The 242,797-nt window shown below is 34.5% G+C and overlaps 34 protein-coding genes, 3 non-coding genes and 1 pseudogene across 59 annotated transcripts in view; 19 read left to right on the forward strand and 19 right to left on the reverse strand.

The window, feature by feature from the left end:
- Positions 1-541, forward strand: part of LOC102623455 (uncharacterized) — a 3,762-nt gene extending 3,221 nt beyond the window's left edge. For both annotated transcript variants that reach the window (XM_006481871.4, XM_006481870.4), the window contains one exon: positions 252-541. In XM_006481871.4, coding sequence (XP_006481934.1) covers positions 252-344 — 93 coding nt within the window. In that variant the 3' untranslated portion in view covers positions 345-541. The remainder of the gene's footprint in view (positions 1-251) is intronic.
- Positions 542-1,286: 745 nt separating this feature from the next.
- Positions 1,287-3,971, reverse strand: LOC102624040 (uncharacterized). 2 transcript variants are annotated; one of them, XM_006481872.4, is made up of 4 exons: positions 3,708-3,951; positions 3,533-3,608; positions 3,250-3,422; positions 1,287-1,687 (listed from the first exon to the last, which is right to left on the reverse strand). In XM_006481872.4, the coding sequence occupies exons 1-4, from the start codon at positions 3,845-3,847 to the stop codon at positions 1,612-1,614; spliced, it is 465 nt and encodes a 154-aa protein (XP_006481935.1). In that variant the 5' UTR covers positions 3,848-3,951; the 3' UTR covers positions 1,287-1,611. The 2 variants fall into 2 exon arrangements, with proteins under 2 accessions (XP_006481935.1, XP_024955389.1); XM_025099621.2 differs by having other exon boundaries at positions 3,533-3,971.
- A 4,142-nt stretch (positions 3,972-8,113) lies between these two features.
- On the forward strand, positions 8,114-11,009 carry LOC102624325 (protein DJ-1 homolog D). 2 transcript variants are annotated; one of them, XM_006481873.3, is made up of 5 exons: positions 8,114-8,369; positions 8,456-8,572; positions 8,717-9,160; positions 9,777-10,139; positions 10,504-11,009. In XM_006481873.3, the coding sequence occupies exons 1-5, from the start codon at positions 8,301-8,303 to the stop codon at positions 10,690-10,692; spliced, it is 1,182 nt and encodes a 393-aa protein (XP_006481936.1). In that variant the 5' UTR covers positions 8,114-8,300; the 3' UTR covers positions 10,693-11,009. The 2 variants fall into 2 exon arrangements, with proteins under 2 accessions (XP_006481936.1, XP_006481937.1); XM_006481874.4 differs by having other exon boundaries at positions 8,118-8,369; positions 8,720-9,160.
- A 337-nt stretch (positions 11,010-11,346) lies between these two features.
- Positions 11,347-16,759, reverse strand: LOC102624788 (probable polyamine oxidase 4). Its single transcript, XM_006481875.4, has 10 exons — positions 16,239-16,759; positions 15,754-15,872; positions 15,537-15,625; positions 14,695-14,808; positions 14,413-14,500; positions 14,219-14,304; positions 14,018-14,120; positions 13,663-13,760; positions 12,467-12,896; positions 11,347-11,845 (listed from the first exon to the last, which is right to left on the reverse strand). Exons 1-10 carry the CDS (start codon positions 16,276-16,278, stop codon positions 11,531-11,533), a joined length of 1,482 nt encoding a protein of 493 aa, XP_006481938.1. The 5' UTR covers positions 16,279-16,759; the 3' UTR covers positions 11,347-11,530.
- A 15,075-nt stretch (positions 16,760-31,834) lies between these two features.
- Positions 31,835-34,007, reverse strand: LOC102625074 (trans-cinnamate:CoA ligase, peroxisomal-like). The gene is made up of 2 exons (XM_006481876.4): positions 33,623-34,007; positions 31,835-33,509 (listed from the first exon to the last, which is right to left on the reverse strand). Exons 1-2 carry the CDS (start codon positions 33,818-33,820, stop codon positions 32,004-32,006), a joined length of 1,704 nt encoding a protein of 567 aa, XP_006481939.1. The 5' UTR covers positions 33,821-34,007; the 3' UTR covers positions 31,835-32,003.
- Positions 34,008-45,084: 11,077 nt separating this feature from the next.
- Positions 45,085-52,656, reverse strand: LOC102625364 (SUPPRESSOR OF ABI3-5). Of its 2 annotated transcripts, none has more exons than XM_006481878.4 (16): positions 52,490-52,656; positions 52,026-52,160; positions 51,765-51,805; positions 50,770-51,523; positions 50,602-50,673; positions 50,418-50,510; positions 50,248-50,327; positions 49,786-49,933; positions 49,446-49,533; positions 49,279-49,370; positions 49,129-49,197; positions 48,142-48,321; positions 47,421-47,613; positions 46,403-47,323; positions 45,963-46,144; positions 45,085-45,470 (listed from the first exon to the last, which is right to left on the reverse strand). In XM_006481878.4, exons 2-16 carry the CDS (start codon positions 52,071-52,073, stop codon positions 45,291-45,293), a joined length of 3,141 nt encoding a protein of 1,046 aa, XP_006481941.1. In that variant the 5' UTR covers positions 52,074-52,160; positions 52,490-52,656; the 3' UTR covers positions 45,085-45,290. The 2 variants fall into 2 exon arrangements, with proteins under 2 accessions (XP_006481941.1, XP_006481940.1); XM_006481877.3 differs by having other exon boundaries at positions 49,786-49,936.
- A 653-nt stretch (positions 52,657-53,309) lies between these two features.
- Positions 53,310-54,318, forward strand: LOC102625825 (glutathione S-transferase F12-like). Its single transcript, NM_001288852.1, is given in 3 exon segments — positions 53,310-53,456; positions 53,728-53,776; positions 53,873-54,318. Coding segments are annotated over 3 exon segments (642 nt in total).
- Positions 54,319-55,071: 753 nt separating this feature from the next.
- Positions 55,072-60,242, reverse strand: LOC102578001 (phytoene synthase). 4 transcript variants are annotated; one of them, XM_006481880.4, is made up of 7 exons: positions 60,089-60,242; positions 59,144-59,702; positions 58,990-59,040; positions 57,286-57,458; positions 56,371-56,606; positions 55,522-55,714; positions 55,072-55,436 (listed from the first exon to the last, which is right to left on the reverse strand). In XM_006481880.4, exons 2-7 carry the CDS (start codon positions 59,625-59,627, stop codon positions 55,263-55,265), a joined length of 1,311 nt encoding a protein of 436 aa, XP_006481943.1. In that variant the 5' UTR covers positions 59,628-59,702; positions 60,089-60,242; the 3' UTR covers positions 55,072-55,262. The 4 variants fall into 4 exon arrangements, with proteins under 4 accessions (XP_006481943.1, XP_015386935.1, XP_052298887.1 ...); XM_015531449.3 differs by lacking the exon at positions 60,089-60,242 and adding an exon at positions 59,914-60,055; XM_052442927.1 differs by lacking the exon at positions 60,089-60,242 and adding an exon at positions 59,909-60,036.
- Positions 60,243-63,398: 3,156 nt separating this feature from the next.
- On the forward strand, positions 63,399-66,568 carry LOC102626614 (protein SET DOMAIN GROUP 40). Of its 3 annotated transcripts, XM_006481887.4 has the most exons (7): positions 63,462-63,989; positions 64,073-64,223; positions 64,322-64,453; positions 64,533-64,673; positions 64,876-65,163; positions 65,834-66,057; positions 66,160-66,568. In XM_006481887.4, exons 1-7 carry the CDS (start codon positions 63,844-63,846, stop codon positions 66,485-66,487), a joined length of 1,410 nt encoding a protein of 469 aa, XP_006481950.1. In that variant the 5' UTR covers positions 63,462-63,843; the 3' UTR covers positions 66,488-66,568. The 3 variants fall into 3 exon arrangements, with proteins under 3 accessions (XP_006481948.1, XP_006481945.1, XP_006481950.1); XM_006481885.3 differs by having other exon boundaries at positions 63,399-63,985; positions 65,834-66,568; XM_006481882.3 differs by having other exon boundaries at positions 63,460-63,989; positions 65,834-66,568.
- A 117-nt stretch (positions 66,569-66,685) lies between these two features.
- Positions 66,686-66,780, reverse strand: LOC112498688 (small nucleolar RNA Z103). The gene has a single exon (XR_003066107.1). It is a non-coding gene; the product is annotated as a small nucleolar RNA Z103 (small nucleolar RNA).
- Positions 66,781-66,874: 94 nt separating this feature from the next.
- On the reverse strand, positions 66,875-66,969 carry LOC112498691 (small nucleolar RNA Z103). Its single transcript, XR_003066110.1, has one exon. It is a non-coding gene; the product is annotated as a small nucleolar RNA Z103 (small nucleolar RNA).
- Positions 66,970-67,060: 91 nt separating this feature from the next.
- On the reverse strand, positions 67,061-67,160 carry LOC112498689 (small nucleolar RNA Z103). Its single transcript, XR_003066108.1, has one exon. It is a non-coding gene; the product is annotated as a small nucleolar RNA Z103 (small nucleolar RNA).
- Positions 67,161-69,163: 2,003 nt separating this feature from the next.
- Positions 69,164-73,410, forward strand: LOC102627856 (sucrose synthase 5). The gene is made up of 15 exons (XM_006481888.4): positions 69,164-69,493; positions 69,601-69,755; positions 69,832-70,024; positions 70,117-70,235; positions 70,326-70,542; positions 70,630-70,725; positions 70,832-71,005; positions 71,129-71,245; positions 71,339-71,505; positions 71,620-71,844; positions 71,942-72,508; positions 72,595-72,733; positions 72,821-72,900; positions 72,991-73,017; positions 73,106-73,410. Exons 1-15 carry the CDS (start codon positions 69,260-69,262, stop codon positions 73,119-73,121), a joined length of 2,526 nt encoding a protein of 841 aa, XP_006481951.1. The 5' UTR covers positions 69,164-69,259; the 3' UTR covers positions 73,122-73,410.
- Positions 73,411-76,583: 3,173 nt separating this feature from the next.
- LOC102628151 (ALA-interacting subunit 3-like) lies at positions 76,584-79,641 on the forward strand. Of its 2 annotated transcripts, XM_006481889.3 has the most exons (8): positions 76,594-76,920; positions 77,152-77,210; positions 77,308-77,382; positions 77,473-77,589; positions 77,722-77,792; positions 78,323-78,620; positions 78,750-79,039; positions 79,349-79,641. In XM_006481889.3, exons 1-8 carry the CDS (start codon positions 76,860-76,862, stop codon positions 79,407-79,409), a joined length of 1,032 nt encoding a protein of 343 aa, XP_006481952.1. In that variant the 5' UTR covers positions 76,594-76,859; the 3' UTR covers positions 79,410-79,641. The 2 variants fall into 2 exon arrangements, with proteins under 2 accessions (XP_024955936.1, XP_006481952.1); XM_025100168.2 differs by lacking the exon at positions 79,349-79,641 and having other exon boundaries at positions 76,584-76,920; positions 78,714-78,861.
- A 258-nt stretch (positions 79,642-79,899) lies between these two features.
- Positions 79,900-83,100, reverse strand: LOC102628445 (uncharacterized). 2 transcript variants are annotated; one of them, XM_006481890.4, is made up of 11 exons: positions 82,588-83,098; positions 82,377-82,479; positions 82,173-82,186; positions 81,829-82,047; positions 81,659-81,730; positions 81,407-81,496; positions 81,276-81,314; positions 81,038-81,142; positions 80,762-80,927; positions 80,325-80,434; positions 79,900-80,230 (listed from the first exon to the last, which is right to left on the reverse strand). In XM_006481890.4, the coding sequence occupies exons 1-11, from the start codon at positions 82,789-82,791 to the stop codon at positions 80,144-80,146; spliced, it is 1,209 nt and encodes a 402-aa protein (XP_006481953.1). In that variant the 5' UTR covers positions 82,792-83,098; the 3' UTR covers positions 79,900-80,143. The 2 variants fall into 2 exon arrangements, 1 of the variants encoding a protein (XP_006481953.1); XR_003065821.2 differs by having other exon boundaries at positions 80,191-80,230; positions 80,325-80,685; positions 82,588-83,100.
- Positions 83,101-85,259: 2,159 nt separating this feature from the next.
- LOC102629308 (NAC domain-containing protein 54-like) lies at positions 85,260-89,058 on the reverse strand. Its single transcript, XM_006481894.4, has 7 exons — positions 88,947-89,058; positions 88,590-88,842; positions 87,503-87,780; positions 87,088-87,402; positions 86,574-86,996; positions 86,162-86,240; positions 85,260-86,066 (listed from the first exon to the last, which is right to left on the reverse strand). The coding sequence occupies exons 2-7, from the start codon at positions 88,744-88,746 to the stop codon at positions 85,444-85,446; spliced, it is 1,875 nt and encodes a 624-aa protein (XP_006481957.1). The 5' UTR covers positions 88,747-88,842; positions 88,947-89,058; the 3' UTR covers positions 85,260-85,443.
- Positions 89,059-93,528: 4,470 nt separating this feature from the next.
- On the reverse strand, positions 93,529-99,829 carry LOC102629590 (PH, RCC1 and FYVE domains-containing protein 1). 3 transcript variants are annotated; one of them, XM_052443888.1, is made up of 10 exons: positions 99,785-99,829; positions 99,371-99,437; positions 98,568-98,654; positions 98,054-98,143; positions 97,878-97,964; positions 97,539-97,733; positions 95,335-97,416; positions 95,069-95,215; positions 94,163-94,530; positions 93,529-93,996 (listed from the first exon to the last, which is right to left on the reverse strand). In XM_052443888.1, the coding sequence occupies exons 2-10, from the start codon at positions 99,434-99,436 to the stop codon at positions 93,876-93,878; spliced, it is 3,243 nt and encodes a 1,080-aa protein (XP_052299848.1). In that variant the 5' UTR covers position 99,437; positions 99,785-99,829; the 3' UTR covers positions 93,529-93,875. The 3 variants fall into 3 exon arrangements, with proteins under 3 accessions (XP_052299848.1, XP_024955313.1, XP_024955314.1); XM_025099545.2 differs by lacking the exons at positions 98,054-98,143; positions 99,785-99,829 and having other exon boundaries at positions 99,371-99,701; XM_025099546.2 differs by lacking the exons at positions 93,529-93,996; positions 99,785-99,829 and having other exon boundaries at positions 94,264-94,514; positions 99,371-99,704.
- A 9,612-nt stretch (positions 99,830-109,441) lies between these two features.
- Positions 109,442-113,281, forward strand: LOC102629870 (protein ALTERED XYLOGLUCAN 9). Of its 2 annotated transcripts, XR_008055723.1 has the most exons (2): positions 109,442-111,057; positions 112,947-113,281. XR_008055723.1 is itself a non-coding variant. In XM_006481896.4 (1 exon), exon 1 carries the CDS (start codon positions 109,815-109,817, stop codon positions 110,913-110,915), a length of 1,101 nt encoding a protein of 366 aa, XP_006481959.1. In that variant the 5' UTR covers positions 109,442-109,814; the 3' UTR covers positions 110,916-111,295. The 2 variants fall into 2 exon arrangements, 1 of the variants encoding a protein (XP_006481959.1); XM_006481896.4 differs by lacking the exon at positions 112,947-113,281 and having other exon boundaries at positions 109,442-111,295.
- A 148-nt stretch (positions 113,282-113,429) lies between these two features.
- On the reverse strand, positions 113,430-115,486 carry LOC102630161 (expansin-A13). Its single transcript, XM_006481897.4, has 2 exons — positions 114,928-115,486; positions 113,430-113,917 (listed from the first exon to the last, which is right to left on the reverse strand). Exons 1-2 carry the CDS (start codon positions 115,419-115,421, stop codon positions 113,608-113,610), a joined length of 804 nt encoding a protein of 267 aa, XP_006481960.1. The 5' UTR covers positions 115,422-115,486; the 3' UTR covers positions 113,430-113,607.
- A 1,652-nt stretch (positions 115,487-117,138) lies between these two features.
- LOC102630458 (protein REVEILLE 1) lies at positions 117,139-120,649 on the reverse strand. The gene is made up of 6 exons (XM_006481898.4): positions 120,157-120,649; positions 119,392-119,526; positions 119,180-119,291; positions 119,037-119,098; positions 118,420-118,830; positions 117,139-118,304 (listed from the first exon to the last, which is right to left on the reverse strand). Exons 1-6 carry the CDS (start codon positions 120,172-120,174, stop codon positions 117,546-117,548), a joined length of 1,497 nt encoding a protein of 498 aa, XP_006481961.1. The 5' UTR covers positions 120,175-120,649; the 3' UTR covers positions 117,139-117,545.
- An 8,890-nt stretch (positions 120,650-129,539) lies between these two features.
- On the forward strand, positions 129,540-135,423 carry LOC102631070 (UTP--glucose-1-phosphate uridylyltransferase). The gene is made up of 21 exons (XM_006481900.1): positions 129,540-129,865; positions 129,933-129,980; positions 130,092-130,183; positions 130,313-130,403; positions 130,478-130,538; positions 130,627-130,704; positions 130,783-130,833; positions 130,928-131,001; positions 131,288-131,360; positions 131,465-131,522; positions 131,649-131,695; positions 131,786-131,851; positions 132,442-132,474; positions 133,658-133,710; positions 133,776-133,851; positions 133,994-134,050; positions 134,143-134,226; positions 134,309-134,407; positions 134,491-134,595; positions 134,915-134,986; positions 135,094-135,423. Exons 1-21 carry the CDS (start codon positions 129,801-129,803, stop codon positions 135,118-135,120), a joined length of 1,410 nt encoding a protein of 469 aa, XP_006481963.1. The 5' UTR covers positions 129,540-129,800; the 3' UTR covers positions 135,121-135,423.
- LOC102630773 (cysteine-rich receptor-like protein kinase 2) lies at positions 135,208-139,485 on the reverse strand. The gene is made up of 8 exons (XM_006481899.4): positions 138,903-139,485; positions 137,843-138,273; positions 137,311-137,427; positions 136,938-137,065; positions 136,627-136,840; positions 136,269-136,500; positions 136,024-136,171; positions 135,208-135,929 (listed from the first exon to the last, which is right to left on the reverse strand). The coding sequence occupies exons 1-8, from the start codon at positions 139,289-139,291 to the stop codon at positions 135,606-135,608; spliced, it is 1,983 nt and encodes a 660-aa protein (XP_006481962.1). The 5' UTR covers positions 139,292-139,485; the 3' UTR covers positions 135,208-135,605.
- A 6,922-nt stretch (positions 139,486-146,407) lies between these two features.
- LOC102631382 (auxin response factor 8) lies at positions 146,408-155,119 on the reverse strand. 5 transcript variants are annotated; one of them, XM_006481902.4, is made up of 15 exons: positions 154,589-155,117; positions 154,296-154,408; positions 154,067-154,165; positions 153,925-153,981; positions 153,649-153,804; positions 153,479-153,563; positions 152,221-152,311; positions 151,959-152,123; positions 151,768-151,890; positions 150,963-151,038; positions 148,842-148,989; positions 148,465-148,751; positions 147,751-148,392; positions 147,468-147,658; positions 146,408-146,820 (listed from the first exon to the last, which is right to left on the reverse strand). In XM_006481902.4, exons 1-15 carry the CDS (start codon positions 154,629-154,631, stop codon positions 146,661-146,663), a joined length of 2,436 nt encoding a protein of 811 aa, XP_006481965.1. In that variant the 5' UTR covers positions 154,632-155,117; the 3' UTR covers positions 146,408-146,660. The 5 variants fall into 5 exon arrangements, with proteins under 5 accessions (XP_006481965.1, XP_015387037.1, XP_006481964.1 ...); XM_015531552.3 differs by adding an exon at positions 147,260-147,334 and having other exon boundaries at positions 146,672-146,820; positions 147,751-148,751; positions 154,589-155,119; XM_015531551.3 differs by having other exon boundaries at positions 147,751-148,751; positions 151,959-152,042.
- Positions 155,120-157,201: 2,082 nt separating this feature from the next.
- LOC102607164 (pentatricopeptide repeat-containing protein At5g66520-like) lies at positions 157,202-158,842 on the forward strand. The gene has a single exon (XM_006481904.4). It carries the CDS (start codon positions 157,202-157,204, stop codon positions 158,840-158,842), a length of 1,641 nt encoding a protein of 546 aa, XP_006481967.1.
- Positions 158,843-161,370: 2,528 nt separating this feature from the next.
- Positions 161,371-163,738, reverse strand: LOC102607459 (14 kDa zinc-binding protein). Its single transcript, XM_006481905.4, has 5 exons — positions 163,572-163,738; positions 163,417-163,474; positions 162,688-162,777; positions 161,738-161,855; positions 161,371-161,628 (listed from the first exon to the last, which is right to left on the reverse strand). The coding sequence occupies exons 1-5, from the start codon at positions 163,697-163,699 to the stop codon at positions 161,561-161,563; spliced, it is 462 nt and encodes a 153-aa protein (XP_006481968.1). The 5' UTR covers positions 163,700-163,738; the 3' UTR covers positions 161,371-161,560.
- Positions 163,739-166,428: 2,690 nt separating this feature from the next.
- On the forward strand, positions 166,429-170,522 carry LOC102607748 (UBP1-associated protein 2A). The gene is made up of 2 exons (XM_006481906.4): positions 166,429-168,006; positions 169,052-170,522. The coding sequence occupies exon 1, from the start codon at positions 166,573-166,575 to the stop codon at positions 167,995-167,997; it is 1,425 nt and encodes a 474-aa protein (XP_006481969.1). The 5' UTR covers positions 166,429-166,572; the 3' UTR covers positions 167,998-168,006; positions 169,052-170,522.
- Positions 170,523-176,931: 6,409 nt separating this feature from the next.
- LOC102608145 (ABSCISIC ACID-INSENSITIVE 5-like protein 2) lies at positions 176,932-179,767 on the forward strand. 3 transcript variants are annotated; one of them, XM_025099904.2, is made up of 4 exons: positions 176,932-177,280; positions 177,643-178,611; positions 178,716-178,787; positions 179,304-179,767. In XM_025099904.2, exons 2-4 carry the CDS (start codon positions 177,793-177,795, stop codon positions 179,379-179,381), a joined length of 969 nt encoding a protein of 322 aa, XP_024955672.1. In that variant the 5' UTR covers positions 176,932-177,280; positions 177,643-177,792; the 3' UTR covers positions 179,382-179,767. The 3 variants fall into 3 exon arrangements, 2 of the variants coding, with proteins under 2 accessions (XP_024955672.1, XP_024955673.1); XM_025099905.2 differs by having other exon boundaries at positions 177,693-178,611; XR_003065940.2 differs by lacking the exon at positions 176,932-177,280 and having other exon boundaries at positions 177,369-178,611; positions 179,304-179,483; positions 179,591-179,767.
- Positions 179,768-179,950: 183 nt separating this feature from the next.
- LOC102619813 (protein argonaute 4A-like) lies at positions 179,951-187,359 on the reverse strand (annotated as a pseudogene).
- Positions 187,360-188,897: 1,538 nt separating this feature from the next.
- Positions 188,898-191,726, forward strand: LOC102608730 (probable U3 small nucleolar RNA-associated protein 11). Its single transcript, XM_006481909.3, has 9 exons — positions 188,898-189,096; positions 189,574-189,705; positions 189,796-189,886; positions 190,014-190,105; positions 190,195-190,288; positions 190,387-190,466; positions 190,886-190,969; positions 191,106-191,205; positions 191,305-191,726. The coding sequence occupies exons 2-9, from the start codon at positions 189,650-189,652 to the stop codon at positions 191,395-191,397; spliced, it is 690 nt and encodes a 229-aa protein (XP_006481972.1). The 5' UTR covers positions 188,898-189,096; positions 189,574-189,649; the 3' UTR covers positions 191,398-191,726.
- Positions 191,727-191,945: 219 nt separating this feature from the next.
- Positions 191,946-194,583, reverse strand: LOC102609019 (L-2-hydroxyglutarate dehydrogenase, mitochondrial). The gene is made up of 5 exons (XM_006481910.4): positions 194,231-194,583; positions 193,861-194,142; positions 193,296-193,732; positions 192,522-192,681; positions 191,946-192,365 (listed from the first exon to the last, which is right to left on the reverse strand). The coding sequence occupies exons 1-5, from the start codon at positions 194,480-194,482 to the stop codon at positions 192,252-192,254; spliced, it is 1,245 nt and encodes a 414-aa protein (XP_006481973.1). The 5' UTR covers positions 194,483-194,583; the 3' UTR covers positions 191,946-192,251.
- A 3,555-nt stretch (positions 194,584-198,138) lies between these two features.
- On the forward strand, positions 198,139-200,192 carry LOC102609306 (uncharacterized). Its single transcript, XM_006481911.4, has 3 exons — positions 198,139-198,578; positions 198,732-198,856; positions 199,844-200,192. Exons 1-3 carry the CDS (start codon positions 198,212-198,214, stop codon positions 200,048-200,050), a joined length of 699 nt encoding a protein of 232 aa, XP_006481974.1. The 5' UTR covers positions 198,139-198,211; the 3' UTR covers positions 200,051-200,192.
- A 472-nt stretch (positions 200,193-200,664) lies between these two features.
- LOC102609672 (metacaspase-9) lies at positions 200,665-202,358 on the forward strand. Its single transcript, XM_006481912.4, has 2 exons — positions 200,665-201,272; positions 201,444-202,358. The coding sequence occupies exons 1-2, from the start codon at positions 200,912-200,914 to the stop codon at positions 202,046-202,048; spliced, it is 966 nt and encodes a 321-aa protein (XP_006481975.1). The 5' UTR covers positions 200,665-200,911; the 3' UTR covers positions 202,049-202,358.
- A 3,451-nt stretch (positions 202,359-205,809) lies between these two features.
- Positions 205,810-208,729, forward strand: LOC102609986 (uncharacterized). The gene is made up of 3 exons (XM_006481913.4): positions 205,810-206,178; positions 206,275-206,748; positions 208,272-208,729. Exons 1-3 carry the CDS (start codon positions 206,025-206,027, stop codon positions 208,646-208,648), a joined length of 1,005 nt encoding a protein of 334 aa, XP_006481976.1. The 5' UTR covers positions 205,810-206,024; the 3' UTR covers positions 208,649-208,729.
- Positions 208,730-211,295: 2,566 nt separating this feature from the next.
- On the forward strand, positions 211,296-217,183 carry LOC102610294 (calmodulin-7). Its single transcript, XM_006481914.4, has 3 exons — positions 211,296-211,476; positions 213,088-213,443; positions 216,910-217,183. Exons 1-3 carry the CDS (start codon positions 211,401-211,403, stop codon positions 216,925-216,927), a joined length of 450 nt encoding a protein of 149 aa, XP_006481977.1. The 5' UTR covers positions 211,296-211,400; the 3' UTR covers positions 216,928-217,183.
- LOC102610600 (calmodulin-7) lies at positions 215,510-217,183 on the forward strand. The gene is made up of 2 exons (XM_006481915.4): positions 215,510-215,679; positions 216,554-217,183. Exons 1-2 carry the CDS (start codon positions 215,604-215,606, stop codon positions 216,925-216,927), a joined length of 450 nt encoding a protein of 149 aa, XP_006481978.1. The 5' UTR covers positions 215,510-215,603; the 3' UTR covers positions 216,928-217,183.
- Positions 217,184-218,416: 1,233 nt separating this feature from the next.
- Positions 218,417-221,760, reverse strand: LOC102610911 (ubiquitin-conjugating enzyme E2 22). 2 transcript variants are annotated; one of them, XM_052443102.1, is made up of 8 exons: positions 221,593-221,740; positions 221,045-221,121; positions 220,465-220,615; positions 219,943-220,087; positions 219,784-219,861; positions 219,576-219,688; positions 219,351-219,454; positions 218,417-218,909 (listed from the first exon to the last, which is right to left on the reverse strand). In XM_052443102.1, the coding sequence occupies exons 3-8, from the start codon at positions 220,465-220,467 to the stop codon at positions 218,546-218,548; spliced, it is 807 nt and encodes a 268-aa protein (XP_052299062.1). In that variant the 5' UTR covers positions 220,468-220,615; positions 221,045-221,121; positions 221,593-221,740; the 3' UTR covers positions 218,417-218,545. The 2 variants fall into 2 exon arrangements, with proteins under 2 accessions (XP_052299062.1, XP_052299061.1); XM_052443101.1 differs by lacking the exon at positions 221,045-221,121 and having other exon boundaries at positions 221,593-221,760.
- Positions 221,761-228,537: 6,777 nt separating this feature from the next.
- Positions 228,538-230,267, forward strand: LOC102611785 (uncharacterized). The gene is made up of 6 exons (XM_006481919.4): positions 228,538-228,776; positions 228,983-229,075; positions 229,174-229,272; positions 229,381-229,422; positions 229,533-229,764; positions 229,909-230,267. The coding sequence occupies exons 1-6, from the start codon at positions 228,642-228,644 to the stop codon at positions 230,118-230,120; spliced, it is 813 nt and encodes a 270-aa protein (XP_006481982.1). The 5' UTR covers positions 228,538-228,641; the 3' UTR covers positions 230,121-230,267.
- Positions 230,268-231,276: 1,009 nt separating this feature from the next.
- Positions 231,277-238,706, forward strand: LOC102612076 (uncharacterized). 2 transcript variants are annotated; one of them, XM_025099696.2, is made up of 3 exons: positions 231,277-231,466; positions 231,557-231,716; positions 236,109-238,706. In XM_025099696.2, exon 3 carries the CDS (start codon positions 236,372-236,374, stop codon positions 238,196-238,198), a length of 1,827 nt encoding a protein of 608 aa, XP_024955464.1. In that variant the 5' UTR covers positions 231,277-231,466; positions 231,557-231,716; positions 236,109-236,371; the 3' UTR covers positions 238,199-238,706. The 2 variants fall into 2 exon arrangements, with proteins under 2 accessions (XP_024955464.1, XP_006481983.1); XM_006481920.4 differs by lacking the exon at positions 231,557-231,716.
- Positions 238,707-242,797: the final 4,091 nt, after the last annotated feature.

Consider the following 242,797-nt stretch of genomic DNA (forward strand, 5'->3'; position numbering starts at 1 on the left):
AAAAAATATTTGTTCTTATTTCTAGAAAGAAGGTATAATACTTTAATAATGCTAAACATCTTGGTTCGTGAAAAAGCCAGTTTATCATATATCTACTCGATAATTCTTGACATTCATTTTGTGTGGTCAGATATGCTAAGCTCCTGACCTTTTTTAAAATTGTAGTGTGAGTTGTGTGCTTGATGTGCTTTAATCTGCAAATGTTAAGTTACACTTATCCTACTGCATATTCTTCCTATTGAAAATCGCAGGAATATCACGACAACATTGGTGACTTGGATGGACCGGAGGAGAAGGAGCGTGCACAAGCAAGGATTCAGAAATTCATATCAGCTTTTGGATGATCGTTCTAGCTGTGGAAAACTATGAGAATATGTATGGTTTAGGGTTTTGGAATTACAAATTTGTCAGTGGTGTTTTTACCGCTGTAGAGCCTTAAATTAATATGCTGGTAAAAGCAATTTCAAAGTGATCTTGATGTTCCTTTTAAGTTCTCATCCAAACAAAAGTGATATAAGATTATGTAGGAACTTTGCATCTCCTTCTTGTCGTCTGAAGATAGATGTTCATTTTGTTGATAATTGATGAAAAACACTTCGCAGTCTCTCCACCCCTCTGGTCCGAATAAAAGTTTATTGACGATGGGCAGGCGAGGTGACTAATTAAGTAGCTAATCAGTTCGATCTAAGATCTTACTTTTAATTTCACAGGTTTTTTTTTTTTCTTGTTTTGAATTATGTTACATATGGACAACCGCGATCTGGCATGAATCTGCCCTTTTCATTACAGTCGGTTCTAAAAAACTTTCTTAAACTATCAAAACGAAAACAAAGAATAAGGAAAATGGTAAATATCAAGAAGGTAGGGAGAATGATGAGAGAGGTGTGTTTCTATTAACTTTTTTTATTTTTTAAAATATTAAAGGCTGGGAGATAGTGGGATGCTGCTGTTTCTCATCTTTCTCTCAGCCTTCTCTATGTTTAGTAGCACTTCGAGGAACATCGATTGTAATGAATAGAAACAGAAAGAAATATTTGCCCATACATACTCTTTCGCAATTGTTTGTTGATTCGCTTTCGGCAAAAGTAAATCGTTATATTTATTCTAAAAAGTGGATAAATACAAAAACAAAATTTCCAATAAATAGTTCATTTTCATGTTTCAATCAACCCAGAAAAGTTTCCTGAATTATTTCAGAGGATGGGAAGCACCTAATATTGTAAATGAATGCATAAACACAATACATAAAAGCAATAAATATACATGTATCATTATTGTCATCCAACTTCAGAAGGTAAAATCCTCAACATTTTATTTCAAAAAAAGAAATCCTCAAGACAATTAGTCGCTTCAAAACAATGTGCGATGTACTTCCAAACTACACGTTATTTAATGACAATGATCTCTAATGACAACAGTGTCAACTATGAGCTTATGCTTGCGCCATGCAGCAAAGTGATTAGAGTATGTCACCGGAGTTTGACAAAATTTCAGCATGTAGTTTTGCTACCAACACAAAAACATAAAACTGCTACCAGAGAAATAGAGAATAAAAAAGGTGGGTAGAGGGAAAGCGAGTCCCATGCAAAAGAAAGGATGAACTACAAGTGTTTATCCTCGAAGTTGATTGATCCCAAATGAAATTGTGCAGACCATCAGTCCAAGCAAAGCCAAGAATCCATATTTCCTGCACATGAATGATTAAAAAATTAAATTAAATGCATAAATAAATCATCAAAATTAACTAAGATTGTTGCACTAAACTTAATAAATACATCAAAGATTCACTTATAAAACCATGATGAGACATCATTCTGTCACGACATGATTTTGGTAAAACGACGTAGTACTTACAATAGATTATAGATCGAGTTTACATGGAACCCAGAGGGTTGGTTGGGGGGGGGGGGGGGGCTGCTCATGGAATTTAAGCATTGAAAATAGAGGTTTCAAGTTTGTAAGCTCTTCCTTTTTTTCAAAAAAAAAAAAAATCAAGTTTGTTAGTTCAGGGCTAAATGATAAAAGTACTTAATTTTAACATTTTAGGAACTCTAAGTTGCATTAAATTAATTCACAATAACTCCATCCTTTTTCTCCAAGGTAGATTTAGATAAATCTCCCTCATGCTCATTATTATAGAATTTCTATGCTTGTAATTCCAAAATGTAACCTACAAGGAATAAAGGTGAGCATAAGGAAAGGACCTTTTTCTTCTCTACAAATTAAGTATTATCAAGACATACATTGCAACAATAATGTAACCAGCAAACCCAACAACGAAACTGGTAAGCTAATAGTGTGTACAGTGATGATTGATGCTACTTTTCAAAGTGCTGACTGGTGGTATATTTTCAACAAGGAAATTCTGATGTGTGACCTATCACAAAGCAAGTAAAGGAGTAATCTAGCGAGGGTTATTCACCGAGCCAAACAAACAGAATTTTGTTGACAAGCTATCATCTTGGATTGCTAATGAAGCTAACTCACGCAAATAGTGTTTGTGACTAGGGAATAAATGTCTCAAAGGAATTTGATCTAAATGATCTCAATGAAAAGTTTATACCGATTAGTAATCCGAAGTCAATAAGACCTTATACTATCCAAGCAATTTAGAAACTTTATACCTTCTTAACTTGTGACCAAGATATGTTTCACTAGAAAACTATGACTTGCACTTAACCTTTCTCTAGTGACTAATATTTCTATTTTCAGCTTTTTAGCCCACCTATGAAATTCAATCCAAGACTTGGATTAAAATGCTAACTTCAAATAGCCTAATAATCAAACTATGGGTTTCCATGGTCAAGGGCTCACAACAGTTGACATGTTAAAAAAAAAACTAAACAAAACAACTAGCACCCAAAAAATTTTGCCAGTTGAACCAACAAGCAATCACAAGTCATGATTGAACCTTAGGAAAAAAGGGATTTCTTATATTAGTAGTTTTCTTTGAAAGAGATGGTACAATATATGTCCTCTCACTTAAAGCTCGTGAAAATAAAATTTCCCATCGCCTGGAGTCATTTGATGTTTAACTTTCAAAACTTCATATTGGACACATGTATGCACAGATGCAGAAAAACTGAGAGATAAATTAGAAATTTTCCATTGTTGTCACAAAGAGATTATCATTATACGTATGCACAAGCATGCAAGCGAACTGATAAATAATAACCAAAACTTTGCTATTCAATTTATCCTAAATTTCTAATACTGAACAAACGGAAAAGGAAAGGAAAGGTTACAAACCCAATAGTGAGGCGTTTCTGAGGATCGCCAGTAGCATAGCCTTTGAAGTAGAAAAAACGAGTGACAATGAAAAGGGATCCGAGTACGGCACAAACACATGGATGCTTTAGCCCTCCGACTATCATCAACATGAAAAACACCGGCATAAGTTCCAAAGAGTTCTGATGCCCTCTCTGCAACAGCAACACACACCCACCAAAAAAATTAACTCAAATCACAATTCTTTGGGGCAAAAAAATTAATTCAAAAAAATAGATCCACCAAAATTGAAAGAAAGGTTGACCTGAACGCAGTTAAAGAGCTTAGCATCTTTATTCTCAGATTCTACAGCGTAGAGGGTAGGATAGGGCACCTTATACCTGTCCACGGAAGAGATAGGAATTAGGTTCATTTCTGAACAAAAAATTGTGTTTGTGTAAAATATAGTTAAAAAATAATTAAAAAAAAAAAGAAAGTACTTCTTGCGGGCAGCGCCAACTTGAAAACCCATCCAGAAATTGAGAAAGCAGTAGAAAACAAGAACAAGAGCCACATATCCGTATTCTGTTGGCAGAAATTGAGTTGCATCCGCCATAGTCGAGTCGATCGATGAAAACATCTCACCCAAGAGACAACGTTGACCAACGAACGATATGAAATAGGAATTGCAGGAACTGATCTCTTTCTTTCTCTTTTAAAAATTAAAATGAAACTACTGGTCAAAATACAACTTTTGGTCTAGTCAATATGTGTGGATTACTATTTGTTTTTAGGGACTTTGCTAGCTTACAGAATCTGTAAAGCTGCAGACTGCAGCATCAGCCGTTGGATGTGGGGTGAGAAATTAAACAATAAAAAATGGGATGGTGGGAGATGTTGGTTACAGAGGCTGCACCACATAATTTGTGTTGTGTGGTTATTATTGAGTGTGTATGTTACATTAATTGTAACACAGCAATTGCCTCTTTTAAAACCAAAGGCGCCGCAACGCTACGTGCTCGTGTGAATGCATCCACACTGTTGTGGTTGAGTTTGAATTTTGAAAAGTTGAGGGTTTTTCTTTTTTTTTCCCCCTTGGAGCATGGGCGGCCGAAGGGCCTCGTTGTCCTGTTTCATGATCCTTCTTGGCTTCATTTGTGTGTGTTACATTTTTCTAGGAATGACAATGCCAGAAATATGAATTGAATTTATTTTGTTTTAAATTTTAATTTATAGTTGCTCTAAATTTATCATGAATTTTAAATCTTAATAATAAGAGAGTAATAATTTGTTAGAAAAAAAAATTAAAGAATAAAATGCATTGGTAAAAATTAAATTATATAATTTGCATAAAAATTCTAATAAATATTATAACTTCTACTTTTATATCAAAACAAATAAATAAGAAAGATAATAAAATATCCATCAAAAGTAATTACAAAAATAAAATTATTGTAATATTCTAATGACTCCTTTATTAGCCTGATATTCATGGCACATCATCATCATTTCTATAACATTAAATAATAATATATAAGTTAAATATGATTTATTATATTAAGTGTTTTATTATTCTTATTATGACCATATTTAACTAAATATATTATTAACATAACTATTTTATAGTTCATAGCCACTACTGATTAGTGATTATACAATATAAATAAGATTATGAGAAAATGATAGGAAAAAAAAACTCAAATGTATAGATTTTCCTAACAATTAAAGAATTGATCCAAGAATTCAAATGAAGTAGAGAAGCGAAGTAGACTAAAAAGAAAGAAAAATGCTGAATTGTAGAGTGAAAAACTTAAAAAATTAGGGCTAAATGTCATTAATATTAAGATAAATTCATACTTACTCTAAATCCGTATTAAATTCACGCATCGATATTCAAATCCAATCTAAATTTTTTTTAATTCAACTCAAATCCGATCCGATTATATTTAAATCATAGAATCTTGGGTCAGATTCCATCTATTGACATCCCAACATTTTTCATGCATTTCAACGAAGGATAAAATAGTAATGGCAAAATGGCCGCAATTGAAGAATCTGGAAGTTAGGAAATCATTTCACATCAAGCATAGGCTTTTGTTTAGCCGACAAAAACATCAAGCACAGGATTTTGCACCCATTTTTGGCTTAATTTGCATAAATATCCTTCAATACGACCGAATTGATGAAAGTAATTTCATTTACTAATTTTCTTTCTTAACTACGAGTAGTTCATTTTTTCTTTTTCCTTTTTTCTGAATATTTTGCTAAAAGTAGTTGGAAATAACATTTCATACATAAAATTAAGAAATAATTTGATACGTTAAAAAGATATAACATTTTTTGAATTGTCGATTCTATATGAATTAGGTGTTTGGCACAATGAACATTGAAAATTAGACATTTTATGTGTCGATAATTTTCCTAATATTGCAAAATTACTTTAAAACATTTATGTTTAATATGCTGATATATTAGTACTTAGGTAGGGATGGCAAAAATATCCGAATCCGGCTTGAATCCCCAAAGATCTGAATCCAGAAAAATCCGGATATTATTGTAAGCTTTGTCACTTTTGCATTGTGATCCTTACGAAGTACTGTAATATTTGCAAATATGTCATTTATTATTTATTATTATTATTAGTAGTAATAATAATAATATTATTATTATTATGATTAATAATAATTTTTAACAATAATAATCACAATAATTTAAAATAAAAATAATAATTATCACAATAGTTAATTAAGAACATTTTAGTAATTTGTCACAATATAATTCATTCTGATTCTAATTTCAAGACAAAATAAACAAATTAATAGCAATACAGCTCATTTCGATTTTAATTTTATAGCTGAAGTAAACAATTTATTCTAATTCTATTTCCTCATTCTAATTTCAGCCCATGTTGATTCTCATTTAGTAAACACATCGTAATAATAAATGAAGTCAAAGGGACCAATAAAGACGGGATCATAAAAAAGAGCAAAGTAGTGTCTGTCTTGTCTGTATATCACTCACTATATTGGCATATCTCTACTAGGCCTCCATGTTTCAGCCATAAAACAATTATGTCACGCTAAAATTGGAATAATCCTAAAATGCCCACAAAAAAATAGGCCTAATAAAAAAAATTAGGTCTATTCTTTAAAAAGAATGACTTGAATATTTATATGTTTAAAATTAGACAAGTCTTTGCTAAAATGCTTGAAATATACTTTATAAAGGATGACCTAAGTATTCAGAAACATATTTCTAAATGAAATGACCAAAGGGCAAGTTTATAACAAAACACTACATGGATACTTTTACAAAGATTGACATAAATTCATTTTTTTACAAAGAATTACCTAAGTTTATTTTCTTCAAAGAATGATCTACATATATTCTTTACAAAAAAATGAGGTAGGTAGTTAGAAGATATTTTTACGTGAACAACTCAAAGGACAATTTTTTGGAAAAAAAAAACCAAAAGCATCCATTCTCAATAAAGAATGACTTAGATGTTTCGATCATATTCCTAAGTGAAATGTTCAAATGATGAATTTTTGAAAAAGTTGCCAAATGCGCGCTTCTACAAAGAATGACATAAGTATTTAGAAAAAAATTCATAATGAAATACTCAAATGATGAGTTTTCGAAAAAGTACAAAATGCACACTTCCACATAAAATGATCTAATTATATTATTTTACAAATAATGACCTATATCCATTTTCTATAAAAAACGACTTATATCTATTATCTATAAATAATGAACTAATATTTTTAAATGAAGCGCTTAAAAGGAAAGTTTTCAGTAAAGTGCCAAAATTCACTTCCACTAAAAGTTCTAAGCGAAATGTTTAAAGGACGAGTTTTTAATAAAGCATTAAAGATGTTTCTATAAAGAGTGACCAAGGCTTATTCTTCACAAACAATTATCTATATCCATTTTATATAAAGAATGAATTAGTAGTTATCAGAATAAATTCTAATAAGATTCTACTGAAATCACTTATTGCCAAAATACACAAACCAATCATTTTTATAAAGAACGAACATAAGAACTAAAGTCACACTCAAACCCATTATAAGCCAAGTGTCCAAACACAACTTGACATGAACAAATCTTGATATATATTGATAGGTGTCCTTATACATGGGCTTCGAGGACACTTGTTAAAATAATAATATCATATATCATGATAATACCTCCACCTCATATTTTAATTTGGGTTTAGTTATATTGTAATTGTGGTACGGTACCACAATTGTAATCAGCCATTAAATTCAATTAATGCAATTATACAATTATAGATTTAATGGCTGATTGCAACTGTGGTTGTAACTAAGATACCATACTACAATTGCAACATAATTTTACCACTTTAATCTTCCTATAAAAAGATAAAATCCTCCCACATTTGAAGGTAAGACAAAAAATGAATACTAAAATACTGCTTGATTCCCTATGCATTCTCTCTCTTTGGAAATTGACCATAAAGAATGAGTGTCATAAGGTTATTGCCTACAATCTTGACACCTTTTTTTTTTGAAACCTTTAAACACAAGAATGCAAATGATTTGAAAGCCACTACCCAAGGAAAAATAGACCGTGAAGTTGGATGTAAAAAAATAAATGAAGATAATTTAAAACATAAGAATGCATATTATTATTATTATTTGCATAACTTATTATTATTTTTTATTATTATTATTTAGAGATCCTTTGCAATTGAAGGATCTGGAAACCATATCAGGTCGGGCATTTGTTTAGCTGGCAAAACGTACAGATGGTGGATCATTACTCGCTAAGAGGCGTGTGACAAAAATATTCGTCTTTTTTATAATAGAGGAACAGAAGTATCATGAAATCATGACAAAAATATTCGTCTTTTTATCATTATTTTTTTTCATTTGGCATTGCCCTTTCCAAAATGTCGAACTAATTATCCTCTGACTTAAATTGGCTACTTCTGTAAATTCTTCCTAATTATAACCTATTTTTGTAAAAATGAAAACAAAATTCTAGGATAAAGCTACTGGACTTGGTGACAAGCATAAAGCATCACAACGACAGAGAGAGTGAGAGGGAGAGTGAATCCTCTGGAAATGGCAAACAGCAAAGGAGGCAAGAGGAGCGTGCTGCTACTATGCGGCGATTACATGGAAGACTACGAGGTTCCTTCTTTCTTCTCCTTCCTGCATATTCTTTAGTTAATTAATTAATCAAATAAATATTGAATATTTTTGTTTGTTTGTTTGAGGCGATGGTGCCTTTTCAAGCATTACTGGCTTTCGGAGTCTCAGTTGACGCCGCGTGTCCCGGAAAGAAATCCGGTGATGTTTGCCCCACTGCAGTTCATCAATCGACTGGTCATCAGGTCTCTGTTGCTCCTCTATTTTTAAACTATATTCTGTGTTACTCCTCTATAGGCTCATGATCAAGCATCAACATGGTTGCGTATACATCATCTCTTTGCTTTCAGTAACACTTCAGTGTGAAATTGCTTTTGTTATAATGCTAGCAGACATATTCCGAGACACGTGGTCACAATTTCGCACTCAATGCGACATTTGATGAAATTGACCCGACCAAATATGATGGCTTGGTCATACCAGGAGGAAGAGCTCCAGAATATCTTGCTATGAATGATTCTGTGATTGACTTAGTGAGAAAATTCTCCAACTCGGGCAAAACAATTGCTTCCATTTGCCATGGGCAGTTAATATTGGCAGCTGCTGATGTGGTCAAAGGTCGAAAGTGCACAGCATATCCTCCTGTGAAACCTGTGCTTATTGCCGCTGGTGCTTCTTGGATTGAGCCAGAGACCATGGCAGCTTGTGTTGTTGATGGTAACATCATTACTGGGGCTACCTACGAGGGTCATCCTGAGTTCATTCGGCTTTTTCTTAAAGCACTGGGTGGCACCATAACTGGTTCTGATAAGAGAATTCTTTTTCTTTGTGGGGTAAGTTTTTGTTTTCAGAATCTCTTGGAATAAAAATATGGTGGCCTATCGTATAGCCTCCACCCATTTTGAGATTGTTGTTGATATTTCACAAAGAAGTTAAGATTAATATGATGTGATATATAGTTCAGAATGTTATAGTTCTTTTCAAGAACTTAGCAAGTTCTTATTTCTGACAAGAAACCCTATGTGCAAATACCTGTATATTTGACACTTTTATTTCACCATAATCTATAGTTGTGAAGTCTCTTCACTTGCCACATTGAAGCATGTAACTTATATTTTGGTCAACTATTTTGCTTTACAAATCTGTATGTGCAACTTGTATATTTAGTTTTTTATTCTGTGTTTAATATATATTTTGAATGACCCTTTTTATACTTGCACAAATGTATTCATAACAGTAGTGGAAGGCCTATGTAGATGTTCATTTAAATATGCCTACTCAAGATGCAAATGGTTCGTCGAAGATAACACTGGTTTTAGAATTTTACTTTCTTAAAAAATCCACTAAACTTTGATCTAAGTGGAGAAAGCTAACGTAAGCATACATGAGAATTTTCTCTGCACTAAGATTTTGTTGAGCATAATTGATTCCGTTGTTCTGTTATTTCAGGATTACATGGAAGATTATGAGGTAGCTGTTCCTTTTCAGTCCCTTCAGGCACTAGAGTGCCATGTTGATGCTGTATGCCCCAAAAAAAAGGCTGGGGACTCCTGCCCCACTGCTGTTCATGATTTTGAAGGTGATCAAACTTACAGCGAGAAGCCAGGCCATAATTTCACCCTAACTGCGAACTTTGAAAGTGTTGATGTGTCGGGCTATGATGCTCTTGTTGTCCCTGGAGGTCGAGCACCAGAATATCTGGCACTAAATGAAAATGTAATTGCATTAGTGAAGGATTTTATGGAGGCGAAGAAACCAGTTGCATCCATTTGCCATGGCCAGCAGATTTTAGCTGCAGCTGGTGTTCTCAAGGTAGTTTTGTTAATATTATTGTTTACAAAAAAATTTCTGTTGATTATTTTCATCTCTAAATTAACTGAAATTGTATTTTGTAGTTTACATTCAGTGTTTCGATTTTCAAACTGTGATGGTGTAGCAATTACATCATTTTATTTTTTGTGACAATCTATCTTAGAAAACATACAGCAAATGAAAATTGAATAAAATGTATGGGTTAAGGTGGGGGGAAAAGATAGCTCAAAAAATTAAGTATGCCATTTAAGTTGATGCTGTGTGTTCATTGTATTTCCACCTTCAATTGGTTGGCATATTCTAACTGTTCATGCACAATTATAAATTTACCATGTCATGATTATTGAACATGGTTGTGCAACAGGGAAAGAAATGTACTGCGTACCCTGCTGTGAAGCTTAACGTCCTCTTGGCAGGAGCTTCGTGGCTAGAACCTGATCCAATCGATCGCTGCTTTACTGATGGTAATTTGGTTAGCGGAGCTGCTTGGCCGGGCCACCCTGCGTTCATCTCTCAGTTGATGGCATTGCTCGGTATCCAGGTTCTCTTCTAGTTGTTTCAGTAGATGTTTGGTTACCGGAGCTGCTTGTCTTTACTGTTTTATCAACTTGTTTGTTTGCATTTTTAACAAATGATAAAATAGTGTAAAATAAATGTTTCAGTTGACATGGATGTGGATATAAACTTCATGTGCTATTTTGCTTTTGGTGGAACTTTCCTTGTAAATCTGATGGGCACAAACCTGTACTCAAAAGCTTAGCTATTTTGCCTTTACTGGTTTTTATCATCATCTTTCAGGTTAAGGATAGTAGAAGGATACCACATTTTTCTATATTTTTATTACTTGATGAAAATTAAGTATTTCTTTAATTCTCTGTCATTGACCGATTATTTGGAGATAAGAATTTTTTTTTTTAAATGAAGTATAAATGCTTTTTTTTATGTTACTTTTTTTGGGATAAAAAACTGAAAATACATACCAACTCAGACAACACATCAAAATAATTCTTATTCGTTTGGTATGCGCACACTACTTAAATGCTTTGTCATAACATTTTAGAAGTAAATTTTACAGGAAAAAATTATCCCACCCTTTAAGACTTGCAGTGCTTCCTAAAATGGAATTTATCAATACTGTATGTAACTACTACTCTTGGCCGTTTGTTATTTATTGAGCCTAGCATGATTTTGCATTAGTAATCCAACAGATATAAAAATATATATAAAGATAAATCATTGCTATCAACACAAGATTACCATAACTAAAGTTCAGCCACCTTGAAATCTAAGCGGGATTAGGCATTTTCCCTTTCCAACAACTATCTTTCATTTATGTAGAAAATAGTGTTAAAATTTGATTTTAAGTGTCCAAACAATTGGCATTTTGCATTTCACATCCTCGAGATTTGGAGGGGAAATGCAGTTCCCAGAATTTCGTGGCTAAGAGTGACAAGCTGAAGCTTTTCTAAATTACCAGGCTGCTTTAACAGATACTTTTGACAGTTTTGAGCTGCCATAACCCCAGCAGAGTAAGCCCCATGTACAGATCCTTGGTGTTCCATGCTTACAGCTTCCCCTCCAAAGAAAAGATTACCCAACGGTGCTCGAAGCCTCTCGTACAAATCACCAGGCATTCCAACTACATCATATGAATAACAACCAAGAGTGTTTGGGTCTGTTCCCCACCGAGACACAAGGTACTGAACCTGTTACAGAGGTTACCAACCTAACATTAGCGCTGAACCTCTCTATCATCATAATATAGAGACATTAAGGCTAAAAGTATGCAGCATTAACGACATTAATGAAAACAAGAATAATAGTGAAAGACAATGATAAGTATCATTAAAACAAAATCTGACATCAAGTGGAATGAGTTTGTACTTCTTGTGTACATAATGTAAAACAGACACAACCTTCAACGATAGAGGACAAAAAGACACCTTCTTCAGGTTCTTCAATATTTCCAACTAATGTTGTTTAGTTATATACTAGGCTATGCCATTCCACCCCCAAATCCATTGGTCCCTTGCAAGGTTGAAACCATGACCAAGTTCATGGACTTAAACAAGTAGATCCCCCAAAGAACTTCTACTTTGAGCCCTTTCAAATAAACAAATACAATGACCACTTAAGATTAGATTTATATCATTTACGGACACGTCAATATATATCCTATTCCTATAGTGACCCCAAGTTTACATTTTGAACTTCTAATAACTATCACGTATATCATTGCCCAACTAAGCTTCAAAAATATAGTATCAGGTTCAGGACTCCTATAAATTGAACTAAAGCAAATCAATAAGTGAAGACTATGAATTTACCGGCTCAGTTGCGTCAGGAAACATTTTCTTGAGTTGCATCATCACAAAATTTGCAGCAGACTCATCTGATAGCTTCTCTAGATCATAGGCAAATCTTCCAGCAGCCATATACACGAGGACTGGATGCCCAGTTGCCTTGTGAAGATTAAGGAAATAACCACAAGCATAAGAGGTGGGGGCAACAACGCCTAGGAGTTCTACATTTGGCCAAAAAACATTATCAAATCGGAGGGCAATCTTATTTTCATTGCCCACACCAATATCTGCTATTGCAGAAAGCTTCCACTCGGGCAACTTCGGTTCAAACTGAATTAAATTGGCCTTAAGAATACCGAGGGGTACTGTCACAATAGCAGCATCTGCAACAAAATTTCTCCCGTCCTCAACCGTGACCATCACTTTATTACATCCATTAGATATTTTTGTTACCCTAATCAAGAGCCAATGCAGGGTCAAAAATAATGCAAAAGAAAAACAATCAAAATCCATTACGAAATTCAATTCCCTATCTTACACAATGGAGAATGACTTTTTACCACATTGATCAATCCGCAATAGAGTGTCCATGTTTGTTTGGACGGCTTATCTAATGGCCAAAAGTACTTACTTAATCCCATAAGCTCTTTTGAAAATTGTTAGTATTATTTAGTTGTATTTTGAGTAGAGCTTTTGCGAATTAAATAAACTATTTTGTCTCTACTACTAAAAACTCAAATTTCGGGCTTCTGGGCATAGAGGTTGTTGAGCTATCTAAAATACCCACAATTTATTTGACAAATCTTATTTCATTCTTTTCAAAACATAATTTCAAAAAACTTGTCTATTAAAGTAATTTTTATAATATTTGATAAAAGCTTTCATTGACAACCAAACAATTAACATATTTTTAGTAAAATCTCTACTTTATTTTGATTAATTGGGAAGCAACTATGGAGTAATTTCAATAGTTGAGTTTTAAATCTTATAGGATTTACAGTTCTTGGGCTTAAGGATTTTTTTACTTTTGTCTTTATGGACTTCTTATCTCTCCTCTATGTACATTTCCTACATCAAATGTACTTATTTTGTTTCTTTTTTTTTTTTTGGTTTTGGGGGGGGGGGGGGGGGGGGCGGAATGCTCTACTTTTATAAGCTCTATTTAAAAAGTTATACCAAATAGAGCTAGCAGTAGGTCAATAATGAACCAAAAAACTCACCTTTGATTCAAGCGTATGTCGATATCTTTTGAAAGAGCTTTTATTACAGGGTCATAACCTTGCACCATAAGTCCATGACCACCAGAAAGAACTTGCTCCTATACATCAAGAATGACCATCCAACATGTAAGAATCCCTCTGATATCTTTATACTCAATTTCATTTATTACATTTCAGTCCACCACACAAGTTTCAAGCATCACATATAAAGAAAGACATCAATTGTAAAGTCAAAGATTTACCAATACTCAATTCTACATAAGACCATGTATGCAAGAAAATTGCAAATTACCACCAGGAGGTCGGAGTCAACTAAATATCCCAAAATTAAAGTGCACATAAAAATTTCATTCACCTGATCCCAGCATTTCAATGATATCATATCGGCATCTACTGCAAACCAAGCTTCCATTCTACATATGTACCACTGCAGCACTTCATAGGCAAGTCCTTCTTGTCTGAAGAGGATAAAAATAATGTCAGCATCACTATAGATCCCAAGCTCAGCAAAAGATTCGCTAATTTGCAAATTGCCAGAGCATATTATTCTCCAAACCTTAGTTCTGGATGCCTATCTAACACAATGGATATTGCTTGAAGAACAGACATGTCATTGGTGTGTTCATCTCTCACTTTCTGTGTCTAGAAGTGTCAAGAAAGAGATACTGTTTAGCAGTTACCACTGAGTATAGTTTATGGTGGAAAAGTAAAAAAGAAATTCCACCCTAGAATTTACCATAAAGATCTCACCTCATTGAGAATTCTCTTGAATATTTCTCCAACTTTAATTGCCATCTCTTTTTCAACTTTATCGCCGTCCATATCATAGAGTGCATAACTGGAAAGACCAAATCCAGACCCTTAAGACAAAAGTTCAGACTAAAAAAAAGAATAACTTATTTACCAGTTATATTATTGGTTCAAGTTCCACATTTTTGCATGCAAGAACCAAAAAGTACATAGTTGTCAAGTGCATTGCATGTCATATTAAATAGTGAGTCCATCAGACACAGAGAAAGACACGATAATTACCTCTCCAAATCATGGTCGTACAACACAGAGTTATCACCACTGGTACGGTACAATGTAAGCCCCAGACGACGTATCAGTGGGGCCAAGGGATTCTCATTGCATACACCATGTAGCCTGAAAAATTTTTCAAGACCAAAAACACAAAGAACAAGGAATCCAAAGACATAAATGCATGTTACTTTATTTTTATTCCTTCAAATGAAGAAACAGCAGAAAATCCTGGAGACTCCAGAGAAATATCTTTGTACAGTTTGTGAGAATTATAAGATTTGACTAACAGGTTGGAAGTCATGCTGAACACTGAGTACAAACAAATAAACATCAGTGAGAAGGATAGTGTCCCCCTTAAGAGATATTAATCGCACTTTCAAAGTATATTTTGCAAGCATTTTCATCCACCATATTAATTAGCCCCAAAAACATCAGTCACACTGAGAAATAGGTTTAACGGTATGCTTCTTACATTCTTTCATTCAATGATGATGTAGGTAAAAAAGTGATCCCGAATTAGCATTTACTTTGTGTAAGTAAACATGAACAAGCAACAATTTCATACAATTATACGTCAATTCCTGCTAATCTTATCACAAAATTTACCAATTCCTGCTAATCTTATCACAAAATTTACCAATACGAGGGAAGCTGACAGGGGGAGCACATGCATAAGTGAATGTGTGTGTAGTGGATGAGTGCAATCAAGCCTGTCAGAAACTATTTATATCCCATCACAGTATGCTTCACATTGTAATGGTGCCTGATTACAATCACTATAAAGTTGTTCCTAAACATTGCAAATAAATATTTTCTTTTTTTAAAAAAAAAAAAGAAAAAAGAAAACTTGCCATGAAGCTCCCATGTCCACTGGACAACCAAATGAGTAGTCCGTATGAATACGACCACCAAGTCTGTCCCGCGATTCCAGTAAGACCACCTGCACAACCCCAAAAAAAAAAAAAAAAAGATGGTACTGTTATTTGTTTAGAGGAAGGAAAACAATAGAAAAAAGAACCACTCAACCAAAACCAATTAACCAACGCTAATAACTGATAATAAAATCACCTTAAAAGAAGCATCATAGAGGATCCGGGCAGCGGCAAGACCCGAAATACCACCACCAATCACAATGACAGAAGGCAGTGAACCGATTTGCGCCCTCTCAATGAGCGAAGCTACAGTATCTAGTTATTACACATGAACCAAAAATAAAAATTAGAAAGTCCACAAAATCTCTAATAATAATTGAGTAAAATAAAGGACTTCAATTCAAAATGAAACCGAATAACATAACAACAGTAGCATATTTTTTAGCGCATTGTAATTAACAGTAACACTACTGTTAGCCAGCAAAATGACACAACATCATGACCATACCATTACCATATTTCATTTTATTCTATTTTAGTTTTTGTTTGTTTGAACATTCAAGTAAGATTCAATTTCCAAAAATAAAGCTAGCAATCGAGGAATCAAACGTAAAAGATTTTAAAAAAAAATTACAAGAGATGAATAAGAAGAATAATAATAATAATAATAAAGTGACATACCGTCGAGGAAGTTGTTGGAGAATGATTGGTTAGAATCCATAATAGAGAGGGAATCGAGCACGAAGAACGGAAAATGAAAAGCGAGATGCGATTGATATTTGATGGTATCGAAAAAAGGAAGAGAAAATATAAAATTAAAATAAATAATTAAGGGTGTATAGGAGTCAAGAAATTAGAAATTAATTGGAAAGAATGATAAAGAATGAAAATGAGAAGGCCAGCAATGAAGCGGCTGAGATTGGAGGAATAACGCAGCTCACCAAACCAGATCATATGGTGAATCTTTTTCTGTTATTGTTTTTTTCTCAAAAAAACTGAAATAATTTAAATCGAACAAGAAGAAGAAGAAGGAGCGATAGGAAGCCGACGAAGCGTTTAACGTCGGCTGCATTAAGCGATTGTGATTACAGAAACGACAGATCGACGCAACTTCCACAATTTCTCCTCTCTCCTTGCTTTTTACGTCTGAAAAAACCGGAAGACGCCACGAAACTCCGTGTCTCATATAACAAACCAACCTCGATTTTATTATTCATTCATTTTAATATTATCCTTAAATACTGTGGACCCAAAAAATATGAACAACAATCATTCCGGGGCATTCCTGTCATTTCAAGCACCGAGGATATTTTTATTGTTTATTAATTTTTTTTTTCATGTAGATGTAGCCATGTTGTAGGTCGGCCTCTTTCCAAACCTAACCCCTGTGCCTCCTCGATGAGCGCAGCTCATTTGAAGCGTTCGATCCGGTGTCGTTTTAGCATGGTTCGTAATGCCTTCCGCTTTACAATTTATTCGCAACTTAAACATAATTATTAACATTATTAGAGTCTAGAATAATCATAAGATAATGTTTTAAGACAAAACTAGCGGTTGGTGGTGTGTCGGTTACTTGTTTGTGGGGTCCAGAGGAGAGAGTATATTTGACTAGATTCCGATACTCATGGGCCCCGGGATCTACTGTCAGGGGTTAGGCAATTGACTCGTCTTGTTTGTCGCTGTGTCCGGGAAGGACTAACAAACGTGATTACATTTCTACCCTTTGACCTTAATAGAGTTTGTTTGGTAATCACTAACCAACAACATGCATATAAAATATCTTTACCCAACGCTATGATGATGATGACTCATGAGCAAGCTGCATTTTCCTTTGCTGTAATGCAAGTCTGACCAGCTCATGCAGCTCATGACTCACGAGTCGTGTCTGACTGACTGTCTGTTTGTTCTTTTACTTATTTATTTATTATTTTATTTTTTTGGTTGTCCCACGTGCATCGCTTTTTGCTTATAACGATTTTGATCACGGTGATGAGGCCATTTGAGATATTTGTCATTTTCTTTAATATATATTTGGACCAGATCCACTTAGTAGGCCAATTTTTTAGCAGGCCTGTTGTGTTTGTCATTAAGTCGAAGCAAGTACAGCCCACTAGTATGCCATAAAACATGTTTAGCAAGAGTGATACTATTGGCACCCCTTCAGTATTCTTGTAAAACCTTTTTTTTTTCCTGCAATAATAGCTTTTTTACAAAAATAAAATTACATAAAACTATAAAAATACAAAATTAATTAAACCCTAATCAGTATATTTTTCTTTTTGATATAATCTCTTCCCGGTTCATACCCACACATCATAAACTCCTTATTTCTAATTTTAATATGTATTGGATTCAAAGATAATTTCTTTTTTTAAACGATTTCAAAATGATTTTGAAGTAATTAAGAGAAAACATATAATTAGTTTTATAAAAAAAAAAAGCAACTTTATCAAGTCTATTGAATTTTTTTTCACCAGGTGGGCAATTATTTTATTTACAGAAATATATAATAAGAAATCGAAGGCAGAATGACAGAAATCCCAATAAAATAATTAATTGGGTGTGAAGAATTAGTAACAAAAAGAAATTATGTTTGATTTTAATCAAATTTTAACAAAAATCCTTTCTTTCTTTTTTTTTAGTTTTAATTAAGAATATAGCTGTAAACACGGACATGGGTTCGAGTGAGTTATCGGGAAATACCAATAGGTAGCACCACTCCGTTATCAATCTCACTAGTTTTGCGAATAGTCCATTAAGGCCCACAAAAGGCCTAACTATGTTCAGTCTCTTTGGACCCCAGGTTTGGCCTGTTATTAGCACCCCTTAAAAATCCTTAAACAACTCCTTTTAATACAAATTACAACATATCTTCGGACAATTTTTTTTTTTTGGGGGGGGGGGGGGGGGGGGGGGGGGGAGGGGGGGGTGAACATCAAAAAGCAGTTAAGCGTAAGTTTCTAGTTTAAGCGATGAAAGAATAATGTTAATAAAAATTTTGAGCAATTAAAGATGAACCAAATTAATGATATAATTGGTGAGTTGTCTTCACCTTCCATGTGAACTTGCAGCACAATCAGGCAAATGATGACCAGAGACCAGCTCTTCAGTACTTGCGTGAATTGTGATGGATTCAAGTGCAAGCCGCCGATAATTTAAACTGGTTACATGGTGATGTGAGAGCATCAAATTTAAGAAACAGAATATATATTTGCACTGATTTAAAAATTTTTGGTTGGTAATTGGGAGCTTGTTAAAGCCCATGCCGTGCTGCCATAGTAATAATATCTGCTTCTCATCATCATGATGATACGTGTAAAAATCTTCATTTAGTTTGTTATCTTTGTAACTTTTATCTGTTGTGCACAACATTGATTAGGATCTGTCTACGGTACCACAGTGGTACCGCGCCACTTCTTTTGTTTTTTATGGCTGTGTTATTGTAAAATTTTCATCTAACCCCTTCACTCATGTTTATTTAAGCTTTGATTTACAAATATTAAGTTAATATCTACTACATCCATATAAATATTTTAATTAGCACCTTGTATTATTTATTATTTATAAATTTTTATGCTATATTATATCTATATCACAATACCCCACTCTTTATAATTTTGAGATTAAATAATTAACAAGGAAAAGAATTGGATCAACCCGAACTTGTAAACCCAACCCGGATTCCGTTTTCATTTTCGGCCACTCCACCAGCCAAGGTTGGTACCGATCGAAAGATCGTGCGACGCCGATCATCTCCATGTCATCCTTGTAGCAAAAAAAATCGGGTCAAATGGAACCCGCAAACCCGACCCGCATGCCGTTTCCGTTTCCGGCCACTCCACCGACCAAGGTTGGTACCGATCGGAAGCTCGTGCGATGCCGGTCATCTCCATGCCATCCTTGTCGCCGGAAAGTGTTCGAAAAGCTGCCGATCGAAGCCGTGAAAAGCCGGATCAATTCGCCACCATTTTGCCGGTTTCCGGTGACGCCACCACCTGAGTTTTGTTCCCCACAATTCCCTCTGTCTTTTACGACCAGCGACAGCCACCGGAAGAGCTGATTTACCGTTGATCGGCCATTGAATGATTCACGGGTTTGGAAGAAATTAACTTAATACTTGTGAAATAAAGTTTAAATAAAAATGAATGAAAGGGGTTACATGAAAATTTACAATAACACAGCCATAAAAAACAAAAGAAGTGGCACGGTACCACTGTGGTACCGTAGCCAGACCCCATTGATTAACTTCAGGTTATTATATTCACCCCCAATCTAATGAGTAATGAATAACTTCAGGTTCTGCGATTACGTTCTATTAACAGACCTATAAGACGTGTATTTGATTATATTAATTATCAATCATCTCAAATGGAATTGAATTCTTTCAATGTAAATAAATTTCATTTGTGCAAACATGTAATTCAGAGTAGTCGTTATGACACCATCATTTTTCTCATTTTGTCAACAATAATTAAGGGTAATTTTTAAAAACCTCCCCTGAAGTTTGGGCTTGTTGCAAGTAGATGGCGAGAATTAATTTATTTGTAAAAAATCCCCTACCGTCAGTTAAGTTTAACATTGACCGTTAGTTGACCGTGCAAAGACAATATTACCCTTAACAATAGTTTGTAAACGAAAATAACTAAAAAAAAACCAAAATTATTGGTGCAAAAAGCACAAACCCTATTTTTTGATAATTTTATCCTTGTCAATTCTAAAAATTTACAATATCATAGTTAAAGATTATGACTATTTCATTTTTAAATTTTTAATTTTATCTTTCTTGTAGGAATTTTAAGGAAATATCAATAATTTAAAGAGGATTTTTTAATTTTTTAATTTTAACTTTTTTATAGAAACTTTAAGAAAATATCAATAATTTAAAAAGTGTAAAATAGCTAATAATTTTGGTTTTTTTTTTAGTTATTTTCGTTTATAAACTATTGTTAAGGGTAATATTGTCTTTGCACGGTCAACTAACGGTCAATGTTAAACTTAACTGACGGTAGGGGGTTTTTTACAAATAAATCAATTCTCGCCATCTACTTGCAACAAGCCCAAACCTCAGGGGAGGTTTTTAAAAATTACCCCAATAATTAATTGTTTGCCGCCTCACTTTTGAACACCTAGTGGGTGTCTGTCTATACAAAATATAACGGATGTAACGTTACAGCCACCAAAGCTTTTTATGGTATGATAAAAGGTTTTTTTTTTTTTTTAAATCTTAGCCAAACATGCTTTTCATGTTTAGATAAAATTTGGCATTAAATCTTATTGTTTGACATTAATTAATAATAAGCCTCACTTTTGAATACCCAGCCATCATTCTTCGTAAGATTTTTCAATGTTATCCATTCGTTTTGTTTTGTTTTTATTTTTGATTCGATCAAAAAATATCATGAGAGCTTGCTCTTGTGTGGTAGTTTTGTAAATGGTGAGGGCTGATTCGTCTTAAGATAAGCTTTTCAAGGGTGAATAAAATTGAAACAATCTTGAAAATAAGAGGAAATAACCATTAGAGGTAGCATCATTGGTGGTCAATGACGATACTCCAATAGTCAAGTCAAGTGAGTGTTGGAGAGGGTATTATGTTTCATAGAAACCCTAATATCAATGAAAAATTGAGTTGTGAGGATGAAATTGAATTTATAAGGTTGACCTGATATTATATAGATAATAATTTTGAAGGCATCTTAGTATATTTTTAAACATGCAGTAAGTTATAATAAGCTGTTTTCCTTTTCTGAGGTAGGGGTTTTTGAGTAATTTAACTATTCAACTTACTTAACTTCTTTAGGGCTGGACACTTATCAGCTATGAGACTGTCCTCAATGACAATATGTCTTGATCCCTAATTGGCTTATTTCAAATAGACCAATTAAGCTTTTGAAGTAGCTGATTCCTCTGTTAATAGGTCAAATGATAGCTAAGTTGGTTTCTTCTTTTACTTTTGGTGTATGTGACTATTGAAAATATATTTTGAGAAAATCCCTATGAAGACCATATCATGTTAACGTGTAGTAATTTTCGTGGAGGAAACGTCATTGTTATAGTAGTTCTTTATCAACATGCGGCATACTTAAGACATTTTAGGAAATATTTTTAGTATTTTTTAAATTAATAGAGTAGCTCATACTCTTTTCTTGAGGTATTCCCATTCTAACTTTCCCCTTTGAATTTCTCTTCATATTTTGCAAGGGCCAATTGAGCATGAGGCCCAAATTTTACCAAAATTTTTTATTTGTAGAGAGTTTAGAAAATGTAAAAAAATATTTGATAAGCGTAATAGTATTTTGGTGGCCTTAAGGATACAGGTATCGTATTGCATAGATTTACCTCTGATTAATGATATTATAGTACGAAAAAGTTAGCTTGGATGACCATTCACCTAAGGATATATTCACGTTTTATTTGTCACAGTTTTGTACCCGGAGCATTGGGACCATTCATTTGAATAATGAAGCAGATATTTAGTATATTGTGTACTATTCCTAACAAAAGTTAACTTTTTTTTTCCTTAAAAAAAGGAGCTACTTTATATCTCCATTTGATCAATATTTTATTCTTGTAAAATGACATACTTAACAGCTAAATGTGTAATACTTCATGTATCATGGACAAATTTTATATTTCAATTTTGTATATATTTATTTTAATAATTGTTAAATAATTATATACAAAAATAAAATTATTCTTAAAAGATGATAAATAAAAACGATGCATAAATATTATATTATTATGATGGATAAAATATTACTATAGTAATATTCGTATTTGTACTCGTAAGAAAAATAATTATAATTTAACCTGAATACCATTGTGCATGTGATGATTTACAGTCTTGATTAATGTAATAAACAAATCAAGATTAGTTTCTTTTTTCATTGTTCGTTTTCTTAATTGTCACTAAGCATGAACAAGTAGGTACTAAGTACTAAACATTAAAATATTTGTCGTCCTAGGATGAGAAGTTACCATCACTATTTTAATTAATAGTTTATTTAACGAAAGAAATAAGAATTTTGAGTGGCACAATTTGACCATAGGGGATTTTAAGTGACCCATCAAATCAACGAAGGTGGACGCTTTTGTTCTTGTTATAGGAAACATCAAATTTGACCATAGGCAAGGCTGTCCTCTATCTCCATATTTGTTTATAATTTGTGTTGAAACGTTTTCAAATTTGTTGATACAAGCTGAGAGGAAAAAACAAATTTAGGGGCTGAGATTTGGGCAGCAAATATCCATTTCTCATCTTTTATTTGCAGATGACAGCTTGATTTTCTCACAAGCTTCAACTAAAGACTGCCAGCACTTGAAGAACATTTTTGAGTGTTATGCCACAGCTTCTGGGCAAATCTTCAATTATGATAAGTCATGCATGTTTTTTAGTGGAAATGTTCCAGTAAAGCAAGCCGAAGACATTAAAAGAATTTTCTAGCTCAATGTTGTGTCAAGACACAAGAAATATCTGGGGTTGCCATCTATGATCGGGAGAAAGAAAAAGACTTTCTTCAATGAGATCAAACTGAAAATTTAGAGCAAGATATCTAGTTGGCAGCAAAATCTCTTCCCGAGTGGGGGGAAAGAAGTTTTGATCAAACATGTGGCACAAGCTGTACCAGCTTATGCTATGAGTGTCTTTAAGATTCCCGTGGGGCTCTGTGATGACATTCAAAGAAGTATTGTTGGTTTTTGGTGGAGCAAGAAGAAAGACAAGAAAGGCATTCCCTGGACAAGATGGGAGGAAATGAGTAGAGCCAAGATTAGAGGAGGGATGGGGTTCAGAGACATATCAAGTTTTAACCAAGCCTTAGTTGCGAAACAAAGCTGGAGACTAATTCAAAATCCTGAATCCTTAGCAGCTAGAGTACTGAAGGCAAGGTATCTCCCAAAGACTGATTTTCTTAGAGCCTCTATAGGGTCAAATCCATCCTATATTTGGAGGAGCATAATGTGGGGAAGGCAGGTGATTCACAATGGACATAGGTGGAGAATAGGAAATAGGGAGAAAATTTCAGTGTATAGAGGCAACTAGATTCCAAGACCATCAACATTCAAGCCAATTTCCAGAATTAAGATGCCTATTGATGCAACTGTTTCAATGATGGTAGATAACGAAAATAATTGGAAGACAGACCTGATTCAGCAAAACTTTGTGAAGGAAGATGCAAAAGCTGATCAAAGCATTCCCTTGCCTAGGAGACAAAGTGAAGATGAAGTAATATGGCACTACGATAAAAGAGGGAAATATACAATGAAAAGTGGATACCAAGTGGCTCTAAAGTTAAAATTTCCATATTCTCCTAATTGCTCTAACAGTAGTAGTAGTAGTAACTGGAGTGTTATTTGGAAGCTCACTCTCCCTGCCAAAATCAAGATTTTCATCTGGAGGGCAGCAAAAAATTTACTGCCCACAGCTGAAAATTTGTGGAAGAGAAAGATTGTTCATGAAGCCTACTGTAAACGATGTGGCAATAGAGTGGAAAACACCTTGCATGCTCTGATTACTTGTAAAGCTGCAAAGAAAGTTTGGCAACTGTCACCTATGGCAAGTTCTTTTCAGGAAATGGGAAATCCTGATATCTTGGGAGACTTAGGTGGCGTTTGTTTTTTTATCTAAAATCTGAATAGACCTGAATTAGTCAGAATTCTGAATGTCTGAATCTGAATAATATGTTTGTTTTTTCATCTGAATCTCGAAAAATAAGTATTAAGTTGTTTATTTTTTCAACTGAAAAAGCTGAAAATATGTACTTTTACATTTGTATCCTTATTAAATTTGAATGTCAAATAAATAATATATTAAATACCACAATATTTTAACATTTATAAGTAAAACTATATTCAAGTGAATACATAATTATTTTAGAATTTTAATATATAAAATACCATAAATTTCAAATTTTATCGTATATAATATAAGAAAGAAAAAACAAGGATATTTTTATGTGGGGTAAATGTCTATGGGTGAGTTTTGGGATAAACATGAAAAATAAATTATAAAATGTGGATATTTTTGACATTAGTAAGTAATTGACTTAATTCAAATTTCTCCATTAAGTAAAAAGTCAAAAAAATTGGCTGATTTTATTAAGTCAAAATTATCTAAAAAGTCTCATTAAGTTATAAAAACAAACACCTCTAAGTAACTTAATTAATTAAGTTAAGTCACTTTAAGTCATTAAGTTAAAAAACAAACGCACCTTAATGAGGTTGCAGAAGAAGCTAAGTAGAGCTGATATGGAAATGCTGATGACTATTCTCTGGGTGATCTGGTATGATAGAAACAAATTGGTCTTTGAAGATTTGAAGTTAGACCCAAGATTATCAATGGCCAAAGCTGAAGCAATTAATGAGGCTTTCAGAAGAACTCAGTTCCCAGAGATTACGAATGAAGGAAAATTGCAGAAGCTAAAGCAAACAGTCTGGACTCCCCCACCCCAGGGATGGCTAAAGCTCAATGTTGATGCAACTACTGATTCAAACAAGAGTTGTGCTGGATTAGGTGCAATAATTAGAGACTCCACTGGAAAATGTATGGCTGCAGGCATAAAAACTGTAAAGTTCAGCGGAGTGGTATCAAGAGTGGAGGCAGAAGCAACTGAATGGGCAGTGCAAATAGCTCAGCAGTTGGGTATGCAATCAATAATTCTGGAAACAGACTCTCAAGAAGTAGTCGATTTGATAAACGATAGAGAGAGGAGCTTAACAGAGATTTGCTGGACTATTTCGAAAATTCAGAGCTTAAAGAAAACCTTCAGTTCTTTTGAAACAAAATATGACCCAGAGCTTGTAATAATAGTGCCCATCTTCTAGCTAAAGTTACTCTGGAAAAGTTGGAAATCTTTTGTTTGGGTGGAAAATTTCCCACCACCAGAGATTAGGCGTGTATTCACCTGGTTGAAGTAATGAAACTTTTTCTTTCCCATAAAATATATATATATATATATATTTGATTCAATTAGTTGGCAACCATAACTATGACATTCTCGGTCTGTTGCCTTTTGCCTTTTTGCAAGAATATATGCATATGGCTTTCATTTTTAACTTGTTACTGCTATTAACTGTCGTGAGAGAGAAGAGATTCAAGGTTAATGGGTCAAATGATTTTAGATGCTTAAATTTCGACAACCATCTAAACATATGCTTAAAATATATCACTTGAATGACATGATTTCAACAATAAGTGTCGTTTTTTTTTTCTTTTCAGTTGTTCACCATGCATACTAATTTCATTATTTCAATTTCTAATATTGTTATTTCTTATGATTTAAGTCTTCTCAAAAAAAAAAAATTCAATTAATTAATCAAATAAATGTAAAGTTCTAAAATGATTTAAACATGGAAGAATGATAAATTTTGAAGAATTATTTTAATAACATAATTTGAAGAGTTAGATTTGAAAAAAGAAATGGATGAAAATCAAATGATTTTTTTTTTTTTTTGGGCATTTCAACAATCAACACTCTCGTTTGCTTTCCGTAATAATTTTCATGATGAAAACACTTTCATGATTCCTAACTCCGAAAACCCAACCACCATGTGCAATTTTCTCCAATTTGCACAGCCATATGAAAAATATTTAACTCAATATGCAGTAGTTTGTGCTGTTGCATCTTAATTTATTGCCATGGCTGAGATTTAAAACAAAACTTGGGGGTTTGGTCATTTTTGGTTTACTAAAACATTCTATTATTTTATTATCCTAACAATGCCTTTAAAAAGGAAACATGTGTGTAGAGAATCTTCATCTTCCTAACAATGCCTTTAAAATTAATTTATCATTCTTCCATGTTTAAATCATTTTAGAACTTTACATTTATTTGATTAATTAATTGAATTTTTTTTTTTAGAAGACTTAAATCATAAGAAATAACAATATTAGAAATTAAAATAATGAAATTAGTATGCATGTTGAACAACTGAAAAGAAAAAAAAACGACACTTATTGTTGAAATCATGTCATTCAAGTGATATATTTAAGAGAATCTTCATCTCATCTCTGAATAATAACAGAGGATCCCCGAGTGTTCCCAACCCCCGAATAACTAATATATATTTTTTATTTTCGATTTTGAGTTAATCATATTAAAATAAAAAATTCAAATAAAAGTAAAGTTCGAGATATATCTTACATTAATATCTATTACAAAAGTCACATACATTAAATTAGTAAGTAACGCAGCATGCAAGGGATACAAACTATCATGAATAAATTAACAGCCTAATACAAAATTGTTATAAATAAAATCAAATTTAGATTCAAAATTAACTTTTCAATGGTGGCGTGGGCACTTTATAAATATGGACTATTTCCTTTACAGCACAATAGTTAAGTCGAAGCAAATCAAGAGCAAATATTAGATTAAATTAGATATTAAAATTGTGATTTGCTGTGGGTAATTATAACATCTATAAATAAATAAAAAATAGATTTAAGATAAATAAAAAATAGATTTAAGTTTAAAATATTTAATGAATATTAAAATTAAAACAAAAGTTTTGGGCTAATAAAATATGTCTGGTCTTTTTAATGTCCTAAATAAAAATTTAGGACTTTAATTAGTTAATTAGGCCTAAAAGTTTAATAATATAAATATTTTGATATTTTTTATTTTTACCAATACTTATAATTTTATAATTCAAATTTTATAATTTATTTACTAGTAATTTTAAAAAATAAAAAATAAATTAAAAATTAAAATGGGGAAATGGATAGGGGATGGGGATTCCACCCCATCCCCGAATAAGAAATTGGGTAAAAAAAATTTCTCGTCCTTTTCCCGAATAAGAAATTGGGTATGAAATTATCCTCATATCCTCCCCAAATCGGAAAAAACCCCTAGGGTACCCGTCCCCGTGGGGATTTTTACCATCCCTAATGTTTAGGCAAATGGTATGTTACATTCTATGTAACATATATACTCCACAACAACCACACAAATTGTGTGGGTCTATAATTTATGTGATTCTTATGGAGTGTATGTTACAAGAAATTGAATCTCCCACACAAATATCTGATAAGCATAATAGTATTTTGGTTTCCTTAAGGATACAGTTATCGTATTGCATAGATTTACCTCTGATTAATGATATTATAGTATGAAGAAGTTTAGCTTGGATGACATGATTTCAACAATAAGTGTCGCTTTTTTTTTCTTTTAAGTTATTCACCATGCACACTAATTTCATTCTTTCATTTTCTAATATTGTTATTTCATATGATTTAAGTCTTCCCAAAAAAAAAAATAATAATCAATTAATTAATCAAATAAATGTAAAGTTCTAAAATGATTTAAACATGGGAGAATGATAAATTTTGAAGAATTTTTTTTAATAACATAATTTGAAGAGTTGGTTTTGAAAAAAGAAATGGATAAAAATCAAATGATTTTTTTTTTTTTGGGCATTTCAACAATCAACACTCTCCTTTGCTTTCCGTAATAATTTTCATGATGAAAACACTTTCATGATTCCCAACTCCGAAAACCCAACCACCATGTGCAATTTTCTCCAATTTGCACAGCCATATGAAAAATATTTAACTCAATATGCAGTAGTTTGTGCTGTTGCATCTTAATTTATTGCCATGGCTGAGATTTAAAACAAAACTTGGGGGTTTGGTCATTTTTGGTTTACTGAAACATTCTATTATTTTATTATCCTAACAATGCCTTTAAAAAGGAAACATGTGTGTAGAGATGCCAATTTAAGGATTGGTTACCTCAAACAGCAGTTTGGTTGATACTTTAATTAAGTTTTCAAATAAGGTGTGCATTAATTTCTGCCCACTATATTCATTAAAGTTGGCATTAATTAAACTCCCTAATGTGAATATCTAATTATGTTTACAAATGCATAAGAATTCCGTAAAATTAAACTAGAAATTTGTTTGCTCGTTTCATATAAATGATGTATACTGTTTATTTATGTCATCTCTAATTTTTATCAATTTAAAAATAATATTTTTGTATGACTCAATTATTAATTGTCAATTAATTAAGGGGTTATAAAACACTAACCCCACAAGGTTGAGATTAAATATGGAACTGGGCTAATTTTGAGATTATATTCATGTGTTATAAATATTTATAAGGCAAGCATTTGATATAAATTTATGAAAAATAATTTTGATAACATTATTTTTACAATTTAACATAATATTTAAAAATAAAAAAGTTTGTCATCTAATAATAAAAGAATTTATTTAAAATTCAAATTAAATGTTTTTTAACCATTTAATATCAAGTAAAATTTGAGATCAAGAGAAATTCTAATATGATATTTAATAGTTAGGTAGGAAATAATACATTTATGCTGCGTTTACTTTTTGGATTGGAGTGGGAATCCTGAGGAGTGGGAATCCTTGGATTAGGAGTGTGGAGTGGGAGTGAGAGTAGGGTGTTTACTTAGACTAAATAAAAGTATGGATTGTGAATCAGAATCCTAATTATTTGTTTACTTTGTCTTGGATTGGGAGTAAATTGTTTTAAATTACAATTTTATCCTTATGTACAGAATTATAATTTGTAATTAAAAAATTAATAAAAAATATATTTAGAAAATAAAATAAATATTTTATTGTATTTATAAATTAATAATAATTACTAATATTCTTAATTATGTAAATCATAATTTTTTATTAATTTAAATTTAAATTATGTGAATAAAAATTATTAATAATAGCAACACAAATGAAATATTATTATTGATAATATAGTACAAAATTAATATTTTTTTAGTATAAAATATTTATTATTATTAAATAAATAATTAATATTTATTAAAATTAATGTTTAATATTATTAATTTAAATATAATATTTATTTATTTTTATTTTATTAAATTTATTAAAATAAATATGATATAATTTTTATTTTTAATAAATATGATATTATTTATTTTATTAAATATGATATTATTTATTTTATTAAATATGATATTATTTATTTTATTAAATATTATTTATTTATTTTATTTTTATAAGGATAAAATGGGAAGAGGGGGGAGTGGATTCCCACTCCCACCTCTCCCCATGGGAGTGGGAATCCCACTCCCCACTCCAAAATTAGGTGGGACCCATGGATTCCCACTCCCACTCCCTCCTTTTTTAAGGTAAGTAAACACTGGAGTGGGAGGAATCCACACTCCACACTCCCACTCCAGAAAGTAAACACTACCTTAATGAGTGCATTTATGAGGAAAAAAATGATTTTCTATTCAAACATTTTACCATGGATTCCCACTCCCACTCCCTCCTTTTTTAAGGTAAGTAAACACTGGAGTGGGAGGAATCCACACTCCACACTCCCACTCCAGAAAGTAAACACTACCTTAATGAGTGCATTTATGAGGAAAAAAATGATTTTCTATTCAAACATTTTATCATTTGTATAAAAGTCAGAAAATTTTACTTTTTTTTTCATTTAGATAAAAATATCTTACAATAAAATTTTAAATACAAAGATAAATAAATTAAAATATCAAAACATCTTAAATTAAGATAAATTAAAATTTCAAATATAAAAACAGACAACCCCTAATTTTCTCTCTCTAAATTGAGAAGAAGATGATGATGCATGCCAAAAGACAAAACGACTTTGTTGTTTTAACGTTTACCCACTTATAAGATATGACAAAATTGAGAAATTAGTTATGAAAATTTTACCCGTGAGAAAATTATAAAAAAAAAAAAAAAATTAAGGGGCAGTTGAAAGTCTGTCTGTGATTTGACATGTCATATCTAGAATGACATTAGTCACGTGGCTTTAGAGTTTAGACCAACGCTTGTTATGGTATTTGTTTGGGTACGATTTTGTCCTTTTTACCGTTAACTTTAGCGGAGAAATCACAATGTTTAGGCAAATGGTATGTTACATTCTATGTAACATATATACTCCATAACAACTACATAAATTGTGTAGGTCTATAATTTATGTGGTTGTTATAGAGTGTATATGTTACATGAAAATATAACATAAGAACTCCATAATGTTTAAGGTACAATTTGATATTTTCATATCTTTAAGGAATATTTTGAATACAATCACTTTAGGTAGAGGACAATTTGAATATTACCTAAATCAAAATCTAAGAGCATCTCCAAAAGCCTATATAAATTTTACTTTTTAAATACCTATTTGCTTATCTGTGTGGCAAATAAAAGGATGAAAAAATATTATATTCTCCAAAAAACTCTTCAAATAGAAAAAAGTTAATATTATTTTAATTATATAATTAGTTTTTTAAAGGAAAAGTCAATAGCAATTAAAGCACTTCTCTCTCTTTCTTCAATGAAAAGTAATATAATATAAATTGAAGAGGAAGAAATTAACTCTCCAAATTTGAAGAGAGAGAATTAATTCTTATTTGAAAAATCTTAATTGAAGTATCTTTTGGAACTTTAAATATTGATGTGGCTCTTCAAATAAGTAATAAAATCTTATTTGAAGAGCCTTTTGGTGATGCTCTAATAGTAGCATATTTGCCACTTCGGCCTTGGCCGAAGTGGTGGGCTGCTGCCCTCACAAGCATTGTGAGGGCAGCGGTTCTAGCCCCCACAAAAGCATTGTGGGGGCTAAATGTTCTTTATATTTAAAAATCATTCTCCCTTGCGAAATGCAAGTGGAGTATGGACATCCCTCTTCTGTGAGGAGTTATTTGTCTGGGCATGTACTTCATAGAATTCATTGTAATAATGTAAGTCCCAGTCATGTATATCTGATTGTAAATATCAGTGTAATATCTCTGCTACAATAAGCAGTTGTTGTAAATATATGTGTAATGCAGTAATCTGATGATTAATCAGTATTAAAAAAAAATAGTAGCATATTTAGGAACCTTTAATTGAAAAAAAAAAGTAGAAATGAGTAAAGTTTAGATTAATTTTTTAACCTCACATCTCTTCTGTGATTCAATTTCATGAGGCTAGCTACGAAAAAAAAGTGCTTGAAAAATGTTGGATCAGGGCTCTAGCAACCAGTTGAATGTTAGTGTCGAGTTCAATCTTTTACCAAACTCGAACAGAAAATTTTCTTTTTGAAAAAGAAAGAAAGAAGGACCACGTCGAATCTCCCATAAAATTAAGTCCCAGTTTTTAATCAAGAAAAAGATCAACCCCATATAACACGGATTGATATTTGCTAATTTCCCATCTCTTTACTTATCACTCTTCACCAACAATCTTTGATCTTTTTCCTTTTAAATGCTTAATCAATACGTTTTATATATATAATAGTTGTTGAATTACTAAATAATATTCAGTCACCTATGAATTATGATGGAAAGACGAATCAAATTCACAATTAACTGAGATACATTCGCTTTGAACATATTGAACCAAAATTTACATGTTATTTTCTCACAACAAAAAAATGATATCAGAAATTACAATATCAAACTTATTGTTTTCAATTATTTGAAAACCAGTTACTCAAAACTGATTCAAAGACGAGACATAGCAAGAATCTGTGCCCGAGACTGAGCATTGTGATCCTTCGAGACAGCAAAATTATTGGCCAAAGCCCGTAGCTGAAATTTCTGAATCTTGCCCGTAGAAGTCTTGGGCAACTCCGGTAAAATTACTACTTTCTTTGGTACCATAAAACGGGAAAGATTTTCACGGCAGTAAGAAAGGATGTCAGCTTCATTAACATCATCAGTTTTACCAGCGGAATTGGTCTTGACCGAAATGAACGCACAGGGGCTTTCCCCCCATTGAGGGTGTGGCATTGCAACGACAGCAGCTTCGAGTACTCTCGGGTGTCTGAACAAGACATTTTCCAGTTCCACGCTGCTAATATTTTCACCGCCGGATATGATCACATCCTTAGATCTGTCCTTGATTTCCAGGTACCCGTCAGGATGAATCACACCAACGTCTCCCGTACGGAACCATCCGTTTTTGAATGACTCTGTAGTTGCTTCTTCGTTTTTCAAATACCCTTTCATTATACTGCTTCCTCGCAGAACAATTTCTCCCATTGTCTTGCCGTCTCTAGGGACACTACTCATAGTGTCCAGATTTTTCACATCCACGTCAGCGAGAGTGAGTATGCTGATCCCCTGACGGGCCTTGAGTTTTGCCTGGTCAGGTTTCGGCAGCTGGTTCCAACTTGACTGCCACTCGCACACCAGTGCTGGCCCCGTGGCCTCGGTGAGTCCGTAAGCGTGTGTGACGTGGAAACCGAGTAGTTCGATTTCCTCCAACAGTGAGGCCGGAGGAGGTGCGCCGCCGGTGAGGATCTGCACCGGTGAAGCAATTTCTTTCCGCTCCTCCGGTTTGGCCTGGAGGAGTATGTTGAAGACGATCGGCGCACAGCACATGTGGGTGACTCTGTGTTGAGAAATGTTGCGGTACATGTCGTACGCTGTCGTGTTGCGGAGACAGACGTTGGTTCCACCGCGTGCAGCGACGCCCCATGTAAAAGTCCATCCGTTGCAATGGAACATCGGGAGGGACCACAGGTAAACAGGCGCACTGCCCATTTCCCAGCCCAAGATGAGGCTGAGGGTGCTCAGGTAAGCGCCCCTGTGGCTGTACACAACCCCTTTGGGAGCAGATGTGGTACCTGACGTGTAATTCAAAGTGATGGGATCCCACTCATCGTGGATTTCTTCAGGGAGAAATCTTGGATCGCCCATTTGGACAAATTGTTCGTACTCGAACTCGCCGAAGCGGATTCCCGTGGGGGAGTCAATGTCATCGATGAGGATCACTCGAGGCCCTGCTGCATCTCTGTCTTCGACGAAATATAACTTGAGTGCTTCCCGTGCTAATTGCACGTACTGGCAGTCCACAAAGAAGACTTTTGCCTCCGAGTGACGCAGAATTGAAGCTACGTTTTTCGCATCAAGCCTGACGTTGATGGTGTTCAGCACTGCCTCGGCCATCGGCACCGCAAAATGCATCTCGTACATGGCTGGAATGTTAGGAGCCAGCACCGACACCTGCGCCCATGTAATAGTATAATTAATTTTATTTTAAATTCTAATGATACGCGCGGGCGCGCGCACTGTTTTTAAGATTAATGATATTAAAAAGCTAGTTAGAAATAACTTACAACGCTGTGTTTGGGCATGTTCAAAGAGCGGAGGGAAGAGGCAAGGCGGCGACAACGGTCGTAAGTTTGAAGCCAATTGAAACGGGCGCCTTCGTAAATAATAGAGGTACGATTCCCATAAACCGCGGCGGCTCTCTTCAAGAATGTTAAAGGAGATAAAGGGACGTAGTTTGCTTCACACTTTGAAAGCTTATCCATCTTTGAACTTTGATAATCAAAGTCAAACGGACGCTGCAGACACAAAATGTGATCGGCCTGAGAAAAATAGAAAGAAAGAGTAGAGTATTATGTGATCAGGCGGAGAGATGGATTTGATTTTTGAAGATGCAGGGTCTCACTGAGGCCGAGTGGGATTTATATAATAACTGGGGCATCCGAGTATGGGTGGTAACGTTAGCGGAAGTTATTTATTTAGGTAGGTGGGAAAATGAGTATCATGTTCTCTTTTTATTTTTTATTTTTATTTTTCAATTAAATTACATCCAAATTGCCGAGTTCTTTACTCGAATTTGAACAGAGAGTATCATGTGTAGACCGTTGACCAATTTAACAACCCATGTCCAGATGTTATCATGTGTAATTTGAACACTCAGAGATATGCATTTTTGACCGAACAACCCTAACGCATTGTTCACGAATGCATTAATTGACCAATTATTAACATCATTTTCTTTTATCTAATAAAGGACCAATTTACATACTGTCTTTATAATTGAGACTGTTTTCTTTTTCGTTTTTTTTACTTTTTAATTGAATTGTTGAGCAAATAATAGCGACATCTCTTGTCGAGGGTGGCCCTAAACTGCCAGTACAACAGATCCACTTATGACCACACGATTTGTTTTCGACAGGTTATCCAGAGTGTGTGTATAAATAATCCAATCAGGATCTCAAGACTCTATTAAAATTTAAAAAAAGATATTAAATCATATTATTTAATTACGTAATATTTAAAAAAATTATTAAATTATATGGTTTTAAAAGATACAAGTATCAGCACTTGATAATGACGACGATGATGATGGTAATAATAATAATAATAATAATAATATACAATTCTCCTCTAATACGGATATTTATATATTTCAAAATATGGATTCGCTGAATACACCATTTGGTGTATTAATTTTTATTCAATTAACTATTACATCACATGGGTATGGCAGAGTCTGCATTTTAAAATATCCAGATTTCTGCACATGAGAACAGTATCTCTTCAATAATGGATAGAATCACTAAGAGCAATTTGGTGTGGATGGCCCTTAGACAAAAGGAAAAGGTTCTCTTTGTGTGATTGATAGAACAAGTCAGGTACTAGCCTGAACCTCATCCAAAATAAATTAATATTAGAAATTTGAGTTATCACATAATAAATGTAGGAATAGAGATGGTAATTGTACCCACAAACTCGTAAATTCGCTCAAATTCACTCATCAAAATTCATCCGTTGCGGGCAGTTTTAGTATTATAAATTAAAATCCGCATATAAATGCGGGTGGATTTGGTATTAACTTTATATCTGATGGATACCCGCATGGATATCCACCAAACTCGTAATATTTTTTTCAAATATTTTTAATTTAATTTTAATCTTAAAATATATAAAGAAAATAATGTCATTAATCAAATTATCAAATAGCCAAAGGCTCAAAGTTGTGTATGTGTGTATGTGACCTATCTCCTATTCTAAAGTCATAATCTAAAAAAAAACTAAATGCATTTTCCTTCGAATTAGTATTTGAAAATATTAATCTTAATTATTATTATAGGCATTGTGTTGGATGGGTGCTTATGGTGGTGAATGAAATGAATATCTTCTCTTGGAACTTGTTTTAAATGATAATATGAAATGTAATTATTATTTTTAGATACTAGTTTGTGTTTTTAAAATGAATTTGTGTAATTTATACTTAAATTTGAGAATTTGTGTTGAATTGATGTGGAAATTTTAATTTTTCATTTACATTGTTTAAATATAAAATTGAGTATGTTATATGGAATTTGAGGTTATTATTATAAATTTATATATTAAACATTTGTGATTTTAAATACGGAAACCCGTAAAAAATCCTCTGGATACCATTGCGAGTTTGGTAATTGTTAAAACCTGTTGCGGGTGGGTTTTTGTAAAATAATTAAAACCCGCTGCGGGTTGCGGGTGAGTTTTGTAATTTAAATTTTGTGCGGGTTTGTGTTTGGTAATGACAAACCTGCTGCGGGCGGTGCCCATTGCCATCCCTATGTAGGAATAACATTTTGTTTTTTGAGGGCTCCTAATCTTTTATAACTTTTATATTATTTGTATTTTGATGTTAGTGTATATGTTAAAATGAATTCAAACTCGTCAAAACAACTTGTCGTATTAAAGTTGTAGAGATGAGTGACATGTCGTTTAAGCTAATCAAGAATCCAGCACTGACAAAATTGATGATGTCGTTCAAAGTCTTAAGCACTCACGTGGTTAACACATGCTTGTGAAGACTTAAATGGCATGGCTTGTTGTCGTTTAAGGGAGGCTTTAAGATTGTACGTGAGAAGTTTGTGATCAGTTAGTTAAGACTGTTGATTTTGGAGGGAATCTTTTGGATCTATAACACCAGCAACAATTGATATATATATGCTAGTTCTGGTATAGAAAACAAGCATTGAGGAGAGAGTGATAAGGAAACTATAGTGAGAGTGAAGCTCTACTGAGTATTCTCTGTATTGTGAGTTATCATCTCTGTAACCTTGAAGCTTAATAAAGTTGCTTCCTGAGTTGTTTTCTCCAGTGGATGTAGGCACCCTCAAAGGTGCTAAACCACTTAAGTATTTGTGCATTCTTGATTCTTTGAGCTGTGTTTCTTTGATTTGGTGATTTTTTTTTTTTTTTTGATTACATAAAATCTAACTCATCAATAAAATTTTAGGGTTATTTTTTATTTTTAGATAGTGACTACTTGACTCGTATTTTTCTATTGTTCCTTATATATGTATGTGTGTGTATATATATATATATATATAGAATGTAGGTCCACAACTTCAAACCGGCTGGGGACAAAGTATTCGTTTCAGGGGCTGCTTGACTTTATGATAACTATCTTTTTTTTACTGGAGTTAATTGCTCAGGCAAACAAAAATTAGTTTATGGTTGTTATAGCCATCGGTGGCCTTGAATTATAATATCAGTCACGGCAAATTATTAACATCATTTTCTTTTATCCAATAAAGGACCAATGTACGTACGGTATTTATAATTGAGACTGGTTTTTTTTTTCCCCCTTTTTAATTGATTTGTTGAGTAAATAATATCCACATCTCCTGTCGGGGGTGGCCCTAAACCGCCAGTACAACAGATCCACTTATGACCACACGATTTGTTTTCGACAGGTTATCCAGGGTGTGTATAAATAATCCAATCAGGATCTCAAGACTCTATTAAAATTTAAAAAAGATATTAAATCATATTATTTAATTACGTAATATTTAAAAAAATTATTAAATTATATGATTTTAAAAGATACAAGTATCAGCACTTGATAATGACGACGATGATGATGGTAATAATAATAATAATAATAATATACAATTCTCCTCTAATACGGATATTTATATATTTCAAAATATGGATTCACTGGATACACCATTTGGTGTATTAATTTTTATTCAATTAACTATTACATCACATGGGTATGGCAGAGTCTGCATTTTAAAATATCCAGATTTCTGCGCATGAGAACAGTATCTCTTCAATAATGGATAGAATCACTAAGAGCAATTTGGTGTGGATGGCCCTTAGACAAAAGGAAAAGGTTCTCTGTGTGATTGATAGGACAAGTCAGGTACTGGCCTGAACCTCATCCAAAATAAATTAATTTTAGAAATTTGAGTTATCACATAATAAATGTAGGAATAACATTTTATTTTTTGAGGGCTCCTAATCTTTTATAATTTTTATATTATTTATATTTTGATGTTAGTGTATATGTTAAAATGAATTCAAACTCGTCAAAACAACTTGTCGTATTAAAGTTATAGAGATGAGTGACATGTCGTTTAAGCTAATCAAGAATTCAGCACCGACAAAATTGATGATGTCGTTTAAAGTCTTAAGCACTCACGTGGTTAACACATGCTTCTGAAGACTTAAATGGCGGGGCTTGTTGTCGTTTAAGGGAGGCTTTAAGATTGCACGTGAGAAGTTTGTGATCAGTTAGTTAAGACTATTGATTTTGAAGGGAATCTTTTGGATTTGTAACGCCAACAACAATTGATATATATACGCTAGTTTTGGTATAGAAAACAAGCATTGAGGAGAGAGTGATAAGGATGCTATAGTGAGAGTGAAGCTCTACTGAGTATTCTCTGTATTGCGAGTTATCATCTCTGTAACCTTGAAGCTTAATAAAGTTGCTCCCTGAGTTGTTTTTTCCAGTGAATGTAGGCACCCTCAAAGGTGCTGAACCACTTAAGTATTTGTGCATTCTTGATTCTTTGAGCTGTGTTTCTTTGATCTGGTGATTGTTTTTTTTTTTTTATTGCATGAGACTATTGCTCAAATTACAACTTATATTACATGAGATTGTAACTGATATTTACAAATCAGACTATTATTGAGACAAAATTACATCAATGCTAATGGAGCTCTGCCCAGATTTTTAACCCTCATAAATATTCGATGGATGTCTACTCCTCACTCTTGGGTAAGGAAGAAGACTACATTTACTCAATTTAATTGAGAAAGGAAATACCCCACAATGCATTTGTGGGGGTTCGAACTGCTGCCCTCCAAGTCTAACCACTCGGCCAAAGGCCGAGTGGCTTATCTTGTGATTGTTTTGATTAGCTTAGGTTCTGTTCTTAAATCTTGGAGTCTAAGTTAGGTCTTGGGGTGTGATTAATCCAGTGATATTAGGGTTAATTTCACAACAGTATAGTTAAGATTTAATTATTTTTATTTTTTACTTTATTAATCACCAATCACGTTAATAAATTTACTTAGAAAAAAATTAAATTACGAGAGAGTCATAATCCATAAATATAACAGTTTTAATAGATTTTATTATGAACATCATTTATATATATATACGTACAAATACATACAGAGACACACGCGTACGTTTGGGGCCAGTTACTTTAGCTAGTGCTACCGATCAGTGACTTTCCATTAATAATAATCTTGCTTACCTTTTCTTGGATAAGACTACTCCAAAACATTTGAAAAGCAAAAGATGCAAATAAACAGAAGCAATAATGTGAGAAATTATATCTTTAATGGTGGACTAGACGGCTTGTGCTTGACCATTCAAGTGGAAATGAAAGTGAATTGCTTTGGTTTTGCCAAGAATTTGAACGAAGAAAGCTAAGTGCAGCACTGACAATAGAAAATCAGTGGTGTTGGAGGTATATTCCTTACGTTTAGCTCAAGAAAAGAGGAAAAGAGAAAGTAGTGTTGGAAGGTAATTTCCATGCAAAGACTAAATAATGTTTTTGAGTTATTTGTTCTTGTAGCTTCCAAGAAGCTTATCCGAAAAAAACATCAAATTCGGTCTTCGTTATGAATGGGAAGATGCATGAACATTGCTTGGTTGAGTCAACCCACGAAACTAATCAGCAGTCAACCGCCTTCTTCCTCACTACACGGCTACACCCATCGTGGATGTTATCAAATCTCATTTTCCTCCACAAAGACTTAAAACTTGTTTGTTGTTTCAATTTTCTCCTTTCCTCGTTCTCTATGAATCATTCAAAGACTAATGCCAGCCAGCAAAGCCCTCAAATCAAAGTTTTTAAAAATGGGCCAAACAGATTTCATTTGGAATTCCATTTTTTAAAGTTGATTCTAACAACCACACACATAAGCAAATCAATTGAAAATAATAATAATATAATAATAATATACTAGACTCACATGTAAGAACTCAAATAATTGGGGGAAAAAAAAAGAAACCTAATCCCGCTGAAATTGACAAATTTAAGATACTCTACAACTTGGATCCTCTCAAAATAAAATAATAAAAAGATAAATAGGATGCTCTCTACGTTAATTTGTGCACATGTCCTCTTTCTTGGTCATTTGCCGCAGATATTTGACCTCGGCATAGCTAGGGTTAATTCATTTTGGCCATGTGCTTTTTTTATGTTAATTGCTCACTTGGATAAAAGTATATATATCAAAATTCACACAATTTGCTTGTAGAGTATTATGCAGTTTACATTTTTTTTTTTTTGCCTTCTTTAAACTTCAGCATTATTCACTAACCTCAAGCCAGATTCATGTTAGGCTATAAATAATTTTTTACAATCGAAATAGCACTTTTTTTTTCCACATTATCGACTTATAGACGGGAGTACACTTTTGGGGATTAAAGTTAAAAAAAAAAAAACCATTAATATTGAAGTAAAGTGCTAAATTATTAAAATTATAGGGTCCAATTGAAAAAAAACTTTCATTGAAAAGGTCAAGCTTATAAATAGATATACAATATGAAGCAACATATACGATATACATTGTGGCTACAAAGCCAGGTTGTGCAACTCGGCCTCAGCCCCCAGTTTTAAGCATTGAACTTAGACTTGTACAGTTATATTAATGAAAAAACGAAAGTGCTCTAAGCAACTAATAAATTTTATTGATTTTTGTTATCTATTCCAATTATGATTCTTTCCCACCTTTTGGTCCAAAAATTCCGCCTAAATTAATTAATTAAAACAATCAGCCAACCAAAAAAGAAATCCCACAAATACAAAGAGAATCTCTACTTAATAAAACCAATTCCTTACGTTTATTTATGCCCTTTCTTGGCTACCAATATCTGACTTTGACTTTTTAGGATTAATTGCATATAAGCCCTTGCTGTTCTGATAATATCCATCTTTTTGCAAATGTTTTTTATTCGGTTTTTCAGCACCTTTCATTAACTCTTAACCCAGATTCATGTTGTATAAGGACCAACATAATTGTAGTTCATCAAGAAGATACTGAATGATTGCATCATCTTAAGTAAAATAAGATTCACAAAGTTTTACGATGTAAATAGTTTTTTACTATGAATTTTACATTGTTTCAAATTTTTATAAAAACCAACAATAAAATTCTTCAACAACAGCTTCGAATCTAATTTTGTTTTATTACGGGGATGGAGCCATAATTAAAATTACGGGTTTTATATAGGAATATTAAAATTATAAGGGTAGAATCATAAAAGAAGCTGCATTTCAAATGCTAACTTATAAGTTTTCAGAATTACAACAAACAAAATATGTTGTGGCTTCATCGCCGGCATATGCAACTCGGCCCCTGTTTTAATAAACTTCCCATGTTACCTCCCTCTTTCTAAATGGTCGGCCGCGCAATATATTTAATAGAGTCCCAAAATAAATAATATTCCAAAATTCAAAGGGCATGGGTAATATCGTTGAATAAATAATATAATTTTATTTGATTTTGCCAAGTTTCTTGTATCAAAAAAGATTTGATTCTTTTATCACGGCCTCGTCTCGCGGCCTATATCACTTAAAACAATCAAAGATCAGGTCGGTCAGCCAGTCAATACCATAATAAATAAATAAATAAAATGAAGATCAATTATCACACGTGCTTGTGACGAAAATTTAGAATGCTTAATTGCCATGTGATCATCTAATTAAGGATAAAACTGTGGTGCAACTGTAGTACCGTGTCACAATTGCACCCAATCGTTGGATTTTCACTTATTCAAGTGGACTCCACTCATTTGAGTGGATCCAACAATTGGTGCAACTGTAGATAAAAAAGTTCAATTCATCTTTTATTTATTTACTTTTTATTAAGTTGTATGCAGCTTAAAAGAGAGGAGGATGAATAAATAGTTAACTGATGGATGGTACATACATGTCTAAAAATTTGAAGCAAATAGGGAAATTTGATCAAAACTCATACATACAGTCACCATCTCGCACTCGTGTTACGTACAAATGAGAGCATGTGTATCATACATTCATAACCTGCCAAACAAAATTAATCTCGTATTATGTCTTCGTCAGTTTTAGTGTACGATTTATTTCTCGTCAATTATTTTGAAAGTCCTCTCGTTGCTCTTTTCTTATAGTCAAAGAAAACTCTTTATTAACAACCGCGCATTAGAATGCTGGAAAGAGACGAAGAAAGTGATGTTCCATGAAAGAGCAAGTGCTGAGAAATCAAGAGCACCGTAGTCATTTCAGTCAAAAAAGTAAACAGATCAACGTTCTTCAACTTGTTGTGTGGGTTTTGAAGGTTGATCGGTTAATTAAATTCCAAGCCAAGTTCAATTGGCGAATCTTGTCCTGTATATGTACCTGGGATAAAATATCTCACCCGCGTCTTGTCATATTTGATATTAAAATAATACTACTTTAAATCATAATTATTGTAAGAAAAAAAAACTATAATCATATGATAAAAATTGATCGTGTATAGTAAATTTGACTTTTAAATAATAATATTAAAAAAATAGTAAGAATATTATAAGGATCAATTCAACTTAATTTTTAAACTTCAAGAATTAGTGTTTTTTTTTTAAATCAAAACTTTATTAATTGCTCTAATTTTAAATTACACGTACAACCAACCTCATATACTAAATAAGGCCTAAATATCTTATCCCATCCAATTTTTCTGTAAAATCTCACTTGCAAACAAATTTTAAGCCAAACAAGCTACATCTTAGGAGTATTACAGCCAAAAAAAAAAAAAAAAAGGATCAAAATACCAATTGTATAGCAATGTACAAAACAGAGAATATCGAAGACAATTTAATGTGTAGAATATTATAATAACATTATTAATAAATATGATATATTTATTGTCACTCACTCTTTTAACATTTATCACGCTCCCATTCCGATCCTCCAAATAAAGTCACGAAGGACAATAAAATTTATTGCATTGTCATCTATTTTAAAGTTGTGACATAAAAAACATGTTCTAAATTCCTATCCCCACTGAAAATCCACCATCTCTATAACAGCAATTTTTTTTTTCCCCCAAATCACTATCAATATTCCGAATAGAGGGAGTTTGGCTTCTTTCTTCTTCAAACTGATTACCCAATTCAATTCAAAGAAAAAGAAAAGAAAAAAGATAAGAGATCACCTAATTGTTTTTTTTATTTTTATTTCTTTATTTCCTTTGAATGCGTGCGTGGGTGCGTGCTAGTATCTTAGAATATATATATATGTGTGTGTGTGTGTGTGGATCACTCTAAGTTACATGCATGTACCTTACAACTCTCTCACATGAATAGTAAGTGGACCCACATCATTCACTATTCATATGAGAAGAGTGTAAGGTACATACATGTAACTTAACATTAGCCATATATATATATATATATATATATATATATGTGTGTGTGTGGTTAGATGTCTAAAACAAAATAAGGCTCCGAAAGTTGACCGATTAACGCAACATTTTTGAGGGGCTACTATTGGATCGCTTTCACTTCTTAACATTCAAAGAAAAGAAAACAATTATTTTAGTTATTTGATTTATTCCTCCCAAAAGAAAAATGATTTGATTAATTTGCTGAGTTGGTGACGGCTAGCCGTCGTACCTTTATAATATTATTATGTTAGTGCCAACAATTTTTTTTTTTGTTTTCCTATATTCAAGTAAGGTGACTGCCAACTTGAAGATATATCAGAATTCGAGTCGGGGAAGAAGACCACAACAACAGCTGGGTCGATTGAGTGATTGACCCATCAACTGCGGGATTACGAGCTAAACTTGCAATTCCATCTGTCATTGTCACATGGGATGACACTAAAATATTCCTGAACTGAATCTCAATAATATTACTTAGATACATGGACAATGGGAGAGTCTTCTTTTCAAGGGAGGGCGTTCCTCTCTCTCTCTCTTAATGTGAATATAATATTAAGTTACATGATTTAATAAAATTAGTGTTTAATTAATTATAAAGTCATATAATTTAATAACGTGTCTGCATTAATTATATTAAACTATATGACTTAATAACGTATTTGTATGAAGAAAAAAAAAATACACACACTTACGGAAATGTAAGTTGAAACTCTCTATGTGTAATTATTTTGGTACTTTCTTTTATCTTTTAAAAATATCATGTTTACAGATCTGATTTAATGCGCGTGGTCACATGTTGCAAGTTCTTATTGAGGGTTTTAGGCTCCATAACAAATCCTCCCAATGAGAGGTCACCAGATGCACAGTCGTACGTACACCATAAAGTGCGGGACTGCACATACTAAATTAAATTCCTTATGTTTGAAGTTAAATTATAAAATTTACATTTCACCTAAACTTTTAAATTGTTGCAAATTTGTCATAGTATTTTAATATCTCTTATTTCCCTCTCTCAAAAGTGCTATGACTACAATGTTGACAGAGTTATTGTACCTCATAACTTAAACGCTAACAAATGAGTAGATTTTATTTATTTTTATTAACTTTTTAATGCGTAATTTTTATTTTTATTTGCTCTTCCATCTTTAGTTATTTCAATTTCAATATGTTCTTTCAACAACTCTATACTCCCCTCTTCATATTTTTCACAATTCTAATCTTTCCTTGTAAACTTGATTAAGGCTTTTGGCAATTTTTTATGGAGCTAAACTTGCTGAAAGCGAATTGACTTATTAAAAAAAAAAAAGATGTGGTCAAATCTTAGTAGAAAGCTATCAAGCAGGAGCAACATTGTTAAAATTAAGGCCAAATAAATGTGCATTTAAGGAGGAGATTGCCAATTTTTCTTACTGAAATGAATATATACTATCTTTTTTTTTTGTTTTCATAATATTTAATAATCCATGTCACTATAATTTTACAATGTCAACATAATTTTTAAATACACTTTTATTTATATTTATTATAAACTAAATAAATCATATAAATTGAAATCAAAATAAAAAAAAATAAAAACTAAAAGTAAGAAATGTAAGCTTCTTTGTAAATAAAAAGAAAAATAATAAGATTTTTTTTTATTGCGAATAAGATTTTTTTTTACTTTCTATTATTTTTAAATAATTTTTCTTATGATAAATATATATTTCATATTCCAAAGTTTAAATATCAAACAGTTGATACATTTATTCTCTTATTTTTTAATTTTTTTAGTGCGAAGGAAATGATTGAATATTATGAAAACAATAAGAAAGTAAGTGCTATATATTAATTCCAAAAGGAAAAAAAAAAAAAACTGATGAACAATCTCCCTAGGAAGAAAATTAAGGATTAATTTCAAAGAAAATACAAAACTTCTGTTCGAAAAAACGCTTGAGAAGATTTCATAAAGGATGTCCAGAGCGAAAGTTAATGGAAGTACAGTAATTTGTAAATGTGAACATTATAAAGCCATCTTGTCCTTAGTTGAGATCCCCTTTTCAGAAACTACCTCCTAAATAACGGGCGGTTTCATATTGAAATAATTAACATATCCTTTGATTTATGTCTACACCCTTGATGAAGCATTGAAACCATCATATCACAAAGTAAGCTGTGTTCCATGGCATTTGTTTTGTTTTTCAAAAATATGACTGGTCATTTCCGGGAGAAGGAATGCTATCACACATACTTTAAATTAAATAATCAAATTTCTATAAAAACGAAGCTAATTTCTACAAAGGAAACATTCACAAAGTCTGCTCACCGTTCACATCACATGACTTGTAAATGGAAGCAAGAAGCTTCCTACGACATCTCACGGAACCTAGCAAGAGCCTTCTTATGAATGAGTGTCTTGTAACTATCACCTGCCTGCACCTCAAGACTAGGATCCACCTTCTTCTGCTGACTCCCCAGTCCTGCTCTGCTGTCCATGGCCTGTGCTTGGACCGGTTCTATCATTCCACTTCCATCCTTGCCTAATCCCTATGGCATCATATCAAAATCCAAGGCCAGAAAAATACCACCACAACAATCAATTGTTAGAATTTCATGATTTTTGCTTTAACAAATTGCCAACTGATTACTGATATGCCATTCAACTTTCAATGTAAAAAGAAGGGTCATAAACAAGTAAAATACTACGTCCTGTAATAAAATGACATTAACATGCAAAGCCAACCACACAAAATGTATTTAGTGCATGTTTGGGATTGTGGATTCTCAAATAATCACATTATTTGACAATCTAACCCCAAACAATTTTTGAGTCGTCAAATTATTTTTACCAAACATAGCCTACTGGAGTTGTTCTTTTGGACCTAACACTGACAGTCACCACAAATAAGTGATTATCAAATATAATTTGGGTGTAGATTACCAAATAAGTATTCACCAACACACCAAAATCCCACATACACTAAATAAAGGATGATGATTTATTTATTATCATTCAAGTGCAAAAGATAGAGATGATACCAAGCCTTCATGCCAGCCCATGCTCCGTAGCATTCGATTCCCCACATTGTTCTCATCAATGGCTTTGTCGGCTGTAATCACCTCATAACTTTGAACACTATCGGCAGTAAACCCGCGTCCTCCAACACCAGGGGGAAAAGGCATTGAATCCACAGAACCCTTTTTTAAAGCAAAATCTCGATCTTGAAAATTCACCAAAAGAAGATAGCAGAGACAATTTCTCACAAGTCAATATAAATACTGAGAGATAAAGCATAGACCGGAGCCATCAAGTTGGATAACTAAAAGACTTACAAAGAACCATTATCTAACAGACTAACAAACCTAATAATGAAGTTGAATGTAAAATGTACCGACTGTAAGGGTCCATCATGTATTATGAGTTCTTAATTCGGCATCAAGGAACATGCCACCCAAAAGCAATTGCTAAGGAATCTTACTTGAATCTCCGGATCCAACATCAGGCAGATCATCTCCAGCGGAAAATGATGAACCATACAAGCTCCTCCTCTCAGCTGCACGATCCCTATAGGTAGTCTGAGGTTGTTCCTTTTGAGTGGCAGGAGGTAGTGGCATTTCAGAAAACCTTCTCTTACCACTCCCAGTTGCCACGGGTGGGGTATAAGAACCTAGAGCCGATGCATCAGTTCTGAAGGGAGTCACAGCTGTAATTGTATCAGAATTCACTGATGAAGATGATCCCGCACTTGATGGCGGAGCAGTTGAAGAGGCAGAAAGACCACCAGATGATCCTGGCTGAAAACCCCTTCCAGAGTTCCTTATGACCCCCATCAAAGTTCCTCCTGAGGTGCTACTCACAGGCTTTGACTTGACTGGAGAATCCAAACCAACAGCCTGGGGAATTGCCGTAGATGCGGCAGCTCCGGAACTAAACGCATTGTTCTCTTTTGTAGCAGCCGAATCAGATTTGAACTTGGTCTTTGAGGCTTGACCAGCTGGACCAGGTCTATCATCAGCTGAAGCGGATTGTTGATTATCATGACTCCACTGTTTCCACATTGTTGCATTATTTAACTTCTTTTTGTTAGCCACTATAGTGCTCTTTGAAACGACTTTCACCTCTTTTGACTTCTCCTTCCCTTTCTTTTCCGCAGCTATTGCTGCTGTTGCAGCAGCCTGTACAGCATCTGGTAGTGATGCAGGCTTCTCCACTGATGAAACAGTTGCAGCCGGTGCAGAGATTACCACTTTCCTGTTTTTGGAACCACCATCCACTTGCTTGGAAGGCTCAGATCCGTTACCAGATGTTTTGTTGTCATTTTGATCAGTACAAGGAATATATTGCTGCGTTTGTTGGTCATAGGAATACCAAATCCCACTGTTACCATCATAATAAAGACCTGCATGTTACAATTACAGAACAGAATCAAGGGTAAGTGTAAAATTCCACTCAGGACATTTCATCTACCATAAAATGCAATTGAACAAGAATCAAACCAGTATTTCCGTCATAGTAGAACCCAGAAGCAGCATCATAGTAATAGCCAGATGCTTCATCCCATACAAAGCCGGATTGCAAAGCCAAACCATCCTTTTGAACCATATCTCCGTCACTGCGTTGCTCCTGGCCGCGAGTAGGCTGCTTGTCATCTGGATTATATTCTTTTGGTGCCCATCCAACAGCATCATACTAAAGGGATGAAAGCAAGGATTATGAGATTTGCTCAACATTTAAAGTCCACGAATAACTATCAAGTAACTCTTCCCACTTTGCTTTCTATAACTTAATATTTTATTAGAAACCAGGGACCATAAATTGCCCTCAGAATTCATTGATGTGGACCCCAAGGATACCTCTGCCTGCACCTGTGCTTTCTACTAATTATGATATAACAAGTTTAATTGGCGGCCAAAGTTTGTGGTACTCAAGAAATTGGTAGGGAAAATTTAAACAAAAAAGAAAAAAACATAAACGTTTAGTTTAGTGTCTTAACAAATATTAGAAGACAATCCTAGTATAATAAATTGCACAGTCGTACAATAACACATTGAACATGTTCCCCTTATTCTTGGAGAAAAATAGTAGCCGCAGGTTCACTCCTATAATTCTACCAAAAATCCATGTCAACTTTTGATATTTTGACATTATATATTTGGCTTTCAGAACAGGTATATAGATTACACATCAAATATTACATAAACAACCGATGTAAAATACCTGCTGGGAAAATGCTGCTGCCTCAATTGCCGCAGCAGCAAGACTACTTGACTGTGAAGATGCTGACATCCCTGATCCTGGACCAAGAATGCTTTTTGCATAAGCTACTCTTAGTATCTGCCCATTCTTCTCCAGAGTTGTTCCATTTGTTGCTTCTAGAGCTTTAGAAGCATCCTCAACCTACAGGACACCAGACGGCATACCTCCATTAGTTCATATAACATGATAGTTTTAGCAAGCAACCATACTACGCAGCTTCTTATTCCCTTCCTACCTACAAGTTTTTTACCAAAAATTACAGAGTAATCTGCCATAATTGGGTCAATCTAAACTTTAATTAACATTGCGCCCACAAACTAAATCCTCATGATCACATCTAATCAGAATTATAATCTTTTTAGATTCTCAATGTCAATGAGCAGAAGACAATGATAAGACAAGTCCCATTGGTTCTGGGATCCATTTCAATCAGGGATGATATGTTGTCATCATTATCCTCCTATTTAAATAAACATGATTAATTTTATCAAATAGATCATGGTACAAAGAGTTGCCACCTAAAGAAATTCCTTGGAAATACTGAGCATGAATAACAGGAAAATTTTCAAAAGAATTCAAACCAAAATTATGTATATTTTGTTTATGGTTTGGTTGTTGCATTATTGGAGGTAAATTTTAGAACCCTTGATATTCTTTGCTTCTATTCCCATAGAATTATCTCATACCATCAAAATTCAGAATTAATAAAATAGTGATAGAAGTTTTTGAAGAATACACTGCCCAAAATAAAATAAATTCTTAGTCACATACCATGCACCCATAAAGACAAATAGTATTGACAGCTTCAAAACCACAAGTTCCTCACAATTTTCTTGGAAGGGTATAAGTTACATTTATCATGTAACTTTTACCCGAACCAACCTTAGCATGGAATACAGGAGACAAAAAGGAATATATAAACCAGTTACCAGCTAATGATGGACATACCGAATGGAAATGTAAGAATGCAAATCCCCTAGATACATGAGTGAACTTGTCTCTGACAAGGCGAAGATCCTGCATGTCAAACCAATAACATCACTGCTCATGCTAGATGGAAAAGAAACTGAAATCATATTTGATCACTTTAAGTGTTACCTTAATTGGAGCGTGTTTAGAAAATTCATAACGAAGCATTTCTTCATCAGCGTACTCATCCAATCCACGAACAACCAGAACATGAGTGGGACCTGCTTACATATCAACTTAGTAATTTGCAGCAAATGCATGGAATTATTCTTCTAAAAGTAACGTATTAGACCAACCTGTGTCCGATCCTTTCTTCCCCAGAGGTATTGGATTGGATGAATTCATTTCTGCTGGGGGAGCATCATCAGTTCTTGCCTCATTGCACTGCATCAAAGGGAAAATGGATCTTATACAAATACTTTAAAAAATTGTCAAACTAACGTTGTTAAGTTTCATTAGCCCTCAACAAGACACACAGAACATATAATTCATTTGATACCCGATCACCAAGCAGTGTTACGTGCTCACAATTCTCACCATTACATGCAGAGGTTAATTAAAAAATACCATGCTCCTAAACCATCTAAAGAAAAGCAGCAGCAGTAAACAGGTCACAGAAAAGAACAGAAAACAAACCTGAAAGCAAGACGTACGCCGAGCAAAATTCACACAGCCACAAATGGTGCACATCCAATCACATGGTATTGTGCTTTTATGGTTAGAATGCCTAGCTCCCATAGCACTTTCTTGACCATAATGCCCACCTGAACCCCCAGTTGGCTTGCTACTGCAGTATAACACGATTCAAATCGGCAAGATTTATGCTTAGCATAAAGTTACACATCATTGCATTGGCATATGGGAAATAAGCATTATTAGAGCACTAAAAGACAAAACTGATGGTGCAAATTTTTTATGGCTGAAAAAGAAGTTAATGTTTGTCCGAATTTCACACATAGCACGAAACCACATTTTCATATGATGATGTTACAAGATCTATCGAGATCTTAATGTGGAACTAGCAACATGGAAGTCTAACGAGTTGAAGTGACACACACCAATATGGTTGGCTGACCCAAACACCAAAAAAAAAAAAACCTGTACTCAAAGAAAAGCTTTCTGCCATCCACAACAAGACCATCATCCCCAATCCTATCCATCATTGCACGTGCTGCTCCCTGTTCCACAACAATTGCCTCTCTTGTAGTCAATTCGTCAAAATTGAAACAAAATATTGTCAAATTTACCCAAGAAGAAGGAAGGAGTACCACAGAAGGAAAATCAATGAAGGCAAATCCACGTGAGACGCCGGAATTTCGCTCTTTGATCACACGAACATGGCGAAGAGGTCCCCACTCAGCCTGAATAAATTAAAAGAGAAGAGTAAATGTGCTAAGATAACTAGAATTAAAGATAGAGAGAAGTCAAAACAAGAAGGGATAGTAAAAATACAAGGATCTGGTATAAATCTTCTTCAGTCGTCTTTTGAGAAAGACCCTTCACAACAATAGTGCCTGATGGGGCCTGCAAGCAAACAGAATACTTACAAAGAGCTCTGGCTATCATCTATAACAATCATAAACTCCAGAAAATAAGCAAGATTACACATCAAAACTATACCACAGCATAGTGCTCCCGCTGACGCCTCTCTTCACGGTCCCTTCGCTTCTCAATTCGCTCATATCGACCATCATCATAGCTGTCCTCTCGATGACTTCTACCATGGCTTCGACCACGAGGTGACCGCGATCTAGGACGATCATCACGTCCACGAGACCTAGATCGAGACTGAGATCGGGATGCAGAGTGCTCATGCCTTCTACGTGGACTCAACTCTCTTTCCCGACTCAAACATCTCTTATCACGTTCTCTATCACGGGATTCATGTCTCCTCCAACTACCATCTCTTCGGCTGCCTCTGTCATAATCAGAATCATAGCTAAGACGACCAAAATCACAATCCCCCTCTCGGCTATCCTCCCTACTTTGATGGGAAGAACGGGATCTATAGTCATAATCATCATAATCATCACGGTCACGGCCCCCAAACCTGGGAGGCCTTTCAAAACCATGATCACGATAATTTTCTATATTGCGATAGCCATCACGGAACTTATCAAATTCCGGAAAAGAATCAATCTCGTGGCCACAATAAGCATCCATCTCATGGTATGAATCAATGTAAGGTTTCTCATGTCGCCTGGATTCCCTATCAAGTGAATAATCTTCTTCATAATTTCTCCTTCTTGATTGAGGCCAAAGACCAACAGGTGGCGGTGGATAGTTCTCCCTCTGGAAGGCATTTCTTGGGTATATGTTGTCTCTTGAGTACCTTTCATCTAAAAACCTCCTCTCATCGTATGAACCACCAACCCTGCCAAGATGACATATGATGGGATAGAAGAAAAAAAGGCAAAATGCAATATTACGCACACCAAACACATGATAACCAAAAAATTAGCACAATTATAAAGAAAATATTCAGTAAGCATTAATGATACATCATGCATAAAAGATATACACTAATAACCATACAAAAACTCCCAAAGGAAACTCTTTTACCCATGAGCTCTAAAAAAGCTTTTTGATGATGATAAGCTTCATTCAGAACTCACCGGAAATTTGGTTCATGGATAGCACCATACCCCTCCAGAGCCTGTGGATTCAAGAGAATAAGTAATGTCAGCAACAAAAACAATCATGATAGGAGGTTAGGGAAATCCAGTCCATATCCTCACTGCCCCACGGCTCTCTCTCATTATTCTTTAAGGATGAGATGACCAAAAAAAAATGGACAATCACATCACATGAGCCCTAAAATTTTTCTGGTATTATCATCCCACATAGGTGATTATTAAGGAGGAAACCACAATTACGCTGTTATTATCCCATCCTTGCTGAAGGCCATAGCGACCAGGATCCATTTCTTGCAAGTCTCAGCAGTAAACCCCTGCAAAGGCTTCTTGATGATCGTTCAGAAGTTTCACAAGTGGAGTATTTAAAATCACTTCCTGTAAATATATGCACAAACAGAGACAGTTATGCCCGTGATGAACCAAGTAGCAATAATCCCACGACTTGACCTTGGCGTTCTTTTTTTTTTTTTTTTAACAACTTTGAATCCTTTTCCACAAACTCAGAAACAACCCATCTTCCAATCTCTCTTAAAACAAAACACAGCAGAGGATCTTGATACATGTATAGTAGCAACCAAACCATCAGCTAATAATAAAATCACAAGCTTTTCACAGAAACAATAATAATATCATGCACTTAGATAATCAGAAATCAATTAAAACCCTAAATTGGCGATTCAGGTGAAAAGGAGTCGTCGACGTACCAGGGGATGATGTGGAATTGCGGGTCTTTCTACTTCTTCCTCGCTTGGTCGTTTCGTTAGGGTTATTTTATTTTATTTTTATCTTTTTCTCTCGGACAGAAGTGCCCAATTTTAATTTGGTTAGAACATCAATGCTGGTAACTAATAAGAACATAGCATATAGATGACGGTTCGGGCGGGGTTTGGACCGGTTTTTTCTTTTTCCCTTTCGTAGAGACCGGTTTTTTTTTCATTTCAAATTTTCAACAACTACGTAATTCTCTATGATATTTTATTTAATTAAAAATTTTAATCAATACTTAAAAAAAAAATTTCTTAATTATCTAGTCTTGTTATCAATTACTTAAAAAATAAATATTTTTATTATTTTAAAATAATATTACGTACCTAAGTATAAATATTTTTTATTTGATCAAATGGACCATCTCATTTATACAAATAAAAATATCACTATTCGTCGTTTCATTCCATATAACAAAATTTTTTTATGGCATGTAATGCAAAATTGAAGAAATGAAATGGTTACAAAAGATGCCACAAGTTTCCCCCGTAAAATCCACCACTAATGTGACAACCCCCGGTTGATAATAATGGCATGCGGCAACCCCCATAAACCACCACATAGTGTTAATAGCACCGTCAACTCCCATCTTCCTTATTCAACGTCCAAACTATTTCACATCTATATATATAAATAGATCAGTTCAGGCTTAAATAAAAGCAACAAATTCATAAAGGAAATGTCTTATTTTCCATTCAAGTAAAGCCCTGGGTGTTAATCTTAGGAAAAAAAAGTGTAAAAAGAAAAAAAAAATTGATAATGGTTGTTAAAGTGTATGGTTCAGTTAAGGCAGCTTGCCCACAAAGGGCATTGGCTTGCCTTCTTGAAAAGGGTGTCGAATTTGAGATTGTGCAGGTTGATCTCGACGAAGGCGAGCATAAGAGGCGTGAGTTTCTTCTTCGACAGGTAAAATCTCCTCTTGAGGTGATACGCGAAGTATTGTAATATTTGTTTGCATTGTTTATGTTTCTTTATGTTAGTCGAATTTTAATGGATTCTAGAATTGGTTCAACTATTAAAACTCTTCAAATTATACAAGATTAATTTTACGTTGATGCAATGCTTAAAATAAATTTTAGCTCTATCTAAACTGTGCTAATTGTAATTTTTATATAGGCCTCTTTGTGCTTTCTATTAATATACATCATCTCATACAAAATTTAAATTATTGTTGCAGCCGTTTGGGCAAGTTCCAGTAATAGAGGATGGCGATTTCAAGCTTTTTGGTAAGACTATGATGATATATTAGTATACTAATTACCTTAGTACAAAAATTAAAGTGTTTGATAAACGCTCGCTTTTACTAAATTATCATATTCTAGAGTCGAGGGCAATCATAAGGTACTACGCAGCAAAGTATGTAAACCAAGGGCCAAACCTACTTGGAAACACACTAGAAGAGAAAGCTTTGGTGGATCAATGGCTCGAAGTAGAAGCACACAATTTAAATGACTTGGCGTTCAACCTGGTGCTTCAGCTTGTTATTCTACCCAGAATGGGGCAGCGCAGTGACACGGCCCTAGTCCACAATTTAGAGCAAAAGCTGGAGGCAGTTTTGAACATTTACGAGCAGAGGCTATCTAAAAGCAACTACCTTGCTGGGGACAGCTTCACATTGGCTGATCTGAGTCACCTACCAGCCTTAAGATATCTGATGAACGAAGCTGGAATGGCCCATTTGGTTACACAGAGGAAGCATGTTAATGCTTGGTGGGACAAAATTTCTAGCCGCCCGGCTTGGAAGAAACTAGCGAGTCTTGCTCATTAACTAATTTTTAGTGTGTTATTGCACTATTGTTGCTAAATTACTTTTCTTATCGGTCATTGTTTTTGTTATTTCGGCTGGCTGTCATTACTGTTATCTTCAAGAACCATAAATGAAAATAAAATGTTGCTGAAGTTCACTAGCTAAGTGCTGATTATTTTAATATTTTGTGACTCAGATTGACTGTCGGATTGCCACTTCTCCGGTTATATTTTTGGCTTTCAACATTCATCCTCTCATAGTTATCATAATAATCGGCTACCATCTCAACAATAAATCTTTAACAAAAATGAAAAAAAAAAAATTATTTTGCGTCTGAGATTGATTTTTATATAAAAGTTTGGAAGTTGAAAGCGAGTAAGTACTATGAAGACTACACATGCACTCTTATTTTCTTAATGACTGAGATTAAATAGTATGTTAATTCCAAGAGCGAACCCATCGATAATTGCAATGGCAGTACATCTTGACGGGTACAAAAAGATTTTCCCTTCCGGATATAAAATTTAGAAAACACCATTATAAATACGTTGATAGGCTTGTCTTTACATTATGATTATACTGTTACAGGGTTACTTGTACAGGCAATTCATACAAACTCTTGTATGCATTATGGCTTGACAAATTTATATGGTTACCACACCCTCCGTTCTCATTATTGAGTTTTGCGTTTTTTACTATTTCACTTCGTTAATCTTGGAGGATTAATTTTATACGGGCCACATTGTTGCACGGTATAATCTTGGGAGGACAAAATAATGAATCTACAATATTGAATAGGGCATCGGCCTTGGATTGTGAATTGGATTCACTATTCTAACTTTACCATCAAATACATGCTGCATACCAACAATTCCTAATATACAAGCAATCATTTTCATTTTTTTTTCCACTTTGAATCCGTTTCAACTATATATGCTTCTAAACTTTGATGTTAAATGTTCAGTTTAAGCCTTACTGGTATATATTCTTGACGGGCGTAAGAGGGATTTTGCATATGCAATTGGTAGTGCAGCTATCTTCTTGGCTTTACTCACATAAGCTCTCTTTGTGAAGTTGTTGTAATCATTGGCCTCAATCTCATCCAGTATTTGCCGGTACAACAGCAATGAAGCCCATACCTGTAACGTTCAAAACCAACAGGCTTTAATTGCATTATTTACAATCATCGATCCCAACTATTACAGAGGAGTTGTGATTATTTACCGGCCATCGACTAGCTTCACTCAGCTCGGTCACACCGTTCTCAGCCATATCAAAGAACATCCTTGCCCTCTTAATTTGGTTCTTCATGAAGTTTCTCCATTTAATGGTCACCTCTCCAGCAAATATGTCATCATCTGAAAGCCCTGCCTGTGCCAACTCATCTTGTGGTAGATAAACCCTTCCTCTTCGGGCACTGGAGAAAAATAGTTACAAGATGAGGAAAATGAGGAGATACAATGAAACAGTGATATTCATAGAGACTATCCAAATAATCAGAGGAATTTCAACTAATGCTTTGCTTTATTTATCCTCACTAAATTTAGAAGGGGGCTGGGGTGAGGGAGGGGGTTTGGGGGGTTGTAGGTGGGTGGGTTGGGGTGGAAGCATGGTAGAATTGTTTGTGTTGCACTTCCTGCAGCCTGTGAAAATTCAAGTTCCACAACAAATAGACCAATGAATCTCTGATTTCATAATAAATGAAGTGGCTTTTGAGAAACTGCCACTTCACACAAAGTTTATGACCGTTAGGACCTGATTAACTAACCTTCTACAAACGGAGAATATATAGTATTGTAAATAAATCAGATGTCAAACAATTGGAGCCTCATGCAGTCAGCAAACCAAAATTCTGGTTAAGAGCATCCTAGCTTTCCAAACAATGTACTGATTGGTTCAAATTGAAATGATCATTAAATTAAAACATACTTTTGACTGAGTGATCATTTTTAATATTTTCAACTATCTGAAAGCAGTATTTTTCCATCAGATTACTAGTTCAGAGTCCAATAGCATTAGTTAAAGCTTAAAATCAACAAATTGCAGCACCACAACTTTAAAGTGTGTACTTACTCCTCTCCAACATCTCTGAGTATGTTAGTGAGCTGATTAGCAATCCCTAGTGCCAATGCTGCATTGTAGACGCTCTCTGTTGTTGCCTGTGAGTCAGGTGCTATGCCCATAACTGGAACACTCATTAGCCCTACGGTCCCAGCAACATAATAACAATACAAGTATAATTCATCAAAGTTTTTGTATCTTGACTTCCTAAGGTCCATCCTCATTCCTTCTATCATATCTCTGAATGGCTGCAAAAACAAAAAAGAGTTCAATAAATCTTTGACAAGTTCAATACTAGCATTGCAGAATAAACAGATCCTAAAGGTACAACCTTCAATTAGGGATGACCAATAAGTTTACGTATCTTAAATTTGCCTGAAATGATAGAAGCATTGGGTTAAGGGTCCACTGGAAATACTTTTAATAGAACATTTTCTGAAGAAAGATCAAGGTACAAAAGATAACGTTGCAGGGAGGTGGTTCAGTCATAAACTGCATCCTTTATTTAGATATCGCAGGCCTATTAAACCCTTGTCTGAATATTGTGAAGGGTAGCATGCAGAACTTTGTTTTCAGATAAGTAAATTCACTATTGAAGTAAATTCACTATTGCTATCTGTTAACTTCAAGAGTCCTAATAAATAATGGAGCAATTTAGAGAAACGGAATTGTTCTTAGTAAGCATGTAGCATCACCTCATCACATCTTCGGTCTCCTGGATAAATTGAAAATGCAAAAATGGCATGACTCAATTAAATGTAAATAAGGTCTGTCATTATGCATCAAGGTTTAATGTTTTAAAAACCAATTAGAAAGCAGAAGTTGTTCCTTATTTTAATTTAATACAAGTACACTTAAGAGAGTAGAGAGAGTACTATAACAACCATTTTGTTAAAATCTAATTTGATCTTGAAAACATAGTCTAACCTGAATGTCGACAGGAAATTTGGTTACTGTATCTGATAATGCAGCATCAAGCATATCAAATGGACGACCCCGGAAAAGGTCTTCCAACCTGGACTCCCACCTGTCTAAAGCTGTTGGAGTTATGTGTGAAGCATTAGGCCCATCAACGAGCTCATCTGTCCTCCTACACCACACTGAAATTGAAGAAAACATGAGAAACAATAGAGAACGGAAATATATGCTTTTAAAGGTTTTTTTTTTTTTTTTAGAGAAAGGAATATATGTTTTAAATAGAGAAAGGAAATATATGTTTTTAAATGTATGGTTTTCATGCAGCAACAGAAATTGCTCACACAACAAACATATTAAGGGTAACAAAGGAAAGAAAGGATAGAAGGAATATGTTTGGAGTAGAGATGACTACTACAGAATTTGCAAGGAGACTCCAAGCATTCAGAATAGATAGATTTCTTTCTCCTCCCCATCCCCACCCCCAACATTCCAATAAAAAATATAGAAATCTCCCTTTGATATCACCTCAAGGGGAAGTTGCCAAAATCGACAACAATGCTGTAAGTTCCAATTGTCCCTTAAATTACAAAAAGAGCAAAAAAAGTTCCAGAGCAGCATTTCATTTTACAATCTTTCAGAGGAAACTGATAAACTTCTCTTGCCACCAAAGTTCATAACCAATATGGTGAAATCATTCTTATGAAGTTTCAGAAAGGCCATTCTTTGTATTATTGAGTCCATTATTGAATAATTTCAGTATTCTTTGTATTATTCTTTGTATTATTCCATCTTACCCAAGTGGAAAGTAAGAAAAGAAAATTTAGAACTTTTCTGATAGCACATGTAGACCTATATAAATTCTCCTTAAGGCCTCCTCATATTCTCCCTTGATTTGCGGACATTTTCAGGGTCTCGTGACTATATGTGATTAAATTAAACTTATACCTTAATGAATTACTCTTCCAATTGTTCTCTTACTAGTATGACCTGCTGCCCAGACAACAAAACAATCCTGCTAGCCAAAATTATGGGAAACAAACATTCACCACCTTGTACAGATGAGATTCAAAATGCTAATGATACAACATCCAACTTCCTGGTTGGTGTTGATCATTTCTCTTGATGGAACCTTATTGTAATAAAGAGGTGCAACTTAGGGGTGAATTATCCATAGACTGGAAAAAGGAAGCCATAAGTCAGATAACAAGAACTCCAGCAGCACATAGAAGGTCACTTTAAGATGACATTCTCGAGCACTAACTGTAATGTGGTGGAGGCAGTTCACAACGTGGTAGCAGTTGATTAAAACTTATATCCCTTTAATCTTAACAAGTAACACAAGTTGGGAAACCAAACAGACATGCTCGCCGGGTGGCACTTCAGGTTTAACAGTACAGCACCAAAAGCCAGAAGTTCCTATCAATAAGACTCGGTACACAAAAGATTCTTACTTGACAATTGTTAACTAGAACGAAGACAATAAAGGTTATCATGTGCTATTAACAAAAGCTAAATTACTTTGTTTGAAAATGGGTCCAAGGTTTCCACAAGCTCCAAATTCCTTTAACTTTTAAAGATTCTCTTTTCAGGTTTACGCTAATCCTTTAATATTCTAATCCTAGAAAGCCTCAAAATTCAAAAACAGAATATGCAGGATAACGAGAAAAATGTAAAGTGAAAGTCGCATTATGATTTAAGATCAAAGTCACGAACCATATATAGCCCATATAGCCCTTCGCCTTTCAGAGGTCATCAGCAAAGTTCCTTCAAAAAGACGAGCAAATAAGAATTACGAATACAAGATTCCACTCCGAATTTGAAATTAACATACTAAAAGGATTGATGAAAGAAGGCAGGGGCTAACTACCCAAGTAAAATGTCTTAGCATACTCGGCGCAAACTTCTCCACAACGATCATAAGCTTCACTGAGCAGACTTAAAGTTCCGGGTAAAGCAATATCTGGGTTCACATCAAGATCACGAGTAACCCCACTTGGTTGCTTATTAACCAAGGCTGCCTGCTTGAGCACAACATTGTAAACCATTTCTTCTGAAGACATGGCCACTTCTCCAGCAGTGCTAGCAACCATACATGATATTTCAGGCAAGTCGATTCCAGATGAGCAAGGATGCCTCAAATCTGTATCTAAAGGATAAGAATTCCGTCTCTGCTTATTACTATTATTAAACTGCTTAGGTCTAGAATTAAACACAGCAGTCCGGGTTTGATGTTGGTAAAGAAATCTTGATGAATAAAACAGCCTGTTTTCCTCTCGAACTGAATCGACGAACCCGAAGCAATTGGACAATTGTGAGTTAGGTGATACAACCCACAGCAATGTAACAGACATGCTGTAAAAATTATTTTTTTTGGATAAAAAGAAAATTTTGAGGCCCCTGTAACTTCAACTCTCTGTAGCTGAATCCTGATACCAGAAATCAGAGAAAGCTTGTCAGAGAACTCTCAGCACAGCATTATTAGTAAGGAGCAAAAAGAGAGAAACCATGGGGTGAGTTATTTCAAGAAAGCTAAAAGGATATGCTATGAATGAGCACCAGAGAAAATGGTGAGTGGAATATAAAAAATAAATAAATGAAATGAAAAAAGATAATGATGAAGAAAGAAGCCTACCCTACCGTTGCTATTTGCTAATTGCTATTTGCTATTGCTATTGCTATTGCTATGGTTGGCAAGAACCACTTACTACAGCGTTCAATTTTTATTATGGCCGCTAAAAAAAAAAAAGTTTGAAAAGTATTCAATCGCTCACCCCATGAACTGTAACAATGGCCACTAATAATATGATCTTACCTGTACCTGACCAACAACCTCTCCGGTCTCCACTCTTCCAGACTCCTCACAGCCTTTCCCTCTCTTGTATTTTTCTACATGTGCATAAATATAATTTTATTCCATGCAAACTAACACTCAGGTCCTTCAACTTCACTGTATTGTATAACTTAACTAGTAACTATTTAAGAATGAACTTATGAGCATACTTTAATTTAAAAAAAAAAAAAGCATTACACTAACGAATCTTGCCTCTCAACTTTTTTAAGATAAAATTTTTAATAATTTTGTCATAAATTCAAACTTAAAATTTATGCATTAGAATATTACCTCTTTTTTCTTTTTTTTTGGCCCAATATGAGATAAAGGAATAGGGATGGCAAAAATCCCCACGGGGACGGGTACCCTCGGGGATTTTCCCCATTCGGGGAGGGTACGGGTATAATTTTATACCCAATTTTTTTTTCGGGGAGGGGACGGGGAAAATTTTTTACCCAATTTTTTATGCGGGGAGGGGACGGGGATGAGGTGGAATCCCCATCCCCTACCCATTTCCTCATTTTAATTTTTAATTTTATTTTTATTTTTAAAATTACTAATAAATAAATAACAAAATTATAAATATTGTTAAAAATAATAAATATCAAAATATTTATATTATTAAATGCTAATAGGTATCCTACATTAGCTCGAATTGCTAGAGATATTTTGACAATTCCAATTACAACAGTTGCTTCTGAATCAGCTTTTAGCATCGGTGGTAGAGTTGTGAGCCCACACCGTAACAAACTTCATCCAAGCACATTGGAGGCCTTAATGTGCTGTCAAAGTTGGTTACGAGCTTACAATAACAGTATGAGTTTATTTTACATTGTGATTATATTATACAGTTATTAATATTTGCACTTATAAGTTACTTTACTTATATTATTTTCATTGTTTTATAATTATTTTAATAATTTATATTTTGAATGTGACTTTGTAATGGATCAATATTAATGTAAGATATATTTTGAACTTTATTTTTATCTGAATTTTTTATTTTAATATGATTAATTTAAAATCGAAAATAAAAATAATGTATTAGACTATTAGTTATTCGGGGACCGGGGACCCTCGGGGATCCCCTGTTATTATTCGGGGAGGGGATGGGGATTCTCTCAAGTAATTCTGACGGGGACGGGGAGGGGACGGGGACATATGCAAAATATCGGGGATGGGTATGGGGAGATTGGTCCCCTCCCCTCCCCTCCCCATTGCCATCCCTATAAAGGAAGGATTGGAATTGGCTCTCTCTGTTATTACTCATTTACTAAACAATTCCACCAAACATTAGGGGGCTGCTTGAATATTAAAAGTCATTTTGTCACTTTTTATATACGGCAAAACTCTTTTTGTCTGGACACCACCGTTGTCCGGATACGGAGTGAGGGTTGTTTGTGCGTTAGTATGTGCTGAATCGCAGCATCAAAAGTGTGATCCAGATATTCGGGCATTACCCGTCTCATATAATTGATGGACGCAACTCACGCAAGGCAATTTGTCAGAAAATACCCACCCGATAAGACTCCGGCCCGGCCCGATCAGATTATGGAAAGGTTTAAAAAATATATATATGATTTTGATGGGCGGTAAACGAGATCCGCGCGGGAGGATAGCCCAATCAGTAAAAGATAACGTTATCAAAATACTCTGAACATGGACTCGTGGGTGGGTGTACACGTGGCGAGTTATGAGTGGACAACTAGAAAAAGGCTAGATCCCGGGGAGGATCAGAGGTGAGTTAGAGGTGGGGTCCATTAGTGGACTGACGCTGTGCAAAAGTGGGAAATTGACAAACAACTTTTGACTTTATTGTTTGGGACCTGTCTATGGTACAGATTCTGTAACAAACATCTCCCGTCGTCCCACCATCCGATCTTCGATTGTTTAGTTTCTCACTCCACATCCAACGGCTGATGCTGCAGTCTGTAGCTTACAGATTCTGTAAGCTAGTCAAGTCCGTTTGTTTGAAAAAGGGCGTTATTCAAATACCACTTCCTGGGGGCTCTTTCCCAACGCTGTTTCTGTTCACGGTCGCATAGTTGACACGTATTCTAATTATTATTAACCAATTCCTCATGGGGCTGCAAAGCTTCAACGTACTCGGAACTGTTTTATTGTACAAATGCCTCAAAAAATTCTCTGTGATAGCGGGAGTGATGATGGAATGGATGACTATCTTACGTTCATTTAACCCGTAGTTGATTATCATAAAAAAGAAAAAAAAAAATCAAACGTCAGCTAGGTATACTATTAAATTGACACGGGCATCACGCGATTGAGAACAATCCTGTAATTTAAGTTAATATAATTGTAGCATATTTTAAAAGTTTACAAAACTATAAAATAATGAAATTGCTTTGCCCATTGCTCGATTTTTATTTAAGTAAGCTAAAAAACAAAGCAATGAATTTATTGAGACAAAGTATTATTATTATTATTATATTATTATTATTATTTCTTAGTTAATCTGATGGCAACTCAATTCTTTCTTTACTTAAGGAGTTAGGATACGGACATCAAATCTTTTATTTTTGACGTAATTAAATGACATCCACAACAAGAAAGTGATATTTCTCATCAAACATTTTCTAAAAATCAAAAAATGATAATTAGATTTACTGCTTAAATATATTTAAATAATAATGTCAGGCATCTCATTATTTGAGTCTAAGTTTAAGTCCCAATTTTATATGTCATTCATCTATTAGACGATGGATTTCATAGTTTGTAAAATTAATTTAACTACCGTCCAATAAATAAACGCCACATTAGTTAAGACTCATGTTGCAACTTAAATATTAGAATAACTAACCTTGTTCATATTTAAAGGGAATAAATCACATGCCAACATCTAGTTGGGCACATTCTTTCTTACGAGATAATGTAGCTATGAAAATCTCTGTTCCTTTCAAGATGACAAGAAGCACGTTGGGTTTTTGCTCGTATGTGTGGCCTGCTATATATAGTCTTTCGTATTAGATTGGTCTAGTTTCCATGTTAGGATAATAAGATTGTTACACAATAAAGTAAAGAAGACAACCTTGATTTTTGAAAGTTAGGTGGCTGCACATGTCATTGCCTATTGGTGATCAATTTCTCTTATATCACATTGACTTCACTCAACAAATATCATTGCCTTTTTTATGAAACACATATGTCACTATCTTGTTTTTTTTTGCAAATATATCGATTATAATTAGCTTATTGTCATTTTTGAAAGTAATTATAGCGAGGCTCCTTTCGTTTTGAAGTAGTAATGATTTAATGGGCAACGGTACTCACAACCATGTGATGCCGTCTAATAAATTCACAGTTTCAATACTATTTATTAGGAGTGCTAAAGTTCTAACATGTGCCTAGATGCTTATTACGTGGTAGACACTACTAGATCATTTTGTGTTTAGCTTACGACAACATAATTTTAGAGGCACAAGTGGGCTGAAAAAGATGGTGCCCCGTTGAATCGTTACCCAAGCCCAGTATCAAAATTGGGTTGGGTTCCAAAGTTGGGCAACATCTCGGGTCAAGGAATGATGCTGTTAAAACCCCGAAAACTCTTATGAAACCCCTCGTCTTTTGTACAACAAACATACATAATAATAAAATGTTATATATTTTTGGAATTTTAAATATTCAGTTGCTTGATGAAATGATTATATAATTTATATGCCCTTGATCTGAAAACAGGCCGTCGGTGAAAACTGAAAAGGGTTCGACCTCAACGTAGTGAGATGGAAGAAGAAGATGAAAGCCTTGAAAAGTTGCTGAAATGGGCAGCAGAAATGGGAATTACAGACTCAACAATTCAAAACCCTTCTCGCTCTCGCAACTGTTTGGGCCATTCTCTCACCGTCTCTCATTTCCCGGAGGCAGGTGGGTGAGTTACAGACTGAGCTCTGCTTATTCGAATGGAATATATATAATTTTTCATGTATGCATATAATTTTTCTTCTGTTACAGGAGAGGATTGGCTGCCGCTCGCGATCTTACAAAAGGAGAATTGATTCTCAGAGTTCCAAAAACAGCCTTATTTACTACTGAATGTTTATTGAAAAGTGATCAGAAACTATCTCTTGCTGTTAACAGACATCTCTTTCTCTCCCCTTCTCAGGTTTTTTTTTTTACTTTTATAGATATAATGTTTCCGCAATTGGGATTTTTCATTTTTTTTTTTGGTTTATTTTCTTATTACTAAGTGTAATTTTGCAGATATTGATTGTTTGTTTACTATATGAAGTGGGTAAAGGAAAGAGTTCACGGTGGCATGCATACTTAATGCTATTGCCTCGTTGTTATGAGATACTTGCAACCTTTGGTCCATTTGAGAAGCAAGCTCTTCAGGTTCAGTTTCTTTATTCTTTTGTTATTTGGAAGTAATTATGTTAGTTATTTGCTTCTCTGATAGTAAATTCTTCCTTAGGTGGATGATGCTATCTGGGCTGCTGAGAAGGCTGTGTCCAAAGCTGAATCCGAGTGGAAGCAAGCCATTAAACTAATGGAAGAACTTAAGCTTAAGCCTCAACTGCTTTCTTTTAAGGCGTGGCTTTGGGCTTCCGCAACTGTAAGAATATCTAGACCTTTTTAGTAAATTCTAAGATTTATTTATTTAGTTACTTGGCATAGCTCTAGGAAAATCATATTCTTGTTGATTGAACCACATGTTTCTAAGAAATGGTTTAACCTCAAGATCCCAGAAATGATAGTTTACTTGGATTTGTGCACAAGTCAAATAATTGTATGTTCAATTTTTATCGTGTTTACAGGTTTCCTCTCGGACAATGCATATATCATGGGATGAAGCCGGGTGTTTATGTCCTGTGGGAGATTTATTTAACTATGCTGCACCTGGAGAGGGAGAAGAGTCAAATATTGGCATTGAAGATGTTGAAGGCTGGATGCCTGCCCCATGTTTGCCAAAGGGGGATACTACAGATGTCTTAGATTCTGAGAAATTCAATGATCATCTGCATAGGTTAACGGATGGTAGATTTGAGGAAGATGTTAATTCCTACTGTTTTTATGCTAGGAACAACTATAAGAGGGGAAAACAGGTACAACAAATTTCTTTTGACTAATTGGGCATGCGATAGCTTTCTGTTTTGTTTAAGAAGAAAAAGTTTGGAATCAAATCGCTAGCTTTTGATCCTATATCAAGTGTGGATGCTGACAGAATTGACATGTGATTTAATCATAAAAGCATGTTGTTCATGAATGGTCAAGTTTTTTCTACTCTACTTTATCCTGATATTGCCATTGATGTAAGCTTCCTAAGTACATAATTTTCGGGTTTACTTTTGATCAACTGCCAGTGCTGCATAATGATGTATTACTTCTCTTTGAAGAGCTTCATCTTCTCTCGGCTGTTGTCATATTTAAGAAGGTTTTAGATGTTGAAAGAACTTGTTGCTATAGCAACGGTAATAATAAGACAGTCTTGGAAGAAACTTGCTCTTTGAAATTTTGTAGCCTTTATAATATTCTCTTAGCATCATCTTAGTATCTTAAAAATGATTCAACAAAACCCCGTTAACCATTGTGGCTTTTTCTTGTGTAATTATATAGGCCTGAGTTATCCTAATTTGATTTGAATGTTACAAAGCAAATCTTAGGTTTGAAGGGAAAATTAGACATTTATCATGACATTGTCATCTGCTTGCAAAATTGTTTTTGTCAATATCCATGAAGCTAGATGAGATTAAATCAGTGTCTTGTTTGCTGCAGGTTCTATTAAGTTATGGAACTTACACAAATTTGGAGCTCCTTGAACACTACGGGTTTCTTTTAAATGAGAATCCAAATGACAAGGTTTTTATATCCTTGGAACCTGGCATGTATTCCGGTTGTTCGTGGCCCCGTGAATCACAATACGTTGACCAAGATGGTAAGCCATCGTTTGCTCTCCTCTCTGCTTTGCGGTTGTGGATGACACCAGCGAACCAACGGAGGTCAGTTGGCCACCTTGCTTATTCAGGATATCAACTTTCGGTGAACAACGAGATATCTGTCATGAAATGCTTATCAAACAACTGTTGTGTTATGCTGAACAGTTTGCCGACATCAAAAGAGGAAGATGCCTTATTGCTGTGCGCCATTGATAAAATCCAAGACATCAATACGGCAACAGAACTGAAAAAGGTTCTGTCAGATTTTGGAGGTGAGGTCTCTACATTCTTAGAAAACTACTATGTGCAATGCAGGCAGAGGGGTGCTAAGTTATCATTATCCCGGAAGACTAAATTGTCTATGCAGAGGTGGAAATTAGCAATTCAGTGGAGACTTAGATATAAGAAAACTCTTGCTGACTGCATTTCTTATTGTGATTATACAGTGAATTGTCTTCCTAATGATAACGTTCCGACTGGTGGAATTAAATAGTGCCTAATGTAACTCACATCTTTGTTACGAAAGTGTAGACTCACTATTCCTGATTTATTTTTGAGCCAAAATTCATCTCCAGGTAAAATTTTTGGATAGAATTGGATCGATAGCCAAAATTCATTTCATATTCTTGAAGCTGAAAATTCAATCCCGTTATTATTATTATCTAATGATTGAGTTGACAATTGAATATTGATGGATCAGATTTCTGGCTTGGATTCTCAAAAGAGAGAAAAAATCGCACAGCTTAATCAACTTCGATCATCTGGGGAAATAATCATCACATCCATCATAATCTCTTCAATTTCCTATAAAGTATTATATGCCATTGCTTCAAAACTATGTACTTCAAAAATTACAAGATATAAAATGATAAGAAAAAGAATGGATCAGAATTCTGGCTTGGATTCTCGAAAAGAGAAACAGATCGCTTAGTTTAATCAGCGTCGATCATTTGGGGAAATAATCCTCACTTCCATCCCTAAATCATATAATATTAAAGATCTTTTTTTTTTAATTTCTTAAAAAAATTCAAATAAACAAGGAAAAAATTCAAATACGAAAATGAAAATGGATCAGAAGACTGGCTTGGATTCTCAAAAAAAATAGAAAGGAAAATCGCACGGTTTAATCAGCGTCGTTCATCTGGGGAAATAATCATCACATCCATTTTAATTTCTTCAGAAAACTTAAAATTTACATAAAAGAAAATAAATTTATCCGGATCTGCAAAAAAGAAAACGAAAAAGAAAAAAATCTCTTAGCTTGCAGAAAAGGAGCAGATGTAGCGTCGTCTCATACACAGCACCCAATTAGACACAAAGCGCTGGTAATCAGTATTCGACGCTGTAAACGTAGTTCGGAAAAAAAAAAAAAAAAAAAAAGGGAATACAAAAGCTAAGAAATTATAGCATTGAGTTAAACGACAGCGGCGACCGGGAGAGGGTTCATTACTCACAAACGATGTCTTATGACTACTTATAGGAAGAAGAGTAGGGTTTAGGGTTGTCTTCCAAAACCCCAAACCTAAAGCAAAGTGAACTTACGCCACGTGTTCGGACCTCGAAACTTAACTTAATTACACAACCTACCCGATGTACCTCCGTTTGGTTTTTCTTTTTACCCCTTCTAAAAATTGAGTTTTATTTCATTTGAACCTCCCCGATGCTGGAGCGACGGCGGTTCCGGAATCCGGCTGGCTATTTCTTATTTTAAAGCTTTAGAAATTAGATTTAGATGTGTGGTGGTGCGATTTACTCGCGAAAACAAACGCGTAAAGTTCATTATAGAATCTTTTTGGTTTTTTTTTTTTAAGATTTATTGACTGACGGTTGATAAAATTAAAAATAATAAAATAATACATCAAATTTTTATTTAAGGCAATCCCTAAGTGTACATGTTTTTTAAGATTCTTCAAACTAGATGAAAATGTTCAGTCCGTATCAAACTAGTGCTTGGAAAGGACACATCATACCCCTTCCAGCCAATGAGATTCAGACACGCACGTTAATAACAGAGAATTTGCTGCCACAACTCCCCTAACGTGGTAAATGAATCAGACACTACAATTTTATTTCTTTTATTAGTTTCATTGTGATATTTATCATATTCCAAGCAGTGGAGAAACACTGTTTGTGAAATAATTTCTCAATTGTATTGTGTACAGTTGTCATACAAGAAAAATTGTTTGATATGAGGTTTTGGTGCTTCATGCTTTCACAGTAAGCTTTCATAATGACGAAGATCTTAAATTGTATATCAACATTTCATCTCAAATGATAAATAATGTAACATATAATATATCGTTCATTAAGTAGTACATATTTCCATAAATTTTAAGTTACATCATCCACTTATAAATATTATATTACTTAAAATGAAATTTTGAGATATACAATTTCAAAATGTCTGGCCCTATTCTTTTAGGAATAAATGCTTTTGAGTTATAACTTTTCATTTTCTTGCATGATGACAAAGGCGTCGTATAATATAATGCATGAACCTTCTTAGTCATAAAGCAAACTGAAATTCAAAAAGGAACTCATGAATATTCACGATAGCCATTACATGTACAGTCGTGTGAAATTTACAAATTCTTAGCAAAATGAAGAAACCAATTTCGGAATTCTGAATTAGTTGCGATAACCAAGGAAAGAATTATAAGAACACGAAGCTTGAGTTATGATGCAGGCTGCTGTATATGCTAATAATGCTTCAATGGGAGACAAATTAATTGAAGAAGTTCCGTATAAAGATGCCAACTTTTCTTCCCTTGCCATTTTTCTTTCTTCCTTACGGCCACGGAAAGAAAAGTATTTTTTTCTTTTCTTTTACTTCATCAAACAATCAGGAATCTACTTCTCTTTATCTGTTAAATTCTTTGCTTTCTCCAACCCACTTTTATGAATGTTCTTTCTCCTCATGCGCTCTCCTTTCTAGCCCCACATTCGGACAAAACATTTTCACCACTATTGTTACATTTACAAAGTTTGTATCTCAACTGATATACGTAATAGATACCTGCTTTCCTCTTTGATAAAACCAAGTTACATATGATATTACTTGTGATACAAATTTTGTAGCCCGACTTTGTAAGCGTCACGTGTCTCAGTACGTGAGGAAACAAATTAACCAGCCATGCATCAATATCACTCTATAAATACAGAACATCTTAACTGAACCAACAATGCAAATAAATTATCTCTGAAAGAAATACGAAGCTTAATCAATTCTTGCTATCAAACACTTTTTTTTAAAAAATTTTCAGAAATGGCTTCTGCAACGAGCTTAAAACGGTCGGACTCTATAGCTGATAACATGCCGGATGCCTTGAAGCAAAGCCGGTATCACATGAAGAGGTGCTTTGTTAGATATATTGAAAAGGGAAAAAGGATAATGAAACTTCACGACTTAATGGATGAACTAAATGAAGTGATAGATGATGAGGATGTGAGAACCCAAGTCTTGGAGGGTTTACTTGGCTACATTTTGTGTTCTACGCAGGTCAATTAATTTATAGTTATTATTCATTTCATTTCTATCTTTTTCAGTTGCGTAATTAAGGCTAATTAATTAATTAAGTTAATTCTGTATATGTGCATATATTGCAGGAAGCTGTTGTTATGCCTCCACATGTAGCTTTTGCCATTAGGCCAAATCCTGGATTCTGGGAATTTGTTAAAGTAAATTCTGATGATCTCTCAGTTGAGGCCATCACTGTTACAGACTTCTTGAAATTCAAAGAATTGGTCTTTGATGAGGACTGGTATGTCCTATATCTTGAAAAGTTGAAATTTTATTTGTTCCAATTCATATTAGCAATAAAATTGATGGCATTGCAGGGCAAAAGATGAAAATGCATTGGAAGTGGATTTCGGAGCATATGAGTTCTCTCTGCCGCAATTGACTTTATCTTCTTCGATCGGAAATGGGATCAGCTTTGTTTCAAAGTTTGTGACCGCAAAGCTAAGCGGGCGCCAGGACTGTGCACAGCCTCTTGTGGATTATCTACTGTCATTGGATCACCAAGGAGAAGTATGTTGGAAATGAAAATTATTTAGAGTTGAAATTCTGATGCTAACAAAATTTTAATCATGTTAAACAACCTATTTGGTATTTGTTTCCAGAAACTTATGATAAATGATAACCTCAACACAGCTGAAAAGCTTCAGATGGCACTAATAGTTGCAGAAGTTTCCCTCTCAACACTCCCCAAGGACACCCCATATCAAAAATTTGAGTTGAGGTGAACCTAGCTACTTGTCATAAACATTCGTGTAATAATTAGCTTCTAAAAATTTTGAGAGTTATAACGAAAGTCCCAATTCTTTTACAGGTTTAAGGAGTGGGGCTTTGAGAAGGGATGGGGTCATACAGCGGAAAGAGTTAGAGAGACTATGAGATCACTCTCAGAAGTACTGCAAGCGCCGGATCCATTGCATATGGAGAAGTTTCTTAGCAGTCTTCCAATTTTATTCAATGTTGTAATTTTCTCCCCTCATGGCTACTTTGGCCAAGCAGATGTCCTTGGTTTGCCAGACACTGGTGGGCAGGTAAAATATTCATGTAACTTGGCATTGCATGTTGTTTAAGACAGAAACAACTATTTGATATTTGTTACCAAAATGAAATGCAAACAGGTTGTTTACATTTTGGATCAAGTGAAAGCTTTGGAAGAGGAACTGCTTCTCAGAATTAAGCAACAAGGTCTGTACATCAAGCCTCAAATTGTTGTGGTAAGTTTGATATGCATAAATGTTTGATATACATGAAAGTACAAGTTCCTGATCAAGGCAGTTGAATTTGGATAATTTTCCTTAACCATGTTCTTCATTGAAACAGGTTACTCGACTCATACCGGATGCTAGAGGAACTAAGTGCAACCAGGAGCTGGAACCCATTGAGGGGACTAAGCATTCAAACATCCTCCGTGTTCCATTCAAGACAGATAAAGGGATCCTCCATAGATGGGTGTCTCGTTTTGACGTTTATCCTTACCTTGAGGGATTTGCTCAAGTATGCACCATTTGCTTCCCCTCTCAAACAGACCTTTCATTTTTTGAATGTAATTGCCAGAACTAATGATCAAAGCAGAGTTGATCATTGTTACTAAACTTTCTGTTTCTTTTGAATCATTAGGATGCTACAACGATGATCCTGGAGTTGTTGGGAGGAAAGCCAGATCTTATCATTGGAAACTACTCGGATGGCAATTTAGTGGCATCACTCATGGCCAGTAAACTTGGAATAACTCAGGTCTCTTTGTTTGTTAGTTTAGAAAGCTATGAAGTTTTGGTCACTTTTTTATGCATACTGGGAAGTAATTTGACAAAGTTTTTTAATACCTAGGCAACTATCGCGCATGCTTTAGAGAAGACCAAGTACGAGGATTCAGATGTGAAATGGAAGGAACTGGACCCAAAATACCACTTCTCTTGCCAATTCATAGCCGATACAATTGCAATGAATGCAACAGATTTCATCATAGCAAGCACATTCCAGGAGATTGCTGGAAGGTTAGAAATATGTCATTTCTAAGTAATTCAACAATATGATAGCATCAGTAAGAATCGGGGTAGCGTGAAATTGAATTGTTGCGGTGACTGAATTCCAAATGTTATTGTTTGCAGCAAAGACAGACCCGGACAGTATGAGAGCCATACCGCATTTACTCTCCCAGGGCTATGTAGAGTTGTCAAAGGCATCGATGTCTTGGACCCGAAATTCAACATTGCTGCTCCTGGGGCTGATCAATCAGTCTATTTCCCTTACACAGAGAAACAGAGACGACTCACAAAATTTCATCCCGAGATTGAGGAATTGCTGTACAATAAAGAAGACAATAATGAACACATGTAAGTGTTGAAACACCGATGATTTCGCTCGTGTTGTTCCTTTCCATTTGATCATTGAGTAATCTATTAACATCTTTTATATGCATTCCCAAAACAGTGGATATCTTGCAGATAGAAAGAAACCAATTATCTTCTCGATGGCAAGGCTTGATGTTGTAAAGAACCTCACAGGACTAACCGAGTGGTATGGAAAGAACAAGAGGCTGAGAAACTTGGTAAATCTTGTTATAGTTGGGGCCTTCTTTGATCCTTCCAAATCAAAAGATAGAGAAGAAACTGCTGAAATAAAAAAGATGCACGCATTGATGGAAAAATACCAACTTAAGGGACAAATGAGATGGATAGCAGCACAGAGTGACAGGCTCAGAAACGGAGAACTCTACCGCTGTATTGCTGATACAAAAGGAGCTTTTGTGCAGCCTGCTCTTTATGAAGCATTTGGTCTCACTGTCATTGAAGCAATGAATTGTGGATTACCCACCTTCGCAACCAATCAGGGTGGTCCAGCTGAAATCATAGTCGATGGGGTCTCAGGATTTCATATTGATCCCTACAATGGGGATGAGTCTAGCGACAAAATTGCTGATTTCTTTGAGGCCTGCAAGGTTGATCCCACATACTGGAATAAGTTTTCGACAGAGGGCTTAAAACGCATAAATGAATGGTAACCATATATGATGCCATATATATTAAGTTATCACTAGCAAAGTTGACTTATTCATATATGATATTTTCACCACAATTTTGTAGCTACACTTGGAAGATCTATGCAAACAAGATGTTGAATATGGGATGCATGTATAGCTTCTGGAAGCAATTGAACAAGGGGCAGAAACTAGCTAAGCAGAGATACATTGAAATGTTTTACAATCTCCTGTTCAAAAACTTGGTACCTTTTTATTACCTCTATTGCCTTTCTTAAAAGACAGGTATGCATTCAGTTGATCACTTGTTCTGACTTTTAAAACTTTGTAAGGTGAAAAATGTACCGGTTCCAAATGAAGAAGCTCAGCAACCAATGTCAGAGCCAGCAGTCAAACCACAGCACTCACTAAGGCAAGCAAGATCTTCAACAAATATGCTCCATTTTTAGATTAATAATTCATGCAAGCTAACTTTTACATATTTGTTTTTCGCTGCATGCAGTAAACGCTCACAGTCGCGATTGCAAAGGTAAACCTACGATCAATCCTTATTCGGATTTCACCACAAGCCAGTCATATCATTAAAAATCAATTTACTCCAATGTATTATTAATCAGGTTGTTGGGAGCTTAAGAATCAACAAAGGCTGGAGGTGGTGCACAGATAATAAGTCTGCTATCAGCTGTGAAGCCACCGGCGAAGCAGCTAATTGCTGTAGTAGTAGCAGCATTTTGTGCACCTCACAGAGGGTGTTGCCTTACATTCATAATGTACATGCTCCAAAAATATATTGAGAAATAAACAAGTGGTTTATAATTTACATCTATAACGTTACTATTGTGGCAGAGTCATTCCTTGTGCAAAATCTCTTATAAAATGTGCGATTTATAACATGTATTTAGTGGAATATTAATTTCTATTTTCTCTAGTTTGTATCCAAATTATATAATAAGGATATTCAAAACTAGAAAATATGATATAGATATACACCTAAAAATATACATGTCACTTGAAAAAATAATAGAATAGTGATGAAGTATGGGCATAACTAATACATGTCTGGCCGGATTGGGGCGGGGCCGGATAGGGTACAATTTTAGTTAGTCCGAGTTGGGACAGCCAAAAATCCAGGCCCAAGAATGCTGAGTATCCTACTTTGATTCGTATCCGGACCTGAATTAGGAAATAAGTTCTAATTTTCTAATAAAATTGAAATAACTAATTAACTCGAGTCGGTTTTATTTGTTCGACAAAAACTCAGTTGCCAATTATAGAAAAGAACAACATACAATTTATGGAGAAAATAAAAAGATGACACAACGTACCAAAAGGAAATAGGTTGATGACTTGTCGTATTCCTGCAAAAAATAATGGGTCCTACATAGTATGCATTGGCACAGATTCTGGCAGGACTTGTCTTTTCCTATATTTTCACAATATGACATGTCGTATGCGTCAAATGCAATTGGATGGCATGTCCTTCAAGCTCCGAGCTTTTATAAAAATTTCATGAATTAAATGCATGTTTAGTATGACTTATCTAATGGCCATAAGTACTTATTGAATCTCATAAACTGTTATCAAAATTCCTTACTTTACCTTAATTATTATTTGAACAAGTAAAAGTTATGTCTTGGTTTGAGTGGGTATATTATTTTTCTTTTACATGTCCATGGAGTTTTGAGAAATCCAAACATATCAGAAATAGATAGAAATGTAGGAATTTATTTAATGAACCGCACTCCTTTGTATACATCAGGAGTCCATTGATGAGAATGGGCTGGGGAAAGCTTGAACCGAATTTCGATAGTGATGAATATAAGCACAATTGAAATTCCCCATATGAACATTTGTGTATTGATAAGATTGTTCACTGTTTCTTGAAGCTCAACATCTCCCCCAGATGAACTGTATGGCCAATAGAAACCATGAACCAAAATAGAAGAACTTGTCCCACCCATGAGTAAATAATTTATAGTAGCCTCGTTAGACTATATATTTTTCTTAGTATATATGGATAATAGGTAGGAGTACAAATTGAAACATTTTGGAGCTACAAAGATAGTTATTAAATCATTAGCACTGCATAAAAACTTTCCTCATAAAGTAGCTATTAATATGAATAAAAAAAAACTTGTTATAACCATCCTATACATTAACGCACTCTATTGTTTAGTTATTTTTCAGTAGAGTTTTTAAAACTTAAATAAGTTATTTTGTCTCTATTAAAAAAAAACTCAAATTTTAGACTTTTAGGAGCAGAGATTGAAAAGATTTTTCTAAATGTTAAAATATCTCAAATATCCTCTACTCATTTCACAATCTTATTTTATTCCTTTTATAACATAACTTTTAAAATTTTGTTTATTAAAGTAATTTTATAATTTTTAATAAAAACTCTCATTAACAACCAAACAACTAAAATCTTTTTGATAAAAGATAAAAAGTAAATATGTTCAAATTGTAGAAGTCTTATTTTGATCTTGATATAAGTAAATAAGTTCAAATTGTAGTAAAATTGAAATAACTAACTAAAAAATAAAAGACTTTATTTATTATTTTGCATTTGTGTGTATAATCGTAAGCTTATAAACTAAAGTAGTAAAGGAAAAGCGAAAGTTAAAGCGGCCAAGGCCAAGCAACTCTTCTCTCCTTGATATTTATATATAATGTCTATAAGGTGAAATTCTACTGGCGACACATCCGTTGCGATAATATGCATAGCATTACTTAACAATAAAATTCGATAACTTGTCCTTAGAGTTTTGTTATGGATTGTTAAATCCTTAAAGGATATTTGTTTGAATTATTGATCACACAAAAATGAATAATCTAATAGAGAAATAAATAATTAAAAAATTATTGAAAATTAAATATCAAAATATTAAGAAGATAATAAATCAATATTATGGGTCCGTACTCGAGTAAGTAAATAAGTTTAAATTTTTTAACAAAATTGAATTAACTAATTAACTTGAGTCAGTTTTACTTGTTCGATAAAAACTCTTTTACTCTACATATATTCAATTGTAAACTGCAAGAAACGAACAACATGCAATTTATGTCGAAAACATAGAGACGACGTGATGTACAAAGAGGAAATATAATGACGACATGTCGTATATATAAAATGGACGACAAGTCCTACATAGTATGCCCCGGCCCCGCGCATAATCTGTAGGACTTGTCGTTTTTAACAATACAACATGTCGTACTAGTCAAATGCAGTAAAAAAAAATGTCCCTAAGGCTCTTAATTTCATCAAAATTTCATGATTTAAGTATTATTATCAAAAATAGAAGAAAACTCCAAGGCATTAAGTTCAAATTACAGTAAAACTGAAATAACTAATTTAAAATAAAAGACTATATATTTTTCTATATTTGTGTGTATGGTCGCAAACTTGTAAAATAAAGTATTCAATTATTTGTTCAACAAGAATAATCGAAAATTAAAGCCACCAAGACCAAGCCATTATTCTCTCCTTGAGATTTATATATAATGTTAAGGTGGTGAAATTTCATTGGCGATTCATACGTCGTATGTGGCCATATTATAACAAAATTAATAAATAATCAATTAACACATGATTTAAATAATCAATTAATAAATTACGGCATCGGTATGTGCCAAATTGAACCCACCTCTAGCCCTGTCAAATCTCTTCCGCCTGAGCTTTACTGGATCCATAAAAATCTAAAATCCTACTGAAATCAACATTTGAGAAGATATTATATAATATTAGTATACATCAACTTAATAGACCGTCAAATTTATTTACGTTTTATGGGTAAGAGCGTTCATCAAGTTTAACATCTTTCCATTAAATTAATCTTGTCTCGTTAGATTTTACCGGCCAAAATATTTTAGGGAAAAGGTTTTAAAGCACATGGATCCAACAACAATTCATATAGTCCATTAATTTATATACAAAGTTTATGATAATTACTTTTGCCACTTGGCAAGCCGCATGCTAATGAAATCACCTAGCCGGTTAGAACGAAAGCCATGCAGTGGCAAATTCATGAATAAATTCCGATTGTCTAAACTTCGATAAGCCCCCTCACTTTTCTTAATTTTCTAACATTAGCGGTAATAACTAAAAAGATCCGTAGGAAGACTCAAAAGCCGGATCGGGTTCACCAAACCTGAGCCAGATAAGCACATGAGTGCATGAACACGAGGCTAATCGAAAAGAAGGGTGGGTAGTTGCTTCAAATCAGCAGTCCTTCGGCCTTCACGTATGACAAGAACCGTTTATCTTTTTCTTAAAAACAAAACAAATAGATAATGTTCATGTAAATAACAATGAACGGATGGTAAAATATCAAGAAAAGGGACTCCTAATTCACAAATTTTATTTTGGCTGAGATGAAAGGAAGAAGGAGCTCATCAGATTCATCATCTTCTTCCAAAACCAAGAAACCCCAATGTCAGTTTCCTTTTCTTTCCCTTATTTATTATTATTATTATTTTTTAATGCTAAATTACGATGATATTGCAATTTTATAATTTGTTTGCTAACAGCAACAGAAGTTTCAGATACCCAAGTGATCATTAATGTTGCATTGTCTCATATATGTTGTGGTTTAATCACATTCTATTGGATTTCTGTCAAATATTTGGGGCAATTATGATTGACATGTGTTTTACTTTGTGGCAGATTCTAAGTTTACACAGCAAGAGCTTTCTGCTTGTAAACCGATTCTAACACCAGGATATGTATGGATTCACGATATACTATAATGTTTTGCATTGATGTTTTATTTAGCTAAAGTTTTCTCATTTCTTCTGTGTTATGATTTAAATGGATTTTCAGGTTATTGGAATATTTATTATTGTCGGCGTCGTCTTCATCCCAGTTGGAATTATTTCATTGTTTGCATCAGAGAATGTAATACATTTTAACCTGATCTTGAAAATTGTTAGCTTGCCAATGATTGATATTGTACTTGAAACTGTGATTTCTTTCTCTGACGCATAGGTGGTAGAAATTGTGGACCGCTATGATGAAGGTTGCATTCCCCCTAACTATAGCGATGATATGCTTGCATATATCCAAAACAGTGATACTAACAAGACCTGTACCAGGAGTTTGAAGGTTAGACTGATTTCTTTTCTGCTATGATGTTTCAATTAATTCAAGCTTTATTCTTCATCTTTAGATTATGATGCTACAGCCTATGTCCAGTAATATTTTCTTTTTTCTGTGTACTAATTTATCATGTTGCAGGCCACAAAGCTAATGAAAAGTCCTGTTTATATCTATTATCAGCTTGATAACTTCTATCAGAACCACCGTCGGTAGGTGGAATCTACTTTTAAAAGTTTTGTAGGGTGTTTTTATATTTTGGTAAGACTTATGTCATATGTGGAAAGAGATTGGCTAGTTACATCATTTCTGATCAGAGCTGGTTTCTGAATGTTAATTCTCTGTATATTTGTTTGCAAATCACAAGCCGCAGAGTGCATTTATCTTCAAATTGTACACAATTTTGAAGATCAGTCAATTATCTGACAATTACAAGAATCCAAACCAAATATTTCCCTGTGTTCATAATATGTAGAGGGAGAAAAGAACTGTAATTGAAACTGAGAGATATTGATGGATCTTCTGAATTGAAAAATTCTCGTATGAAAGATTTTGAAGCAAGACAGTAACTGAACAAATTTACGATTTTATTTGAGAAATCAGAATTATCTTTTTGCCCTAGACCAATAGAATTTTTAATTTTTTTAATTATTATTTTCTAATTGTGAATCATCCTAACATCATATCAACTCTAGAATCTTTTTAAACCTTTGTTCATTTGAAGTGTTAAAGTTGGTTTCAGATATGTTAAAAGCCGAAATGACAAGCAGTTGTGGAGCAAGAAACATGAGGATGAGACAAAAAACTGTGCTCCCGAAGCCACATCTAATGGACTCTCAATTGTTCCTTGTGGTCTCATCGCATGGAGTTTGTTCAATGATTCATATGGATTTTCAATAAAAAATAAGATGGTCAAGGTCAGTAAGAAGAACATAGCTTGGGAGAGTGACAAAAAGCATAAATTCGGGTCAGATGTTTACCCCAAAAATTTCCAGAATGGAGTTTTAATTGGAGGTGGAAAACTTAATTCTAGCATACCTGTGAGTATACCTATATCTCTGTTTTGTTTATATGACATTATTTCTATTCTAGTTTTCATTTTCCCTATTACTTCTTGGTTGAATTTCTTTCAGAATAAGAGTTGCTCATTACTGGATTGCATGTAACAGTTGAGCAAACAAGAGGCTCTTATAGTATGGATGCGTACTGCAGCACTGCCAACTTTTAGGAAACTGTATGGAAGAATAGAAAGTGATATTCAAGCCAATGATTCAGTTACAGTCATAATTGAGAACAATTATAACACTTACAGTTTCGGTGGTAAAAAGAAGCTGGTTCTTTCAACCACGACTTGGATAGGTGGAAAAAATGATTTTTTGGGCATAGCATATATTACTGTTGGTGGATTATGCCTGTTCTTAGCAATAAGCTTCATACTTGTGTATGTTGTCATGCCAAGGTGAGTAAATGGTCCAAAGTCATACTTATTGCAATTCTTGCTCGAGTAAACTACCATTTTCTTCCGGGATGATAGATTTAATTTCCCTCTTATTTGTTACTTGAAGAGATAATACTAGCTTGGGATAACCAGGAAACTTGAATCCTTACCAATCCAACCTCTCATAGAAACTCGGGAAAAAATTAACATGATATTGCTGATAATGCAAAGGATTTTATTCTTTGGAAGATAATATAACTTCTTGTGTCGTGTTGTTGCAAAAACAAACTGGGTATATAGTGTTTGAGACGGTTTTTATGTTATTTGCAGGCCACTTGGGGATCCAGCTTTCTTGTCTTGGAACAGGCATCCAGCAGGACATCAGATATAGGTTTCTCACTGTATATATTCCGCATCTATCTTCAATTGTCACAATTATTCCTTGCGTCCGTGGTTACTGAGTAACTGTAGTTTTTACATTTGATGATGGATGTTCTTATTTGGAATGCAAAATTGTTTTTCTCAATAAGAAAAACATTTGCTTTTTCTTAACTCTGTTAAAATTAAATTACTTTGACATGGATTATTGTCCCACGGTTTCAAATTTCCTAAGTTTTTCCTCATTTGCTTGAATTGATGCTTCATGCTAAATATATAGTGTGACTTTTTTATTTTTCTCTAACTGAATGGCTTTACGTATCTTGATAATTATTTGTAATAGGAGCAATTTTTTTGCATAATTTTCTAAATTTCAAAACTCAAATGTGTAGCTGCAATTTTCACTTTCAAATAAAATATAATCTCAATTAGAAAAATATAATTCAAGTTATTAGTTTAAAATGTGTCGAAGCAGAACAAAAAAGATAATAATATAATAAATATGACACTAATTAAAATGGCAAAAATAAAATAATTTAACAAGTGAATGCAAGTGTCCAACAACATAGAAAAGTTCATCCTCGAGTTGTGGATGAATTTCGAGGATAACACTCGTAGGGATACAACAGAACAGATTCAAACTTGTAGTTTTTGCTTTTCAATGATGTAAATGGAGAATATATATGTCTTGAACAATTTTTTCTTTTCCAAAAAAAGAAGAAATAATTGAAAAATGTAAAAATATTATTATTGACAAGGAAGAATCGTAGGCTCCATTGGAATGGAAGTATCCCTGTCGCACATTTTAGCGTCAATGCTCACAACACCTTCTCCCTGCATAATCATATATTCAACAGTTTTACTACAATGTAAAAATCTTTTACCGTTACTTTACATGAAAGGGAAAAATAAAGAAGAACGAATTTACCTTGGCAATGTTTCTAAAGTATGTTATGGTATAATTTCCAGTAGGAAACAAAGCTTCAGTGAGATCTGCTAAAACTAATTGAGGTTGAGACACTGCTCCATCAAACCAGTCTTCAGTTTGCTCAAACCACACAAACGCCATTGCAGTTACTCAATTTTTTTTGTCTCTATAAACAAATTATAAAGTTTATCTCAATGAACAGGTAGACCCTAATGCTTTTGGAATGAGTGCACAAACCCCTTTTAGTTTTTTCCCCTAAAATCCAAGCCAAGCTTGCGGCTCCGGCATTGTTCATTTCATAAAACTGATCTCACTATTAATGGAGAAGGATATGTGTGTCCGTTCCTGAAACTTTAGGAGTCTACATGTACATTGCGACAAGCTTTGAGAGTCTGAGCCTTAAAAATGTAAGAGCCTTAAAATGACATAATACATACCTAGAGCGAGTGAATTCTGGTTTCTTTTATCAAATCGCCATAAGCTTTGATTTGTAAGGAAAGCAAAGCAAGATTTATCTGCAGCATCTATATTTTCCAGAAAGGTTGATTGAGTGTAGTTTGCTGGTTCTAAAGTGTATGTTCCATCAATTACCACATCCACTGTCTAGATTTTTAAATTAGATTCAGGGAAAAAAAATGTTAATCAATGATAGAACTTTGTGTTTTAGCGTAATTCAACAGTAAAAAAGAAATTGCATAAAACAAAATGCTTACACAAAGAATCGCATGCAACTGTTCCAAATCATCAGAATTAGAGATGTTATAAGTCATCTTATTGATTGAGCTATCCACATTCTCCCCCCCTGCATCTTCAACATACTGTATGAACATGATGAAATCTCATCAGCGCAGCCCACCAATTTAGTCTGCATTTGATATAATTCAAAAGTACTATCCTCTTCTTAATAATAAAACAATATGAAAAAAATTAAGCATTTTTTTATGTTTGTACCTTCAGCTTGAATGCTTCTTTGGTAAATGACCATACACCCTGCATAAAGTAGAAGAAATCAAGTTAATTTTATTTGTATTTGTCCATAAAACACAATGTATCATTTAGTTTATGCACATATGTATACTTACATTATAAAACTCCATCCAAGCTACTATAGGCTTGAATGGCTTTGTCTTGCCTGCAGCAACTCTAGTCAAGCACAGATAGTTCTCTTTAACCTGCAAATATTAAATTGAAAAAAAAAAACAATAGGCTCTGTTTGATAACGCGATATCGTTGTGCTTTAAAAAGTTACAACTACTCTGAATCAGAAGCTCTAGTTGTCAAAATAAACACCACAATATCACATTGTAACATGTAATTTAAGTTATAGTACTCACTGCGTTATATACTTGGTTGGCTCTGGCTTCTGCGTTTGCGAAAATTCCCAAGAATTTGATCCACTCTGCCCGCTGTTATGTGAACAGATCAAAAATATACAAAGCTAAATTAGGGTGAGATTTAATGTACTTAATTTCAATCGGTGAATCAATGAAGTCACTAGTGTTACCCGTAGTGGACCGTCCTCTCCAAAAGGAGCAAAATTAGCAAAGTTGCAAGCTTGTGGTTGATCAGAATCAGTGGTAAAATGAGCTGCGTATTGTGAAAACTGTAGTGGCTCACTTTTGTTAACAAGACCAATTTCTCCTCCTTGGTACAATTTTAGTACACATCCAGATGCCACAGATTCTGATGTCATCCCCTTCATGCTACTTAATAAACCTAATAGCTGTCGATACATAATATGCAAAAAAATCAAACAATAACATACAAAAAGAATAATACTGAATGAGAAGCTAGTAATACTTTACTCCTTTTTTTCCCTCAAAAATATCAATTTGCCATGACTCTCACCTCGAAAAAGGAAACTGCAATTCATGGGAAAATTGGATCACAGGTAAGAAAGAGTACTCCGATGAAAATAAAAATATGAAATATTTTGGAATAAAGAGTAGACCCAATAACAGGAAACAGGGCATGAAATTCTATCAGTTAATGTCCCGTTCACGTTACATTAATTCATAAGCAATGATCAACTAATCAAGCGAGGTACCTTACCTGGAAAGAAATCAGTATCAACTGAATAATTAGACATGGGGATCACAAATGACTTGATCCTTGCGGTGCAATATTTTGTCCTAGCTGCCATTCTTGAGTTGTTCTGTTCAATATAATACAATTTGTGGAGTAAGATTTTTGCCGGAAATTAATTAACAGAGCCAAATATATGTGACTACAGATTAGTTAATAATCAAGAACGAATGTATACCTGAATAAGAAGGTAGCTCCGTCCGTCAATGGCATTCTTGATGACTTTGAAGGTCTGTCCATAATATATATGAAAATTTTGGGCATCTTCAACCTTCGAAATGTCACTCGGCTTCACTGCATTTTCAGCATCATTTCCCCAACTCATGAACCAAACCGCAAAGACCAAGAGTTGCGTAAACCGAATTGAACAAGAAGAAGACATTTTTTTTTTCCTAGAAGAAGAAGAATAACAAGCCAAGCTAGCTCTAAAATAGCATGCACATAACAAAATGACCTACATTTAACATATAATGATATATCTCGAAAACCCCATTATTATTATTATACATAAATAATTGCCGGTGACAGAGGAGAAGAGAAAGTGATGGTGCTTTTCGCCTTTGGTATGTGAATTATTGTTATTTTTAATCGCTTTTGGTGATAACAATGAAGGCATGTGAACGTGATATGTGAGGTTGATCTTTATGTTGTTAATTGAAGCACAGATTTGCAACCCGTGAACCAAATGTTTTGCCTTACTTGTTTTTTTGTCATCTTCTTTTGGAGCACTTTCCCATTTGTTTCCTTTTTCAGTTATTACTTGTTATTAGTCCTATTTGCCTTACCATTTCATATATCATGATTCCCATCCACGACCCCCCCCCCCCCCCCCCCCATGTGCACTGGACAATCACTTCTCATTCACCTATTAATCAAGGAGGAGAAACTTTAACATCTACTCCTCCACTACGCAAATTTGATTTTGCTGTTTTGGACACTATCTATGAATCAACGGCTTTAAACTGTTGTAAATAAAAGTAATTACAATATCATTCAAGCTCCAAATTGTTGGACATCTGCTTGTATGTGACATTTCCCATTGAAAATCTCTAATTTTTCAATACACTTAATACACTCTTATGTTTTGCATAATTGGCACCTTAATTTTTAAAAGAATATATAAAATATATATCTTAAGTTGAGAAATAACAATAAAGACTAATATAATTAGAACAAAAAAAATTTAAGATTGTTTTATTATAAAACAAAATCAAACAACCGAGGGTAATATTATTATTTTGGTCCATTTTGGCTATGCATCCTCATTTCAAAAAACATTTGGGGCCAAACTCTAAATTCCTCAAAGATCTCCAAAACTCCTAAATTTTGGTCCATTTAACTACTACTACTATTATCATTGGTTGTAAATTTCAAAATTTTATGAAATCAAAAGGTGCCACAACACCACCAGATAATGTAATTATCTTTTTTAAGAATAGCATTCGTTTTATAAGGTTAGAATGTCTTCTCTCTAGAGTTAGTTTTTGGATTTGTTGAATAAGGGTGTGTGCTTGTAGCTCGACACGGAGGCTGCTTCCCCGTCCCTCGATTCCTTCCCTTGTTTCTTTCGTTTTTTTTAATTTCAATACTTCATTCGGTAGCAGCAGGGTATCGAGTCATTGGTAACACCCACTCATTTCGGAACCAGATCAAAACCCGGCTCTACTACCCTGGCTTTTCATTGGTTCTTCCCAGGGGCCCCTTATCGTATCGCGCGCGCATCTTCAAGCAATTGGGGGAGGCGCGCCCTCCACAGGATGCATTCATTTCCCTTCACAAGAAGAGGTCTGCTAACTAATGGAACTTTTGACTTATATATTGAAAAAAAGTTTCATCTAATATTACTTGAGAAGCCTAATATTAATCAATCATAGAGTCTTTAGAGCAACCAGAACTTAACCTTGTATATCCCAATTCTTGTGTTCTATAACTACTGATTGAAACCCCAGCTAGACTAAGAAGTTGAATTTCTATTCTATGAATGGGCAGCACAGCAACGATTATCATGGTCCATTTTCCCAATTGAAATCCTTTCCCTAATCTTCAAAAAATTGAACGATGATGATGATATTTTACGGAGTGCAGCCATCTGCATCTCACGGCAATATGGGATTCAAGATATACACCACCAACTTAAACCTACTTTCCCTCTTCTATTGCTCTCAAAAGTAGGTCAACATCATCCAATCAAAGATTGGTATATATCAATGATCCAACAGTGAGTCTTGATTCCTCCTCAACCCCCAAAAAATAAAATTCAGGAAATATCATTGCCACAAATAAAGGGGATAGATGGGTTTCAAGTTCAACTCAAGGATGGCTGTTAACATAGTTCCATGTAATTCGGACACATTACAAAATATGTGTCTCCTAAATGCCGTCACCCAATTTCAGGCAAGTTACCATCACCAAACAGAAGTACTTCTGAACTAGAATGCTCGAGAGCGATCGCTTCTGCCAGCCCTTTAAATTTGTGTGTATGCGAAATTTTTTTTTTTTTAATATGAGCGACTGTTATATTTGTTGTGTCGTCCACGGGGACTTTAGTTGGTAAAAGCCATCTTACAGCTTGATTTCGTCCATTACATTGTGAATTAATAATCTGGACTTTCTTTATCTATATGCTTGATTGTGGTAGATCTAAATATTGATCGACAATCAAACATGATTCAGTTATCAACTGTTCATGAGTATTTGTGGGATTTAGATCTTCTGTTGCCTTAAATTAAACAGCTGATTCGAGTCCCTGTGAAAGGATAAATAGCTATGCTTGAATTACCATTCGAATTTGGTGCGAAAAGCAAAGGTCGCGATGAAATCAAATTTATAACTCAAATTAAAAGGTATTAATTTTTCATTAAAGTAAGTAATTTCAGTACGGTATATTATTATAGAATTACAGGTATATCATCAGTGTGAAACACAAGTATACATCTAAGATCAATCAGCCCCCAATTCTGGAGAAGGTTAATTATCTTATGCCTTCCCAAAATTTAACTACCCTGTTAGAAGTAAAATAAAATAAAGTTCAATGTCAAGCTGATGAAACTACAACATGGTTTGCCCACATGGTGCAAAGAGCCAATGAAATTGTCAGGAATAGTCCTATCTTCTTCAAACACACAATAAAGTTATCCCCACGGCCACCTCTTATATTCACCAGCAAATCTCCCTCTTTTATCTTCTTAGAGCTGCATCCTTTTTCCTTCACATTGAAGCGATCATCAATGTTCAATTTCCCATTGTCCAAATTTTCCCCAAGATAGTAAAATCCATGCATTATGACAAGTACCAGCATGCAAACAACAGCACTTGCTATCTCCTTCCATGGCTTCATGAATGTCCCGGTGAATTTCTCTGCCTTTGCATTAATAGACAAGTTATTTGCGACTTCAGCCGGGTTTAGCTGAACTTGAACAATTTGTGACGGCACAATTTGGTGAAAGAATGTGTCAGCTGCTTGGCGCGTTGAAACGAACATTCCATGGTTGACTTTGATTTCCTCCACAACTTCAAAGCTTGGTGAGCTTGCAAGAGTACCATCACCAATTTCCTCTTCTAAATGGTTCTTATTTGGTTCATCATCGATGAATCCGAGTGAAAAATCGTTTAGCTCAGAATCATTGAACCCTAAGCAGTTGTTATGTGAAGTCTCACCTAAAATCAAATTAACTTCCATTTTTAAGTAAAGAAGAAAGGGAAAGGAAAAACACAATGAAGGGAAAGAAGAAAAAAAAAGTTTATTACATTACCTTCAACTTCATGGCTTTCCATTCTCTGAAAACTTGAAATATTTTCAATGGGAACAATCTTGTGCTCTTCCACAAAGCTCTGACCAAAAAGAATTTAAAGTTTTAGAACATTTGGACATAGCTAGGTTTATGAGGGATAAAAAAAAAGGCATATAACAATCTTGTGCTCTTCCACATAATGACCTTTTTTTCCTTTTTCCTTTTTTTTTTTAAATTTTTTTAACCACTGGGTTCTCTTAATAAAAATTTATAACTCATCCTATCCGCGTGGTTAAGATCTCAATAAAAAGTAAACATTTTATAAGAGACCAAAATGATAAAATGAAATGAAATTGGAAAAAAAAAAAGTGTTGACGAAGGACCAAAGTATCATCATCCTCCTCATAATTAATCAACAGATATGCATACATACCTTGTCTAAATCCTTGTTGGACATGCCAACCCATCTCAAGTTCTCTACCATCCTCTCCGATTTGACATCTTCATCAAGGTATCCGATTTCTATCGACCTCGAATTGAAACCTTCCCATAATTTGTCATTGTATCTGACAGAAGTCATACCATTATTATTATTATTACTTGGATCATAATAATGGTTGTCATCGCCAGTCATCATAAAACTAAAATCATCAGCAGTAGCATTAGAATAATTTCCACCCCATGGATCTTGAACACCACTCGATTGATTTATCATCAGTTCTTGCTGTGTCAGTGCATGAGAATGATCATGCATCTTGAAATCCGTGACTCCAATCTGATGGGAGAAATCTTCTACTTCCAATGGAGGCAGTGAAAGCCGATGCTGCAGCTTCGCACATTCTAATGCCACGTCAATCTGTGCACCAACGAAGCAAATATTGTAATAAGAAAAGAATTAAAAAATAATATGTAAAAATAACTGAATTCACGTCAAGAAAAGTTTTTACCTTATAAGGATGGTATGGAGTAGTTGCATAATTTGAAAATGGGGTGGTATTATTCAAGCCAAATGAGTCTTCTGATAAGAATTGGGTCCATTTCCCATCGTGTGTTTGATTGGAAGATTCAGTACCGATATTACTGGGCAAACATCTATCATAAGGTATAGGATAATCAGAGCTCTCCGAATAATATTCAATGCTGGGAGAATTTGGATGATGAGTCATTTGATTAGCAGTTGTTATTGGTGTCGGGGCATAATGCTCCACAATCTTGGGGCCGATTGCACTCTTCTTGAACACACGACAAAGAGCATAGGCATCCTGGGAATTAAATACAATACAACGAAATAATTCAGTAATTAAAATCAAATCATGATGATGCGCGTTCAAATTAAAGACGAATCGTATATAAACTAATTACCTGTAAACCAGAATCAGTTTCACATTCACGCTCATCAAGACGATATTCGTGCATGACCCAATGGGTACGAATGCCATGCGGTGCTCTCCCACGATAGTAGACTAGGGTTTTCTTCATGCCCACAGAACGAGTCTGGGAGTTCACTTTTCTATCTTTCCCTGTGGCCTTCCAGTATCCAGCTTTGGTTGCACGATTAGTTCTTGATCCATTCGGATACTTGCGATCGCGAGGACTGAAGAAATACCACTCTAAATCTTTGCTCGGTAACAAGGACTTGCCTGAAAAGTTTTGATTGATAATAACAAGAGAAAAACTGTTACAAATGCACAAGTAACATAAGATAAAATAGGAAATGGATCATATTTGATTATAGATCATTTGAAAAAAAAAAAAAATTAATCCAATAAATCATCTTTGGTGTGGCGACGCTGAAATATTTGCTTCATGCTTTGTGACTTGGTCGCTCACCTTGTTTCTCACATCTTCCTCACGAGAAAAGCAAATAAAAGAAGAAGAATGAATACTAATTAACCTTGGTGGGGCCAAGCAGTAATTTTTTTTCAAATGTACTTGCGAGTTGTGATATTTATTCTATTTTATGCAAAAGCTTAAGACATTTGACCGACAAAACACGTTCGATTCTTTTGATTAGTTCGTTTAGTTTGTTCTAAGACATAAACATAACAAACAAACAAAAAGAGAGCAGAATGATTACATATTTACGTAAACAACTTTTTTAAAGGTGCTTGACCGTCTTTTGTTCTTCAACATATGTTAGCTGCAGATCGGCAATAAATATTAATCTTTCTGTTTATTATATATTGTAGTCATTAATTAATTTTGAATATATGTTGGTTGCTTTCTATACACAACTACTTGCCGTTTAGGTCATTGCTAACCCTAAGTATATTCCTTATTCTTTTCTTTAAGAAAAATTCATTTGTATTTTATTGTTTTTAAATAAATAAGCTAAAGAACATGTTAATTGTTTCCTTTTTTTTATCCTTTTTTTTTAAATGTATAATATAAACCAGAAATTCAAGAACTGGCTAGGGCAACGGAAAAATATATGGATGTATGTACGTACCTGGTAACTCCCAAGGTTCACACTTGTAGAGATCAACTTCAGGGATTATTTCCAATTCAATCTCGCGGCCATTGATTTTTCTTTTGAGATAGTAAGCCACAAGTTCTTCATCAGTTGGATGGAACCGAAAACCCGGAGGCAATGAAACAGGAGCCATCTCTTTGGACTTGAATTAATTATCTGGAACTTCTTCTGATAATATTGCTAAAGAATAAAGATCGATCGATGATGACCTTTACTTTGAGCAAGAATACTGCACGATCAAATGCACAAAAATAAAAGAAAAAAAATAAGTCAGCAAATTAATCATACTAAGCAGAGAAAACACAATTATGTATGAAGAGAAGAGAAAGAGACCCGCTGGCTTAGACAGAAGAAGTTCCAAAGCAAAGAGAGCAGAAGATTGGAGATGGAGAGAAGTGAAATGTGATGGGTTTTGATAAGAGACAAAAAGAGGGGGGGGGGGGGGGGGGGGGGGAGAGAGAGAGAAGAACAAAAAGCAAAGAAAGCAAATAGGGTTGGCTGCCACCACCCCCCTAGTCCACCTTTATCTTTTTCGCTAGTCCTTTCCCATGGATGATTCTCATTATCTTTACATTCAAGCTTAACATGTCAGCTACACCCACTCTTTCTTTCTTTATTATATCTCCTCTCTTACATATATAATAAGATAAAATAAAATTATATAAAACAAAAGCATTTGATTACGGTTTGTTTATTTCTTTCTTTCTCTCTCCAATTATCCCATGCTTCGATCTTGTCCTTTCTAGGAATCACAACTCCACCTCCACGTGGTCGTACTTGATTCGATTCATTACCCCTCTGAACGTGTAAAAACAGGTATCTTAAAGAACATTAACGAGAAACTGAAAATCGGCGGCGTTTCTAACTAACTGAAATCAATCCCATGCATATACTTTAATGATTAACTGCCGTGACTTAGTACGTACCGGCCTATAATAATTTCTGTCTTAATTATTTCTCTCAATCGTAATGCTGGAACCTCTTGCTACGTAGGTGCTAAGTTTTGTCGAATGTAAACGAATGTAAGGAGTCCCAATTACCATATTTGCTTTTCAACCTAATTAGCTTCGAATTCATGCATGCCACATCGAAATCGATGGTTAATTAAATGGTTAACAATTTATTGAACCCGTGCATTTTAGAAGGAACAATGATGCTTGTACCGAAAATTGTACAAAAATTAGCATAAAAATAATTGGAGAAAAAGAAAAAATGTTTGTTTTGCACTGAAACTTTTTGTCCTCTAGTGGGATGTGTTATTCTTTGTTTTAATTTCTGTGCACTTATCACTTGTTGGTTGAAAATAGTTTTTTGGGCTAAAAATATAAGTTCAGCGCAACTCTCAAATATTTAGCTACATAGTTTTTAAATACGAGTTAGGCTTATGATCTTCTTTATAATATTGGAGCTAAAATGATGTTCGAGTGTGGCCACAAAGACAAAGTAAAAAGATCGGTCTGTACATGATGGGGATAATTGAAAAAATACCTCACATCAACTAGGCAAAAAGACTGACATGTGTATAATAGGAAAAATATCTCACATTGATTGTGAATAAATTTTACGTTAAAAATATAAACCTGAGAAAACCTTCAATTCTGGAGCCTCTATGTAAGTCGTGGGTTTTGTCTCTCCACTATAGAAGTAGGGGAGTGATGAAATTAATTCACTCATGTATCATTTTTCTTTTTAGGAGACTTTCTGCATCTGCTCTTGTACCTCTTTTCTAATTCAGTGAGATTAAAAAAAAAAATCGTAATTCTCTATAAATATATTCATCCTCTTTAAAATTCAAGAAGATTTTGAATACGTACCAATGTACCAGGGCAATTATAATCTAATGAATTTACGTCATATATGCATTTATTTTGAAAATTGCCTACAAATTAGTGACTATATATATATATATGTAATCACCGAATATGTCGTTGTAGCTGAATAATATCGTAGCATCACTGGGCAAGAATCTAAGCAGTCTGAACTTTCTCCTCTTATAGAACTTAAAGCAAGGAAAATTCATTTCTCTCGATTGTTAGAGTTAGGATATAGTTCACAGTTATAACCTAAAGTGAAAGAAAGATGCTTATGATCCTTGGTAGTTTAGCCACAGTATTTAGAGACATCGCACGAATTTATTTTTTTTTTTAATTTTAGTTAATTGAATAGCTATGATGATATATGCTTGATCATTGTGATCATATTTTCAATTTCTTTAAAATTTCATACAAATTTGTAAAAGGATAAAGGGTGTACATCATATGTCTGTCATCACATCTACATGTCACAATTAAATCTTAAATACTAATAATTAATTAGTCACTTAGGGTTGATTGTAGTGCAGCTGTAGCTTCTACCAGAACTCAGATTCGATTCTTGGGGGTGGTAGGGGGTAAAAATGTATTTGGCCTACACCCCCCCCCCCCCCCCCCCAACCTTTTGAAAAGGAAAAAAAAAATTAGTCACTTAGGGTGCATTTACTAAACTTGTATTACACTGTATTGTATTACAATAAAACACTATTTTTGTGCTAATCCATAATCATTTAAATTTTATTATTTAATAAATTTAAATAATAATATAAGGTAGTAATAAACCTAAATATTTAATAAATAAATGATAACACATTATTTTACTTTCATTACATAAGTGATTTTACTTCAAATACGTAAAAAATTATATTAGTTTTATTTAATGATTTATAAAATACTAAATTTGAATATAAATAATAATAGTTGACTACCTTTTAAGGGTGGAGTAAATTAATTAATCCCAGCATTAAGTAATCTCGTCAAGGGTGAATTGGGTTAGCGCAGTTGAAGGTTCAACAAGTGGGATCCATGTGGGACCAGCTTTTTTCCACGTGAAGACAAAGGGTTCCACGTGGCAAAACAGGATGACTTGGCAGGCCTGGTCCTTTTCAGGAAGCGAAGCGATGCTATTCCCTTCCAAATTTGTTCTTCCTTCGCGTCTCTATCTCGCATACTTTTCCTTTTCCTTTTCGTCAATCCATCCATCTTTTGCTACTTTTCTTCTTTTCCAGGGCTTGTTGTTTTCAATATTATACGTATCTTCGTTCTCGTTACGATCTTATGTTAACTAATTTCACTTTAAAAAAAAAAAAAAAAAACCATCATAACTGAAAAAAAATAAAAATAAAAATTGAGTTTAATTTAATATATGTAAGAAAAATTATAAATATATAATATATTTATGAAATTAGAATGTGTACAACTAACAAACAGATTGAATTATAAAAACCATATCTTGTAATTAACTAGGAAATATATTATACACGGTACAAGCTAAAATTCCATTGCCAAATAAATTTAAATTAATTCCCCAATAAAAATTAACAATCATTAGATACCAGAAAAAGGTGGTTTTGGCTTATTCTATCATAAAGGCAAGCAGACGTTTGAACACGTTTTCAACTTAAACCACCAACATTTTCTTTTATTTATTAATTTGTAAGGATTTAGTTTTATTTTAAAAATTGATTAATCCAGAAACTGTTGCCGAAAGGTGGCACCGTGATGTCATCTTCTTTTTTTTTTTTTTTTTTTTTTTGGGAGTTCGAAATCTGAATCCTCCGACGTCACATGAATCAATCAAATGGCTAAGAGGAAAATACAGAGAGGGGGAAAAAAAAAAACAAAAGTGAAACAAATTAATAATAATTTATTTATTTAGAAGGAAGCCCTCATTTCTTCTTATCTTTGTATTAAAGAAAGAACAACAATTATGTGTATATCCAAATATTATAGGAAAGGTACACCGAGAGAAGAGCATTCACATGGGATTCTCGGTGGTCCATTCTTCTTCATATTCATAAAATAAAAACCAATTTTAGGTCAGACAATAAGAATTTGTTTTTTTTTTTTTAAGTGTCATTATAGTAGTAATATTCTTTTCAAATAACATTACAATCTTTTTATTTTAAAAGAGTATACGTTAATTTATCACATCTTCTTGTTAATATCTCAGTTTATTGGGCTTCTTTCAAGTGAATACGTACAAATTTACAATTTTCAGCGGGGTGGGATGAAGTGCATGTGCTATATTTATCTAGTCCAGACATAATAATTTAATGGGAGATTTTTAATTTTTCATTCTAAAATCAACGTATGTCACTTACTTCCTACTATTTTTACAATATTTAAAACCCTTTATCGCGCCAAAAATATAAAGAAAAAGATGGATAAATGAGTCATTTGTCAAATAATTTATTTTTAGAATACAAAATATATATTTATTATAAAATATTTAAAAAATTAAAAATAAGAAAAGTATCTATTATTAATTTTTTATTCACACCAAAACATACATTTTTTTATTTTAATTTCTCTATTTATATGACTTATTTAATTTATGCTATATATAAACAAAAGTATCTTTGAAATTAAGGGTCAGACTATAAAATTATAATACCAAGAGAATTTTTAGTTATTATGAAGATAATACGAAATAAGTAATATATATATATATATATATATATATATATATTTCAGTCAATAATTTTAAAGTACGGGAAAATGCGGAAAACCTTTAAAACCGCATGGTTTTAAAGACTTAAAAATATAAGCCTTTAATGCCGTGTGGTTTTAAAACTTTCCCGCACTTTAAAATTCCTGACCAGAAAATTATTATATATATATATATATTTATTTATTTATTTCAGTAAAGAAAAACAGGCAATCTTCTCGAATTTTTATTCTATCTGGCTAATTCATCACCTATCATTAATAAGCGTAAACTTTGTTATTCATTGCCACTTCACCCTGAATTTCAAACGTGCCGTTAAACAGAGGAGATATTGGCTGCAATATTTCCCGTTAACCCTTAAGTTTTAATATTTCTATTTTCCAACTTGGTTCGGGGATTAATTCATTCACACAAAAATATAAACATTTATAGAAACAAGATAAAGTAAGTACCCTGCTATATTTGAGTGCACTTGTTTACTAGCCCTTCCAGCATTTACATCGATTCATATGCACAGAAAATTCTGCAGCAAATTTTGTATGCATACAGATATAGAGCATAACTTCCGCAACAATTTTGCCTTGTACAAAGAAAACTTAAGCCTTTGCTCTGATAGCTTTCTCAAACATGTAACAACATCCAGCAACTCATTGTTAAGTGAGCACTTTGTTAGCCAGTCTGAGATCTCCAGCACCGAATTATTAAGTGAACCAACATTTTCTAGCTCTGTTATATGTGAGGACCAATCTAAAATAAACTCACAATCAGTTAGTGTGCCAGTTAGCTCCTCATCTGATTTTGGTTCAAGTTACTGTATTCCTCAATGCCGTACTTCTGGTACACCACTACCTGATTTTCTTCCCACCATCGCTCTGCTGCCTTCTCGGTGAATCGCCTCCGGCTACAAAACAAGCAGCGAGGACAAATAAATCTTTATTTGAACTGCTTTCAGATCAACATGGGGTCTTTTTTTTTTCTTTTGTATTTTTTGGGGTTAAAGATCAATGCAGGTTGAGTTCAAAGAATATACCATACAAAAAGATATGATTCACTTGATAGAACATTACCTAAATCGTACTCGCTTTAACCCCTTCTGCCCACTCGGCAAAGTTGTAAATGTGATATATATGCCAGGTTCATACTGCTCTGCATATTCAAGCTTAGATGCCTTTGTTCCCTTTTGTTGAGGCTCTGTTCTTGCAACCTTTGAGTCCTCCACGGATCCACTACTATTGTCGTGGCATAACTCTCTCCCATACACTGATTTTAACTTATTGGAGAACACAATAGGGGAGCTACATAGGCTATCTACTTTCCTGTCTTTCGGTAATTTAACTTCAGGATGTTTATCAGTATCAAGCTTTGGAGGAAGATTTGCATCAACCCCTTCTTTTGCTTCTTTTGCAGCGGATATTTTTTCTGATAGCGTATGAAGCTGCCCAATAAGATTGATATGCTAAGTTTAAATAAAAGTTAAACCATGCACCAGTGGCATATCAAATTAAGAAATTTTATGGTTTTCCATCAATAATTTGATAGCCCAATTGTGGAGTTCTCATTTCCAATTGTAAAAGACATAAACAAGAAAAGTAACTCAATTAAATAAGCTGATGTAGATTATAGATTATTAGATTGATAAAATAACATGCAGTCAATACTAGAAGACAGAGATCTTGCATGGTTCAGTTTCAGGCCCACCTCACCAGGCCAGTAAAAAAGTAAGAAAAATCACCATGAAATCTTGATGATGACTTGATACAATTGATAAAAACTGATTGAAACTATAAATAAAACGGAAATGATAGAGAAATTGACTTCTTTCAGGGGATTAAAAAGATCAGCAGTTTTTTACCCCAAAAAGTTGAGCAACACATCAATAGTCCAAGGTGTGATAAATGATAGATGGATAATCCCAGCTGCAAAGCTACGAATTATCGGGCCATCTAATATAACAGCAAGAAAACAATACTTACCCTCACTGCCAAAGCTTTTATAATCTCCTTTGCTGCTTTACACTTTTCAGCTTCCTCCCTCGCCAATGACCAAGCTTCCTCAATTTTTTGTTGGCATTCTTGAACCTTCTGATTTCCAATTTGACATTGCTTTTCAAGGTTCCTGGCCTGTTCAAAGTAAACCAAACAATATAATACATACATACATGTATTAACCAAAATACAAGAAACCAACTGATAATCAACTTCAAAACTCTAAATCATGAGAAAATTAATCAAGCAATTACCTGATCTCTAAGCCTCTGAACTTCTTCATTGAGCATCTTATTTGATTCAGACAAGTCTTTCTCTACAGTCGAGGCAATGGGAATAAAATTTGATCCCAAAGATATCTTTCGCAAAAGGGGTGAGTGGGTAGACATTTGGGTTTTAGGAATCGGAGTAGGTTCCACAGATTTTTCATGACAATGAGTTTTGAATCGGATAGGGCAAGAAACTTGCCCCCATCTTTGTAGTCCAGATGACAAAGAAGAAGCAGACTCCAAGCATTCACCGGGTTTCCTTTCGACATTTCTAGACTGTTTACTAGTAAATGATTGACCTCTTGAAGGAGTCAATGCTCCCTTCTCTTCCTTCACCTCTTCAGATAAACTACCCTGCAAGTTCAATAAATTCCTTGGACTCTGATTTTCCTGCTTTAACAGCCTTCCTGAATGCGTTATCTTTTGCAAATGGTTGTAGCATGTATCACAGACACGGGAAGGCTTGCCCTTATTTGGTGTCAAGGATGCATTTATTATTTTCTTCGTACTACAAGCACTGCAAAAGTGAAGACCACAATTATAACAGTTGTGTTTCTTCCTCCTAAACCCAAAGGGCATTCTACATTGACTACAAGATGACTGATCACCAACAGAGATAGATTTATGTAAACAGATTGCAGCAGTTATACTTGATCCACATACTACACTCTCGACCTGCCTATCTCTCAAAGCCTCAACAAAAGTTGGTGTTTCTCTCTCTTGACTATCACCTAATCCTAGCTGTCCATTTGCATTTTTCCCCCATGTGTAAACACTTCCTCCCGAAGTCAAGACAGCGACATGATATGATCCCGATGAGATTCCCTTAACAAACTCCTCTTTAAGCTTTCCTTCAACAACTGTTATTGACCTATCCTTTGCCTTTGGATTCCCTAACTGCCCATGCACTGCACTTCCCATTGTATAAACTTTACCTAAACCAGTAAGTCCAACAGTCAACATTCTTCCACATGAAGCTTGTACAAAATCAAAATCTACAAGTCGTGTGACACATGTTGGTAAAAGCTTTCTCTCTCCATCCACATGCCCAAGTCTCCCTTTATCAGCATCACCCCAAGTGAATAATTTCCCACCAATGGCGTTTGACTTGCAACGATCAACCATGATATCCACAATAGCAGCCGTGTGCCATGGTCCACATGCAACAGATTTTACTTTTAGTCCCCTTAGAGATTCAACTTCTTTTGGTTGTGAAACATTTTGCAAATTCCCATGCCCAAGAACCCCAAAAGTTCCATCTCCATATGTAAATAATTGCCCAGAAGTGGAGACAATTGCTGTATGCCACTCCCCACAAGCTACTTTTGATACCCTTACACCATCCAAAGTATCAAAAAGTTTACGTGGAAGCCAGTGGCTTCTACTTCTCCTCTCACCAACTAAATCAGCACCATGATTATTATGACCCCATGTATATATTTCACCAGATTTTGTCAGTGCACATGTTTGAAATTCACCACATGACACAGACTGTACATTGATCCCACTGAGGCATTCAACAAGTTTTGGACAGCTTACATCCATATTTACTTTGTGGCCAAGCCTTCCATCTTTTCCCTCCCCCCAACAAAAAACTTCTCCTTCTTTAGTAACTAAGGCTGCGTGTTTTGCTCCCAAAGATATATTTTGTACGTCTAACATCACAGCTGATTCAAGCAATTTAGGCAATAAAGCATCCACCTGTGTTTTGTTCTGGCTAACAGAACCATCAACTGCACCTCCAATATCTCCCCCAAGCACACCTTCCCCCCAGATCATGACATCTTTCAGAATATCTTTTCTTTCTATTAGGGGAGACCCGTAAGTGGGTGTGACAAGCCTATGAGACTCATTCTTTGGACATCGTGTGTCAGCATAATTCAATTCCCACTTCATGAAATTCTCTGTTTCCATATGTGGAGAACTTGGAGTTATGATGTTGGATAAATTTTGAATCTGTGATGAACTTGATTCTGATGAATAAAAGCTGTCTGAAGAATATGATAATCCATCAGAAAAACACCTTTCTGAAAGTGAAAGAGAAGGACTCCCACATAAGCTGCGGACCTTGAGCACAGAAAGGAACAGAATCAAATTATTTTATAGGTAAAGTTGCAGAGTTGCTTTAATCACAGCTAGAAAAGGAAAATTATTTCTGTTGTAAACAACTGTAGCAGGGTATTTAAAACCTGAGATAATTCAGTGGCATCCTCTAGAAGTCCTAGATTGTGCTTTCTTCTTATATAACTAGCCGGACTACTAACACAGCTCTGTACCCCTCTTTTCTCCCTCAAACAAGAGAATGTTCTGGAACGACGACAGCTAGATATCGCAGCTCTGAGGCCTAAAAACCAAGATTCAGCTTGAACTTTGTCCTTGCAAATCTACGAAGAAGATAACAGACAAAATATCAGTAATCCATAAACTGTAATGATAGGAACAAACTCAAACAAGTAGAACAGGAAAAAAAAAAACTCAAACTAGTAGCTTAATTACAGGGCATGCAGCAGCACAAGTTCTATGCTTACCAGATCAAGTGAGCGCTCACCATTTGCATATATGATTGAAAAGGACTGCTGCTTCCTATCCGGTTGAGGTTGACATTGAAAATTTACCTACAAAGAGTAAAATCACTATTCATATAAATGAGAAATGTCCAATATAGCAATGGAACTGGATGTTACGCAGTCGTTTTGAAACATACAGTCCTCTGCCCCATTATAATCTTAGTAACTGAGTTCAATCTCAATTGCTTTTCTTTTTGGCCGGAGTACCAAATCAAGAATTTCTCATCCTGTAAAGTAAATGGATACTCATTAGCCGAAAGCTTGAACGTGTAAAGCTGTAAGAATGTTTACTATATTACATGAATTTCCTTCCATCTCATCACTAATGTATACATAAACTACCACCCAAAGTTTAATCAGAATAGTCATTCGGGTTTCTCTAAAGCCAGCTTGACAGGCTAGAGCATATTATTCTTGAATCCACCACAATAATACCATTAGCTAGTAACACAGCTCAGTCTGGTTTTTATCTACCATATGTAACAATGTTTTAACATGGACTTATATTTTGATATCCACATTAGCCTGACATATCTTTTGAAAAAATGAGGAACGCCGGTTTCAACTCAACTCAGTTATAGTAGCTTATCTCAAACCAAATTGAACTTTAAACAGTTACAGTTCTTTAAGTGCAATATCAAATTTACTAACCATTGAAAGCCTGAAAGGGCAGAACCTAGGCTTCCCCCTTCTTCCACACTTCAAGAGGTGTGCCCCTTTCTTTATGGCCAGAATTGCCTGCAATCACAATAAAATTATGAGACTATATCTCTACAAGAACCTTAAAGAAAATTTAAACATTGTCACATAAAAGGAAAACATTAATATAGTGTTATCTAGCAAAAATGAATTAAAATCAACAGTTTTTCCACCGACCACTGTAACAAATAGTTTCTATAAAATCATAGAAAGCTAGAATAATTAGATTCAAGAAATCAACCACTACCAGAGAAAAACAAAAGAAATTTCCTTTGCATTTAAAAAAAAGAAAAAAGAAAAGCTGAATTGATTACGAAGAAGAAATAATACATAATAGCTATAGAAAATGCTGAAAATACACCTACCAGCATACTCAAAACAAAAGAAACAAACTGTCATGACCCAAAAATTATAAATATAAAAGCAAAGAAACTGCATTTAAATATACCAAATAATTATGAACAGAGTCCAAAAAAAATCGTTCAGCCTAGCAACAAAACTTACAAAACCAACAAAGCGATCACAACTAATAATTGATCGTGTTCAAAACAGAAAAGCAACTCAGAAATTGATTCCTACTTGCATTACTCTACTTCATCACATTCCTAGCACTGAGAAGCAAGAATAAACAACTTTCTAAGAAAATTACAGACAAAGCAATGATGCTAAGAAAACGGCAGCAAACAAAAAAAAGAAGAAAGGAAAAAGAAAATCCCAGATCAAAGGATAGAATTTTGTAGAAGAAAAATGAGAACCTGTTGAACGTTTCTATCAAGAGGGACGACAGGTATTGTAGTTAAGAAATCATCTTCTTCAGCCATGCTGTGGAAGAGAATTGAATTTGCTTTTTAGCCAACAGACAAAAAAAAAAAAAAGAGAGAAAGCTGAAGAATGTAGTTTTTATTATTATGTAACTGTGTGTTAGAAGGAATAATGCATGAGAAAGGATGAAGAAGAAGAATAATTCTGGATGTTGCTTTGTTTCCTCTGCTTTGCGCAGAGAGTATCAAAATTCTTTTTCTCTACAGAGAAAGAGAAAGAGAAAGAGAGAGAGGTCTGTGTTGTTGTTGTTATTATAATGGAAAATAATAATTCTCATGTATATATATATATATATAGCAAGAAAAGGATGCCAACTACTATCCACTGTGTCTGTGTGTGTAAATTACGGAGTTTTCTCCTCTGTTGGTCTGTCTGTTTCATTGAGAATCCGTTTCTTCCATTGCTTTGATATTCGTGCTCTCAGACACTGGCAGTTGTCATAAGTAAGCTACTGACACTCTCTGCTCAATTTCATTGACACCCTTTTCCTTCTGTATATTGTCTTTCTCATGCAAGAAAAATCAAGTCAATACGATATCATCCAACCTCCGAAAATCAATAAATATATAAATATATCATAGAGAAGTGAAAAATTCAAAAACTAATTCAGAGAAACATCGATAATTTATTTTCAGTCTAAAAATTTTAAGCCTTTCCATATATTATGATATTAAATCTTCATATTCTTTAACAATAAAATACATTTTAACGTGTAAATATATATATATAAATTTTAATTAAATTTCAATTAATCTCATGTAAGTTTATGTAGTGCAACATTAAAAACATTTAAAATATTAAAGTTCAATGTCTGTTAAAGTACCAACATTAGTTCCAACTGTCACGGATGTCTCTGAATTAAAAATCTTACCTCTAATTAAATTTGTCCTAATCCAGTAGAAGCTGTTTATGTTTTACATATTGGGAAATTTACGAAAATAACCATAAAAATTTTGTTATTTTCACAATTAACCCTCTCAACTTTTTTCTATCAACATTAGCCAAACACACGCTTTTCTCCCCAAATTACCCTTCTTTACAGACCAAAAGCAACTTTCTTTCTCACATATCGTCAAACCAAAGGCAGCTTTCCACTCTTTAATCATCAACCAACGGCGACGGCAAAAGACAACGATAAAAGTGAAATCCGATCATAATCTATCCGGATCCAACAGTAATCGGCATCACATGAGTTATTTTTTGAACTTGCTCGAGAGTTTCAGTGAACTGAGTCGTGGGTGAATATGGCGACAGGTGCCTGTCGCAAAAAAACTTAGTGCGACAGGCACCTGTCGCACTTAGCTTGGTGCGACAGCAACCTGTCGCACTTAGCTTGGTGCGACAGCAACCTGTCGCACTTAGCTTGGTGCGACAGCAACCTGTCGCACCAAGTTTTATTCGAGGATTAATCGCACCAAGTTTTGCTTTTCCATAAGTGCGAGCTACAGAGGGTCCAGCCTTCAACAAGTTCGGTTTTGTGTCACTTCGAAGCCATAAATCATTCCAAATTCTTACAGCTCAACGTCAAACTCAGCAACCCAGAACTTGAAAAGCCCCAAGAACGTGAAAGATCAATAGATTGAAGTGTAAAGCTAGTGATTTTCGATATTGCAAATAAAGAATGGTCATTTATGCGTGGATAGAGACTGAGATCAAGATGGGTTGTGTTTGAATATCGAATGAGAACAGCTGGTAAGTGCTCTTGGCGAAGAGGCTTCAGTTTCTTGCGGTGCTTTGATTCTGTAATGTAAAACGATTTGCAAACCAACCTGTCGCACTTAGCTTGGTGCGACAGGCACCTGTCGCACCAAGTTTTATTCGAGGATTAATCGCATTTGCTTGGTTATTGTTTTGCTGGAAGAAAATAGAGTTGATGAAGATGGAAGTTCCAGAGGCACGCTTGCTCAACAACATGGCTTGGCACATTTTGTAGCTTGAACCTTTGGCCGTATTTGAGATGTCATATGTTACTGTTCTCTCTTTTTTTCTTTCTTAAATTTATTTTAAATGAATCATTGGTTGTCCAAGGTACTTGATTTAAAACTGCCAATATGTTCGTTTGGCTTCAGGCTTCAGGCACCAATTTCTAACAAATGAAAGATGAAGAAAATCCCAGAATTTGGAATCAGTATCCGAAGAAATTAAAGATTCATGTTATCGATTATCTCAAAGTATCTATGAAAAATTTATTAACAAAACTTAGCATGAAAGAAAGATTGACTGCATTATTCCAAGAGCAGTACTCAACTGCCCAATCGTTCATAGAACAATATTCATCACTTTATGGTATCTTAAAAATTTTCTTCAGCACCTTAACCAAGTTCCAGTCTTTACGAGACATATCATCCTGAAAATTTGAAGCAACCGTAAGCAGACCAATATTACTGACATTTACCCCGTAAGCAGACCAACAAATTCAAAATTTGGAAAAACTGGATGCAAAAACATAAAGAATATAGGGTGCGAGAGGCTTGCTGTCGCACCAAATTGGTGCGGCAGTAGGGCGCTGTCGCACCAAAATTGGTGCGACAGTGGGGCGCGCATGCGCCCGCGCTGCTGCCCAGCGATGGGCGCGCGCGCGCGCTGCCCCCATCCCCCCTCCCTCCCCACAACACTCAAAAATCCAAAAACAATACTCCCAAAACACCACCAACCACCACAAACACCACCACCACCACCATTATTCTCAAACTACAACCATTATTATTCTAAAATTTCATTTGAAATTAATGAAAATAAAAAAAATGGCTAATCTAGGTTTTGTTGAAAGTTGTAGATTGTAGATCGGACGTCGATGAAAGATGGAGCCACCGCCGACGAGGGCTGATGTTGCCGCCGATGATGGGAGTTGGTTCGGTTTGGGAGAGATGAGTGAAAGGGAGTGTTGGGGGAGAGATGAGGGAGAGGGGTATTTTGGTCTCAAAGCTTGTTTTATGGCTAATGTTGATAGAAATTTGTTTGGGGGGTTAAGATGAAAAAAACCAAAACTTTAATGGTTATTAGTGTAAATTTCCCTTACATATTACAATAGTTCCATATTATGGCAAACCTTAAGGAGTTCCAATGAAAGTGTCACAGTCTCTCATAAAGTCATAATATGGATATGCACGTGTACTCTGTTACCACATGGGTGATTTCTTTTTTTTTTTTTGCCATTTTTTTAATCTTTTGTCGTTACATCACTACTACTATCATTTTCGTAAGTGCAATATTTTAGGTGAATAAATAAATAAATGAAACATATATAACCAGCCAGGTTAGTTGAGTCGAGACATAACTAGGTAAAACAGCTCAGCACCATTTCCTGGATTAATGTGGCAACTGTCTTTTTATTACAAACCAATTTGAGGACAAAATATTATAGTACTATATAAATAAATATAAAGCTAGAAATCTGAGGATCAGTAAGATAATTTTGGTTACGATCTCATGAAATCTTACTTGGCATCACAATTTCTTTCTATATGTGCGAATTATAAATGGACAAAATACCGTAATATTATATAAATATAAAGTTAGATTATATTTTTGTCAACGTGACACCCATCAATACTTATTATAATATGCAAGTGTAACAAAGTTCTTGATAACTCCAATTTGTCTTCTATATTTCTCTCTCTCTCTCTCTCTCTCTCTCTTTTTCCTTGCTATTACTAATGTTACCATATGATTTGAGTTGGTATTTGGATAAATGTGAGATGTGGGAAAATAGATCACCACAAAAATGAAGAAAGGGTTTTGCCTCTGGGTTGTTGTTGTTTGTAGGTGTCAATTGCTAAATGAAAGATTGATTGATGGATTTTAATTCAATTCATTTTCTTCCAGAGTTAGGTTTTGCAAGAAGTCAGTCACTGTCTCATGCTTTTCACTTCCTATTGAATCATTTTCCCTCCTATTTCATTTCTTTCATTTCTTTTATTAGAGAAAAAAAACAAAAATATTTCAAGTCGACTTGAACCCTCTCTTTCTCTCTCAGAGCTAATTATTTAGCAAGAAGAGTTCTATTGCATGAAGAAAATTCAATACTTGGATATTTACAACATTATCTTTTTTAAAAAAAAAAAAAAAAAAAAAGGGAACCAGTTACTATCAAATTGTCGATAATTTTTCCAACTTAGTAACATCAATCAAAATGATAATTTTTCAACTTAGTAACATCAATCAAAATGTTGTATGATATTTCGATTTATAACTCTCTATAAACCCATTCCTTCTCTTTTTCCAAATTGTTCTTCATTTTCCAAACACAAAAAAAAAAAAAAAAAAATTTACAAAAAGGAAAGTCAAAAAATGGCCAATTGCACCACTTTTACTTTCACTTATAGTAAAGCATGGAAGACTGCACGTGCTCTTTACTCATTATTATTATTATTATTATTATTATTATTATTATTATTATTATTATTATTATTATTATTATTATTATTATTATTATTACTATCTTTTTTCTTCAAAGAAAAGACACACACACAGTGTCTTTTACAATAGTCGATTAACTAATAACATATATAGTTTAGTTATTTACCATGGCTCGCATGTGATATATATGCATTTATATATAAAATATTAAAAAGATTGCGGGCTAAACTTATAGCTAGGCCAAAATTATTACAACTATGTTTGATGTTTAAACTAATTAATTACTGGCTGGGGTTTAATCAGCATAATAATAATAATTCATTAATATCGAGCTTGAGAGAAATTGCATGTGCTAAGCACATCTTGTTAATTTATATTAATATGATCGACTGAATGAAGACAGTACATGAACAAACCTTTTCGCTTTTTTGCTTTTTAAAAATTAATTATACACTTTGATAAGCGATTAATTAATTATTTATTATATTAAATAAACTATTTATTTAAGTAAAAATATAATATATATATATATATATATATATATAAATTATTATCTTTCAGTTATAACTAACATAGGGACATGTTACACATGTACAAATTTAATTGGGATAGATGTTTATGGATACTCTCTGTAATGTCATTAATTTACTAAATTGATATCTATTAGATATAGTCTTTTTAGAGCTCTTTTTTTTTTTTGTTGGGAAAAAAGTATTATCGTAACAACCAGTATCGATTTGAGCAATGCTAGGTAGTTAAGTAATTTTATAAGGTACAAAATTCATCTTTTAATAGATAGGGGACACATGATATTTAAATTCAAATAAAAATTCAAATGTTGAGACCCCTAGTATTGTTGTATCAATTTAGGTATGAGTCAGTTCCAACAACCAATTTTTTATACTATTGAATGAACAGACACCCACATTTGAGTGCAATTACTTATAATAAAATATGCACATGCCTTCATTTTGTTTTCTTAAGTGATTTAAATAATTTATAAGAGATTTATATATTAACCTAGCCACTTCCACATTTCCAAATAAAAGAAATAGTAAGATAAATTGCTAAAGCCTAAAAACAAACAAGTTTTACACCATAAAATTTAAGTTATTGGGTAAGAGCTAGTCGAACATCAATAATGTTAAAGAAAAATTTTAATATATAATCATTTTACGGATTGACTTATGGGTCCATTAATTATGTGATGTTAATTTAAAATAAATCAAATTTTCTCATTTCATTCTTTTAAGGAAATTATTATTATTATTTACAACTTTTTTTTCCCCACTTTTTGCTTTGTTTATAGCTTCTGTGAGTTGGGGTGAACTATATATCCTTGGAGCTATAACTGAAGTAAGGTTTAAAAAGTTATGTTCGCAAAATGATGAGCTTTGATTGAAGATACTTTTGTCGCATAGCTAATTTGATCATCTTCAGAATGACAAATATGGATAACGAGCCTTTTCATGTAGTGATTTCAAAATTAATCTTTCTTTAGAGAATATTCTGTACTGGTCTTGAAGCACTTACATCCTTCCAAGATTTTGGTCTTAATTACTAATTAGAATCCTATAAAGTGAGATTAATTTTAATCTGTTATTAGCACGGGGATTAATAATGATGTTGAGAGAGTTCACATCCACCCACCTCTTGAAACACTATTTTGTGAACCTTTTTTATGTTGGACATTTGTACCTAAAAGCTAGCTTGTTTTATTCACATGGAACAATCCAAAGTGGATTGATTATTAAAATTAGTTTTAGTCAAAGAATATGATTATATTTTAATTGCGTTAATATTGCGGCCTATATTGGAGAAACATTAATACATTTGAGGAGAGCATAATACAAACATTGTAAATCATATAATGGATGGTCCAATTATGTTGGAACTGCTTCAAGTGGAGCGCTAATGATAATCATACGATCATACAGATAAATATTAAATCTACACTTACTGTTATGATCTAACGGTCATCATCAATACTATACGACATAACAACTCCACCAGAACTGCTGCCTTAGAAAATTTACGTAGAAATTAACTAAAGTAAATTAAAATCTTTATCTTTACTGTCGAAGAAAATAATAAAGATCTTATCTTTTTTTATAATTTTTTTTTTGTTGGAACTACAGAGTTTCTCTATGCCTCAAAATAATTCCAGTCTCACACCACAATGGAGTAAACACTGTTTCAGATAAAAGAAAATAAAGTTAAATTTAAGCTCATTTTATCCCCCCACCCAAAAAAAAAAAAAGGATATTTGATAAAATCAAACATTCTTCAAATTTTGCTTGACAGCTACTTAGTGATACCATCTCACTTCAGCTACAACGATCAAACCTACAACTTCGAAAATCACAAACATATTATTTCATATTCACAATTTAAAAGCCAATTGGAGTACTTCAAATAAATAATTTAATTTGGTTCCGGTATCAAGCGGTCTCTGTTGTGCCATGTGTCCTAAAAATTTGTAAGATTTTAATTCAAGTCAAAGTCAATGTTTTTTTTTCTTTATATTTAACCAAAGGGCATATTAGTAACTGCAACAAAAAGATAATTTTTCATTCATATCTAAGCATACATTTATACAATATTGGGATCCAAATGACCGTTTGAACAAAGCTTGAGAGTCCCGATTTTATTCTTCCTTATCCTTAAAACAATATAGCAAAATGTTCTTCCATAAGTGAGACCTGAAAAAAAAAACTTATTATTTGCTGCCATACTTGAATGAAGAGATGATGATGTGGTATGTAACATGTTTGGTATCAAAGAATTCACCAACTAATAATAATAATAATAATAAATAAAAGAACGTAGGCTGAAGAAATGGGGATGGGGTTGCGCTGCTGAAGGTAAGATGTGTTTAGGCCATTTGTCTTATCACCTATCAGGGTGTCTTTGAAGATAAATTTTTGTTTATTTATTTATGTTTGGATTTGGTTTCTTTGAACAGATGCTAGCATAACATTTTTGGGTAGCATTAATTTACAAACATTAAAAAACATGACCGCAAAAGGCTTGGCCCATATGTTTTTCGGCATCTGTATAAGGGCTGGTCTGGGGTCGCAATCCCATGGCATGCCCCATTTTTTCTATTAATTCTCTCTCCATATATGTCTTCATTTACATCACAATAATAAATTAATCAGTAGCTATTTTCTTTCCCCCCCCCCCAAAAAAAAAAAAAAAACAAAAATATAATAATAATTATTATAATAACAAATCTAGCCAAACACTCCATGCATGTAGAATCTGTGATTCGTGCATAAATTTAGTACAGAAAATCAAAAACGGGAAGAGGACACATAAAGAAAGGGAAATGAGGATATGGGGTAGCTGCTACTGCTTGATTAAGATAAAGAAAGTATTAAGTGCAGGAATTGTTTACAACACTTCCAAAATTTGCTAAGAATTTTGTCAAATGCTTCTTCTGAAAACAGCATATTCTCACCTAACGCGAATTGATGCATTACATCCATTATATCTCCTTCGGAGAACTTATGTATTTGGACACTAATTTTCTTCACAATCGATCAAACTTTCTTCGGATAATCCATCAATACGACTTGTCAGCTATCATTCATTTATCACTCTTGTTGTCCGTTCCGTGTTACATGCAGTGTTGCTAGCGAGAAGATGTAACCACCGCTCTGTACGCACTACAAATCAAGGATAACAACTCATGCTTGGGATTTGATATGATGCTAATCTCATGTTTTACATTCTATTCTCAACTTTATAAATTAATCTGTCTTTCATCTTTGTCCACTTGTCGACGAGTGAAAGAAAACCAATTACTAATATTTATATATGTACACCTATCATGTCACATCTCGCGTTACTAATGAATTGATGAGTACTAAATTATTTATTAATTTTTTTCAGAGTTGTCCTAAAATTACATATTCAATCAATGTCGAATTATTTCCCTCGCTCAACCTAGTCTTTATCACTTGAAACGGTGGAGCGAACCTCAATAATCATACATGAATTGGTCATGATATTATATAATAGCTTTTGAGTCTAACTCATATTGAAAAACTATCTTATGAATTGAGGCTTTTTTTTTTTTTTTTTTTCCTTGGGTCCAAACTCACATACTTAGTGAAGGAACTATTTTCGATCTAGATGTGAATGATCTCCTTCACTTTATGTATAGGCAAGAAAAGAAAATCTTTGAAGCCGATCGAATGATCCGTGGTTCTGTTAGCGTAAAGTCCAAAGCAGATATAATATAATGTACAATATGCATTCGGTTATCAGACTTACATACAACGACACATAAATCGATCCCTTTAATTTATTTGTTTGAAAGAAAAAGAGAAAGAGAGATCCTAGTATAGGTTGGCTACGTGAAGGGCAGGATTCACAAATTCATGTGGTAGGCTACTTTTTAGTGAACACACACTGTGGTGGTTACGTTGAGACGGGGAACAAGTTAGGCCAGGAGATTGAATATTGTAAGAAGACATTAGACATGTCACTGCCCACTGGCCTAGCCAAGGCCAGCGATGATATGGGCGTATAGAATGGAGTCGAAGTGCTTCAATTCGACTACTCATTCAATTAATAATCCTAACTCCTGTGCCTCTTGATAAGCTAGACGTCCACATGCCTTTGGAAGATGTTACAAAACATTAGGTTTGTCGTAATTGACAAATGCTAGGAGACATGCTATAAAAGCTGCCTCATCACCGTCAACCATACGCTCATGCATGCATCATTCCCTGTGATGGCGAACTTGGATGTACATATATTAGCATCTGTTTGTAAGTTTCTTTGTCTTTTTTTTTTTTTTTTTTTCCCTCTTCATATCCTAACATTTTAAATAAATGAAAAATCCGAATTGGTCCGAGCGTATAAATACGAATGATATGTTTAAGGCAATAATATTTTGTATGAATATTATGATACATGTTAACACGTTACAAACCAATTTTTTTTTTCCTTCTCTTTTTTCGAAGAAAAATGAATATACATTTCTTTATTTTAATTATAATAGGCTTAATTAGTTTAGTTGATAAAATCTCTTACAAATAAAATCTTAGTTTAAAAAGAAAATGTTTTAAAGGTGTTGGGAACGAAAATACTTTAGTTGCGTTTATCATTTTATCCTTAATACCAAAAAAAAAAAAAAACTCAGACATTTAAAAAAAATTTTAACTAAAACATTACATAAAAATTAATTTTAGAAGATTCAAATAAGCACACTATTCTTAGATAATTTAATTAAAGTTGCAGTTTTTGCTTCTCATAAGACCAAGACAGAAAGGAGGGCGCTGTATGGTTGCAATACAGCCACTAAGGATAAATTTTGTCGTATTGGGCTAGCCCAGCCCATTGAAACCAACTTCTTTAATTATTGGGCATGTGTCATGTTTCGGCCTAGTACAACGAAAGTTTATGAAACCCATTGTTTGCTGTCTTGGGTTAAACTTGTAAATAAACCAAACTGCCAAAGCCCAAGTGCAAAACCGAATTAAAAAGAGTTTCAGTTCATGTCGGTCCGGACAATACAAAATGAAAATGCTATAATTTATTTATTTATTTATTAATCCTAATTTTAAATAAAGAATAAATGAGGCCATTTCCACGAGTTCATGTAGATTATATAAACACGCGAGACATTACACGTCTCAAATGTTCTGGAACGCCTATGAGTTTTAACTTGATGAACTTAACCGGTCCGGTGATGTGATGTCTGCGCATGTTAGGAAGAGAATAATAACGAGGAGGCTAACGTGAGCTGACATCTGAAGCAGAAGGGAAAACCGAAAAAGAAAAAGAAAAGAAAAACATTCAGAAAACCAAATAAACAAACACGTCAATGGCTGCGGTTATCCCATCAATTCCTCCTCACTTACTTGCTTGAGTCAAAAGGCAGAGAGGAACACAGTGACAGATCTATCCATCTCTCTCTTCTTCGCCAACCAACAACTGTAACAAGATACCTCTCAGAAATGCAAGAATCAATACCAGGGATCTGAAAAAGAAAGAAAGAAAGAAATGGTTGGGGGAGTTCAAATAGGAGCACTTGCGGCGTGCGTAGTGCTGTTCGTGCCCATGGTAATGGCCGGTTGGCATTTGAGCCGCAACAAGATGTTGTTCTTTGGTTGCTCTTTGTTCATTACTCTGGCGGTATGTGTCCATTTGACTCCCTATTTCCCTTCTGTTTCTGATTTTGCCACTTCCTTTTCCTCCTTCGTTGTATTTGATCATCGAGACTCTTGTATTAATTTGGTCAATCAAATCATTTGGGATGTTAAACCTACACATCGTGTCGTTAATAACACAAGTTTCACTCCGAATTATTATTATGAGAAGAACTGGGATTGGCTCAAATCCAGAAAACTCGATGCTTGTGAGTTTCAAAAGTTGGATAAATCGGATGCTTCCGATTTGTTAAACGGCTCCTGGGTTGTTGTGGCTGGTGATTCCCAGGCTCGCTTGCTTGTAGTCTCTTTACTTCGTTTGGTTTTGGATCAAGAACGTGTGGATTCCATTAGGGGTGATTTGTTTAAGAGACATAGTGATTATGACATTGTGATTGATGAGATTGGTATGAAGTTGGATTTTATCTGGGCTCCTTTTGAGACCAATTTAACTGACTTGGTTATCAAGTTCAAGGAGAAAAGGAAATACCCGGATGTTCTAGTGATGGGCACTGGGCTATGGCATATGTTACATGTCGCTAATGCTTCGGATTATGGCATTTCTTTGCGATCGTTGAAAAGCTCTGTGGTTTCATTGTTACCGTTTTCTCCGGAACTGGGTACTGATGGGCCAGTGACTGGTTCTGTTTCTATTAGATCGCCGCATTTGTTTTGGCTTGGCATGCCGATGTTGATAAATGGGATGTTGAATACGGAGGAAAAGAGGCTGAAGATGAATGATCTTATGTGGCATGCGTATGATAGGGCGCTTGGAGACAGTAAGCTCTTGCGCCAAACCGGTGGTCCACTTGTATTGCTTGATATTCAGTCTTTGACTTGGAATTGTGGGCCTAGGTGCACGCTTGATGGCATGCACTATGATGCCGCAGTTTATGATGCCGCCGTTCATATCATGCTAAATGCATTGCTCATTGAATCTCACCAGAGGCTTTGAAAGTTTTAGTTTCTGCTTTCTTTTATACGGATGCGGGTTTTTGCACGGAGTATACACACGAGCTTCCTATCAACTCCAAGACAGTGACTCTTAATTGAGGCTAAACACTTCCCTTCTGTTTTGTATATTTGATTCTTTCCAGGTTCTTCCTGCAGCTTCTGATTAACTTACAAGTAAAATTTTGTATTAGTTTACACACACTGAAATTCTTTTTTCTTTTTTCCCCTTTTTTACTTGTTTAGATATGTTGGAATAGTGAATACTCACAACATTGCTTTTCTTTAGTCAATAATGGGGTAATTGAATTCTCAAGTTCATTTTTTTATGGAAATGGAGTTGTTTGTTCCATTCAATAGTAAATACATGCTTTCTTTATCTTTGTTTGAATAGTGAATACTCACAACATTGCTTTTCTTTAGTCAACGTTGCTCTTCTTTTGTTCCATTCAATTGTATTGTCACCTTTCAGCTGCGGGTTGATATCTAGTCAAGAAATCAGTGCTATAATTTGGAACTGAAGAAAATATTCTAGTTGCATCCTATTTTTACAGATGTCTCTTTTGCTCTCATCATGCTTTGGCTTTCACCATATTGAGTTCTGCAAACATATATGCATGAAGTTCTTATTTGCTTCTCATTTTTCATCTATTAATTGCAATTGACATGTCATCTTGATTAGAATAGGGAATAAACGTGAGTTTGGTTTGATAAAGCTAACATACAAGTTTTTCATATTAAGTCTTTAATTGAGCTTGCAATTGGGATTGCTTGTTGAATAAGAATTTGATTTTTCATAATTGATCCAAAAAAAACTTAAATGTGAATTAGAAGATGGCAATTCTAGTTTATGTACCCACAAATGTCCAGACACAGAGAGAGAGAGAGAGAGAGAGCAATATTGGCAGAGAGAAAATATAGAAACTACATTGTTATTACCTTTATTACTTGTGAGAATAACGTAATATATAGGACATTAGGACTAGAATGCGGACAATGGGAATATCAGTGAACAAGTAACAGCTAGTAACTTCCTAGGGTTTCCTTTTTTTCACTTTAACAAAAGTGTCAGATTTTTGTGATTTAAAATTTTATCCACATTCTAAGCCGTTAGATTAAAGTAAATGGAAGTTTAGAACTTGATTCTTGTTTTAGTTTAAAATTTAAACTTAGAATAACCTGACTGGAGTATAGTAAAATGGGTCCCATGGCTTACTTGGAGCTGGATGTTTGCTGGTCTAAGTATCGGACTAAGTGTTTCTTGATGCATGTGTATGACTTGTCAGGTTGTTATGCCAGGATAAATATATGCATTTCAACATTCATAATATGATTGCTAATTGAATGGGGCTGATAAATCTTTTAACTTAAAATTTTGAAGAGAACTTTATGGTAAGAAGACTACTAAAGGTTTTATATTGTTACTCGTAACAAACAGAAACTGAACTGTAATATGTATGTACATGTATATGTATGTATGCGTGTGTATATAGCATTTGAGCAGCTCATCTTCCGTCTCTGCATTGCATCTCTTTCCTTTTAGCAAGCTACTAGAAAGACTTGGCATTCAATTCTCTTTTTGCGTTACTGATGGCTGAACTTGTATAACATTTTATTTACTGATGGCTGAACTTGTATAACATTGGAAATAAAATGTATCTCATGGTACAAGTTATGGATGGTACAGTGTTTTCTGCTAGTTGGCAGCAACATGTTGTTGGTTGACTTTTCAAGTAGGACATGGTGAAAAATTTATGTTGGTGAGTGAACAACCTTAATGATACCTATAGATTCCGTTTTAACTTTTTTTTTGGGAGAAGAGGTTTCGATTTACTTGATGACTTTAATTTGATTTCTTTCAGTTCCAAGTTAGTCTCTGAAACTCAGAGGCTGCTTCTTTAATTTCATAGGTGATAGATAGGTTGCCTCCAGGCTTGGTTGTATTTTGCATGGATTGTATGTTTTGCTTCTAAAGTTGTATATTTTCACACTGTCTAATAAATCTATCTGTATGATTTGGTTTTCCTCTTCACAGAAAATTGTGTGACTTATTTTGGTTATGCTGCAAACTGCTGGCTTCGGTTTGCATGTGGATCAGTGGATGTGCAAGTTCTGGAAAGTATTTTACCCATTCCCAGACAAATATATCTCTTTTGTGCACCTTTTGTCAAGATTGTTCACAGATTTGTACCAATCCTGTTTACATTGCAGAATCTATACTCTTCACTAATGTGAATCAGTAAGTTCGGTTCTGATGCTGGATGGTCACAGATGACTTTAAATATTTATGAGACTTAAAATTAGTCTGTTCATAGAAAAATGCTGCAAGTTATGTAACATATATCCGTTGTAAGGTAGCAATTTCCTGGTTTCGTATTAGTTGAGGATAAAAAAATTTTATTATTACTGTTGTCATGTTTCGAATAGATTTTCGGATCGCAGTGCTTTATGGGTAAACCCAAGCAATTGAGCAGAAGGGTTCCTAAATGTGCCTATTAAAGAAAGGGGTCTTAAAATGGAACAAAACAGAGGTACAAAAATCACAATAATTCACTGAATCATTACACCTTGAAGAATAGTATCTTCCCAGCAATAGAAAAACCCACCATACACCTTCCACCCGAATACAACCAAAAAAAAAAAAAAAAAAAAAACCTTCTTCTGTATACTTAATTAATTAAGTTATTGGTGCTAATCTAAGACTCAAATTGTTTGCCTTCAAAGGTCTGCCCAAAGTTCCAATTCTTAGGAGCAACATTATAAGATGTAACCGTGAGGCCATCACTAGTGGTGACCTCAAATGAGAGAGGTTGATTTTTCAGATTGGCATTTATGTGCCAGTTTTGGCCCCAATTCCGACCCATTGGAAGCCAACCGGTTCTTGAACCCTTGATCTTCACTGCAACCACATCTCCAGCACCTGCAACATTGCTGATCAACGCTGAAATGAAGATATCCGAACCATCAATCGTAAATCGAATGCCTCCTTCCTTTCTGCACTTTATCCTATGCCAACAAAAATCAACATGTATGAGGAAAGGGAAATCCTTTCAAGATTACAATATGCTTACAACCAAAATACGAGTTCCCCAACAAAAACAGTGTAAAAGTATTTAGATCAACTTCAAAAAGAAGAAATTGGAACTCGGAAGACAGCTTTACGTCAAGAAAAAGCAAGGAAAGGGTAGAATTAACAATAGTAGGAAATTGAAATTTTAAACATTGGAGCAAAGGTAAAGAACAAAACCAGATTTTCTTAATTCATTAGGGTAGCCCCTACCACTATCATTCCACAAAGGATCTTCAAATAACTGTGTCTGTGATTACACTGAGGTGGTTAAGACGAACAAAGAGCTAGTGTTAGAACCACTTCTTTGGCCAGATCATCAAAAAATTAGCACAAATGTACAACTGCATGGGTGGGATGCAACCATATAGTAGGTGCCATCTCTATAGCATTTATTGGCATGTTCTTATTCAATCTGAAGACCAGTACCTACACTAATGTTGCATCATATCCCATTTCCTTATACACATCATGGAAAATTATTACACGATGAAGTAAAATAGAGGCAAAGGAAGACAGCTGCACGCATGAAATGACCTAGAAATGGTCCTTGTTATAAATGCTTCAGATCATTGTCATAATTTATCGCAGTCTCCAATCTCATGCAATTCTCAACTCACACACCAGATAGTCAAATTTCAAGACATCTACTTCATACGATCAACCTCTGGGGTTATATACTCACTGCCTTGCGACACCCAAAAAAAAAAAAAAAAAGCAGCAATAATTATCCAAAAACAATCACCCCTGTAAACTTTGCCCCTTGTCCTTTGGTTTATTCTAAGAAATTTCAGAAAACGAAGCTCGAGTTTGAGAGTGATTCACTAATTCTACAAGGAAATGACCAAACGCTAACCCTTCTTTATTATTGCTACCGGATAGATGAATAGAAAAACGATTTTGATGATATTAATTAAATGCAGGACTTAAAATTAAAATAAAATTATACCTGCGGTACTGGACGGGCATGTTGCCAGCTTTCCAAATGGCGATTTTCTCGAAAGCCTCGATGGGAAGAACAAAATGCTTATTAGGAGGATTACAGTGGCCACCGCCATCGGGGTTAAAACCGTAATTAGGAGCACAAAAGTTAGTGACAGTGACAATTATAGACGTTCCAGGAATGCACCATCGGATATCCTCGACACAGCGGAGCTCAAAGCAGGCGCCGCAGATCTGGCCGCGCTCGAAGAGAATCTCAGACAGTCCAGCGGTGGCCTGACCGTAGCCGGCCTTTTCGAGGTCGCCGTACCCGCACGCGCCGCCCACCTTGTCACGGGGATCGGAGGCCGCGTAGAAAGTGGCGCGTGCCGGCCGCCACTCGGATTGCGATGGGGGAGACGTGGAAGTGAAGTTGTAGTTGTAGTGTGAGGTGACTGTTGTCGGTGCTGGTGTGAACAGAAGCAGCAGTTGTATTACAAGAGTTAACAGTTGTGGCGACATTTTTTGTTTGGCAGAGCGAAAACAGTTTTCAATTCATTCATTTAGACAAATGAGGTTTTTGATTGCTTTTTTCCCTCTTCTTTTTACGTCTTTGTTGGAACTTTGAAAAGACCAATATGTCCCTCTTGAGTGTTTTATTTTATTATTTATGCATGACATGGGAGGGTATAAAAAGAATAAAATGGAATTTTTTAATCCATTATGATTGATGAGGGAAAGGATATCAGATATGCCCACACACTGTAGGAATGTGAAATTGCTGTCTGTTTTATTGGAATTTTATGAAATGTATTCCCAGTTAAAAATATCTTAATTTCATAATTGATGTTTTATATTCATCCTAATAGCCCTTCTTAGTGTATATTTAGTATAACTTATTTAGTGATCATAAATTTAATTTTTTTTAATTGTTATTTAGTTTTTTCTTATTAAACTTTTAAAAATTAAGACTTTTATATAACTTTTTAAGTAGAGCTTATATTAATAAAAATTTTACACAGAGAATTTTTACATAAAAATTTTAGTTATTTAGTTGTTAATGTGAACTTTTATTAAAAGTTATAAAATTACTTTCGTAGACAAACTTTTTAAAGTTATATTATGCAAAGAATAAAATAAAATTGTTAAATAAGTAAATGATACTTCAAATATTTTAACATTTAAAAAAAAATACAACCTCTACTCCCAAAAATTAAAATTTGAGCCTTTATTAGTAGAGACAAAATAATTTATTTAATTTTTATAATCTATTAGAAAAACAACCAAACGATAATAAAAATTTTGAGATTAAATAAACACTTATACTTACTAGATAAACCATACCAAATGAGCACTAAATTAAGTTATTTTATTTTTACTAACAAAAATTCATAATAATAAAAATTTTATTTAAATAAACTCAATTTTAAAAATTATATGAAACGAAACCTTAATTAGAAAATATATACATATCGAGTGGGAACCATGTTTCATAAAATTGGAATATGACTTAGCTAATAGTGCGCCTGAGTTACCACCGGTCCAGAATGTAATTTATAATTTAGTTGTTACGCTTGGTAATAATTTGGCCATTGTATTATATTCAATTTTTTTTTTTTTTCTGAAATCTGAAATCATTTCTTATCTGTTTATTTTTCACCAACTTATTTAAACTGCGACACCTCAGTATTTATAATTTCAAATTTTGGTAGCTCGGTTAATTTAAATCCAATACCAAAACAAGAAGTCAAAATCCCTTGGGTGGAATAAATACTATTATATGAGCTCATGGGCACATGGCAAACCATTTAAAAGCGATAAAAATTAAAAAGAAAAAAGAGAAAAGAAAAAGAAAATCGTGTTACTACAAATATTCACAACCAAAATTCAGAAAAACGCGTTACTACAAAATCTCCTACAAAATCTGACAACTACCTTCCGAAAGGTCAAATGAAAATTGTACAGCTAATTCCCCTTTGATTGTGGGGGAACCTCTTTTCGATTGCTCGAACCTACTTTGGATTACTCCACAGCCGCCCCGCCCGAACTTCCATTTATTGTTATGAGGGACCAATCTGTGACCAAGACATCTACTATGGGCTACTAAGACTGCACACGGTTGCCATTCATTACCCTTCCCTAGCCATTTCCCAATTCATGCGCCACATTATGGAATTTCATCTTTAAAAGACGCAGCAACATTTCACCTTAAAAAGTAGCATTTACTTGCACAATTAACTCGCCAAGAAAATGAAACTTGTTTTCGGATATTATACAAAAGGTAGAACAGAATTGGTGACAAAAAGGAATTCACAGACCAAAGAAGGAAAAAAATCAAAAGGAATGTAAAAAGCTATAATTTCAACAGAGAGAAACGGCAATTTAAAATTGAAACATACAAACCGGACACCTACTAATTTGAACAGTTGCAGATAAAAAACTCGGTGACTAGATAAGAATTTGCACAGCTGTGGAACTAATACGCATTACTTCATTTACCGTCCTATCTAGCAGCAGAAGACCGCTTCAGTCAAAACATTATCTGTGCCACCCAAATCAGTTCCTCAAGTCCTTGAACAAGAGAACTATCTACTAAAAGATCGTCAGCTCTACAAATCATCGGCTTTCCTAGAAATATGGGCATCTTTACCATTCCCTTTGATCTCTTCCACTGCCTACTGCTGACAATTGATTGTCCCTTTCCACTATACGTTTTTTATACGGCACAAATCCTTTCATATGCTTATCTGTACTAGTTCTTATCACAGAGAAGGCAGAATTCTCACTTGGTTTAAGCTCAAAGGCTACCTCCGGCCAGTTATCCTCCTTATCCAAAGATTGCCGCCTACTCTGAGAGTCAACATCAGAACTTTTGTCAATACTGTCTTCTTCGTTAACTGACTTAGAGTTCGAACCAGTCAAAGATCCTTCCTTCTTGAATTCTCTACCCTGAACCTCCTTAACACTAGAATGTAAATGTAAATTTTGCACCTGCTGATTATTTGGAGTGACAGCATATGGCAAACCATGAGAGAAATTCCACCACGGAAGATGAGCACCAGAACCAGTATCCACCATATTTGAGTCATCATCTGGCGATTGCATACAACTGAAAGCCCCAGACCCTCCATGCGGCAGAGTACATCTCCATGCATATTTTGTATCCTCAGACAGTGATTCGGTATGCATAACCTCCAATGGCAATAACTGCAAAGGTTTACCCTCAAGAGCCTCGGAAGGAAATGATTCAAATAATTTACAAGTCCCTGCAGTTGGAGAAGATAGTCTCTGAGAATCAGTGACTAATACAATTGTTCCAAAAAGCTTCAGAGTCCGTGAAGATGCTCTCACATCAGATACTTCTTTATCAAAACCTTGGGGAGAAAGCCCCATTTTCAGGACACACTAACCAACAGAAACAATAGGGGGGGAAAAGTTAACAATTAAAACATCATAAAAGAAAATTCACAAACATTACCAATTCTCAACAAAAACATGATCGTTAAAGAAGGCTTAGTACCTTCGGAGATTGCTCATCAGTAACTGAACCAGGTGTTACAGGGCCAGAAGATGGAGATCCCCTTTCTTCTGGTGATGAACTAGGATGAGAAAGTGTTAACCCACCAAGCTGCTCAGGGACAGCGGATGAAACAGGTGACAAGCTGCCATTCGGAGAGTTTGAATCAGAGGAACCAAAGGCATCAGAGCCCATTGCAAACATTACTGATGTTGGAGATTGGTTCTCTCGTTCTGAAACTGATAAAATAGGAGACAAAGATGTTCTAGACAGCTCTGGATTTAGGCTTTCTTTAACAGGTGGATGAGCCAATTTGCGAGGGTAAGGGTGCATAGGTTTTCGTTTTGGTCGAGGAGGAGGAATTTCGACGGGTTCCACTGGGCTTGTGCTGCAGCCATTTGACTCGCGAACAACCTACCAAAGAGCACAAATGGAGGAGTAAGAATGACATGATACATGAACAACAACCTGCCAAAGAGCACAAACAGAGGAGTAAGAATGACACGAAAAATGAACAAACCCACCCTTCCAAAATCTCCCCGGGTTCAGTCAAAATTCAACTTTCGAAGAAAGCAAAATGATATTATAGTAGAATATGCACTGAAATAAGAGCAGCAAACCTTAGAAAAGAATTTCTGAGCATGGCTTCGTATCTGCACTGCAGTCTTTGTGCCCACATGTTCTGTTATCAAAACGGCATGGCTTTATGCATATGGAACAATGAGAAAATGTTCAAAAAATAAGAATTGCTTGCTCAATTTACCCTCTATCTTCCGCCACGCTCGACCAAACAGCTTTAGAGCTTCAAGGAATTTCTTATGCTCTTCTTCCGTCCATCTTTCTCTTTGCTTTGTGATTGTGTATGGTTTTCTTGGCTAATCAGGCCAACAATTTAAAGAAGAAAAAATTGATGTTAGAAAATATGACAATTTAATATACAGAAGCAGAACACTAAAAAGCTAACTAGGAGTGAACCTTGGGAGCAAAATCGTTTCCACAAGAAAACTGATCCTTTACTTCAAGACCAGTTACAGTATGCAGGCCAGAACTTGATTCAATTCCATTGCCAGCCGAGAAAACTGAATTTGAATGATTACCTCCACATTCATCCTATAGAAAACAAAAGGCGCATAAAAAAATTAGCCCATTTCAAAAGTTAATACTAAAAATTTTCTTCATCAGAATAACAAAATTCTTTCTCAGATCACACACAAAAGTTCCTTCTCAGTTCACACGTTCCTACAAATCCAGATAGCATGATATCATTAGGTAAATAAACACGTTAATAATTTCATATTCATAGAATCAAAGCGTTAAGTAATACATGTGTGATCAATGTCCCGCCACTTGAATCACAATTGATTTTCGATTTTCAGTCATTTCAAAATTGTGTTGGGTATTTGATGCGCAGGAACAAGGTAACAGACCTGAGCTACTAAAGACAGACTCGTATAAGATCTAGAATTTAGACGATACACTTTAATTGCCTTCAATTATTTAAAATACTTCATTTTCATTTCACCACAAAACCTCAAATCATAATAATATATTTTCCTTATTCCGACATAGATTAAAAATAAATTAAAAAAAAAAAACTGAAGCATGGCAAAAAAGAAGCAAAATTAATGATGACTAAGCACAGTAGCATTGGAGGTCAATGAGAATCTTATCAAAATAAATGGAAAAAAAAAACTCATAAAGAATTAAATTGATCTACAATTAATAAGATTGTATACATACTTGAACAGCCATATTCATGTAACTAAGCAAGATCTCCTTCTCTTCTCAAGATTAAATATTGCCTCAGGAATCAACACTCTCCGCAATAACAGCAGTTCCCGCTGTCTTCGACTTCTCCGCAATCAAAATCACCATACATAAATTAAAGCTCATACTCCTTTTGTCTTTTTTTCTTTTTTTCCCTCAAAATCTACCAATTCTATGTTGCTCAAACAAACAGAAATTACACTTCCTCTTTGTCAAAAAACGGAAAAAGAAAAATATAATTTCAAACGGAAGTAGGAAGTGAGAAGGGAAGATGAGAGAAACAGAGAAACAAGAAAACAGAGTCAGTAAATTAATAGTTTCGAGCCTTTCTGGCTTTCGATGAAAAATGAAGAAAGAAAAGGAGGGGCTGCCACGTCAGTTTCTGGTTTTTTTTCCATTTCCGATTTTCAAAAATTACATAGAAATCTCGAGAACTCGATAGAATCTTGTGGCTCACGTCGAAAGACAGCACTTCACACGTGGCGGTCTTTGTCTTGTCTCTCCGCTTTTTATTACTCAGCGTGTTTAATTCGGTGGGAGAAATTCAGCCCTCCCGAACAAAAATACATGTGTTTTTGGATCAACCCCTAATCGCATACATGTTATGTCGTGTAATCCACTTTCCTTATCTATTTCCCACGTGGTAACTCTTCAAGCAATCATGTAATCCCAATAAAATGTATGATTCTTATTTCAAATTTTTAGGGGAAAAAAAGGAATTATGACAAAGCAGAATTATATCGGAACACCTATAATTTCATCTTTTAATTTTTTTAAAGAAATAAATTGGAAACATCTTTTTTTTTCCTTAAATAAAAACACGTTTCAAATGGAAATTTTGATTAACAATTGAAAAATAACGAAGATTAAGGTAGCATTTGTTTTCTTTTTTCGCCCGAAATATAAATTTTAGCTAATGTTTAAATAATTTTTTACCATCTTAATATAAGTGGTATTTAGTTTGTTTTTATAAATAAAAATATTTTAAATACGGTTATTTGACATATATGTTTTTATAGTTAAAAAGGAAGAAAAATTAAGATTTATCATTTAAGAAATAAATATATTTAATAGAGATATTTTTTAGATGTAGATATAATACTTACTTCTCATTTAGATTTTTTCCCACTTATATAAAATTCACAAAAGTAATTTTTTTATTCAAATACAAATGTCAGAAAATCATGTACAAGTTTTTTCTTTAAAAAAAAAAAACAAAATTTCAAATTTGAGACGTTAAATAAATAAACCCTAAAGTTTAGATTTCAAAAAATAAAGAATAAACAGCATCTTTTCATTTTTATTCCTATTTTTAAGGTTTTTTTAAAACTTTTTTTCTTCAACTCCTCAAGATTTTTGACTAAAGAATCGCTCAATAGGGCATCATGAGAATGCACCCATATTTTAGAATATGGTATCTAGGAATGATCAGCTTATGTTTAAAGTTTTAACCTAAATCGAACTAACTCAAAATAAAATTCAGATTTGGTTCTATTTAGTTGGGTCAATATGATCCAAATGTCCACCCCTAATTATGTCAACTTTAATATTCATATGTCCTGTAAGAAAAATTTTGTAGGATGACTTGTAGTTTTTTTTTTTTTGCATTTTTTATTTATGAATTTTTTTTACTGTCTACTTATTTTTATACTTTTTGTTGTTTTTGTAATGGTTTCATATGTTTATAAGGGAATTTTTTGAATGATTTTAATTTTGATAAAATAGTTGCTTTGCACTTTAACTTATCTCCATTGATTGTCAAATTGAATTTGTTATGCACGGTACGTTAAAATAGAATCTTTAGATTCATTGTATCTTAAGGATTTAGCATTAAACTTTAAGTTGTTCTAATTCTTTTATAACCGTATTTGTAATCTTTAAGGTTTTTGATGATATGATTCTTAACAGTTTCTATAAAAAAAAAAAAACACTATTATGATATAATACAATTTTTTTACCAAAAATAAAATAATAAAAAAGCATTTAAAATAAAAAAAATTCAATAAAAAGATAAAATATGACAATATTTCTTTAAAAAAATAATTCCAAACAGCTTTTTAAGGTCCAAACAATATTTCTTTGTCCTACAATAAAATTGGAAAATGCTTTGCCAAATTTTGCTTATTCAAAAGATGTCCTACATCAATTTAATAAATATTAAAATCATGAATCTTCTCCTTTTAAAATTAAAGCAATATTTTTATGAAAAACTAAAAAAATTTTAATTCAAAAGGTCTTTTAATGAAATTTATAATGATTTTTTATTTTTGGTTATATGGAAAATTAGATTTTTTATGACGTATTTATTGAAAGTTTATGATTTTATAGCAGGAAAAAAAAAACAAGATAGCTTGTACCGAAACATGATTTGTGCTATTATTATAAAAGAAAAAAAAAACTAGGGAACATTTTTAATTCATGTACTATTCATCTCCAGATTGGGTGACGTTTCGAGAAAATGATTTCTTTTTGACCGAATAGTCGGGTGGCGAAGTTTAATATGAGCCACAAGCATGGCTGTGATTGGTCAGAGTAGCGAGTACACAGGCCATGGTACGCTCAGGCGGTGATACAACTTCCGGGAAGAAAAAAAACAAACAATGATATAATTGGAGATTTGTGGGGGAAAAAATCCAAATGATATTTTTGAGGAGGAGGATAAATTTAAAATATCTCCAGCCCACCAAAAGAGATGATGAAAGATAGCAATCGCCTATTGGAGACTCTCAGGTGACTTTTACGTGCACTTTTCGCCACGTCATCACCACTTGCCGCCCTTATTCATCAGTGCCGCCACGTGCACTCCAGAGAGAGAGAGAGAGACACCGGATATGGATGGTTCTAGGCCACTCATTTGTTGTTGGACTCCATTAATCAATCTCAAAAATTACTAACCACATGTTTTTTTTCTCATTGCGGTTTCTGAAGTTTCTCGGTTCATTGAAAGGGCATTAGCTAATAGCGATCATGAAAGTCTTTGAAGACTAAAAAGTTCATAAAAGTAATATTAAAAAAAGAAAAAGGGGCGTTCACAAAGTAGAATTATCTAATAAGAAATTTATGAGTTCACTAATACTAAAAAACAAAAACACAAAAAGGCTTGCAACAGTTTGAAGGTTTTGAAAGGGATATTTTTTTAGAAATGAATTTGTCTCATCCAAATCATGGATAAGTGTTAATGATATTTTCTTTTCATTTTTAAAGCATTAAAATTGGTAAAACAATTAAAAGAATACGCATATGAATTGATGAGTGATGCTGATAGTATAAAGTAATTTTAAAAAATGTTTTGTCAGGTAGTATTTGATGTGAAATGAAAATAAAAATAAATTATTTGCAAATTGTTTTCATCCAACCAATATTATTACGTTAAATTAGAGTATAGCTATATAAAAAAAGGACAATAAGCAGGATTTTGGTGTAAAATCTTGTTTGTGCGAGAACACGATACAAAAGTTTGAAAAGAAATGTTTTTTAATGAAATGGAAAATGAGCAAGTTATTAAAAGAATGAAAAATGATCGAAGAAACGGAGAGAAACTCGTAGCGACTTCTGTAGAAAAGAGGGAGGATGGAAAAATAAAAAAATAAAAAATAAAAAAAAGGGAATTGAGGGAGTGCCGCGTGTAGTAGATAGATAGACGTTTCGGGTAAAGGTTGGAAATTCGGAGGCTGGAGATAAATTCTTTCACACAGTTGGGCTTCGAAGGTGGGGGGGAAGAAAATGAGAAACGTTGGTAATTTTTTTTTTTTTTTTGTGAAGGGAAAGGTTGGTAATCTTTGAAAACGCAAAATTGCCTTTTCTGCGTTTGGTAAAGCGAGGGCGGGCCCACTTTCTTTATCACCATGCGTTGTTCTTTGCTTTTCGGTCAATGTATTTGAAACGTGTGGCCCATATTGCTTAGTATTTATTGTGATCGTCACCGTGTCACTCACCCTTTGAAGGAGGATTTCCGCTTCAATAAATTGGGAGGGTTTTATTTAATATTATTATTCTAAACATCCACTCTCGAAAGGCAACACAACGTTCACTTGTGCCCGTGTCTCCGTCTGTATTGACAATTTATTAGAAAGAGACCTAAAAGCCAACCATTGCTAGACACATTTTAATGGATTGAATTTAGTGTTACATGTGATTTCTTTTTTATTTATTTATCTTCCTGTACAAGGTTTAGATCGATTGCTATTGGATTGCTTTGCAAAATTATCCAAAGTGAGTGGCTAGTTCGTTAGGGTGGGCAAGCATGGGGTCGATTCTCGTTTCTTTGAACTTGAGGAGGGAGTATTTAAGGGCAGATTCCCAAGTAGTTTGGTTAGGCCATAGTGATTGCATATACTGGTGAATAAGTACTTAAGATTATTCATCTTTAAGGTTTTACCTATTTCCAAATTCACGTAGCTCAACTCAATATCCGATGTAGAATAAATAGTTAAATGTAAAATGCAAGATTTCCTAAAATACAATATTAAACTTCTAAAGCGGTATTTTAAAAATTTTATTACTAATACTGATGTAAAATATTCAGTTTTGACTCAAAAAAAATCGATTGGATTGAAAATTAAAAATCGATCCAGTGTAAATTTTCCTCGTCCTCAAATCTTATCTCTATCCTTATCCTTTATCCCTCAAGAATATAAAACCCATAAGCTGAGCCCAACTGTCTCTCACTAACAGCCTGTCAGCCGTCAGCGTGCCATCATTTCAGTCGTGCCACCTCCTCCAATTAATCGGCGATGTCGATTTGACTCATTGACGTCACAATTAATCTGCAATTGATGGTAAGTGGTAAATTTAGCTCTTCGCAATTTCAGAGTGTAGCATTTCTTCATCTTTTTTGAATCTATTAGTTTTATGGTGATTGAATATTTGAAGTGATAAACTGCTGTTAACGACTTAATTTTTTTAAACACAATTAATGACTTAATGTTACGGTTACTTTTATGGTCATTCAAGCCAGGGTTGTGAATCAATTTAAGGACCACAGTTTGGTGTCATGAGTTCTGATAAATGATGTTAATTCAACTAATTATTTGATGATCAATGCGACTTTGGTTTAGTGGGAGAAATTTTATATTTATAATATTGAGTGTAAAAGTTTGAGCCTCCATAAGAGTTTTATGGGGATTAATTTCAGTACTCTCTTAATTATCAATATAATTGAGTGGAGACAATCTCTCCCTTACGAAATGTGAGTGCAGTAGACATCCCTCGAATATTAAAGAATTTAAAATATCTGAACAAATGCTTCAGTATGTCAATGTATGGTGGTGGTCCCAATTATATAGTATGATTGTAAATATTAATTATAATATCTGATGTAGTTATATAATATGATTGTAAATATTAATTGTAATATCTGATGTAATGTCGGTAATATTTGTATATAACAAATTTTTTTTAAAAAATAATTATTTAATGTAAAAATAATAATACTATAGAAAAAAAGTTGATTGTACATGAATGTTTTTGTCGTGATTTCAGATGTGTGATCCGGATGGTTCAAGAGTTCGTGAGCTGTTTGCAGTCGACGCTTACAATTTGGAGTAACAGATGGGGGAAACGAATGAATTATATTCTTTTGGTGTTATTATGGTGTTTTAGAATGTAATAGTTGAGTGAGAAGAATAAATTAGATGTATTCTTTTTATGCTTAGGTTCGTCATTTGTTTACATATGTATCCAGAAAAATAAATGCACATTTTGTCAACCTATACATGACAATCACGACACCCTGGCAAACTCAATTGGTTTTTTTTTTCTTTTTTTTTTTTATTTCATCATTTTCTGTCTGTTGATGGTTATTTGGTGGGGCCTAATTGCTGCTAATGTAACCATTGCCGCTTGTGTTGAGTGTTGATGGAGAATTGGAGGGGGACTTAATTTATTATGTTATCATTCAGTAAAGTAAGTGTTGCTGCCCGTTTATTTGCTTGGATTTTGACATGTGGAAATTGGATATGGTTTAAGCTTATTATTTTTCATTGCTGTACTGAATTGAAATTTGTATTTAATAGAATTTGGAGACTATCATTGCAACCCCGAACCAATTTTCAGCGCGACTTGAATTTTTTCATGAAATTACGACCCAAACCCGAACTGTAACTTGAAACCAACTCAAACTGATCTAAATTTAAATTATATCCGAGTTGAACCGAAATAACTTCTGAACTCGTTTGGGTTGAATTCTCAAACTTAAATTGGTTGAAACCTATAATCGAGTCGAATCGAAATAACTTTTGAACTCATTTGGATTGAATTTTCAAACTTAAATTGGTTGAAACCTATATAAGAATTTTGCATTAATTAATTATGCTGTCTTTTCAACTATCATCAAATTCTTGTCAGAATATTAAGAAATATGTCTCATTTTTTTAATGAAGATTTGTATCCTACTTTTTAGGACATTTCCTAAGATATATTTCTTATTTAGGGTACTCATATTTAAGGAATATGTAACTTATTTTTAGGACTTAAATTATTAAATGAAAATAAATTATATAAAAAATACTTCTCTTATAAGATATAACCATTATATATAAGGAGATTGCGTTCACTTGTTAATTACCAAGTTTTTTTCTATAAGTAGACATTTTCTAGTATGAAAGAAATGGTAGGTGTATTGAACTGCACATTATTATAGTTTTGAATTAGAAGAAAAATACTTTCGTGCTTGTAATAATTGTTTACATAGTAACAAATAATGACTTTCATTATGATTTTCTCTCATTGTCCTTGACAATTATGGTTTTTCTCCGGTATAAGAGTTTTCACATAAATTCATAAGTTATATGATTGATTTTCTTCCCCATCTGTATTTTTTATTTATTATTTGTTTGATATTTTTACTTGCAAAATCTTCAGAAAAATTAAAAATCCCTAACAAGCATTATTAGAGTTAAGGTTGAAACGCAGAGCAAATATACCAATAATGAGATTTTCAAAACTTGTAAATGTAGAAATAGAAAAGTTTGATGGGATAATCAATTGGCTTGTGGCATGTTCAAGTGAAGAACATATTGATTCAATCTAAGTTACACATATAAAGCAAGGGCAATGCAAGCCCTATTCCTATGGGTGAAAACTCTTGGAAATAGGTAATCAAGATACCTTAAAAAAAGATTGTTGGAATGGAGTAGTTTTGGCAAATAGCTCCAAATCAGTAGATAGAGATATTGATAGTTTTAGCCAGTGATGTGTCTATTTTCTCCATGAGAGGTCGGTTTATCCATTTTAGTGTGCCTTGCAAGAGGATGTACTCTTCCTAATGAGTTCACAAATTTTGCATCACAAGGTATGATTTGGCATTTACACAAGGTATAGGGCAGTTTTTTTTTTTTTTTGAATGGTTGATGACTCTTAAGAAAGCCAAACAATTATTAAATATGTGTACTATAGATGAGGTGAAATATAATAATTCTTGGTGTTAAGAATTATAACTATTGGGTAAAGGATAAGATTTTACTTTATAGTGAAGTGATAAACCTTATGTGAGTGTGATTTTAATGGTGTAAAGAAAGTGGGACAATATGATTGCGCGGATACATGGTAGATCATACTTTAACATTTAATTAAAAAACTTATCTAGATAGAGATTGTTAGGAAATATTTTTCTATTTTCAATAAGACTTTGTTCATAATTGTTATGAGTTTTCCTATAATATTTTCTTATTTAGGGGATTCATATTTAAGAAATAAATAATTCATTCTCATGATTTAGCTTGTTCAAGGAAAAATATAATTTATGTAAAGAATACTTTTCTTATAAGAAATAATCATTATATATGAGGTTGCATTCACATGTTAATCACTTAGTTTTCTCTATAAACAACAGTTTCTAGGACGAGAAAAATGGTAGGTGTATTAAGAAATTGTGTTATTAAAATATTGGGTGAGGAAATATACTTGTATGATTGTAATATTTTTTCATATAGTAGATTTTTTTTTTCTCGTTATCCTTGATGGTGATAGTTTTTCTTTAGAATAGAAGTTTTTCACGTAAACTCTTATGTTATATGATTGATTTTGATATTTTTATTTGCAAGATCTTGAGTGGATTAAAAATGTCTAACAAATAGTTCACCCTACTTTCAACTTAAAGTTTTTGTCTTTTCATGTCTCTCTGTCTAAGTTTAAGCTTTTAAATTTGAAATCAAAGAGCAGTTGCAAGTTTCAATAATTTCATTTATATAAAACAACTATTAATAATAAAGTTTATTTTCTTCCTTATTAGATGCATTTTTAATTTCTTATCAATAATTCTTCGGTACAATAGAAAAGCATTTAATTAGAAAAAAAAATTAGCCCGCCCAAAAAAAATGGTGTTGGCTTTTGCCATTGGTCGCAACTCGAAGCAAAACCTGTAAAAACTGAGTTGAAACTTGAAACGTGCACCCGTAAGACGATCAATTTCACAACATATCAAATCACTCATTACTCTATTATATCATCTAAAAAATTAATGTTTAACTTAGAGATTTATATGCCAAAAGTCACAATTAACCGAATCCCGCATGGTTTCTAGACACACATGTATGGTGTATACCATATAGTTCTGTAGCAATTCAAGTTACGAGCTTCGACTTGCGTGAACGTAGCTCCATTTCGCTCGGTATATGATGGACTGAGCTCTTCCATTGGCACCGGCGTGCACATGATGACAGAGTTGTCGGAACCGTGTCCTTATGTGCCAAACGAAGCGCTACAAAGCCTACAACTGTTGGGAGAGTGCTACGAGCCCAAAGTTCAACCTAAACAAAGCCCACCAACTGTTTCATTGTTATTTGCTGGATTTGCCCGCAGCCACACAAGTCTTGATTTAAACATCAATCGAAGACTTTTGATGCAAATGGCAAAACAAAAGAGCGATTACTACTATTTATCATACCACTAATTTCGTGTTAAAACCCCGTTTTATTGTGACAATATACCAATCGTAGTGATTATTTGCTTAAAAATGGGCTTTGAAGTCACTTATATGGGCAGTGAGGCAGGCCCATTTCTCAGCCTGCGACTACAAATTTGCTTCTAGATACGTCTGTTCCTTGTACAACCTTGACATTTTGTTCTATTTCATTAACCTATGTCACTTTATAAATTTTGGACCTACCTATCAACTTTAGAAAATTAATAGAACAAGAGATGATGAAGAAAGAAAGTGACAATCAAACCGGTAAGAGGACCGAAAAAAGAATACTAAGCTGAAGTTCAAGAGGCAGGTGTAAAAGTAAAAGAGGCTGTAAGGATGAGGTGTCAACTTTGCGTAGAAGAGGCGCGAGTTTTGCTACGCATTGTATTTCTATAGACCAACAAACATTCAACAAGTGCGTTATATTCGCCTGTATATTCTGTGGGCGTGACCGGACCATTTCTCACTTTTGTTATTGTAATAAATTAGATAAATAAAAAAAGGGGTCAAAATCAAAGAGTGATACATGCAATGCCTCCAATGCAATGCAAATAGGACGCCACCCGTTAGTTATCGTCACACCATTTTGTCGAAATTTGCTATCTATATATATATATATATAATTTACACAACCGTGCCTTCACTCTCTGCTTTCAAAATATAACGTCTGTTCTTCTAGATTCATCTTCCTCGTTTAGACCGCATCAATCACATGGCCACTGACGCCGAGAAGCTCACTCAGCTCAAATCTGCCGTTGCTGGCCTCAATCAAATCAGGTATTTGATTTTGATTTCAGATCTGTGTTTGATTGTTTATGTGATTCTGATTGTTGTATTTTTGCAGTGAAAATGAGAAAAATGGATTCATCAACCTCGTTGCTCGCTATCTAAGGTATGGCTTCAAACGAATCTTTTGTTATTTATAAGATTGATTAGACTTCATTTTATATACGGTGATGCAATTGGACATCTTATTTTACACTATTTGTGTTGTTGATCGAAGCGGCGAAGCGCAACACGTGGAATGGAGCAAAATCCAAACGCCTACTGATAAAATCGTGGTTCCTTGTGACAGCTTGGCACCGGTTCCTGAAGGTATTCACTATTCGTTTGTTTAAGCATATTTGGCATTGGCTTTGGATGGTTATACGATTTATTTTTAACTTTGTTTCAGTAGTAATTTAACTTGATTTATCATATTATATTAATTGATTATACATGCAGATCCAGCGGAAACCAAAAAGCTTTTGGATAAGCTCGTCGTGTTGAAGCTCAATGGAGGTTTGGGAACCACAATGGGCTGCACTGGTCCCAAGTATGTGTCATTTTATTTCCTAGTCAGGACTTTCTTCAGTTACATTTGTTATGTAAACTATTCTTTATTTTCAGGTCTGTTATTGAAGTTCGTAACGGGTTGACATTTCTCGACCTCATCGTCATCCAGATTGAGGTGATCCTTTATTCCTTTCTTTTGAAATCTTTTATTTATTTCTTGGCAGACACAGCAACTTAATTTTCCTTTTTTTTTTTTGGGGTAGAATCTCAATGCCAAATATGGATGTAATGTTCCCCTGCTACTCATGAACTCGTTCAACACGCATGATGATACATCGAAGGTACATTATCTACTCTCTATATTTGGTCCTACCGAAATGGACATACTTGCAAGCTTACTAGTTCTCACTCATTTTCAGATTATAGAGAAGTACTCCAAATCAAATGTCGAGATTCATACTTTTAACCAGGTTTGTGATATTGTTGTCCAGTCAGCTGCTTCGGATTTTTGAGAGCTTGATAACATTTCATTTACACTCAACTCTTCTTTTTGAATTTTCTCAGAGCCAGTATCCCCGATTGTGTGCCGATGATTTTGTGCCCTTACCATGCAAAGGGAAGACTGACAAGGATGGATGGTAAGATATACCAGTTTTGATGGGTTGTGCTCTTCATGCTTTGTTTTCTGATTAGTTTGCCTAAATCATCTGCATTAATTCTAATGTTTTGAAGAGCCTTGGTCTTTGGAGTTTGTTTCAAAACTTTGATGGGAGTCTTATTCCTGTGGTTTTGTTCATTCCTTACGAATATGTGTTACTAGTGCTCTCATTCTTGATTACTTTCCAATAGTTTGAAAGTGGACCTCTTCTGGATAACTATAAAATACGCACATTCTTATAGAAAATAATTTTGCGGATATGAAAGGTATCCTCCTGGCCACGGTGATGTCTTCCCATCCTTAATGAACAGCGGCAAGCTTGACGCTTTAATTTCTCAGGTTAGTGCTTTAATGCAGTCTCTATTTTTTTTAATGTTAAATGGTACCCAAGTAAACTTATATGATATTTTTTCTGTCTCACTTTGTTTGCTTGTCTGTATCAGGGCAAAGAGTATGTATTTGCTGCCAACTCCGACAACTTGGGTGCAATTGTTGATTTGAGTATCCTTAGTTTGATTATGCTTATGTATATGTATAATATATCAGTATGTATGTAACATGTTCTGTGTGAATGAGATACATGAACAAGTTTATCTTCTGTCTGTTATTCTTGACCGGATGCTACAGAAATCTTAAACCATTTGATCCAAAACAAGAACGAGTACTGTATGGAGGTAATTAAAGAATAGTGGAATCAGTTTTTTTTTTTTTTTGGCCAATTTATGCATGAAGACTGTCACTGAGCTTTTTCTTCATGCATGCAGGTTACTCCCAAAACCTTAGCAGATGTTAAGGGTGGAACTCTTATTTCTTATGAAGGAAAAGTTAAGGTATATATTGTTCTTCCTTATTGTTGGTGCTCTTTATTATATATTTTGGTTTTTGCCCGTTATACCAGTTAAATAATTTGGGCATTTTCCCAGAAGACATGCTTAAAAGTGACGGACTTACTCAGTGAAAACATTTATTTTTAGAAAAGAAAACAACATGATTTACTGGTCTAGGAATGAAAATAGTAAAAAAGAATCAAATCTGTATTGATCTCCACTGCAACTACATAACTTCCAATGAAAGCTGAAATTACAAAAAGAAGTATCTATCCATTTTATGCAGAGAAGAGGATGGCAAAGATATATTTTTATTTTGTGAGCACTGTTTTAGGAAAATTTGTCTTGAAGGATAAACCTCTGTCTCTATGTTTTTTGTTTGTTTGTTTATATATCTTTTTGCGAATCTCTGGAGTCACATTTGCATACTGATCAAACTGTTAACATGATCTTTATGAAGTTTTCGGAAGCCATCTTCTCTCAATAAAAAAGCAAATTATGACTGATTTAATCTTTTTTTATGCTGATATCCAGATTACTTTTTTTGATCTCTACTAATTTGTTCCCTGCCATTTCCTCTCTTCACTATTCAGCTTCTGGAAATCGCTCAGGTCCCTGATGAACATGTAAGCTTCTGTCCTTGACTTATTTATTGATTTCCTCTGTTTACAATCTCCGATCCATGGTAGAGTCATAAATAATGATAAAACACTGTGGTCTAAGGCCATGATAGGCATCAAAGAGCTGTGTGGGTGAATATCAAACACACTGTTCTTCACTAGTAGAATGATCATTGAAAGAAAATTACATTTAATTTGAAATCTATAGATAGTTGTTATATATAAGACAGCAAGCTTGGTTTCAGGGATATTTCCTTTACCATTGAACTTGTATGTTTTTATGTTCATGCAATCAGAGCAAATATTGCTAGTCGTCAGAAAACATAGTAAAATGCCACTTTGAGGGTTCTCTAGACCTGAGTCTGAGTCCACGTTTAAATTGAATTTCTTTTCCTGCCATTCCTGGGGTATTCATTATAGTGGACGTTTCCAACCTACTGATAAGCACTGTAACCATCTGCTAATAATTCAACTAATCGAAGAGTGTTTTCTTTCAATAAAAAATTTCCTGTTAGTTGAATTTAGTGTGAGAATTGCATCAAGCACGAGGTTTGTCGAGGTTTCTCCTCATACCATTATAATCACCTTGAAGTTGAATTAACCAAAAAATGTTTAATCCAGTATCCCCCAGTTTTTCTTTTATGAGCTTTGATTGATGATCATGGAATATGCACCCACTACAAAATGTTAACTCAGAACCTAATTGCATTTTTTACCTCTTCTGCTTCAACTATAATATTTATTTATTTAAAGTTATGAATATAGCTCCTAGTCTTCCTTGATGTTTCTTTCTTTCTTTCAAAACAACTGATTGCCTATTTTTACTAGTTGAGTTTGATGCTTGAATTGAGTTTTGAGTTTCTCTTTTAAATCTCATAGCATTTACCCTCCCTATTTTGGTATTCTGCTGTTTGCCAATATTGTGACATATGCCGTAATACATGTATGAACTTGCCTGTCTTAAGATGATTTGAGGCTATTTACTAGTACCTTGGTCTTACCTGACATTTGATCCCTCATTATGGTGATGACATTTTTGGTCGCACCTTCTTGAGAATACGTAATAGTGCTCCATGGTTACTTATTTGGCCTGACCATGCAAAGCACCTTTTGCTGCCACACATTGTTAATGGCAACAGAGAGCTTCTTTTTGAGCTAATAGCTGAAGTGTGGTACTTCTTATTTGTAGGTCAATGAGTTCAAGTCAATAGAGAAGTTCAAAATTTTCAACACGAATAACTTGTAAGTTGTACTTTCATAGACGTTTTAAACATGCATTGATGTGAACCTAACAAAGTAGTTTACAGATGGGTGAACTTGAAGGCAATCAAAAGGTTAGTGGAAGCTGATGCACTTAAGATGGAGATCATTCCAAATCCAAAGGTATGTGTCTTGTCCTTCTCATTTTTCTCTTATCCCTCTTAAAATGTAAACATTTTTTCATATGGGTTTTAGTTGAACCGTATGAAATATGTTTTGGTATTGATACCCTGGTTTCTGATAAATAAGTTAAACTTGCTTTCAGGAAGTGGATGGAATCAAAGTTCTTCAGCTAGAAACTGCAGCTGGTGCTGCAATTCGGGTAGGCATTGTACCTAAACCAAATTGTTAGTATGATTCTATAAAATGTTGATATTCTGTAGTTTGACTTGATTGCTTTCGACTGTTTTCCAGTTCTTTGATCATGCTATTGGTTGTAACGTACATCGATCTCGATTCCTTCCGGTGAAGGCAACTTCTGATCTGCTTCTTGTCCAGGTTACTATCTTTGCTGTCATTGGTGGTACAAAATTTTAGACAATTGAAACTTGCCTGACATGTCTGTCCGCTGTTCTTTCAGTCTGATCTTTACACCTTGGCCGATGGATTTGTTACTCGGAATGAAGCTAGAAAAAACCCTGCAAATCCAACTATTGAACTGGGACCTGAATTTAAGAAGGTGAAGCTTTTATTGCAATGGGGCAGTATTGATGCATCATGTTCTCTTATTAATAGTGGTGATTTTTGGATTTCCTTTTACAGGTTGGCAACTTTTTGAGCCGATTCAAGTCTATTCCTAGTATCATCGAGCTTGATAGCCTTAAGGTGACCGGTGACGTATGGTTTGGTGCTAATATTACCCTCAAGGTAATGAATGAATGAACTGGTGATGCATTTCGTTAATTGTAACTCTGGGTTTTGCTCTGCACATCAGCACAGAAATCAATCAGAATTTTTCATAGTGAGATTAGATTGTCTTTTCATATTGACCTTTTGATCTTTATTGTTGGCGATTAATTATTTCAGTCCTTATTCCCAACCATCTGCCAACTTTATAGGTTGTTTGAACTCTATAAATAATTTTGAAATAGTCAGCCTAAGTCCTTTCAAGTAAAAATGTATTTCACTTTTTTGGCATTAAACTCTTGTAACTGACTATTGATATGTGCTGGTTTCATGGATGAAGGGGAAAGTGACTATTGCTGCCAAATCTGGGGAGAAACTGGAAATTCCTGATGGAGCTGTACTTGAAAACAAGGTATATCACTAATTTCTAATCAGCTCAAATGGTAAAATAAAAAGCTGATATAGAAAATTTGGCTGAGTTATCTCATTGATTGCTCTTTGTAAAATTCTTATCTCCAGGAGATCAATGGCCCCGGGGATCTGTAAGGAACATGCTGTAGATTACTAGTCGGAGAGGTCTGCTCAGTGCTTATCTTGAACCTTGAGGATGAGTCTTGTTTTGCTTGATGTTGGATTTCATTCCAAATTTTATTTTGTATTAATTTTTTATTTCATCGATCTCTACAATGTAGCGGTTGCTTCAGTAACTATTTCAGACTTTATAACTAAATATATAACATGATGAATATTGCAATATGCAACTGCAAAACCTTGCCCCTTGTATCATTTCCGTTAAGTGGGTTGAATAATAATGATGAAAGAGTAGAGTGGTTACTTGTTGAACTTTAATGTAGAGCTTTATATTCTCCACTGCCTTTGTACTCTTGCTATGATCTATTTCTTTGTTTCTGAATATCATTTTTGAAAAATACATTATATGGGTGTTCATAATTGGTTTGTTTTAACAACAATAGTAGTAATATCATATGAACAAATTAGTCATACAATCCGAAGGCCAGAAATTGAAGGGGCTATCGACCTGAGACTTGTGAGATGGAGGCTGTAGCATTAGAAGTAGAAGAGCCCGTAGAAGTGGATGTATCTGCTGGGGTTTTTCTGTAATCGGTTTCAACGAAAGTAGGCTTGAGTAGAGGTTTATTCCCCAGTAAAGAAGAGCTCGTGCTTTTGAGCAAAGCAACTACTTCTGACATTGTAGGTCGCGAATTAGCCGCCGACTGAGTGCACATCAAAGCAATTTCAACAACTTTTTCTGCTGCTTCTTTTGTACATTCATTTGGGTCTAAGCTTTCATCCATTAACTCCCAATGCGTGCCATTCTCATAGAGTCTCCAAGCCTATTATAATTTTACATTTATCAGTTGAAAAGCGCTTTGCTTAGCAGTTCATCAAATAATAAGCTTTTAACTAATAATACATCGGAGAATTTACCCGTTTGAGGAGGTACTCGCCCTCCTCACCCTTGGTTTCACTACTCTTTGTACCGCTTATGATTTCCAGGACAAGGACTCCAAAGCTGTATGCATCAACCTTCTCCGATAATTGCCCATGAATTGCATATTCTGGTGCTGTGTATCCCCTGAAGAATGAGTAATGTATGTTGGTAATTAGTTACGTGGCTAAGAAGAAGAATTGGCTTCAGTAGTCGCTCCTGATATAATAATTAATTAACTTACAATGTGCCGGCAAACTTGGTGCTAAGATGACTTTGATTCTCAGGTAAAAGCCTTGCCAACCCAAAATCTGCTATCTTTGGCTGCAAGTCATCGTCTAGAAGGACATTGCTAGGTTTTATATCTCGATGAATGATGCGTACATGGAAATCTTCATGTAAATACGCAAGGCCTCGAGCTGTGCCCAGGATTATATCAAATCTCTGCTTCCAGTTTAGAGAGCCTCGTTTTTCTCCTATTTTTCGAGCACAAACGGCCATATGTTACGTTATAACAGAACATTTTGGATGCCTTGTTATTTTTGAAATGTAGCAGCATATGTGATTAATTGACGTTAAAATATAAGCAACTAGGCTGTTACCAAATAGAAATTTGTTGAGGCTGCTGTTCGCCATGTACTCGTAGACAAGAATTAGTTCTGGTCCTTGGCTACAACATCCAAGGAGTCGGATAAGATTCCGATGATGAACATTACTAATAAGCCTCACTTCATTTTCAAAATCAGATAACGTCCTGCGAGAAATGCCGATGGCTAGTTTCTTGACTGCCACTATTTTTCCATTTTTCAGAGTGCCCTGATCAAGTGACACGACAAAAATTAACAAAGAAAATGATCGAATTTTACGGCTAATTATTGGTCAAAATTTTTGTGTATCTCTGTTTCTCATTCACCTTGTATATATCACCAAAGCCTCCTTCTCCTAGTTTATTTTCTTCACTAAATTTTCTTGTTGCAGAAACCAAATCTTTGAGTCTGTAGTTGACTGGACCTTGTAACTCTGTTGCCTCTGATATGTTTCCTGTTCAAAAGGTGAGTATTTAATAAGTACCTAGACAATCTAGAACATTAGAGAAAATGATAACAAGGTTAATTGAAATTTGAACTTTCAAACACTTGGGAACTTAGAGGTGTCTAACCAAATTACTACGAGCAAATTAAAAGTTCTTTTCTCCATAAATAATCCCAGAAAGCTTCCCGCTAACATTATGGTAGGTAGTCAGTACCCTCAAGATGATATGCACGAATAGAACGGAACAATTTTACCTCTCTGTATCTTCTTGCTCTTTCGTGATATCACGAACCAAATCAACAATGCAAAAAGTATTAGACCTGTTCCTCCACCAACTACTCCTCCAATAATAGCTTCCTTCTTGCTTGAACCTAGGATTTTTCAATTAATAAGAACAGAGATTAATTGCAAAAGAGATTAAGCCACTACAACTATGGAATGGAAGGAAGCTCCGGCCATAAAGCAACGGTTATTTATTTTCAATTTTCGAGCTTATTTTCTCATTAAACAGCCGTACAAAACGATATATTGCTTGCTTTGTCTGCCAAAGCCATGCGGTAGACGGTAGAAAAGTGTTTACTAAGCAGTTTGGCAGCCTAGCTTCAAGAAAAATCTAAAACAAACGGCGGTATTGTCGAAGTACTGTCGAACAAGAAACAAGAAAAAAAAGAAGTAGGATCCTCTCCCATGATCTATCAACCAATCATCTACTTGCAATTTTGACGTTATAATCAGTAAAAATTCGAATTAGAAGAGAATCCAAGTCGGAAAAGAAAAGGGTCTTACCATTTTTGAGGAATGGTGTAATATCGGTAGTCTGGTTATCAGCAAAGAACGGAGTGTCCGAGTACCTTAAGAAGCAACCGGCATCAACCGCCCAACCAAAAGCACTACCGAGACATCTCTGAATGTTATCAAATGCTCCAGACAAGCAATTTTGGCAACCTGTTTCACTGATTGTTTCAACACACTGTGCAATACCATATACTGCTGTGCTGTTTTTATCATCATCATCATTAGCACCTGCACGGCTGCCAATAATGTTGTTCTTACTCGCAGCAAAGAAACCATTGATCTTAGGTGTAGCTACTTCAAGATTTTCCAGCAGCTCTTGTGCAGCTGTTTTAAATGCATCAGCTTGTAATGCGGTTCGATTCCCACAAAACCCGAAGCGCCCCTCTTGTGTGCTTTGATCGTAGAAACTGCTGCTCTCATACCTAACAAAACCAAGAAGCCGGGTAACATCAGTAGCGTTCCACAAAGTTGTTACGACTATAGTAATGTTTCTAATTCTACAGGCGATTGAATTTTCCTTATTTTCAGAAAGAGATAATTACATATTCCCCTTAAAGTTTAAGATAAATACAATTTCTATCAAACATTTGGGATAAATGTTATTAACTTTTTTTTTTTAAACTGAAAAAGACTTTCATGGCAGTAAAAATCTAATTAAATAGTCTAAATTACAACTGACGATAAACAATATGAATATAACTATTTTCTAATAATTATTCTTTTATTTTTCTTCTCAATCAAAATTCATAAAATTTAATAAACTATAATTTCGAGTAATCTCTTTTATAAGCTCATCTTGTAAATAAGAAAAAGATCTACCCTTTAAAATCAAATATAAAAATCATCATCATAATTCATAAACATATATATCAATAAAAACACTAGCCTTTTGATAATCCCAAAAATCAACACCACAAAAATGTAACACTAAAACAGTTATCAATTATGAATAAAAGAAACACGAGGGGTATTCATGATATTTGAATACGTAGGCGTATCATATTAACTAGCTACTAGCTAGCTAGCGATCAATCACGTAGTAGTTCGTTACCTGAGAGAGCAGGCTAAATAGATGACGCGGGCTCCATTGGCAGCAGAGCAGTTGCGTATCAGCGACTCAGCGGAAGTGAAACAAGCAGCGCAGTCAGCCGTCGACACATACCGCCGGCACTGCACCATGGTGTACACTTGGTCCGGCCCCCTTGTCCGCTGCGCCGTCGCAAACTTTTTGCCTCCGTTGAGCTGCTCCCTCAGTTCTTTAAACGTGGCGTTCAGATTGCTGTTGAATTCTGAGAAATTTGTAACGTTGTACTGGCTGCATCCACTGTTTATCAGCTCCATTTCTGGTTCCGCCACTGCCCATTTCGTCGACTTCCCCCTCATCATTATTATCACTGTGATCGTCAAAAGTATCTGCATCTTCCCTCGGATTGTCATCATTTTTGCTTCTTCTTCTTCTTTGTTGATCAGTTGTTGATGATTTTAGTTTTTGAGGGGCATTTAATATAAACAAAGAAGCAATTAACTCCTCCACTACGACGCTGTCAATTTTGAATGGTTACAAGTTTTTTCTTGGCTGATTAGCGTTTGTTAATTAGCGTTTTGCCTAACGTCACAAACAACAACTCCAAACTTTGAAATGTAAACTTCATAGTCACTTTCATCCCTTATTATTCATTCTCGGATATAATCTGTAATTTTTATTAATTTATTTTCGCATGTTCCCAGTCAAGCAAGCCAATAGAAATTTTCGGCTTTCTTTATCAAAGACGGCGTTGATCAATAAATGAAGAACATGCGGTAGTGGATTATTTGCTAACTTGTCAACATCGGATCAACACTTTTTTTTTATCAAAGACTAGGACACATGGCATCTATAGGGGCTACACTTTTTTTTTTTTTCCTCACAATAAGAATATTAAGGGTGCGTTTGAAATTGAGGTTGGACAGCTGTAATTTAAAAGTTATAGCACTAAAGTGTTTGGTAAACACTAGCTGCTGTAGCTTTTAAGCTATGTTGATATGATTTTTTACTTGTATAATATAAAATTTATTATATCTTTAATAATTTTATTAAAATTATTATTTAAAATTTTTATTTATTATATATTATTAATTTTTATTTCATAATTACAATTTTTTTTTCATAACAGCTGTAGCTTAAAAGCTACAGCACCTCAATCCCAAACGCACCCTAATTTAAATCAATTTTATTACAACACCATTTAAATTTTTATCCTCATTAATATTTAAAATATATTTATCTTTCACTTGCATTCGTGGTGGAGAAAAAAATTTTCTACTCAATTACTTTTAGATTACGACTTGACCTAAGTAAAAGTTATGACCTAAGTAGCAAGTACACCTAATTTCAATATTTCATTCGCGAACAATGTAGCCAAATTAATAATTAGACACATGGTTTACTTCCATTAGATTTAGATTTTTTGAGTAAAATCACTTGCTGTCATTTTTTTCCTCTTTTCAATCAATAAAAATAAAATCCCACTTTATGATCATAATACTATACGACAGGAAAGTCTATAAAATTTTTATAATTTTTTCAATTCTTTAGATTAATAAAAAAAAAGCAGATTTTTAAAATAAATAAGATACTCGAGTGGTAGCCATAATAATAATAATAACAACAACAACAAACCAAGCATTTCCCATTAGAGTGGCACATAGAAATTAGAAAGTAGAATGGTGAGACAGTCAGAGAATTCATACGTGTGTGTGTGTGTGTGAAGTCTTCAATATTGACAGACATGGGAAAATTGAAGATGACAAGATGTCTTCAATTTTCCAAGTCAGGATTGCAGATTCCGGCCATTATTTTTGTCGTTTTATTTTACTTCTAATTTCAATAGGGCGCATACATGAATGAGGCAACTCATAGATTAAAATTTTTGACTCCATGAATGATTGAGTTACACTTATATATATCACTCTTTTTGTTATTTGTTGCCAATAAAAAAAAAAAAAAAAAAATTGGCGCTGGACTCTCAAATATTTCTAGATTGATCATATGGACCCTTTCTGATTTGGACGTCGTAGATAATTTCACATGTAGCTCTTTTCCATAAAACCGATCTCCTCTTCGTGCAAATCTAGAGAAGAGTCGGGGTGTATGTAATATCCTCAAATACATACAAAACACTCTGAAAAATTAAGGTCTGTATGTGATTTTTGAAATGCTAAGCATTCAATTCACACATGTCATTTCGATCTTATCGAGTGTCATTTGTTCGAAGATTTGGGTGTTTTTAACGCAGCGGGGTACCAGAAGCAAAGTAGTAATATGTAAAACATCTCAAGATTTACTGTGAGATTAGATGATACTCTAATTCGAATAGTTTATAATAGAGATTTTAATAAATAATTTTAAAAATAAACTCATAAAATAAGGGTTTTTTTTTTATTAATTCAAGATTATCAAATAAATTACATAATTATAATAGAGCAATTCCACTAGCCTAAGAAAGCTTAAATATAGAAATAGAATCATATCTAAATAATAATAGAAAGATTCGGTAACATACTAAAAAATGACTCTAATAAAAAATTAAAATATCTTGCTAAAAATAATGTCTTTTTTTTAAAAAAAAAATTAGCTGAGTTATCTCACTGATAGTTCTGTGTACACCTAATTCTTATCTTTAGGAAATCAATGGCCCTGGGATCTCCATTGCGTAGATTACAATTTGGAGAGGTCTGCTCATCTTGAACATTGAGGACCGGAGTCTTGTTTTGCTCGTTAATTGTTGGATTTGATTCCAAATTTCATTTTGTATTAATTTTGATTTCATCAATCTCTACAATGCAGAAGTTGTATTTCACACTTACAAAATACATAATATGATGGATGGTGGAATATTTTACCGCAAAACTTTGCCCCTTGCATCATTTCTGTTAATTGGGTTGAATAATAATGATAGGGTGCTAATTTCAAGCTTTATATTCTTCTCTACCTTTGTATTCTTGCATATTCTAGTATTGAGTACCCCTTGAAGGCAACCGCTTGAATCTCGAGACGTTCTTCGAACTAATCCTAAACTTTACTAGAGATAAGTAAACCAAGAGAACTCTCTCTGAGAATTATATATGAAAAGTCCATCTCGTACAATTTAAGAAAGACTACCCCAATACTGGTATGGAATAGAAAATTGGAAACTTCTTAATTTTTTGATTCAATCTTATCTAAAAATACGAAAGAATAAAAATAAGAAAGCTTTTCTTTGTGGTTATAATTAGAATGCCAAAAAATCAAGTCGACGCGCTTATCTTTATGTTGATCGTTACAGGCCTCTTGAATCTTCTATTTACCTATTTCATTTTCTTTGATTTGTGTAATTGTGTATGAGTAGTTAATTATGTGACTAAGAAGAAGGATGGCCTTAATAGCTGCTATTGATATGATAACTAACTTACAATGTTCCGACAAATTTGGTGCTAAGATGACTTTGATTCTCAGGTAAAAGCCTTGCAACCCAAAATCTGCTATCTTTGGTGCAAATCATCGTCTAGAAGATTGCTGGGTTTTATATCTCGATGAATGATGCGTCCATGGTAATCCTCATGTAAATACGAAAGCTCTCGAGCTGCGGCTGTGCCCAAGATTATATCAAATCTTTGCTTCCAGTTTACAAAGCCTTGATTTTCACCTTTTTTTTTTTTTTTGGCCACAAACGTAACGATGATATCAGCCATATGTTATGTTATATCACAATATTTTGAATGCCTTACTATTATCAAATGTACCAAACAAGAATTTATCGAGGCTATTCGTAGACAAGAAGTGGCGCCGGTCCTTGGCTACAACATCCAAGAAGTCGGATGAGATTCCGATGATGAACATTTCTGATAAGCCTCACTTCATTTTCGAAATCAGATAACGAACGTCCTGCCCTATAGCTAGTTTCTTGACTGCAACTATTTTCCGATTTTTCAGAGTGCCCTGTTGAAGTCACGTGAAAAAATTGAACAAAGAAAATGACCAAATTTAACATCTAATAATTTGTCAAAATCTTTAAGTGTTTTCCTTTTCCTTTTTTTTTTTTTTTCGGAAAAACTTTAACAATGTAATGACGAATTTGTTAAGTTATTAATTAATACGAAATTAAAACTTTGATTTATAATAAAAATTGTCACTTTTATTTTGAAGTGGTTGCTCAACTTCTAGACAACTTAGACACTGAATAAACTTGAGTTGTCATGTTCTTTATCTCATTTTGACATATATTAACCACATAGTCATTCTAAATGCTTTTTTTTTTTTGGCATTATTTTTGTCCATTTCCTAGTCATTAATTAGTCAATGAGCTAGCCAATAAAAATATTTTGGCTGTGCCCGTTGGATCAATGAAGATTATATATATTGATATATCGATAGATTTTTTTGCTAACTTATATGCAAGCCATGTGGAATAAAATATACCCCATCTAACTTACCAAATATACGCCAGCAGAATAATCAGACTCTTGATTTGCTTAAACGAGTTGAGATTAGGGTAAAATCACTTCTTGTCATTTTTATTTGGAATCGAAGAAAACAAAAAATTACAAAATCCCAGTTTACAAATCATAATATCATATCATACAAATTACAAAGAGTCTTTAATGTTTTTATATTTTGAATTTGTAAAAAAAAAAAAAAAAAGCTTAATAATACAGGCCGATTGGATTTCAAGATATCTCAAGGGCAGGGAAAAATAAGTTTACACTTAGATTTCAATATTAAACTAAATAAAGAAATTAATAAATTGTTATGTCAGTCAAGTGGATCAATTTGCAAAGAAATTTGGGCTTATTTGAAAATATGTCGACATTATCTGGGGTGAGTAATAAATCCATCCAGTTGTGTGTGCTACTGGATATTTTGCTGCTGACATGTATTAAAAACAAACTCGAGTTAGTTAAGAGTCGTTACAAAACCAGATTTCGTGCGTGCAAAGCCGAGGGTCATTTTGTGCAACAGTACCGATATTCTTACAACAGTTAGCACCACAGTTAGCACAAAACGGTGCGTTTTGTGCTCATTATAAATTCTCATGGTGGTGAGCATCCCACACAACACACACGCATCTCCCACAACACACGCTCTGTAAGCCCACATTCCAAATCTCACCTCACTCACAGCACCACAAATCTCACCACCAGCTGATTCTCCCTCACCACGCTCTATTCTCACCGTCGGGTCTCTCTCTCTCTCTTTCTTCATTGACTTGCGACTTCACTCTCTCTTCCCCAAAATCCACAGCCGCCGTGGGTCTCTCCATAGCTGCCTTTGTAGAGTCGTCGTGTTGGCTTTCTCTCTTCCTCGTCGAATGCGTCTCACTCCTTTACGACACCTTACTCTCTAGTCTCTCTTAGAAATTGACTTGTGGCTTGACTCTCTCTCTACCCCCCAAATCCTACCAGACAAGAGCCAATCTGCGTGACTTTTTTTTTTTCATAAGTTTTATAAGCAGAAATGTCAAACTTGGAAATTGTTCAGTGGAGTTCTTTAGTGATGTAATCTCTACTTGGAAAAAACCTAATAAAATAAATATTAAAGACTTTCAGGAACAAAGAATTACATATTTGTTCTTCCGATCCTTCTTCTGTAATGCCATACTCGTCTCCTGGAGTTATTTTGTTATTGTGATTTTGGCTGAGATGAACACTTTTTTTATATAAAAATATTAATGGTCATACTTTCATCAGTACTTTGTTGTAACTCAGACATTACTTTGCTCAAAGAAGATTAAGGGTTCGTAAACATTCCATCAATAACCTAAAGCTATTACTAATTGCAATGGTGGTTGATAAGATGATTGCACAGAGCAATAGGTCAAGAATCATACTGTAACAAAGAAAATATAAGGAAAAGCTTTGTTTTCAAGAGTGAAGATGATGGTTTTTATTTGCCTCGAGAAACCAAATGATTTAGTAGTAAATATTGTGAAATTCTGTGTGTATCAATCAACACAATAATAAGAACCAAAAGCTTAGAGATCAAAATCCATCATGAAAATCAGGCAGAATGCTCTGCAAAAGCAAGGACACCAAACTAAGATTTCGTCTTCAGCTCATGTGGGACTGGCCCAAATATTCATTTTCCATGTGGGATTGGCCCAAATATTCATTTTCCTTTTGGTCAGGCTGCAACTGCAATCGACGAGATGAAGCCGAGATGGATGCAATCGATGGGTAGAGACAGAGAGACAGATCCAACGAGCAGGTGTGAAGACACCCAAGGCGAGAGAGAGGGAGAAAGTTGACAGAGAGAGCAAAGAGCTGAGTGAGGATGCGTGAGAAACGGCTGCGTTTTGGTGTGAGTGTCGTGTGAGTTTTTCTCGTTTGCTGTGGGGAAGAGAGGCCAAGAATCAGGGAGAGTGTGGGAGCTGTGTGTGCGCGTGCAAGCCACAGTAACTTTTTTTATAGTTAGCACAAAGCGCACCGTTTTGTGCTAACTGTGGTACTAACTGTTGTAAGAATCTCATTTTCCTTTGTGCAAAGTCTGTTTCATTGTAAGACTTTGACTGTTCCCGGTACATCTTCTGGGTCAAGTGCTTTGTGATAATAGTCAACGAAGCTGCTCAGTTTTTTTACTTCAAAGTACCGAGCTTGTGTCTGTTTACTGTTCTCGTGTTTTTGCTTAATCTCGCGGGTGATCAAGATTCTTGGATTAATTATTCAGATTTATCCCTGAGAGCGGCAAATATATATAATAATAAGAGAATTCATGCGTGCATTAATTTTCAAAATCAAACTTTTGAAAGATAATTTGTTAAAATAGTATTAATGTTGCAATACAGTTGAGACTTGAGATGCATAATTTGCATATCATTTACAGATATAACTTAAGATTATCACAATAATGATAAAAAAGAAAAAAAATATATTTAACTTTTAACACATTAGCCAACCCGTTTTTATTTCATGGCCTTAATATTTTAAGAGTGGATACTTGGGACTCTTTCTAATTTGGACTGTCATAGGTAATTAATTGTGCATGTAATTCTTTTATTTCTCATTTAGTGAAACCGATCATATTATCGCGTAAATCTTGCGAAATTGAGTCTAAAGGTGTATTCGATATATCTAAATAAACAGAAAACACTCATGAAATGGGATTGTGTGACATTCTTGAAATGTTAAAAGAGTCTACTTGTAGATACTTTGAAAATCTGGGTGTCCTTTACTTGGAAGTGTTTTCTTCCCTTTGTTCAAATAGAAATTATTACTCTTTATTTTCGGCCCGTTGCAAAATTCATTCTCACGCGATTACAATTGACATTATAAATCTAGGACGTAGTCAACCAGACCTATTATGAAAAGGTTGAAATATCTACATCTCCATTTTCAATTTTGGAGAAACCTGTTTCCACGGTTCATTGGTCTCCCTTGAACCCAGTCGTCTGCCGATGGTGCTACGCTTCTCAATCAAATCTCTAAAGTTCTAGATGATGGTTTCAACCACCAATTGAAATCAATAAACCTTGTGCATATATATGATTCTTCTTAAAAAGATTATCCTCACAACTCAAGGGTCAGTGCACAACATTGGCAGTATTAACTAAGGCAATGACAGCACTTTCATATTAATACAACCAAAACACGGTCAAAAGAAATAGGTTCCAATTTGCAACGTAGTTTAGTTATCTAATCGACTTCAGTATTATATTTATCGTACATAGGCATCATCATCATTAAACTACTAGTCTAGTCTGAAACGTGGGTTTTAGTTATCTGGTAACAATAAACCTGGAGACACAGGGGGGTTGCACACACAGTTCGTGGCATTATGTAATAGAGTTATCTAACATCAATATTCAAGCGAACCAACAGGATCACGACCGCAATTGCCACGGCTATTTGCCCGTTGACCTGAGCTTGGGCTGAAGGACTCAACCCCTTGCTCACCCATTTTCTGCACATCCTCCGGTGAAAGTATCTTGATATACCAAACATTACTCACAAATGCCCTGCAAATGGTCATGATTAGCGTGTCCATCAGGAAAAGGAGTTAAATTGGGCAAGTCAATCCTCAACACCAATTGTTTCATCGTTTTAAACAGGTATTGGAAGAACAATTCTGAAAAAGAACACAATGAACAACAGAAAATTATAGAAGCAACTGACTCCCATTATTAATGATTGCATTTGCAAAAGAGACTCGAATGCAAGAGTAACTCAAATAAAAGCACCACCTGATGTGACTTCCAATATTCATTGATCTATTGGTTTAAAAATTGTCACAATTTCACAAATATTAGGTCATTGGTTTTAAAAACTAAGCAATTTAACTGGCAGGTTGTAGTTGACAAGTTTTTGAAATTAAGCAATTTAAATGACAGATTATTATTTTTTTCAAAATTTAGCAATTTACTGACAGATTGTATTTGACAGGTATAATTGATGCACCTTAATAAAGACACGTGTTAAATGCAATCTCAGTAACTCAAAGGGCTTTCATCTGATGGTCTGGAACTTCGAAATCTACATATAAAAGGAAGTGATGCTAGCAATCCTGACCAGATGTATACCAAGCATAAAACAAGCAGTAGGAGACAAATCTTAACACACAAGTTAAGTTGAATAAAAAATCTGGAAAATCATGACGGTCACTTACTCCCATGGGTCGTCTCCAAGGAGAAGCACGTCATTCTCCCTGTCGACGAATACAAGCTGCCAGCCTGATCTAAGAGGGTCTTCAAACTTCCCCTCAATTCCAAACATCTGACCCAGCTCTTCCCGCAGCTCATTATAGCTGCTGAACCGGGAGATGTCTAGTGAGCGCCCAACCGAACCCGATTTATAGACCTGCCAAAACATTGACACAATGTCATCTGCCAACCCCATTGAGCATGTTTAATGGTAATAAAAGATAAACCCAAGTTAATCCCAACTCGCACCTTGACAAATGTCCGAGTTGGAGTCGGTTGGTCAATTTGCCCTACATTGTGCAGCAACTCAGAAGAGTCTTGCATGCACCCGTACATAGAATTATGAAACCCAGAATCTCCTAATGGCATTGAAGAGACACCAGGATCAACTGAAGTAGTAAAACTGGATACTGTGGTGGGCAGCAGGAGTCCAGATGAATCAATATGAACACCAAATACAGCTGAATTCAGGGAATCTGTGTTACAATTTTCCGTACCCACAGCAGCATCTTTTCCATTATAGGATGATGGGAGTGACATTGAGTGGACAAAATCATGAACCTGTGAAGGTTCATACTTAGAACCCAACGATTGTTGGGGAAACTGCTGCCTCAGCATAGATGGACCAGCTCCTGAGAAGTTCAAAAGATTGCCACTCCCCTCAGGCAAGGAACCCAGCATGTTCTGCATAGGACTGATAGAAACTGAGATTTCCGTGCTTGAGTCCATGAAGTTTGCTTTAGAAAATGATGGCGAAGGCAGATTTGACTGCTGCCTCTGCAGAAGCTCATCAGTTCGAATCTGAAGTGCATCATGATACATGTGTTGTTGTGGCTGTTGCTGTTGTTGTGCCCGATCCTCTGCCTGACTGTTCAGTTGTTGAAGAAGATGCTGAGGGATGTTCTCTGTTAAAATTTGGGATTGTGCCTGCAGCAGATTATGAGGGATTGACTGCTGAATTACCTGCTGCTGCTTCAGCTGCAATGGGTTTTGGCTGCCAGATTGCTGAAGATATTGAAAGGGCTGCTGTAACTGCATAAATTGCTGTCTCACGGGATCTCCACTCTGCATACCAGCTGCCAACATTGCCTGGTACTGCTGATTGTGATCATTTCCAAGAAATGATGGTTCCACTCTCTGTTGCATCCAGGGAAACATACCAAGAGATTGGAAATTCAGGGTCGTCAGACCCTGTTCTCCAGTTCCACCTCTTAGCCAATTTAAGCCACTTGCTGTTTCATCTCTGTTATCTGTAACAAGACACATATAAAAAATTATTATAATGTCCAACCATGTATTTTTGGAAATGTCACCAAATAACTTTAGAGAGAGTTAGACACCATTAAAAGATGATGTGCTAGGATGCCATGGTCGTTTCAGTCTGAGAGGAAACAACGATGGATACATGGGGAAAGTTGTTAAAGGCTCAATCTCCCACAATGATACTCTTGGCTGCCTCTCACCAGCTGTTGACTCATCCCAACCAACCTACATTAAAGATAGAAAGAATAGAAGTAAAATTTCTTAGTTACTAGTTTTAGTCCCTAGAAATTTGTTTCTTAACCTGTGATTTCTTCTAAAAGAGATGAGCCATTCAATCAAAAAGAAAACTTGGAAGATCCATAAATTATGGGAGACATCAAAATAAATAAACTTGGAAGACCGATAAATTTTGGGACACATCAAAATAAATTTTCAATCACAAATAAGCAAACCAGTAATTCTTATCAAAAGTATCAAAACAGATCACTGTGTAAAGAAATTATTCAGATTTTCAGAACCAAGTATTTGAAATTGTGCTAACTAGGATAAATGGAATAAATGCCATAAGCCAGAAGAAAGAGAATAAAAGAAATGAGCATAAACAAAATACAATAAATGCAGCCGCAAAGAAAATAACACTTGGTATGCTATTTTGTGTAATTAATAATCCAAAATCCACAGAGAAGTTTAACCAAATGAAAGCCATATTCTGCAAGAAAGTGCAAAGAAAAATTCAGATTTCAGGTTTTACATTTTAACTAAAACTATAGAAATGCAAAAGATGAAAAAGGAAAAGAAAGGGCTAGTATCATCCATCCACCCTTCAGCTCCAGATGAGAAGACATCCACATCATTTAATGACCATACCGGTCACAGGACCACTTAAATAACATGCCACCAACAAAGCTATGGTACAGCCACACCATCTAACTATCAAGATTTTTCATAAACTGAAGCCACCCTCATTGGTTGAGTTGGGTCAAATGGCTGGCTGCTGCTGCTGGATGCTTTTCCTTCTCCTCTACTTCATATACTTTTCTAACAAGAATTCTTGCCCATGTTTCTCAATTCTGTACTCTTCTAGCCAGAATGCCAGATCTGGGTTGCTTAGCTTGTCTTTGGTGAAATTTTGGCATATTTTGATTACCTTTGTCATAACTTTGCAGGCTCCAGGACACGTGAGTTCTTGAACTAATATCAATGGATATACAAATATAACTTACTTTCTGGATTGCTTAAGCACCAGCTCATGGGTCAAAGATGATCGCTCCTCTTTAACAGTTAATGAGTGAATTTTCCACGTTTTATTGATTGCAAGTTAACATCCTCATGCCCATAAGATTGTACAATAAAGCATATATTATATTGCACAAGCTAGGGATACATCAGTAAGCAAATCAGAGTGAACTCAGCAAATCAGTTAGACAGGATTAAATTTTTATGGTTCATAATTATCCATGGGAGCAGAAATCCAGCAGTTTTGAAAATCTATAGAGGCAGAAAATTATCCATCTGCTCAAAGTACAGATAGAAAACTGTGGACTTAGAATGACAACTAGTTTAATAAACCCCAGAAATTAAAGCCCACCTGATTTAGAAGCTGACTTTGGCCCCATTTGGTATTAAGTTGTTCAGCTATAACTTAAAAATTATAGCATTGATGTGTTTAGGAAATACTAAATGCTATAGCTTGGAAACTAAGTTGATTTGATCAACTACTTTTATGATAAAAACTTATAATATCTTTACAATTTTCGTCAAAATTATTATTTAAATGTTATGTTTATTACACACTATTAACTTTTATTTTATAGTTATAGCTGTTTTTTTATCAGAGCACCTTAATATCAAATATGGCCAAAGCAAAAGGCACATAAGAATTCATAGGATATGGCATTTTATTGGTTATGGAACTTCATATTATTTCTAACTTCCAAGAAAAATGTGTTTCCAGTACTACATTGGTGGTTGGCGGGTCATAAGTCAAACATGGATGCATGGTACTGACTCCTTTTAAGATATCTCAAATGATACATTTATCACATAAATAAAAACTGTGGAAAGCAGTAGCAAGCCTTTTGCTGATTATGCAAAAAGCGAGACAACAACCGTGGTAATGTTACAGAGGGTAAAATGTAATGGTGCATGTAAACAAAGTGCTATTTTAAGTCCAGTGTAGATACAACACTAAAAATTACCTTGACAGATCGCCAGTGCGAATTAGACCATCGAACAGGATCCAGATCGCTAATGCCAGTTATTGTACCCATGTACCTGGACAATGAAAGTCTTCCACATTATATCTGTATGGCATGGGCATTTCAACATGCAACATTCAAGCAGCAGTTTCTTGAATCAGATCATTGAGAGATGCATGTGGTTGGATTGCACATTTTGCAGTATTTTACCTTCAAAAATATTTAACTCTTAACCAGTACAATCCCCAGTAATAGGCTATCTTGCGATCACAGACTATAGTACTTTTGACAAAGAAAAGAAACACAATTCATGGATTGTAATCTTGCATAACTTGTTGACTCAATCATTGAACTGCCCTGCCTTCTCTTGGTACAATTGTTATTCATTTACTTACTAAGAAAGGGTTTGCCTCAAAGGTGGTACGAATGCATATTTATATAACGTAGAAGCGTTAACAATGCTTGACAGATATCTTTTGCCATCCTATGAGCTCAGTCAGCCATAACTAACCAACAAAAAAAAACTGGAGATTATCTTTTTGTTTATATCTATATATATATAGGAAACAGAGAAACTTATTTAGAAAAAAAGAAAAACATCTAGAACAAACTGAAGAGATATAAGCAACCGAACACAAAAACCAGATGATAGAAGGCCATAATGTGAAAGCAAAATTTAGCAATAAGAGCCTCACCAAAATATAAATAAGTCTACAAAATTTTGAAGTAAAACAATGTAAATAACAAGAGCAGTCATGAGATCCCAAAAATCAATAACATGGGGAACTACCAACTACAGTAATACCTACGAACGCTTGATTCTTCAGTCTCAAAAAGCATCCGAAACCGCATTCCCACAGAAACACGTGTGTGAAAAACTGCTTTGACATATTTTGTCAGGGGTATTACAAATTCAGATGGACTCGCCCTGAAACTAAGACATGTCAGTAAGAAAGACACAGAAATATGAAAGGGAAGTCAGAATAATATTCTCACCTTGGATTGAAAAAAACTGTAAAACAACTGTTAGTTGCAGCGGCATGAGCTGCAGCAGCTAGGAGTCCAATGTGCATGCTATCACTGGACAAAACAGATGATGGCATTACAGTTGGTGGGCGAATAGCACGGCGAATTCCCAAAAGAAGCTGATTCTTTTCATTCCTAATGATTGGTTGTCGCCAAGTATGTTAAGGCAACGATGAACATGAACTAATAAATGTAAATTTTGGGGAAGAAAAGTAACAAAATGACTTTATACCAAATAAAAAGAACAGAATCCCCAGCAACTAGTCTTTTGGCACTAACAAACACACTCCAGCCTGTGGTGAGAAGATGCCTTTTGGGCTGTCCTGCAATATAAAAAAGATAATGTTGGTCCCCACGGATAGATCATAACTGAATTAACAATCTCATAAGACAAACTACTATAACGAAATCTAGTTCAAAAATAAATTGTTCAAAGCAGTTTCATAATAAAATTTACCATGCAACAACATGATATCCCATCCATGAGATAAATTTAAGTGACAGAAAAGAAAACAACTTCTTGAATGAATTACATTGCACCACAGACCAGAATATCAACAGCTCATAAATTAGCAATAAAATAGCATCTATCTAGTTTATGTCCATATTGTAAACTAACATGTTAATTGACATATACTGTAACTATCGTCTGGAACTTCAAGGGCAGAATTTTGGAACACTAACAATATAACACCAGCATACACTTCTCACCATCCACATGTTATCCCTACCAATAAACTATGAATTTTGGTATGCTCACAATATGACACCAGCATACACTTCTCACCATCCACATGTTATCCCTACCAATAAACTATGAATTTTGGTATGCTCACAATATGACACCAATATACACAGTTCTCACTAGGCACATGTTTTTCCTACCAGCTAACTATGGATTTCAAAAGATTGCAAAATATGACGAAGATTAAGCACAACTCTTTAGAAACAGGTTCCTATAAAAACAAAAACACAAACTCCGATGGAATGTAAATTATATATAATGGTAAGATACAAGACTGATGTATGAAAACTTTAAAAGGCATATCAGCCAGAGATATGAAGCCTCCCAACTTTGTCTCACAAATGAAAAGTGCCTTTAAAGCCTCCGTATTGTATAAACACATAAACTCCGTCACACAAAAGAGAGAAACAGACATAGGCAACGGTGTCTAGTTCCCAAAACCAAGGAGAATCAAAAGATACTGACACAAATGATATACTAAAGTGAGTAAACATTCATTAGAAGCTTTAATCAATGGGTTCAAGACACCTTATCATCACTTTTTCATTTGATGTGAAGATTGCAGCAAGAGAAACACATACCAATATCATTGTACGACAATATTGTCCTCTGGTAGAATCAATGGATTAGAGTGCGGATTTCTTTTAATAATAAAAATAAAGATAACAACATATCACATTACTGACATTCTAGAACAGAGTCCCAACCATTAGAACAATGAAATATACAAAACCCCAATCCCCACCTCGAAAGATATGCCTGAACTTCCACTCAACATCATGGAGATCCCTTGCAATGAGTTCCTGAGCTGGTGGTTGCAGTGAGAAATCCTGCAACCAAAGGAAAAAGAAAATTAAAATGACCATAAGCATTAGTTGGTTAGCTCAAAGTAGTAGAAGTCAGGAAAGAGCCTACCAGCGAAGGGAAGACTTTCTCGGCAGCACGACGAGGAACAGAAAACCCTCCATGTGTACTAGTATCACTTGCAGTCAAAGTCTTGCAGAAATAATTTGTGGGCTGCTTGCTTGGAATTCCCAATTCGATGGGAACAAATGTATCCTTCTGCTCTTCCTGTACATACAGTAAAACAATCATGAAATTAACTTTGGCAGTGTTTAATATAAATTACTAACATATAAGCCATTACAATCATTGTTATCGATATTCAGCGCAAGACGAACTTAGAGTTACCGGCGACAAAGGCTGAAGAGTCATTTGCGCATACACTTCATCCGTTTCAACATCAGCCTGAAATTCCACACAGTCTGCACAATTTAGAAAATACTGAAATGGAAGCATAGAAAACAAATTAGAATATAAAGAAAGAACCTACATGCATAGTGACATTGTGAAGTTGGCATATCAACTGCGGTGGCAAGTTCGGGTAATTGGGAATATGGCTATCAACTTCTTTATTAGTTGTGGCAGCTACCTACAAATTGATTTTCATTTTAATCCAGAACCACATGCACAAGTACATTTATTAAGAAATGAATTTTACGTATCTACATACAACAGACTCTCATAAAAGAATTAAAAAAAAAAGAAAGAAAGAAAGAAACCTGTTCGCTATGCCCCTGAGGGAAGTAAACCACACGGGTGCCCACCGTAGGTAGGGACACCAACGGCCCAGCACAGGCGTGCCATAGCTCCGAATTCAAACACTTATTATCCCCTATCATCACCAAAGTTCACATAATTAAATTTAAATTTCCCCCAAAGGAAAAAGAAACGATACAATTATAATAAAAAGCATTTAACAAAATGAAACTGAAAGGGAGACACATAATGAAAAATTACTAAGTAGAAAAGAAAAGAAGAGGGGGGGGGGGGGGGGGAATATATAACAAGATACCTTCATGACCCTGTTGACACAGCCCTGATGTTGAAAGCTTCATTCACTCACACTTTTATATTGCTTTTATTTTGCTTTTTTTTTTTAATTTTTTAAATGACAGAAACATATAATTTAATTATAAAATACTAAAGACCTAACTTATATCGCTCATCTTCAATTCAATCTCGGTCTTGCAATTCACACCATCTGTGCAAATCAAAATCAAGATCAAACCAAACCCAAATCCATGGATGTGCTCTACTTTCTCTCAGAAACTAAGTAAAAAGCTCCCAGTGCAACAACATTTGCCTCTTTTCTGAGAGATCGCCATGGGATGGGAGCGGAGAAGGAGCTTTTCTTCTCTTTTTTCTTTTTTAATTAATAAATTTTGTCGCCCTATGACAGCCTCCACTTTTTACTGAAGAGGTAGATAGAGAAAGGCTTTATTGAAAAAGGAAAAGAGGAGGGAGATTAGAAGCAGAGAGGGTGATGTCAGGGAGTTGCAGTGAAAGTGGCAGCTGGTAAGAGAGAGAGAGAGAGTCTTCTTAATTCTTATAAAAGACCCGACCAAGCTGGACCTGAGAACAGAAGAGAGAGACGGGTGTTTTGGGGAAACTGGGGATCTTGACCGTTGAATAAATCCGTACGGGTTCTCATTGACCGTCCATTTGTGACTGATTTGACAGCAAGCATGTGCCACCATTCTTCAGTGGTCGTTGTCAGACCAGTACGGATATTATGTCAATATTTTAATTTACATTTCTTATTTCTCCTTCTGTACAGTGCGCTCTATTTCAGAGTATAAATTATAATGACATACGTAAAATAATAAATAATTAAAAATATATTATAATTTTAACTGTATAATTATAAAAGAAAATGTTCTATTTTAAAACAGACACAACATAATCATAACCTTAGTTTTAATAATTTCTTCGCGAGGCCAATACTCAAAAAGTTAAAACTCTATCAAAAAAGAAAAGAAGAAAAAAAAAAAAAACACATGGGTCCCCCCGGTCCCAGGACGTCAATAAATAATGGGCATCGTCGTCGTCTTCACCGTCGTCAGCGTCAAAAGAAGACTCGTACAACTAAGACTTCAAGTTGGCCGAATTTTTATTTGATGTGATTAAACCCCTTTTTCCACCCCCCAAACAAATAAGATCGGCGGACATTTATTAGTTGGTGGGCATGCATAGGTCTCGGTTGATCACACGTTAATGATTTCTTTCAAGCCCATCATTGATTTAACCTTGGACTGATGTCGTCAATTATTTGTTTATTTGCTTCGATCTGTACCAATCGAGCCGCTTGGGAAGGAAAGTCAATTGATTTAACCGTAAAATTAGCATTGTATCTTTGCTTTCTCCATTTCTTACCTTTTATTTTTTGAATCTAATTTACTTTACTACTGCAGTGTGTTGATGTTATTGATTATAGAGATCATACTTGCCGATTCGGATATAAATTATGCTTAATTAACAATAATCATAACTTAAGCCTATCTGAGTGGTTTCGGCTTCTTCTAAGCACACCCCCGCTGATGACCCAGCCCATTATAGAACTGCCCATTCGACACGGAGAGAGAATCCATAAGAAAAGGAGAGTTTCTTGTTCATGTCTGGTTGCAGATAAAAATTATTCAATTATTTTGGGTTCAAAAATTAGTTTTTTTCCCCTAGCTTTTGTCTAAACAATTAATTTAAATTATGATAATATTTTTTCTGTCCGAAAATGATAATTGTGTATTGATATATAAAATCTACTAGTTACTATGTGCCAAACATATGAGATAATTATTTAAATTTTAATTTGATATTCAAACAAATAGGATTTTGAAATATAACTACTTGTCCTTCGGCCTAATAGATTTCCTCCTCCATTTACATTATATAAAGGTAAAAATCTCTCTTAAGTGGTGAAGGTAGATATCTCTCGTAAGTGCAGCCATACATAGAAATTTAATATAAGATAATTCGAGAAGATTCGTGATAAGTAACATTATGATTGTAAAATAAAAAAATAATTTTGTTTCTCTATACCATCACTGACTTATCATTGTACATCTAACTATAAAAAAAGTTTTGATTTATTATATATACCACCATTCTTTTCAAACTTGTATAAGTTAAATCATTTGCCACTAATGCCTTTAGAGTCGGTTAAATGATTTAATTAATATGTCTAATTTACCCTTGCATATATTAAAAGATTGTTTTAAGCTTTGACACTTTGAAAAATTACAAAATTTATAAATTTAATCAAAAGACTGTTATTCACAAAAAATAAAATAAAAAAGTAAAAACTATACAACTGACTCTCCCAACTGTGTACAACAGTGATTCTTGTGTGATTATAAATTTTGTTACTTTTTCAAAGTTTCAAATGATAAAATAGTCTTTTACTTTAAGGATGAAATGGTTGCTTTATTTAAATTTTTTAAATTCTAGTAATATTAATGGTAATGTGGTTGATTAATATAAATTTAAAAATATAGGTAGATGTATACTAAATAAAGGTGCTATGATATAATTTTCCACAAAAAAAATGGAGAAAAAAACTCAATTTTGTGGATGGACTGTGAAGCTATATAATCAATGGAAGATATAAAGAGGCAAATCTCGTAAGTCGATGTGTGCATTTGCCTCCAAAATTTTGAAAGCAAGCAAGAGATCAGTTTCTCTCTTGGACCAATGTCTCAACATGAAACAAATCAAGCAAATTCAATCCCACCTCACAGTTTCAGGCACCCTTTGGGACCCTTTTGCCGTCGGCAAAATCATCGGCTTCTGCTCAGCCTCCGATATCGGCGATCTCTCTCATGGTTACAGACTCTTTGTCTGTCTCCAATATCGAACTACCTTCATTTGGAACACCATGATCAGAGGCTTTGCTGAGAAAAATGAACCCATCAAAGCATTTGCTCTGTACAAGCAAATGCTTCGGAGCGATTTCTTGCCTAACAACTACACATTTTCTTTTATTCTTAGAGCTTGTGCTGACACCTCGTGTTTGTTTGTGGGTTTAATTTGTCATGCCCAAGTCATTAGACTTGGTTGGGAATCGTATGATTTCGTGCTAAATGGATTACTTCATTTGTACGCTACTTGTAATTGCATGGACCCGGCTAGGAAATTGTTTGATATGAGTGTTAACCGGGATGTCATTTCGTGGACATCTTTGATAAACGGGTATGCGAAGTCAGGCCAAATTTCAATCGCGCGACAAATGTTTGATAAAATGCCGGAAAAGAATGCGATTTCCTGGAGCGCGATGATTAATGGATATGTGCAAGTTGACCTTTTTAAAGAGGCTTTGGAGCACTTTAATTATATGCAACTTTGTGGGTTTAGGCCTAATCATGCTGGCATTGTGGGTGCGCTTACTGCCTGTGCTTTTCTTGGTGCTTTGGATCAAGGAAGGTGGATACATGCGTATGTTGATCGAAATGGGATAGAGTTAGATATAATTTTGGGTACTGCCATTATTGACATGTATGCTAAGTGCGGATGCATAGAGACAGCTTGTAGTGTATTTGATAGCATGCCAAATAGAGACGTCTTTGCTTATACTTCTTTGATTTCGGGGTTAGCAAATCATGATCAAAGTGCTAGTGCAATTGAGTTGTTTATGAGGATGCAGTTGGAAGGAGTTGTACCCAATGAAGTAACTTTTATATGTGTCCTGAATGCATGTAGCCGAATGGGATTGGTGGATCAAGGGTTGAGAATTTTCAAGAGCATGAGTGAGATTTATGGGATTGAGCCTGGAGTTCAACACTATGGTTGTTTGGTAGATCTACTGGGGAGAGCCGGGATGCTAGAAGCAGCCAAAAAAGTGGTGAGAGAGATGCCAATTGAACCAGACAATTATGTACTGGGTGCATTGCTCAATGCCTGTAGAGTGCATGGTGATGTTGACTTGGGCAAGGAAACAGTTGAGAGCTTGGTTGAGCGGAGTCTTGACCATGAAGGCGTTCATGTGCTTCTATCAAATATATATGCTTCTACTGAACAATGGAACGGGGTGGAAAAGGTTAGAAGGGGAATGGAAGATAACGAGGTAAGAAAGGTGCCCGGTTGCAGTTTGATAGAAGTGGATGGTGTGGTTTGTGAATTTGTTTCTGGAGAGAGGACAAATGTGCTTATGGAGGAAATTGTATTATTGTTATTTGGGATTGACAAGCACTTGAAGTCTCTATGTTTCTTTGATGATGGCAATGAAGTGGCTACTGAAGGAGGAAGTCTACTAGATTGTCAGAAAGGCTGGTAACCCTTGTCTCAGTTTCATTTCCTGGCTTCTTGGCCTTTAGCCTGTAGAAATTTGCAGGTAAACTGTTGTCAAGCTACTTAAACCATGTAATTATCACGAATCAATTTATTCAGAAAATTGATGAAATTATTCTTCAGTCATCATGCATATTTGCATTCATGTCTACCTAAAAGGCTAGATTGAGAGCCCATTCAAATTAAATATAAGGTATGAACCATGCGAAATGAAATGTCTGTTTTGGTAGTACAAATAATACTCTAAAAGAAATGTTTTCACTTGTCCAATGTCCGGTGTGAATGTGTGATGTGGGTATCGGTTGACTTCTGATTTCTTTCTCCTTTTTCACGTAGGCACCACTGTTGTATGCAGTAAGAAGGAGTATAGATGTTCTATTAATTATCTGTTGGTTCATAATTACAATTAATTACTAATATCATACTGCGTTTTTTTTTTTAAAGGAGTATTGACACTTTCCCCCCTACAGAAATCAACATATACCATTTACCTCTCTACTGTTTTTATAATGGTCAAAAACCCCCCGGACAGCATAAGTTTACAATATTACCATTATTTTTAAATACTCTTTTATTTACATTTATTATAAATTAAATAAATTGCATGAATAGAAACTAAATAAAAAAATTAAGCATTAAAAATAAGAAATATATGTTTTAATATGAGAAAAAAATTAATAATAAAATTTTTTCTTGTAATTATTTATTTTGTGAATATTTTCTTATAATAAACATTTTGTAATATTTTAAAATTAAATGTAAAAAGATAGGCAAAATATTTTATTATTTATCTTATAATAAATTTTTATTCATCATTCAAGTTTTTTTATAATAATTTTTTATCATTTTATAATAATTTTCTTATATATTTATTATAAGAAAATTTTCACAAATTAAATAAGTACAAGAAAAAAATTTTATTATTAATTTTTTTGCTCATATCAAAACATATATTTTTTGTTTTTAATGCTTAATTTTTTATTTAGTTTCTATTCATGTGATTTATTTAATTTATAATAAATATAAATAAAAGAGTAGTTGAAAATAAGAATAATATTGTAAACTTATGTTATCAGTGGGGTTTTTGACCATTATAAAAATAGCAGTGGAGAAAATGGTATATGTTAATTATTGTAGGGGGAAATTGACAATCTCCCTTTTTTAAATATTGATTAGAATTCCTTTCGAATAACGGTACACATCTTAAAATTTTATCTTATACCTTTATTTTAAATGATTTGTCATTCGACCAATAGTTAGTAAAATAATAAAATAAATTCACTTAAAATTTATAAAAAAATTATCAATCACTTAATAAATGACATATCACATGTCAATATTATTTGTGATGAAAATTTAGAATGTTTATTATTAATCAGTTTAAGTGTTTCACTTTTGTCAACTCTAGGATTAGGTACAGGGGATCTCAATTGAATACAAATCAAGATTCAAAAGTTAGTATATCTGGCATTGTGTTAGTGTAGGTAGTTATAGTTTAGGATTGCGTTTGTTGCTTAAATAAGTTGCTTCTTCTGTGAGGATGCAATAGGCAGCTGATTAAAAAAGTAACTTGGTGTTTGGTAAATTTTGTTGTTGTTGTTGTGAGTTTGAAAAGTAGTGTACATGGGTTTGATAAATTTTATTACATATGTATTGTTTTATTACATAATTACATAAATAGATAAAAGTTTAAATTACTTTTTATTTTTTTGGAGTATATTTAATGATGTTTGGACATGCATTTCTCTTTTTAAAACGCATAAAATTACATAAAGTGAAAAAAAAAATTGTTATATAAAATATGATAAAAATTCATAGTAATACACAATTCAGATAAAATAAAAAAATAATATGCATTACATTCATATTCAACTTGATGCAATAAACATCATAACTATAAAAATAAAATAAAATAAATTGATTGAATATTAAAAAGCATGGTTATGAAGTTAATTTTAAAAGTTATGGTTAATTTGCATGTGAAATTATTCAAAGTTCAAAAAAATTTACATAATTATATGCAAACTTTTTTTAATCTTATAATAGATAATACAAGAAAAATATGAAAAACAATGAATTTATTACATCAAAACTTTGATACTAGAGGGAATATACAATAGTTGTGGTGGTTTTTTTTTTTTTTGAATTAAGTTATGGCGATAATTTGATTGTAGTAGTAATATGATATCTAATGGTTTAATATTATGGTGAATAGGAAAATAAGACATAAATTTTTTTAAATATTAAAATTATAATAGAAATTTTAAAAATGTATGATAGTTTATTTAAAAATTACTGTCAAAATGAAAAAATTTATGAAATAAACAACTTTTATAAAATTTATCAAACACTATTTTTATCATAAACTATAAAATAACCAGCTTATTGAATTTCATCCTCAAACTCAAATGGGGTTATAGTATCTCTGGCACCAAAGATTCTCGTTGTTAACATTTTAAGGTGAAATAGAATTTCAAAAAAGGATTTTCCAGGTAAAAGAAAATTATGCAGAAATTCGACAAACCACACCCTTATTATTGAAGGTCTTTTTCTCCTTCCAGCACAATGTCATTTCACATCATATCAAATAATGTGGTTCAGAGCAACCACCAAGTAATTTGTTATTTGAAGCTTGATGCATATTAAAGTACAAAGGGCGTAATCATTTTTTCATAAGAGAATCTGGCACCCAAAATACTTCATCTTAGCCCGGGGGCCAGTTCATTTGTCGTCCTCCTAGGAGGTGGACGTGGATGTGAAAAACTGATTGACCTGCAATTTAACAAATCCAATATCAATTTCAGAATATTTTCTGTATGGTCATAAAATGTAAATCTCTATATTTGGTGGCTTATATGCATAGATGGAGAAATATACTGACCTCCATTTGGCCCATCATTAATCACAATCCTAAAGCCGTCTTCTAGTCCTTCCTGTTTAGCAACAAGCTTAGCAGTGTAAAGAAGGCGGCCAAGAATTTCGCAATGCCTTTCCTCAGCCTGTGACAAGGAAACCCAAAAATACAAATAGATAAGGACTGGTAATAGCCAAATGAAAGACACATGACAACGAACACTTCACCTTTTAAATTATAGACCTGCATGCAACTTGAGAACATAGAAAGGACAAAAATTGTGTAATGCAATCAGGTTAATCATGCATTAAGATGGGTGTATCTAATCTTACATTATTAGGATCAATTCACACAAGTTGCTTCATATATTCTCAATATAGAGGGTCAGTAACATATCTCAACTTAATATTGCTGTACAGGAGATAAATGCAAAGTTTTACAGCAACTTCATTTTCTTATATGCTTTCATGTACTTTTTACCTTAGCTTCCCAATCTCCAGCAAAAAGAAGATGAAGAAATTCAAGTAAATAATTCTTTGAAGCTTGTACCAAGAACCGGAACTTTTTTCATACTTCCATGGATAGAGACTTTATTGGTTGGTAGATAGGCTGAATGGAATATGTAATTAACTTAAAATATTACGCTTTAGATATGGCTTAGTTTGGAAAAGAAACTTTTGCCCTTTCAGAAAATTTCCGCTCAAAATAAAATGTAAACTACATATTTAATGCCTTATGGGTTCCCTGAATATCTCCTCTTGTTTACCTAGCAATATAAGGTGAAAGAGAGAGAGAGAGATATGAATGAATCAATATTTCATCCTCTGGTTCACAAATAGTCAGATCTTATGGTTTTGCTGGTTGCCTTATTAGTCGGTTACAATATCAGAGATGACAATTTTTTTTCCATTTTCCAGTCATTTCACCAAAAATAGTTATTTAGGAGACGTAACAAATCACAAGCAGCAAATAAATACCTTTGAAAGTCCAGTCAAGCCATCCTTCACTTTGGGAATAATTAGAATGTGTGTAGGAGCTTGGGGCTCTATGTCCCTAAAGGCTAAGACCTGCAAGGAAAGACAGAAAATGGATGAATATAAAAGCCAGAACTAATGAATCATTTTACTAGTCCATCAACTAAGATCCCATTCATAATGAAATAAGAAAACACATATATTAAAATACATTGATATAAAGCCAATTTGCATACAGATCATATTAAATCTTAAAAGCGATAAATTCACAACTATGAACCTATCTTTAACGAACCCCACTTATGTGACATACCTAGTGTGGCGCGAATACTTTTTCAGAATGAGGGTTCAAATAATAGAACTATCAGAAACTGGTATAAATTTAAGAAGCCTTGCATATCAGTGGACGACCAGACTTCAGAAGCATAGCAACATGAAAATGCACCAAATGCAACCTTAGACAGCCATCAACCGACAGAAGTTTACCAACCAAATAGAAATGCACCAAGGTCATTCTAAATTAGCACTATTTACTCAAATGATCAGCAGCATTAACACTAACACCTCATACATAAATTTAGATTATAAGTATATGAAGAAAGTTCAAAAGAATAATAGCTTATACATCTCATAACAGATTTTATAACCATAAAGTATAGAAATGGCAACCCTATACCAGAGGTGTATTTCTGGTATACGGAATCCGACATAAGTAAGGGAGCAAGGCAGTACCTTATCATCCTCATAAACAACTTTAGATGGGATTTCTTTGTTAATTATTTTGTCAAATCTGCATTTAATTTTTTTCCAAAAAATAAATAAATGAGAAGTTGTAACCAGAGATAGTGAAACAATTGACTGATAAGGGAATGAAGGAAAAGCTTTACATGGTGGGCGAATCAGAAGGAACGGCTGCAGCAGCAGCCTCTTTCTCTGAAGCCATGACGACGGCAGACAAATGATACGTCAGCACTGCAAGTCGGCTGCTTGTGCTTGAAATATTCTCCTTACTCATCGCGGGTAGGGCTCTAATGCTTGCTTACTAATTTGTGATGATTTTTTTGGGCCCAAGAGAGGATACTGCATTGTGATAGCCTGTGTGGGCCATCTCAAGGCCCACTGCTGAGTGAAGACTCAAGACTGGACTGCACAGTGCAGGGATATGAATCAACAGTGGAGCTTTTGCCACCGCTTTAAAATCCTCTTAAAGCCCCTTTCGTACTTTTATTTTTTTTAAACCTTAGTTTAAATTACCTAAAAGGACATAAATGTTCTTTTTAGTGAATTGGCATGTTTGGTTTGAATAAATATAAGGAAATGAGAGGAGAGGGAAAAAAAAAGAGAGAAAAAGATAAATTTTATGTCTAATCAAATAATGAAAATAAGATTGACATTTTTTTTTCACTTATTTTCTCTCTTCCTCTTTTTTTTTTATTCTTTTTCTCTCATACTATTTCTTCCAACCAAACATGTTCGCGACTGAATTTCACTAAAATAATAGGAAAAATTACCCATAAAAGGAATGAGACAAATAGACAATATATTTTTCTTCTTTCACCATCTTCCACGCAAGTCCTTCATGAATCACAATTGTATATGTCAATCGAGTTTATTTCTTCGGTTATCATATAAAACCAAGTATTAGTAATTGAATAAATAAGAGATGCGGAAAATCAAGACAAAAAAATTGCGTATTGAGTCCAAAGCAATCAGAAAAACAGAGGCTTCAGAATTTGTACAATTTTTTTTAACTCAATTTAGGACTGACTTACGAGATGTTTTTGGGAAAAAATAAAATAAAATAAAAACATTCTTCTAGCAACAAGAATAACTATTTCTAATATCCGAGGAAGTTGAAAAACAAGATGCAGAAGTTGAAAAGCTTGTAACTGATTTAATTGAGAATTTGAGAGCAACAACGACACCATAGAATTTGATTTGAGTACGTTTTTAGAATGAAAAAGGCGTCATAAGAAATTCATTTAACTGTCAAAATTTTTAGTGGAGCGTATGAAGAAAAGGGTTTTTTGAGAACTTCAGAGGGTGGTGGCAGAGGCTACGCTCCCTCCACCCATAAATCAAATTGATTAGTAATGTATGTCCGGCCGGTGGGGTCAATATGCCCAAAGGCAGACCAACGCCACCGTAGTATTATTTAATTAATGAATACACAAGCAAGGACATTATTATTTGGCGAAATAAATTTCTTAATTTTTTATAATAGCCTAATAATTTTTGTGTTTTTGAAATTGTCCCTCATAAAACCTCGCGGTTTCATTTAGGTTTTAACTCTATCTAGTGAAGACTATTTTTTTTTTCAAAATTGTTCTCCTTGCTGGTTAGTTATATTCTCTCTAGCTCTTTCTCTCGTGGGTTTGATGGAATGGATATATATTGTCGTAAGAAATATGAATAGTCAAAAAGAGATAATGGAACCATAAATAAGTCAAAAGAAATAATGGATCAAACAAGTAAAGACAAATTTTTCTCCTTAATGGTTAGTTCAATTATTTCTAACTCTTTTTTATGGTTTTGCCAGAATTGGTTTACATTGCCGTAAGAAATGTGAGAAGTCAAAAAGAGAAAATGGAACTATGATTAAGTGAAAATAAATGATAGGATCTGCAAATGAGAAAAAAGAGATAATCAAAATACAAAATTGTGACTAAATAAAAAAGGAAAATGAAATCATATAACTTGGAGAGCATGACTCACATGTCCAAGAGACCATGGACCACAAGTCCAAGGGACCATCACTTATGAGCCAGAGAACATGTATCATGACTATAGGATATGAGGAAACCGTAGATCATTATAAAAGTCCAATTCTAGAAAAGTAGGGGGTATTGAATTAAATAAAATTTGGCCTACCAATGTCAAAATTAAAGAAGTAAATGCGGCTTAATTATAACCAACTACACTGGTGTTTACAAAAAAACCATATGAGTAGGCGAATTAGAAAAATGAAGAAGATTGTGATCAAAATTTAATAAAGAAAGGAAATAGATATGAATAATATTCATATTCCATCTAAATCTTAAGAGATGTGGATGATAAATGAGGATTTTGATTCAAATTTCATATCATATACATAACAATATAAATAGAATGTTTTTATTAACACGCAAGACAAATTAACACAAATACTCGTACCAAAGAATCAGCTTCATTGCAATCATTATGAGTGAAATTAATTTATTTTGTACTTACAAATATGAGTCAAGTGATGAACTATGTAAAATTATATTGTTATTTATATGTATAGTGATCCGCATATTCTCATTTATAATTAATTATATTTTTACATCCACGGTTCAAATTTTCTTCTACTCCATTTTTAATCATAGATTTCATTTGGTAGAGAAAATTTTCATTTGGAAAAGAAGTATACATTCATAGTGGACATATATAAAGTAATGTCAACAATCAAAATAAGCAAACATCACTTACAAGACATGAAAACCCATGGAAGACATTGTATTGAATATAAATATTACTAATTAAGTTAAATTAATGAGCCGATGCCGAGAGCAGGAGGTCAGTGCATTGTTTTTTAAAGTATTGCCATTTAAGTGAGAAGTTTCAAACCTCGAGGGGCACATCTAATAATACATATTTATTGCATGACATACGGTAACGTCAAGTTCACAAGTCACGGGCGAGTGAGTTAGTGACTGACGACAATTCTTACCAAAAAAATCTTCTACGAAAATCCTTCGTTGTATTTAAAAAAAAAAATTAAAACAAAAAAATATAAACCCCTTACTATTGAAAACAATTTCATTTATCGCCAACTCGAAACCCTAACCATCGCCGCAGATCTATCTTTCGTCGAACAAAAGCTTTTGTGGTTACTCTTCTTCTTCTTCTTCTTCCCAGTGGTCATCAATGGCCAAAAAGCGAAAGCACGACTCCAAAACCAGCGAACCCACGGAACCTCCACAAAAGCAATTACAACAAGAACCGCCAAAGCAAGAGGAGCCGATTGAAGAGGAGGAGTACGAAGAAGAAGTAGAGGAAGAAGGAGAGGAAGAAGGAGAGGAAGAAGAGGAAGAGGAAGAAGAGGAGGAAGAAGAAGAAGAAAAAGCCGACCAAAAGGAAGACGAAGAGGAGGAAGAAAAAGCTGATCAAAATGATGAGGAGGACGACGAGCCGATACTGAGTCTTTTAGAGCCATTCAGCAAGGATCAGCTTGTTAATCTGCTCCGCGAAGCAGCCGAAAATCATCGGGACGTAGCGAGTCGAGTTCGGCAAGTTGCCGATGAGGATCCGGTGCATCGGAAGATATTCGTCCACGGTCTCGGTTGGGACACCAAGGCCGAGACTTTAATTGACGCGTTCAAGCAGTATGGCGAGATCGAGGATTGCAAAGCAGTTTGTGATAAGGTCTCTGGAAAATCCAAGGGTTATGGTTTCATCCTATTCAAGACACGTAGCGGGGCCCGCAAGGCTCTTAAGGAGCCCCAGAAGAAGATTGGTAACCGCATGACTGCCTGTCAGTTGGCGTCCATCGGGCCTGCCACGACTCCTGCTGTTGCTAGTACTGCGACACACCAGCACCAGCACCAGCACCAGCACCAGCACCAACACCAACACCAGCAGCATCACCAGCAGTCCGAGTATACTCAAAGGAAGATTTTTGTGAGCAATGTTGGGTCGGAGTTGGAGCCGCAGAAATTGCTTGCGTTTTTCTCCAAGTACGGAGAGATTGAGGAAGGGCCTTTGGGCATTGATAAGGCCACTGGGAAGCCAAAGGGATTTTGTTTGTTTGTTTATAAGACAGTCGATGCTGCAAAGAAGGCATTGGAAGAGCCACACAAGAACTTTGAAGGTCATATTCTGAACTGCCAGAAGGCTATTGATGGACCAAAACCAGGAAAATCACGTCACCACAATGCACAGAACCCACATTTTCAGAGGAATGAGGGTGCGGGTTATGTTGGCGGAGCTGGTCCTGCTGCAGCAGGACCTGGCCACTTGATGGCACCGTCCGGACCTGCTATTCCTCCTGCAGCAGCTCAGGCTTTGAACCCAGCTCTTGGGCAGGCATTGACTGCCTTACTGGCAACTCAAGGTGCTGGCTTGGGGCTCAACCCCGCACTTGGGCAGGCATTGTTGGGAACACTGGGCTCGGCTGCTGGTGGGACAGCACCCATGCAAGGTACATATGGAAATCAGACAAATGTAAGCCCCAGTGTGATTGGAGGGTATGCAAATCAGGGAGGCTATCCAAATCAGCAGATGCCGCAAGGTGGGGCTGGAAGAGGGCAGCATGCTGCTGGCCAATACGGTGCCCCCTACATGGGGCACTAGGTGTCTCAGGTATTAAGTAAATGCTACATTTTCTATGTTTTTTATTGAATTTAAGGCTAATTGCATATGACTCATGTATCTAGATATAATGTGGGCTTTGAGAGTAACAATTGGCCTCACTAGTTCCATTGGTTGGCTCCAATTATTTCCAGCCAAATCCCCTGGACCTTTGGGTTTCTTGATTGCCAAGGCTGTAAGGTTGTGGGGTTTAGCAATAGTCCCTTGGTTTTGAACATAGTGTACGTTCTGGTTAATAAAAGGAGAGAATATACAGTAAATATGACCAATTGGCCCACCTAGTATCTGTTTAAAATTGATGTGCTGTAGAACTTGTCATAAGTTGTCCAAAGTGATAATAAGTTATAAAGTAATGTAAGCATGGCTGACCTCATCGTAAAGTAATAAACCTCCATTTTTTTAAATGATCATTCAGCTTAGTCCTAAACTTTTGACAACTAATGTTCCTTAATATTAAGCACTCAAGTAGAAGTGCTTATGAAATCTGAAAATGATACCTTAAAAAGAAAATCAAGGAAATGTGAGTATTTGAGCTTTAGTTGAGTGATTTACTGTATTTGGCAAATGTGGTTTATCTATGGTATGCTACAGCAAAGAAGATGCATTTTATCTATCTTATTATCTGTAGTTAGTTATACTCTTACTCAATTTGATATTGATTCAATCCAGTCTTTATCTCTAAGATAACTATGCTATTTCTTTCTTTATGGAAAAATTGAGCTATAACTTGGATTTTGAAGATTCAAAATATTTTCTTCTTAAAGGTTTTCTCATTTTAGCACCACATTATGCTGTAAAGAATAGCTTTAGTCCTTTTTTTAAATCAGTTTTAATTGTCTTATGGAATCCAATATGTTTCTGGCAAAATATATCATAGTAGTAGGTGGTCGATAATGTTGAAATCTTCTTCAGTTTGTCTTTTTCTAAAATTTGCGTTTATCAATTTTAATTGTTGGATTAAACCCGTTCAAAAGGATTCTGGTTCTGAGTTTTTTCTTCTTAAATTGTCTCTTTATGTTTCTGATTCATTGTGCAGATTCTACATAGTTCCATCAGTGTTTTAGTACTGGCCTGGTGATTCTTCTGACGTTTAAGGAGCTGATGCAAATGAAGTCTTTATGTTTATGATGAATGTTACTATTTGGCCACTTCAAAGACCAGAATCTTAAAACTATCAATTGGAGTTTATGTTTTCTCTTTTTTTTTTTTTTTTTGAAATGTTGTAGATTTTGAGATTCTTATTTGGTTTCAAATCTTTGCAAACAGCTTTAAGTACTTTTAAGTATAATTCTATGTACTATGTGGAGCTTGTGAGGTTGAACAAAAAATCCCTTTTGAAATTTCTGTTGATGTGAATTAAACAGTGCTTGCACTTGATCCTTAAGATTTATTTTTGACTCTCTTTATTCAGCGGGTTTATTAAAGCTCTATGTGTTTAGTTAGTTTTGAATTGTTTGCAGTGAAATGGTTTATCACTCCGTTTTCCTTTTTAATTGTATCTTGGCTTTGCAAAACATGATTTGGGACAATTGTTTGTTGATTTATTGTTTGACGTTTTCTCCGGATAGGGAATGATCATATTGTGCTTGTTTAGTTAATTTTTCATAGATTGCTTATGTGTATTTTTTATGCAGCTACTATTTGATGCAGGTTAATTGCTTGTTATAGTAATTTACCAGAAGTAATTGCTTTTGCAATGAGAATTAATTATTGTGAGAGGAAAACTTTAATACACATCTATCTTTATTTTCCTGGAGCAACTTCTAGTTTGTGCAAATACATTGAAATTCATAAAAATGGGTTAATAACTTAATATTTGGTAATCAGCTTTTACAGTTTTTCTCCTGCAAATTATGTTTTTTTTATGCACGTATTAGCAATCACCTTCAAAGGAGTGTTCATGTCACTGGAGTCTTTGTAAAGTATGATTTTTTTAAATGATATCACGATTATACGGAGATTCTTTTACTTGGAATAAAGTTCCTGTAGATATAACTGCTTGTCTGTTATATTCTTGAGGAGCGTAAATTGGTATTCTTACTCAAATTTTTCTTCAGTAGGCAAAAGTTTTTGAAGTCCCTTGCATTCTTGTAGAACTTGCCAGTTAGGTTACATGGATTTTGGAAGTGGCTCAAGGGACAATAGAGTTCAATATTTTGTTTTAGATTTTTAACCATAAACCCTATATTGTACTTCTAACCACTAAAGGGGACTGCTGAGATGGAGTTGTTGCTGCCGTGGACAAGAGGAACTCTGTCACTCCCTGGCATTGGAAGGTAAGAAATTGAACATACAAAATTATGAAAAAAGCTCTTGGTAGCTTTGGTACTTGGCAATTAGTTCTCATTCTGATACTTTGGCACGTATGATGGGGTAATGGTTTACTGGTCTGAAAGCTCTTTAAGTTCACTGGGTTGTGGAAGCTTATCAATTATTTGTAAATTTTATTTAGTTGATACATAAGTATATGCATCAGCAATACTGTTTCCTTGTGTTCCGTAAGAAATGAAATTGTTAGAGAAGTGGAAATGCATGTGCATTTAATGGTGTTTCCAGATCCCTGCACATCATTTACTGAGAGTCTCTTTGGAGTCATGATCTCCCCACCCCCCACACACACAAAAAAAAAAAAAACAACTCATGTTTTGTTTTAAAATGCTAGTGACAAAACTGGCAAAGTTTGTGAATTTCTTGATGCATATTTTTTGTTGTATGCTTTCTGCATAAATATACGAGATTGTACTTTCTCACACTAATCATTGGACATCTGTTCATTCAGGTCATTGAGAATGAGTTATGATACGCTTCCCTGGTATTATCCTTGCCATTATCATCCTGAGTGAGGTACATTCATCCATTGGATGAGTTTTTATGTCAGTTCTTGCGATGAAAATACTTTGATACTACTGGGGAAGTTAGTATTTATTAGTAGTTTGTACTAGTTCCATTGGCCATTGCATATAGGGAATGATCACAGTAGTTTTTTGTTTCCCCTTTTTGTTCCCACTTTGTTCTTATTTCTTCTTGGCTATATATAGATTTGTTTATTATAATTCTTGCTTTCCTTTTGCTCCATAGAGGTTCTTTTTTTTTTTTTTTTCCTTCCCCCCCTTAAATCTATATTGATGGAGAAGATTGCATTCAGCACCTAGAAAATGACATTGGGCAATAGTAGGTTAAGTCAGGCTTACCTGTCAGTGGAGATTTACTTGACTACTTGGTACAATTGAGCCTCTCATTCCACTGTTTGGGTTCATGGAGCAAGTTGTTTCCTGTAGATGGAACCGGAAAAGAAGAAAAAAATGAAGTTAACTTTTTGGGAAGAGCGATAAGAAAATTTCCTTTTGACAAGTATTTAATATGGTCGGATTGGCACTATATTCCTAATCCATGGGGCCGTAGTTCATGATTTGTCCTTGACTTGGATATCATATCTTCATTGATGTCCCTGCCTCTGAAAAGTGGGGGACATACTACATTGACTTTGAATCTGTAAATAGTTAAAGCAGTATTTATTGACATAGATTTTGCTTATAGCCATTGTTTTTTCAATTTTTTGTTGTTGATTTTTAAGGGAAAAGAAAAAGTTAATGCCATGATAAAAACGTATATTGTGGTTAGCTTGACGAAGATTGTTCAATGTCGATTGGTGATAAAATTGCTTGGATTTAATACAATTGTTAAAGAAGCATCACTAGCTTTTGATTCTATTGCCTTTTGCTGTTAACTTGAATGATTTTCCTGCTTCTGGTCTATTTAAAAGGATTTGTAGATATTTATGCAGAAAATTAGTTAATTGTTTTTTAAGAGAAAAAAAAAGTCATTAATATTGAAAAATAAAGCGGAATAATTTTCAGAACTAAAATAGAATCTATCGAGGGAGGTTTGGAATTCTTCTTTAACAATACAATTTGTAGAACAAACTGAACATTAAATCTCCTTTTGAATCAAATACAAAACTAATAAAGTTGGGCCTATTCTACTGACTTAAATTTTTGTAATAGTTTTTTTTCCCCCAATATTTTAAATTTATTTCGTCTATTTTCATCCAAATTGAGAAAATTTTAAAGAGTGCTGAAGAACTTATTTTGCCTATAGTAGTTTTTGGATCCTGGATTATAAATTGCGGAAATGTTCGAAAAAATTTTAAAACCGCGAAATTTTAAAGGCTTAAAATTTAAAATACTTAAATCGCACGGTTTATGCGTTTTTTTGGATGTTTTTGCATTTTAAAATTCTAGATTGAAACATTTCTGATATTGCCTATATTAAATAAAAGTTGATTTCGAGAATGAGAAAAAATGTGGCGACAAGAAGCTCACGAATATGTTCTTTGAAAAGAATTTTTATTCGGTCTATCCATGCTACTGTTAACGCCAGAGACCGTCTTTAACAATCTATTTCCTCGCAAACTGATGTGGGTTGTCTTGAGAAAAGCAATCTCAGGTTCTAAGTACGTTAACATTTCAAAACACCTTGAAACCAAGTTCTGTTATTCAGTTATCAACATCTCAGGGTTCACTAAATCCCCAAGTGGTTACTTTTGTTTCTTAGCATCCTCCTATGCTGACGCAGCACCTTCCTATGCCGACGTACTGGCTGATTCAAAGAAGATTCTTAAACCTAAGATTTGAGTGCTTGGAATCAGTGGGTGTGTGGGTCCGAATAGAAACATCTTGTTGAATAGTTTGAAGAACCATCTTACTCCCACTTTTGATTTCATTAACAGGTTTGTTAAAACCAATAAGAACCTTGTTTATTATGATTTCGAAGCAATCTACCCGTGTCATTGGTTGCAATCTCGAGGAATAAATGGTGCCAAATTATGGACACTTTAAAAGCATTTAATTTGGCTTCTGAAAAAAACCCAATTGCATTTGCTTTCCTCAGAAATTAGGAAAATGATGAATTTCTTTGCGGACAAGGCAGGGTTGAAGCCATCAGATATTGTTAGGTGCTCTATTTTGTTGCTGGCCAGGCTAGCAGGGACAAGAATATCTATCCAAGATGGTCCGTTCTCCAAGTTCTAATGTCAAAAGATTTGCTCGACAAGGATGTAGATGTAATTTGGGCTTTAAATTTATAGTGCGTTTACTTGTCGGATTGGGGAATCAGAATCCGGAATTGGAATGATTGATGGTGTTTACTTCGCAAATATGGAGCATGAATCGGAATCGGAATGATGGGACCCACCACTATTTGGGAATGGGAAATGAGAGATTGATTCCCGTGGAGGAGGTGGGAATGAGTCCCCCATTCTTGGGATTGACCATTTTGCCCTCCCCAAAATTAAAAATGTCCATTTTGTCATCTTTTATAATTAATTAATATTATATTATAATTAATTAATATTATTAACTATAATTATTAAAATTTATAGTTCTTGAATAAATAATCACAATAATTAATATATTATTATAGTTAATTAATTAATTATTACTATTAATTAATATATTAATGTATTATTAATAATAATTATTTTTTAATAAATAATCACAATAATTAATTTATTATTATTGTTATTTTAATTAATTAATTATTGTACTGTTATAATAATTATTAATATAATTAGTTTATATATTATTATTAATGAATTAATATAATTATTACTATTAATTAATATATTAATATATTATTGTTCCTGAATAAATAATCACAATAATTCATATTATTATTATTATTATTATTAAATAATATACTATAATAATAATAATTATTATTATTATTATAATTAATTCATAGATTATTATTAATTAAATAATATATTTATTACTAATAATTAATATATTAATATATTATTAACAATAATTATTAATAATTATATTTTTTGAATAAATAATCACAAGAATTAATATATTATTAATGTAATTAATTAATTAATATAATATTATAATAATTATTAACAATAATTATTATAATTTATTTATTTATTATATTATATTATTAAATAAATAAATAATATAATTATTACAACTAATTAATTTATTAATATATTATTAACAATAATTATTAATAATTATAATTTTTGAATAAATAATCACAATAATTAATATATTATTTTAATTAAGTAATTAATATTAATATTATTAGTTAATATATTTTTATTATATTAGTTAATAATTATTATGACAATTATCCATTAAGTACTTTTTAGTAATTTGTTACAATCTAATCTGTTTTGATTCCGATTCCAAAACAAAGTAAACACGTTAATGACAATCCAACTTATTTCGATTTCGATTCTTACAGTTCAAAGTAAACAATTTATTCTGATTCTCATTTCCTATTCTCATTCCAGCCCATCATCATTCCTACCCATTCCGATTCCAGTTCATTCCGATTCTAATTTAGTAAACGCAGCATTAGAGGAAATAAGACTTCGAGAAAAGGAATCTTGCTTGTCATATGAATAACCTTGGAGAGTGATGCTGGCTTTCAGGCCATCTAAACTGATTATAAGATTTGATGATGAAGCAGTCATTGAGTTTTCCTAAATGCGAGGAGCTGCTTGGAGCAATGGATTTGACTTGCCATTCTATTGACTCGGCCATTGATTGACTTGATTTAATTGGCTGGAGCCTATAGCAAGTTATATGTGTTTCTTGAAGAGCTTTTCACTATCCCAAGAAATTTAACTTGTATTCTGATTAGTTTGGACGAATTGATGATATTCAGATAGCTTAAGTTATGCTTCTCTTTTAGACCGTATTTTTGATTCAGCATTCACATTCTCTATGAACCTAATTGATGTCGTCTTCCGATTGAACCATTGCTTTCCTCATAAAAGTATTTGATCAACCGCGTTGACATGGTTATATTGCTCGGAGCTGTTTTCATCTTCGCTTTTTGTTCTAATGAATAATTCGAGGTTAGTTGCCGAACGTTTTAGAGAACTAGGTTACACAAATTAATGCAAGGGGTCAGTTTGAGTTGTTTGCTCTCAGAAAGGTGGCGTTTGATTAATGCGAAATAATGCAATTTCTTGCTTCTCGAGGAGACCCAATAGGTGAGGTTGAGGTCTAGCGATCCTCATAAAACTAAAGTCCCGAATTCGTATCTCACTAGTGTGCATCTGTTAATAATAATAATAATAAGGAGGACCTCCGATAGGTCATTTGAAAACTGCTTGTACAAAATTGGCATGTCCGGTTTTAACTTAAAAGAACTTAACTAGTTCCAATTAGTCTGCCTTCCGACCAAACCTAGTTTCTCCAATCATTTTATGGTTTCATGTTTTTGGATTTGACCTCCACTCCAATTGCGGTGTAAGTTGGATTCGAACTGAAGATTTCACATACTATTTTTTAAAATTAATCAAATACCATTTTATAATCTGTGAATGTGGAATATGATATGGAATTGTGGGATGAGTTAGCAGTCATTTTTCGATAGCAGATGCAGAATATGGGGAGTGGGTCGGCTGGGCCTGGCGTTGGTGTTTTGTGCCTGTCCTAACATTTTTCAAACATTCAAAGCAAAAGGCGTTGTTGCTTCCATTGGGAAGAGATTTCATCATATTCATACAGATTAAAGGCTGCGAATGCCATTGACCATTGTGATTTAAATGCCAACTTATAGAAACAATTAGTATCACCCGACTGACACTGTAAATCTGTAAGAATGATTGAACGTTAGAATTACAATGTGTCAAAAAAGAGAAATGATGAAGGCTCTCACAGAAGTGCTTAGTTTAAGCTAGCAACTGCACATGGAAGTACACACCTCGGTCGAATGCGCGCACACACGCGGGTCCGGATGCATGCATAACATTAACATGTGATTTTTAATGACTCTGTCTGTTTGCTCACTTTACTGTCACGTGCGCATGTAGTCGGCAAAGAATATTCTCTCTACAGTAACGAACCCTGACACTGGACGCCCATAATACTCAACTCTCAACCATTTGTGTGTTTTGCTGTTATAAGTAGCATGAGATAGAATAGCAAATTTATTCATGGACAAGTATCAGATTTCTTCGTATCTTTTAACTATTTTGCTTCACTTATATGCATGCAAAAAAATTGAGTGCTGATTGATATAGTGCGCCACCAGATCGAAATTGTACAACTATTATCATTATATTTTTAAAGTAAAGTCCAGTATCTCACTGTGGTATTGTTATTAAGAGTAGTCCCTCTCAATAAATTTTTTGGGTTTATCCTTGCAATTAAAAATTTTTTGAGATCATTTTATTTTATTTTTTTTGTTTAAATCACCCGATTTCCGGTGACCGCATTGGACCCCGACTAATTCGGATTCGGGGTGTAGTCACAGTTAAGGCTTTTTACCCCTCCCAAATAGTGTGTTTAGTGGGGATCGAACCCAAGAGCTCTTCCCACTTACCCAGCCTGCGCCGCCAACTAAGCCACAACTGTTTGGTTTTTGAGATCATTTTAGATCAAGTCTATTATGATATAATTTAAATTCTACCCTCACTAAATCACAAAGATACCAACTCCATTTACAATAAATGTGAGGATATGTATCTTTTCCTAAATTATAATAAGGAAAGAAATGGTAGGTCTCCAGATTTGAACGGTCTTCTAGGATTGAGAGCCGAATTCCATTTATTTAATTAGAAATAAAGACATACATTATGCACCACATAATATCTGCAAGATTAAAACACAATAATGTTAAAGAAATTTACTATAATACCCTAATAAGATAACTTCCTAATGAAATCTCCGAACTGATGAGAGTTCTTTCAATTGTTTAATTTCTTTTTTTCTTTTTTTTTTTTAAAAACAGTTACTTTCTGAATCAGTAAATTTTGGAGGCCCTGGCCCCCCCTGGGGAGTTCGGTAAAAAAGGAAAAAAAAAAAAAGAGAAGGGGGGGGGGGGGGGGGGGGGGGGAAGCATAGAAAGAAAAAAGAAAATTAATGCCTAAAGCCTAAAAGAGAGTCCACTACGAAACTTTTGTTGCAATCCACGAGGGGGGGAAGTGCTCAGTGCGGCAAGCAAAGGTCCTTTCACGCATGACTATTTCTTTATAATATCAGACGAGAAACTTGTAAAACGACAAGCACTGAACTGAGAAAAGAAACTAAGGGCAGCCTCATCTTGTCTCAACTCAAATCAAGCTTAAAATACTTTTATGAGAAGATAAAATAAAATAAATGAGGTGATGGGAGGAATGTAGGTTGTTTGGAAATGAAAATCGTCATGTCCCCACAGTGCCTCAGTCACCCAGTGCCAGTGCCCAAAACAAAATTATAAATGTCACTTTTTCAGATTCAGATCAGATCCTGCGGCATCTATCTAAGTGAGTAAAAATACCCACTTGTTACTTGTTAGATTTCTTATTAATTCTGTTGCTTGCATTATATTCTTCCTTTCTCCTTATTTATATATTTGCTTTTCTTACACACACACACAATGCGAATGTGAAAGTAGGTCCATATGTACATTTTCCATTGTCCCATCCCATAGATTCACTCATATGTTTCTTTTCTGTCAGTATGCTTTCTTTCTGTTCCATTTGTTAATGTAATTGCTTGATGGTCTTCTTATATTCTTCTTCTATGTTTATTTCATGGGGTGCATTCATATGATTACTGCGTTTCATTTCTTTTAATTATTTTTTGTTATTTTGTTTGATGGGTAACTTCTAATTTTGCTGTTCAGTTTTGCAAACAATTTTGGTTGTTTCATTCGTGCTTCACACTGTCCTCCAGGTTACGGTTCTGTTTTTAGCTGACAGTTGTTGCCTAAGAAGAATACATTGAGATTTATTTCTGGAATGATAGATACATACATAGGATTTTAGGCTGGTGAATGGGAACACAGACAATGGGATCTGAAGGTGATGCGGCTGCTCAAGCTAAAAATATGCTTTCATTGACACGGCAAGGCTCGCTGTATAACCTTACTCTTGATGAGATTCAATCCCAGTTGGGGGATAGGGGGAAACCACTAGGGAGCATGAATCTTGATGAGCTTCTCAAGAGCGTCTGGACCGCTGAAAATAATTTCCACTCTGAACCAGCCTTATCTCTACATCGGCAGGGGAGTTTAACATTGGCCCAGGATCTGAGCAACAAGACTGTTGATGAGGTGTGGAAAGATATCCGACAGAAGAAGAGTGACGATAATCAAGAGAACGAAGCTCAGGCGAGACAGACTAGTCTTGGGGAGATGACACTTGAGGACTTCTTGATAAAAGCTGGTGCGGTTAATGAATCCACTACCCCTGGACAAAATAATTCTGGTCCTGGTTTAGAAGTTGATTCAATTGCGACAGTTCAGCAAAATGTTTCACAACATGCTCAATGGATGCAATACCAGCTCCCTTCAGTGCAGCTGCAGCCGCAGCATCAACATCAACATCAGAATAATCTGATGGCTGTTTATATGCCTACCCACACTATTCAACAATCTCTTCCTATCACTGCTAATCCAGTTTTAGATGCTCAGTACCCTGACAACCAAATGACCATGTCCCCATCCTCTTTGATGGGTGCACTATCAGATACACAAACACCGGGAAGAAAAAGGGTTGCCTCTGGAGATGTGGTCGAAAAGACAGTGGAAAGGAGGCAGAAAAGAATGATTAAGAACAGGGAATCTGCAGCCCGGTCACGAGCAAGGAAGCAGGTTAAACTTAAATGTTGCTTTCTTTTAGCTGATCAATCCTTTTCAGTTGTTCTCTTGTTTTGTTTCTCTGTGGACTTTTAAGAGCAGTCAATGTCGATGGTCAGGCTTATACACAAGAGTTGGAGAACAAGGTCTCACGCCTAGAGGAGGAGAATGAAAGACTTAGAAGACAAAGGGTATGGTTTATCTTCTTTTTTTTTTTCCAAAACAATTATGTAATCATTTTTTCTTGCCAAGTGATCTCCTTGTGGTATCATTTTTTCTTGCTATCCTTCTGGTTTTGGAGAATATTTCAATGGGGTAAATGCAATGCCTTTCATATTAAAGGCAGATGAAATTACTATGTTAATATTTGCCCTTCACTTTGCCTTTTATGGGTTTTTATTAAAGACATAGTTTTAATGTGTTGTGATGGTCTAGCTGGTAACCTCTTATTAATGCAGATGTTTCTTTTCGATTTTGCTTGCCATTGATCCTAATATGGCTGTTCTCAGCTTTGATATATTATCATGGGACTTTTTTTGTGCTTATTGTGCTCTGTTATTTGATTAAATACCTAAATTTCTTCCATTAATAATGGGATTGCCGTGCCGAGTCTTTTTTTTTTTCTTTTCTTTTTCAGCTGTTGTCTTAAAAACTGGCATATAGATGCCCATCTTAGATGTTAAATAACACCTTGACTTTGTTTGTAGGCGGAGGTGATCCTACCATGTGCACCACCTCCAGAGCCCAAGTATCAGCTTCGCAGAACAGGCTCAGCACCCTTCTGACATCTAATTTACACATAATGTTGAATTGCTGCTGTTGTACTTCCTTACTGGCTAACCATACTTCTGTAGTTTCCCAAACTAGTGAAGCACTCTATTGCCCAGGTGCTTGCATTGTTTTTTCTTGCAAAGCTGATGATTCTTCTTGGCTTTACCACACATGAATAGCTTGTATGTACATTTTTGAACTTCAGTATGGAACTTTTATGCAGTGCTAAGATTCCCCCGCACAAACACCAGAATATTTCCTTGGGATGCCGTTCATTCTGTTGGAACTTATGAGTTTCGTGTAAGCTTGTGAAGAAGAATGACTCAGGCCTTGTAAATTGATGTCAAATACCTTGTTTGGCAGTAGTTCAGTTCACTCCCTTTGCGACTTATATGAATTACTTCCTTTGGTGTTTGTGTTGTGAAATTTTGAATTGTTATTGTAGGATAATTATAATATCATCGCAAATGATGCATATGAAACAGATTTATCTATATGTTGTGAACAATAGAAAAACATTTTCAGGCAACATTTTCATCCTTCACACAGCATAGTTCCAAATCAAGATGCTACCAAAAAAAAAAAGTTTTAAGGTCATTCTACCACATGTATGCGCATATACGTCAGGTATCAGTTGCACACATCATATACATACATTACATATTTAAGTATCTATAGCAGCATATACATAGTGCATATTAAAAAGACTACAGCTTAGGGCAGGACTTAAAATTACATTCAGTTAGTCCAAATTTTGCCTGCCAATACTCATCTAACCTGATGTAACTTCGGCAAATGTATATGCATGCCTAGGAGTATCACTATTTTCAGCAGAAAAACATAGAACTTCTCACATTTTCGTGTAACTTCGGCAATGCTGGTACATGGGCATGTCCAGAAGAAGTCTGACCTCCGGGGCTTGAAGATATCTCTGACAAGTCATCGAACTTCATGAACTGTGAAAACTGAGCTGCTGCTAAGTGAGCATAGCGAACAGGAGCAACTGCAGAAGTAGTTGTAGAGGCTTCAACATTCACAAGTGAAATGTTAAAAAATTATAATTTCTGTCGAGTAGTTCACTAACTCCTAACTCATAACCAAGATCAGAAGGGAGAGGCCAATAAGCAGTGATGCCATTGTTTAACTTTGCTGTATCATATGTTCATTGAACAATTGCTTTCCGAGAACTCAGGAATGACAAAAAAGGCAAAAAAGTTCCCAAAACTTAATAACAAACAGAAAAGATGATGTGCAGTGAGTTCTGATTCTAGAACCTCCGACCTCTCGCTTGGAAGCAAGTGCCAGAGAGCTCCACCCTTACCGCAGAAAGCATCAATTTTGTAACGTTTCTGTTTACATCTAAATTCAAGCATTTTAAAGGTAAGAGAGACGGGTCTTACCTACAGATACTGCAGTCGTGCTTCTCTGATATCTGCAAAATTCAAACGAGTAAGAACAACGGATTGCAGTCCTAAACACCTTTAGATAAGGAAAGTACGTCCAATATTAACTTACACATAGCAAAGGGAATGAACCAACTCCTGTAGATAGATCATCAACTGAAAAGCCAATCTGATCTAACAGAACATGGTAGTGAGTCGGCCTTGTTGTTCCCTGACAAGTTACATCCAAAGGCAGTCAGATCTAGCATACGGCGGCAATCCTATAGATACTTGGGCAAAGATGCTCATAAGGTTCAAAGAACTGTTATGGTAGTAATTGAACGTCTTCACTGTCTCAGGCAAACTGTTATGATGGTAACTGAATGTCTTCGCTGTCTCAGGCAATCTTATATATCCCAGGAGCAGTCAATAAGGGGATCAGAAATCCACAAAGCAGTAGAAAAGGAATATGAACACTGACTCCATCCCTTGTTTAAACCCAAAAAAAAAAAAGGCAATGCCAAAAAAATCCAGCCAGAATATAAGACAAGATGGCACTCTAAAAGATAAGAGCAGTATATTCGAATAAGCTCACAATCAAGTTATTAGGTTTGTTCAGATTGAAACTGGGAGGTATAAACAGCCGCAAATTATAACTTCATCCAAATTCCTGATGAAAGAGGGATGTTTCCGGTTCCAGTTACAAGTAAACTGTGATCAGCAAAAGCTCCGTATTAAAAAATTGTAATGCAGGCATCCCAATATAAACTTAGTATGATTTGACATGTCAGGGCTGACTACTCACCAGATACCACAATCTTTAATCCCAAGTGTCATGCTATTTCTTGAAACTGCTCTAGGTCAAAATCACAAAAGAAAAAGGGAATATACAGGTTTGCCATGGCTGGTTCACATTAGGCCTACACTTCCGGCCTTCCAAATCTTCGAACCAATCCAAGATAAATGGTAGCACCGTTCTTGAATATTAGAAAACAAAAAAGTACCAAATGCAATAATGGCATAAAATATAAAAAGAAAAAAAAATTATCTCCAAGTTAAAGTAGACCTGAATATGATTATCTGGGATGGCTTTGTTTGTCCCGAACTCTTATAGAAGTCCACCAAAAGCTCTCTGAAAATGAAAGCATAACATATGCCTTCAATATACATGGTTATGAAGAAAAGGAAAGAAATTAAAAAGAGACAGTTATGATATCTTTACCTGACTATGCCAGCATCATCCTTGTTTGGAAGTGGCTTAAACAAGGAATCTATCATCTCAAGCTTTGTTGACTGGCTGCGTACAGAAGCTCTGTAACGGGAAAGTATTGGCCAATTTCTAGAGCTAACAACCTAAGAATCAAATTAAAAATAAGAAAAGAAACAAAAATATCCGATATTATGAATTCTTGCTTGATAAACTGCCAATGGGTGGTACTATCACATTCTGCAAGCTAAACAAGCTATTACATCTTACCGCAGCTACGGATGGCACGTTAGAGTGTCCAGGGGAGCCATGTGACACATCCATCCCAAAAATTATCGTAGGAACCTTTGAGACCAAAGGGAGATTTTTTGACTGCTCAATAGCCAACAAAGAATTCAAACCACCAAGCTGCATAAAAGCACCAACAATGAGAAGGATAACAAAAACAGCAACGCAAACCATGACAAAATTAAAGAGGAAAAGAGATAAAGGTGCAAGCTAAAAACACATGACAATTAAGGGAAAACAACTGAACAAGTATAAGCGGATCAGTTAGCTCACTTTGGCATTTATCTTCAAAAGGACATTCATAAGATATTGTTCATTGACCTTAGTTGGTGCAAGGCATTGATTGAAAATTCCAAATTCTGAAAGAGTCTTTCTTTTCCATGAACCTTGGAGATTAAATTATCAGGGACATGAGTAATAGACATCTCTGCATGGATTAGATAAAAATGAGTTAATAATAAAATGCCTAACCGTATAGGTCAGAGTCCTTTCTGTCGGGTAGGAGACAGAGAAGGAAGCAAGGACGTTTTTCAAACTTTTGCTTCATTTGTTCAAACATCCTGTCCACTCGAACAGGAGCTGGTGCCCGTCGAAACTGAGGATTCTCTTCAAAAACATTCAGTGGGGGACTTGTGGACTACAAAACGAAAATTGCTTATTCCCCGTAATAAGATTTTACGTAATGCAGCACACATGTATGCATGGAACTTACAATTCTCTTCATTTCTCCAAATCTAATCAAATCTCTGCACAGGCTACGTATATCACAACCACCAGAAAAATTTGCCACTGCCCAGTGATCAATTTTCGCTGCTGGAACAAATATCTATGAAGAAGATAAATAAAAAAATTGCAACAACATTAAGAGTTATCCATGTAAGCACGGCAGAAACTAGAAGCACCACCTTGTTGTGGAAGCTCCACCGCCCATTTTTGGGGAAGATAACCTCCCTGTTTCCTGCCATCAACTACTTTTCAAGAAATAGAACAGCTTCAGTAATGCACAGCCAGAATAAGGCTAATAAAGATTTTCAGAGAGTGGCCAACAAAACATAAAAGTAACCGAGATAGATACTTTACCCTTGGGGCAGATAAAATGCGGCCTTCAACTTGAGCAAAACGGCTGTTGATTGAAATGCCACAAGAACGCAACATTGGCTCAGAGTCATTTTTGTTGCTTCTCATTACCTGCGCATAATGCTCCATTGAATCCTAAATAAGCAACCGTTTGAGGAGGGGACAGAAATGCTAACGTAAACAAATGGGAAAAGAAACCTACGTCAGTTATGATCTTCATCTTCTCCTGTGGCTTCTGTTGTGATTTTTCCACTAGTGCAGACCTTTGGAAAACAGTCAATGCTTTTGTATAGCGTTGTAAGGAAAGCAGGGAACAGAGCTACAGTGGAGGAAGAGAAGAAAAGATGCAAGCTTATTGCTATATTAACCAACAAGAAAGTTCTTGGACAATCTAAGCTGCAAAATCAATTTTTTTTCAATAAGAATAGATCAGGTCACCTCAATGGGAATGTAGGTAGGTTTTCTTGGCTTGCCAACATCAATACATGGAAAGTCTCCGGAAAAGCATAAATTGATGCGGCGATGGTTAACAAAATAATCGAAAACGGTTACATCAACACATTTCACATCATCATTTCTATCTTTAACTCCTGATTTCCACGAGAACCTACAAAAAGAGGAGCAAAAAGCAAATCTTGCAGCATAATGCTTTAAGTAAAATGCCATATTAACAAATTATAGGCATAGCAAATAAGATTGGAAATCAATCAGAGCAGTGATGACTTACATCTGCCGTTTGCATGTGCTATCACTCAATCCAGTGATTCTATATTCTCGATTAAAGGGATGGACTCTTATCCTCAAAATTTTGAGTGTACGTTTAGCCTGTTAATGAAAATATGCGGCATGTTTTAAAAAACGCCTTGCCCGCACAAAAATAAAGCTTGGGCAAAAAATCTGTACCTTTGCCCAGTCAAGCTGATAACAATCACGCACATTTTGGTTGGCAATGAGAAAATCAATGATTGGTCCAGGCTTTATAATTGTTGTAGTCTATTCATCTGTCATTAACACAAAGGATAAGCAAATATAAACAGACCAAATCCTGAAAATTACAAAGGAAAGAACAATTTGCTAAAACCTTGAAAAGCGTTGAGGGAAAATGTTAACTTACCAATATTCAGAGACAGTCCTCCTTGTGTGGCTTGAAAACTTGAGTGGAAGCCCCAGCAACCAAGAACACCACCTCCAAGGTCAAAGAAACTCCTAGGTTCATTCTGAAAGAACGATTGACGTACAAGGAAGCAGCCCCTGTAGGAAGTGGCTAAGAATATTGAGATACTACGATGATCAATCATGCTAAAAAGGGAAGGAATTACATCAAGACTCACTGTTTGGCAGCATGCTGCCTTAAAATGATGTCTAATACTCTAAAGGCCTCTCGAGAATTCTGTGATTCCTGACCATGTAGAGCAGCAGCAATAGCCTGCAAAGGAATTTTGGCGGCAACGCTGATCTCTACTTTAAATGTTTTAGATTGGGATACCCGCCTTCTCTTTCTATCTCTCTCATTATTGCTACCATGGCCATCAGGGCTGTCATTACTAGTAGTTCTGGACAAAATAATCTCACCAAGTTAATATACGATGACATACTGTGAGATATCTAGTGTAAATCTTGACAAGAAGTAAATTCATGCTAGTTACCTATATGATGAGGGATTATCAAGCAAAACAAGGAACTCCATTTTTTTGTGGGGGAGGGCACTGATTGTAAATAAGCTCTTTTCTCCCGTGGGGCCTAGTTTACTTGTTCTCTTTGATTCCTCTGGACCAATGAAGACAGACGAGCCCATTGGCTTTATTAGATACAGAATCAATGTAGATCCAGAATGACTCCTGGAATGTAGATAGACTAAAAGAGGGAATAAAGGGATAGGAATAGGAATTATAGTACCATTAGAAGAAGGGGCCCCTGTGGGAACATCTCTACTGACGAACCATTTCAATAGTACGAACACCTTAAAATGGGAACCTGCAAAGCCGTTCCATTACTCATTGATCGTTAACCAGGCTGACTAACTGCCGGATTTTACATTACAAGCCATCAGAATCTGAATTGTGTTCAGCATCAGATTTTGATTGGAAGTCAGAGAATTGGATTGGACAAAAAGGAGGAAATGAGGTCACCATGGAAGTGAGCTCATTTCCGGAACCTGAAAGTATAGCTTCCGTGTAAGGGGGACGGGGGGATGTGCCCCCCGGGGAGCATAGCATCTCAGCAAGATCAGCACTATAAGTCTCACAAACTTTATCAATTATCTTTCTTCGGATTCCCTTTGTTTCAATGGGACAGCCATCGTCATAGAACAAGGCAACCTTTTTCAGTGAAGAAGAAAGTGTTCAGCATCCCGAATCTAAAGGGAGCCATTGAAACAAGGACAGAGGAAACTTACACTATAATGAAAAATGTGGCCACTAGCACCGGTGATGCTGACTTTGAAATGATTAGAGAGAAGAGATGTTATTTCTCCTTTTGAACCAGAAGGCTTTCATATTTTTTTAGTCACCTCAGGACCAGTTACCGATTTAATCTGTGAAGATTCTACATTTGGTGGGATTTCAGAGGGAGATGGACCGTGAGCTTCTGAATCTTTAGGAAATTTCATTATAATACCTAACACGAAAACGATGAATTATATTGGGACATGAAACATAAATAATGTCATTGTATAAATTGCCACTGTACAAATTGAGGTCAAAATACAATTAAGCTAAGAAAGCAACAATCTTAAGACATGACTTACACCAGAAATCAAATTAAAAGTTGTAAGGTGGGTAAGGCATTATATTGGTCAAAGAAAAATAAATCCAGTATTGTAAACCATTTCCAGAATCAAGCTTCATATTGCCAATTGAAAAAGACAACCGCAAGGCATGTAGCTGGCTTCAGTATGAAAAATGTCCAACACATGAAGCATCTGCAGTAAATTTGATATACATGTACATGGGAGAGTAAAATGGTGTAACAGGTACCATTTAGAGACACAGTGTTTACAATCCGAGCTCATTATACAGCTGGGCAATGCCTGATAGAAAGTTCTGTAAACTATCGTGGAATTGAACACGCACTACAATAACAAAATCAAATCTAACCGCTTGATGAGAGGAAGGACATTATAGAAAGTGTCATTTCGAGGCTCTTTCCGCACCGGAACACTTAAAAATGACCAATTACCGTAGCAATTGAAATAGTAGGATTGTCAAAATGACACAGTTTTTATCCAAAATGGTTATATCAATACCACAATAGATAACAAAAACAACTCTAGTCAATGGGATGTAACACTGGAACAGAGCATGAAACTGTTGCAGAAATCGACATAGCAGCTACATTTAACTTAAGAAACATAACTCAAGAAACAGATCACACATCAAAAGAGGCCTTAATTTCTTGAATTATTCTTAGGATGTATAAAACAATTGGGTTGAAAGCTAATTGAATAACTGAGAAGTAGAACAAGGTTAGTTATGATGCACAGAATGCGTGTTCTTTGTGACAAATAAACAATTAACACACCAGAGATGCTTCCCTTTTGTACTTTCTTCAAGATTTTGTACGTTCAGATAAATCAAAACTGAAACACTAGCGTTCAAGTTTGAAATAAACAAAACAAATGGACGAAAACGTCCCTCGTTTCACAATAAATATAAGGGTATTCGAGTAGCTTAAAAGTTCTGCCTCTGTGAAGAAATGACAGAGATGCTGCAGCACTTTCACTTTCACTTTATTAAAAAAAAAAAATGAAGAAAAAGAGGCGCTATGCTGGTCATAAGACATGCAAAGTACACCAAAAATGAAAAGCAATACATTATGCATGGGAACAAAAAAAAACGTACAGAAATGAAGAACAGAAACGCAGAACAGTGAAGAAGCAGCTAAATTATTTTATGCTGAGATGAGTAAGCAGAAGGACCAATATGTAAAATGGACAAAGCGAATTGAACAAACCTAGCTAAAAGATGAAGAAAGGAAACCTAATACTTTGCAGATGCTCTGAGTGATGAGGCTTTGGCCATTTTCATTGAATATAAAGAGAAAGAGACACACAGAGCGTCACAGTCAGAATGTAACAATCATTTTTTGGAAATACAAAAAGCTGATAATTGAAGTATGCTGGTGTAGGCTACTATAGGTGGCGTTTTGTGGTAGAAAAAACGAAAAAGCTTATGGTATTGTTTCAAAATATTAAACCATAAGTAAATTAACATATCAAGCATAGAAAATAATCAAATAGACTGTGGATCTTCTAATCTACTCCTTGAATCTTGATAGCTTTACTCATGTAAATATATAGGCAAAATTCTTAATGCTATTCTTGGACCTATTATTTAATGGACTTATCACTTCCTTCCATTAAGAAAGTGAATAAATTCCTTTTTATCTTAATCTTTTAAATTTGTGAACACTAATTATATCATTATGGAATCCTTCAGAAACATGTGAGTATTTATAATTAGCTTAGCTATGAATTAAAACTTAATACATATATGCGAGCTCTAGTTAAATCTTGAAACATGTAGGTGAGCTACATCTGAAAAAGAGGGTTCCAACATTTAGTGCTTCTCTGGGTTCTTATTCTTAATGCTAGTTTCACGGAATGGTTAAATTCCTACAACAAAGGTGGCATTAACTTGGGTCCTTTTAAGGGTTGGACTCTGTAAATGTGTAGAGATGGGTAACCTTCCCACCTATATTATATGAATTGCGAGGTTGGTTTTTATTAATATAGCTTATTATATAGGAGTGAAGCTAGACATTCTAACACTTAAATCTTAATTTGAGTCTCACCTAATCTGTCATTCAACTATTGAATAGTGAATAATAATTTTATAAGTTATGAAATTCATAATCTCATATAAAAGTGTCATAAAACATAGGACTCAAATTGAGACTCAAATGTTAGAATAATAAAAAAAAATGTGTATAAATTAAAATTTTATTTTCAAAATATATGGATGGGTTTGTTGAATAATTGAGTGTAGAGAAGAAAAATACAGATTTAAATAATTCTATCTTTGAGAAAATTTTTGTGGGATCAACACTGCTGCAGTGGCATGTAATATGGTCTCATTATAGGATCTATTAATTTTTAATATTAAATTTAAAAATAATAGTATTTGACCCCCTCAACTTATTTCTTTAACCCACATTATTTTTATTTTAACTTGAAATATCTAAAATATTCTTCTCTCTCAATCTCCTTCACCCTCCATTTTTATCCTTGCCAAACATTCATTACAAGTTCACAACAATAGATATTTTAGAATAAAGTTTAGTTCACTTTTGTTTATTTTATATTTTATTGCTTGCTAGGACCACACCAACACCAACAATTGGCAATCCTCCTCCAAGGTCTCTAATATTTTATTTCTTTTTTAAGGATTTGATTAAATTAGGTTGAACATATTTATTTAATTGGGTTGAATTGATTTTATTTAAACTCATTCAATAATTGGTTGGGTTGCATTTTCAAAAATCTTGTTCAACCCAACCCATCTCCGGCCCGAACCGACAGGGTTATGAAGGGAATAGTTTTAAAAGGTTTGGACATCAGTTGATGTTTTCCAAAATAGTGTGGTGGTAATTTGAAATTATCCAGGAAAAACCTCACCACTTCCACTTGACCTTTCTCGGCCCTTAAACCCGTAATCAAAACACAAAGCCGAACGAAAGCTCGACAGCACAGCCCAAGCTCCTCACGCCGCCGAAATCCCGACGCAACGCTCGTCGCTCTCCACAAGAACGCCGCAAGCTCGCCGCTCACCTCCGACTGTGAGTTCGTAATACATTTTTAGGCATTATTTTGGCTTGAATTAAAATTATCGAAAAAGAAAACTCACGTGGCTGTGTTTGTTCATTTAGTAGTACAATAATGTTTTTTTTAATAGTCTAATTTTGTTTCTAGAATTTATTAGCTCTTTTCAATTTTAATATCACAGAGTTAATAACTGAAAGTCGGCTGATATAAATTTACTGTTTCAAATTGTTTATCAAAAATATGAAAGTTTGATGTTAAAAGACAAAGACAATACAGTGAAGAAAATTATCTCAGTAGTAAATAATTGATTCTTTTAGGAGAAAAATAACCAAAAAAACTTATAAGATGTTTATAAAAGATATGGATTTTAATTTGGTAAATTACTATATCTGTATCTTTACGATTGATTTAATATTTATCATAATGAACCTAAACCTGTACTCTCTTATTTACAATCTTATGTTTTTGTTGTGCTGGTTTCAATTTTGCAGCAACTAAGATACCAAAATTTTGTACGGTTGTTAGTGAAGCATCAATTTTGGAATACATTGACAGCGTGATCTCAAAATGTCTTCTCTTAGGAATGCACTTCCTAGAAGGGCTCATAAGGAGCGAGCTCAACCGTAAGTGACACTATTTCCTTTTCAAAATCTTTCGTTTCGGGAAGTTATTTGGAAACCCTTTTGAGATGAAATATCTTTGGTCCATGTTAGGCAATCGAGGAAGAAATTTGGGCTTCTTGAAAAGCACAAGGACTATGTTATTCGTGCAAAAGCATATCACAAGAAGGAGGAGTCTATCCGGGTAACATTCCTACTGCCACAATTATGTCTTAATTCCTGCATTGTCATTCTTCTTTGCTTCTATTTACCTGTTAGATATTGTCCGTGCTTGCACATGGCTGTGTTTTATTCTGTGTGGTTGCTTACAGAGACTCAAAGAGAAGGCAGCATTTAGGAACCCGGATGAATTTTACTTTAAAATGATCAAAACGAAAACTGTTGATGGAGTACATAGACTAGAGTAAGTTTACCATCGCATTGCTTTTCTTCATAATAATTTCTTCTTCTTGTTTACAAATTGTGATTGACTGCCTGGTCTTATTCTTTTAGGGGCGAGGCAAACAAGTACACACAAGAAGAACTAATGCTGATGAAGACCCAGGACATAGGATATGTCCTTCAGAAACTGCAGAGCGAAAGAAATGTTAGTGATTGCTTCTACATTGTGTTTATGGTGCATATAAGGATTGCTTTTTCAATTACATTTGCCATAGTTATTTAAAAAACTATCTTTTGGTGCAGAAAATCGAAAAGTTAACTACTATGTTGCATTCTCTTGATAATAATCCATCAAGCAGACATGTTTACTTTGCTGAAGACAGGTTTGTGTTATCAAAACTCTCGTTTTTATGTGAAGATGATAATATTCTTGACTTGTGTTGATCTTTTATATGGAGAATATATAGATTCTTAATAAAGATAAGAGTGCTTGAATGATTTTTACTTTAACTTCTGAATTATTATGTGGTGATCCTCTCCCCCCTTTGTTTTTAATTTTAATACTGAGTTGGAATACCTGAGTCATGGAATATTTTTCAATGAAAATATTGTTACACTGTGTTTGTTGTAAAGTCTGGAGTATTTTTCGATGTTTTGAGTTGTCTGGTACAATTAGTGGTCCCATTTTAGCTTGAATTTGCTACAATATGTTAAACAATCTGTAGATCCTTGCAATATATTATTTGAAGTTGCAATGAATATTTGGATTGCTTTTACCCTGTACTTATTGTATTTTGTGCAGGGAAGAGGCAAAAGAAATAAAATCTCAATCTGGACGAAAAGATGCATTGCCTGATTTTGACGACATTCCTGATCACATTAAGAGGTAGGTGCTGAATGTTTAATGCATTGTGTTGGACAAAAGTACTTTCCACAACCTGAGCTTATTCTTGTCTGATGATGCTCAACCAGAGTTGTTTTCAAGTTCTTCACAGACTATGTTGCATATTTTCCGTTTGCAGGAAGACTGCAGCTTCCTACAGAGAACTAGAAGGGAGGAAAAAGAGAGTACAGGAGTTGGAAAAACTGTATATGGATATGTCATTGCATAAGGAATTACAGGTATCAAATGATCTCTTACTCCCTTTCTCTATCCGTCTATTGTGTTGGACTTGGACATAGACACTGCTGAGAATATTTCTCCTTTTCTTTAATGATTAGAAAAAGGGCCGGAAACGCAAACTACGTGAAGAGGAGATTGTTTGCCCAACCTCCAAGGCTGTATATAAGTGGCGGTCTGAGCGGAAGCGGTAAAGAGGGTACATTTTGAGGGAATTTTGTCAAATTAGCCCCGTCCACTTGTTTTGTTATGAGAGGGATTTGTTCTGTAGACTGGTAGCCATGTGCTGGAGGCTGAATTAGGACCAAGCAGTTTGCATGAGGATTCGAGCTGATGAATGATGATGATGGGTGTGGAAACTGGAAGGGAGTACTGAATAATTTCAAAAATGTAATTCTAATAATTTCCGAGCGTAGACTGACAAAATAATGAAATTTTTGAGTGATGTGTCGGTTGTAGTTTTTGTCGTATCGTTTGACTTCAATGAATTTTATCTTGAAATTAATACAGGATTTTTTCGTTAGCGCTGTATTTTAATTGAATTTGGATTGCACTTATGCGTGATGTGTACGTATTGAACTTATTTTAACGTGGAGGTAGCTGCTGATTATTCACGGTTTGGATACTTCTTCGCGCGCAACACGCTGTTTCATTCACAATTCATCACGTTATGTCCATTTCATTTACAACACCTGACACATGAAATGCCGGTGGCAGCAAGACACGTGGTTAAAGATACAGCGGTGAAATAAGATCTCTTTTGTTATACGAACGCCAATAGAAATTTTAAAATACAAGGAAATAGAAATGAAGCAGCGGCCAGCGAGTTGCATCATATCAAGCTGTATTAAATATAACAATCATCATGATGGTACCTAGCTATTGTTATATATCACTACAAATTTTTCATCGAAAGCAGGCGCAGAGTCTTCAAGTATGATATTGTTTTGAGTCGTATCATATGTCCTCACAAACAAAGGAAATATGAAGACCTTCTTATGTTTTTAACCCAACTTGAAGAATACCTAGTATAAAGTGTGGTTCTATATCATCTCAAGAATTTGGCAGCTACATATTCTGCAATTGCCATGCTTGAAGTTAGACCCGGTGACTCAATACCGAAAAGGTTTACAAGACCAGGTACCCCATGAGTGTCGTCTCCCTGTAAAATGCAAAGTAATTGTTTCGTTGTTACTAGTTAAAAAACAAATACAATAAATGCAACTTGCTTAATAAAAATGAATCATATATATATGCGCGGGTCATTTTATGTACTTAATTCAATAGTTCACATATAAGGTAATATGCAAGAAATAACCTGGATTACAAAATCGATGGGAGACTGTCTAGGTCCTGAAAGTTTTGGTCGAATCCCTGCATAACTGGGTTGTAAAGATCCATCTCGCAGGTCGGGGTAGTACTTTCTTATCTCTGGATAAAATCTTTCAGCACGATTTGCGTTTACAGAGTAGTCAAACCTGGAATAAAGACTTTAACGAGTTAGATTATAAGCAAGCAAACCATCATTGAATTATATGAACACGCCACAAAAAAGAACAGCATTCTGAGATCCTCTGTAACAGTTGAATCCAATTCTATTACATGGTAAAGTATAAGGATTACATCTTTTGTAGATGGTTAAATTTGTTTATTGTCTCCAATTTGATAAGAAACATATAAATCAGCAGACAGATAAACGAAATGCCTCTTGCATACTCAAAAAGTTATAAACTTAGCCACTTATTAATCACCACGCCTTCTCCAATTTCAACACATCAGCACAATTGCATATGAACTACATGAGACCCTCCAAATAGGTAATCACAAGTGTATTTCAAGCATTTACTAAAGAGGCAAAACAAAAGTGCTTGTTCCACATGGACCTCACTACACATAAGATCCATACATGAGGCTGATGAAAAAATGGGCAAACAATCCGTTGAGCACTTCAAAGAATTGTTGCTTATTCAAAGTCCAAACCAGAAGATATCTGCAGCCAATTCTCTCCCATATAACATTGCAAGAGAACTTAATCATGCTACAAGCAATAAATGATGGAGAGAAGGAATAAGAGACTATAAAGTAAGAGTACCTATTCAAGAAGCTTAATGTATCATCTATGCCATCGATCCACTCAACATCTGGGCCAAACTTGATCTGGCCATCCAAATCCAGAGTAACATGTACGCCAAGGCCACCGTCCTCAGGTATAGGATATATCAAATGTTTGAAAGGAGCAACTTTAGTATTTGCAAGGGAAAAGTAGCAACCACGAGCATAATAAGCAGGCGGAATAAAAACATTATCTAGACCAATAAATCTCTTTGCAAGAGCTGGGGCACTTAAGCCTGCAGAGTTCACTACAAGCTTAGGAATAAGTGTAAGCTCCGGCTGCAACGGAGATACACCATCCCAGTTTCGAAGATTTTTGCTTTCAGATATATAAACATTCATACAATTTCCTTCAAGATGGCCACCAATGACTGATGTATTATTAGAAAAAGTTGTTCCATGATTTTCGGCTTCCCCCTGGACCCACATTGGGTTGTTATCCCTGTCAATTCGCAGTCATAACTTATACAGAAAATGTACCTCAAAATTGTATTCAAGCATGTATGTAATTAAGCAACTTCTAACTATCATGGGAAAACGCATACCACTAGGGATAGCATTAGGGAATGACTATCAACAATCCCAGACGCAGGTGACAGTAAGGCCTTCACACATTGCAATTCAGGTTCCATTTTCATGGCTTCGAAACCCTCCAACATCCTGAGGCCGTGAACACCGTTTGCAGTTCCGCGCTTCATCAGATCATTCAACTTTGGAATCTCTAATGGTCTAGTAGCAACTATTAGTTTACCAATCTGTTTATGAGGGACCTCATGTTCAGAGCAATACTTGTACAGTAATTCTCTTCCTCTCACGCAGAAAATTGCCTGCAATACACACTATCTGAAAGCTAAGCTGCTAACAACCCAAAAGAAAATGAGGCTAAAATTCAAAGTAGCGAGCAAAAACCTTGACCTTGAGGGAATTGAGAGGATAGTAGATGCCGGCGTGAATGACTTCGCTGTTGCGAGAGCTAGTGCCGGTGCCGAAGGTGGGACCCGAATCGAGGACCAGCACCTCTCTGCCCTTCAACGCCAGCTCTCTTGCAACCGCGAGGCCCACAACGCCGGCTCCAATCACTACACACTCAACTTTCTCTTTCGCGGCCGGGGCAGCGGCGGTGGTTGTTGACATCCTCCTCAGGCTTTTCAACGTGTGTTTCAGCATTTTCTTCTGATTACCAGTACAAGCCTCAGTTGGGATTATGATTTATGATTTGTGATTTGAGTTAAAACTTATGTCATCCGCTCTTTCGGTTATTCAGTTCAGCTGGAGCTTTTATTTGCACATCACAAAACACTATAAAATTTTGCATCAGATACGACCGGTCGTATAAAAGTTAAAGACATTTCATTCAATAGTTATGACAATTTCCGACATTACGTCTAACTAAATTTTATATAACCGACAGGCGTAAAAACTTTGCCCGTCGGATATTATAGATGACGCGTCGTTTATATATTTTCTAAATTGACATGTCAATTATTTATTTAGCATAAAACCGATCTGTCATAAAATAGTTTACCAGACAAACGACTTAACCACTATCATCCACCGTTACATTTGGCGCCAACAGAAGCGAATGTCTAAATCCTTCTCCTTCATTTACAATTGACACACATTTACATACGCAAGCTCTCCGAAATGAAGCCAATTTAAAAACTGGGCTTGGGTGTTTCAAACAGCTTCTAATTCCTTGTTTGGATTTGATTAAGTGGAAGGGATGTGTCAGCTAATTATGAATGGGTATATTAAGAACCAAGCTGATCACAATTTGGGCAAGACAACCTGCCAGTGTTTCATTTAATTGTCAAAATATTCTGGTTACATTATAACAGATGCTAATCATGGCAGAGCTTTAGTTATTCTATTACTTTGTTGAAGCTCAATAAGCTGATCATAATTCATAAGGTTCTGCAATTTTCTCTTACGTATCGTGTAAACATTATGGTATAAAGTTTGATTTACGCTAGAAATCTTAGCACTTGCCAGGAGAAAATGAAAACATTTATGTTTTACATCGAGTCACTAACTGGCGCTGGATTTTGATACTCGTAATACAGGCTCGAATTACATTTTATGGGATGACACCAATACTGGTAGGCATTTGCTTGTAGATAATTAACAAAGATTCTATGTTAATTTAGCCAATGAATGGGTTTCGACAATGGAGTCTTGATTTGGGATATTGCAGCTGAGTTTCATTTGAGATTCATTGTAAACTGGTGAAAGCTATGCAGGTAATAATTAATGAAGAAGTTTTTTATTCATCCAACTGTTGCGTCTTTGATGGAGAGGTACTTGTTAGATTATTCTTTTCAGGTAACAACAAAGTGTTGGCTCCACTGGCAATAGAGTCCCCTTAAGTGGCTTGATTGGGTTTGCTTCCCAGTTCGAGTCGCAGGGAAGTCGTCTTTGTTGAGAGAACTTGTGCCTCTCGATTCGAGCGATGACTTCTAGTTTGGGTTGTGGTACATACTTAAAGGTGCCTCTCACAATTGGAGCCCTCCTCAAGATACCTCGTGGCCAAAACAAAAAAAAAATATTATTCTTTTCAGGTCACTGAGTTCCACAGCTTGCAATACCAGCTAATTGATAATGGTGTACAACAAGCAGCCTAATACTAAACCCATCAAGCTCAAATCAACTGCTGTAATGACTAATCGATCACTAGTTATGCAATTTTCATACTGAACGATGAAAAAACAGGTCTATGAACTAGATGATTCTATAGCGGCAGTGGCTTGCGGGCTTGGTGGAGGTTCACTTAGTCAATGCTGGAGTGAATGTGATGCTGCGGGCTGTAACTATCCTCTTGAAAAGATTGTTTGCTCTCTTTCAAACTTGTGACAGTATAAGGATGCAAATTGCTGCTGCTCTGTAGCTTCACTTGTTCTAGAACCTGCATTGCGGTACACTGCTTATTGGTGCATTTGAAGTGTTCTATGAAATAAATTAGCTAAATATTCTCGATTTAGATGTACTAGAATCAAACTTTTGGCAGCATATGAAGGCCTTGATATATTTTTCCGAAAAAATCTTTATGGTGTCGATTTAATTTCCTGAAGTAGGTCCTATATGGAGATGATACTACAATATTGATGTATGCGTACTTCATCTTACATGCGTGCATGCCATGATTTAATGCTTAAATGATATTCTCTTAAGTTACAGAATATGGTGAAGCATGATTCCCTTCTATATAGCTCAATTGTAGAGAATTTTTTTTTTTTTTCACGTAATCCTATGGCCATGGGTAGTCATATTTCTCGCGAATTTAGCTAACATAGGCAAAGCTGCACAAAATTTTGAGGAATCTTTAATTTGAAGTGAAATTTGCTTAAAAGTGCCGCACCTTGAACAGCACTAACCCCATTCTTGATATTTTGGCTTAGACATTAATGTTCCATACATATTTGACGTCGAAGAGAAAAGTGAAACATGTAAATTTATGGAGGATGGAGCATGAAAAGTAATTAAATAAAAAAGAATTAGGAATCAAGAAAAGTAAAAAGTAAAAAGTAAGAAGTATGATAAGACAAAAGTTATCGGAGACTAAGGATTAAAAATCAAGAAAAGTCAAAAGTGAAAAGTGGGAAGTATGAAAAGACAAAAATCACTCGGAACCATAAACCAAGAAAAGTCAAAAATAAAAAGTGAGAATGATGAAAAGACAAAAGTTACACGTAACCAGAAACTAGTAAATCAAAAAATAAAAGAAAACATGGTATGCAGTACACAATGGAAGCAAAGTGTAATAAAAATTCTAATTAATCTAGAAGCTTGGGAACCTACTTTAGGAATGAGACAAAAATAGACTCTAAGTAAAATTCTAGTTAAGTAGGAAAAGTCGACGAAGTAAGGAATTAGTGAAGATTTAGGATACTCAAAAAATGTATTATAAATAGAGAGCTCTAGAAGTATAGAGGACAAGCCAAAAAAAAAAAATTAAATCAAAAGGCGAGTAGCAAGAAAGAAAAACTCGACGATAATCATGATTCAATAGTGAAATTTGCTCTCTTAACTCTTGAGAACATAAGCCAAGCGCTGAATTACATAAATCCTTAGTGTTTTGCTCTTTATATTGTCCCATTTATTCAATTTTTTCGGTTGACCAAAAATTAGCGTCAACAATATTAATTATAGATAATCTCAGGTATTATTTCAGCAATAGTTTCCTAATCATTAATCTGCATCGTATAATGAAAAAAAAAAAATTCTTTTTTGGAATAAGAAGTTATTGCATTTGAAGTTTATTGATGAAATTTCTATTGATCTCGAACTTCATCCTTAAATTTTTAAAATGGCACTTGGCCCCTGCCCGTCAAGTTTACAAATATCAAAGGGGGGGGGGGGGGGTTTGAAAATTTATTAAGAAAACTGATTAAAAAAAGAATACTACAATCTTTAGGAACAAGAATAATAATACTGAACACATTCGTCTGATATATTAGATGGTATGAAAGTTAAATAACTAAAGTTTTTAAATAACAAGAATTTACCATAAAAAAGTCTAATATTAGATAATGCATAACCAGATATGGTTTCAACAAAAAATGATTGAGTTGGTGCAACATGAGAGTCTAAACGCATACATGTCGAGCTAACCGGGAATGCGGACCCAATAAAAACAGGAAAAAAAATAAAAAATCGATATTATGTATAAACATTAAATTGAGATATATTTTAATAATTAATAAAAAATAGTAATAAACTAATGGGCCATGTTGACTGTTCTTTTAGAAATTGGGCAAAATCAGGCCCAGTCGAAATGGGCCCAAATTGCAGCCCTGCAACTGACAAAGTAAAATTAGTAAAGAACCAAAACGGAAAGGAGGAAGACACGGAGACAGACACAGATTGGATTAGACCTACCTGCAGTGACAGTGAGTGAGAATGAGAATTCCAAACCCTAGAAGAGGTTCCTTCTCAAACACACAACAAAACCCAGATAATCCATTCAATGTTCAAAATTTGTCTACAGTTTCAATTCTTTTGAACTTTTTGAAGAGACCCCAAGCGTTCCCCTTTTTGCTCTCAATCTTTGTTTTGTTGACATGGCTCTCTCTCAGATTACAACACTCTTCTTCCCATTTTGAATTGAACAAAAATAACCATGAGAAATGGAGCAGCACCAAGGATGATGATGTGAAGGCTAATTTAGTCAGATTTAAATCTGACCATCTACCTTCTTTGATTCTCAAAGACAGGCGCGGTTGGTTACTGAATCCTATCTCTCTGGCCATTGATGCTGGCGTTAAAGGTATTATCCTGTTTTTATTCATTGTAGTTATTATCTATCCGGGATTTTTCTCTGTTAATGCAGTGATTGATGGATTTGCTAATTTTGGAGTAAAATGGAAGTTTGAGCTAGATTTGTAATGTAATGAGCTTGCATTGTTTTGTTTCCTTTTAGGGGGAGCGGTGTCTTGCGTTTCTTTACATGTTGGCGAAATTCAACCGGGTGCGTTGAGGGGGAATCACAGGCATTATACTCTAAATGAGACGTTTGTTATTTGGGGAGCTAAAACAAAATTCAGGGTATGCTTCTCTTTGTTAGAGGGGTAAACATTTCTATTTGAATAAGGATTTCTAGAAAAATGTTTAGTGTCTACCAAATGCTTTTAGCACCCTAAAAAATATGCTGAAGCACAACAGTTATAAACAGGCTGTAAAGTTGTATAAAGTGTTTGTTTATTGAATTTTGAAGTCAATATTGGGTGATATTATTCTTCACTGACTTATTTACAATTTCTTTATATCCCATCATTATGGTGATTGACTTGACTTTACCATCTGAGTTGCTATGGTTCATCAACCACTCAATAATTTCAAGTTAATTGCTATATCATTGGGATACAGAAGTTGTAATAAGTTGAAACACTAGTGAATATCTGATCTTAACATGGTATTTCAATGAAACCAAATCCCTTTTAAATAAATACAGTTTGCTGGTCTTACAAGTTAACTTTTTGGTGATATTGAGGTTCGGGGGATGTTATGTAACATGTTAATGCACGTAAACATTTTAAAAATATCTGTTGGAAGTTTTTTCTATGAACCTTTTTCCAATATTTAAGTTCACTTTATACTTGTTACTCCTGGGATGAACAGCTTTAGTATCAATTGCTTTTCTTTCACCAAAGAAAGAAAGAGAACTCAGTGCCTCTGCAAGACTAAAATTCAAATTTTTGTGATGGTTTGCTGTTGTATCTTAATTGGCAATCTTTCATTTGTGCATCTCTGAACATGCTTGCCACATGAGTTTACAGTTTTATCTGGTGGAGTAACATGACCTGAAATTGGAAAACAGATGCGGGTCTTCTGTAATTTTCTTATAACGACAGGCTTTATTTATCTTTTATGTTTTGTTTGGTTCTTTTTCACCCAAATAATACTAGGAGAAAATGAAACTTTCTGGTAAAAATTAGCATATAAATGTATGAATTTAGGTGTTTCACATAAAAATGATATTATATTATATTATGATATATGTCCTAGTTTCATATTTTTCTCACGGTTCTGCAGCTGGAGAATAATCAGATAGATGATAAAGGTTATGCTGAAGTGATAGTTGGTGCAGATGAGGTTGCTATTGCAGCTAGCCCACAGGGAACAGCCCATGCTTTAGTGAATGCTGATTTGATTCATAGTACATTCTTTATTGGGTGCCAAGACGGTGTGATAAACAATAACGCCTCAACTTCTGATTTTAATGTTTGGAAAGATCTCTAATTGTTGCTTTTTGTCATTAATACCTGTCTCTTCCCTAGTTCATGATTTGTAAATAATATGTTAAGTTAATTTGTTCAGTATGAAACCACAATCTAGGCTATTTTGAGATGAAGATAATATGATGAGGTGAGTTAATGTAGCATATATGGACACAAGTTACTGTTGTTGTTGCCCAAAATAATTCTTTTAGTTGCCATCATTTTTGCACAGCACTTGCCGACTTGATCCGTTACTGGCTGAGTCTTGATCCCCTTGGCGCTCGAGTCTTTTCAATGTTTCAGGCATTTCAGTTATGCACTGCTCGTGCTGTGCATCCGTGGTTAAAAGCGAAATCTCATTGCTCATGTGGATAATCTTTGACGACAGTTTCTTGGAAGCGATACAGCAAGCTTCCTAGATCGTACACGCAATGTTGTTGTTATAGGGCCCTGGAAAGTTGGAACTATAGCTCATTTTCTTCCTTTGTTATTTAGTTTATAGTATTATACTATATGGCTAGCTTGTGCGTAGAAGTATTGAATTTCTTTGAACCATACGAAAGCAGAGTTTCCCACAAACAATCTTGTTAATATATAAAAAGAAACCTAAAAACAGTTGGGTTATATAACTTTGAATTCGTAAATTACATTAATTAAACATTGTCTCAAAAAAATAAAATAGAATAAAAATATGCAACCTTCGATTCCGAAGCTTAAAAGCCAATTAACGTAATACAGAGGATTGCTTGACCCAACATGCAAGTGAAATAAGGCAGGCACCTGATTTCAGCGACTATAAACTCTACATGAAACCAAGCAATGAGAGATATCCCACTTTGTAAATTAAGAGGTAACAAATTGTGTTCGTATTAACTTGCAAACAATGGAGACCAAGGGAAGCAAGAGAATCGCTGTTCTAGTTGGATGCAATTACCCCAACACCAAGAATGAGTTGCATGGGTGCATAAACGACGTGCTGGCGATGAGGGATGTGATAATCAACAGGTTCGGCTTTGATCCGAACCATATCGAGCTTTTGACCGATGCGCCGGGGTCGTCAGTGATGCCTACGGGGGCTAATATTAAGGCAGCTCTTGATCGGATGGTGAGTAAGGCCGAAGCAGGTGATGTGCTGTTATTCCATTATAGTGGACATGGTACAAGGATTCCTTCTTTGAGGCCTATTTGGCCTTTTAGGCAGCAGGATGAAGCTATTGTGCCTTGTGATTTCAATCTCATCACTGGTATGTCTTTATATGTACGTGTTTCTTCATATGTTCAAAAATTTATCACATATAGATTTTTTTTTTTTAAATTTTTTTGACGGAGCTAGGTTTTGGGGAGTACTGGATAATAACCAAAAAAATAATAATAATAACCAATGCTCATGCATGTATGTACACTGTGTTATGCAGATTTGGACTTCAGGCAACTAGTGAATCGGCTGCCAAAGGGGGCGAGCTTCACAGTCTTTTCGGATTCGTGCCACAGCGGGGGTCTTATTGACAAGGCAAAGGAGCAAATTGGACCTTCTTCTAATATTGATCAGCTGAGAACCAAACAATCACCGGCCTTTAGGCCCAAGACAATTCCTTTCCAATCAATACTCGAACATCTCTCATCTGTGACAAAAATAAACACATCTGACATTGGCACCCACTTGTTAGAATTCTTTGGAGTTGATGCCAGCCTCCGATTTCGGCTGGCACCAAATGAAGTGATGGACTTATTTGAGTCGTGGTCGTTGAAGCCAGATGATGGAATTCTACTAAGTGGGTGCCAAGCTAATGAAACTTCTGCTGACATGAGCCCCATGGAGAGCGGGGGCAAGGCGTATGGGGCATTTAGCAATGCGGTGCAAAGAGTGCTGAAGGAGAATTCTGGTCCATTGAGCAATAAAGAAGTTGTGTTAATGGCTAGGAAGATTTTGAAAGAGCAGCGATTTGAGCAACATCCTTGTTTGTATTGCAGTGATGAGAATGCCGCGGCTACTTTCTTGTTGCAGCCGGCTGAAAGCTGATCACATCCGGACTGAGATGCTATTGAGTGTTGTGTTTACTGTTTTACTGCTCTACCAGCGAAACAGATAAAATTTGTTGTATATTTTCTATATGTAATAAAAGGGAAAACTAAGTGGTGTGCTATAATAATGTGCGAAAGATAATTCTTCAGCAAATGGCTATGAGAAAAAACCGACCTACCAAAGTCAAACTACAAGTGCTTATCAAATATTTTGATATGATAGATAGCTCGAAAGCTAAGACAAACGGAGCTAAAATCATTTTTCCAAGCTCTTTGACTCTTGCTCTTTTATCTTCTCTTCAATCATTAGCCTGCCATCAGCAGGGGCGGAACTAGGGGAAAAATTCTACAGAAATGTTAATTTTTATGTTATTATATATGTAAAATTATAATTATACAGGGGCCACTATAGATATTTTACACTAATTTTTCACATTTTCTTTAAAAATTCTAAAATTTTTTAAAATTCTACAGGGCCATGGCACCCTCTAGCCTCATACTAGCTCCGCCCCTGGCCATCAGCAGCCATAGCTTTACATCATCCTTCTTCACCAATACGCCGACATTCTCTAAAAGCGGCCATGTAATCATGGCCACTCCAGCGCTGAGGATGTGATGGTATTAGTTACTAATTGCGGAGCACAACCGCGAATCAAAAGACCTCTTCTTTCTTCATGCTCTAAGAAAATCCATTTCTCTAGCGTTTCTAGTCTATTTTCTCCTTCTCTTACAACCCAGTAGGTCTTTCAATCCATTTCAACGTAGGAATTACATTATATAGGCCTCCAAGATAAGCATAAATTACAGAGCTTGTCTCTCCTGTGAAACAAACCATTTCAAGCATTCATATCCATCAATTGATGACTTGATGGAAAAGTTTTTCTGTAAAGGTTTTAGTTATTATCGAAGGATTAATTTAAGTAAATGAAATTATTTGTAAGTGTAATTAAAGAGGAAAAATAACTAAAACTCCTCTTGTTCGACAAAGAAAAATTAACATGTTTATTTTAAAATAAAAAAGGTAGAGCGGTGGGCAAATTCCACCTTTTTGAAGTAAAATGAAATGAGTGAATTTTATGCTAATTTTGATGGAATATTATTATGGTTATGAGAATTATTGTTTGATTTAAAACATGATCTATTTAACCAAATTTGGTTGGTGTGAGTGTTTCAATACTTTCACTTCTTAAGAGAGGTCAGGGGTTCAAATCTCGTTTTCGTATGAAGTCACCACTTTGACCAGCACTTTACCCCTTACTGACCGACCTGGTGCAAGCGGGGATTAATCTGAATTGTGATACGGGATTAAAGGTGCCTCTTATAATTGAGATCCGCTCAGGACCACCTCGTGGTTCAGATAATAAATAAATAAATAAATAAAACATGATCTATTTAAAATGGTTAATTTTGTTAAACAAAAAGGTTGGGGGAACGTCCAAGGATCCAATTCGCCTTTGGAGTAGCAGTGAGCAATTAAGGGCCCCGTTGGGAGAGTTGGGCTGCCACAGCCCACTTCCACTCTCTCCCTCAACTCAAATCTATTTAAAATGCGTTTGAAAATTGCGATTGTGCTAGCCTACCTTGTTTGGGAAAAATCTCAAATTGCCCCCAAGTTATATATACATATATAGCGCTTCTCTATTGAAGAGTATAAAAACAAAGATTTTGTGTGTTAGTGAAAACTGTATTTTTTTTATTTATTAGTGTATTAAAATATGTGTTTTTTATTTTTTATTAGCATCCTCATTTTATTAGAGAATATATATAAGAAAATTCTTTTGAAACATTCTTTAGTTTCCTGTTCATTTTCTTTTATTCCTAAGAAAATAATTAACAGAAATAGTGCAGAGGATTCTAGATCCTTCAATGATGTAAATGATAAGATTGCTAGAATGTAACGTGTCTTGAGTTCCATCCAACAAGATGTAACAATGTCTTATATACATGTACAAACTGTAGAGCAAGTTGACGATCGAGAACAAGAGAATTGATTAATTAAGACAGTTTAATTTGGAAATGAAGAAAATTAGACAAAAGCGATAGCTAGTAAGCCAAGTGATGTGCTAGAGCAATAACACTTGGTGATGAAATTGTCTCTTCTGACTTGTCTATCAGGATTACGTAGTGTGTTGAAACCAGGAACTGTATATAAGATATTATCTGAAGAGCCAATTACCTGCATATATACATAATAGGATTAGGGGCAAAAGGATGTAACGTTTCTTAATTCTTTTTTTTTTTTCACACGCTTTTGTTTGCTAGAGCAGAAGATCATCATATTCCTACATATTTTATTTATTTGGTGGTGGAATGAACTTTTTGAAGGGGCAGTGACATGAGCTCCTTAAAGCGAAGGTAGTGCCCTGAAAAGCTGAGGTATATGCAGTTTTGCACCATGCATGCTCGATCATGAGATCGATACAGTTGCATCAGCTCAGTCATATTGACATTGCACGAGTATTGACTAATGCACAGTTTGGTATCCCAAGAAAAAAAAGATTAATACGCACTAAAAATCTTGTGGATAACGGACATGCACAATTGCATCACCTGCTGAGTTATCTTTTCAAGAATATTATTGGTCCCAACAAGATTGGCCACCTCAGCATCTTGAATATATGAAGAGCACATGTATTGTTTAAAGTCGAGCAAATATTTTTACAGATAGCAGCTACAGCTGCTTCAAATTTAAAGCTATAGCTGTCTTACTTTGTATGAACAATGAAGCATGCAGCCCAAAGTTGGAGCTCACCACAGTAAATTACAGTGGCATCTAATGATAATAAAGGTACGTACACACGGAATAATGTTTTTTGGTACTGAGGCAGGGCCCGGCCCCCTCTAGAGCCATGGCTAGCTTTGCCTCTGCCTAGCTATTTGCTGGAGCTTCGGTAGCCGAACAAATGCAGATAGAGTGGGGGAAAATTTCTACCACATATGGATTGTTGATTAATACATGGTATGGATCCACATACGCACCGAAACCCTCTTTTCTATTTTTATTATTTAGCTTAATGATATAATCTGAGTTCCTCTCCAGTCTCCACCACCCATGTGAGTAGGATTTAAATCTGTTATATTCAACATAATAACTTTTAAAATCTCAAGGAGATGGCACCCCACCAACAATCCTCTCTTTAATTATATATAGTACAAGTTAGAATCAATTATGAAAGATTTTCAAGTATTGGATATGAAACAATATTATCTTGACAGGGAGCGAATAAATCACCGTGAGGCTTGAATTGAACAAAAATTTAGTAAAGAGAAATGTTCTAATTTTAAATTTAGCTCACGTTTATGTAATTTTGTATTTGAACCCCCTCAAAATCATAATTATTGCGTTATGACCTACCAATTTTACAATTTATCCATAGTAACTCCATCGTGGAACCAAAATCCTAAATAAAACATTTAAGCGGGAAGGAAGGAAACAGTTATATAATAAGATCACTGAGATCTCGTGCCATCTTTTATTATCAAAAACAAAAATACTCAAATTTGATAATTGATTAAAGCCCCCTCACTGTCCATCCAATCCAACGACCCACCCCCATGTCAATGTAAAAAGCATCCGTTGCAAAAACAAAACTCACGTGCATAGTGCGTTGCTGATGCTTTAAGTTTTTTTTTTTTTTTAAATCACCCGATTTCCGGTGACCGCATTGGACCCCGACTAATTCAAATTCAAGATGTAGTCACAGTTAAACCTTTTTACCCCTCCCAAATAGTGTGCTTTAAGTTTTTTAAAACGTCTCTCTCTTTTTTTTTTGGCTCAAATGTTTTCCTTTACTTGTGTCTGTCTTTGAGACAGTACAACACACAAGTAGTCCTAGTCCTAATCCTAGTCCTAGACACCGCATTGTCTCTTTCTGCTTTCGATTTTACTGCCGTTTTACCTCACTCACTCTTCCCCAGCCCATTCACATTCCCCAAATATTCTCCGCGCACACACTCCGTAAACTAAGATTAAGATGAAGAAACAAGATGGATCATCACTTCGATCATCATCTTACCGCCAAGAAAATTCTCCAAAAAACCTCCAAGCCAAGAGCATCGGTTGCATGTCCGGCATTTTCCACCTAATTTACAGACACAACAATCGCCGTGGCAAATTCATCACTTCCGGTCAGTTTCTTTCTGTGTCTCATGCACGTCATTTCTCCCCAAATTAATTCATTTGTAGTCATTAATTAATGTTGCTCATGATGCGTTAATAATTAGGGAAAAAGCAGGAAAAGAACACGGTATCTCCGTCATCAAAGCAGCGGCAAGAAAGCGATAATGATGATCATGAATTCGTCAACAATAATAATAACAACAACAACGACGGCAACAACTTCATCACGAGACTCACGTCGTGCGATGTGCAGAGAAGTCCGACGCTGCCGGCGGAGATCCGTCTCCGGGGGAACAACGTGAAGACGGTGGAGATTTGTTTGGAGGAGGCCGCGGAGAAGAGGAGGAAGTTGATTGAAGAGTTGGAGAAATGCGATGAGGACTTGAAAGAGCTCAAGAAAATTATTGATGTCGTCAGGAGTAACAGCGTTACCGTTACCGTTGATCGCGAAGACAATGATAATAATAATAATAAGATCAACGGTGATCTGCAACCGAGTCCAGTGTCCGTGCTTGATGATTTCACTCCTTTGTCGTCGACTCTCAGCAGCAGCAGCTACCCCAGACGTTACGCAAATGGTGAGTTTCAGACTTTCACTTGAACTCTTTTTGTTTTATTATAAAATTTATTAATTTTCTTTGTCTTTTGTTTTGTTTTATCTATTGCATGCATGAAAATGAAAGTATGTTTTTTTTTTAGTCTTTATATGTTAGTACCAACTATAAAATAACACAAACTAACATTTAAGAAATTAAAAGAGAATACCAATGTGGTATATTTTGAATATTATACAACTTAAATAGAATAGTATTATATATATTGTCACATATTTATCTAATTACAGTAGTTTTTCATTTTTACGTTATTCTTATGATTATTGTTTTCAGTCAATTCACTTGCTCACGTAGAATGAAGGTGGTTTAGAGATTTTATAAATTTTATAAACACTTTGTTTCGGGAATTTAGGGATTTCATGCCCTTTAAGAAGAAGAGACTCAATGCTTTTCCACGTAAACCGGCAGCAACACATGCCAAAGGTTTAGGATTCCAAGTTTGTAAATGATTTCACCTTGTGTGCAGATCATTATGACAAATTGTGTAGTGGGAGACAAAAAATAATGGCAATTACCCAATTCATAAAATGTTAATCATGAGTGACAGCTGTTTCAATTAGTTAACAACTCTTCTCTTTTGTTTTACATACTCAAGAAAATTAATGTCTTAATAATAAATATTAACATCCTTGAATTCATGCATAGTTTCTTGAGGATCCAATTAAAAATCAAAGTCGAGGACAAATTAGATTGAAAAGTACCTATATAGATGAAAACTTAGGCTCTACTTCATTAGTGTGGCCCATATAAGCAATTCTTTGCAAGCAAACTCTTCAATGATGCAGTCAAAGATGACATTAAGAAAAAGAAAAAAGGAGACAAACAGAAAGAAAAGAAGCACCAACTTTAGGTTTAGGTCCCCCAGACGAGAGCAATCGAATAGGTCCAACAACAACGCACTTGAACAAGTGTCGTCGCTACTACTTACTACAGATGACACAAAAGTGATTTTCTGATGAAAATGTTTTACCCATTCATCCAAACAAAAATAATTTTCCAGCTTCATATTTGCTTTCCCCTTTTCCTTTTCATTTTGACTTTAATTAGTATGAATGATCGATACTTATCTCATTAGCATGATTGTTTGTGATGATGTGACTGGTTCATGGAATAATTAAAAATCAAATCATATTGGATAGATCTACAATTAAATATGTGGAAAAAAGAAAAACCTCAAGTTTTTAAATGTTTTTTTCTTAGTCTCTCAAATTTTCGTTGCCAATATTCCTAAACTTATTATATCATTTGACACCTCAAGTTTCCATTATGCTCCAAATTTTTATTGCCGACACTCCAAATTTTACCTTTTACACATAATAAACTACGAGGGAAAAAAGTCACAGAGACACAATATTAGAGCTAAAATCTAAAAAGAGTATTTAAAATATATTTAATAATAAAAACTGCGTTATAGTAATTGTATTCATTCTCAATGCAAAGAGTACATTATGTTAACTAACTTGTTTATATTGTACACTGTGTTGCAGGACGAGCAGCGGCAATACACCAACAGAAGCAGAAACAAAAGAGAAAACCAGGAGAGGAGGACACTGCTGTGAGCAACATATGTTTGGTGGAAAAGATGAGAAGTGAAACGGCAGTAAAGAGCTGCAGCGAGAACGTGGCAGGAGTACAAGTAATATCGCCCGTGTGGGGAAGCAAGGCCATGATAGATAGTTTAAACGAAGTGTGTAGAGATATCGCATGGGGTGAGAGAAGAGAGGTTGGGAGAATTGGATTGGCTTTACAAGATTATATCTGCAGTGATTTGATTGAGGAGTTCGTTAAGGACCTACTTGGATCCTTTTGCATGTTTAAGTATTCATTTCCATTTGAAGCGTGCAGGAGAAGTCTCCGTTTTTAGTCATTTAACTATTAACGAATGTGCGTGTCACCTATGTTAATTACACAGGAGGAACCATCCGCCTTCATTTTTCTTTTTACATTTTCTTTTTTTAAATTTCCAACCTTCCATTTGAAGTTAAAATGAAATAGTTCTGATATGAGTTGGCGGAAGGAGAGGCAAGAATTAACCATAGAGAGGAGGTTCTTGATCTTGAGTTGCAGAGTTATTTTGCATATTCACTTAGTAGAAGGTAAGAGACATAAACATATTGGAAATCTGTAGTTTACTCTTATATATTAAAATAATATAGAAATTCTAATACTGGGGCTAAACTATGTTATATATAATGTACATATTCATAAGTTGTCATCTATCCTAATTCAATTATTTCACATGCTACAATTTCTTTTTTTTTTTTTTTTTTTTTTACTTTTAGGCGACAACTTAAGGGTTATTGTATGCTCCATATGATCCTAGTATTGGCAATATTAATTGAAAGGATTATGTTAACATGTGATGCAAGAACACGCCTAAAGAAATTAAAAATTACGTAAAAAATTATCTTTATTTGAAAAATATCAATGGTATTTACTTTTAAAATAATTTTTCTCTTAGCCAACGGACTCATACCTCATTGACAACTCATGCACCCAATAACCTTGGGCGTATGACCCTTCTAATAGAGATTTGTTTGACTCTTTGTTTTGATAATAGAATAGATTTTTCTCCAATATTAAGTGATGCTTGTTGTTCGGACTGTATCATACTAAAATTATGAAGGAGAGTCCTGATTACTATCTAATTATAAATATCAATAGAGTTTTGATTTAATACATCAATATTTCAAAAAACAAAATTAATTTTCCTCTCAGATGTTGCTTTTGAATTGGGCTTTAAATCTGATCATATGAAAGCCCAATTCGAGTCATAACGATAAGATTTCAATGTTTCAATGTATGCTTAGCCATAACAAGGGACGGTTGTTTCGATAAGGTCGCCTGGGAATAGTGCGAGAGCGACGGACCCATGACGTGGCAGTCAACGTGAGATTCTGATCTCACTCACCGCGTAGAAACCGCGTAAACGCGTTCTCCTGATTTTTATTATATTCCATTTATTTGTTTTTCTTTTTTCCCTCGATACTTTTACGACAGACTCTTTCAAAAGATAATAAAGGCAAAAAGAAAAAGAATATAAGATCAAAGAGAATTACTATCCACCGATTATTAAAAAAATCAAAATTTCAAGAGGGAAAAAAAAAAAAAAAAAAAAGGCTCAGAGAGATATTCATAACAAATCAAACAACTACGCGTAAAGTAAATAAATCTCCGCAGAATTCAACACGGTATACAGCTAAGGTACATAAGCCGTTATAGAGCCGATGATAATGGTCCTGCCACGTTGTAGAATCTTTCTTCTTCTGTCACGTGTAATCATGAATGATGATCTTTTCGAAAAACGTCACCTGCTAACTATGTTCCCTCGGGCAGTTTAGCCAAGCTCTTTCTTTTTCTATTCTATGCTTCCACATGTGTGCTTACCGTTATACCCCTAAGAAGTGAGACTTCTTGTGGGTGTGCGTGTGTGCATGTCTCTAATCTGGAGGAATTTTAAATTTTTTGATGACTTAAATACCCTTTTAGACAGTCTCTGGCAGCTTTATTAATTAGACCAAAAAAATTAGAAATAAGTATTGTAATCTCGAAATACATGGGTAATATTTTTCTTTTAGCTTTTACTTCGTTTTATTTAATGGTGCAATTAATATACAATTTTGAAACTTATATTCTATAGTTATATTCATCAGCACTGGTAACAAACTAATATAAAAAATCATAAAGAATAATACAAAGTAAAAATTCTTTATAATCTTTAAAACAAATTCATTATAAAAATTTTATGTAAAATTTGATGTGACATAATCACAAAAACATATTCCTTTATTAAAAATTTAATTATTTAAAATAATTATGTGAACTATGTGATAATTTTATGCAAATAATACGTTCAATTGACATAGTTTTTATGTAATAGTGATTAAAAAATTTCACACCTATAACATTAATTATAGTTATTATGAAAATGTTGATTGATTCAACTAATAAAATTTTTTGTGGTGTTATAAAAATTTCAAAAATTAAATTGGTTCCACCTAGATTAAAAAAAAGAGTAAATAACATCTTAATCATTTAAACAAAGAGTAATGATACAACCACAAACTCTTGTACAAATTTATTTTGTACAAATTGATGTGGCATGATAAGATTGGTTGAATTAAATATCACTTGACCCACATAATTTGTTTTTATTAATTTATATTTTCATTCAACCAATCTTATCGTGCCACGTCAGTTTGTACAAAATAAGTTTGTACAATAGTTTGTGGCTGTATCGTTACTCTTAAACAAAAGTTATAAAAACTTAACAAAATTCATGTGAGAGGGCATTACGGTCATGATAACTATTATTTTAATATATATTTTAATGATTTCTTTGAATATTTCATGCTATTATTAAAATGTATGGAGTTAATCGAGTGAGCGATGTAGCGAAATAAAAGAAAATATCCAAATGGTAAAATGGGAAATTAAAAGTTAGGCAGATTTGATAATTCAGTTACGTCCGGACGGAAGTAAAATGATGTTGGATCGTATAAATGCGACCATCGTTTTCTCTCTCTCTCAAGTTGTGGGTAGCTCTTGGATTTTTGTAAGGAAAAAAATAAATAAATACCTATTTCTGAGTTGAAAAAACAAACGGAAGAAGAAAAATGGCGGATCAGCTCACGGACGATCAGATCTCTGAGTTCAAAGAGGCCTTCAGCTTGTTTGACAAGGATGGCGACGGTCCGATTTTTCTCTCTATATATGATTTATTTAGCTATTAATTTCCATATAGATCTAGTATAAGATTCTTGAATATTTGCTTGATTATTGTTTTGATCCCTAATTATTTCTGTTTGATTTTCTATCTGTGATGTTATTTTTGTTTCATTTTTCGAACTGGCGCTAAATCGATGTTAGATTACATAGCTTCTGTATAGGTTATGTGACCTACTAGTTGACCGGTGTTATATTTTTGCGTTTTTTCTTTTATTCCGTAAATGGAAGCAGTCGATTTTCATTCAAATCCAGCCGGTGGATTTTAGGCTTTTGCTTTTTCTTTTTTCATTTGCATATATTAGGAATAATTCTTTTATGATTTGCTTTGCTGAGACTGTTGGTATGAGTTTTGATTTTCCTTTTAAATGATCCTAGCTGACTCCAAAATATATATGTTTTATACATCAACCTTTGTAATTCTTGTTGAATACTTTTTTTTTTGTAATTCTTGTTGAATACTTGAATCTGCTTCTTAACAAAGTCTTGCGTATGAGGGGCCTCTTCAGTACTGTGTTCTGAATGGTGTTTCTGGAAACCGAATGTCAAATTAAGCTGTTTCCGACCTTGTATTTTTATAGGATGCGATTCCTATGAATATTTAAAAATAATATATTAGTTAACATGAATTTGATAATAATGTTTTATTTTATTATTATTTTTAAGTAAATTGTTATCATATAACTAAATATTTCGCATGAGTTTTTGTTTTTAATTAAATAATTGAATAAATTTATTTTAATTCAATTAATATTTTTATTCTCCTTTCAATTCTATCAAACGTCTCTTTCTTTCCCTACTATCATTTACAATTATCCAAATAATTTTTAAGATTTATGCAATGTTAGGTAATTATATGTCAGACTTTGAAAAATGCTTACCATGCTAAATGCTGGTGCTATCTTGAGTTTAAAGCCACCACTTTTTCTTTGTAACAGTTGCCATCTTCATACTCAGATTGATTTTGTTTCAGATTTAATTTGTTCTTGCTTGAAGAGTCGTTTGTTGTTAGTTTGTAGTTTCTTGGGTTGGTAGTTCTTTGATGTGAAAAGAAGAGTGAGGAAGTTTATTGTTTCCGATAAGATTTAGTGTAAAAAGTGCTGGAAACATGAAATTGATGTTTTATGCATTTTCAGTTGTCTTCCAAGAAGTTGAAAAAGGACTGTGCGGTGGTTAATGATTGTTTTGCAAAACTCATTACCATTTGTGTTTTCAAGCTATTCTTAGCAGTTCAAATGAAAGGCCATTGAAGATAGAGTTGCTCATTCTAATAAAATATCTCAAGTTATTTGTGGTATATGCTTGCCTTGAGATTTTGGCTCATTCTAATAAAATCTCTCTATTTGTGGCATACTGTAAGTTTTTTAATTTTTATTTTGGGCTCTGGTTGTGTATACTTAAATTGATTCTGATTTTATTGACGAATTTTAGCAGCTATGTGGCCAACTAAACCTCCATGTGCACTGCTGCTTGGTTTGCTTGTTTGTTTTGCGTGATAATCATACAAGAAATTTTGTTTTTTCCTTCTTGCCAGTATTGTTCTGTCAGTCTTTCATGGCTTATATATTGGATTTGCAGGTTGCATTACCACCAAGGAGCTTGGCACTGTTATGAGGTCACTGGGTCAGAACCCCACTGAGGCTGAGCTCCAGGACATGATCAATGAAGTGGATGCTGATGGTAATGGAACTATTGATTTTCCTGAATTCCTAAACCTCATGGCCAGGAAGATGAAGGATACCGACTCTGAGGAGGAGCTGAAAGAGGCCTTCCGGGTTTTCGACAAGGATCAGAATGGTTTCATCTCAGCTGCTGAGCTGCGCCATGTGATGACAAACCTAGGAGAGAAACTTACTGATGAAGAAGTTGATGAGATGATAAGGGAAGCTGATGTTGATGGTGATGGCCAGATAAATTATGAGGAATTTGTCAAGGTTATGATGGCCAAGTAATGACCCCAACCCACCAATACTTATAAAATGGGTTGACTAAATTATAAAGGGATTCCTAGTTTTCTCTTTTACAATTTTTAATTTGATAGTCATGAGGGTCAGGCTAAAGGAAGCAATGGTCTTTTAATGGTGATGGGCCTGATGGTGTAGGAAGAATGTTGTCTCCCTCGTCAATATGTCTTGTGACTCGCAAAACTTTTCGGTTTTTATTATTTTAGTTGTTCTGCTGTTCTATGAATGTTGTTGTCTGTTTAATGTGTTTCATTAATTTCTGCCCTTGCGATGTTTATTTTTCTTTTGGTCGAAATATGTATCCTATTTTATGTATCAGGCTATCAGCTTAGGTTTCTTGGCCTATAATTTTATTTCTTTGGTTATGATGAATGAATTTGCTCTGGGCTTTTGCTGCAGTGGTCGGTTTTGGTTTTGTGATAGAAATTACCCCGGGGACTGAACGGTCTATATGGCATTATTAACAAACTCGAATTTTCTTTTCAATGGAATGAATCTGGATTACCAAACACGGCAATGCCCGTGTTTCTCGTTGAGAAAGAAGAAAATACAGAAGTAAATTGAACGTCTGTAAATCCTCTGCTAGATCCGTTTTGACTTTTATGCAAGGGGCTTTGTGTTAGTGCTGTCTGGTTCGTTTCAACAATCCAAAACAATTTCAAGATCTAATCTATTTTCAAAACTAATTTTAATGAATGAACGAACATTTCCAAAATTTCATCTCACAGGGAACGTGCATTTCTAAAAATTCCATTTCTTTGGGGACGTTAAACACGATGCTTCAATATTTGAGTTCTCATGATGTGGCATCTATTTATTGTAAGAAAGAATGGAGTAATAATAATATTTTATGAGTACACATTAATTATATATGTTATTATATAAATTATAATATTTCTTCTTACTTAAATCCCGTTGGATTTAAGCGTCTTCTTTGATATATATAAATCTATATTAGTCATCAACCGCGGAACTATGTTTGGGCCTCAAGGGCCTAGCTCCAGTTCGGAAATAATTGGAGAAAAATAAGGTTGAACTTTTATAATCTAGTCTATTCTAACGTATAATTTACACTTTGGTTTTCTTATTTTTATATATATTATGACCCCATAAAATCAAAATTATAGTTGTACCACTGGTAACATTTGTGATGTTCTATCTTATGAAGTAGTGAGATTTTTTAAAATTATTTTATTAAAATAGTACAACACTTCAAAATATATTGTTTTTATACCTCAAGTTTCTAAAGATACAAATTTTATACTGTCTTTTTGAATCTTCATGAAATACATTCTTCAGCAAGGGCGAGATAAGGTAAATAATGTTAGGCTTGGGTATTATTTCGAAGTTCTTGACGAGAAGAATAAAAGTCATAGTAAATGTTTTACAAATTTTTGTTGTTCAAAATTTGGCACTAAATTGCAGAATTTTCCAAAATATCTGCCATGAGTTTTTTTATTTCGAAGGTCGAAAGCTTTAAAATGATATTATATACAAAACTTGATATTATTTACACTATTTAGTAGTTGTAAAAAAAAAAAAAAAATTGTCTTGCATCTAGCATAAATTATATTACAAGGGCAAAATAATATTTTAGTATACATTCATTAACATATTCTACAACAAGATGTAAAATGGTATTTTAAAAATCATTGAATATAAGAATGGTAGATTTTAAAATGTTTTAATAATTCTGGCTTTTTTTTTTCGTTTACACGAAGGAAAATAGTTCTCTATTTTATTTTACCAACAAGGAAATCAGGTGAAAAAATTTAGAATACATAAATAAATAAATAAATAATATTATATTATATCATGTATTATTACAGGTCACGCATGTAATAATTATTTGTATCACCTCAAATGTCGCAAGGAACTTTAGGAATGGAAAGCAGGAAGTGATAAATGACCGGCAAATTAAAAATGAAGGGTAAAAAGGGAAAATCAAAGATTATGGAGATTTGATGATTCATTTACGTCCGGAAGCAAGGAATTTGACGCGAGAAGATTGGGCCATATAAAAGGCAACCATCGTGTTGTCTGGAGTAACAAGGCCATTTCTCTCTCTCGTTATTTGATTTTGCGGAAAAAAAAAAAACCTAGTTTTCAGTTGAAAAAAAAAAGAAGAAAATGGCGGATCAGCTCACCGACGATCAGATCTCCGAGTTCAAAGAAGCCTTCAGCTTGTTCGACAAGGACGGCGACGGTCTGATTTTCTCTCTTCATAATCTCTTTGCTTTTAGCGTTGGATTTTCTTATAGATCTATTTTTTTTCCCTCTATTCACGAAGCTGTTGATTTTTGGAACGTTTTTGACTAATTAAAGCTCTGATCTCTCATATTTTCTATTGATTTTCGATGTGTGATGTGATTTTGTTGATTCTGTAATTGATGTTCGATTAATTGGATGATATAATTGACTGAACATTAGGCTGATGCGTTTCGTATTTAAAAAGCTGCACATTGTTTTTGTGGGGTTTGTTTGTTATGCTTTAATATTGTTTTGTAAATGAAAGCAGTCGATTCCGAATCAGACCCGTGGATGTTCAAGCTCTGTCGTAGTGTTCTTTCATTATTAAATGAAAAATCCTTCTGATTCACTTTGCCTAGAACAAGTTCTTATTCTGATCGAATGATGCTTGCCAACCGCACAACATAATGGGCTTTACATCAAATTCTGTAATACTTATTGAATCTGCTTCTTACTAAATTTCTGGATAGGTCGGCACATTCTAATTCAATTATGTCTTGGGATTTGCGTCCTTTATGCTCGTTTTGAGAATTTGCTACTTGTATTGTTTTATCTATTGTGCTTGTTACATTTTGTAGTCTGCTGTTATGTCTTAGTGTTGTTTTTAGACTGATTGGGTATACTTGTTGTTTGCCAAAATCTAGTCAGAACAGTTGTCTCATGTTGACACTGTATTGTATTTTGATAAATCAGCAATGTTTAGCAAGTTATGGTGCCTAGTTGTCAGCAGCTTTACCACTGAGTGCTGTGCTGTTTACCATTTTTGTTTTACGTGAGTATCTAAAAATTCTGTCGGCTTTGTCATGGTTCGTATAATATTGAATTTGCAGGTTGCATTACCACCAAGGAGCTTGGCACTGTTATGAGGTCACTGGGTCAGAACCCCACTGAGGCTGAGCTCCAGGACATGATCAATGAAGTGGATGCTGATGGTAATGGAACTATTGATTTTCCTGAATTCCTAAACCTCATGGCCAGGAAGATGAAGGATACCGACTCTGAGGAGGAGCTGAAAGAGGCCTTCCGGGTTTTCGACAAGGATCAGAATGGTTTCATCTCAGCTGCTGAGCTGCGCCATGTGATGACAAACCTAGGGGAGAAGCTTACTGATGAGGAAGTCGATGAGATGATAAGGGAAGCTGATGTCGATGGTGATGGCCAGATAAATTACGAGGAATTTGTCAAGGTTATGATGGCTAAGTAAGTGACTCCACCCAACCAAAACTTCCTGGGAAAAGAAGAAATTGGTTGATTAATATAATTGGTTCCCTAGTTTCCTTTTTTATAAATTTTAATTTGATAACTCTGAGGTCAAGCTAAAGGAAGCATGTTGTCTCCTGCTTCAATTTGTCTTGTGACTGGAGCAACTTTTCAGTTTTTTAATGTTTTAGTTTTTTTCCGCTCTTCTGTGAACATTGTTTCTGTTAAATGAGTGACTCGTTGATCTGCCCTATTTCTTATTTCGAGATTTTGTGGATAAGAAATTGATATGTGATGACTTAATGTTGTTTCCTCTACCTCTTGGGTTTGTTGTGGTCAAATTATATATCGGTTTTCCAATTGATCAGCGTATGTGCACTTGATCTAGTGCGTGCCGTCTTGCATGTTATGATGTGCTATGGCAGCCTGAGGAGCCCAGCGCCTCCCTATGTGAGTACGGCTGTACGGCTATTAAGATTTATGTATTTAACAAGCGAAGCTGATGACATTGGGAAAGAGATTTCAGACATTTTAATGCTAATTAAACATGCCAACGGTGTGTTTGGCTGGACGAAATGGAGTCTACTCTGTATCACAAGCCTTCAAATTTCAATATTACCCTAGGACATCATTGTTATTTGTTAAGAAAATAATAATATAATAAATTAATTAATTAATTAATACTTCATTTTAGAAAATGGTTTGGTTGTCAAAAAAAAAATTAATAGGTAAGTTTTTTAAAGTAATATTATAAAATGAATGAAATAAGATTGTTAAATAAATAAATAATATTTTATATATTTTTACATTTAAAAAAAAATCAACTTTTATTTCTAAAAGTTTAAAATTTAAGTTTTTGTTAAATCATTTAATCTTTAAAATTCTACTAAAAAACAATTAAACATCATAAAAAAAAATGTAAAGAACTTATAGTATTAAATAAATATTTATGATCTTTTAAGTAAATTATATCAAACACACTTTTAATATTTTAAAATTTTCTTTCATTTAAATTATAAGATAACACGGTGTATGCATAAACTGAAATACAAACAATTTAAAGAAGCATGGTCTTTAAAAACTACGATTGCTGCAGTTTTTTGTCTCTAATTTTTTGTTCGGTTCTTTACAATTGGAATCAAATCAGACTAAATTTTAAAACCAAATCAAATTTGACATATTTTAAGTTATGTTTGAGATTAAAGTGCAATCATATAAACATAACTTTTAAGATATAACAACTAATATTTATTAAACGATTTAGTACTATATAACTTTTAAGCTGTAAAATACAATTGTACTTTCTCAATCTCAATCGCACACTTACTTTTGGGTCAGACTTGCATTTATTTCCATTTCTTGATTATCCTGTTCTTATTTATTTATTTGAAATCCCACATCAAAGATTGGATCACTAAGTACCAAGGTGCGCCACCCCAAGCCCCCTTCCTTTTTTGTAGTATTCATAAAACAAAGGCTAAAAAGGATGTTAATGAAATCAAAGAGAACAGCCCAACTGAACTTTTCCCAACATAATCGCATTACACCAGGCACGACCAATCCTTTTCAGACCGTCACTTTCAACAATTTAAACCAAAAAAAACAAAAAAAATCCCCCATAACTATAATCTCTTCAAACTCTTCTTCCTAGCATCTATTTTCTTCCTGTCAGCCTGGACTTTTGCCAGCCCAACTTCTTTCTTTTGTGTAGTGGCGGAAGCGGGTGTTGTAGCAGACCCGCCGATTCCTATCTCCACTGTTGGAACAGCAGCGGATGGCTGATCCTGATTATTTCCTCCTCTAGTGGCTGTTGCGGAAGGAGCTAGTGGTTGCGCCAATGGCAATGGTATTGCGCCACCAGATGGTGTGTTGTTCTTCTGGTCCATGTTGGTGATAGTCTGGTCAACATTCAGTGCCGTTGTTGATTCAGAAATAGCTCCTGACTTGAATTTTGGTTTTGGCTTTGCATGAATCCCAGTGTAAATCCTGCAGAAAACTTACAATCTTCAGTGAACCGCGTAAAACGAGACTTACTTGATAAGAGGCATGTAAAATGCTTTTTAATTTTATCATCCCATTTCCTTTGCATAAGGTAGCACAGCAACAGTTAGCTTATTAAGAGGGGACATTTACAACAGAGGGCACATGAATTAAACCAACAATCCAGAGCACTAAAGGAGTTTGTTCCCTATCAGCTCTTAAAAGAACTTGACATCTCAGAAGTTTGTTCCCTATCAGCTCTTAAAGAACTTGACATCTCAGAAGTACTCTCAAAAGGTACTGCAGGACCCACAACACGTGCAGCATGTAGGCAAATGACAGTGTAGGACATGGATGTGTGCTAACACCTAGATATTCACATGTAACGTTCCAGAGTTGCCAAGAACCACCACATAAAAAAGCAGATTACATAATGACTAGACATACCTGGCATGTCTGGCATACTCCTCATAATTTTCAAGCAGCATCTTACCAGCCTGTTCATTCAATGCTGATTCCGGAAATGGTTCAATCAATAAACACCGGACTACCTGTTATCACAAATCTCAGAACAATGAAAAAAAAAATTCTCAAAGTAAAGTTCTCATCAAACAAACAGGGAAGAACAGATAGCTAAAGGAAACATTAACAAAAATTGCCATCAGAACTTACGATGAGAACATGTCTCAATCCAAGACTTGGATTCCAATCTTTTTTTAGTGTATTCACACAAATTTCACCATTTGTTGCAATATTTGGATGGAATATCTTCGTCAGGAAGTAACCTACAACATCCACATTGTGAATAATCCCAAGTTGCGTAAGCAATTAACAGATTTTAGGAGAAAATAATAATATCCATACAATATAACCAACCAACCTTTTGGAGGGGAGTGCGGGAAGTCATGAGATAATAACAACTTCATGCGGAAAACACCATTCTCATAAGGAGTTCCAGCTGCATGGAGAGGAAATCTTATTCCACTATTGCAATATGTCTCAAAAGACATAAAATTTTGACGGACAGAAAATTGCATACCTGGGCCTTCAATATCAGCAAATATGGTTGAAAAATCATCATCATTTACGCCTACTTTAATGCCCTCAGGAGGAGATTCATCAAGACTCTTCAATTCCTTAGCAAGTTGCTTTATTACATTTGGTGGAAGATTTTCATTAGTAGCCTAAACCAACACAACAACAAAAACCAAAATAAGTCAAACTATTCACAAGTGATAAAAAGAAATTACAATACGAGCTTAATGCACAAACTTGATGCATCTCCATCTTCTAAAAACAAAAAAGACAACGTGCTTAATGGTGAAATAAAGCTACAAATTACCGTTTATGAACTAACCATGCATATAAAATGAACAAATCATGAAATTTTTAACTTTATTTTCCATCAGCAACTGCTGAAAGTTTGCATCGCACACCATAATTCTCATTCTGTTTATCTGTATGTTTCTTGGCATATGAATTAAAGTATGCATCCCTGAACTGGTTTTAATATAATGTAAATTTCCACATTGATGGTGTCATAAAAAGTCTGTAGCTTTACCATGTCAACAAAAGATGACAGGATCCTTGTAATAGCTCTTCTTTTGCGCTGTCACTGGCAGGAAATTAGAACCTTGGCAAAGAATGTTCCGTTGCTTTTTGAACTTAAAGGCTTAGTGATAAAAAATTTGTAAGCAGAATGCCGAAAGCACCTAAAAGATAATAAATTGAACTTTCAGATTAGAACTAACAAGGAGGTAACAATATCATTTGATCATTTGTCTTGACTGAACTAGACTAAATATTAACAACCACCATCATTTTTTCTCAGGAATCAAAGAAAATTAGCTAACATTGGAAGGGTACTTGCAACTCATAAAACAGAGAGATGCACCACAATAGAGTAGCCAAAACAAAAGCAAACAAACTCGCTAAAAAGTTGACAAACTTGATTAAATGCAAACTGAAAATAACATTGAGAGCATATCATACGGTCTGATTGTTAAAAAGACTGCTAAATACTTGTTTTCTGTAGAAACCAAACAGAATGTAAGCTATCATCAATCACAGGTGGACACCCTTATAATTATCATACAAAACTAATAATTTATCAAAATATCAGAACCAGCATTTTCACCTACCTACAACTGAGTTGAGTTGGTAAAATTCCTCAAAAAGTTACTATCCCGTGAAACCTCCTATCTTCAGTATAATGAATCTATCAAAGTTTGAGATGCAGGAGTCCCATTATTCCAAAAGGGCAACAATATTCATTATCCTTAATTTTGGGACAAATAATTCATCCAAGTACATCACTTCATTAATACATAAAGCAGAAACTAAAAACTTACAGTCAAAGGAAAAAGAAACAAATAATTCATCAAATCAAATGAACCCATTTGTCAAAACCCTAATTTATACCCAACTAATTGTCCAGGAACGAAGAAAGGAACCTTATTTTCAAAAATACCCACATCAGAATCAACAAGCTGAAGCAAGAAAAGCATATACAATTTCTATAGTTGCAAGAAAGCAATCTATCATACACAATGATATGTTAAGATGAAAAAAGTGAAGAATCAGCACACAAACAAACATAAAAATCCAAGCTTTACATCAAATCAATTGATTTCGACTCAGATTGATCAATAATCGAACAAAAAATTCAAAAACCCAGATGAAAAATTACCTTGTCTGATTCAATTAATCTCTTGAGAAAGAGAAAGAGAAAGAGAGTGGGAGAGCGAGTGTGAGAGAGAGGAGAGAGATGTAAAAATAAACGTTGAAAATACAGACTGCGAAAGCGATCTCTTCTTGGAATGATTGATTGGTTGATTATGAGGAGAAAAATTATTTTATTTTATTTTTATTTATTTATGACTAAGCAACGCACACAGTATATTTAAAAATTGAAATATTATTTGATTCCACATGACGTGTCGCTGTGTGAGATTGCTCAGGATTTCTAGTCGTTGGATTCTTTATATTTACTTCAGGACACAGTTTCCACGCTCTTTCGATGAGCGTTTCTCTACACGGGTAATTTTTAAAAACCACCCCTGAGGTTTACCTTTGCTACACCTAAAGAGAATATATGCATATATTGACAACATCCTCCCTGGTCGTGTATAAGAGTTAGTCATCCGTTAAGCAGTTGAGGGCAACAACGTAAATGGCCTATTTTTTTATTTTTAAATCTTACAAAAGCTTATATAAAGCAATTGATTAGACAAGAGCAGCTGGAGAATGGACATGACTTTGAAACTAGTGAAACCCGAGGGGGTAAGAACCCATTTTCAAACACACTGACAATGTTTATCTTCGTTTCTTCTTCTTCTTTTTTCTGAACATAACTTAACACCCGCTGAATTTAGCAATAGCAGAGACACTTTGTGATACACTTAGCTAACAAGTCTATGAGATCAACTATGTTTCTATCTGAATTCTGACGACGACCGGCATCTGAACAGTCGGTGATTGAAGAGCGTAGCAGGTGTGTATTTCTGTGAAAGCTTAAAACTGAAGTTGGGTTTTATTATATTCTTGAATTTTGTTGAATTGTTGCTAGTTAGATACTTGACTTTTTTATATAGTTAATTAAGATTTTTACAAATTGAAGCAATGACCGAAAATGAACTGATTTTTAAGTTGATAATCATTGGATATATTATGTAAACTATGAAAACAGATTAATTCTTGATGATTTTGGACCATGATCTGTGAATGTTTACTAAAATTTTATAGCCAAAATATATATTTTCAGGTTTAGTGATAATCTTTCTTCATGTATAATCTGCAATGTTAGAGCTCGTGTCATTGCTTATCTAATTTTGGATTGCTACATCTAAGATTGTTCGTATAAAAGATGGCATTTATTGAACTGGTTAAGCTAAATATTTATGTTAATGTTTATGCAGCTTAGTGTACTTTGACATTGAGGCAGTAATTGATGATGAAGTATTTGTAGTTGGTTTAGCTATTCCAGAGCAATATAGTTTGCACAAGATGTGGGTAAATATTAGGAATGTTTGCTAGGTTCACCCTATTAGAGATGCGAATGGGATCAAGCTTAAAGTGATGTTATTACCTAATTGTTACTGTTAAAATACTTGGTTTAAAGGGCATTTTAGTGTGTAATGTCAAAAAATAAATTTATAAGGGTATAATAGTCTTTCCACTACTCTAAACCATTTGGCGCCAAATGTAAAGATCATCTACAGTATCAAATTATCTTGTCATTCCTTGAAATGTGTTGTGAAGGGCATTTTTGAACATTTCCTCAACTGCCTAACGGATGTCTAACTCTTATACACAGCCAGGGGGGATGTTGTCAATATATGCATATATTCTCTCTAGGTGTAGCAAAGGCAAACCTCAGGGGTGGTTTTTAAAAATTACCCTTCTCTACACCGCCTCAGAAAATTAGGGATGGCAATGGGGAGGGTAGGGGAGGGGACCAATCTTTCTATACTCATCTCTGATATTTTGCGTATGTTCCCGTCCTCTCTCCGTTTTCGTCAGAATTACTTGAGAGAATCTCAATCTCCTCCCCGAATAATAACAGGAGATCCCCGAGGATTTCCGATCCTCGAATAACTAATACATTTTTTTTTGTTTTCGATTTTGAGTTAATCATATTAAAATAAAAAATTCAAATAAAAGTAAAGTTCGAAATATATCTTACATTAATATCCATTACAAAAGTCACATACATTAAATTAGTAAGTAACGCAGCATGCAAGGAATACAAACTTCTTTTACAAACTATCATGAACAAATTAATAGTCTAATACAAAATTATTACAAATAAAATCGAATTTAAATTCAAAATTAACTTTTTCAATGGTGGCGTGAACACTTTATAAATATGGATTATTTCCTTTACAACAAAATAGTTAAATCGGAGCAAATCAAGAGCAAATATTAGATTATATTAGATTAGATTAGATATTAAAATTGTGATTCGCTGTGGGTAATTATAACATCTAAAAATAAATAAATAAAATAGATTTAAGTTTAAAATATTTAAAGAATATTAAAATTAAAAATTTTTAGGCTAATAGAATCTACTCGGTCTTTTTAATGTCCTAAATAAAAATTTAGAACTTTAATTAGTTAATTAGGCCTAAAAGTTTAATAATATAAATATTTTGATATTTTTTATTTTTACCAATATTTATAATTTTATAATTTAAATTTTATTATTTATTTACTAATAATTTTAAAAAATTAAAATGGAGAAATGGGTAGGGGATGGGGATTCCACCTCATCCCTGTCCCTTTCCCGAATAAAAAATTGGGTAAAAAAATTTTCCCATCCCTTCCATGAATAAGAAATTGTGTATGAAATTATTCTCGTACCCTTCCCGAATGGGAAAAATTCCCAAAGATACCCGTCTCTGTGTGAATTTTTGTCATCCCTACAGAAAATGAGCATATTCTCGAAGAGTTTATAACTTTTAGACTAGGGTATACCGATCACGCTCTGTAGATGCGCGTGGCATTAATATTTTATTTAACTGTTTTGAAATCTTTTTAGCATTAATTAAGCAACCAGTTGAAACTCTCAAATGACTCTTTTAGCCCCAAATCCTCAGTCAAATAACTTAGTAAGCCTTCCACATTTCCACGTGCAAAATAAATAACAATCCTAATACAAATTTATTTTTTATTCAATAGGTAACTTAAATTTGACTTAATTTGCATAGGGTGGCAATTTTTTACCCAACCTACAAAGATTTTCAAAATTTACACGGTTATTAGGTTTGAATCACCCATCAAATAGTTATTTTAAGTTTATGACATATGTTTAGTGAACTTATTTAGAATGGTATAGTCAAAATTTTGACATAACAAGAGTAAATTATTAAAAATATCTGAGACAAAATATTAGATACATCAATTCTAATATAGATTATTAATATATGAAATTATAGACATTACAAGCGAATTTAGACTTAATTCCCTGTGTTTTAGTTGGTTTGGCAAATTAATAAGACATCTATAAAGTAATTATCCTACATTTAATATCGTAAGACTTTTCTTTTTAATTTTAGTAGGGGTGAATTAACAAATACACTTTGATATAGTATTGAAAGACAAATTCGATGTGTTTTGAATTGAGCAGTGGTTCATTTATGTCATTATTAAATAGTTGATTAATCATGTTATATTGACATATTTTCTACCTAATACAAAAACTAGGTCATGGTTGTCATTAACTATTTGTATCTAAATAAAATTGACTAGAGTTTGTGTAGGTAGTACCACTAATACTCTGCAAATATTTGTATATAAACATGTTAAACGAATAAAATTTTTAAATAACATTATTAAAATTGAATTAAACATGTGACACGACTATATACGAGTAATAAAACAGTTTGGTTGGTGTTTGAAACTTTTAATTATTAGGATGATATAAATAAATAAAGCTTTGCCTTGGGAGGTAAGGTTAAAAGTGGAATTTGAACAGAGACTGATTGGATTAGCGAGGCGAAATAAGGGGCTTTTGCAAAGCAAGATTTAAATCAGGGTTGGGTTGGGTGCAATGTGGGGGCGTTGAAGTCCGTAGTTTGTCGGAAGTAGGACAAAAGTCCCTCTTTTTGTACGTAACAGAATTATATTTTATTAGTTTTAAGAAAATTAAAATTTGAATTAGCCGACGCTCATGCTCCGCTGGTGACCGTTAGAGGGTCAATCCACACTGTCCTTGCCCAACTAGCCGTTAGCCGGTGCCAGCTGCATGCATGCAAATCAGTAACTTGTAATTACTGCCTGGTACTGGGTTAAGTTTTAGACTTCTATATAGTGGTTGGTTTGATGAAAATTAAGGAAATGAGAGAAGAGGAGAAAGTGGAAGAAAGGAGGGGAGAGTATATTGAAATTCTTTTTTAATATTTGATTTGTTATAAAATTATAGAAAGAAAGGAAATGTCCTAATTTTTATTTGGATAATTTTACCTTTTAGTGTTAAACTTTTAACATTTATCATAAATATAATTCAAAAATTAAAAAATAAATTTATTTAACATACTATATAAATAATTAATAAAAAATTATTTTCAGTAATATAATTATATTTATAATTAAGCTCTATTCAAAAAGTTTATTAACATAATTTTATTTTAAAATTAGTTTAATTTAATTTATTTCTAAATAAATTATGACGTAATACAAATAATTTCTTAATTAATATATTATAAATTTAAAAATTATCAGAACTTGATGATCTGTATATTGAAACAACTCATTTGGCCGAAATACTTGATGTTTGTCCGAATCTGAGATAGTTAGAAAGTTTTTAAATTTCTGTTAACCAGATTTGAGGAAGATAAATTCATTTTTTTCTCTTGCGTGATGGTAAAACGACGTTTCTCATTAGCCGGCGACTTCAACAGTACAGGCGGTGACGTCTCACACACAGTTGTCTGGTACAGGCGGTGACGTCTCACACACAGTTGTCTGGCGGCGGAGGCTGTGGTCCAGCGAATGTTAAATTTGTATTTTTATTTTTTTAAAACTAATAAAATAAATAAAGTGATTTTATTAAATTGTTTAAATCATTGCTTTTACTTTTACTAATACAAAATTAATTATCTATAATATTATATTGATAAAATAAAATTATAAATAATAATAATTTGATAATATTAAACAAGTTAATAAAAAATTAAAAGAATAATTTTAGATGTTTTGGCTTCTAATAGAAATCTAAATAGTAAATTTACTGTATGTTATATTATGGATAATAATTTAGGCCTGCAGAAGAATATTATAGCCTTGTACGTTCACGTGTGTATCAGAAGAGAAGTTACGTTTTCGTGACGTGAGGAACAGAGATAATGTAAGCTAAGCTGCAGCCACTTGTCTTGATTCAACTAACGAAGAGCGTGGAAACAACCGTAGTCTAATCTGTATGAATAGCAGTTCCCCTTTATAGATGGTCCATAGAAAAAAGACTTGCCTGTAATAAAAGTATTGCAGCCTTGTAGGTTCATGTATAATTAATTGTATATGTTATATTACATCAGACGGACAAAACTACGTTACAGAATCTGTAAGGTACAGACTGCAGCATCAGCCGTTGGATGTGGTTGGATGTGGAGTGAGAAACTAAACAAAAGAAAATCGGATGGTGGGATGACGGGAGATGTTTGTTACAGAATCTGTAACATAGACAGGTCCTACATCAGACATCACATAGAATAATAATACAAAGTCCGGACTTTGCTGAGTATACGTACACAAGAAACTTCATCTTAATTTACGTCGACGGAATTATTAACTTAAGAGAATGATGAAATTTGCTTCCACAACACAAGTATAAAATATGTGCACAAGAATTGAAGTTCGCTGAAACTTACCTCAATGTATTGTAATTGATGCCTAATTCATAAACGAAGACTCCAAAGGACAAAATTTGTTCCTACAACTTATTCAGAAAAAAAAAAAAACTTAAATGATTTGCAGATGCACTATAACATGGCTAATTGTTATAAAGGGCATAAATCCACCGATCACGTGATACCTTGTACTTTTATGAAATATTCATTAATTTTTTTTCTTTATAATGTCTATCTGAAATTTATAAAGTATATCACTTTTTTACCTTTTCATTAACATCCTTAAAAGATTTAACATAATATTCACAAAATTTTTCTTCTGGATGTAAAAAGGATATTTAATCTTCTTTAAACGATAAAAAAGATTTCATCTTGCAGTTGTTGGGATTAATAATAATTACAAAACTATCTATAAAAACTCATCAAATTACGTATATAAAATCATAAAATTACCAAAAGAAGCACTGTAACTAATTTGTAGCTTATTTACAACATAAATCAAGAACTCATGCTCATATAATTCATCTTAAATGACACGTCTTTGTCAACAGTAACAAACTTTAACAGAAATAAATAAAAATGATCATAGTTATCTAAAATGCATTCGAAATAATCATAAAATCATTTATGAGAAATCTTGAACATTATACTTTACTTCCATAAAAAAAAAAATAATAGTATAAAACTAGTTAAGATAATCTTGGAGTTTACAGCTTATTCCCATCAATCCAAAATAATAATACATTCTCGAAGCATTGAAAATAATAATCAATGAATACTCTTTTTATATTTAGGGATAAAATAATTATTTTTTAACATGTTGTTAACCCTCTAATGGTGCTAATTAAAAAAATAAAAACTAATAAATTTTATAAACTTCACATAAAAAGCTGTAAAATAAAAAATATTTAATATAATTTTATAAAATATAAAGTATTAGATGATAGTATAAAAGCAGTAAATATAATGGAGTTACTTCACTGTAAATTACAAATTTAATATTTATTTCTATAATTATACAGTCGTTAATAATGCTGCATCGTAAAACAGTTATAACATGATTAGATTCCAGTATGAAATATCGTCTATGTGGCTCCAATAGAGTAATGACAGCCACCCTTCCGGAGAAAAAGGCAGAGAGCGGACGATTCGAATCTGGACATCTTGTTGGCGACTGGAGTGGGGAACGTGTAACAATGTCATCAACTCGTCAAACCAAACTTTCATTAAATCAATTAATTACATGGTAGTTTTGATGCCTTAAAGTCTTTGTGGTAAGTAGGAACTACCTACCAACTCTTCCCCCATATTTTATAAGAAGAATAAGAACAGCATGCGCCAGTGTTGCTCTTCTTACTTCTGCTTAAAATCTGAAAGAATGAAATAGAAAAAAATGGGAGGCCAAAAGGAAAGCAACAATGGTAATAAGCTGAAATTATTATGCCTCCATGGATTTAGAACCAGCGGGAAATTTCTTCAGAAACAAATTAGCAAGTGGGATCCTTCTATTTTTGCTCACTTCGACATGGTATGTAATTCATTGTTAAATAATTATTTCGGCTGGCTAGTATTAGTGTATTACTATCGTATACAAAAAGGGTTAAAAATTAAGCCGCAGTTACAGAATATTTCAATTACAAAAGTTCAACTGTAATAATAGGAATTTAATTAGTAAATCAAGAATTTGACTGGCCATGATTTAGATTAACTGAAGAGATTTATTTCAAGTAACAGGAGTTCCCAGATGGGATTTTCCCGGCCGGCGGCAAATCTGATATAGAAGGCATATTTCCACCACCCTACTTTGAGTGGTTTCAATTCAACAAGGTAAATGAATAAATTATGGTCATTGATTTTGTGAAAATTAATCAATTAATGTACCATCATCATCCGTTAACTAATTGATTAATTGTTCAATCAATCAGGAGTTCACAGAGTACACAAACCTGGAAGAATGCGTATCTTATTTAACTGAATACATTACAAGCAATGGCCCTTTTGATGGTTTACTCGGCTTCTCCCAGGTACATACTTTTCCACTTCATTATTTGTGGGTTACTGTAGCATATTAGACTCTATGATTTTGTGTGTGGGTGCTCTAATTGGACCAAATAACTCATTTCTTTGTAAAGGGTGCAACACTGTCAGCTCTTTTGCTGGGCTACCAAGCACAGGTAATCAAAATTCAAAATTTGTATGCTTTTTATCTCTCTCTGTCCCATAAAGTTGAATCATCAAGGTTGCTGACGAAAGGGAAAAAAAAATATTAAATTTGGTGAAACAGGGGAAAGTGTTGAAGGAGCATCCACCGATGAAATTATTTGTGTCAATATCAGGTTCAAAGTTTAGGGATCCAAGCATATGCGAAGTTGCCTACAAAGACACCTTCAATGTGAAATCTGCCCACTTCATTGGAGCCAAGGACTGGTTGAAATTGCCCTCTGAGGAGCTGGCCACTGCCTTCCACAACCCCCTCATCATAAGGCACCCCCAAGGCCACACTGTTCCTAGACTTGGTATGCATCTATCTTCGTGTTATCATATTATATGCTCATTTATCAACTTTTTTTAAACTCAGGACGCTATCAGTTTGTACGTGTAATATTACTCGTTACTAATTGCTGTTACTCGTTACTGACTATTTATATTGATCACTGCAGATGAGGCAGCCACCGAGTTGCTTCGCGGTTGGACCGTGGAGATCCTCCGGTGCAATAATCGCGGTCTGAATAACAATTATGATGAGATGGAGAATGGGCTAATCGAAAATGTGCAGAAGGAGCCAAGAACAGAAAATGACAGCAAAGAAGAGATGATTAATGCTAATGCAGGGAAGACAGAAGTTGAGGTTTTGGATGCTGCCAAAGCCTGATAATAATGAACGCAAAATATGCCCAACTTATCCCAATTGAAGGCCTAACTTATAACGGCATTTTGGTTATTGTTACTTTGCGTTGGCGCTAATATGCTTTCTTTTCTGCATCAATGAGAAAATGAACAATAAATTTGATTATCAAAACTCAAATCCATATGGGGGTGTAGTTGAGACCAAAACTAAACAATCCAAATAGCCCACAACCACAAAGCCATATGGCCCAAATGCCTGTATAATATTCATAACACTAAATGAAAATATGTTTAGAAGAGCAAATATAATCATATGTGAGAGAATAATTAGAACACCGATAACATCTCTTGATTAAAACCGAACAGTGGCTTAAGGTGATTGCTTGATATGAGATAAAGGATGGGAAGTTGCTTTTATTATAGTTTGTTAATCCTCTTTCAGCAACGGCTATTATGAAGCTGCTCTAAGATAGAATACAAATTACAGTCACACACGTAAAGTGATAAATAATAAAAAATATGTTATAATTTTGATCGTGTGGTTATGAAAGCGTGCTTTACTTTAAACCAATTTCAATATAGTTGGAGTCCTTCTCTTTTAATGGAATTCTAATTCTAACATCATACGTTAAACATTTATTAAAAATGAATAGTATGAAATCTTTAGAATACATTAAACTGAAAAAATGTAATTATAAATAGATATAGAGACTAGAAAAAGAGAGATTTTTTTTTTTAAATTATGAAAATGAAAGTGAAGTTTATGGGAAGTCCAATAAATTAAATTTGTCTCTTATTATTTGTAATTTGGGATATAAGTGTATGTAAATTGGGTCAAAGGCAATGGTTAACGCGTATGTCAATGACTTTGCCCTTTAGTTATTTGCATTACCAATTAGGGTCGGCCAAAATTAATGGAATGGGTGGTTTGAGTTCAAAATTAAACACACTGCTAATCAGTGCGATTATTTCCATGTTTATTATTTTTTATATTCCACATTTGACCTCTGTTTAATTTAACGGACGCCGTCAAAATCTACGATGACGACAAACGCGGAAACCCATGATGAGTAATGAGAAGAAACAAAAAGAAAGAGATCGCGTGAAATTAGATTAACGACTGCTCTCACTCACTAATGCCAAGTAAACTTCCATGTAATAATAATAATAATAATAATAATAATAATAATAATCACGATAATAATTAGAAAAAAGGAGAAAAACACGAGTCATTCCACTGGAACGAACAAATAAAACAATCAAACGCAGAGTAGAAACGAGAGACTCTCCCTCAAAAGCAAGCAAATTACATGTGTTGAGCTGAGACGACGAAGCAGAAGATCTGACACTTTGATTGCTTATAAATGGAAGGTATATTGTTTTTTTTAAACCCTAATTTCTCTCTCTCTCTTTTTCTTAACTGATTTGACTCTCTGTTTGACTGGATTTTACTCTGCGAAGAAGCGGATTGACTCCTGTGATTCTCCAGAAGCTTCTGTTTTTGTTATGTTCAATCATGTGGCTGATCTTGTCTCATTTAATCGTACTTTTATTTCATCAGTAACTGCTGCTACAGTTGTACTTGGCTTATTAAGGAAAGTGGCTATTTTTGGAAATTAAGGTCTTGTGTTTTTGAATTATATCCTATGATTTCTGATAATTGCTCGTAATTGGCTTACTGTTGACGGAAATTGAAGTTCTTAAGCTTTGTTTTAGTGTCTGGAAATGATATATACTATGTGCATTTTTGCAAATAGAAGAACGCGAGATTTAGTTTTTGGTAGCTATATGAGGTGGTGTGCTAGGTAACTTCTATTACGTGTTGTGAATTGAATCATTGTGATGCAAATGCGTTATTGCGTGCTCTTCCTTTTGCATTTTTAAATAGTTTGGTGTAAGAAAGTTGCTAGAGGTCTCTCAAATTGTCTGATTATACTGAAAATTGGTCAAAGGTAAGAAGGAATGAAAATGAATCTCCAGGGACAAGGTTGGCTTTCTTGTTGTGTTTCTGTATAAGGAATGAGAATTGCCTTAATGACAGTAGCAAAACAAAAAATAGTATCAAGATACAGTTTTGGTTCACTTGTATTTTTCAAGTTAGGAAGTTTTCGAATATGTTAATTGTTCATTCTGCACACATGTCATTGAAGTCACCAGCTAAAGTGATAGTTCATTCCAAAGAAATTTATGTGGTTTCCCTCCATGATCCACGCACTGCTAATGAATTTGTACCAATTTTGTTATACAAAACCCCATGCCACCAAAAAATAGCTAGACAGGTTACTGTTTCCTCTCTTATATTTTGTGGAAACAGATTCTTTGGGCTTCAATGAAAGCTTATGATGCAATTGGATGTATCTTTTTGTATTTATAATCTTTCACATTCCCTTCTTCCTCCTGTAGTTCTTTTGGAAACTAATTTCTTAGTGTTGAATAATCTTTTGATGCAGTTGCTTGTTTGTTTTTGTTTTTTTTTTTTTTAACACATGATTAAATCTGGTGATATTGGATTATATACAGGATTTACTTGGCACATTATGTCTAGACATGTTATGGGGATGCACTTTTGGGAAGTATAAATGTTAGGGTTGTGAAGGTTCGTGTGATCTCGATATTCTAAAAAGAATAGAGAGTATTGATGGACTGTAGGATCTATGGCTTTGGTAAACTGAATCAATGTTGTTATAATTCAGGATCAGTTTCACACAAGCATGAATGGTATGGGTCCATTGTATTGTGTATATTCATATTGAAAGTGGTGGGAATGAGTCCAAAGAGAATCAAAATCCCGGTTATTGATTGGTAAGTAAAGAGCGGGTAAATACGATTAAACACGTGGGACTGTGACAGAGGGTTGCATGTGTATGTGCATGCACAAAATGAGATCTGCAGCTAATCTACATAACTATTTATACACTTACTTAAAAGGGGAGAAAGGATATAATTGGGATGCTTCAAAACTAGGGGCGCCAATGTACAGTAATTTTGTTACTAAGAGTTGACTCAGAGAGAATCACAATTTTTTCTTTTGTTTTTTTAATTATCGTGATGGTATATTGGAAAATACGTGTCATTCTGTGGATTGAAAAGAGATAGATGTATTGAGTTGAGAGAGAGCTTGGCTTCTTCTTAATCTTCTAAGCCTTTGTACTTTGGCATATGACTTGGATTTGTTGGTCAATGATATCAGACTGTAGAAAAAAAATGGCAGTAATGCGAGGTCAGATCCAGTTCCTAACTAAATTTCTTCATTTTTAATATTTTTTATTTTTAATTTCAGCTACTCAATGAAGTAGTTGATTCACTTTTCCGGTGGGTTTGTTGTGATTATGTAATGTTTGGTTTTTTTAATATGTTGCACAAGTCTCTTGAATTTGATTACTTTCTACTTGGCATTTATTTATGGGTATCACTTAAAAGTCCATATTTATTTTAGTATTGAGGATATTCACCTTGTAATTCGTATAATTGAGCTTTAGTTTGAGGGTTTTCTGTTATTTTCCTTCACACACCCCCCCCCCCCCAAATTTTTTAATTTATTTTATGGGCTGGCCGTTTTTTGTTGTTGGCTTAATGGGTAATAAATTCAGATTGATGTATGAGGATACATGAGTTTTATGATAGTTTGCATTGGGTGCCACCTCTTGAGACTATGCAGGAGCCATCTCTCGAGGTCCAATGTGCCACGAAGTGCCACATGTTGGATATGTGTTTGAAAGTGGAGCCTTTTGATATGTGTGGCTTTTCCTTTGGGATTGTTATATATGATATGTATGGTTAAGTCACTGATTCTGTATCAGTGAGTGAGCTAATTGAGTGAAATTGCATCTTCAGTAGAAAATAAACCAAGCCTATAACCATTATTCAAAGTCAGTTCCAACTTCTGAGTTTCACTGATTACATACCTTTAATGGAGTTGTTTGGCTCGGCAAATATCATCTAGGATGTCAATGTGAGAAGGGCAGTTTATTGAGTTGTTTGGCTAAACTGATATATCATCAGAGCGTGTGAGAAAGGTGGTTTCTAGAGTTGTTTTGTCAAGCTAATATCATATGGGACCTGGTGAAGAAAGGGGATACTAGTTAGGATAAGAGAATAGGGTTATGTGTTTACGTTTGTGAGAGAGAGAGTGAAAAGTTCAATGTACTATTCAAAAAAATGCAAGGTATTAATTAAGCTTAGTTATTGTGAAACGCTGATGGATATCAAGTCAATGCTACCTTAACCTCCAGTGTATTGCCCTTGGAAAAAAGTCAGCGTAGCTATGTTGTGCTGCTGGTTCATGTACTACTGCAGTCTTGTCTCCTTATGGAACAAATTAGAACTTTAACACAAGATATTTGGCAGCAGGGAGTTAAATCAATGACGCCAAGCCTTGGGTTAGATGGTTGTAACTGATTCGGTGTCAGTTATTTCTCTTTATCGTCAATGAGCACATAGGTGGATTTTGGTTCAACTCTGTGAGTGTGTCCTGACTATCAAAATTTTGAATAAGATTTTTGTTGTTGCTCGTAGTTATTTTTCTGCCATTTGTCATTCTTATTTTTATTTCATTTCTTTGATTCTGTTATGTCATCTTTACATTTATATGGCAGTTTCTATTTATTCTTTGTGACATTGTTTCTGGGGGGCTGGGTTAATTTATAATGGTATTGGTTGAATCAACAGTAATAAGGGGATTTGTTCAGTTGGGAAAGGCTGTTATAGATTTTTATGCCAAGTTTTAGCAGATGATGTGACCATGTTCCATGGATAACCTTGCTGTAGTTTGTATATGTTAAGTGTTGTTCTCTCTCTTTAGCCTTATCTCAAGTGGTAAAGGTGTGAGATGTAGTTGGACCAAGAATTTTTTTTTTTTTTTCCATCTTACTACCCATGGCTTCTAGCTTAGAAAAATAAAGAGAAGAATGTTAAAAGCATTATCTTGATTTTGTATTTGAAAGTATGGGCTGATGCTAGTGTCCTTTGTTGCAACCCAATTTTGATTGTGAATGGCTTTTGTGCTCTAAATTGCAATGAACACCTTTCCTCTTTGCTTGACTCTTCGTTTTTGTTTATTAAAGTCTGAAATTTGATTAGCCATAAGTTTTATTGAAACTCCTTTTGTACTTAAATAAAATAATAACAGCTGTATCTGGTAGTGGTATGATGTGCTTGTGGTGTGACCATGGTGATGATAACTGTAGCTGGGAGATGGATGTAGGATAAAGAATTATGGAGCTATGTTTGCCTTGTTTTGAATTATTTTAGGGTTCTAGGTTAATGGTAGAAATTATGTGGTTAAATTCAGGATTAGAATTGTGTTTGACTCAAATTATAATCACTCTTGGGCTGCCATCAAGGCTGTAAAGAAAAGTTTGGATTCCTTGGTGGTGGCTACCTTTTAGTAATCTTGGGCTGTTTTTATTGATGTAAAGACTGGAGTGATGGTCATTGGAGACATCATAGAAATATGGAGCTTTTTTGCTAGGCTTGCTTGAGTTGCTTCTTTTTTAATTGATTTGAAAATTGTATTCCATGCCATCTGTTTCTGGGTTGTCAATAGGCTGGATGTTTTCTTTTTATATTCTATATATGCTTCATTTGGAATTCCTATATCCGATTATTCCTATGTCCAGATTTTTTGTCCCTTACATTTTATACTGCAAATTTTTGTTGCTATTGAACTTAAATCATGAATATTCTTACATATGCGTGTATATTTGAAATAAAATTTATTGCAAGAAAGTTCTTCAAAATTTGTCTTCCATATCTTCATGTACAAATGAAATGGCAGTGGAAGGTTGGGAATCTTTAGCATATGATTATAAGGATCAGATACTCTAAATAAGATTATGGTTTCCACGCTGACAGGGATTATCAACTTTCTTATATTTTGTTGTGACTGCCCTTTTTTCTTTATTTTGGGTTTGGGGACGGTAGGTGGGTCTGTGTGAAATTTAGATGTACTTGTGTCAGAGTACACTCCAGTGACCCAACTGATCAATTAACACTAGGGCTTGATGTGTGGCAGGTGGATCCCCAGACCAGGAATCAGTAGGGTCTGGGACAAGAAGGTCCAGTGTATCGTCTGGCGGTAGGTCTCGTAATCGGAAGGACTTTCTTTATAGATTTGTGGACTGTGGAATTCTGACTGCAAAACTTGAAGATTGGTTTATATCAATTTCAGAAAAGTCAGCTCTGAAGAAACCGGCTTTGGATGTCCCTTTTGAGTTGATAGAACTTCAAAAATTTGATTATGCACTGGAAGGGGTTTCTTTCCAGCAGCTAATTCGGATGCCAAATGCTGTTTATGCCTCAACATCCGACGCTGTGGAAGCAACAGCATATCTTGCTGTTGAAGATTTTCTGCATGCGAGTGTGAAGGGCTTGTGGGAGGCATTTTGGAGTCATGATGAGCCCATGCCTTTTTCTGTTTCCTGCCTATATAATGCGAACTTAAAATTTTATCAGGCTGAGAAGGCAATCGCTAATGGAAAGCTTGAAGGGCTTTGTGGTACTGGTATATTGCTTAAGAACCCTAGACATCCACATGGAAAGTGGGACCATATACTTGAATTGGCTCTTCTGAGACCTGATATTAGAAATCTAGCTTCAGATAGTGATCAACAACCATCTTTATCTGTTCTAGGTGAGGCTCTTTTCTATGCTCTTCGTATACTATTATCAAGAAGCGTAAGCAGATTGAATTTTTGTCTGAGTTCAAACACAGTGTTTGTTCTGCTTGTTGATTCTCAATATGGTGGAGTAGTAAAAATTGAGGGAGATGTAAATAAATTGGATTTTGATGTGAATAATGTTTATGACTGTGCGGCTGAGTGGATACAAAAACATTGTAGAATTGCTGTCTCTCCAATTGATAGGATCTGGAACAAGCTTGGAAATGCCAACTGGGGAGATATTGGTGTTTTACAAATACTTTTTGCAACCTTCCACTGTATCATACAATATGCAGGATTGCCCAAGCACTCGATTGAAGATTTAGCTGCTGACCACAGTTCTCGCCTCCAAACAAGAAGAGTGGAAAGACAGTTGGGGGATACTGGAGTAAATGGAAATGGTGTATTTCGGTTTCAGCGCCATGGTGTTTCTACTGAAATTGTTGAAGTTCAGGATGAATCCATCAACATTGAGTCTGAAGAGTTGATGAAGCTGGAAATAGGGTCTGTGTTATGGTTAGAGGATTCAAATTTTCAAAAGGGTTATCAGATTAATGAAGTCCTCAGAAATGGTGATCTCACATATTATGTTGCTTCACCAGTTGAAGACCCAGGAAAGTCCCTGTTTCTATATGTCGGTTCCCATCCTTCTCAGCTGGAACCAGCATGGCAAGACATGAATTTATGGTATCAAGTACAGCGACAGACTAAAGTATTGACTATCATGAAACAAAAAGGTTTCTCAAGCAAATATCTGCCACAGTTAAGTGCATCTGGCAGGATTATTCACCCAGGTCAATGTCGGAGGCCCAGCTCAGGTGGAAACTGTGATCATCCTCTGTGTGGTACCCCAATTCTTGTGACCAGCCCGGTTGGTGAAACAGTAGCTAATATGGTAAGTGAAGGCCGATTTGGTCTGGATGAGGCTATTAGGTGTTGCCATGATTGCTTATCTGCACTGTCTACTGTTTCTTCCGCTGGAATTCGACACGGAGATATCCGGCCGGAGAATGTGATCTGTGTGAGATCTGGTGTGAGGCATCCCTATTTTGTCCTGATTGGCTGGGGGCATGCTATACTTGAGGATAGGGACCGGCCAGCTATGAATCTTCATTTCTCATCGACTTATGCTCTACAAGAGGGAAAGTTGTGCTCAGCTTCAGATGCAGAGAGCCTGGTTTACATGCTTTATTTCTCATGTGGTGGGGCTTTGCCTGAATTGGATTCAGTTGAGGGGGCACTGCAGTGGCGGGAAACCTCGTGGTCTAGGCGAATTATTCAGCAGAAGCTTGGTGATGTTTCTACTGTCTTGAAAGCATTTGCTGATTATGTTGATAGTCTATGTGGAACACCATATCCTATAGACTATGATATATGGTTAAGAAGGCTGAGAAAAAATATTCACGAAGAAGATCACGGGAAGGAAATTGACACATCAGGCTAGGACTTGGTTGAAAGGTCAAGTGGATGCTCAGTGTTCATGTTGATCACTATCACATGCTGACAGCAGTTCATTTTTCAAGTCTCAGAAGACTTGGAATTCTTGGGTGGAGATGTGATCTTCAGGACGAATTGATGGTCCAGTGTTTCTGAGAATGGCTTTATCATGTGCAGTGAAGCAGTTTGGTAATGGCAATACTGGGGACTGTTAGTTTCTACAATGATTGACATTGGTACAGAGCCTTTTCAAGATGCTTCATCCTTCCTAGTTGTGTAGTTATTGAATGGGTTTGTAGAAATTATCTGGATATGTTGCAGCCGGGTCCCCTCCTTTTTAGAGGCTTTGAAAATTCAATTGCTATATGCTGTGGTGGTAAGTTTCTTGTTTGGTGTATCTATTGTTATCATTTGTAAAGATAGGTGCCATTAGTTTGCTCGGAAATTTGTGTATTTATGTATGAGATTGACCTACTAGAATTATCCAGCCGAAGGCATCATGGGCCTCTTTTTTTTGCCTTTTTTCTTTTGAACTGTAAATGTGTTTGTGAGGACCGAGGGCTTTCCGAGTCTATTTCAACCAGCGTTGTCTGGCTCGTTGGGTAAGAATATCATAACATGCGGAAACAAGCAATAAGTAAATGCAAATATTATCAAATAATTAGATAAATTTTCCAGGAGCTGGTTCTCATTTATGTACGGGTACATTATCAGCATTTTATCCCTAACATGGTATTAGAGATGCATTCTGTGGATTCTTCTTTTCTTAATTTTTTTTGGGAGAACTCATGAACCTGGCTTGATTTTAAATTTTCCAATTTGCAAAATGTGCTTTTGGACCTCAGGAAGAGATGAAGCCAACGCAGTCACCGTGCCATCCATGGACCATAAACCCCAAGACCATTCAATTAAAATTGATCTCTTTTTTAACAACTCTTAATTTGGGGAGCATTTGCACACCGAGAGAGAACCAACGTATGAGGTCAAGATTTCACCATGCAAATGCATTCAAAACAGAGCAACTCGACTCCAGCATCGCATTTTTTCCACCAGCTAACTGTTAAAACCAGCCTATGAATATAGGGTTTCTTCACGAGATTTGAAGACATGATCTAAGGTTTTGTGGAGAGAACAGTTGTCTGTAAAAGAGGGTGGATTAAAAAGGTTGATATATTGAGAATTATGGAGAGACAAGATTGAAAAGAAATAACAAAAAGGGGAGAAATTAAGAGAAAAGTGGGTTGAGATCTTAGAGTGAGAGAGAATTCGGCATTCCTATTCTTTGATCCTTCCCCCCATATACATATAATTCTATTCAGCATGAAATAAGCAAAATTTGGTGCAAAAATTTTGTTTCATTCGTGCATTTATATCAATACGTGATTACGTTTTATTTATTGAATATGAAAAAAATACCAAAAATTCATGAACGTTGAAAAAAAAAAAAAAGGTAAGACAAGGGCCAATTTACCTTATTTTTCAATTAATAAAATAAACCAGCCTGATCTTATCTTGTATTTGTCAAATTTTTCTGTCGGAATATCAATGCTCATGATTTATACATTGTCATCCAATAATCACCGTCACGAACTTGCAGAATGAGGATGTAATAACACATTATTGTTGAAAAAATTAACGATCGAGAGACAAGAATTAATGCATGCAATGCTATGCATGTATATGGTTTTTGCTGAAAATCTCAATAGGAAAGCAGAAATCTTCTCCTTATTAACATTACAAGTACCACTGCAGATGATACATATGACAAGCATCTGTTGTCCTCTTAATTTGTAGGAAGGACATGCATGCATCATCATGATCACGTCGCTCTAGAGCAAGCTGGCCTAGATCTAGGTAGAGGAGGTTTAATTTATTAATAACGTAACTAAAGATCGAACTGGAGAAGGCTACGAAGTACGTACGCATAATAGATGAGTTACAGATGCATTAAGTAATTAATTAATGCATATGCAAATTAGGGATTCAATAATTAAAGAGCCTATGCCAGGCAGGACCAGAGTCCAATATCGATATTTGCAACCAAACCGAGAGCTGAATCAACAACACCGGCAAGGACTGAAGGAACAGCACGAAGGGTTCCAGTAACCTTGGACAGAAGAGCGCAAACAATCTCTTCAAGTAGGAGTTGTACTTGGACGTAGCATGTGAATGGGTCGAGAAGATTGTATGTTTTAGTGTCAACCGGACAAACGAAAGAGCCGTTGGAATCCGTGTAGGCAGCGACTGAGGGAATGTTCGGGCAGACTAAGGTCACCTTTAAGTTGGCCAAGGGCGGGCAGGTTTGGCCCGACTCAGGGTTTCCAGTTGAAGAGCAAAGTACAGTGCCATTGATTTTCACCAGAGATATTTCTTTGCCATCAACGCTGTAGCCATGAGCCACTCTCACTTAGGCAGCTGTGGCAACAATAGCAAGCAGACCAAGCAGCAGGACTTTGCTGGAAGCCATATCGATAGAGCTAGAGCTGGAGGGAGCTTTAATTAATTTGCTATTAAGCTGATGATGTTGATGACATTACTATGAAACCCCGGCCATTTTGAACAATTTAATATCCTGCTCCACGTGGATTTCAGGTGCCCTATCATTTTTTCACATGTACTTTTTAATGAAGAAAAACTAACAATTCTTTATAGTTTTACATGATTGATTAAAAAGTACACGTAACAGAAGATAATGCATACATCATCAGTGAGTATGCAAAGACTTTCTCGTATAATTTCCCTAAAAACTGTACGAAACCGCCTATAAATACGGAGTTCCTTTACTGGATTAATTGTGAGATAGCAACTAACATAGTCAATGGCTTACCAATCTATGCTCCTCCTTGCTCTTCTTTTTCTCACCACAACCTCGCTAGCACATTGCTACATCATCAACGGCACAACTATATCTGCAGTCCAAATCACAGGCACCGTGTTCTGTACTGTCTCCGGTAATCCTCTACCGGGCGTAAGCAGCCCGGGGATAGCCGGCATAAACGTTGGTGTGAGGTGCAATGGTGGCACAACTGACATTGCACAAGCTCTGACTAACTCCGCATGATTTTTCTCGGTTGCTCTTAACCTCTTAGACGGGCTTCTCTTTGATCCAAGTCATTGCGTCGTTTATATAAAACTGCCGGTGGCCGGCTGCGCTCTGCTGCCGCCTACTGGATCCCTTCAAGCAGTTCCGGTCCTCATCGGTGTCGTGCAGTCGGTGGTGGGTGCAGTTGCGAACTTAGCCTGTGGATTGCTCGTGCATGTTGTCTGATGAACATGAGAAAGAGAAATTATGCATGCGACTAACAACAGCTGTTCTGCATGCAGCAGCTTGTTGGCTTCTCGATTTCCTTTATTTTCAATCAATTTGTGATGTCTGTTGTTGTTGTTATTAAAGTAAGAAGAAGAAAATGTTCTAAAACCGGATGTTTTCTTAGAAGTAATAACATCAAAATGTCGAAGCAATCCTTCGCCGTAAAGAGTGATGCTGTCAATGTAATGTAACGTAATAGTTGGTTTACGTTCTTATTGAATCATGCATTTCTCTGTGAATTGCAATTCTTACGGCTTCCATCCTAAGAATGCTTTATTTCGTAAGCAATTGCAATTCCAACATGAAAAGACATATTTTGTTTGTTAAAAAAAGGTCATTTATACCATTTTACAGTAGTTTATATGTATATTCTGTTGACCTTTTAATGTCACTAACAAAATAGGTTACTAAAAATTTATGAGAAATTCACGTGATTTTTGGGGAAAAAAATTCATATGAGAGACGAAATTAGGCATCATTCTCCTTTTACAGATTTTGTGTGAATACATGCAGATCTTGGCAGGATGTTGATCAGTGCTAGCGTTTCAAGTAAATCTGGTTTTAAAAATGTCAAGGAGAGGAAGAGGGTTTCGTTCCTGTAGAGAGTGTTGGGTTTACAACGGATTTTGGGGGTGTTTGATGGCGCCACTCAATTTGGTATTTTATATATATATCATTAGAAATATGTTGATAAACCTACCGAGTAGGCGAGTAACGACACAGACAACCAATAAGTTCGTATTTTTCTTCGGGAAAAAAATGATATAGAAATTGAGTCGCAGGGAAGTCGCCTTTGTTGGGAGAACCTGTGCCTCTCGGTTCGAGCGGGGATTTCTAGTCTGAGTTGTGGTACGAGCTTAAATGTGCTTCCCACAGTTGGGGCCCTCCCCAGGATACCTCGTGGTCAAAATAAAAAAAAAAATGATATAGAAATTAAAGACTGACGCCATATTAATTTGTTTATTTTTGTCAAAAATTTAAATAGATCATAATTAATTTAAATTTTAAATACATTTTAATTATATCATTTACATTTTTAAAATTAAATAAAAAATTTTAAAAATTAATGTACCGATTTAATCACTTTATATGATTGAAAATTTTTATTACATTAAAAAAATAAACGGATTAAAATTAAGAAAATTAAATTAATAAGTTAAAAACAAACTGTGTCGTAGTTTATAGTTGTCAGATTATATAATTGTTTCTGTCAGCATTCATAAGTCATACGCACTCAACACAACCCCCTCATCTCAGTAATACTCATCTATTAAATTTGAACAAATAAAATAATAG

The sequence above is a fragment of the Citrus sinensis genome, chromosome 6 (assembly GCF_022201045.2).
Source record: "Citrus sinensis cultivar Valencia sweet orange chromosome 6, DVS_A1.0, whole genome shotgun sequence".
Lineage (NCBI taxonomy): Eukaryota > Viridiplantae > Streptophyta > Magnoliopsida > Sapindales > Rutaceae > Citrus > Citrus sinensis.

Coding starts and splice junctions, on each gene's coding strand:
- LOC102609306 (XM_006481911.4), top strand. CDS start 198,212: ATGAGAATTCCAAACCCTAGAAGAGGTTCCTTCTCAAACACACAACAA. Junction 198,579..198,731: donor CATTGATGCTGGCGTTAAAG/GTATTATCCTGT, acceptor GTTTCCTTTTAG/GGGGAGCGGTGTCTTGCGTT. Junction 198,857..199,843: donor GAGCTAAAACAAAATTCAGG/GTATGCTTCTCT, acceptor ACGGTTCTGCAG/CTGGAGAATAATCAGATAGA.
- LOC102628151 (XM_006481889.3), top strand. CDS start 76,860: ATGAAAGGAAGAAGGAGCTCATCAGATTCATCATCTTCTTCCAAAACC. Junction 77,383..77,472: donor CATTGTTTGCATCAGAGAAT/GTAATACATTTT, acceptor TCTGACGCATAG/GTGGTAGAAATTGTGGACCG. Junction 77,793..78,322: donor TTCTATCAGAACCACCGTCG/GTAGGTGGAATC, acceptor AGTTGGTTTCAG/ATATGTTAAAAGCCGAAATG.
- LOC102629870 (XM_006481896.4), top strand. CDS start 109,815: ATGGTTGGGGGAGTTCAAATAGGAGCACTTGCGGCGTGCGTAGTGCTG.
- LOC102624325 (XM_006481873.3), top strand. CDS start 8,301: ATGGCAAACAGCAAAGGAGGCAAGAGGAGCGTGCTGCTACTATGCGGC. Junction 8,370..8,455: donor ATTACATGGAAGACTACGAG/GTTCCTTCTTTC, acceptor TGTTTGTTTGAG/GCGATGGTGCCTTTTCAAGC. Junction 8,573..8,716: donor ATCAATCGACTGGTCATCAG/GTCTCTGTTGCT, acceptor TTATAATGCTAG/CAGACATATTCCGAGACACG.
- LOC102627856 (XM_006481888.4), top strand. CDS start 69,260: ATGGCTTCTGCAACGAGCTTAAAACGGTCGGACTCTATAGCTGATAAC. Junction 69,494..69,600: donor ACATTTTGTGTTCTACGCAG/GTCAATTAATTT, acceptor CATATATTGCAG/GAAGCTGTTGTTATGCCTCC. Junction 72,509..72,594: donor TTAAAACGCATAAATGAATG/GTAACCATATAT, acceptor ACAATTTTGTAG/CTACACTTGGAAGATCTATG.
- LOC102630773 (XM_006481899.4), bottom strand. CDS start 139,291: ATGATGACAATCCGAGGGAAGATGCAGATACTTTTGACGATCACAGTG. Junction 137,066..137,310: donor GAGCAAGAAGATACAGAGAG/GTAAAATTGTTC, acceptor CCTTTTGAACAG/GAAACATATCAGAGGCAACA. Junction 135,930..136,023: donor GCGAGTACCTCCTCAAACGG/GTAAATTCTCCG, acceptor AAATTATAATAG/GCTTGGAGACTCTATGAGAA.
- LOC102610911 (XM_052443101.1), bottom strand. Junction 219,689..219,783: donor CCCGCACTCCCCTCCAAAAG/GTTGGTTGGTTA, acceptor TGGATGTTGTAG/GTTACTTCCTGACGAAGATA. Junction 219,455..219,575: donor GATTGAGACATGTTCTCATC/GTAAGTTCTGAT, acceptor TTGTGATAACAG/GTAGTCCGGTGTTTATTGAT.
- LOC102630458 (XM_006481898.4), bottom strand. Junction 119,099..119,179: donor AGCGTGGCGGAAGATAGAGG/GTAAATTGAGCA, acceptor TTTTGATAACAG/AACATGTGGGCACAAAGACT. Junction 118,305..118,419: donor CTGATGAGCAATCTCCGAAG/GTACTAAGCCTT, acceptor TCTGTTGGTTAG/TGTGTCCTGAAAATGGGGCT.
- LOC102625364 (XM_006481877.3), bottom strand. CDS start 52,073: ATGGATCCTGGTCGCTATGGCCTTCAGCAAGGATGGGATAATAACAGC. Junction 48,322..49,128: donor CATTCTTACATTTCCATTCG/GTATGTCCATCA, acceptor GGTGTCCTGTAG/GTTGAGGATGCTTCTAAAGC. Junction 47,614..48,141: donor CAGCAGCATTTTCCCAGCAG/GTATTTTACATC, acceptor TCATCCCTTTAG/TATGATGCTGTTGGATGGGC.
- LOC102624788 (XM_006481875.4), bottom strand. CDS start 16,278: ATGGATTCTAACCAATCATTCTCCAACAACTTCCTCGACG. Junction 15,873..16,238: donor CTCCAACAACTTCCTCGACG/GTATGTCACTTT, acceptor TGTAATAACTAG/ATACTGTAGCTTCGCTCATT. Junction 15,626..15,753: donor TCTATGATGCTTCTTTTAAG/GTGATTTTATTA, acceptor GGGGTTGTGCAG/GTGGTCTTACTGGAATCGCG.
- LOC102610600 (XM_006481915.4), top strand. CDS start 215,604: ATGGCGGATCAGCTCACCGACGATCAGATCTCCGAGTTCAAAGAAGCC. Junction 215,680..216,553: donor GTTCGACAAGGACGGCGACG/GTCTGATTTTCT, acceptor TTGAATTTGCAG/GTTGCATTACCACCAAGGAG.
- LOC102608730 (XM_006481909.3), top strand. CDS start 189,650: ATGTCTTCTCTTAGGAATGCACTTCCTAGAAGGGCTCATAAGGAGCGA. Junction 190,106..190,194: donor GATGGAGTACATAGACTAGA/GTAAGTTTACCA, acceptor TTATTCTTTTAG/GGGCGAGGCAAACAAGTACA. Junction 190,970..191,105: donor ATTCCTGATCACATTAAGAG/GTAGGTGCTGAA, acceptor TTCCGTTTGCAG/GAAGACTGCAGCTTCCTACA.
- LOC102609986 (XM_006481913.4), top strand. CDS start 206,025: ATGAAGAAACAAGATGGATCATCACTTCGATCATCATCTTACCGCCAA. Junction 206,179..206,274: donor TGGCAAATTCATCACTTCCG/GTCAGTTTCTTT, acceptor GTTAATAATTAG/GGAAAAAGCAGGAAAAGAAC. Junction 206,749..208,271: donor CCCCAGACGTTACGCAAATG/GTGAGTTTCAGA, acceptor ACTGTGTTGCAG/GACGAGCAGCGGCAATACAC.
- LOC102624040 (XM_025099621.2), bottom strand. CDS start 3,847: ATGTTTTCATCGATCGACTCGACTATGGCGGATGCAACTCAATTTCTG. Junction 3,423..3,532: donor AGCTCTTTAACTGCGTTCAG/GTCAACCTTTCT, acceptor TTGCTGTTGCAG/AGAGGGCATCAGAACTCTTT. Junction 1,688..3,249: donor CAGAAACGCCTCACTATTGG/GTTTGTAACCTT, acceptor ATTCATGTGCAG/GAAATATGGATTCTTGGCTT.
- LOC102578001 (XM_006481880.4), bottom strand. CDS start 59,627: ATGTCTGTTACATTGCTGTGGGTTGTATCACCTAACTCACAATTGTCC. Junction 55,715..56,370: donor CTCAGAGATGTTGGAGAGGA/GTAAGTACACAC, acceptor ATTTTTCTCCAG/TGCCCGAAGAGGAAGGGTTT. Junction 55,437..55,521: donor GTGAAGCTAGTCGATGGCCG/GTAAATAATCAC, acceptor TGAACGTTACAG/GTATGGGCTTCATTGCTGTT.
- LOC102611785 (XM_006481919.4), top strand. CDS start 228,642: ATGGGAGGCCAAAAGGAAAGCAACAATGGTAATAAGCTGAAATTATTA. Junction 228,777..228,982: donor TTTTTGCTCACTTCGACATG/GTATGTAATTCA, acceptor TTCAAGTAACAG/GAGTTCCCAGATGGGATTTT. Junction 229,076..229,173: donor AGTGGTTTCAATTCAACAAG/GTAAATGAATAA, acceptor TCAATCAATCAG/GAGTTCACAGAGTACACAAA.
- LOC102631382 (XM_006481901.4), bottom strand. CDS start 154,631: ATGAAGCTTTCAACATCAGGGCTGTGTCAACAGGGTCATGAAG. Junction 153,805..153,924: donor CTCTTCAGCCTTTGTCGCCG/GTAACTCTAAGT, acceptor CTGTATGTACAG/GAAGAGCAGAAGGATACATT. Junction 152,124..152,220: donor GATTCTGTTCTTTTTATTTG/GTATAAAGTCAT, acceptor ACCAATCATTAG/GAATGAAAAGAATCAGCTTC.
- LOC102631070 (XM_006481900.1), top strand. CDS start 129,801: ATGGCCACTGACGCCGAGAAGCTCACTCAGCTCAAATCTGCCGTTGCT. Junction 129,981..130,091: donor CTCGTTGCTCGCTATCTAAG/GTATGGCTTCAA, acceptor TGTTGATCGAAG/CGGCGAAGCGCAACACGTGG. Junction 130,705..130,782: donor CGCATGATGATACATCGAAG/GTACATTATCTA, acceptor ACTCATTTTCAG/ATTATAGAGAAGTACTCCAA.
- LOC102608145 (XM_025099904.2), top strand. CDS start 177,793: ATGGGAACACAGACAATGGGATCTGAAGGTGATGCGGCTGCTCAAGCT. Junction 178,612..178,715: donor GGTCACGAGCAAGGAAGCAG/GTTAAACTTAAA, acceptor GTCGATGGTCAG/GCTTATACACAAGAGTTGGA. Junction 178,788..179,303: donor AAAGACTTAGAAGACAAAGG/GTATGGTTTATC, acceptor CTTTGTTTGTAG/GCGGAGGTGATCCTACCATG.
- LOC102607164 (XM_006481904.4), top strand. CDS start 157,202: ATGTGTGCATTTGCCTCCAAAATTTTGAAAGCAAGCAAGAGATCAGTT.
- LOC102609019 (XM_006481910.4), bottom strand. CDS start 194,482: ATGCTGAAACACACGTTGAAAAGCCTGAGGAGGATGTCAACAACCACC. Junction 192,682..193,295: donor ACATTAAGCTTCTTGAATAG/GTACTCTTACTT, acceptor TCTTTATTCCAG/GTTTGACTACTCTGTAAACG. Junction 192,366..192,521: donor CCATCGATTTTGTAATCCAG/GTTATTTCTTGC, acceptor TGCATTTTACAG/GGAGACGACACTCATGGGGT.
- LOC102609672 (XM_006481912.4), top strand. CDS start 200,912: ATGGAGACCAAGGGAAGCAAGAGAATCGCTGTTCTAGTTGGATGCAAT. Junction 201,273..201,443: donor TGATTTCAATCTCATCACTG/GTATGTCTTTAT, acceptor TGTGTTATGCAG/ATTTGGACTTCAGGCAACTA.
- LOC102625074 (XM_006481876.4), bottom strand. CDS start 33,820: ATGGATAAGCTTTCAAAGTGTGAAGCAAACTACGTCCCTTTATCTCCT. Junction 33,510..33,622: donor ACATGCCCAAACACAGCGTT/GTAAGTTATTTC, acceptor ACATGGGCGCAG/GTGTCGGTGCTGGCTCCTAA.
- LOC102629590 (XM_052443888.1), bottom strand. CDS start 99,436: ATGGCTGAAGAAGATGATTTCTTAACTACAATACCTGTCGTCCCTCTT. Junction 97,965..98,053: donor TTATAATGGGGCAGAGGACT/GTATGTTTCAAA, acceptor TACTCTTTGTAG/GTAAATTTTCAATGTCAACC. Junction 95,216..95,334: donor TTCAGAGGCTTAGAGATCAG/GTAATTGCTTGA, acceptor TACTTTGAACAG/GCCAGGAACCTTGAAAAGCA.
- LOC102626614 (XM_006481882.3), top strand. CDS start 63,844: ATGGAAGAAGAAGATGAAAGCCTTGAAAAGTTGCTGAAATGGGCAGCA. Junction 64,454..64,532: donor TTGAGAAGCAAGCTCTTCAG/GTTCAGTTTCTT, acceptor ATTCTTCCTTAG/GTGGATGATGCTATCTGGGC. Junction 65,164..65,833: donor ACTATAAGAGGGGAAAACAG/GTACAACAAATT, acceptor TGTTTGCTGCAG/GTTCTATTAAGTTATGGAAC.
- LOC102607748 (XM_006481906.4), top strand. CDS start 166,573: ATGGCCAAAAAGCGAAAGCACGACTCCAAAACCAGCGAACCCACGGAA.
- LOC102630161 (XM_006481897.4), bottom strand. CDS start 115,421: ATGTCGCCACAACTGTTAACTCTTGTAATACAACTGCTGCTTCTGTTC. Junction 113,918..114,927: donor ATGCCCGTCCAGTACCGCAG/GTATAATTTTAT, acceptor TTGTTGGCATAG/GATAAAGTGCAGAAAGGAAG.
- LOC102607459 (XM_006481905.4), bottom strand. CDS start 163,699: ATGAGTAAGGAGAATATTTCAAGCACAAGCAGCCGACTTGCAGTGCTG. Junction 163,475..163,571: donor CCTTCTGATTCGCCCACCAT/GTAAAGCTTTTC, acceptor AATTAAATGCAG/ATTTGACAAAATAATTAACA. Junction 161,629..161,737: donor TAATGATGGGCCAAATGGAG/GTCAGTATATTT, acceptor GTTAAATTGCAG/GTCAATCAGTTTTTCACATC.
- LOC102610294 (XM_006481914.4), top strand. CDS start 211,401: ATGGCGGATCAGCTCACGGACGATCAGATCTCTGAGTTCAAAGAGGCC. Junction 211,477..213,087: donor GTTTGACAAGGATGGCGACG/GTCCGATTTTTC, acceptor TTGGATTTGCAG/GTTGCATTACCACCAAGGAG.
- LOC102628445 (XM_006481890.4), bottom strand. CDS start 82,791: ATGTCTTCTTCTTGTTCAATTCGGTTTACGCAACTCTTGGTCTTTGCG. Junction 81,497..81,658: donor CCAACCAAGTATATAACGCA/GTGAGTACTATA, acceptor TAATATTTGCAG/GTTAAAGAGAACTATCTGTG. Junction 80,928..81,037: donor AGTTGCATGCGATTCTTTGT/GTAAGCATTTTG, acceptor TTAAAAATCTAG/ACAGTGGATGTGGTAATTGA.
- LOC102629308 (XM_006481894.4), bottom strand. CDS start 88,746: ATGGCTCCTGTTTCATTGCCTCCGGGTTTTCGGTTCCATCCAACTGAT. Junction 86,997..87,087: donor CTCCATACCATCCTTATAAG/GTAAAAACTTTT, acceptor GTTGGTGCACAG/ATTGACGTGGCATTAGAATG. Junction 86,067..86,161: donor GGAAAGCCATGAAGTTGAAG/GTAATGTAATAA, acceptor ATTTGATTTTAG/GTGAGACTTCACATAACAAC.